Below are 288,358 nucleotides of genomic sequence, written 5' to 3'. Positions count from 1 at the left end.
GTTCCTGATCTGCGTGGTACTTTCAGCTAAAATGGCTTATGTGATATTGGGCTTTATTAGTTTAGAAAGATGTGTAATATGCTAGGCTATCTACAGTGGCATGAAAAAGTATGTGAACCCTTTGGAATTATCTGTATTTCTGCATAAATTGGTCATAAAATTTGATCTGGCCTTCATCTAAATCACAGCAATAGACAAACAGTCTGCTTAATCTAATAAAACACAAACAATTATATGTTTTCACGTCTTTATTGAACACACTGTGTAAGCATTCACAGTCCAGGGTGGGAAAATTATGTGAACCCTTGGATGTAATAATTGATTGACCCTCCTTTGGCAGCAATAAGCTCAACCAAACGTTGTATGTAGTTGCGGGTCAGACCTGCACAACGGTCAGGAGGAATTTTAGACCATTCTTCTTTACAAAACTGTTTCAGTTCAGCAATATTCTTGGAATGTCTGGTGTGAACTGCTCTCTTGAGGTAAGGCCACAGCATCTCAATCGGGTTGAGGTCATGGCTCTGATTTGGCCACTCCAGAAGGTGTATTTTCTTCTGTTGAAGCTGTTCTGTTGATTTACTTCTGTGTTTTGGGTCGTTGTCCTGTTGCATCACACAACTTCTGTTGAGCTTCAATTGGCTGACAGATAGCCTTACATTCTCCTGCAAAATTATAAACGCAGGAATTAATTTCTATCGATGATTGCAAGTTGCCCATGCCCCGAGGTAGCAAAGCAGCCCTAATCATGTTGCTCCCTCCACCATACTTAACAGTTGGAAGGAGGTTTTGATGTTTGTGTGCTGTGCCATTTTTTTTCTCCACACATAGTGTTGTGTGTTCCTTCCGTACGACTCAACTTTAGTTTCATCTGTCCATAGAATATTTTGCCAGTAGCGCTGTGGAACATCCAGGTGCTCGTTTGCGAACTTCAGACGTGCCGCAATGTTTTTTTTTTGACAGCAGTGGTTTCTTCCATGGTGTCCTCCCATGAATACCATTCTTCATTGGTGTTTTGCGTATCGTAGACTCGTCAACAGAGATGTTAGCATGTTCCAGAGATTTCTGTAAGTCTTCAGCTGACACTCTAGGATTCTTCTTAACCTCATTGACCATTCTGCACTGTGCTCTTGCAGTAATCTTTGCAGGACGGCCACTCCTAGGGAGAGTAGCAACAGTGCTGAACTTTCTCAATTTATAGACAGTTTGACTCACTGTGGACTGATGAACATCAAGGCTTTTAGAGATCCTTTTGTAACCCTTTTCAGCTTTACGCAAGTCAACAATTCTTAATAGTGACGCAACAATGACATTTTTGCCGATACTGATATCCAATATTTTCCTTGCCCCCCCAAAAAACGATACCGATATTGAAAATTTGAGCCCTTTTTTTGCATTCTATTACAGTTAAATAGTTAATACACACGGATGCAGCGGTCTAAGGCACTGCATCTCAGTGAAAGAGGCATCACTACAGTCCCTGGTTCGAATCCAGGCGGTATCACATCCGGCCGTGATTGGGAGTCCAATAAGGAGGCGCAAAATTGTCCCAGCGTCGTCCGGGGTATGCCGTCATTGTAAATAAGAATTTGTTCTTAACTGAATTGCCTAGTTAAATAAAGGTTACGCACCACACTGACCAAAAAGCTAATTTGTTGGCATTTACGTATGTCCCCATTACCAGTAAAACATAATCAAAACTAATTTCTTTCACTTAGTTGCTGTTCTGTTTCTTTGTTCAGTCACTTCATATTCAACCTGGATTTCTATGGAATGCTATTTGGGTCTTTGCATGTAAAAAAGAAAAATACATGTCAAATAGCACTTTGTCAGATAAGCTTGTTGACCAATCAGGACCTGAAAATGACTGCACGTCACATAATAATTTAACACGTTCATCATTTTTTAACGTAATTATTGCACATGGATTACAATCATATTTCATATGCCACAACGATTCATCGATACGTATGCTATGATCCTGGTAAAGTTTTCCCACGCACCTACAGTGCTGGTCATTAAAAGAAAAGCTAGCTAGTTCATGGATCCCCAAAAACATAGCAAAACGACATTGTTTCAGTAGCTATATAGTTGGCTAGCTAACTAGCCCTCCAAGCTCGTCATCAAGCTCGAGACCCTGGGTCTCGACCCCGCCCTGTGCAACTGGGTACTGGACTTCCTGACGGGCCGCCCCCAGGTGGTGAGGGTAGGCAACAACATTTCCACCCCGCTGATCCTCAACACTGGGGCCCCACAAGGGTGCGTTCTGAGCCCTCTCCTGTACTCCCTGTTCACCCACGACTGCGTGGCCACGCACGCCTCCAACTCAATCATCAAGTTTGCGGACGACACAGTGGTAGGCTTGATTACCAACAACGACGAGACGGCCTACAGGGAGGAGGTGAGGGCCCTCGGAGTGTGGTGTCAGGAAAATAACCTCACACTCAACGTCAACAAAACTAAGGAGATTGTGGACTTCAGGAAACAGCAGAGGGAACACCCCCCTATCCACATTGATGGAACGGTAGTGGAGAGGGTAGTAAGTTTTAAGTTCCTCGGCGTACACATCACAGACAAACTGAATTGGTCCACCCACACAGACAGCATCGTGAAGAAGGCGCAGCAGCGCCTCTTCAACCTCAGGAGGCTGAAGAAATTCGGCGTGTCACCAAAAGCACTCACAACTTCTACAGATGCACAATCGAGAGCATCCTGTCGGGCTGTATCACTGCCTGGTACGGCAACTGCTCCGCCCACAACCGTAAGGCTCTCCAGAGGGTAGTGAGGTCTGCACAACGCATCACCGGGGGCAAACTACCTGCCCTCCAGGACACCTACACCACCCGATGTCACAGGAAGGCCATAAAGATCATCAAGGACAACAACCACCCGAGCCACTGCCTGTTCACCCCGCTATCATCCAGAAGGCGAGGTCAGTACAGGTGCATCAAAGCTGGGACCGAGAGACTGGAAAAACAGCTTCTATCTCAAGGCCATCAGACTGTTAAACAGCCACCACTAACATTGAGTGGCTGCTGCCAACACACTGACTCAACTCCAGCCACTTTAATAATGGGAATTGATGGGAAATGATGTAAAATATATCACTAGCCACTTTAAACAATGCTACCTAATATAATGTTTACATACCCTACATTATTAATCTCATATGTATATACTGTACTCTATATCATCTACTGCATCTTTATGTAATACATGTATCACTAGCCGCTTTAACTATGCCACTTTGTTTACATACTCATCTCATATGTATATACTGCACTCAATACCATCTACTGTATCTTGCCTATGCCGCTCTGTACCATCACTCACTCATATCTTTATGTACATATTCTTTATCCCCTTACACTTGTGTCTATAAGGTAGTAGTTTTGGAATTGTTAGCTAGATTACTTGTTGGTTATTACTGCATTGTCGGAACTAGAAGCACAAGCATTTCGCTACACTCGCATTAACATCTGCTAACCATGTGTATGTGACAAATACAATTTGATTTGATTTGAAAATGACTGCAGTTTCTACTGGTCATTGTTTTTAGGCTGGTTGTATTGGTGCTAGCTAGGTACCAAGCTAAAGCTAGCTAGCTACCCCAGAAGTTGCGGTTTAACAAATCATGCTTTATTACCAACACGGTATTGTAATCCCATCGTTCGTGGCTTGTGTTTGCTTGTTTGCAGACTTTTTTTTGTTCAGCTTTGACAGTGGTACTGATAGCAGTGATGGTGCTTGGCTTGCACTTGCAAATTCAGAACACACAACATTCTATAATAGAACGGTGTTGTTTGACGTGTCAAATTTTTCAAGAGCTTATTTAATGCGTCAAATGGTGTTATTTGACATGTATCTTTTTTGACACGCAAAGACCCAAACGGCGTTCCATAGTATGTGGTGAAGTTAATAGCAGTGACACTATTACTGTCTAACTCCGGTAGGGCAACATCTGAACAATAGCGCACTTGGTAATGTTAGTGTGTATCGGTGCTCGACCAGTCGCGAAAGCCAACATCACCCATGACAGAGAACGGTTGATTATCAAGGGCAATGAATTCCGTTATCTTGGCATTTAATGGATTTTGCCTTTGAATTGTCTCGCTGAAATTATTTTACAAATGACATCTCGACTTGTTGACTGCTCGATCCACACAGCAGACATTGTGGGGCTAGGTTAGGAATGCTGTGTTGCACGCGTAGTGCAACATTTTACGTCATGTACCTATGTTATGTAGGTATGTACGTCAGCTTTGACATTGGATTTTCACATTGGCGTTAAACTAGACATCGTGCCGATACCGATGTTGGCATTTTTAGCTAATATCGGCCGATTTCCGATATGTTCACCGATATATCGTGCATCCCTAATTCTTAATCTTAGGTCTTCTGAGATTTTGTTAGAGGCATGGTTCACGTCAGGCAATGCTTCATGTGAATAGCAAACTTTTTATATTACAGGGCAGCTCTAACCAACAGGGGGGTTAAATCCAATGTTGTGCTATAAGTCTAATGAAATGTGATTGGTCGTGAACACATTCTGTACCAGGTCAGACCCCCCTTAGCCTCCAGAACAGCCTGAATTCTTCAGGGTATGGAAATAGCAAGGCTATGCTCACTGAGTCTGTACATAGTCAAAGCTTTCCTTAAGTTTGGGTCAGTCACAGTAGTCAGGTATTCTGCCACTGTGTACTCTCTGTTTAGGGCCAAGTAGCATTCTATTTTGCGCAGTTTTTTTTGTTAATTCTTTCCAATGTGTCAAGTAATTATCTTTTTGTTTTATCATGATTTTCTTGGGTCTAATTGTGCTACTGTCCTGGGGCTCTGTGGGGTGTGTTTGTGTTTGTGAACAGAGCCCCAGGGCCAGCTTGCTTAGGGGACTCTTCTCCAGGTTCATCTCTCTGTAGGTTGATGGCTTTGTTATGGAAGGTTTGGAAATCGCTTCCTTTTAGGTGATTGTAGAATTTTCTGGATTTGGATAATTCGTGGGTATCGGCCTAATTCTGCTCTGCATGCATTATTTGGTGGTCTAAGTTGTACACTGAGGATATTTTAGCAGAATTCTGCATGCAGAGTCTCAATTTGGTGTTTGTCCCATTTTGTGAAATCTTGGTTGGTGAACGGACCCCAGACCCCACAACCATAAAGGGCAATGGGCACTATGACTGATTCAAGAATTTTTAGCCAGATCCTAATTGGTATGTTGAATTTAATGTTCCTTTTGGTCGACTGATTTTAATTAGGGCCGGTTTCAAGTTTTCATAACAATCGGAAATCTTTTTTTTTGGACACCGATTTGGCCATTCAATTAAAACATTTTTTTTTTTACACCTTTTATTTAACTAGGCAAGTCAGTTAAGAACACATTCTTATTTTCAATGACGGCCTAGGAATGGTGGGTTAACTGTCTCGTTCAGGGGCAGAACGACAGATATTTACCTTGTCAGCTCGGGGATTCAATCTTTCAATCTTGCAACCTTAGATTGCACTCCACGAGGAGCCTGCCTGTTACGCGAATGCAGTAAGAAGCTAAGGTAAGTTGATAGCTAGCATTAAACTTATCTTATAAAAAAACAAGCAATCAATCATAATCACTAGTTAACTACACATGGTTGATGATATTACTAGTTTATCTAGCATGTGCTGCGTTGCATATAATCGATGCGGTGCGCATTCGCGGAAAAAGGACTGTCTTTGCTCCAACGTATACCTAACCATAAACATCAATGCCTTTCTTAAAATCAATACTCAGAAGTATATGTTTTTAAAGCTGCATATTTAGCTAAAAGAAATCCAGGTTAGCAGGCAATATTAACCCGGTGAAATTGTCACTTCTCTTGCGTTCATTGCACGCAGTCTATGATTTGATATTTGATAGAGCAGTCTGACTGAGCGATGGTAGGCAGCAGCAGGCTCGTAAGCATTCATTCAAACAGCACTTTTGTGCGTTTTGCCAGCAGCTCTTCATTGTGCTTCAAGCATTGCGCTGTTTATGATCTCAAGCCTATCAACTCCCGAGATTAGGCTGGTGTAACCGATGTGAAATGGCTAGCTAGTGCGCGCTAATAGCGTTTCAAACGTCACTCGCTCTGAGATTTGGCGTGGTTGTTCCCCTTGCTCTGCAAGGAACGCGGATTTTGTGGAGCGATGGGTAACGCTGCTTCGAGGGTGGCTGTTGTCGATGTGTTCCTGGTTCGAGCCCAAGTAGGAGCGAGGAGAGGGACGTAAGCTATACTGTTACACTGGCAATACACTAAAGTGCCTATAAGAACATCCAATAGCCAAAGGTATATGGAATACAAATGGTATAGAGAGAAATAGTCCTATAATTCCTATAATAACTACAACCTAAAACCTCTTACCTTTGGAATATTGAAGTCTCTTGTTAAAAGGAACCACCAGCTTTCATATGTTCTGAGCAAGGAAGTTAAACATTAGCTTTTTTACATGGCACATATTGCACTTTTACTTTCTTGTCCAACACTTTGTTTTTGCATTATTTAAACCAAATTGAACAGGTTTCATTATTTATTTGAGGAAGTTAAAATAAGTGTTCATTCAGTATTGTTGTAATTGTCATTATTACAAATAAATAAATCGGTCCTTTTTGACCAATCAGATCCATTATAGACAGTTGGAAAACTGAGCTAATTTGGGAATCCCGTCTTGTGTGAGTCATTTTAGGGGAACGCTGGTGCAAGTCCCGAGATCCACACCTTTATTGGATGTAGTTGCTCCTGTGTCAGTGATGACCAGTGCATTTATGTGAGTGAGTCAGGTCTACCCTAGACATTTCTAGGGGTGTGTCATTCTGCTCAGGGAAATAATAGACTAACGTATTTGCTTGTATCCCCCCCCCCCCCCACAAGCTATTCATATTTACTTTGATAGGGCATATGTTAATTCTGTGTTATTTTATGGCTGGTTTTCTGTTTAATTTGCACATGCAGCACCTGTTGAGATGCAGAGGAGATTGGGTGGTAAGACAAAGTGTTTGTTTTTCGGCGCACCCAAATAATTGTCTTTGATTTGACACCCATTTTGTATTACCAGCAACTGTACTGACTAAGGCACACCACTATTGAGCACCTGGCTGCCACTGAACTACCTCGTTTACTCATCCATAGCTGCTAATGTCCCACACACAGGCCCGGTCCTGGCTGTTCTGCTGCCCCCACGTGAGACAAAAATAATTGCCGCCCTCATGACATTGTCATAAATTTGATCTGCAGCCTATAGGCTACAGAAAGCGTTAGTCTTTCTATTGTAGGCTATTAGCTACATGATTTGTAAATTGTGGAGAGGTGTGTTTTTCCAACAGAATGCTGTTAGAGAGGGACACTGAGCATGGACAATATTTTGTGCCCCTGCTTTTGATAGTGGGTAGACCTACTGCTTACCCAATCGATAGTTTCATATCGGGAAATGTATTTTTGACAATGTATTGTTTGGACAATATTGCAATATTATTATTTTTGAACATAGCTTTAGTTTAAGTTCAAATATACATGTGAACTTTCTTTGAAATCATACTCCGTTTTTGCGCTACTTTGCTGTACCTGCACCAAAATTCCAGTATTTTAACTTCATAGCTTTTTCTCCATCTTCTTTTTAAATAGGGAGACCATTTGTTTTCAGCACTTATTTCCATGACATATCGAAACTCGTTTTCTCATGGCTCTCTTCCCATCTGCAGGAGAAATATGGTGAGCATTATGTCTTGAACATTGAATTGCAATCAAATCACAGTATCAAATCGCATTATGTATAGAATCACAATACATATCGTATCGTGATCATATTGTATCGTGAGTTTACTGGCAATTCCCAGCCCTATTATGTAAGTTAGCCTATATGTGTTGTTGGAGGTGTGTCTTGGTCAGTTTAGCTCGGGAAATGCTGCTCCGTCTAATCCTGCCTAATGGGCCCTGCCCACTCATGAGTTTATTTGTAATATGAATTGGATTGTACAGCCTGACATGTCATTCTAGTTTATAGCACACAACATAGAGAATCCTAGATTTGTATTTAATACAGCTATCTGCTTCAGCCAACCACATGCATTTGTTTTGTGTACCAGTAGTCTCACTTGCCATTAATTATGGCCCCATCTCTCTTGAATGCTTTGAATTGTTGCTCATGTGTGAGCTGACTGCTGCTGCCATCAAAATGAATCACCTGATTTTATCTATACAGAAGCTATCAATGGGACGTTCAAGAAAATCTCCACCCAGCTATTAATGGGATGTAGGAAATCTTAGCAACATGTTAATCTTGACCCCGGGATAGCTCAGCTATGTCTAGAGTACACCTTTGCCCACAGTTGGGTGAGCTCAGTCTTCCACAGAGGGATAACTCAATCTGTTGCAGATACAGAGACGTGCCTCTCTTTTGAGATGGGAAGCAGTGGCATTGTTTTTTTCAAAGTGGTGTATTATCGCTGTGTTGATGTTAACTGGTGGTGGCTACAGTGAGATGAGACCAGTTTTTTGTACCATTGAAATTCTTTGGTGGCCCGGCTAAGCATTTTTATTCGGGTCGCGTAAGTCCAAAGTGTACAAAATGGTTTCAATATTTTTTGCATTTTCGGGATGGAAAATGCTTTGTCTACTTAAACTTAAAAGTTCACCAAAATAAAAGCTATATAGTCAAGGAGAATTGGAAAAATCCCAAAGCAATGATTTATGTTTGAGCAAAAAAAATACTGCATTAGCCATGGCAAAATGTGTAGAATTGCAGGAAATTACCTTTAAAACTGCACAATTGTCTCTTTTCCATGGCAGAAATATGTAGAATCACAGGAAATGTGCTGTAAAACTGCAACCTTTCTCTCAGCTGCATAGCACAATGAGTCGAATTGCAGGATATTGGCTTAGAAATAAATGTTTCTCCACACCGCCATGATGGGGACTTCTAAAATTCAGCTGTGCTGACCGCACCCCCTGCCACGCCCACCACATTTTCGATCCAGAAAAACCCTGGAGACTAGAGGGTGTTTGCATTGGAGCTTTATTGCCATGCAAACTAGAGTGGCCACAGGATTTCCATGTATAATAATCATATCACTAGCGTCCTAGACAGAGCTGAGACTGACTGGCATAGAACAGTTAGTGGTGGAGGCTGTGAGGTCTGCTCTGCTGCTGCTGAGGTAATGACCGTTCCAGTGGCTTGAAATGAGGTGTCAACAGCTGGCAAGTTGTGGCAACACCATGTCACCAAGGTTGTGGGTTTAATTCCTGCCTGGGCCTCCTACTCAAAATACTGTACAGTATCGCTTTTGATAAAATCGTCAGGTAAATGGTAACCATATTATAGGTTCACCCACATAGGTATAGGCCTAAAATATATTCACTCCCCTTATGGGCCACTGTGACTGCAGTGCTTTATCAATGGAGTTATTTTCATTTTGTTCTAATGAGATGTAGACCCAGCAATCTAGAAGTGTCACATTAGACATGGCTGTGATTTACACACTTGACAGTGAGCACCTAGGCCATCCTGCACGGCACAGAAGTGCATACAGTGGGGCAAAAAAGTATTTAGTCAGCCACCAATTGTGCAAGTTCTCCCACTTAAAAAGATGAGGCCTGTAATTTATCATAGGTACACTTCAACTATGACAGACAAAATGATTAAAAAAATCCAGAAAATTACATTGTAGGATTTTTAATGAATTTATTTGCAAAATATGGTGGAAAATAAGTATTTGGTCAATAACAAAAGTTTCTCAATACTTTGTTATATACCCTTTGTTGGCAATGACGTTTTCTGTAAGTGAGGTCAAACGTTTTCTGTAAGTCTAAACAAGGTTTTCACACACTGTTGCTGGTATTTTGGCCCATTCCTCCATGCAGATCTCCTTTCAACTCCCTCCAAAGATTTTCTATCTGGAGACTGGCTAGGCCACTCCAGGACCTTGAAATGCTTCTTACGAAGCCACTCCTTCGTTGCCCGGGCAGTGTGTTTGGGATCATTGTCATGCTGAAAGACCCAGCCACGTTTCATCTTCAATGCCATTGCTGATTGAAGGTTTTCACTCAAAATCTCACGATACATGGCCCCATTCATTCTTTCCTTTACACGGATCGTCGTCCTTTTCCCTTTGCAACAAAAAAACAGCCCCAAAGCATGTTTCCACCCCCATGCTTCACAGTAGGTATGGTGTTCTTTGGATACAACTCAGCATTCTTTGTCCTCCAAACACGGCGAGTTGAGTTTTTACCAAAAAGTTCTATTTTGGTTTCATCTGACCATATGACATTCTCCCAATCTTCTTCTGGATCATCCAAATGCTCTCTAGCAAACTTCAGACGGGCCTGGACATGTACTGGTTTAAGCAGGGGGACACGTCTGGCACTGCAGGATTTGAGTCCCTGGCGGCGTAGTGTGTTACTGATGGTAGGCTTTGTTACTTTGGTCCCAGCTCTCTGCAGGTCATTCACTAGGTCCCCCGTGTGGTTCTGGGATTTTTGCTCACCGGTCTTGTGATCATTTTGACCCCACGGGGTGAGATCTTGCGTGGAGCCCTAGATCGAGGGAGATTATCAGTGTTCTTGTAGGTCTTCCATTTCCTAATAATTGCTCCCACAGTTGATTTCTTCAAACCAAGCTGCTTACCTATTGCAGATTCAGTCTTCCCAGCCTGGTGCAGGTCTACAATTTTGTTTCTGGTGTCCTTTGACAGCTCTTTGGTCTTGGCCATAGTGGAGTTTGGAGTGTGACTGTTTGAGGTTGTGGACAGGTGTCTTTTATACTGATAACAAGTTCAAACAGGTGCCATTAATACAGGTAACAAGTGGAGGACAGAGGAGCCTCTTAAAGAAGTTGTTACAGGTCTGTGAGAGCCAGAAATCTTGTTTGTAGGTGACCAAATACTTATTTTCCACCGTAATTTGCAAATAAATTCATTTAAAATCGAACAATGTGATTTTGTGGAGTTATTTTTCTCATTTTGTCTGTCATAGTTGAAGTGTACCTATGATGAAAATTACAGGCCTCATCTTTAAGTGGGAGAACTTGCACAATTGGTGGCTGACTAAATACTTTACATTTTCAAATCTATTCTCGTTTGTAGTTTGTTTGTCACGTCCTCTGCATCCATTTTGCTGTTACGGTGTTCAGAGTTGGTTAAAACCAATTAATTAATTAATTATTATGATTATTTTTCACTGTTACCCCCTTTTCTCCCCAATTTCGTGGTATCCAATTGTTAGTAGTTACTATCTTGTCTCATCGCTACAACTTCCGTACGGGCTCGGGAGAGACGAAGGTCGAAAGCCATGCATCCTCCGAAATACAACCCAACCAAGCCGCACTGCTACTTAACACAGCACGCATCCAACCCGGAAGCCAGCCGCACCAATGTGTCAGAGGAAACACCGTGCACCTGGCGATCTGGTTAGCGTGCACTGCGCCCGGCCCGCCACAGGAGTCGCTAGTGCGCGATGAGACAAGGATATCCCTACCGGCCAAACCCTCCCTAAACCGGACGACGCTAGGCCAATTTGTGCGTCACCCCATGAACCTCCCGGTCGCGGCCAGCTGCGACAGAGCCTGGGCTCGAACCCAGAGTCTCTGGTGGCACATCTAGCACTGCGATGCAGTGCCTTAGACCACTATAACCAATTTATTGATATGATTATTATTTGCTACATGTCAGGCCCTATTGTGCCCTATTCGGACGTGATTAGTTTTACTGTGGGAGGTTGGGTAATGTAATTATGTGGTGTTTTGTGCTCGTGCACATCTGTCATTTTAGTCCCGTCCGTATCTGCTTTGTCAGTTATTTTTTACATGGCAGGAGAGTAACAATTCCAGCCAGAATCGACATCCCTGTTTTTCTTTTTGAAATTTCAGAGTTTGAAATTTCAGAGTTTGAAAGGTGTTCCTAGCAGTTTGCTCAAGAAAACAATAACGGATTCGATAAATTGATCTAAGTGCGCCGCATAAGATTATATATGAATTGCCTACATATAGCCTATCAACTCTCAGTGATTGTTTGTTTTGTGCGTATGAATTGATCAGTAAAAAATATTGATCCTATTTAATGCAACCCTTGCTGTTAATAGATTGCAAAGCAGCATACATCTGACAATGCATCTAAAGTGCAATTGCACTGTTTAGCGCACGTCTGAAGCCTGGGGGATTTTAGGACGTACTGCGGATCACTAAAATATCCTAATGATTATGATCACACTTCCTCAATTCAAGTATTATGGTGACACTATAGGAAAGATGGTTTAGAATCTTGGGAATCACCTGGACATTTTGAAATACTGTATATTCACACCTAGAATTAAAAACCTCCAGGCTTCCATCATAACTGTCCATTTGTTGGGGAAAAAATAAAGAATTACAGGGTCAGTTTAGAAAAAAAGAATCCTGTCCGATTCGTCCTCTGGAATCCTGGACATTCTGGAGTAACAATTACAACCAACGTTCTCTAGTAATACTAGTCCAGTGCGAATAGGACTTTGGTCACGTGCATTTGATGCATACATTGGTCAGGAGAGAGAGCAAGGGTTGAGGGAATATGAAATGTTTTAACTAAACAAATTAGGGATTTCATTAACAACTTTTCAATCAGAAATGGCTGTAATTATGTTGTAGCTTCAGCAACACACACAGCACGATAAACACTTTGTTATGTGGTGGTTGCTGCAGCAGGGAGTAGAGCAAGACAATGGGTGCTAGTCAGCCACTCTTTAAAAAAACATTTCTTACATTTTATATATATTTTTAAACACAGCGCGCCAAGTCTGAGCCCAGCCCAGCCCGCACAATCAAATCAATTGCTGGTCGGACTCCCTCTAGTCATTTGTGTGTCTTAATTATTTAATCAAACTGTGTGCTTAAAGCATCAGACAAGCTCAGTGAATATAGTTGATTAAAAACACATAGGATGTGTCAATATATGGAAAAATGCACATTAAATGTTGACCAATTGGTTGAAAGAACAGATGACTCTTAGTCAACCAAGATTTGTTTGTTGTTGTCTGGGACAGCCCTAGTTGTGACACAACTGCACTTTTTAGTGGCCTTTTATTGTCCCCAGCACAAGTTGCACCTGTGTAATGATTGTGCTGTTTAACCTGTAGTGACACCCCATCCCGTGAACGGGACCGTTGTCATCATCTGACACTAATTAGCATAACGCAACGGACATAAATATTCCTATTCATGAAAATCAGAAGTGAAATATATTGGAACACAGCTTAGCCTCAGATTTTCAAAATATGCTTTACAGCCAACGCTAGACAAGCATTTGTAAGTTCATCATAGCCTAGCATAGCATTATGTCTTGCTAGCAGCAGGCAACCTTGTCACGGAAATCAGAAAAGCAATTAAATCGTTTACCTTTGAACTTTGGATGTTTTCACTCACGAGACCCCCAGGTAGACAGCCAAAGTTAATTTTTTCCCAAAAGATTATTTTTGTAGGCGAAATAGCTCCGTTTGTTCTTCACGTTTGGCTGAGAAGTCGCCCGGAAATTGTGGTCACCACAACGCCGAAAAATGTTCTAAATTAGCTCCATAATATCGACAGAAACATGGCATACGTAGTTTAGAATCCATCCTCAAGGTGTTTTTCTAATATCTATTCGATAATATATCCGTCGGGACAATTCGTTTTTCACTAGGACAGATTGGAGTAATGGCTACCTCTGTATTTTACGCGAGAATCTCTCTCGGAGCCACCATGTGACCACTTACTCAATGTGGCCGCCTACGGCTATTCTTCAAAAAGAAATGCGTAAAACTACGTCACAATGCTGTAGACACCTTGGGGAATACGTAGAAAGCGTAAGCTCGTTGATGGTACATTCACACCTGAATAGGGAGTCATTGGAACGCAGCGCTTTCAAAACCTGGGGCACTTCCGGATTGGATTTTTCTCAGGCTTTCGCCTGCAACATCAGTTCTGTTATACTCTCAAACAATATCTTTACAGTTTTGGAAACAGAGTGTTTTCTATCCAAAGCTGTCAATTATATGCATATTCTAGCATCTTTTCCTGACAAAATATCCCGTTTAAAACGGAACGTTTTTTTCATCAAAAATTTAAATTCTGCCCCCTAACACCAAGAGGTTAATCCGCTTCTTGATATGCCACACCTGTCGGATGGATAGATTATCTTGGCAAAGGAGAAATGCTCACTAACAGTGATGTAAACAAATGTGTACACAAACTGAGAGAAACTGACAGGAACATTTCTGGGTTCTTTTCTTTCAGCTCATGAAACATGGGACTAACCCTTTATATGTTGTTAATATTTTAGTTCAGTATAGTTCTAACCTGTGTTTGACTGCTCTGTTGGTTGAGCAAACAGTGATATTGACACACCCGAGTTTCGTCAGTTCTGTGGCAGCTTGTGAAAGCCTTAACCAGATAACCCTCTCCTATGTCACGGCATTGCTGCACACTTGTGTGTCCCGTTCTGATCCTCCCTATTGGATCTAAGGTGAGTGAGTCTATCCAAATGTTAAATTCATTAGGATTATGATGCTATGATACCAAAACACTATTACCAGACATGTAATATATGGGGCTAGGCCACCCCTTGTGGCCTAGAAAGGCCTAAACCTTTAAGACATTGTCTATGTGTCTGCGTTGTCAGGTGTCACCAGCGTGGGCTTCGCTTGCTCAGTCCCTGTGTTGCTTTCTCTAAGTTCCAGAAAGAGAAGTTAGACGGTCAGAGCGCATTTAGATTATCCCAAGGAGAGATTGCAAATCCCACTAGTCCTTTACCCAGTGGGAAATATGTCTATTCCAGTACTGCTAGTTCTGATTAGATGGGAACCAAAATAGGCAAAATATTAGATAGACATCTAAGTCCTTTAGAAGGAAAAGATTGTTGGGAACTCTCTCCAAACTGGAATAGAGCTGCTCTCCACAGAGAGAGATGCTCTCCCTCTCTGTCTCGCTCTGCCCACTCAGTGGATACTCAGATTACTCCTCTGATCAGTCAGCGGAACAAACAGAATCTGCTGAAGACAGACGAATCCACCCGGATGGCGATTTCTCCTCTCCGACCCACTCCCTACCCTCCTGATGCTTATCATTGTGTGAGAGGCACGGGAGAAATGACTGTCATTTTGTCTTGTGGTAAGGCTGCAGCCTGTAGGTTCCATGTCCAGGGCCTGAGGAAGTGCCTTGGCAGCGGGTGGTGAGGCCGAAGCTGCATCTTAAGTCTTAAACAGAGGCTAGGTGAATATGGAGGATGTCTACCAATTTGGTTTAGCCTATCTAGGTCTTTGACCTTAGTGTATATGAAGGAAAGGAGACAAGAAGAGGACACAACGGAAGACTATTGAGATGTAGGCTACCTAGTGCCTACAAGTCTGCTCCACGCAGGCAGGGACAGGAAGCAGCCTTGACCAAGCTGCTGCTGATACACTAGCACAGACAGAGGGGGAGGAGGGACTGGGGGAGGGAGGGATCGTCTTGTGACAGGGTCACGGGAAATGAATAAGTAAGTATTGTATATATCAGTACTGCAAAACTTGTTTGGAGCAGCTGTCCAACATTAAGACGGTAATCTTAAATGCAAATCTCCCTGCTGGGTGGGTCCCCAAGTTTTAGGGTTTTGAGTTCCTTTAAAACCTGGCCTGCTAACCGCCAAACCCATTGAAGCGTCCCTGTGAACACAGCCTGGGGCCTTGTATCCAGCCAGTGTCCTGATGACATTCTGTTGAACTGGCTGCCTCATCGCTTCGCAGGGGAACATTATTTACATTTACATTTAAGTCATTTAGCAGACGCTCTTATCCAGAGCGACTTACAAATTGGTGCGTTCACCTTAAGACATCCAGTGGAACAGCCACTTTACAATAGTGCATCTAAATATTTTAAGGGGGGGTGAGAAGGATTACTTTATCCTATCCTAGGTATTCCTGAAAGAGGTGGGGTTTCAGGTGTCTCCGGAAGGTGGTGATTGACTCCGCTGTCCTGGCGTCGTGAGGGAGTTTGTTCCACCATTGGGGGGCCAGAGCAGCGAACAGTTTTGACTGGGCTGCGCGGGAACTGTACATCCTCAGTGGTAGGGAGGCGAGCAGGCCAGAGGTGGATGAACGCAGTGCCCTTGTTTGGGTGTAGGGCCTGATCAGAGCCTGGAGGTACTGAGGTGCCGTTCCCCTCACAGCTCCGTAGGCAAGCACCATGGTCTTGTAGCGGATGCGAGCTTCAACTGGAAGCCAGTGGAGAGAGCGGAGGAGCGGGGTGACGTGAGAGAACTTGGGAAGGTTGAACACCAGACGGGCTGCGGCGTTCTGGATGAGTTGTAGGGGTTTAATGGCACAGGCAGGGAGCCCAGCCAACAGCGAGTTGCAGTAATCCAGACGGGAGATGACAAGTGCCTGGATTAGGACCTGCGCTGCTTCCTGTGTGAGGCAGGGTCGTACTCTGCGGATGTTGTAGAGCATGAACCTACAAGAACGGGCCACCGCCTTTATGTTAGTTGAGAACGACAGGGTGTTGTCCAGGATCACGCCAAGGTTCTTAGCGCTCTGGGAGGAGGACACAATGGAGTTGTCAACCGTGATGGCGAGATCATGGGAATAATTTACGAAAGGGGGCCTTACTCCTCTACTCTGTCAAATTTACTTCTGTTTTTTTTCTCCTCTGTGAGGAGTTATTGCCCTCCGTTAGTTTGGAGCAGAAAAACATCCCTTTGCCTTCGGCTACCACCACAAAATGAAATGGATCTGTTTTGACAGATTTTTTTTTATCACTCCGAGCTCATGGTTATCAGAGGTTGAAGCCCGGTTCTGTGGTTAGGCATGATGTGTCTCTGCTTCACTAATCTCTGTTAACCCCGAAGTAAAATCTTGCGTAATTTGGTCAGCTGCGTGATTAACTTCTGTGCTCATAAGTGTTAGAAATTGAGAGAACCGGCAACAGTCTCTACCATCACACAATAATCCTTCCTCCTGATTCGTTTGATTGCTCATGCCTTGTCCAGTTCTTCTAATCGCTGACTCCCACACAGTACCTGGTATGACATCTGGACATTTTTACTAGGTCCCTTCACTTCCCTCCCTGTCTCCCTGGGCTGCCTCCAGGGTTCCATTGAGTATCTGAGGTTCTTCTTCATTCAGTAGGATTCAGTGAGAGAGAGCGGTTTCAAGGACAGTGCGCATGTGAGACTAATTGTGGCCCTCATTGAAGTCAGACACTGTCTAGCCTGAAAACAAGTTAACTGACCAGCAGAGCTCCTCTCTGAGGAAGACAAACTCCAGTCAGGGCTTTGACACATGTTTTTTTCATGGTTAGGTTAGGGCCACTTAGTTCCAGTGGAACTTGTTTGGAATTTTACCCCCTTTTTCTCCCCAATTTCGTGGTATCCAATTGTTAGTAGCTACTATCCTGTCTCATCACTACAACTCCCGTACGGGCTCGGGAGAGACGAAGGTTGAAAGTCATACGTCCTCCAATACACAACCCAACCAAGCCGCACTGCTTCTTAACACAGCGCGCATCCAACCCGGAAGCCAGCCGCACCAATGTGTCGGAGGAAACACCGTGCTACCTTGGTTAGCCCGGACGACACTATGCCAATTGTGCGTCGCCCCACGGACCTCCCGGTCACGGCCGGTTACGACAGAGCCTGGGCGCGAACCCAGAGTCTCTGGTGGCACAGCTGGCGCTGCAGTACAGCGCCCTTAACCACTGCGCCACCCGGGAGGTGAAGGGAAATCTTAACGCAACAGCATACAATGACATTCTAGATGATTATGTGCTTCCAACTTTGTGGCAACAGTTTGGGGAAGGTCCTTTCCTGTTTCAGCATGACAATGCCCCCATGCACAAAGCGAGATTCATGCATAAATGGTTTGTCGAGATCAGTGTGGAAGAACTTGACTTGCCTGCACAGAGCCTTAACCCAATCCAACACCTTTGGGATGAATTGGAACGCCGACTGTGAGCCAGGCCTTATCGCCCGACCTCACTAATGCTCTTGTGGCTGAATGGAAGCAAGTCCCTGCAGCAATGTTCCAACATCTAGTGGAAAGCCTTCCCAGAAAAGGGTGGACCAACTTCATATTAATGCCCATGATATTGGAATGAGATGTTTGACGAGCAGGTGTCTACATAGTTTGTCTTGTAGTGTACACACACACACACACACACACATTATATGCCTACTGATCATTCCTTTTATTAGAGGCTGTAAAAAATTATTCCAGATTAAATACAAGAGGCCCTGGTTGGCACATGGTCAAAATGGACAATGTCCTAAAAAAAGGCTTATGTCCTCAATCCATCCACCTAACACTAGGCCTATCCTTTGTTAGCCTATATGTTTTTTGTATTTTTTTTCTCGGTGCATGAAATGGCCTCGTTTCGAACGGTAGCTACTATCTGAAGAACTTGAGACTGACCATTTTTAGGGCTTTCCTCTGACACCGCCTGGTATAGAGGTCCTGGATGGCAGGAAGCTTGTCCCCAGTGATGTGATGGGCCGTTCGCAATTCCCTCTGTAGGCCGAGCAGTTGCCAAACCAGGCAGTGATGGCAGGTTACCTTAGTGTTCTTGGGCACAGGCACTATGGTGGTCTGCTTAAAACATGTTGGTATTACAGACTCGGAGAGGTTGAAATGTCAGTGAAGACACTTGCCAGTTGGTCAGCGCATGCTCGCACTACACGTCCTGGTAATCCGTCTGGCCCTGAGGCGTTGTGAATGTTGACCTGTTTAAAGGTCTTACTCACAACGGCTGAACAGAGCGTGATCACACAGTCTTCTGGAACAACTGGTGCTCTCATGCGTGTTTCAGTGTTATTTGCCTCGAGGCGAGCATAGAAGTAGTTTAGCTCATCTGGTAGGCTCGTGTCACTGGGCAGCTCTCGGCTATGCTTCCCTTTGTAGTCTGCAATGGTTTCCAAGCCCACTGCTTGCCTTGTCTTGCTGCTCGGGCTTCTGAGGTCTGAAAGGAGCAGCAGCAGCCGCCATGCAGCCAAGTCTACGGAGACAAAGAGAACAGGTGTTAATGGGCAATTTCATGTTGCTCCCCAGCCTGGCATGTGTGCAAAGATGGCAGAACAAACAGGGTGAGCGGGTAGCACTCAACTGAAGAGGCAGAAGGACAGCGGGAGAGAGTGAGTGGAGGAAAGGATGGGTATTGAAGAGGAGACTACGTAGAGTGAGAAAGGAGGAGAACAGAGAGCGAGGAGAACTGCTGAAGCGGTGGAGACAGCCTGGGTACTGGGAGTGGAGAGGATGGCTTGTTGGAGTGGGTGAAGGGCTGACCCTGCCCACTACACATTTTCATTTGAGGAGGCTTTCCTGACAGAGGTGCGACGGTTTCCGTCATATGGATTCTAAATCTCTGGTGGAATGGGGGTGTCTGGTTTGAAGCATGTCTGTTTAATGAAAATATATTCCCAAATATTTTATCTTTTAAGCTGTGTCCACTGAACTGACATGCATGATAGTTACTGACACTGGTGTTCAGATGAAGGGAATTCTTTAATACCCAGTGGCCCTCAACTCAAACAGGGGTGTGAAGAATATTGTAGTTGCTGGCAAAGTAATTAAAAACTTCTAAATTATCACTCGAGTCAGGATGCATCTTTTCAGTGCAACTGTTTTTGCCATGTAATGTTGTATAAAACAAAATCGGACAACCGCGTAGTAAAATAGTTTACCTAGTAGGCTTGTTTGTTCTATGTGAGAGATTCTTCTTGTGGTGTATTCAAGTTACAATAGGGAGGGAAACATGTATTCTGACAAGCAGTCCATGCACAACAATTAAATATGCAATTGCGGGATTAAACTTTTGAATGCAGTTTTGGAAAATCTATTAGACTTTTGGACTTGATTAAAAAATTGGGGTCCCAGTTTTTTTCCCATTGCTACCATTTTATTTATTTACTCGTGCAAGTGGCAGCGTTTTACAAATTCAGTTACTACCGGAGTTTCAAGCCTGGTTTAGAAGCAGCTGCACAACAATAGTGATGGGTCGTTCATGAACGAAAGGCTTAAGTTTCTTTTTGGGGATGTTGGGAACCGAATAGTATATGTGAAAGAGCTGTTCATTTGGCTCCCTGATTTGCATACTTTTAATATAGCTTTTTTTTTTACTTGAGACATCGATTATCTGCAGATAAATTGTAAAAACATTCTCTGAAGATGGTAATTCCTAAGTGCAGGAACAATATAGTGAGGTGAGAGCCTCATTCTGTTCCACACAAATTTTTTCAGTGCGTACATTTTTAAGGCATCTAATTTTGTCAGGTAAAAATGTCTTAACTCACATTTCACCATCTGACATAATGGTAGGCAATGGTTTAGGCTTTAAATTGACATTTTTTTCATGTTTTTTAAGTTCTAAGACTGAACGAAGAGCTGTTTGAAAGCTAAATGATCCGTCTCACAGAAAAGACTCAGAATGCCATCGCTACCCAACAGAGCTCAAAGGGGACAATGGCGTCTTAAAAGGGCAATGACATACTTTGTGGTAGAAACCAAAAAAATCTAATTTTTCAAGTGAATAACAATTATATATTTAGAGTAAAATTACTAATAATCACAATCAGGTGTGTCCAATGGGGTAAATGTAGATGGACAATCCCCATGCATCCGGGAAGTTCAGACCACTTTCTCCACATTTTATGTTTACATCCTTATTCTAAAATGTATTAATTGTTTTTCCCTCATCTACACACACTACCCCATGAGGACAAAGTAAAAACAGGTTTAATGTTTTTTTTGCAAATCTATTTAAAAAAGAAAACAAACTTAATTTACATAAGGATTCAGACCCCTTGCTGTGAGACTCAAAATTGAGCTCAGGTGCATCCTGTTTCTATTGATCATCCTTGAATTTCCACACATTGGAGTCCACTTGTCCAATCAATTGAATTAACACATGATTTAGAAAGGCACACACCTGTCCTATGTAAGGTCCCACAGTTGTCAGTGCATGGTCAGAGCAAAAACCAAGCTGTGAAGTCAAAGCAATTGTCCGTAGAGCTCCGAGACAGGATTGTTGAGGCACAGATCTGTGGAAGGGTACCAAAATAATATCTGCAGCGTTGAAGGTCCCCAAGAACACAGTGGCCTCCATCATTCTTAAATGGAAGAAGTATAGACGCACCAATACTTTTCCTAGGCCAAACTGAGCAATTGTGGGAGGAAGGGCCTTGGTCAGGGAGGTGACCAAGAACCCGATGGTCACTCTGACAGAGCTCCAGAGTTCCTCTGTGGAGATTGGAGAACCATCCAGAAGGACAACCATCTCTGCAGCACTCCAGCAATCAGGCCTTTTATGGTCGTGGCCATACGAAAGCCACTCCCCAGCAAAAGGCACATGACAGCGCTGTTGGAGTTTGCCAAAAGGCACCAAAAGACTCTCAAACCATGAGAAACAAGATTATCTGGTCTGATGAAACCAAGATTGACCTCTTTGGCCTAAATGCCAAGCGTCATGTCTGGAGGAAACCTGGCACCATCCCTACAGTGATTCATGGTGATTGCAGCATCATGCTGTGTGGATGTTTTTCACCGGCAGGGACTGGGAGACTAGTCAGGATCAAGGGAAAGATGAACAGAGCAAGTACTTGAGAGATACTTGATGAAAACTTGCTCCAGTGTGCTTAGGACCTCAGCCTGGGGCGACGGTTCAACCTTCTAACAACCCTGAACACACAGCCAAGACAATGCAGGAGTGACTTCGGGACTACTCTCTGAATGTCCTTGAGTGGCCCAGCCAGAGCCCGGACTTGAACCTGATTGAACATCTCTGGAGAGATCTGGAAATAGCTGTGTAGCAACACTCTCCATCCAACCAGACAGAGCTTGAGAGGATCTGCACAGAACAATGGGAGAAACTCTCCAAATATAGGTATGCCAAGCTTGTAGCATCATACCCAAGAAGAGTCGAGGCTGTAATTTCTGCCAATGGTGCTTCAACAAAGTACTGAGTAAAGGGTCTGAATACTTATGTAAATGTCATAACCTATTTTTGCTTTGTCATTATGGGTTATTGTGTGTAGATTGAGGAGGGAAAAACAATTATCAGTTTTAGAATAAGGCTGTAACGTAACCATGTGTAAAAAGTCCAGGGGTCTGAATTCTTTCCGAAGGCACTGTAACTAGGAATAAAGTGGCCTATTCTGCCCTTGAATTGCGTTCCCATGCAAAACTAGGCAGATAGCTAACAACTAAGTCTTCAATAAAACTCCCAAGGTGTGACTTTTCTTGAATTAACATATTGAAAACGTTTGTGAAACGGTAAAATACAGAAAATAATATACTTTATTATTCCATTCACATCGACATACTGTAGCTGGACATTATACATTTCAAGTTGAAGTTGCAAAAATACAAAGCACGTGCTAAGGCACCATGTATCTGGCACGATGCCAAACCATATAACTAATTGTTATTCAATTGGTAATTGGCTAACTCCTTTAATTACTCATGTGCAACCACCTCCGTACAATAACAAAGCATATTACACTAGAAACAGTAACAAAACTTCAGTATGTTTTACAATTAGTTTACATGACGCACGAGCAAAGTAATACAGCTGACGGCATACATGAAAGGCAAGGCAATTTGTGTGAGTAAATGCAACCAACTAACATTGATAAGTAAGCAATTCTATTAATAACAAGATTATCATCACTAGCAATATGCTTGAATCGAACTTACAAACAAATATTTTCCGAGGCTGAAGCCTGACAAGAAATAACTGCACTGAAAGACCTGCACCGTAGCGTTGTTTTTAGCTGCTTCTATGCTTGCAGAACAAATGCTCTACTTCTTGTTTTCGTACAGTCTTTCTAAATACCAGAAAGCTCCACTAGGGGGCGATAAACACCGTGGAACACAATGAAAATCCATCTTAACCTGTTATGGCTTTAATCCCGATACCGGGATCGATATGACAACTACCAGTGAAAATAGAGGGCGCCAACATTCAAACCACAGAAATCTCATAATTACAATTCCTAAAACATACATGTGTCTTATCATTTAAATCTATTTTTGTTGTTAATCCCACCAAAGTGTCCAATTTTCAAATAGGCTTTTCAGCAAAAGCACTACAAACGATTGTTTTTTTTCTCTCCACCAAACCACAATAAGCACAGCCATTTTCCAGCTAAATATAGCATTCAGAAAAACCAGAAATAAAGATAAAATTAATCACTAATCTTGAATTATCTTCATCAGATGACACTCATAGGACTTAATGTTACACAATACATACATGTTTTGTTTGATAAAGCTCATATTTATATTTTAAAAATCTGAGTTTACATTGGCGCGTTAGATTCATCAGTTCCAAAAACATCAAGTGATTTTGCGTAGCCACATCATTCAACAGAAATACTCAGCATAAATGTAGATGATGATATACCTCTCCTTAATGCAACCGCTGTGTCAGATTTTTAAAAAAACTTTACGGAAAAAGAAATACATGCAATAATCTGAGACTGAGCTCAATTTAAAAACACCACAGCCGCAAAGATGGCGTCAACATAAACAAGAAATTACATGATAAATATTCCCTTACCTTTGATCTGCATCAGAAAACACTCCAGGAATCCCAGGTCCACAATAAATGTTTGTTTTGTTCGGAAATGTCTGTTATTTATGTCCAAATACCTCCTATTGTTAGAGCGTTTGGTATACATATCCAACCGCTAATTCTGGTCAACTTCAAAAAGTGATATTACCGGTCGAAGAAACATTTCAAACTAAGTACAGAATCAAACGTTAGGATGTTTAACATATAGCACCAATAAAGTTCCAACCGGAGTATTCCTTCTGGTCTTCGTAAGCCATGGAACGCAAGTGGGTACCATGTGTAAAAAGTGCAATCACCAAATGGCTTCTTGATGGACAGCTGATATGTTCTGCTCTCATTCACTCCCACAACAACATAGAAGCCTCATTATAATTTCAATTGATGGTTGACATCTAGTGGAACCCCTAGGCAGTGCAACATCATTCATATCTCAAGGGGATTTCATTGGGGACTCTGAATGCATACAAAGCCCAAATATATCACTTCCTGTTTTGATTTCTCCTCAGGATTTTGCTTGTCATATGAGTTCTGTTATACTCAGACATCATTCAAACAGTTTTAGAAACTTTAGAGTTTTCTATCCAACACTAATAATAATATATATATATTAGCAACTGAGACTGAGGAGGTAAGCCGTCTATATTGGGAACCTTATTCATCCAAGCTACTCAATACTGCCCCCCCCAGCCATAAAAAGTTAACCACTGTAATAAAATAATCTGTTACCTTCTAACAGGTTGGCAGCACATGGCCGATAGTAAACAGTAGCAGCAACATATGTATGTTTAAATAAAAAAAAATCACTGCAAGTAGTCCGGGTAGCAATTTGGTTAACTATTTAATTAACGATTTAGCAGTCTTATAGCTTGGGGGTAGAAACCGTTCAGGGTCCTTTTGGTTCATGGCTAGGTACAGCGGTACTGCTTGCCGTGGCGGTAGCAGAGAGAACAGTCTATGACTTGGGTGGCTGAAGTCTGAGTGATGTACTGGACTGTCTGCACTACCCTCTGTAGCGCCTTTAGGTCGTGCCAAGCAGGGATGGAGCCAGTCAAGATGCTCTCAATGGTGCAACTGTAGAACTTTTTGAGGATCTGAGAGCCCATGCCAAATTTTTCAGCAAATGTAATCATGGTGTTTGAGTCGTTCGCAGCCACGCAGTCGTAGGTGAACAGTACAGGAGTGGACTAAGCATGCACTGCTTAAGGACACCCTTGTTGAGGGTCAGCGTGGGGAATGTGTTGTTGCCTACCCTGTGTTGTTGCTGCCCTCACCTGTGTCCCGTCAGGAAATCCAGGATCCAGTTGCAGAGGGAAGTGTTTAGTCCCAGAGTCCATATCTTAGTGATGAGCTTTGAGGGTACTCTGGTGTTGAATGCAGATCTGTAGTCAATGAACAGCATTCTCACGTAGGTGTTCCTTTTGTCCAGGTGGAAAAGGGCAGTGTGGAGTGCAAAAGAGATTGCGTCACCTGTGGATCTGTTTGGGCGGTATGCGAATTGGAGTGGGTCCAGGGTTTCTGGGATGATGGTGTTGATGTGAGTCATGACCAGCCTTTCAGAGGATTTCATGGTTAGAGATGTGAGTGCTACGGGGCGATAGTCATTTAGACAGGTTACCTTAGTGTTCTTGGGCACAGGAAATATGGTTCTCTGCTTTAAACATGAAGGTATTACAGACTGGGTCAGGGAGATGTTGAAAATGTCCGTGAAGACATGCGCATGTGACGAGTATGTCTCCTGGTAATCCATCTGTCCTTGTGAATGTTAAGCTCTTTAAACTTCTTAATCACATCAACCAAGGAGAGCATAATCACACTGTCATCTGGGATAGCTGATACTCACCAATGTCTGTAGCACCTTGCCGTCAAGTGCCTTGCAGTTGCCTTACTAAGCGGTGATGCTGTCAATGGTTCAGCTGTAGAACTGTGAGGATCTGAGGACCTTCTGCTGGGTACAATAAAAGTTCACTCTAAAATGTGCACACAGTACAATGCCACAGATGCCTCAAGTTGAGGGAGCATGCAATTGGCATGCTGACTGCAGTAATGTTCCACAGAGCTGTTGCGAGAGAATTGAATGTTCATTTCTGTACCATAAACCACCTCCAAAGTCGTTTTAGAGAATTTGGCAGTAAGCCTACCGGCCTCAACAGCAAACCATGTGTAAGACTGATACGCCAGCCTAGGACCTCCAATATCTGGCTTCTTTACCTGTGGGATCATCTGAGACCAGCAAGCTGGACAGCTGATGAAACAGAGTATGCACAACCGAAGAATTCCTGCACAAACTGTCAGAAACTGTCTCAAGGAAGCTCATCTGCATGGTTGTCATCCTCACCAGGGTTTTGACCTGACTGCAGTTTGGCGTCGTAACCGACTTCGGTGGGTAAATGCTCACATTCGATGTCCACTGGAAGGCTGGAGAAGTGTGCTCTTCACAGATTAATCTGGGTTTTAACTCTTCGGGGCAGATGGCAGACGGCGTGTATGGTGTCATGTGGATGAGTGGTTTGGTGATGTCAACGTTGTGAACAGAGTGCCCCATGGTGGCGGTGGGGTTATGGTATGGGTATGCATAAGCTACGGACAAGGAACACAATTGCATTTTATCGATGGAAATTTTTAATGCAGAGATATCGTGGCGAGATCCTGGGACCCATTGTCGTGCAATTCTTCCACCGCCATCACCTCATGTTTTAGCATGAAAATGCACGGCCACATGTCGTAAGGATATGTACACAATTCCTGGAAGCTGAAAAATGTCCCAGTTCTGCATACTCGACAGACATGTCACCCATTGAGCATGTTTGAGATGCTCTGGATCAACGCGTTCCAGTTCCCGCTAATATATAGCAACTTCGCACAGCCATTGAAGAGGAGTGGGACAACATTCCACAAGCCACAATCAACAGCCTGATCAAGTCAATGCAAAGGTAAATGCCAACTGATTTTCTGATTCACGCCCCTACTTTTTTAAAACGTTACCAACAGAAGCAGATCAGTATTGCCAGTCGTGAAATCTGATGAATTTATTTCAATTGACTGATTTCCTTTTATGAACTGTTACTCAGTAAAATTTGAAATGATTGTGTGTTGTGTTTATTTTTGTTCAGTGTAATATTTGTTTTAACTCTATATAGTTGTGTTTTGTGGGTGGCACTGGGTAGGCTGATACCCCATTTCATTACATTTACATTTAAGTCATTTAGCAGACGCTCTTATCCAGAGCGACTTACAAATTGGTGCATTCACCTTATGACATCCAGTGGAGCAGCCACTTTACAATAGTGCATCTAAATCTTTTAAGGGGGGTGAGAAGGATTACTTTATCCTATCCTAGGTATTCCTTAAAGAGGTGGGGTTTCAGGTGTCTCCGGAAGGTGGTGATTGACTCCGCTGTCCTGGCGTCGTGAGGGAGTTTGTTCCACCATTGGGGGGCCAGAGCAGCGAACAGTTTTGACTGGGCTGAGCGGGAACTGTACTTCCTCAGTGGTAGGGAGGCGAGCAGGCCAGAGGTGGATGAACGCAGTGCCCTTGTTTGGGTGTAGGGCCTGATCAGAGCCTGGAGGTACTGAGGTGCCGTTCCCCTCACAGCTCCGTAGGCAAGCACCATGGTCTTGTAGCGGATGCGAGCTTCAACTGGAAGCCAGTGGAGAGAGCGGAGGAGCGGGGTGACGTGAGAGAACTTGGGAAGGTTGAACACCAGACGGGCTACGGCGTTCTGGATGAGTTGTAGGGGTTTAATGGCACAGGCAGGGAGCCCAGCCAACAGCGAGTTGCAGTAATCCAGACGGAGATGACAAGTGCCTGGATTAGGACCTGCGCCGCTTCCTGTGTGAGGCAGGGTCGTACTCTGCGGATGTTGTAGAGCATGAACCTACAGGAACGGGCCACCGCCTTGATGTTAGTTGAGAACGACAGGGTGTTGTCCAGGATCACGCCAAGGTTCTTAGCGCTCTGGGAGGAGGACACAATGGAGTTGTCAACCGTGATGGCGAGATCATGGAACGGGCAGTCCTTCCCCGGGAGGAAGAGCAGCTCCGTCTTGCCGAGGTTCAGCTTGAGGTGGTGATCCGTCATCCACACTGATATGTCTGCCAGACATGCAGAGATGCGATTCGCCACCTGGTCATCAGAAGGGGGAAAGGAGAAGATTAATTGTGTGTCGTCTGCATAGCAATGATAGGAGAGACCATGTGAGGTTATGACAGAGCCAAGTGACTTGGTGTATAGCGAGAATAGGAGAGGGCCTAGAACAGAGCCCTGGGGGACACCAGTGGTGAGAGCACGTGGTGAGGAGACGGATTCTCGCCACGCCACCTGGTAGGAGCGACCTGTCAGGTAGGACGCAATCCAAGCGTGGGCCGCGCCGGAGATGCCCAACTCGGAGAGGGTGGAGAGGAGGATCTGATGGTTCACAGTATCGAAGGCAGCCGATAGGTCTAGAAGGATGAGAGCAGAGGAGAGAGAGTTAGCTTTAGCAGTGCGGAGCGCCTCCGTGATACAGAGAAGAGCAGTCTCAGTTGAATGACTAGTCTTGAAACCTGACTGATTTGGATCAAGAAGGTCATAAGAAGGTCATTTCATAGGTAAGAGTGCAATATTAATATCCAATATGGACAATAGACTGACTGGGAAGGTTATTTTCCACAGTCGTCAGTCCTTCAATAAGGGCTAATGTTAATATTTGTGTAAACTTTTGAGAATTGCTTTCTGTGGGTGTCAATGAGTAGGCTGATACCCAGTTTCATCAATGCACAAGCCATAGGTAAGGCTATACAGTGCATATAAACTCAGCAAAAAAAGAAACATCCTCTCACTGTCAACTGCATTTAATTTCAGAAAACTTAACATGTGTAAATATTTGTATGAACATAAGATTAAACAACTGAGACAAACTGAACAAGTTCCATAGACATGTGATTAATAACAGAAATGGAATAATGTGTCCCTGAACAAAGGGGGGCTCAAAAGTCAGTGTTGCATTAAGTACTGCAGTGCATCTCATCCTCATGGACTGCACCAGATTCACCAGTTCTTACTGTGAGATGTTACCCCACTCTCCCACCAAGGTGCCTGCAAGTTCCCGGACATTTCTGGGGGGAATGGCCCTAGCCCTCACCCTCCAATCCAACAGGTCCCAGACGTACTCAATGGGATTGAAATCCGGGCTCTTCATTGGCCATGGCAGAACACTGACATTCCTGTCTTGCAGGAAATCACGCACAGAACGAGCAGTATGGCTGACGATCAGTCATGCTGGAGGGTCAGGATGAGCCTGCAGGAAGGGTACCACATGAGGGAGGAGGGTGTCTTCCCTGTAACGCACAGTGTTGAGATTGCCTGCAATGACAACAAGCTCAGTCCGATGATGCTGTGACGCACCGCCCCAGACCATGACGGACCTGCCACCTCCAAATCGATCCCGCTCCAGAGTACAGGCCTCTGTGTAATGCTCATTCCTTCGACGATAAACGCAAATCTGACCATCACCCCTGGTGAGACAAAACTGTGACTCGTTAGTGAAGAGCATTTTTTTTTACAGTCCTGTCTGGTCCAGCGACGGTGGGTTTGTGCCCATAGGTGATGTTGCTGATAATGTCTGGTAAGGATCTGCCTTACAACAGGCCTACAAGCCCTCAGTCCAGCCTCTCTCAGCCTACTGCGGACAGTCTGAGCACTGATGGAGGGATTGTGCGTTCCTGGTGTATCTCGGGCAGTTGTTGCCCTCCTGTACCTGTTCCGCAGGTGTGATGTACCGATCCTGTGTAGGTGTTGTTACACGTGTTCTGCCACTGCGAGGACGATCAGCTGTCCGACCTGTCTCCCTGTAGTGCTGTCTTAGGCTTCTCACGGTACGGACATTGCAATTTATTGCCCTGGCCACATCTGCAGTCCTCATGCCTCCTTGCAGCATGCCTAAGGCACATTCACGCAGATGAGCAGGGAGCCTGGGCATCTTTCTTTTGGTGTTTTTCAGTCAGTAGAAAGGCCTCTTTAGTGTCCTACGTTTTCATAACTGTGACCTTAATTGCCTACCGTCTGTACGCTGTTAGTGTCTTAACGGCCATTCCTTAGGTGCATGTTCATTAATTGTTAATGTTCATTGAACAAGCATGAGAAACAGTGTTTAAACCATTTACAATGAAGATCTGTGAAGTTATTTGGATTTTTACTAATTATCTTGGCAAGACAGCGGGCGGGGTAGTGCTTTAACCTCTCTGAACCACCCATACCGGATCCGGGATAATTGTCATCAGCAACGCTGAATAGCATAGCGCCACAGTCGAATAATATTACGAGAAAATATTCATATTCTTGAAATCACAAATGCAATATTGCAAAACACAGTTTAGCCTTTTAATCCACCTGTCGTCTCAGATTTTGAAATTATGCTTTACAGCGAAAGCAATACAAGCATTTGTAAGTTTATCGATCGCACGACCAAACAATAAGTACACTTAGCATCAGGTAACTTGGTCACGAAAATCAGAAAAGCAATCAAATTAATCGTTTACCTTAATTGATCTTCGGATGTTTTCACTCACGAGACTCTCAGTTAGACAACAAATGTTCCTTTTGTTCCATAAAGATATTTTTTATATCCAAATACCTCTGTTAGTTTGGTGCGTTATGCCCAGGAATCCACCGGTAAGAGCGGTCACGACAACGCAGACAAAAATGCCAAATTATATCCATAATGTCCACGGAAACACGTCAGATGTTTGTTTATAATCAATCCTCAGGGTGTTTTTCAAATATCTATTCGATAATATATCAACCGGGACAGTTGGCTTTTCACTAGGACCGGGAGTAACAATGGCCGCCTTTCTCTTTTGCGCACAATTCACTCTGAGCCCCCACCTATCCACTTACACAATGTGGTCGTTCACGCTCATTCTTCAAAATAAAAGCCTGAAACTATGTCTGAAGACTGTTGACACCTTGAGGAAGCGATAGGAAAATGAATCTGGTTGATATCCCTTTATAAATGGATCAATGGGAGGCTATGGAACATGGAGTTTTCAAAATAGAAGCCACTTCCTGGTTGGATTTTTCTCAGGGTTTCGCCTGCAATATCAGTTCTGTTATACTCAGAAAAGAGTGTTTTCTATCCTAATCTGTCAATTATATGCATATTCTAATATCTGGTCCTGAGAAATAGGCCGTTTACTTTGGGAATGTTATTTTTCCAAACATAAAAATAGTGCCCCCTAGCTTCAAGAGGTTAATACTTAAACGTTCTTTACACTTGCTATTTTTTGTGTAGACTCAACATTCTTAAATTTCCCATTGTTGGACACAACCGTTAGGAATGTCTATATAAAGATGCAAAAGGTTTGGGATCTGCACTGGTTTGGGACCTTTCACAACTTCCTTCACTCTCCATGATGAGCTCTGCTCTTCTATGGTGCCTGATTCATTTAGTCTCAGGTCTGTAGTCGCAATATGTGTGGGCATCGGGAATGTCTGCACACAATATAGGCCACCTGAGGCTCTTTCTCCGCACATCTCTTCAACCACCCCATGCACTTGTAGCATTATGCACCTGTAGCGATTTACACTTGTAGCATTATGTGCTAAGCTTTAGGTCTCTTGGTAGAAAGGAAACTGGGTTGCCAGGGCAGAAGTTTCACCTGTGAGTGTGTGTCTGTGTTAGTGTGCCCACTAATCGTCTTTGTAAAGTCTTTATTTTCCCCAGGGGGCCATTAATTTTTCAGCACAAAGTAAAAACAATGTACAAATTACAATAAATATACTCAAATACAATATGTCCAGCAATATGTAGACAGGATAGCTATAAAATATTTTTTTGTGTCATTGTTTTGGCAATTCTCACACAAACGTCAGAATAGGGATGAAGCTTATATGACATGCTTTTTACATTCGTATCACAAACTATTTTTGGGAAAATCTTGATGAAAGTGCCCACTTTTTAGACCTATAAATGCCTCCTGAAAGACCCTATGATCTGTGAACTGTACATGATACAGAAAATATATTTGTGTCCTAATACTCTTATAATGTTTACATATGGAATATGTCTAGATAAAGAAACTATATCAAATAAATATACTAAACATTAAATATCTCAAATGTACCCTTTTTCTTTAGTTCATTTTAGGACCTACTGTATTGTTTGAAACAAACTCTACAGGTACAGTGGGGAGAACAAGTATTTGATACACTGCCGATTTTGCAGGTTTTCCTACTTACAAAGCATGTCTGTAAGAGGTCTGTAATTCTTTATCATAGGTACACTTCAACTGTGAGAGACGGAATCTAAAACAAAAATCCAAAAAATCACATTGTATGATTTTTAAGTAATTCATTTGCATTGTATTATATGACATAAGTATTTGATCACCTACCAACCAGTAAGAATTCCAGCTCTCACAGACCTGTTAGTTTTTTCTTTAAGAAGCCCTCCTGTTCTCCACTCATTACCTGTATTAACTGCACCTGTTTGAACTCGTTACCTGTATAAAAGACACCTGTCCACACACAATCAAACAGACTCCAACCTCTCCACAATGGCCAAGACCAGAGAGCTGTGTAAGGACATCAGGGATAAAATTGTAGACCTGCACAAGGCTGGGATGGGCTACAGGACAATAGGCAAGCAGCTTGGTGAGAAGGCAACAACTGTTGGCGCAATTATTAGAAAATGGAAGAAGTTCAAGATGGCGGTCAATCATTCTCGGTCTGGGGCTCCATGCAAGATCTCACCTCATGGGGCATCAATAATCATGAGGAAGGTGAGGGATCAGCCAAGAACTACACAGCAGGACCTGGTCAATGACCTGAAGAGAGCTGGGACCACAGTCTCAAAGAAAACCATTAGTACAACACTACGCCGTCATGGATTAAAATCCTGCAGCGCACGCAAGGTCCCCCTGCTCAAGCCAGCACATATCCAGGCCCGTCTGAAGTTTGCCAATGACCCTCTGGATGATTGTTACGAATCCCTTTTGGCCCGACAGTCTAGGGGGGATGGTAATGAGACCCGTAACATAACTCATGCAAATTATTATTGTGACAAAGTAAAAGTGTGCACGAAATAACCACGACAACAGAAATCTACCGTCAAACTCTAGGTTTATTTATAAACACACGGTAATGGGGGGAGCAGGAAAAGGGGCTGAGCTGGACCCAAGGAAAGAAACAATAAGTATTCAAAAACACCCCTAAGCTAGACTAGCCTACTTTAACAACAGCTAACTAACTAACCAAAAATACAGTGGGTGGTCCGCCCAGTTCTAACTAGTGTATTTAACAAAGTTCACCTACGGGTAGTGTATGCCCATGGGCGACTTGTCTTGGTTTCCCCTTTTCCCACCAGCAAACAAACAAACACCATAACCCAAAACCAATACTCACAGGTGATGACAAAGTGCTATGGAGGTGCTTTAAACAAAAGAGAGGTTAAGACACAAAGCGAGAGTGAAACACAGAGACCTACAGACATGGCATTTACAGAGAGATTGAGCTAGAGATTGAGCTAGAGATTGAGCTAGAGATTGAGCTAGAGATTGAGCTAGAGATTGAGCTAGAGATTGAGCGAGAGATTGAGTGAGAGATTGCTCCAGAGCAAACAAATGATGGGGTTTTTAAACCATGGGGAAGGAACTGTGATAGGGTAGGAAATAGGAGGAGGTGTGTCTTCTGATTGATTGTTGACTGATTGGGGAGTGATGGTTTTCACCTGTGAGGGGAGAAGGAGAGAAAAGAAACACACAGGATACACACACACACAGGATAACTGTATCCATAACAATGATCCAGAAGAGGAATGGGAGAAGGTCATGTGGTCTGATGAGACAAAAATAGAGCTTTTTGGTCTAAACTCCACTCGCCGTGTTTGGAGGAAGAAGGATGAGTACAACCCCAAGAACACCATCCCAACCGTGAAGCATGGAGGTGGAAACATCATTCTTTGGGGATGCTTTTCTGCAAAGGGGACAGGACGACTGTACCGTATTGAGGGGAGGATGGATGGGGCCATGTATCGTGAGATCTTGGCCAACAACCTCCTTTCCTCAGTAAGAGCATTGAAGATGGGTCATGGCTGGGTCTTCCAGCATGACAACGACCCGAAACACACAGCCAGGGCAACTAAGGAGTGGCTCCGTAAGAAGCATCTCAAGGTCCTGGAGTGGCCTAGCCAGTCTCCAGACCTGAACCCAATAGAAAATCTTTGGAGGGAGCTGAAAGTCCGTATTGCCCAGCGACAGCCCTGAAACCTGAAGGATCTGGAGAAGGTCTGTATGGAGGAGTGGGCCAAAATCCCTGCTGCAGTGTGTGTAAACCTGGTCAAGAACTACAGGAAACGTATGATCTCTGTAATTGCAAACAAACGTTTCTGTACCAAATATTAAGTTCTGCTTTTCTGATGTATCAAATACTTATGTCATGCAATAAAATGCAAATTAATTACTTAAAAATCATACAATGTGATATTCTGGATTTTTGTTTTAGATTCCGTCTCTCACAGTTGAAGTGTACCTATGATAAAAAGTACAGACCTCTACATGCTTTGTAAGTAGGAAACACTGCATCCATCATCCAGCATCCATCATTCATGGTAAAAAATAATAATAATCGTACATACCCTGCTGTTCAACTGCATGTGCAATGATGTCCGAGGGGGAAAAATGTGTTATTTCAAGTAACTTCCTCGTTGGAATTTTGCAAATGGACATGGCAGTTTCACGGCTATGGATTCGATCTTAAACATAGGGTGACTATCTGCGCTGTGAGGGATACAACATATTTCTCTGTGGATAAGAGTACCGCAGTGTCTTGGATAGTGGACTGCACTCTCAAACTGAATCTATTTGGGAGCCCCTGGTCTAATCTGTTCATTGTCCTCTCTGTCTACTCAGGCACTGGCGAGAGTGGCAAGAGCACATTCATCAAACAGATGCGCATCATCCATGGGACGGGCTACACTGACGAGGACAAAAGAGGCTTCACCAAGCTGGTGTACCAGAACATCTTCACCTCCATGCAGTCCATGATCCGGGCCTCCGAGACCCTCAAGATCCAGTACAAGTATGAACAGAACAAGGTGAGTCTGACTTGGGGATAGGGATTGGGGTCCACTCATTGGACAATGATCATATTGGTCAATGTATTTCATTATATATCTAGAGGCTACCTAGGGATCACTAATGGGAGCAGAAAATGGTTAGCGGCCAGTCTTGGCTGATTTCTTTTGATTTTCCCATGATGTCAAGCAAAGAGGCACTGAGTTTGAAGGTAGGCCTTGAAATACATCCACAGGTACACCTCCAATTGACTCAAATGATGTCAATTAGCCTATCAGAAGCTTCTAAAGCCATAACATCATTTTCTGGAATTTCCCAAGCTGTTTAACCTCTTGCCTCTAGTTGGGACGCTTGCGTCCCAACTAGAGTTCTGGAAATGCAAATGTGCTACGCTAAATGCTAATAGTATTAGTTAAAACTCAAAAGTTCATTAAAATACACATGCAGGGTATCAAATTAAAGCTACACTCGTTGTGAATCCAGGCAACAAGTCCGATTTTTAAAATGCTTTTCGGCGACAGCATGAGAAGCTATTATCTGATAGCATGCACCAATACACTACAACAGAAAAGCACAGCAGGGGACGTAAACAAAATAATTAGCATTTCGGCGTTACACAAACCGCACAATAAAATAGAAAACAGTCATTACCTTTCACCATCTTCTTTGTTGGCACTCCTAGATGTCCCATAAACACTATTGGGTCTTTATTTCGATTAAATCGGGCCATATAAAGCCAAGATATCGTTATATGTAGACTGTGTGATAAACGAAAAAAACAGCGATTTCACAACGTAACGTCATTTTTAAAATTCAAAAAGTAGACGATAAACTTTCACAAAACACTTCAAATACGTTTGTAATGCTACTTTAGGTATTAGTAAACGTTAATAAGCGATAAAAATCATCCGTAGGCGATGTAAATATCATTAGCTGTCATCTTGGAAAAAATTTCAGGAGAGAGCTCTTCCGGAATGATCTGGGCGGAGACCGGAGGTAAGCGGTGCCCCTCTTTCGGTTCAACCAAGAATCAAAGATGATTAAATTCACAAGATACTCGACAACATGGGGATGCTGTGGGAGTTGAATGCTCGGTCTTATCTAATTCGGCTCACTGTTAACAATTGCTGGAAGTGGCGCAAGGATATTTATTTCCATTTTCTGTGATCAGGTTTTCCTGCGCTTTCCGATGTAACGCACGTTATGTAATAGCCACAGTCGTGATTTAACCAGTTTTAAAAACGTCCGAGGGTTTCCTATCCACACATTCTAACCATATGAACGTACTATATTCCTGGCATGAGTAGCAGGGCGCTGAAATGTTGCGCGATTTTTAACAAAATGTTCAAAAAAGTAGAGGGTCGACTGAAGAGGTTAAAGGCACAGTCAACTTAGTGTGTATGTAAACGTCTGACCTACTGGAATTGTGATACAGTGAATTATAAGTGAAATAATCTGTCTGTAAATTGTTGGGAATATTACTTGTGTCATGCACAAAGTAGATGTCCTAACCAACTTGCCAAAACTATAGTTTGTTAACAAGAAATTTGTGGAGTGGTTGAAAAACGAGTTTTAATGACTCCAACCTAAGTGTATGTAAACTTCCAACTTCAACTGTATGCATGTAACTTGGCATTGCATGCAGATAACCATAGCAAGTGAAATTGATGTATTTGAATTAGGACTGGTGAACCGGAGGTGCACCCATCAGGACTTCTATAGCCTAGTCATAGTATAGCCTAGGTGGGGAATACTACTACAAAATCAGCTACGGACTAATTCCCTTCTGGCATTGTCTGAATTCTCATCCACTCATAGGACCGCTCACTGGCAACTGTTGGCTGGCAATCTCCGCATCGAATTGTCCAGCCACAGCTTTATATGTCCTCATCATCAAATGCAAACCGTATTCAAATAGACCATAAAAGTGGCTGTAAACCATGCCATAAAACGTAATGGACTGCTACAGCTACTCCAATCTGCTCTGTCCAGGTACAGACACTAAGTCACTGCCGAGGAGAGGCCTGAATGTGTCAATGGCAAGACAGTAGTCTGTCTTTAGGCCTAAATTGATCGATAATAATCTGTACAAATGACCTAGCCATGTTCTGATTTAACTGATCAGAATGCAGAAATGTGTAAATAATCCTGGAGCACTGTTACAGTGAGTGTGAGTGACACTGTCCAATATTTTACTCTTTTCCAACTGTTTCCCCTATCTGGTGTCCTCTTCCTCCCCCCAGTCCAATGCGCTGCTCGTGCGAGAAGTGGACGTGGAGAAGGTGTGTTCCTTCGAACAGCCCTACATCAGTGCAATAAAGATGCTTTGGACTGACCCTGGCATCCAGGAGGCCTACGACCGCAGACGTGAATATCAGCTCTCGGACTCAACCAAATAGTAAGTCTATTTCTGGGATACACACACAATAGCTACAGTGGTTAGAGATTGAGCATTTTAAATTGAAGAGAATGAGTTAATAATAGTGAATATCATCTCTCCTTGATGCTATTAAATAGTGTTTTGTATGAGAAAGTGAGAGATTTAAAGAGACCAAAAGAAAGAGGAAAAAAACAGATGGAAAGAGGAAGAACAGACTGCAACGTTTCTCATCCTGCTCCACCTTAGTTCTATTTGAACTAACCTAACGAGACCTGAATTTCATGTTTGTTATGTAGAATTATAGGTCTGAATTTGTTCAACCCTAAAATGCAGAGTAAGCACTTTGTCACCATGGCTAATGCTTATAGCTTTCCAGGGACAAAACACTTTGTTGTAATATGACTCAGAATCAATGTAGTGATTAGGCTACTCTGTTTTTATGACTGATAAGGTTATCAGGACTGTAAAAATGAACCCAAATGGTCCACATGGACCATTTTAGGATGTTAAGTTACTTGGCCCTAAAGACTTGAGCTATTGTGATTCAGCCCCCCTAACAGGGTTAGTGATAATTGTTACAAACGGATACTGCCTACCGTTAGTTTGTGAGTAGTAACAGGATACAGCTGTAATATGTTAATGTACAGTGCCTTCAGAAAGTATTCATACCCCTTGACTTATTGCACATTTTATCAGTCTGAATTCCAAATGGATTCAATTATTTTTTTTCGCCACACAATACCCCATAATGACAAAGTGGAAACATGCTTTTTTAGAAATGTTAGCAAATGTATTGAACATTTAAGTACGGAAATATCTCATTTACATAAGTATTCACACCCCTGAGTCAATACCTGTTAGAATCACCTTTGGCGGCGATGACCGCAATGAGTCTTTCTGGGTAAGCCTCTTAAGAACACCTGGATTGTACAATATTTGCACATAATTTTTGTAATTCTTCTGTCAAATTGGTTGTTGATCATGGCTAGACAGCCATTTTCAAGTCTTGCCACAGATGTTCATGCCTATTTTAAGTCAGAACTGTAACTAGGCCACTCAAGAACATTCAACGTCTTCTTGGTAAGCAATCAGTGTAGATTTGGCCTTATGTTTTAGGTTTTTGTCCTGCTGAAATGTAAAATCATCTTCCACTGTCTGGTGGAAAGCAGACTGAACCAGGTTACATTTACATTTAACATTTAAGTCATTTAGCAGACGCTCTTATCCAGAGCGACTTACAAATTGGTGCGTTCACCTTAAGACATCCAGTGGAACAGCCACTTTACAATAGTGCATCTAAATATTTTAAGGGGGGGGGGTGAGAAGGATTACTTTATCCTATCCTAGGTATTCCTGAAAGAGGTGGGGTTTCAGGTGTCTCCGGAAGGTGGTGATTGACTCCGCTGTCCTGGCGTCGTGAGGGAGTTTGTTCCACCATTGGGGGGCCAGAGCAGCGAACAGTTTTGACTGGGCTGCGCGGGAACTGTACTTCCTCAGTGGTAGGGAGGCGAGCAGGCCAGAGGTGGATGAACGCAGTGCCCTTGTTTGGGTGTAGGGCCTGATCAGAGCCTGGAGGTACTGAGGTGCCGTTCCCCTCACAGCTCCGTAGGCAAGCACCATGGTCTTGTAGCGGATGCGAGCTTCAACTGGAAGCCAGTGGAGAGAGCGGAGGAGCGGGGTGACGTGAGAGAACTTGGGAAGGTTGAACACCAGACGGGCTGCGGCGTTCTGGATGAGTTGTAGGGGTTTAATGGCACAGGCAGGGAGCCCAGCCAACAGCGAGTTGCAGTAATCCAGACGGGAGATGACAAGTGCCTGGATTAGGACCTGTGCCGCTTCCTGTGTGAGGCAGGGTCGTACTCTGCGGATGTTGTAGAGCATGAACCTACAAGAACGGGCCACCGCCTTGATGTTAGTTGAGAACGACAGGGTGTTGTCCAGGATCACGCCAAGGTTCTTAGCGCTCTGGGAGGAGGACACAATGGAGTTGTCAACCGTGATGGCGAGATCATGGAACGGGCAGTCCTTCCCCGGGAGGAAGAGCAGCTCCGTCTTGCCGAGGTTCAGCTTGAGGTGGTGATCCGTCATCCACACTGATATGTCTGCCAGACATGCAGAGATGCGATTCGCCACCTGGTCATCAGAAGGGGGAAAGGAGAAGATTAATTGTGTGTCGTCTGCATAGCAATGATAGGAGAGACCATGTGAGGTTATGACAGAGCCAAGTGACTTGGTGTATAGCGAGAATAGGAGAGGGCCTAGAACAGAGCCCTGGGGACGCCAGTGGTGAGAGCGCGTGGTGAGGAGACAGATTCTCGCCACGCCACCTGGTAGGAGCGACCTGTCAGGTAGGACGCAATCCAAGCGTGGGCCGCGCCGGGAGATGCCCAACTCGGAGAGGGTGGAGAGGAGGATCTGATGGTTCACAGTATCGAAGGCAGCCGATAGGTCTAGAAGGATGAGAGCAGAGGAGAGAGAGTTAGCTTTAGCAGTGCGGAGGGCCTCCGTGATACAGAGAAGAGCAGTCTCAGTTGAATGACTAGTCTTGAAACCTGACTGATTTGGATCAAGAAGGTCATTCTGAGAGAGATAGCGGGAGAGCTGGCCAAGGACGGCACGTTCAAGAGTTTTGGAGAGAAAAGAAAGAAGGGATACTGGTCTGTAGTTGTTGACATCGGAGGGATCGAGTGTAGGTTTTTTCAGAAGGGGTGCAACTCTCGCTCTCTTGAAGACAGAAGGGACGTAGCCAGCGGTCAGGGATGAGTTGATGAGCGAGGTGAGGTAAGGGAGAAGGTCTCCGGAAATGGTCTGGAGAAGAGAGTTTTCTTCAAAAAAAAAAAAAAAAAAGAAAAAGGTTTTCTTCGATGGATTTTGCCTGTGTTTAGCTCCATTCAGTTTGTTTTATCCTGTACCTCCCAAATTTCAAGCATACCCATAACATGATGCAGCCACCACTATGCTTGACAATATGAAGAGTGGTACTCAGTAATGTGTTGTATTGGATTTTCCCCAAATGTAACACTTTGTATTCAGGACAAAAAGTTTATATCTTTGCCACATTTTTTGCAGTATTACTTTAGTGCCTTGTTGCAGACAGGATGCATGTTTTGGAATATTTGTATTCCGTACAGGCTTCCTTCTTTTCACTCTGTCAATTAGGTTAGTCTTGTAGAGTTACTACAACGTTGATCAATCCTCAGTTTTCTCCTATCACAGCCATTAAACTCTGTCTGTTTTAAAGTCACTATTGGCCTCGTGGTGAAATCTCTGAACAACTGATCTCTGAACAACTCTCCGGCAACTGAGTTAAGAAGGACGTCTGTATCCTTGTAGTGACGGGGTCTATTAATACACCATCCAAAGGGTAATTAAAAACTTCACCATGCTCAAAGCGATATTCAATGTCTGTTTAGTTTTTTTTTTTTTACCAATAGGTGCTCTTTGTGAGGCATTCGAAAACCTCCCTGGTCTTTGTGGTTGAATCTGTGTTTGAAATTACTGCTCAACTGAGGGACCTTACAATTATCTGTATGTGTGGGGTACAGAGATGAGGTAGTCATTAAAAAAATAATGTTAAAACGCTATTATTGCACACAGAGTGAGTTGCTGCAACTTATTATTTTACTTGTTAAGCAACTTTCTACTGCTGAACTTATTTAGGCTTACCATAAGGGACTGAAGACTTATTGACTTAAGACATTTCAGCTTTTCATTTTTAATTCATTTGTAAAAATTGAACAACATAATTCCACTTTGACATTATGGGGTAGTGTGTGTGTGTGTGTGTAGGCCAGTGACTACACATCTTAATTAAATCAATTTCCAAATTCAGGCTGTAACACAACAAAATGTGGAAAACGTCAAGGGGTGCAATGTATGTGATTACCTGTATGTATTTCTGTTTCCATGAGAAAGAGAGAGGGTGTGTGTGTACCTGGTTTTTGTCTGTGTGCAGGTGATTGTGCAGCGTCAGGCACACGTGTCATGTGTCCGCCTTCATTCCACAGTTACCTTATAGATTTAGAGAGAATAGCGACCAAGGGGTACGTGCCCACTCAGCAGGATGTGCTGCGGGTTCGAGTGCCCACTACTGGCATCATTGAGTACCCTTTTGACCTGGAGAATGTAATCTTCAGGTACTGGTGTGAAGTGCTGCCTATACCTCCGCCACTATTCTGGCTCCCCCCCACACTGCTGCTGGCCGCACAGCCCTGGGTCCTGGTAGCGTGCTCTCTGAGACTCCTTCCTATCAGCAGCTCTGAGTTTGTCTGAGGCCAAATCACTTCTCCTAACTATAACCAAAAAAGGAAAATGGGTATTTAGTCCAGATCTTATTGAACTTTTATTTATTTTTTATTTTTTTATTTCACCTTTATTTAACCAGGTAAGCAAGTTGAGAACAAGTTCTCATTTACAATTGCGACCTGGCCAAGATAAAGCAAAGCAGTTCGACACATACAACGACACAGAGTTACACATGGAGTAAAACAAACATACAGTCAATAATACAGTAAAAAAAACAAGTCTATATACAATGTGAGCAAATTAGGTGAGAAGGGAGGTAAAGGCAAAAAAGGCCATGGTGGCAAAGTAAATACAATATAGCAAGTAAAACACTGGAATGGTAGTTTTGCAATGGAAGAATGTGCAAAGTAGAAATAAAAATAATGGGGTGCAAAATAAATAAATAAATTAAATACAGTTGGGAAAGAGGTAGTTGTTTGGGCTAAATTATAGGTGGGCTATGTACAGGTGCAGTAATCTGTAAAATGCTCTGACAGTTGGTGCTTAAAGCTAGTGAGGGAGATAAGTGTTTCCAATTTAAGAGATTTTTGTAGTTCGTTCCAGTCATTGGCAGCAGAGAACTGGAAGGAGAGGCGGCCAAAGAAAGAATTGGTTTTGGGGGTGACTAGAGAGATATACCTGCTGGAGCGTGTGCTACAGGTGGGAGATGCTATGGTGACCAGCGAGCTGAGATAAGGGGGGACATTACCTAGCAGGGTCTTGTAGATGACATGGAGCCAGTGGGTTTGGCGACGAGTATGAAGCGAGGGCCAGCCAACGAGAGCGTACAGGTCGCAATGGTGGGTAGTATATGGGGCTTTGGTGACAAAACGGATTGCACTGTGATAGACTGCATCCAATTTGTTGAGTAGGGTATTGGAGGCTATTTTGTAAATGACATCGCCAAAGTCGAGGATTGGTAGGATGGTCAATTTTACAAGGGTATGTTTGGCAGCATGAGTGAAGGATGCTTTGTTGCGAAATAGGAAGCCAATTCTAGATTTAACTTTGGATTGGAGATGTTTGATATGGGTCTGGAAGGAGAGTTTACAGTCTAACCAGACACCTAAGTATTTGTAGTTGTCCACGTATTCTAAGTCAGAGCCGTCCAGAGTAGTGATGTTGGACAGGCGGGTAGGTGCAGGTAGCGATCGGTTGAAGAGCATGCATTTAGTTTTACTTGTATTTAAGAGCAATTGGAGGCCACGGAAGGAGAGTTGTATGGCATTGAAGCTTGCCTGGAGGGTTGTTAACACAGTGTCCAAAGAAGGGCCGGAAGTATACAGAATGGTGTCGTCTGCGTAGAGGTGGATCAGAGACTCACCAGCAGCAAGAGCGACCTCATTGATGTATACAGAGAAGAGAGTCGGTCCAAGAATTTAACCCTGTGGCACCCCCATAGACTGCCAGAGGTCCGGACAGCAGACCCTCCGATTTGACACACTGAACTCTATCAGAGAAGTAGTTGGTGAACCAGGCGAGGCAATCATTTGAGAAACCAAGGCTGTCGAGTCTGCCGATGAGGATGTGGTGGTTGACAGAGTCGAAAGCCTTGGCCAGATCAATGAATACGGCTGCACAGTAATGTTTCTTATCGATGGCGGTTAAGATATCGTTTAGGACCTTGAGCGTGGCTGAGGTGCACCCATGACCAGCTCTGAAACCAGATTGCATAGCAGAGAAGGTATGGTGAGATTCGAAATGGTCGGTAATCTGTTTGTTGACTTGGCTTTCGAAGACCTTAGAAAGGCATGGTAGGATAGATATAGGTCTGTAGCAGTTTGGGTCAAGAGTGTCCCCCCCTTTGAAGAGGGGGATGACCGCAGCTGCTTTCCAATCTTTGGGAATCTCAGATGACACGAAAGAGAGGTTGAACAGGCTCGTAATAGGGGTGGCAACAATTTCGGCAGATAATTTTAGAAAGAAAGGGTCCAGATTGTCTAGCCCGGCTGATTTGTAGGGGACTTGCGGACTGCCTCAATTTGAACTCAATATAATATAATGCAAGGTTTAACAGAGTCTCTGAGAGCTGCTATCAGGTACTGTACTCACTTTCTGGGAGATGATTGGGGGGTTTAGTAGGTGGTAGAGGTGGCAGGTGAAGGGTCACCCCCCCAGAGCTCTCAGGAATGGGTTCTCCTGTTTGGGACTGACTGGTCCACTTGCTTTGGAGGGGGGTATCTGCTGTCATGCTTCACTCTCTCTCTTTGTCGTTCCTGTCTCTCTTTCTCCCGGTCTCTAGCTATCTAAGCGATCTGGATCGTATTGCTGAACCCAACTTTCTACCAACCCAACAAGATGTGCTTAGGGTTCGCATCCCCACCACAGGGATCATTGAATACCCTTTCGACTTGCAAAGCATCATTTTCAGGTAGAAAGACATTCACACTTTTACTCCCTTCCTAGTGTTTTGTATTTCCTCTGAAATACATCATTGTTTCAATATTCATGTTGACTGTGTGTTGTGTGATATCAGAGAACATTGATCATTTTCTCCCTCATAAGATCAACATGAACACTGATTCACCTGCTGCTTAATTTTTATTCCTCATTGTTGTTTGATCTCCAGTTTTTACCCACCCATCATAATTGTCTCAGGCCCATCAAGTCTTAATTGTCACTATTTAATCCTCGAGATGAACACTGAACAACACTTCAGCCCCTTGCTTTGCATGGTACAATACTGGATGGAGTAGAATGATGAGCTAAATATCAGTTAGTCATCTGAAGATTTAGTCATCATAACAGGGATGTTGAGAAGCCGTGTACTCCAGGACTGTAACCAGTCTGGTGTCATTATGATGTAACCAGGCATGCTGCCTGTTAGTGTCGCCTGGGCCAAGCCAGTCGAGCTGAGGGAGGGGGAGGCCTCCTGGAAGTGGCCAGGCGGAAGAGACTGATCACTGGGCACCAAGGTGTAGAACATCCCCCCCAAGAGGATAATCATGAGGAGATGAAACCAGCGAACAAGAGCGATTACAAAAGAGTGCAAATCGATAGGAAGCCAGCATGTCAGCCCCTCCTACGCGCAGCAGCGCTAGAAATAACTCCCAGGCTCACAATGAGGTTGGACTCGAGGATCCCTCCATCGCTTCACTCTACTGCTACTGGATGGATAGGCTGTGAATCACTACAGCAGTGTTTAAGGACATGTAGCCTATATAATAATATATTACAGAGATATTCCTCAGGATTTAAGCAAATCCAGACGATCCGCATTTAAATCTCAATGAGAATATTTGGCTAGTCGGATGGGGAGAGACTTGTGATGCAAGGAGCCCCCCTCTTCACCCCAACCCAATGTGTGTTAGAGTGATGGGGTCTGGTGCAGCCCGGGTTGTACTCACAGCAGCTGCACAAGGCAGGCTTTCATGAGGACAAAGTAAACATGTATGTCTGCTGCGTTCGGCCGTGGTGCTTCCCTCTCTTAATTGCCTTTTTGAAGTGGTTGAGAATGTCATGATTTCTCTGGGCTCATCCTCCATAGGAGAGCCTATCCTTCTAAGTAGGTCACCCATCACTGCTACAGGAAAGGAGGCCGGCTGATGCGAAGGAGCTTTTATTTTAGGCAGGAGTCCTAGAGGACCCCATTTATCAACGCCCCCCGCCCCTTCTCACTTTGCGGACGAGCCAGCCAGGGACGGACAGCGGTAGCTGCTGCTCGCTAGGCTACGAAAGAAATCCTGATCCTCCTTTGATAAGATGGATATAGACTAATAGATCTCTCCCATCAACTAAACCACTGTTGGAAAATAGGAGGATTTCTGAGTTGCATGATGGCTAATCTGATCCATCATCTATAAATGCAAAATTCTATGAAATCCATGAAAATAATGTTTGGAAAACAACTGTAGCGGTATTCCCAAATCCTTGCCTCCACTCGGTACCCCTGCTTGATCTGTGATGGGGGTGCCCTCTGCTCTCCCATTCTTCCCCCCCTCCCTGTATTCTTTCTTTCCCCCTCTGTATCCTCCCCTTCTCCCCTCTAACCCCCCTTTCCTCTCTCCTTTTTGCACTGGCCTACCTCCCCACACTGCTGCTGGGCTTGTGCTCTGAATCTGAAGTCACTGGCTGACTTAGATGCTGCTTCCAAGCGGGATAATGCCATCCCGATCTGACCTCTCTGGCACACCTGCATCCACTTAGCTGGGAATGGGCTGGGATGTGGCTCTGCACAGTGCACACCTTTTCTCTTTTCTTTTTGGTTCAACTTGGGTCGTTTAACCTGTCCTTGCACTTTATTTGATTTACTGTACTGTATGTTGTATTAGTGCATAATAAGTTATCCAACTTAATTGTTGTCAATTTAAGTTATTGATAGCATAATGCATGTCGCATGTACAGTATGTTTACTGTACATGCGTTTAATTTGTTTAATTCTCATACGTTAACATAACTGCCTAACTGACAATCCTGACCATAAAGGAACATAATTTCCACATAATCATGTTTTCCAAATAGTTGTATATGATGGTAAACACAATCAAGTGGGTTTGAGTGCTTCTTTGCACTGATGTATTTTAAAAGCAGATCAGAAGGGTATACATCTTATTGCATTATAAGTGCTGTTCCCAATGTAACAATCATTTTAATTCCTTGATATCCATTATATTTTTGCTTTGTTTGACAGTTAACTGTATTCATTGCTAGATGTTGGGCATTATGAATCCTAAAAGGTGATAATGGGACTAACCTCAAATGTTTAAGTTTCACCAAATGATTTAGTTGTATACCCTAGTTACCACAATAAAAAAAATGGTAAACTTGTCATTAATGTCTGAATTTAGCCTAATTTTGAAAACTTCTCTCCTATATTCATCTCTCCATCTGGGTCCTGTCCAATCAGGATGGTGGATGTAGGGGGTCAGAGGTCAGAGAGGAGGAAGTGGATCCACTGCTTTGAGAACGTCACGTCCATCATGTTCCTGGTTGCCCTCAGCGAGTACGACCAGGTTCTGGTGGAGTCTGATAACGAGGTGAGATTGAACACACACACACCAGGCACACTGTCATTAGTCTCTTATTTACAGTCATACGGTAGATAGTAGCTTCTTATATCCTGCTTGTTTGTGTATGAGTCTGTATTTTGTTTTGTTTTCCATTTTGCTGGTGTCCCTTTGACTGCAGCTCCAGATGAAATGAGGATAATATGATCAGGCTGTTTAGTCATCAGAGAGAGCTGGTTTAGAACAACAAACTGTCTGATGGGTCATATGACAGAGTGTTTCATACAGCACTGCACCACGGAGCAGAGCGGAGTATTTTGGAGGGTAGAGACATTCACATCCTCCTGCACTGCTCTCGCTACTGGATCTACCTGATCTGACAGTAAACATCATGTCACAGGAGCAGCAGAGCAGGCCCTCCTTACACACAGACAGGATGGGTGCCTCTGCATGGATAATGGGATTATATAATGCCAAAGATCTGCTCTCACATAGACATAACGCAGACCACAGCAAACTCACAAGAGCAAAGTTAATCCTAACATGCGCATTACTCCACCCATTATATTTTTCAACTACATATTTATTGATTCCTCCCCCCAAAATGTGGTGAACTTATTTGGATGATGGGAGTAATACATCTCATCACTAACCCACCTTTATTTCCTATAAATGCCATGGGAGTCTTTGTAAATTGGTCTCTAGGGTACAATGATATTTTGGAAGCCGTATGATTGTTTCACTAGACAATTTCATTGTTTTTATCAAGTGCAGTCAGGAATTTAAAATTACACTGAATTGAGTTGTATGCAGTGGCAATTGGCCATGTGTTTTCTAAGCAGATTCTTCTTCTTTTTTTTGTTAGGCTAGATTCACTATTTTGTTAGAACTGTTATTAAATCGAGCAGTATCTTGGATTAATATGAGCTCATGAATGACCAAAGTTTTTATTATTTAACTAGGCAAGTCAGTTAAGAACAAATTCTTATTTACAATGGCGGCCTACCGGGGAACAGATTTTTACCTTGTCAGCTCGGGAATTCAATCTAGCAACCTTTCGGTTACTGGCTCAACGCTCTAACCACTAGGCTACCTGCCACCAAATATATGGGTTTGCTCTAGTAGAGAAGGGGTTGTTTCTTCATAGGATAAGTAACATTTACTGTCAAGTTTTTTTGGCCCAATAGATGAAAGCAATAAATTGGTTGATTTTTAGATTATTGAACAAAACAAAATGTTAACACTAATTAGCATATTTTGAAATGTTTTTGCATGATATAGAATAATGAAAACCTGTTACCTTATTTTGTGCCTGCCATTTGGCTGTAGGCTACTCTGCTAGCAGCTTGCTAAAAACTGCAAGCAAGCTAGCGTTTTAGCTTCTCACATCAGATTTATAATGAAATAATATACCCTGACGAATATTCTTATACTTGCCAGTGCAACCTACAAAATTTTTCCAGTTTTGATATACTGTTGAATGTATTCGCTCCCATGTCAGCAAAAATATAACATTTATCATGTTTGCTCACGGAGAAAAAGCACATTGCTAGCAACTGTTTTTACCGTTTCAAAATAGCCTGAAATCACATAGATATTACTTCTAAACAAAATACCTTTTGGGTGGACTTGAAGGCCTCAAAGTTCTTTGGTTTATTGTTTGAACAGTCGCTGTGATTATATTTAGTTATCTATGCAAAATAGACTACTTTGTGCATAGCCTATATAGATCAAATAAAGGAACCAAGCGAGTTCTGACCATCCTTTCCTTTCTCCTTTCTGTCCCTATCGCTCTACCTCCCTCTTTCTCTGTCAGAATCGGATGGAGGAGAGTAAGGCTCTGTTCCGGACCATCATCACATATCCCTGGTTCCAGAACTCCTCCGTCATCCTGTTCCTCAACAAGAAGGACCTCTTGGAGGAGAAGATCACTTACTCCCACCTGGTCGACTACTTCCCAGAGTTTGATGGTAAACGACTCTTTACCTTTATCCTAGAACCTCTCTGCACTGGCTAATGTGGCCATGTCCAGTACCATGGCAGCTACTGAGGCAAATTATCAAATATAATGCATATGATTTATTTATTTATTATTGGAACATTATTCATTTCAAATTCTACAGGTGGCATGAACAGACCTGAATGTATTTTTGTTAGTATTTAGTGACACCGTGTGGCTAGACAATGAACTGAAATGTAATACAAATTCACACCATTCAGGATTTAAATCGCTTACCTTTTGAGATCATGTAACGTGTCGTCCTTTCAATTTAAAATGTTGTGTGTTCGTTGGTAGCACAGGTACACAGTGATGTGTCCTGTTGCCTGTAGCTTTGGGATAATGTGTGTGTGTGTACCCCTAGGGCCCCAGAGAGACGCTCAGGCAGGCCGGGAGTTTATCCTGAAGATGTTTGTGGACCTGAACCCTGACAGCGACAAGATCATCTACTCCCACTTCACCTGCGCCACGGACACAGAGAACATCCGCTTTGTGTTCGCTGCTGTCAAAGACACCATCCTGCAGCTCAACCTGAAGGAGTACAACCTGGTGTGAGAGAGAGAAATTGAGAGAAACCTCACACACAGCACAGAGTACACATCTACACACACACCTGCACTAACACATACACGTAGACACATTCACCAACATGCATTTACACACACACACACACTTGATCACACATGCGTAATATATTCCTGGTCCCAACATCCTCCTGCTCCTTGTCTATGGTTTAATTGGATGTGTTTTTCCAGCTCCAGTCATTCCCCCCACTCCTCTCTTCCCTGCCCACTGCTGCCTGCATCCCTCCACTGACTTGACTTGGTGGTTGACAGCTCTCATTTGTCACCTGGTGTGGCTTGCGTCTCTGGGTCACCCCTGTTAAAGAAGGGGGCTTGGGGGTGGGTAGGTAGAAGTCTGTTTGATTTGGTGGCTTGGGTGCTGGTGTGATTTAAAGGAAAGAGAGCTGAGGTGTAGGAAAGCAGGAAAAAGCCAGTGTCCCCCCTTCACAGTCAGGGGGGGGGGGGGGCTGGGCACCCACCAGTCTGCAGAGGGTTGTGGGTAACTGCATAGAATCGTTGGAGCAAGTGCGGGTGGTGCTGAGGTGTGGGGGGGAAGCTCAACTCTACATGGTCTTTGAGGTGTGTGTTTTCTCCAAACCTCACGCTAGGCTAGAAGTCACCTTGCACTGTTGAATGTAAAAAGTGTGTGTTACAATCAAGTGGATGCTCACACATAGACAGAGCAAGGGTGGGAGAGATTAAGTAAATTGATCTGTGTATATTAAGAATTATTTTAGGTGAGTTTATTGACTATTACTATTGCTACTACCGCTTCCCAGTGATGTTAATTAAAGATGAACAAGACCACAGCGTTTCTCATTTCCAAGAGGAAAGTCACAATTATCCAATAGAGGATGTAACCTACATGATTGGAAACTGTTAGTTTCCTCCTTGATCCACTGCTCCCCTGTCCCTCAGACAAAACATCATTTACATTTTTCACAGAACCCCTTGTTGAATTGGCAGCGTCTTGTAACATTCTAAAACGACAATATGAATAAACTGCAGCACTATTTAGATTTAATTTGTCATGATTTTTACTCCTTAAAATGCTGTACCATTTGCCAAATGTTTTGTTTGCTGTAGATACAATCAAGTTGCCAGTATCAGTTACATCCCCCAAAACTTTTCAGATACGATGAACAAAATCAACTCGTTGGGGAATGGGGTGATTGAGATGACTGAAACCAAATGTGTATATTTACATGTGTCTTCTCTCATAGTTGCATTGAAAAGTTTGGTACATTAATTTAGGCAAAACTCATTTATATTTGCCGTACTATACCGTTTCTTTTGGACACTTGCCTAATTAATTACAATTGTTTGATAGTGTGTTTCTGCGAATTTTTTAAAACATTTTGGTTATCTTCCAATGAAGGTAAACAACTTGCTGTACTTGTGCAGATGACATAAAGGTGTAGTAAGGAGCAATAGTTTGTAATAAAGAAATCTTTAGTGCTGCCAGCTAACTTAAGTCAGAAGTTGGTCCTCTACACGGTGTCAGTACAGCTTCTCTTTGTTAAAGGTATTGGATATTTTTTCCCTATTTGGCCAATATTTTGAGAAATGGTAGTGATAAATAAGAGAAGTCTTTTTTTTTTTTTGTCTAATTTATGGACCAGAGCTCTAGATGTTGTTCATCTGACTCTTCCTCCCTGCTTCCATCTAGAAGTGTCTCCATCAGATGGGAGACTGGGAGAGACGGGGTCCATAGTACTGTTAAAAAAATACGATTTTAACGGCATGTGATCTACCTTTCTTTAGAGACATCATACTTTGTAGTTGCAGTTATGTTCTGCTTCAATTTTGAAATGATTGAGAATGGGAAGATTCTTTTCCATTTTGGGTTGGTGCATTATGCAAATAGAAAAAAAGAGACTCCTCAGTGGTTGAATATAACTGGTCTGTGCTTGCATTTTTGTAATTTAAGATTTTAATTTGGTATTGGTTTTTAATCCCATATCTTGTCTTTTGCTTGATAGTTAAGATTCCATAGCTAACAATATGTCGATAGATTGCTATTTTGTCTTTAACGTAATTCAGGTGAGTTTTCATAACTTTTCATTATAAGGGCTACTACTAGCAAAGTTGACAGATAATTAAAGGACTCTATGGATGATATAGAGCAATAGGTGCAATTAAAGTGAGTGTTATGAATCAAGGAGCCAGTGTTGGGGTGTGTTGATGCCAAGGGGAAGGCCATTGCCACAGGTTGAGTGCAAACTGTCCAGGGATGCCAGTTGGTGATCACTGGAGGATGAATTCTGCTGGCTATTTGCCTGTAAACTTTGACCAGCCCGTTTGGGCCTGAGCAGAGCCTAGTAAAACCACGAGGGGATCTCATAGCTGCCTGCCTCAGCCAATCTTTAGTGTGCTCTTCCGTTCCCACCTGCCATTCATGTCTTCAGCTTGGCTTTAGTCCATTGTTGTGGATGGTTTGTGTTTTATGTGCCCTACTAGTCATGTTTCTATGCTTGACATTTATATACTAAGAAAGACCATGACTGGAAGACATGTGATTGCCACAGTGCTATTTGCACTCCAGAGAGCGTTGGGTGAGAGCGGTTAGGTGAAACTTAACACTTTAGAGAGTTATCATGATGACAGACTTGTTTTTCATATCTTGTATTTTTGGTGCCAAAAATAATGGCCAAATTGAGTGCAGGGTGCCCAAATATTTTTTCGCATTCTACTGTACATGGCAAGCACTTACCCTGCAAAGTGAAGTTTGTGCTCTGTTTAAGATCTTGCTGTGTGTTTACAATTACATTGAATTGCAACCTAAGAATGTTTTGCCCATAATGTTGGCTTGGGTATACTTTTCAGTCCCCCTTAACTAAATGTCCACTGTATACTAGCCTGGCTGAAAGGTCCAACGTTTACCTTTCCTCTACGTTCTCTACCCCAGTTGTTAAATGGTTTGTGCAATTCATGGAAATATCTGTAAATGTTGCTTTCACTGAAGGTGGAAAAGTATGACCTTTTTTGGACTTAATTAAGTGCCACAGTGTTTTAAAAATGTTGAAACATGTTGGACATTTTGTAATACCTTGTCATTTGGCCAACCCACGGTGGATGCGGCCTTGTCGTGAAGGCAGCTTGTGAGTTGTCAGGGATGTTTGGTGTTGCACAACTTGTATTTGAAGGCCTTTCTTTGTTAATTAATGGTCCCACACCTAATACTTTTTATATACCACATTATTTGTGAACTGTACATAAAAAGCAGAAATATGAATGCTTCCTGTACAACTGCAGATGAGGCGTTCAACTAAATTTGTCGTGATTGCATATGTCTGAACGGATGTTTTTGGTTTAACTTGTTGAGCTTGTAGGCAAGTTTTAATTTCTCTCTCAGGAGTACGAAAGTCTCTTGCCAGGGCAGGCTGGACTGAGATGTTGCCAGTGGTACTTCAGATCACCACCAACAAGGCAGCTTGTTTTTGAATTGTTTTAGAGTGGTTACTGCTTCTCTGCTGCTCTGTTACCTCAAGAAGCACACTCCATCCCCTTTGACCTGTGGTTTACTTTCTTAGGTAGAGTAGGGTTTAGTTCTACACGTGACACTCATGCTGGGCTCTCTTCATGCTTGTAACCCCCAGTGGTTTTGCATTCATTTAGTTACATTGTACACCTTTTGCTCTCTACTGTAGGTATCTGCATCAGATTGTGATCCAGTGGTTTTGAGGTGTATGATGAGCTGTGTGGTTACTTCACTCTAAAAAACACTGTACAAATGTCTGGCGCAGGCCTCCCTCCCTGCTGTTGGCAGATATGAGAATGCTACCATGGGTTTTCTGAGCATACAGTCAGTTTAAAGCAAGTACATTGGTTTTCTCCACATGTGGACTATGGACAGTGTGTATGTAGTTATGTGTTATGTGCACCCTCTACAGCACACTAATTGAACATCACAATAACTAGTAAGAGAACACGGAAGAAGTACTGTCGTCACTAAAACCAGCACAGTGGGGATTGAGGAAGGGATACACTACTAGAGGCAAGTCCATGCCATAGACTGACTAGCACTACAGTATGTACAAACAGTTGCCACCATTTTTCCATACAGTTCATTTTGAAATAAGCCTGTTAAACTTTATTTATTGTAATGCTTTGCCAAGTGAAGGTACCGAAAGAGTAAAATACTGTAGCAGTTGGATTCATCGGTGAATTAATTAATATGGTGTTTTTTAGAATATCAGCTGTTGTCTCCTCTTACTTGATCTTTAATCCTTTCTTTCTCACGGGTCAATGCACTGAACCTGCGCTGCAGCAATGGGACTTCCTGCATTCATGCAACTTACATGTTCATTCAAGCACGTTTTGTTGGTACTATGAGATGTGTATACACTTTTGATGGTTAATGCTTTTTCTTAAGATCCATACTGATGGGATGGATGCACAGAAATGCTAAAAGCTCTTATTGCATCTTTTTGTTTCTTTTGTAAGGCTGATGCATTACCTGAACTCTTGTATTTAGGAGCACTTAATATGATAGATTTTTAAATAAGAGGTTAAATAAACTTTGTGTAGTGGTGTATAAATTGAAAGTAATGTATTTTTTTCTTAAGTATACCAAATGTAAATTATGTACAATAATGAATGTGCCAATCCCCTTTCTTTGTAGAGCCAGACTCTTAACAAGTGCCAATGTTGTGAAAAATCATAAGGACCTATGTATTTCATGGTCCACTTTTTAAAACAAATAAACACTAAGTATGTGATTAAGATGAATAAATAAATGAAAATGAATGAAAAAGGTGAATTTTATTCTGTATTTAATGATAAACTGCTGTTTTGAAAGAAATCACATTTTAATTGCATGTGGGGGGAGGGGGATAAACTGTATTAATGCGAAGCCCTCCAGAAAAGGGACCTAATGGGTATTGATTTACAGTATTTTAGCCATATTTCTCTTTTGTATGTTTCATTTCAACCACTGTTGCCTGAACCTCATTCAAACATGAAAATTATTTTCATAGCCTTCTCCTTTAAAGAAAAAGTATCTGTTTTAAATTGGAATAAAATGTGTTCCTATACTCTGCTGGTGTTCTGTCTGTATATTATGAACTCATTTCTGAACAATTAGCTTTTGAAATACAGCCTATGCTGCACCTTTTAATATGAGGCTTTATGATTAAAACAAAAAATCATTCAGAAGACAAACTTGATACATTTTATGTGGTTGACATTTGTTGTTGATACCACAGTGGGAAACGATAAAAAAAAACAGAAATTAAATGCAGCTAGTGTTCTCATTCAAGGTGGAATTTGTGTTCCCTTCCACGAGGGGCGCTAGTTCTTTAGCCATTACATTTCTGGGATGACGTTTTGGGCATGTTGAGAACTGCAACGTAGAACGTTTCAGATAGAAATACATTTTCTTTTAACACTCACTGCGTTCTATTCCAATTGGCATAGAATATGATTTGTTCTGTATGGTGGATATCTTTGTGGGGCGTTTTGTAACGTCGCAACTTGCCTCAGGAATGGAATGTGGACTCCAGCCTCCGCCACAAATTCGGATTTAGGCTAGGGACAGATTTGACAGACGCTGAGCAAGTGTATACTTTAAAGTTTACTGTAAGATTTGTTAATGTTAGTTTTTTTTGCGCCAACTGTTTGTTTACCAGCACCAGTTGTTAATAAACGGGAGGAATTCAATTTAAGCGAATACAGAGGTCAATTTTATTTTTGCGAATTCGAGCAGTTTTCCCTCTGAAGCGTTGTGTGTTAGCGGACATATAGCTTTAGCTGGCTTTGTTGCGTTGGCGAAAACACACGGCGAAAGAAGACCGAACAAAAGAAACCAGGAAAATACCTAGCGTTATCCATAACATTTGTGGTTATATGCATATTATATTTAGCTAGCTAGTGTACTAGTTACGTTACCTATAGGCTGAAAACTAACATTAGCAACAGCGATTAATCGTTTTGAGCGACAGCCTTTGAAGAATTAAGAAAGGACCATTCAAATGGTTGAGGTTTGTATTTCATCACCAACGAAAACGAGATTCCAGCTGGTAGCTACTAGGCTACTTTTGTCGAGTGATATACACCTGGACAAACAAGAGATATTGATTAGCTAGCTGACGCCAGCTGCATCACCAATTTTGGGGACAATAACTAGCGTTCGCTAGTGAGCTGGTCAACTCGTGTGATTATTGGCTAGATTCGAGTTTGCAAATACGGACAAAGAGGGGAACAACAAGCCAATATTTTTGGGGGGCTACATTTTGAACACTCATCATTCATCGTATTTGGGAAGGAAAACAATAAACAAGGAATTGACATGATGTTTCCACAATCCAGACATTCAGTAAGTGGATTTTTAATGTAATATTCGGAGAATCACTAGATTATTTTCTGTATTTAACTTGTTTGTCTGCGTGTGCCAGTTAGATTGTATCTAGTTATACAATGAGCAGACATCGTTACTTTGTATTGCATCAGGTTTTTATGTTTTCAGCATGTCACTTCCATCAAAAAAAATGATCGTCACATTTAGTTTCAAATCTGAATTAAGCAGACCCCCTAGGGCAATTTGATTACTAAACCAGACATAAATTAGGGCCTATTTATGCCTAACCACCCGTATTATGCTTAGCTACTTGTTGTGCCCATGCATTTGTATGCCGTTTGTTGACTGCGATTTCACTGGTTATTAATTAAAGTGGAAAAGAATCATGCTCATTTCCAAGTATTTGCATCAAACTGTCGGTGACACAATTACAATATTTGTTCTGTTCAATACAGAATCGCATGGTTTGCAGTGCTAATGAATTTGGATTGCAAGGTAGATGGGAAATGTAGAACGGATGGCTATTTTACTGTAGCTACAAGTATACAAGCCCGACAACTTAATGCATACAGTGTAGTGATTACTCTTACAGGGAGCCCCATATGATGACATTGAAGAAGTTGGGGACTTTGCAGACATGATACAGGAACTGGGGGTAGATTTGGTTCATGTCCAATGTTGAAACATTTAAGATAATTAACTTTCGAAATCAGAACTGCCCGTCTATGATTTGTTGTCAATTGAATTTATAGTTTCTTTGACAACGATAAGTACGGCTGTCTACATGATCCTCTTGACAATACAATACTTAAGTGAAGTATCTACCTGAGTATCCAGAATATATTGAGGGGTAGAGCTGGTACTGGCTTGTGATTCATGGCCTGCAACCCATGTAGTAGGTCTGTGTTGTGCCTTAATAACCACGTTTCCATCCAGTTGTTACGCAAGTATAGTAATGGCGTATTAATAAATAACATAACACGACAGGTGTTATGGAAACATGAAGTGTCGGTACAATTTCGTTCGACATTGTATCTTTTTGTGTCTAAAATTAATTGCATGAAAATTGGTGGCGTAAACCATCACTCGGAGTCACGGGATGATATGCCAAGTTGTACAACCACAACGTGGGAAAGCATTAAGGGCCTGATTCAGACTTAGGAAATGGACGCTTTTTATACGCACGCCTTTCCTACGCACTTCTCAGTAGTTCTTTTTCAGGCTTACGCGTCGAACACACCGACAGTGTCATTGCATTTGGTACACCAGAATTACGTTAATTTCCAATGAAACGCTGCGTTTGCCTTGCAGCGTGGCAGACGCAGTTGCAGTGCGTTTACTCTTGTCTATACGTTGGATTTATCGAACCTATGCGTCAAACTGTATGCATAGGTGGCTTGACAGAAATGGTAGCAGAAGTTGAATGTTGAACCTTTGTTGCATACATGTGCAGATGATGCTGCATTCTATTTTGAGCAATGATGCTGACCGGTGTGATCGACAGCTTCATTGCATTTTGGTACACCAGAAGTAATTAATTTCCAGTGGAACGCTGCGTTTGCCTTGTAGCATTGCTGTTGCAGTGCGTTCTGTGTGGTGCATACTTTGGATTTATCGAATGTATGCTCAAACTGTATGTGTAGACGACATGACAGAAATGGTAGCAGAATGTGAATGTTGAACTTTTGTTGCATACACATCCAGATGATCCTGTATACTATTTTGCGCAAAAACACTATCGGTGTGATCAAGGCATTCGTTACCTTTTGCCGGCGCGTAATGTTGTTCCCTTACACGCACTTGAATAAATGTAATTCACCTGGTGAAAACCCTCCCACTTGCTGTGTTTTTCCTCATGGAGTTGTCATTCAATAGGGGTTTCAGTACATTTATATAAAGACATCTTTAAAAAAAATCTAATTTACTAGATTATAAGGAGAGAACGTTCATAACATTAAGGATCAATGAGAGAAGGCCATGTCAATACACACATTCGTCTCCTTTTCAGCACCAATTGGTGCATTCAAAAATACTCTATTATTTGGGGTTAGGAAAGTATTTATGAATAATTAAAAAACAGGTTTGGAACGCCATTACACAAAATATATTGGTTTATCAAAAAAATACACTGGTTTGATTCATCCTGAAAATTACCATATTCAACTGTTCCAGCCATGACATATTGGAAGGTGAGAAAAGTGTAGAATATGGTTTGAACAGTAGTCTATAAATCTACCTTAATAGTCCTCACTTATTGTAGAACTGTGACAACAGTCCAGTCATCATGAACCGTGCTTCAGGTTTAAACTGATACATATGGTCTGCGTTCCATAATGATTCAAATAGGCTACAAGTCCCAAATTATTTCCCAACTTGTAATACGTTAGCCTACTATGAACCACTATTGCTAGCGATCCTCAGGAACAGCCACACGAACGTGACCGAGGAAACGTAAACAAACAATATAAAATGGTGCAAAGTGTAAGGAAAGTAACACGGTTATAAATGCATGCGGGTATAACTGACGGTGGCTACCGATAGTGGCTAATACAATACATTGTACTTAAAAAAAATGTTTTTTATATATATATACAGTGAAAAAGTCCAGGCATATAAATTAAACATTCTAGAAATCAAATGGGGTGTATCTGTAGACACACATTAATTTCTTTGATCTCCACCTAAAACAAATAGCGGGTGAATAGCATGCTATTTTCATGCTTAAGATCAAGGTCAGACTACGCGTAGAGAGAAGTACTTAAGGTCGGACCACCCGACCCCCACCAAAAGAGTTTGATGATGAGCTTGATGCAAATTTCCTATAAATATTGATGGTATTATTTGAATGCTGGTGAGATGATGATCGATGCTTGGCTGCAAGTTATCAAATAAAAATGGTATTGCTCTTATCCATATCTTATAACCTACCCTGTCAACTTTATCAGAGAAATGTCTAGAGAGCATGCGGCAAAAACAGACTGGGCAAGTTTACAATTTATCGCAAAAGTTTTGGCTGTCGTCGGTAGATGGAAACACATTGAATTTCTTGGTACTTTTTTATGTGCACTACGTCATCACACACAGCATTTTGTCCTTAATATGTCAGTTACATGGAAACACCTCTCGTGGAAAAATGTGAATATTCTTTATGCATATTTTAGAATATTCACCAAAAAAATCGGTCTCCATTTGTATTAAAACCTAGCTATTGTGTGTAATGGAATGCATGAAAACAACTAAACCTGGTGGGTACCTTTTTATGACTGCAATAGGCCAAAATCTTTTTCCCAATTTCCCATGGTAATAGAAATTGGTATATGGAAGAAAAAAAACTGATTCTCAACCCATGGTCACATAACTCACATTTGTGTACATATTCGGGTAAAAAAGGAACACTTCAGTAAAAGTCTATTTGAAATGTTCACATTACTGTCATGTGCTAAACAAGCAATTGCATTTGCACGGTGTTGGTGCTGTGTAGACCCTGTCGTTCCCAGCTCAAATAAAACCTGAAATTAAAGTTTTGGAATACAATGTCGGCAAAAACTATTACAAGATTATTATGTTACCACAGTGTGCTTGCTCCATAGCAACAATTTGTCATTGCCAGTGCCAACGTAGAAGGGGGAGGAATTGTTTGCTCAGGCTAGAGCCTGGATGTCTCACGATATGAATGGTGTGCCCTTGTGCATGCAGCCGCGGTCTCTGTTCTAAGACTGGCAGTGTGTCTGAGAAGACTGCAACGGTTCCAACCGCTTCATCAGTGTGCAGAGGAGAAGGAAAGAGCTCCTAATTGTGTGAGACACCGAACTGGATCCCCATCCCATTCTACAGAACCCTTCAACTGACTGAGACACTTTCTGTATTTTGAAAGTTATATCTTGAGAGCAAGGGGAACAACTACTAGAAGGCTCAGAGCGAGTGACGTTTGAAACGCTATTAGCGCGCGCTAACTAGCTAGCCATTTCACTTCGGTTACACCAGCCTCATCTCGGGAGTTGATAGGCTTGAAGTCATAAACAGCGCAATGCTTGACGCACAACGAAGAGCTGCTGGCAAAACGCACAAAAGTGCTGTTTGAATGAATGTTTGCGCGCCTGCTTCTGCTTACCACCGCTCAGTCAGATACTTAGGTACTTGTATGCTTGTATACTCAGTCAGATTATATGCCTAACCATAAACATGGTGTACCTAACCATAAACATCAATGCCTTTCTTAAAATCAGTACACAAGTATATATTTTTAAACCTGTATTTAGTTAGTATTGCATGCTAACATGCATTTCTTTTAACTAGTGTGCAGCAATTTGGGCCGCCTGGCTCGTTGCGAACTGTGTGAAGACCGTTTCTTCCTAACAAAGACAGCCAACTTCGCCAAACGGGGGATGATTTAACAAAAGCGCATTTGCGAAAAAAGCACAATCGTTGCACGAATGTACCTAACCATAAACATCAATGCCTTTCTTAAAATCAATACACAGAAGTATATATTTTTTAAACCTGCATATTTAGTTGAAAGATATTCATGTTAGCAGGCAATATTAAACTAGGGAAATTGTCACTTCTCTTGCGTTCATTGCACGCAGAGTCAGGGTATATGCAACGGTTTGGGCCGCCTGGCTCGTTGCGAACTAATTTGCCAGAATTTTACGTAATTATGACATTACATTGCACAACCTTCAATTTTACAGCAATATTTAGACTTATGGATGCCACCCATTAAATAAAATACGGAACGGTTCTGTATTTCACTGAAAGAATAAAAGTTTCCAGATTTGACCATATTAATGAACTAAGGCTCGTATTTCTGTGTGTTATTATAATTAAGTCTGATTTGATAGAGCAGTCTGACTGAGCGGTGGTAGGCAGCAGCAGGCTCGTAAGCATTCATTCAAACAGCACTTTACTGCATTTGCCAGCAGCTCTTCGCAATACTTCAAGCACTGCGCTGTTTATGACTTCAAGCCTATCAACACCCGAGATTATCCTGGCAATACTAAAGTACCTATTAGAACATCCAATAGTCAAAGGTATATGAAATACAAATGGTATAGAGAGAAATAGTCCTATATCTAGAACCTAAAACTTCTTACCTGGGAATATTGAAGACTCATGTTAAAAGGAACCACCAGCTTACATATGTTCTCATGTTCTGAGCAAGGAACTTAAGGAACGTTAGCTTTTTTACATGGCACATATCGCACTTTTACTTTCTTCTCCAACACTGTGTTTCTGCATTATTTAAACCAAATTGAACAGGTTTCATTATTTATTTGGGACTAAATTGATTTTATTGATGTATTATATTAACTTAAAATAAGTGTTCATTCAGTATTGTTGTAATTGTCATTATTACAAATATATTCAAATCGGCCGATTTTAATCGGTATCGACTTTTTTTGGTCCTTCAATAATCGGTATTGGCGTTGAAAAATCATAATCGGTCGACCTCTAATGTAAACTTCTGACTTAAACTGTAAATAAGAGATTTCTGTTTTAATTTTCAATACATTTAAAAAAATGTCTAAGAACATGTTTTCACTTTGTCATGGGGTATTGTGTGTAGATTTTTTACATCCATTTTGATTTCAGGCTTTAACACAGCAAAGTGGATTAAGTCAAGGGGTATGAATACTTTTTGAAGGCACTTACACAATACTGTTCAAAAGTTTGGGGGCACTTAGAAATGTCCTTGTTTTCCATGAAAACATTCATGAAATTAGTTGCAAAATGAATAGGAAATATAGTCAAGAGGTTAGGTTATAAATAATTATTTGTAATTGAAATAATAGTGTCCTTTGCTTTCGTCAAAGAATCCTCAATTTGTAGCAGGTACAGCCTTGCAGACCTTTGTCATTCTAGTTGTCAATTTGTTGAGGTAATCTGAAGAGATTTCACCCCATGCTTCCTGAAGCACCTCCCACAAGTTGGATTGGCTTGATGGGCTGCTCCCACAACAGCTCAATAGGGTTGCGATCCAGTGACTGCTGGCCACTCCATTATAGACACAATACCAGCTGACTGCTTCTTCCCTAAATAGTTATTGCTTGGTTTAGAGCTGTGTTTGGGGTCATTGTCCTGTTGTAGGAGGAAATTGGCTCCAATTAAGTGCCGTCCACAGGGTATGGCATGGCAAAATGGAGTGATAGTCTTCCTTCTTCAAGATCCCTTTTACCCTGTACAAATCTCCCACTTTACCACCACCAAGCATCCCCAGACCATCATGTTGCCTCCGCCATGCTTGACAGATGACATCAAGCACTCCACCAGCATCTTTTATTTTTTTCTGCATCTGATGAATGTTCTTTATGATCCAAACACCTCAAACTTAGATTTGTCTGACCATAACACTTTTTTCCAATCTTCCTCTGTCCCAGTGTCTGTTTTCTTTTGCCCATCTTAATCTTTTTATTTATATTGGCCAGTCTGAGATATGGCTTTTTCTTTGCAAGTCTGCTTAGAAGGCCAGCATCCCGGAGGCACCTCTTCACTGTTGATGTTGAGACGGGTGTTTTATGGGTACTATTTAATGAAGCTGCCAATTGAGGACTTGAGGCATATGTTTCTCAAACTAGACACACTAATGTACTTGTCCTCTTCCTCAGTTGTGCACCGGTGCCTCCCACTCTTTCTATTCTAGTTAGAGCCAGTTTGCGCTGTTCTGTGAAGGGAGTAGTACACAGCAATGTACAAGATCTTCAGTTTCTTGGCAATGTTTCACATGGAATAGCCTTCATTTCTCAGAACAAGAATAGACTGATGAGTTTCAGAAGAAAGTACTTTGTTTCTGGCCATTTTGAGCCTGTAAAAGAAAGCCACAAATGCTGATGCTCCAGATACTCAACATGTTTAAAGTTTAAAAAAAAATATATATATATATTTTTTTTTAAAGGCCAGTTTTATTTATTCTTTAATAAGAACAACAGTTTTCAGCTGTGCTAACATAATTGCAAAATGGTTTTCTAATGATCAATTTGACTTTTAAAATGATAAACTTGGCTTAGCTAACACAACATGCCATTGGAACACAGGAGTGATGGTTGCTGATAATGGTCCTCTGTACGCCTATGTAGATATTCCGTTAAAAAAGCTGCTGTTTCCAGCTACAATAGTAATTTGCAACATTACCATTGTCTACACTGTATTGCTGATCGATTTTATGTTATTTTAATGGGCAAAAAACATATTTTAATGGGCTTTTAAAAAATAAAACAAGGACTTTTCTAAGTGACCCCAAACTTTTGAACGGTAGTGTATGTCAGATTGGAAGATTTAAACTGGAGATTAAGATATGAGATGCTCTCTCAAACTGTGAAATGCTTAACGTAGAATATTTCTCCTTCATATATTTCTTTAATAAACTAAGTATATTCCAAGTTATGGTGACAATTGTAAGTTTACGCTATTTTACCTTGATTCCTATGCAATTAAGGTGTTATAATTTGAATGGTTTTAAAGCCCTATTCACACAGGACTCGTATTACTAGAGAATGTTGTAAGTATTTCCCCTTCATTCTGGGCGTGAAGATATTTCAACATGTCCAGGCGATAACAGGTTACACTGAGCTTGGCTTCCCAAGTTTCTAAATCGCACCAAACCGTCTTTGGTGTAGCGTCGCCATAATATTTGAATGAAGGAAGTGTGATCACAATCATTAGAATATTTTAGCCATCCGCAGTGGAAGACGTCCTAAAGTTCCCCCAGCCTTCAGATGTGTGCTAAACAGCGCACTTTCACTTGAGATGCATGTGCTATGGATGATAGTGAACTTGTCATTTCAAAAAGTTTACCTTAGTTGAATTGCTGCTTTGCGATCTATTAACAGCAAGGGTTGCATTAAATATACACTTTTTTTACTTGTGCATTTGGCGATGTTCAATTCATTGTCGCAACCTATAAACAAAAGAATTCACCGTGAAAGTTTATACATGTAGGCCCTTCGTATATAGGCTTTGCACAGCACATTTGTTTTAAGCATTAATTTATTGAATCGGTTGTTTTTTTTGCTCAAACTTCGAGCAACACCTGTCAACCTTGGATATGTCTCAAAACACAGGGATGTCGAGTCGCACAGGACTAGTAGTATCAGAGGACCTTGGCGTTAGTAGGTTTTCGGCTGGAATTTTCGGCTGATTTGGATGGAACTTAAATTACTGATGTGGTAATTTGTGCCCGTGCACGTAATTATCTCCCCCAATAAACTACTCCTGTGGGTTTAATAAAGTGAATGTGCTTACAGTCCATGCGGTACTGTAGCAGTTACAGCATGATTTCTCCTCTTTCAAGCCCCTGTTACCAGCATCAAGTGTTTAAACCCAGGTGTATTTGCATACATTTGGTTGTGAGTGACTAACACAGATAAGCAAATGGCAGATGATGGATAAAACTATTGCTGCTGTAAGTAGAACCCACGGAACAGCTTGTCGCCACTGCTGCTAAATTTGTCAATATGGGAGTAAAATCTCAAACCTATAGACAATACAAGAAGTTTGGCCTTGATTCACAGGTGCATGATCACACACACACACCCAGCTTGTTTCGCTTTATCAATGTGTTTCCTCCCAGATCTGATGCCGTGGTGGGAGGGTCGGGGCAGAGGATGCACAGGCATTATTAAGGCCACTTGAATTAATAGTACAGCCCCCAGCCTTTTTCTCTAAAGCCTACAACTGGGGGTGCGGGGCTTAATCCCTGGTCTCCTGTATCGCCCATTAATCAAACTCCCATCCACCCCTGCTTAATCGCTCACTCTCTCTCACACACACACGCACAAGGGTGCCATCTTCACTTTTCTCTAGCCAAAGCTGACATCCACTCGTCAATGCACTACAGATTGCACACCCGTTTTAAAATAAAGATTTCCCATGTCTTTCGCTCTCTACCACTCACCCATACACAACCTCAATAACAAGGGTACAGACATGTCTTAAAACACACACAGATATCCTTAGTGGCTTCAATGGTCTCATCTGCTTTGTTTTTTTTATCAAATTAAATGTGGAGCTTGACACACACACAGCCAGCAGATGTCAGGGCTGCTCATTAGCATGCCGGAGGGCCCAGTGCCCCACCAACCCCGCGGGGGGGGGCACAGCTATTGAGGGTCTGAGTGCAGGCCACGGGTCACAGGTAATATGGATTTTTGTGGGGGGCCACACCGGCTGGTTTTCAAGTGAATATGGGTTTGGGGAATTGGGACAGTCTCTAATTCCCCATCATGAACACACACATTCTATGCAGGGTATGCACACCATACACCTCTCCCCACCCTGGGTTCATACGTCCCAGTTATGGAGGACTAACACACGAGACTGGTTCTGTCCCCCAAAAACATTTATTTCACTAAAAGCAATTTCAGTGAGTGCCAACTAGATGAAATGCTAAGGCCAAATCATGTTGAAAATTTGACTTTGCCATTGCTGCAAGTGAGTATGTAAAAAAATATATATATTTTGAGCTCCTGGTTAGAATTCATTACTTCTCAAATCCTCAGAGAAGTGAAAGAACCACAGCATTTATATTGTGCTACCTAAAAGAGCTGTTCCTCTTATTATTCAGAGACCTGAAGATTGCAAGAAGAGACACCTGTTACCGCCCATCTGGCTGCTCTCTCTATGAGTGATGTGTATGTGTGGGGGTAGATTTTATGAGCCTCTGTTTTATTTGTTAATAAATGATTGCATGCTTTGTTTGTGGGGGTTGGCCTTTTGTTGTCTGCATACCTTATTCCCGTGTGTGTGTGTGTGTGGAGAAAGAAAAGGACAAAGTGGAGGATGATGAAAGAGAGAAAGCAGAGCATGATGAGGATGTTTGTATGTGTGTGTGTCAGTGAGGGTACAAGCAGTATGTGTGGGAGTGTGTGAGGAGGGGGGTTAGAAGTGGAGCAGTGCCTCCATCAGTATTCAGCAGTGGCTGTGTGGGTGGGGGGTGTAACCGCACCCCTGAGCAGAGCACTGGACTGGAACAAAGCGGCTAGGCGAGGGTTTTTTTGATTGGCCAACCCCGGCACAGACCCCAGACCTGCCAGAACACAGGCACTGCAGAGACCAGACAAGAGAATTAGCTGTACTCTCTCCCTTCATACACGCAAGGCAGGAGAAAGACTTGAGCAACAAAACATCTCATCTTGGAGCTCATTGAAAACCTCAGAGATCTATGGCAGGAAGCCCTCCCAGACTGGACTGGTAGTGCCCAGGGTTAGGCTGTGGCCCAGCTGGGTCTAACTAGCCAGAAAGCTACCGTCGTTGTTTAGCAGATAGGAGTCAGGGTCCAGAGGGAGCATTTTAGTGTTCCATGCATGTCAGGCCTTCTGCTTTCATTGTCCATTTTTTAAATTTGTTTCTGAAGCTGGGGGTAATCATTGTACTGCCCTTTTGGAACCTTGTAAGTAATAACCTTGCTTTTTAGAAAGAGACATCAATCACAGGCACAACCACACACACTCTAATCTCACAGCCTCCTTCACCAGGATATTTTTAATCTTGCCCATGGTCTCCAAACCTACAGCCCTGTTGCCCTCACTGCTTTCCTTGCTCGTGACAAATTTCCCCTTGCATGGCTGTCTCCTTCGGGTTGTTACAGCCCCTGTGCTCTTGCCCTGGCTTGTGTGTGTACTGGTATGCCCTCCTCCAGATTGCATTGTGCGTTTGGACTGCCATGCTTGGCCGGCTTTGCGGTGGGGTGGGGGCAGCCTGTTTGCGAGTGCACTTCACTAGAAGTGATAAAAGTAGAATAATCACATTTTAAAGCATCTTAACAAGGTCAAATCAGCTAGGCTCAGGGTGGGGGATAACTGTGTCTCTGGAATGGGGGTAAGCCCCAGCCTGGTCCATGGCGATAATAATCAAATTCCTGGCCCAAACCGGATTAGACTCCCTGTTGCTGTGTCTAAGGCCCAGTCCGGCGCTTAAGACACAATCCAATTCCTCAGCCCCTAACATGCAGGGGTTAGCCCTGAGCCAGCCAGCTCACTCTACTGGGTACACTGGCTTTACAACCTCTAAGCTGGGCCTTTAGATGGAATTGTTTGTGGGAGCTCTTCTTGGATGGAAGATCTTATCATGCGTTGTAGTATAGTCCTTGCTATGTAGGTCTGTGTACAACGCTGTAACTTTGCTGGATATTGTGGGGGGGGGGTCAATGAGTTCCGGTGTCAACACCCCTCTATGGTGGTCCAAGGGCATGTCCCCCCCACACCAATGTTTCTATATTACTTTAAACTGTGTTCTTACTCTTAAGTTCAGAAAGTCACCACCCCACCCCTTTAGCGACATTTAAATGTCAACCCATTATTCTATTTGTGTACTCTTTACTACGCTTGTCTAGTATATGGTCTTGCATAACTCATTTCTTATACCTAGTTAATTTAAATGGAGTCGAGGCAGTCTGAGTCCAGAAACTTCTTACTTGGTTACATCATTTATTTAATTGCTGTATTAATTCATAAAATAATTCAGTGACAGTCAAAACCTAATGCTTCAATATGGATCAAGCAGTAGACTTCAACATGCTCAAGCAATATATTTAAAAAATACATAGCAACAACTCATCATTCACCATAAAGTAAAACACATACACATTCAAAACAGTTAATAACCTTATACAAAGGTGGGCATATAGTGGTACAGAGTGGGGTCAGCTCTATAGCCTCAATTCACTTAAATACACCAAATACCTGTTCATGCGGGTCACTGCCAGAAATGAAATTTGGGTATATTGTTTTCCTATCTATGGTTTCCAGCTTCTCCTGGTGGATATGACAGACGGCAACAGTTCAATCTGCTTTGTGTCATTGTTAAGCGCAGCCACGTCTTCAATCTCCATGACAACCAATGAAATCAAAATGCAGGCAACAACATTTGTTATAGCACTTGGGCTACAGTTAGTGAAGATGAGTTGAACTGATAGTGCTTTTATAACTCAAATTCTCACCTGATGACCTGTTCATCCTCTCCCTGCCTCAACGTGAGAGGTGCTCTCTCTCTTTCTCTCCTCTCTCCTATCTTTGAACCCTGCCATAATCACATGACCAAATATCATTATAATATGAAAAAAATGGATGGCCTTAACAATGATTGGGTTAGCTTATTAACCAGATGTATTTTTTATTAGCTAAATTATTTATTTACTATGTGGCAATATGTATAGCTAGTGTCATGACGTTGCCAGGTTAGGGGTGGTTTATGACACACCTCCCCCATAAATACCTTTCGCCCTTTTTCTCGCCACTCTACAGAATGGACTCTTGGAAAGCCCTTTGTTAACATAGAGAGAGTATTGTAACATCAAAAAGTTGGGGAAAAGAACAATCTTTAGGTAATCCAACCAGTTGAAAGTATCCGTTGGTACTTAAAGAGTATGATGTCCGATCAGTTGTCGTCTGAAACATTATTACTGATGATAGGATGACACAAACTGTATCTTGGAAAGTCTACACATTCTAGTTATCAGATTCACATAGAATCAACTTAAATGTTTAAATATGAAACTATTTGTGAAAAGATTAAATGTAGTTTTAGTTTTTAAAACGAGAGAAATGTTTTCATAAGAAAAAAATGCTCAATCAGTGGCCACGCCCACGTGAATAGGCATTGGTTGGAAATGATGAACCAACCCCTTTTCCCCATTTCTATAAGAGCCCCCGTGACCCAATTGACGGTGAACTAAGCCAACCTCAGCGTGAGCTATGGTTGCGAATGGTTGAACGAAATGAACATTGTGTTCCCGAAAGACGTGAGGACTGATGTCCATGTGTTTAGAAGGGTGAATTTCAACGTGGAGGTGACAATTGAAACGCTGGAAGGATGAATTTCGACGATACCAGCCAGAATATAGCATGAGCTTATAGTATGGCAACTTGGTATGAACTTTGAACTCTTATTCAGTAAAGAAGTGATACATCCTAGACGTCGAGTTATCAGCAGCCGCTGTAAACGTGCGTGGCCTAGGAAAGGATGAACAATCTCTTCGGAAAGACCGGGTACTACAACGTATCCGTTCTACCACGTATCCGTTCTACCACACGACGACGGTACTACAACGTAGCCATTGTACCACAAGACGACAGACTACAACGTATCCTCCCAGAAATATTCTTCAAAGGACAAGGGAGATCTCTGCTGGGCAACCCAGTCTTCCATCTTCGACCAATCTATAGAAGCGCAGCTCCGAGTAAATGTATTTCTTGCATTTTCCTTTTCCGAATGGGCAGTCATTTAGAATGCATAAGATTCTGTATTTACGATAGCATAGCTTCATAAGGTCCGATAGAGGCCCAATCCTTTTGTTTCTGTTTTCCCGCGCTTTCATTCAAACCCAACCCCCTTTCTTTGTGTAACCAGCCAGTTTCAGTTTCGTCCACTAGGGACGTTTTTTTTTAATTACATAGTTAGTCATCAATGTATGATCCTTCCTGTGTATATGAAATTCTGTGTGATTATTTAGTAAATAAATAATAAATAAACAATTTGTATTGCTGATTCAACTTGTTAGCCAGGGTTCGTGAAGATAACCAAGAATTTACGACGTTCAGATGAGACTGAATACGTAATAATAATAATATGTTTAATAAATGACTGCTATTGATATGAAAGGTTACCAGGTCTAAGATTTTTTTTGGAAGACAACAGCTCTATAAACATTATTCTGTGGTGCCCTGACTTCCTAGTTAATTACCAGTACGTGATTAGTTTGATCAGGTAATATTAATTACAGAGAATTGATTTGATAAAATAGCATGTCATATCATTTAATCCAAAGCAAAGACACAACACTAGCTAGCTGACTACATAGTGCCAGTCTATTCTGAATTGTACAATGAAGTTAGCTAGCTAGCTATGTAGCCATTCATTCAGTTAGTTCTCAGCACTCCTCCCAAAAATATTATGTCCTGCACTTTTATCCTCTTTGACATTGTCACCTCTATTTAAGGGCTCTGGCTACTTTTTCACTAGAGTGAACACTGACTCACTGAGTGCTGCTCATTTGAAACTGCAGATACTGTGCTAGCTAGCCATCTAACGTTAGCCTAGTTAAAATAGACAACTTAGCATTGAAACTGCAGATACTGTGCTAGCTAGCCATCTAACGTTAGCCTAGTTAAAATAGACAACTTAGCATTGCATCAGTCGGTACAACTCTTTTTACACTATCTCATCACCAATAGTTTACTAATTTCACAACATAGGAATACATTTATGAAATGTTCATGAACTTTTACTCGTTTTTAATGTTCAAAATATTTATACATTGGAACACTCGTGAATATAGCTGCCCAGGGCTAGAGACTAACTTTTTTCATCGTCCCAGAATTGTCCCAAAGTGCAATTTCAACCATCCCAAATTTAACATTGGTTGTTTATTTTTGTTTTGAAATGCCAACATGGGTTTACTCATGGATCTAGGTCATTCAGTGATTTTTAAAAGGCTAATAAGAGTACTACTGAAATAAATAAATGGGTCTGTCAAATGAGCATGAAATTGACATTAAAAAAATGTGCCTCTAAAAAGGCCAACACTGGAATAATATTCAAATAAATGTTTCATAAATGGACAGGTAACTGACAAAATAAAATAACTTGAGTAAATGAGGGATACAAAGTAGGCTATATTGAAAGCAGCTGCTTCCACATGGCTGGTTCGTGGGTTAATTAAGCAATTAACATCCCATCATGCTTAGGGTGATGTATAAAAATGCCCAGTTGCCCATTATTTTGGCTACCATGTCTAGAAGAAGAGATCTGTGACTTTGAAAGACACTTTCAAAGGAGCATAGGGGTTTAAAGTGTGTGGAATTTCTTGTTGAAGGATGTTGTTCCAGCCCTCCAATAGAGTTCCTGACACTTGTGGAATCTATGCCAAGGTGCATTGAAGCTGTCTGGCTCATGGTGGCCCTACAAAGTCATTATGTTGGTGATTCCTTTATTTTGGCAGATACCTGTACATAAAGTGTAGCCTATATGATAAGTCCACACCAATGCTGACACGAGGGAGGCGCCAGAAAATGTAACCAAACTTTAATGAGACTTTTAATTAAATAAATGTAGGCTAAACGCCAGTCATGTTTGACAAATGTAATGAGGATAATTAACATTCACTTTTAAAGGCTATATTCTGTTGACCCAGGCCTACTCGAGGCACAGTTTGTTCAGAATGAAATGGTCACGAGCGAAGAGAAAGGCCAGTTACTATTTTGCACTGACCACACCATCACCCACCTTGCAATCTGAGAGGAGGCAGTCAGCATTTTGAAACTATTTAACCATAAAATGTAATTGTTTTAAAACCTGGAGATTTTTTCATTTTCTGAGGCACGTCTTAGGCCTACCTTTCGAAGTAGCCTTGCCTAAGTCAGACCATAGAAATGTTGAGGATTTTTTTATAAACACTTCCTTATGCCATTGTAACCAGCATTTCTTTCATGTTCTATTACTTTTCAAATCAACATTCTTTCATTATTCAACAGCCACTGCTGTGTGCGCATTGGTGTGCTTATAATGTGAAGAAATACATTTATCAACATTTTAAGCTAAACGTTCTGATCTGTGGCATCAACCTCATTTGCATTTTTAACATGTTTTGATGAAAGCCTACAGTGGTTGTATGGATTTTGGATCTATGGTGCCAGAACCATCCCAGACATATTTTCTACGGCACGCCCTTAATTATGATCCCTGTAGCTACCTCTCCTCAGCGAACACCACAAAGAGAGAGAGCAAGTGCGTGCCCCTGAACTGTTACTGCAGATCAGAGCAATATGTCAGTCGGCTGCCTCTGGGGACCGGGTGCTTCCGAAAGCATATTTGGTGGTTGGGGATCCAATCATATACTGAACAAAAATATAAACGCAACAAGTAAAGTGTTGGTTTCATGAGCTGAAATAAAAGATCCCAGAATTTTTCCATACCCCCGCCAAGATAATTACTCCACCTGACCGGTGTGGTATATCAAGAAGCTGATTAAACAGCACGATCATTACACAGGTGCACCTTGTGCTGGGGACTACAAAAGGCCACTCTAAAATGTGCTGTTTTGTCACACAACACAATGCCACAGATATCTGAAATTTTGATTGAGCGTGCAATTGGCATGCTGACTGCAGGAATGTCCACCAGAGCTGTTGTCATTTTTGTTCAGTATTCTTTAGTTTTGTAGAAAATGAGGAACTGAGTCAGTTTTAAAGCCACATAAAACCAGCAGCTGCCTGGTGCTTTACAGTCTGAAAATGTTTTCAAATCCATCAAACTGATCATGGTATAATATTGGGGATGGGGTCAAATTGATGTGTTTCTAATATTGGGGGGGGGGGGGGCGGGGGGGGGCGGGGCGTCATGTCCCTGTCCCCAAAGTTACACACATCTGTGTGCTATGTTTGTTTACTGTCGCTATAGGAGTCCATCTAAGGCAGTAAACAATTTTTGTTTCAGGTAGGTTTGTGTTGAGGTTAAAGTGTTGTTCATATGTCCATATGCGTTAGTAAACAGATTTGCGTTGCGCATTATATTTCCCTTATCCCCTTCTAATTATCTGTCTGTGAGAGATTCCCTTCTGGTTCTGTTCCACCCTGAATGTGGTGATGCAGAAGTTGGTCATGTCAATATCCCCCCCACCTTCCTTTCCTCCTCTCTCGCTCTCTCCTCAGTCTTCCCGTGGAGATGTAAACAGGGAGCCGGAGCTCCAGGAAATGCAATCCCCACACTGCTGTTCCCCTCAGGCAGGATTTACAATTGAGGAGGATGTTTTCTGATGATACTCTGTGTTATTGTCGGCGTGTGTGTGCATGCATGAAGCATAGCCTGTGGTCTGATCTGCCGAGCAGAAACAGGATTGGGTTTGTAATCCTTGTTTAAGATAGACATTATGGTGCGGAGTAGATTTCACTTGGATTATATGATTTTCTTTTTTTCAATAGCTGGGCTGGGTGGGGGAGGAGGAGGAAAGGGATGGGTTATAAATGATGAATCCCATGTAGTCAGTGAAGACTATTGCCCCACCATAGCACAAAGCTTTGTAATGCTTTAATTGCATCTCAAAGGAGTGGGGAAGAATCAAATTAGGGATTGTCCTACATTTTGGAGCTGTGTGTGAACAGTACTTGTGTGCGTTTGTGAGAAAGGCTGTGTAAAAGTAGGCTGGATTTATTTATGTATGCGTGTGCATGATTCATTCCAAGGACTAGGTGTTGGCTTCAATGGCAGCAGCAGAGCATCTTTATGGAGGCTTATCTCTCTCTGCATTGAGACGTGCTGACTTCACAAACTAAAACACACATTTGCGCACTTACACACTCATACTTAAAATACACATTCTCACATGTACGTACACACACGCGCACACATTTGACACTCTCACAGCGAGCAGGCACCTTTTTTCGTCACACCAGATGGCATGTGACACAATATTACGGCAGTATTTCATTAACATTATGTGCATCCATCTGTTGTGTGCTCTAAGGCCCCATAGAGCCTCTTGTTTCGGTCACTTTACAGCACTGCACCATCAATAGTAGACTCAGTACTACTGCATGTTTTATATAGCCTAGAGTACCTCAAATCGAATCAGTTTATTGGTTGCGTACACAGATTTGCTGACGTTATCGCCGGTGCAGCGAAATGCTTATGTTTCTAGTTCCAACAGTTCAGTAATACCTAGCAATACAATAACAATACAGACATAATCCAAAAAGTGAAAAATAAAAGTTTGACATTTCGTAACGAGCAACATCAGAATGAGCAATGTCAAGGTATATAAATTCTGGGGGAAAATCAGACATCACATGTGGGTGAGGTTAAGGGTAAGGGGCCTACATGGTTGGGGGTGCTCGAGCCACTAGTTGCACCTATCCACAGATCTAGGATCAGATTACCCTACCTCAAACCCCAGCCTTTACCATTTAGATTGGGGGACAAAAAAATATGACCCTGTATCAGTGGTTAGGGGTAGCTTCTACCTACTCCTGGTTGGAGCTTTGTTCAAAGCAAGGCTGACAAACTACTGTGGGAGGAACACTGCCCCCCCCCCCCCCCCCCCCCGGGAATGCGCTACCTGGGGCTATTGACTCCGATAACCTTTTGGTATATTAAGTGTTTGCATACTGTTACACACTGAGGAAGCAAGAATCCCTCCCCCTCCCCAGTCCTAGCTCTGTCTGGGGGCTACCTGCAGGGTCAGGCTGACTATAGCCACGGTTTGCTTTGTCTTTGCAACGGTTGGCTGGATATATGTTAAAGGTTAGATCAATTGGAACTTGGAGCCTGTAGGCTATGTTTGTGTAGAGATTTTGCTTGGTGATAACGATGATTGTAATGGATGAGGCCTACTTGTATGTAGCGGTTTCACTTGGCCTCCTAATTGTTTTGATTGTAGGGAATGTGGCTTAGCATTTAGCCTTCCTTTGTTTTTAGGATAGTTAACATACTGGCTATCAAAAGTCTGTAAATCTTTACAAAGTTAAAACGGGTTTGGCAAAATCTCAAATCAGTCAATCTGTCGGATCTGGAACCAGCTGTGTTCTTAGGAAAAGGTGTCTACTATTAGGCGTACCTCCTGACGTCACAGTATCTACAGCAAGACGGAGGGTGCACATTTCCAAACTGGTTGCATTGTTGAAATTATAAGGAAAATAATTGTATTTCAACGTGTTCTAAGTGTTGTCCAAACTCCCAATGTAGTGAGACTCCTTTTAGTGAAGAAGCCCATTTATGATTCATCACAAACAACAATTCTGCAATGTGTTGAATGGGCTTCTGAATGTGACAGGTCATTTTTTTGTATAGCTGTTATTATTGCTGCAATTGCAAATTTGCAAAATAATATATGCAGTTATGGCTTGCTTTGAAACTCTTTAGAGTGGGAACATTTTAGAGATTTCCCACTTGACCCATTATGCAGTCTTGCAAAAAAAATGATAAAACGTTCCTATTTGGGTTTAAAGCTGCAATGAGTCTGGCACAAAGACACAACTAAACTGAACAAAAAAAGAAACACAACATGCAACAATTTCAAAGATTTTAACAGTTCACATAAGGAAATCAGTCAATTGAAATTAATTTATTAGGCCCTATTCTATGGTTTCAAATGACTGGGAATACAAATATGCATCTGTTAGTCACAGATGTCTTCAATAAAACGTAGGAGAAAACCAGTCCGTATCTGGTGTGACCACCATTTGCCTCAAGCTGCACGAGACCTCTCCTTCGCATAGTTGATCAGGCTGTTGATTGTGGCCTGTGAATGTTGCCCCATTCCTCTTCAATGGCTGTGTAAAGTTTCTGGATATTGGCTAGAACTTAAATGCTGTTGTACGTGTGTTGATCCAGAGCATCCCAAACATGCTCATTAGGTGACATGTCTGAGTATGCAGGCCATTTTCAGCTTCCAGGAATTTTGTACAGACCCTTGCAACATTGGGCCGTGCATTATCATGCTGACATGAGGTGATGTTGGCGTTGTCTGTTGCTTATGCCTTCCCATACCATAACCAATGTTCCCTCTTAAGCCGCACACCTCCTCCAGGACTGCCACGCTGAAGAAATGCCAGACCGCGCAGAGAAAGACTTCATTGTGTTCGCCCCATTAGTTTGTACTATATAGATGTTTTTTTTCTGTGAGCGAATCAACATCATAGCAGCCCCTATTTCAATACAAAAAAAAAATCTAACTGCAAAATTCAGTCTGTGACTTTGTTCTAGGCAGAGCCAAAGCGCAACAGTGTAGAATTCTATTGGCAGGTAGCCCACGAGTGGGCTTTCAATCACCCGTGAGTTACTGCATGTTTCAGAGCAGAGTGTGTGCACATGTATTGATATTCTTTGCTAGTTAGTGAGTAATTAGCCCAATTATGAATAAGTATAGGTCAGCAATGGGGAGTTGCTGCTTCCTACAAGAGCACAAAATGTGTAAGCTACATTTCAAGCTGTCTTTGAAAAGCCAGTCAGGTATAAAGCTTATGTCTTAATTAAAGGGGCAGTGTAGTATTTTCAGAGGCTTAAATATGCAAATCAGCAGAGGGGTAGCCTACATTATCTAATTCTCTATGGTAATAATAATTACATGTATTTTTAAGTGGTTTCTTGCATCATACAATATACAGTCACCTATTTGGCCCATGGTGTTACAGACCAAGTAAAAAAACATTCAAGCCCTTCATAATGTAAACTTTTGAAGTCTCATGCAATGTAGGCCAGCATTGAACACCACATATAGGCTACTGTAGGCTATATATGTGAAAATGTTATGGGATTTGCTCCATTGGTTTTTGTTGGTATGCCTACATTATCCTTAATAGCCACAATAGTCTATTGGCTACTGTCTATTGATAGTATATTGCCTACTGTCTAAAACTGTAGGGGTACAGCCTCAGTGGTCTCTGTAAATGCGCACTGGAAGTTCTTGCAACGGTCATGGTGCACTCTGTTCACAATGTTGACATCAGCGAACTCGCCCACATGATGCCATACACGCTATCTGCCCAGTACAGTTGGAAACCAGGATTCATCCGTGAAGAGCACACTTCTCCAGTGTGCCAGTGGCCACCAACGGTGAGAATTTTCCCACTGAACGCCGAACTGCAGTCAGGTCAAGACCCTGGTGAGGACAACAAGCACGCAGATGTACTTCCCCGGGATTATTTCTGACAGTTTGTGCAGAAATTCTTCACTTGTCCAAACCCAGTTTCATCAGCTGTCCAGGTGGCTGGTCTCAGACGATCCCGCAGGTGAAAAAGCTGGATGTGGTGGTCCTGGGCTGGAGTGGTTGTGAAGCCAGTTGGACGTACAGCCAAATTCTCTAAAATGACATTGGAGGCAGTTTATGGTAGAGAAATTAACACTAAATTCTGTGGCAACAGCTCTGGTGAACAGTCCCACAGTCAGCATGCCAGTTGTGTGACACAACTGCACATTTTAGAGTGGCCTTTTATTGTACCCAGCACAAGGTGCACCTGTGTAATGATCATGCTATTTTAATCAGCTTCCTGATATCACATACCTGTCAGGTGGATGGATTATCTTGGCAAATGAGAAATGCTCACCAACAGTGATGTAAACAAATTTCTGCACATTTTAGAGATGCTTTTTGTGCAACTGGAACATTTCTGGGATATTTTATTTCAGCTCATGAAACATGGGACCAGCACTTAATAACTTATTGACGCTACCCATCCCTTAAAGCGGGATAATTGTCATCGGCAACCACTGAATAGCATTGCGCCTCAGTCAAATAATATTACAAAAAATATTCATGAAATCACAAGTGCAATATTGCAAAACATAGTTTAGCCTTTTGTTAATCCACCTGTCGTCTCAGATTTTGAAATTATGCTTTACAGCGAAAGCAATCCAAGCGTTTGTGTAAGTTTATCGATCGCATGACAAAACATATTCAGGTAGCTTGGTCACGAAAAGCAATCAAATTAATCGTTTACCTTTGATCTTCGGATGTTTTCACTCACGAGACTCCCAGTTACACAACAAATATTCCTTTTGTTCCATAAAGATTATTTTTATATCCTAAATAACGTTTGTTTGGCGCATTATATGTTCAGAAATCCACAGGAAAGAGCAGTAACGACAACGCAGACAAATTCCAAATAATATCCGTGATGTCCACAGAAACATGTCAAATGTTTTTTATAATCAATCCTCAGGTTGTTTTTAAAATATACAATCGATAATATATCAACCGCAAATGTCTTTCACAGTAGGAGAGGGAAAAGCAATACCTATCCAAACTCTGTTGCGCGAGCAAAACCCATTGGACCACTTGACGCGATGTTATCGTTCTGGCTCATTTTTCAAAATAAAAGCCTGAAACTATGTCTGAAGACTGTTGACACCTTGAGGAAACGATAGGAAAAGGAATCTGGTTGATATCCCTTTAAATGGAGCAATGGGAGGCTATGGAACATGGAGTTTTCAAAATAGAAGCCACTTCCTGGTTTGATTTTTCTCAGGGATTCGCCTGCAATATCAGTTCTGTTATACTCAGACAATATTTTGACAGTTTTGGAAACTTTAGAATGTTTTCTATCCTAATCTGTCAATTATATGCATATTCTAGCATCTGGTCCTGAGAAATAGGCCGTTTACTTTGGGAACGTTATTTTTCCAAACATAAAAATAGTGCCCCCTAGCTTCAAGAGGTTAACATGTTGCATTTATATTTTACATCCACTACCATCACTGCTTGTAAAGTGTAATGACCATACAGGTATGTGATATCAGGAAGCTGATGAAAATAGCATGATCATTACACAGGTGCACCTTGTGCTGGGGACAATAAAAGGCCACTCTAAAATGTGCAGTTGTGTCACACAACTGGCATGCTGACTGTAGGACTGTTCACCAGAGCTGTTGACACAGAATTTAGTGTTAATACCCACTCGTACTGTTGTCATTTCAGCAAACCATGACACCCACCATCGCAGATTTTTCTGAAATTGTTTCTGTAGTTAGAAACAAGTAAGAATGACATTCCTAAAACATTATTTTGTATACTTCTTTGAAAATCTGAAAATGTAAGCTAATTGATTGCATCCAAATTGGCCATTTTAACTTTATATGATTCAAATAAGTTCAATAAATATAGTACCCTACATCCGATTTGGACAAAACTTCTTCCTACCAATGAATAAGATGAGGGATCCCCCCGCAAAATTCTCTAGCCACCAACAGACCCCACGCCAATCCCACCCCAACAACCAGTATACAGTATCAGTTCTCTGACAAGTAGTGTGATGCTGGGGCTTGGAGTATTGCTGCTTCATACCCTGTTCAGAGACATTAGCAAATTATGTCCCTTGCATTATTTACCATGAAGTAGTTTGAAAGTACCAGGTTTTGACCACTAGATGCCGCTGTTCCTGCTATACCACCACACATCTATTGCGCTGGTCTCTTGTTTTTTTATCAACTAGATCACAACATTTCCTTTGCAACTTTGAGTAGGAAACTAAGATTTGGCTCATGATGAAAGTAAGTTGTGGTCATCCTCACAATTCGAACCAGTCCCCCATAAAAGCAAATGTCACCATGAGGCCAACGGTGACTTTCTAAAACAGTTAGTTTAATGGCTGTGTTTTGGGGCGGCAATTAGCCTCGTGGTTAGAGCATTGGGCCAGTAACCGAAAGGTTGCTAGATCGAATCCTCGAGCTGACAAGGTAATAATCTGTCGGTCTGCCCCTGAACAAGGCAGTTAACCCACTGTTCCTAGGCTGTCATTGTAAATAAGAATTTGTTCTTAACTGACTTGCCTAGTAAAATAAAGGTTAAATAAATAGATGGGAGAAAACTGAGGATGGATCAACATTGTAGTTACTCCACAATACTAACCAAAATTACAGAATGAAAAGCATGAAGCCTGTACAAAATAAAATATTCCTAAATATGCATCCTGTTTGCAATCAGGCACTAAAGTAATACTGCAAAAAATGTGGCAAAGAAATTAACTTTTAGTCCTGAATACAAAGCTTTATGTTTGGGGCACATCCAACACAACACAACAACACATCACTGAGAATCACTCTTCATAAGCCTGGTGGTGGCTGCATCATGTTAAGGGGATGCTTGTCATCGGCAAGCACTAGGACGTTTATTAGGATTAAAAGAAACAATAGAACCAGGTATTCCCTCTAGGATTTTGTGCTTGGCTATCTGCTTTCCAACAGACACTGGGAGACATTCACCTTTCAGCAGTACCTAAAACACAAGACCAAATATACATTTAAGTCATTTACATTACATTTAAGTCATTTAGCAGACGCTCTTATCCAGAGCGACTTACAAATTGGTGCATTCACCTTATGACCTCCAGTGGAACAGTAGTGCATCTAAATCTTTTCAGGGGGAGGGGGGGTGAGAGGGATTACTTTATCCTATCCTAGGTATTCCTTAAAGAGGTGGGGTTTCAGGTGTCTCCGGAAGGTGGTGATTGACTCCGCTGTCCTGGCGTCGTGAGGGAGTTTGTTCCACCATTGGGGGGCCAGAGCAGCGAACAGTTTTGACTGGGCTGAGCGGGAACTGTACTTCCTCAGTGGTAGGGAGGCGAGCAGGCCAGAGGTGGATGAACGCAGTGCCCTTGTTTGGGTGTAGGGCCTGATCAGAGCCTGGAGGTACTGAGGTGCCGTTCCCCTCACAGCTCCGTAGGCAAGCACCATGGTCTTGTAGCGGATGCGAGCTTCAACTGGAAGCCAGTGGAGGGAGCGGAGGAGCGGGGTGACGTGAGAGAACTTGGGAAGGTTGAACACCAGACGGGCTGCGGCGTTCTGGATGAGTTGTAGGGGTTTAATGGCACAGGCAGGGAGCCCAGCCAACAGCGAGTTGCAGTAATCCAGACGGGAGATGACAAGTGCCTGGATTAGGACCTGCGCCGCTTCCTGTGTGAGGCAGGGTCGTACTCTGCGGATGTTGTAGAGCATGAACCTACAGGAACGGGCCACCGCCTTGATGTTAGTTGAGAACGACAGGGTGTTGTCCAGGATCACGCCAAGGTTCTTAGCGCTCTGGGAGGAGGACACAATGGAGTTGTCAACCGTGATGGCGAGATCATGGAACGGGCAGTCCTTCCCCGGGAGGAAGAGCAGCTCCGTCTTGCCGAGGTTCAGCTTGAGGTGGTGATCCGTCATCCACACGGATATGTCTGCCAGACATGCAGAGATGCGATTCGCCACCTGGTCATCAGAAGGGGGAAAGGAGAAGATTAATTGTGTGTCGTCTGCATAGCAATGATAGGAGAGACCATGTGAGGTTATGACAGAGCCAAGTGACTTGGTGTATAGCGAGAATAGGAGAGGGCCTAGAACAGAGCCCTGGGGACACCAGTGGTGAGAGCACGTGGTGTGGAGACGGATTCTCGCCACGCCACCTGGTAGGAGCGACCTGTCAGGTAGGACGCAATCCAAGCGTGGGCCGCGCCGGAGATGCCCAACTCGGAGAGGGTGGAGAGGAGGATCTGATGGTTCACAGTATCGAAGGCAGCCGATAGGTCTAGAAGGATGAGAGCAGAGGAGAGAGAGTTAGCTTTAGCAGTGCGGAGCGCCTCCGTGATACAGAGAAGAGCAGTCTCAGTTGAATGACTAGTCTTGAAACCTGACTGATTTGGATCAAGAAGGTCATTCTGAGAGAGATAGCGGGAGAGCTGGCCAAGGACGGCACGTTCAAGAGTTTTGGAGAGAAAAGAAAGAAGGGATACTGGTCTGTAGTTGTTGACATCGGAGGGATCGAGTGTAGGTTTTTTCAGAAGGGGTGCAACTCTCGCTCTCTTGAAGACGGAAGGGACGTAGCCAGCGGTCAGGGATGAGTTGATGAGCGAGGTGAGGTAAGGGAGGAGGTCTCCGGAAATGGTCTGGAGAAGAGAGGAGGGGATAGGGTCAAGCGGGCAGGTTGTAGGGCGGCCGGCCGTCACAAGACGCGAGATTTCATCTGGAGAGAGAGGGGAGAAAGAGGTCAGAGCACAGGGTAGGGCAGTGTGAGCAGAACCAGCGGTGTCGTTTGACTTAGCAAACGAGGATCGGATGTCGTCGACCTTCTTTTCAAAATGGTTGACGAAGTCATCTGCAGAGAGGGAGGAGGGGGGAGGGGGAGGAGGATTCAGGAGGGAGGAGAAGGTTGCAAAGAGCTTCCTAGGGTTAGAGGCAGATGCTTGGAATTTAGAGTGGTAGAAAGTGGCTTTAGCAGCAGAGAGAGAAGAGGAAAATGTAGAGAGGAGGGAGTGAAAGGATGTCAGGTCCGCAGGGAGGCGAGTTTTCCTCCATTTCCGCTCGGCTGCCCGGAGCCCTGTTCTGTGAGCTCGCAATGAGTCGTCGAGCCACGGAGCGGGAGGGGAGGACCGAGCCGGCCTGGAGGATAGGGGACATAGAGAGTCAAAGGATGCAGAAAGGGAGGAGAGGAGGGTTGAGGAGGCAGAATCAGGAGATAGGTTGGAGAAGGTTTGAGCAGAGGGAAGAGATGATAGGATGGAAGAGGAGAGAGTAGCGGGGGAGAGAGAGCGAAGGTTGGGACGGCGCGATACCATCCGAGTAGGGGCAGTGTGGGAAGTGTTGGATGAGAGCGAGAATATACACTGGAGTTGCTTACCAAGACATTGAATGTTCCTGAGTGGCCTAGTTACAGTTTTGACCTAAATTGGCTTGAAAATCTATGGCTGTCTAGCAATGGTCAACAACCAACTTGACAGAGCTTGAATTTTTGAAAGAATGAACATGCAAATATTGTACAATCCATGTGTGCAAAGCTCTTAGACTTACCCAGAAAGACTCACAGCTCTAATCATTGCCAAAGGTTGTTTCAACATGTATTGAATCATGGGTTTGACTACTTATCTATTCAAGATATTTTTATTTTATTTTCCATCAATTAAAAAAATTAAAACTCTGGCATTCAAGTATATTGTGTAGGGTCATTGACAATTAAATCCATTTTAATCCCATTTTGTAACACAATTTTTGGGGGAAACGGTTGAGGGTGTGAATACTTTCTGAAGGCACTGTATTATTGCACACTGAGTCCATGCAACAATTTTTACTTATGCTTGACATATCAGCTTTTCATTTTTTATTAATTGGTAAAAATGTCTACATAAATCCACTTAATCATTTTTAAAGTCTGGCTGTAACACAGAATATGGAAAAAGTCTAGGTGTGTGAAGGCACTGTATCTGAATCCTATAATTTAAAATGGTAAATATGGGTGCACTCAATTGGCTTAATTTCTCCGAAATGTTTCAACAGTAACTACAGAAATGATCATGTTAGATGGTTTCTGTCAATCCCCATGTGCTTTTTGAGGTGGAACGACCCTAAGTGTGAGCCAGGCCAGACTGGTTTTTATTTCACTGACGTGTTTTGATGGTGTCTGTCTGTCTGTCTGTCTGTCTGTCTTGCAGGCTTCATCGCAGCAGCTGAAATTCACAACCTCCGATTCGTGTGACCGAATCAAGGACGAGTTCCAGTTCCTCCAAGCACAATACCACAGGTATCCATATAGCACTGTTTCTCACACAAACCCTTCAACCAAGGCTTATCTGAGGGAACTAGGGGTTAAGATACCACCTGTCTGCTATTTGTGAATACTCTGAGCATAACCATATCTCTGTAGGTGAGTGTACAGATTAGAACACTTGAATTCTATTCTGCTGTGAGTTATGTTGCGTAAGTATACAGTGTGCGGTACTAGAGTACACTGCTGCACATGGTTCTGTGCAAAAGCTCACTGGAATAACCTACATGATTAGAATATCAAATAAATCACAGCAAGACTAATACATTTTATTTTGCCTCACTGTTAAACCCCCTTCAGAGGCAGATGGAAGCAGGTGAAAGAATATGTATTCTAGGAGTGTGCTGTTGCTCCAGAAGAGAAGACATGAAAATAGGACATATGTTTTAAGAGCAGACCATGTGTGTGTCAGTTCTATTTAGAACCCTAGTCTAGAACTTTGTTCTCTTTCATGTAATAGAAAGCACTGTTGTTGATGTCCTGCTATAACCACAACCTAACAAGATTGGCAATTGCTAGATGGCACAAGGTCATTTATTTGACCTGGATTGAGATGGACCAGAGAGTACAGTGTATTGCTCTGTTTGATTCATGACTAAATGTGTGGAGTTCGTGGATCTCATGGTACCCAAGGAAGGTTTCCGCTTTATGGATTTCTAGCCTTTGAAGCAGCAGGGCTACAACTGCCTCTGATTCCCTCCCTCTATTTACCTGTGGTATAGGAACTAGGAAGTGTATTGGCTGAGGTTTTCTTTCCTCCCTGTTCTATTGAGCTTCATCAGAGGAGAAGCAGATAAAAGCCTGCATGTTTGTTCATTGTGTGAAATTTCTGTCTCTGATCATCAGTCCATTCCTAGTGTAGTAGGAACACCTCAGAGCCTGGGCTTTGGTGTGTAATTCCCTAGACAACCCACCGTTTAACCCCCTTCAGAAGCAGTTGAAAGAATACCTTTTCCCTACACCGTATTCAGAGCTTGCATACACGCTGCCTAATGACTTGAGCCGAGGAGCCATAGACGAGGCTTTGTAGAAGGCTGCGTTCAGCCCTTTTAGGGAAATGTTCTGCAGGTGGTCTCCTGAGCATAGTAGTGAGCATTGTAACTGTCACCCCTCCCCCCCTCACATGCATAAATAGATCAGGGAATACATAAATCAAAATAAAGATGACAGCAGGAGCGATTTAGAGGCGGAAGGAGCGGCAATAAAACTCCATCAAAGTGTCGTTTGAGAGCGTCTCTCCGAGCCCCCGGGCCACCTCTACCAATCACAGGCGCACAAAGACAATCACAATCCGCTCTCAGGTAGGGTGGCAGCAGGGGAGGCTGGTTGTCATGACAACCAACCCCTGTGTTTGCGCACGCGCTGCTGCAGATATTATTATTATTTTTAGGAGGAAAAAGCGATTTGGCTAAGTGAAGGCTGCAGGCGAAAGAGGAGTAGAGACGGATGGATGGATGGAGGGAGGGAGAGAGAGCTGTCTGAATGAAATGCGCCCCCCTGAGCACTTGTTTGGTCAGAGAATCTGAGGACTGCTGTTGAATTGTAATGAGGTTTATTCTTTAAAGGAAAATATTTGTTTGTAAAAAGAACTCTATTTTAGATGTAAATGGCATAGGACCGAGAAGGGTCCAGACACCTGTTTGTTTTGGTGATTTCACGTGTTTTTGATAGACTTACCACAATCAACGAATCACTTCCTCATTCTCGAGTTGTGCGGTATGAGGGCCCTGAAAAAACATGAACAAAAACAAATGCCTGTGTATTGTCATTCTGAATCTCATCTCTAATCATCTAGTCCCCTATGCAGAAGTCCAGACCGGGTTTGTCCTTATAGTATAAACTTATGTTTATCAAAAACAAGTGAAATCACAAAGGTGTCCGGACCCATCTATAACATGGCATATACATCAAAAATAGAGATTTAGTTGTAAAAAAAAAAAATAAACAATCATTTAACCTTTTCACTTTGGGCTGAGTTAACAGCGCCGCTGCTATGATCCCATTTGCCTCAACTATTTTTCCATGTCAGTGATGAAGTCAGCGGCGTCTATGAGCAGCATTTTCCCAGTTGGGGACAATGATGAGGATTCGCCACAGCTAACGCTCTGCCTAATTTGAGTCTTCATTCACAGTGACGCTGACGGCACAGATCTAGATCCCAAAAACAATCTTAATGTGAACACACCATTATAAACCCTGGTCTGATATTCAGAACTGCTCCCTCCTGGTTAATGTTGATCCACTGGAACGCTCTACAGAGGGGGATGTCAACACGGACGCCATTCTAATATGAAAGCTTGTGATAAGTGGTGTGACAGTAGAGGCTTGGCCTCCTTTGTCCTGTCACCTCCTGTAACTCTTGCAGCGAGCGCTGTGACATGATTACAGCTAATGGCTGTCTGCGACACAGAGCAGAGCTGCACATCCACGTCATCCACCAACCGTCCGCTTTTTATAGGCAGGACATTTAAATCACTCTGGGAATACGTATGGGTATTTTATTAGGGTTTATTTGGGAGGCTTTTTTCTCTTGGTGGATTGACACCTTGTAAGATCCGATGAGGGAAGGATGAAGTAATTTCCTGTCTTCCTGAAGAGGTATGAGTGATGCTTCCTGGAGCCTAAATATTTTCTATTTTGATCTCTTCTCTGCAGTTTGAAGCTGGAGTGTGACAAGCTGGCCAGTGAGAAGTCTGAGATGCAACGTCATTATATCATGGTGAGTTTTCTTTGTGTTTGTGTCTCGCTATGTGTGTGTTTGCCTGTGTCAGCCTGTGTGTGTTTGCCTGTGTCAGCCTGTGTGTGTTTGCCTGTGTCAGCCTGTGTGTGTTTGCCTGTGTCAGCCTGTGTGTGTTTGCCTGTGTCAGCCTGTGTGTGTTTGCCTGTGTCAGCCTGTGTGTGTTTGCCTGTGTCAGCCTGTGTGTGTTTGCCTGTGTCAGCCTGTGTGTGTTTGCCTGTGTCAGCCTGTGTGTGTGCTACTGTGAGTGACCCTGCTCTGTCAATGTCATTTTTAAAAGGACATTCTACTCAAATGCATTAAAATGTAATGATGACACCATCTGAAATATAACTGATGTAGCTGTGCGCTCATGTGTGCGACTGCTAGTTCTGTTTGGTACAGATATACACTGAGTACAAAGTATAAGGAACTGTTCTTTCCATGACGTAGACTGACCAGGTGAATCCAGGTGAAAAGCTATGACCCCTTGTTGATGTCATATCACTTCAATCAGTGTAGATGAAGGGGAGGAGATGGGTTAACTTCTTGCGTCGAGCCATCCCGGATCCGGGATCGTGACTACAGCCTCAAGCCCATTACCATAACGCAACGTTAACTATTCATTGAAAATCGCAAATGAAATGAAATCAATATGCTAGCTCTCAAGCTTAGCCTTTTGTTAACAACACTGTCATCTCAGATGTTCAAAAATATACTTCTCAACCATAGCAAAACTAGCATTTGTGTAACCGTATTGATAGCTATTGATTGCTAGCGTAGCATTTAGCGTTAGCATTCAGCAGGCAACATTTTCACAAAAAACAAAAAGCATTCAAATAAAATCATTTACCTTTGAAGAACTTTGGATGTTTTCAATGAGGAGACTCTCAGTTAGATAGCAAATGTTCAGTTTTTCCTGAAAGATTATTTGTTCAGGACAAATCGCTCCGTTTTCTGCGTCACGTTTAGCTATGAAAAAAACCTGTATCCAGGATTGTGTAAATCTATCCGCAAGCTCATTAGCATAACGCAACGTTAACTATTCCTATTTTCTTCATCACGTTTGGGTAAGAAAATTAAGTAATTAAAATGCTAACTTGTTTCCAAATTAACTCCATAATATCGACAGAAACATGGCAAACGATGTTTAGAATCAAACCTTAAGGTGTTTTTCACATATCTATCGATGATAAATCCTTCGTGGCAGTTGACTTTCTCTTCTGAAGAAATGGAACGCGCATGGACCTAGAGATTACGTAATAATTTCGACACAGGACACCGGGCGGACACCTGGTAAATGTAGTCTCTTATGGTCAATCTTCCAATGATATGCCTACAAATACGTCACAATGCTGCAGACACCTTGGAGAAACGACAGAAAGGGCAGGCTCATTCCTGGTGCATTCACAGCCAAATAAGGAGGCATTGGAACACAGCGCCTTCAGAATCTGGGGCATTTCCTGTATGAAACTTCATCTTGGTTTCGCCTGTAGCATTAGCTCTGGGGCACTCACAGATAATATCTTTGCAGTTTTGGAAACGTCACAGTTTTTTCTTTCCAAAGCTGTCAATTACAGGCATAGTCGAGCTTCTTGTCGTGACAAAATATCTTGTTTAAAACGGGAACGTTTTTTATCCAAAAATTAAAAGAGCTCCCCCTATCTCGAAGAAGTTAAAGAAGGATTGTTAAACCTTGAGACAATTGAGACATAGGTGTGTGTATGGGTACCATTCAGATGGTAAATGGGCATGACAAAAGGTTTAATTAAGTGCCTTTGAATGGGGTATAGTAGTAGGTGCCTGGCGCACCGGATTGAAGAACTGCAACGCTGCTGGGTTTTTCACGTTCCACAGTTTCCTGTGTGTATCAAGAATGGTCCACTCTCCAAAGGACATCCAGCCAGTGGTCGAAAACAGGCCATTGATAAAAGAGGACAACGGAGGCTGACACACATTGTGCAGAGCAACGGATGGGCTACAGTTAGTCAACTGACAGTCCAGTACAACATTGGTGCCCAAAGACCCATAAAACAACGCACAACTCGTCGAACCTTGACACAAATGGGGTATGGCAGCCGACGACCTTAGCGTTCAACTATTTTCAGCAAAAAAACAAGAAACTGCGGTTCCAGTGGGCTAAGGAACGAAAACACTGGAGAATTGGAAAACATTGCCTGGTCTGAGTCCCGGGTTCCTGCTCTTTCAAGCTGATGGGAGGATTAGGATATGGGCAAAACCACATGAGTACTGTACATGCATCCATAATGCCATGTTTTGACATTACAGGCTGTTTGAATGCCACAGGTAGAGCTGGGCGATATGACGATACATATCGTGTGACGATAGAAAAACGTCTATCGTTTCATATTATGCTCTATCGTTTATTTCGTGGTGTTGCAAATCACACTCTTTACAGCAATATTTTTTGTCAATCGGATTTCGCTTTGCGTTTTTCACACACGTGCCATGTGGAAGGAACAAACATGGAGGAGAGTGAACGTGACACAGAGCACAGAGACACGGAGCTCGTACCTAAAAGAGGGGCTACTTCGGTCGCATGGGCGTGGTTTGGGTATGAAAAGTCTGACACGGACCAGAAAACCATCCTCTGCAAAATATTCCGCTGGCCGGTCCTGACAACAGGCTCAAACACCACTAACCTCTTTTACCACCTACGCAAGAGTCATGTGAAACAGTACGGAGAGAGTACGGATGAGATGAGACCCCAAAAAGTACAGTCTAGTGCTCAAAACAAACCCCCGACTCAGACGTTGCAAGAGGCTTTTGCCCGCGTCACACCATTTGGCAAAGAATCACGAAGATGGAAGGAGATAACAGCTGCCGTTACAACTTACATCTGCAAAGACATGGCCCCAATTTACACGGTGGAGAAACGGGCGTTTCGTGAGTTGGTGCTAATACTCGACCCAAGGTACCAAATGCAAATACCTTTTATTTGTTGAGTATAATTCAAAATGTAATAAGAAATAGGCCTTTACATGTGGTCGTTTTATATAAATTATTTATTAATTGAATTTACAGAAAATGTGTATATCGTGTTATGTATCGTTATCGGGATATGAAATGACCGATATCGGGATATGAGATTTTGGCCATATCGCCCAGCCCTAGCCACAGGATATCTGAACATCATTGCCAATCAGGTACATCCCTCTGCAAATTGTTTTGTTTTTTTTCGTCTCAGGGAAGCTCATCTGCGTGCTTGTCGTCCTCACCAGAGTCTTGACCTGACTGCAGACTGCTGGAAATGTGTGCTCTTCATGGATGAATCCCGGTTTCAACTGTACTGGGCTGATGGCAGACGGTGTGTATGTCATCATGTGGACAAGCGGTTTGCTGATGTCAACGTTGTGAACAGAGTGCCCCATGGTGGTGGTGGGTTTATGTTATGGGAAGGCATAAGCTAAGGACAATGAACACACTTGCATTTTATCGATGGCAATTTGAATGCACAGTTACCGTGACGAGTAACTGAGGACAATAGTCGTGCCATTCATCCGCTGCCATCACCTCATGGTTTAGCACGATAATGCACGGCCCTCTGTTGCAAGGATCTGTACACAATTCCTGGAAGCTGAAAATGTCCCAGTTCTTCCATGACCTGCATACTCACCAGATATGTCACCCATTGAGCATGTTTGGGATGCTCTGGATCGACACGTACGACAGTGTTTCCGCCAATATCCAGCAACTTCACACAGCCACTGAAGAGGAGTGGGACAACATTCCACAGGCCAAAATCAACAGTCTGATCAACTCTATGTGAAGGAGATGTGTCACGCTGCATGAGCCAAATACAGATGCATATCTATATTCATAGTCATGTGAAATGATTAGGGCCTATTTCATTTAAATTGACTGATTTCTTTATATGAACTGTTTTTAATTTTTGTTCGGTGTATATTTGGGGTGCCGCTGCTAAATGAATATAGGGGAAACTGCATTCATACCACCCACCACCACCTCTACAGGCAGCAGGATGATTAACACTGCAACAATATTTATTCTAGGATTTGTTTTTTTACAACAGGTCATTGAATTTGGCACCATTTTAGTCTAGCAACTACAACATACAGCAATATTGAAAATACCATCTCGCTCTTTTACCTTTGTCTCCTGTCTATACTCTCCCACCCCTTTCCTCTCTAGCCCTGTGCCCATCTCTCTTTTTTTCCATGGCATTGTTCTCAGTCTTTCTATCTCTCTCCTTCCTCTTATGATTTTTCCTCTAGTCTCATCTGTGGTCCTTTTGTCTCTGGTGTTGTCATCCTCTCTCTCTTCTCTTCCCCCCAACACATACTCTCCACCTCTAGCTAATCTCATTGTCTCTGGCAAGGCCCGTGTAGCTGTCTGATTCTGTCTCTAATTGATCCGTTGACTGGCTTAATCTCATCTAATCTGTGCAGCGCTGCACTCGTATCCATCAGTGGATCAGTGTGTGTGTGTAGCCCCAGCCTGGTCCACCCTCCCTTAATTGCCTATCGGGTTCCCCTGCTTCGCCGGCTGCTATCGCCAGCACCTCAATTTCCCCAGCACCATAATTGCTTTAGGGACGTGCAGTTTCGGCTGGACAGCCTGTACTCCCCGTCGAGCGCGTGCGTGTTTTTGAACACTGGAGCCTGTGCCCTCACAGACAGAGCTGGTGATTTAACAGGGCTAATGCTGAGCCACTGGCCTGCTCATTAACACCGAACACACACACACACACACACACACCATCCCTTTCCGTCTCACAGCGACACAGGAGGACAATGGGGTGGGTGGGTGTGTGTGAAGGGTTTTACCTGGTGTAACAGTAATGACATGATGCATAAGAACCAGGAGATGGCTCTTGTAGATGGCTCTGTGGGACAGAAGGAAATGCATATAGCTAGACAATCTGTCTACACTTTACAGGACATAATGGAGTTTCCCTCTTTCTGTTATTATACTGTATAACAACGCCTCATCTTCCTTCTGCTTTACAGTACTATGAGATGTCCTATGGGCTGAACATCGAAATGCACAAGCAGGTAAGTCTCTGTCTATGTTAATAGGAAACCCTTCTTCAGCAGTGCTGTCAGAGATGGGAATTGGTTCTTATCATCATGCCTCCTGTAGACAGACAGTGAAACATCTCTCTCTGGCATCGCTGAGAAAACATCCCTATTCAGAGGGATTGTTCTAAAGGAAGGAGCAGTACAGTACTGCGCAGGGTAAAGCTCTAGTCTCTGTATATTACTACATGGACAGTGAAGAGTAGCATACTGCTGTCTAAGGGGCTAATCCGGTGCGTATAGATCGGGGGGGGGTTTGTTGGGAGGTGGGGGTGGTAATTTATGGGCCGGCTACTGGGGGAGAGCGATGGGCCTCTGTGGATCCGGCCTTATCTGTGACCTTGTCTGGCGCGCTAAAAGATTGACGGCTCCTCCCTGACAGCCACACCGGCAGCAAAGAACACGCAGTGAAAAATCTAGTCACGCACACACGCTCGAGAACATACAAGCTCATACACACACAGTCCCTCTGCTCTGCCTCATGAGTACAATTCATCACCCCTACTCCTTTATCTGGCGGGGATTAAATATTTAGAAAATCTGTGTGTGCGAGCTTGTGTGTGGATCCCCAATTATGTTAGCGCGTGTGTGTGCATGCTTTTTGTGTGTGTGTGTGTGACTGGGTGCAGATGAACTGCGGCAGCATTAGAGGGTTGAAATTGAAGGGGATGTGTAGAACTGAATGTCGAGGAGAATTCACGCCTGCTCTTTCTCTCTCACTCTTCTCAATTTTTATATTTCTCCATTTCTATCTTTTTCTTTGTCTTTTTAATTTTTCTCTTTCTTTCTCATTTTCTTTCTTTCGTTCTTCCTCCCTTTTTTTCTTTCGTTCTCTCTTTCTCCTCCCCAAGCTTTCTCTTCTCTCCAGCTGAGGAGCTCCAGACAGTTTAGTCAGCTTGTACTGGGGATATATTAAAAAGGGGTTATTGTTTCTTCTTTGTCTCCCTCCACTTAAAACATTTTCCCATCCCTGACAGTTGCAAGACCCCCTCTCCGGTTAGCTTGAATGAATTGTTCTCCCACCTGACAGAACATTCGGCATTTCCTCTTACTTTCGTGTGTGTGCATCATATTCTTCCTCACATATAGAAAGAGGCACAAAATGCATTTTAAGAGGAGAGCGAGATGTCAGTGTACATGATGATGGAGTGATAAGTGTGGTGTTTTGTCTGGAATGGCGGTGTGTAGTAAATGAGTGTCTTCTCAGATATCACACTGAATTAGAAAGTAACACAATTAACACTGCTTTGCATATTGGAGTTTGTTATGATAATTACTGCTGGAACGTAAAGTAATATATATGTGTGCTCTTTGGGAGGGTGGGGTGTATGTTGATGTGAGACTGAGGCGGTGTTAAATGAAGCTAAGGGCTTATGTGTTTTATCTCCTCAGGCTGAGATTGTGAAGAGATTGAACGGGATCTGTGCCCAAGTCCTCCCCTATCTGTCCCAGGAGGTAAGAACACCCTCTAACCTCTGACCCCTAACCCCACGTGGTGCCCTGCAGCCTGGAATGAGATCATTCTTATTTGACTCCACTCCCCCATATGTATCTTCATTCATCATTGCGAGCCCTGTAATGAAAGGGGCCAGAGCGCTCTGCTGTGATCCAGATAAGATATGCTAATTTGTGTCCATGACGAGATGACCCATTACAACATGGGAGTGGATCATTGATTCTCTATCAAAGCCCAGCCTTGTGTTAGTGACTTAATAATTGAATGGGTGAGGAGCACAGGGTCAGTGTTGGTAGTATTGAGCCATCTAACCCCCCTGCATGTGTGTGTGTGTCCCAGCACCAGCAGCAGGTCCTGGGAGCCATTGAGAGGGCCAAGCAGGTCACCCCTCCAGAGATGAACTCCATCATCCGGGTAGGCTGCTCCCTCCAGGATGTCCTCTATGGGTCTGACACTCATCACTATCTAGCTATCAATCCATCATTATGATGGGTTTTAATGGAACTTTATGTTTGGTGCTTTACTTGATGATGATGATAAAAAGGTATTTGTCTGGTATTTGTCAAGGCCCAGTTGTACATTTTGTGGAATGGATGTGCAGTTTGTACACTTTTCTGTTGTTGTTTTTTAAAACTTAAATTTAACATTTTAATTCAGCAAATAAAGACTAATGGCATTGACAAAATGATTGGCACCAAAGACAAGAACACTCTCCCTACAATCAAACATGGGGGAGCTTTGATACTACTGTGGGGTTGCTTTGCTGCCCCTGGTCCTAAATATGTGCAGGACCTTGTGAAATCAATCAATTATCAATGTTCTATGGAGTCCAATGTTGTTGTTTTTAAACTGGGTGTCAAAAGAAAAGTGTTTATAAACTGTGATGTTAAAGGTTGTTGGTCATCCAGCAGGACAACGACCCCAAACACACATCAAAAGCACCCTGGAATGGTTCAAGAAAAAGCACTGGACTGTTTTGGAGTGGCCAGTGAAGAGTCCAGATCTGAACCACATCCATAACCTATGGCAAGAGCTAGAAACAGCAGTTGGAGAAGTTTTCTGTAGAAAAGTGGGCTAAAATGGCAATAAAAGTTGCAGCAAGCTCATTGGTGGCTACAATAAGCATTTGTTGGGAGTTATCTTGGCCAAAGGCTGTGCAGTGAAATACTAGCTCCAGGGTGCCCATATGTTTATCCATGCCATTTGTCTTCATTTTTAAACATTTCAAATTGTCAACTTAAGTTTACAATATAATGTATGATTCTGCGATGTTGAAAATCCAATAATATTTGGAGACCAAAAGTTGTTTTCAAATTTAACTTATTTTCAAAGAAATAGGTAGTTCTTTTAAGAAAAGTGCAGGGCTGCCAATATCTCTGTGTGTGCACCTGTGAGAGCCATATGTACCCATCTCTGTGTCTCTGTGTTTGAGCTGTGTGTGTGTTGTCCACAGCAGCAGCTCCAGGCTCACCAGCTGTCCCAGCTCCAGGGTCTGGCCCTGCCCATGACCCCTATGCCTCTGGGCCTGAGTCAGTCAACCCTGCCGGCCGTCACCTCCTCTTCAGGCCTCTTCTCCCTCTCCTCCATCCTGGCCTCGCAGGCCCAGCTGGCAAAGGAGGAGAAGGCTTCTCGCGAGGGAGCTGACAGCCACCGTGAGGAGGACGGGGACAAGTCCGACTAGAGCTCCCTCCCGCCCTCTACCGCATATTAACTACCGCTGTGTCAGAGGGCTGTGGTCCTGTATATCTGCTATCCATGCCAGTCCCTCTCCTCTACCCCATCTCCCCCTTTAGTCCTCCGACTTCTACGGCCTATCTGATGCATTTGCCGTCATTCCAACTGCTTCAATTTGTGTACAGTATAGATTTTTTTTACTATCATTTCTTTCATGTATATATCTTTTTATTTTGTATTTTATTTTTGTGATTTGAGCTTGACTTGTCTTTTTGCTCATTTGTTTTTCCCTCATTCTGCTCCGTTTATGGCCCAGTGGTAAATGGATCTGTGTTTTTACACCACCCTGGCTGAGCGTCTCCTTCCTCTCTTATTTACCAAGGCCCATCTGGGAGCCTGAATGTCACATAGTATAAGTGGAATAACAAACCAGAAGAGATCCAACAGACAGGCTCGCGTCACCCAGATTTCTAGCCTCTGTTGTGTCAACTTGATTCAGTTGGTTGATGTGGGGTAACTCTCACAATACTGTTTTCATAAACCGACTTTTAGACAAGCAACAGTAAAAACTGTCTGTTAATGTCTTAATCCTAGCGTCAAAATCCTGCATTGATATCAGTGAGAAAATGCTCTGAAAATTTGTTGGCCTCGCTTTGATTTTCAGGTTATGATTCCTCCCCAGGTTAAGGAGAGTCGTTGAAAGATGTTAGTCTTCTTGGTGAAGCGTGTAACTTGGTGACTCCAGTCCCCAGAGAGCCCTGTCTAACCCACTGAGCTACTTTAGATCGCTTCCATGAAAGGCATGCTATCAATACTATCATAAAGGTCTGAATGTACAGATCGCAGCAATGATTAACATTGTGCGAGATAGAAAACACCTTCAGATATTTTCTCTCCCTGGTGGTGATGCAGTAGGAGAGTGCACGTTGCCTCTTCAACACTAGAAAGCAGTAAGTCTTTTAGAAAGCAGCTCTGACATCCACTGAGTCACCTCTTTTGAACAGGGATCTCTGGTCTATTCTAGGAAACAGGTTGACATCTCGGTCTCTCATGTTAGGCAGCGGCATAGAACAAAATGTCCACTGCGCCCACTATCTTGTCACTCAAAAGATGAGTCTCTGTAAGAAGAAATGATGCATGATTTAGCTCTCGTATAGAATACAAATACAGCACTCACAAATGTGGATGCATTGTCCATGGCCAATGAATAGTTTTAAATGAACGTTTTTGATCCGTCATTTGAGTAGATGAAGCACAAATCGCCATTATTTTGGTGTGCATTTACATTTCAAAAAATATATATATATATATTTTCTACAAACCCCAACATGTTTCTCTCAGCCTGTTGGAGAAAGTGTGCGATTATTAGCTCGACCTGTAAGTGCCGCTGTAGGCTAGAACTAAAGGTTGAATGGTATAGAAGATGTGAAGCTGACTGCTGGTTTTACTGTACGATTGGGAAGGGATTGGTGTTATTGTCTGACCATTGCTTTGATCCCAGCCTGTTATACAGCGTGTGATGTATTGTATGTTTTTTGTATTCCCCTTATATTAATAGACATCCTCTCTGTTTGATGGTGGGTTACACTGTGAGGGTGTAGAGATCTGTGTAAATGTCTTAGATAAAGTGTCACAAGAAAACTGATTTCATAGCCGTATGTGAATGCATTCATTAACCTCTGTAATATAGATTTGAACTTTGGTCAGTCAGTGGTGAGCCTGGGATTGACATGTGGCTTTTGTTTTAAGTCTAATACTGCTTGTGAACAGCACAACTTACTCTTATCGACGTAAACAGTAGTGATATGCAATGCGTGTGGGTAGATGCACACAAACGCATGTCTCTTGGAACTGTATTCCTTTCTATTAGCCACGAAATGTTTTAAAGTTTGGTCCACATTTTCTGTGATCAATACACTTGTTTGAATATTATCGCTATGAAATAGAATGAGAGTAAAAAGCTTTTAAAGATTCCGCTAAATGAACGATGTATTTGTTTAGTAGTGGAGGGCCAGTTTATGTATACAGTTATACTTCTAAAGCTTTATATGTGGGTGAAAATGCGCTATGGTGATCATTTCACTTATGTTATAAAATACATTTTGCCAAGACAAATAAGGTTCTTCATGTTGTGAATCGATCAGTTGGGTCTCTCTAACATATCATTCCCATTATATCCCAAAAGTCTGGTTTCATAAAGGAATACATCCGATAATAAGCACTGAGTTCTGTTGACAGATAGCGGTGCAGCTTTCGCATAACAACTTTTGAGGATTTGACATTTTGTGGTCGTCTTGAAAGTTTCCACTGGTCGTATGAAGCTAAATTGGCATGAGCTGAATTAAATGTAAAAGGCTTTGAAAATACGCTCATTGCTCTGTTGACATTTTGGAGATACACTTGTTTTTGTGAGGAATCTTCAAAAAGGAATAGAATTTTTTTAATTAATATGAAAACCGTATACTAAAATAAGAAAGTACTACGTCATGTCTCAAATCGATATCCATATTACCTCTAATTTATGTCCTGCGGCTTCGAGAAGGAAGATGAGTTCAATGGGAAAGTGAGCCTGTCAGGTAACCAGTAGCCTTAATTCTTGCACAGCCTAGCTGACACAATGCAATTTTCCAGATTTTTGACCCTGTTTTTTTCTCTGGCTTCCATTGATTGTCACCCTAATTCTGGCCATCCTACAAGGGTACACACTCCAATAACTTTTGAATGGATTATGATAGAGATATGAGGTTTGGACCATTGGTTTTCTTAGATGAGTAACATTGTTTTGCCAATTGGTCAAAATATGCGTTTTTGATTGGACACCACAGGTATATGGCTGCATCTTCTGTGTCTGTCCTGGATGATTCCTGTGCTCTGTCCTACAGTACTGATGTGACACTAGAGGAAGTGCAGTACTTTGACCTATACCTGTCCCTATTTAACCCCTGACCCACTGTTTGCCCTTTACCCGTTGCCCTGTAGCGTGAAGCATTGTAAGCATTTTGAGCTTTGTATAGGTCATTTTTTGAATACATATTTTGTGTATAATGAAGAAAAAAACTGAAGTTCATACTTTGGCCCCCAAAAAAACAAACAATTTGTGTCATGTAATTATAGCTTCATTTAAAGAAATGGTGAAATATAAAAATAACAAACATTTACTATAAATAAATGAAATGTTCTGCAGTAAGGAAGTACTTTTGGTGCCTTTACAAATAAAGTCAATCAAATCAATTGTTGTCTGTCCTGTTTTGTTCTTGTGCATCTTGAGGCAATGCAGTGGAGCTAAAGCGTCAATGGTGTAATGTTACTATACATTTCTCAGTGTTACTACTAAATGAAGGATGACCTTTTGATGACTAATACTAACCTAGTATTATGCCTGTGGAGCATTGAGGTCCCTGTAGTTCATTGTCACTCCACACGGCGGAAGTGTTGATTTAAAAACATCCTGTCTCATTTCTACACTGCTGGATAATTGCTGAGGTGTCCCTCCATGTGCGTCTGTCGCAGATGCATGGAGTAGTAGAGGTACGTCTGTTCCATGGCTTTTCCTGATTTGAGGTTTAGCTTCTCACCACCAGATGTTCTGTTTTATTATTGTAACATTGAAGAAATTGGGACATACCCCAGTTGGTACCGCTGCACAACCCTCATGTAGATATCCCATCTATCTGTCAAACGCACAACCCTCATGTAGATATCCATCTATCTGTCAAACGCACAACCCTCATGTAGATATCCATCTATCTGTTAAACGCACAACCCTCATGTAGATATCCCATCTATCTGTCAAACGCACAACCCTCATGTAGATATCCATCTATCTGTCAAACGCACAACCCTCATGTAGATATCCATCTATCTGTCAAACGCACAACCCTCATGTAGATATCCCATCTATCTGTCAAACGCACAACCCTCATGTAGATATCCCATCTATCTGTCAAACGCACAACCCTCATGTAGATATCCCATCTATCTGTCAAACGCACAACCCTCATGTAGATATCCCATCTATCTGTCAAACGCACAACCCTCATGTAGATATCCCATCTATCTGTTAATCGCACAACTTGTCATTGCCTTCACGGCTATTTTTATTACACACACACAGATAGTGATACGCGCACACACAGGCGGTTACACACACCCTATCCATATTGGTTATTTCTGCTGTGCGTGTTGAATGACAGTGTGCCCTTGGCAGTGTGAGTGTTGAATGACTGTGCCCTTGGCTGTGTGTGTTTGTGTGCTCGGAGGCAGTGCTGGTGAAACCTCAGAGCTACTGTGGCTCCAACCCGCTTCCTCCTCTCCTGCCCGCTCTGTATCTCCCCAAGGACTTCTCTGGATCTGAGCCCAGTACTTAAATAAATATGAAAGTGCCCTATTTTCTGTGTCAGGATACAGGACTCCTCTGAGAAGCACTGATGTGGTGGGAAGGTTTTTTTCCCCTCTGCGACACAGCACATCGTACGTAAAGGCTGAGAAAATCATTTGGATTTCACTTCCATGGCTATATTAGCAACACTAACACATCATATACCGTGTCTTTTTAGATGTGTGTATTGTTCGATACTACTGCACCATTGGAGCCAGGAACACAAGTATTTAACTACACCCGCAATACATCTGCTAAATATGTGTATGTGACCAATAACATTTGATTTGATGGAAATGCCCAGAAGACCATATTGTGATGTTGTCGAGTAACCATGTGCATGTACTGAGCAGAGGAGATAGAGGGGAGCGCCTGAATGGAGAGCAAGAAGAGTTTTGATTAATCATGATTGACTCATTCAGAGCCATCGCTGCTTCCCCCATCACTCCCTCGCTCCTGCTCTCCTTGATGGCTTGATTATGGAGACGCTCTCTCTTCATCTCCTCCTTTCTCTCCTCTCTTGCCTCTCTCCTCACTCTCTCTCATCCCTATCTCTCTCTGTCATCCCTCTCTCTCCAAGGCGATATATGCTGTGCTGGTTTATTCATGTGTCCCAGGGAACGGAAGCTGTCAATCTCTGTCTGCTTCTCATCCCCCCCTCCATCCCTCCGTCTATCTCTCCTCCTGTCATTCCCTCACTGCCTCCCTCTGTCACTCTCCCTCTGTCACTCTCCCTCTCTTTTGTTCTGTCTCTTACATCTGTGGCGGCCTTTTTTTTCTGCAAAGGCCTATTTATCTTAATCTTCATTTATTTCTCATGTCTTTCTTTTACACACACACACACAGTCCCAATTCAACCCTTGTTTCCTCCCTGTCAATCTCTTATTTTTTTCTCATCTGTTTTCTCTCTGTGTCTGTCTTCGTCTTCAGTCTCTGTGTGAGTGGAGTGTATAGTATGGCTCATCCCAGCTGGAGGAGTCCATGTTGACACGACCCAGCTGGAGGAGTCCATGTTGACACAACCCAGCTGGAGGAGTCCATGTTGACACGACCCAGCTGGAGGAGTCCATGTTGACACGACCCGGCTGGAGGAGTCCATGTTGACACGACCCGGCTGGAGGAGTCCATGTTGACACGACCCGGCTGGAGGAGTCAATGTTGACACGGCCCGGCTGGAGGAGTCAATGTTGACACGACCCGGCTGGAGGAGTCCATGTTGACACGACCCGGCTGGAGGAGTCCATGTTGACACGACCCAGCTGGAGCAGTCCATGTTGACAATTCAGTGCGTAATAAGTCAAAGGGTATGAATACTTCCTGAAGGCACTGTTTCCTCCTCTCACTGCCTCTCTATTCTGTGTGTGTGAGAGAGAGAGAGGGTGGAAAATGTGTCTCATCATTGGTCGGCTGTGGGATTTGCGGTAGCTGTTTTGGTGATCTAGTAACAGGAAACCTAACTGGAGAAATGAGGACTACTAAAAGTTTAATGGAGTCATGTGAAATACAAACAAACACCCCCCCTTTTTTTTCTTCACTGCCTATCCATTCTCTTCTTCACTGCCTATCCATTCTCTCCTTCACTGCCTATCCATTCTCTCCTTCACTGCCTATCCATTCTCTCCTTCACTGCCTATCCATTCTCTCCTTCACTGTCCTTCCCGCTCTATCTCCCCCGTCTCTCATGTCCTCCTCTATAATTCCCTCTCACCTTCTATCTGTTCTCTTTATCTCTGTTCTTGCTCAACATCTTCCTCTCTCATTTCCCTGTCTCACCCTACCTCCCAATCTATCCTGACACTCTTCCACCCTCTATCGTTCTCTCTTCCCCTCTCTCTCTATGAATCATCCTCCCCCTCTCTCCAGTGCTAGTGAGAGAAAGAGTGAATGAGAGGAGAGGCAGTACTTTTGGTGTTCAGTGTAAAGCCCTCCCCAGTGTGGGAGTGAGCTGTTACCCAGCTGTCTGTGGGGCTTCCTGCCTGTCACTTCCCATCCTAGTGACACCACAGCTACAACATACAGAGCTGGCTAGAGTTCCACCTGGCCCCATCCTTACACACACCCCTCCTCTCCACCACGTACTCTCTGGCTCTCATAGACACCCACACACATATAGTCATGCGCAGTCACATACACACACAACCTTGGCGCAAAACACACACACACACTTACTCACATTCACAAACACACACACCACCTACACTGTGTTGTAGACTCCCCCTTGCTCAAAGCCAAATTCATTCAGTGTGCACTCCTCCTCCTAGCTCTATTAGCAGCGTGCCTCCTCACCCCCAACTCTCTGACTGGCTGGCTGGCTGGCTGGCAGTCCTCCTCCCTCCCTCCTCACCCCCAACTCTCTGGCTGGCTAGCAGTCCTCTCTTCCTCCCTCCCTCCCTCCTCACCCCACCTCTCTGACTGGCTGGCTGACTAGCAGTCCTCTATCCCTCCCTCCTCACCCCACCTCTCTGACTGGCTTGCTGACTAGCAGTCCTCTATCCCTCCCTCCTCACCCCACCTCTCTGACTGGCTGGCTGGCAGTCCTCCTCCCTCTCTCCTCACCCCCAACTCTCTGGCTGGCTGGCTAGCAGTCCTCTCTTCCTCCCTCCCTCCTCACCCCTACCTCTCTGACTGCCTGGCTGGCAGTCCTCCTCCCTCCCTCCCTTCTCAACCCTACCTCTCTGACTGGCTGGCTGGCTGGCAGTCCCCCTCTCTTCCTCCCTGCCTCACCCCCACCTCTCTGGCTGGCTGGCAGTCCTCCTCCCTCCCTCCCCCTCCCTTCTCACCCCTACCTCTCTGACTGGATGTCTGGCAGTCCTCCTCTCTTCCTCCCTGCCTCACCCCCACCTCTCTGGCTGGCTGGCAGTCCTCCTCTCTTCCTCCCTCCCTCCCTCTGACTCTCATGTCAACTGGGGCTGGGTATAGGGTTAGGCTGGAGCTGGAATCTGGATTCTTGGGAGGTGTGTGTTTGTGTGACTGCATATGACTGTGTGTGTTTGTTACTTTGTGCGTGTGTCTGTGTTGATCAGTGAGGCTGGCTGTGGTGTGGTGTGGCCCAGTAGGCTCAGGGGTCTCAGCCCAGCTGTGTGACTAAGGCTGCTGTTTCTGGAAAGCCCTTTCATCCTGATCCTCATCTCTTATTCATCCCTTTACAACCTCCATCCATCACGACTCTGAAGTAGGAAAGCACCTCCAGCTACATGTACAATAGTGCCTTTCTTCACTATATCTTTCTGTCACACGGTCTCTCCTCTTATTAACTCCTTTCTTTTTGCTAATGTTCCCTTGTCCCAGACAGTAAGCAACAGTGTGAGTGTCAATGACATGATGATGATAATGATGATAGGGTTATGATAGGGTTATGATGGGGTTATGATAGGGTTATGATAGGGTTATGATAGGGTTATTACTGTTGTAAACACAGACAAGCTAAAGTAACATCTTCTCCAGTTGGATCCCCCTCTTTCAGTCAGTCAGTCAATCAGCCCTGTGAGTCTTAGCACTGTATGATGGTACTGTTGACCCAGTTTGCCCTCCCTCTCCAGTCTCCACTCCCAGAGGGCCATGCTCTGGTGCTGGCCTGCCCCTAAGCTGTGGTCTTTGGGCGAGTGGCGTGTGGTTGTGGTGTGGTCATACTGTGGTCTCGTTGCACTGCCAGTGTGGTTCTTCCTGCTTTCTCAGACTGGGGCCTGTGACTTTCTGTCTGCTGACTGGCGTTTCCCAATGAAACCCTCTGTGGTTCTGCTAGGGTGTGATTAGAAAGCCAGTGTACATAATGTACATGCACACACACACACACATTCTCTCACTCTTTTTGAGGGCTCCTGAGTGGCGGAGCAGTCTAAGACACTGCCTCTCAGTGCAAGAGGCATCACTATAGTACCTGGTTCAAATCCAGGCTGTATCACATCTGACTGTGATTGGGAGTCCCATATGGTGGCGCACAATTGGCCCAGCGTCGTCGGGGTTTGGCCAGAGTAGGCCGTCATTGTAAATAAGAATTTGTACTTGACTGACTTGCCTAATTAAATAAAGGTTAAAATAAAAAATGTAATCCACCTTCTCTGGATCTCTCATAGCTCTCTTTCCTACTGTCGATCAGCTCATTATTACACTATGAGTGCTAGTGTGCTTCACATCCTGAATAATCTGGCTAGCCTGTAAATCATAATGATCTGGGAGAAAATGACACATGTCATAAATGATCTTGCAGAAATGATGCTTTTCACCCAAAGACAAATTTGAACTGCATGTTAATTGGACTATCTCCTTCAGAGGAGGGAACAATTTCATCCAAGAAGGACTGAAAACTATGGCCATGTTCCAAAACTGTAAAATGCCTCCATCCTCACTCTTTTGAGATATTTGCTGATTAGTATGTGATTGGATTAAAGGTCAGCTCTCTATTCCAGGTTACATGAAGGTGAAGACAGGTAAGGATAGAAGCACACACTACAGCACCAGTCTATCCACAGTGTGATCCACAGAGTGAAGCAGCAGCAGTAGCCAGTGTCTAATGAGTACAGGTAGTGTATAATGTCCTGTCACGGCTGCATGTGTAGAAGCCATTAGAGGCTCTATGGGAGATTTGTGAGACAGGCGGCCAGGGGGTCAGATGCTGCACAGAGACGCCCCACTGTGAGGTCAGAGACAGGGCAGAGGAGGGGGGAGGGGGAGAGAGAAGAGTGACAGAGGTGTAGAGAGAGTGAGGTATAGGGAGGGAAGAAGAGTGTGTTGTGGAGAAATGGGAGAGAGGGGGATCTGAGGGTCACAGAGAGGGGAGAGGTACAGCTGGGAGGCAATTGGAAATAGACAGAAGAAGGGGAAGGGGTTGGCATGATTTTATTTAATTTGGTTCAGTTATATTTGTATAGTTGTCTCTGCAGAGGACTCAACAAAGCCACAAAATCCCACTGAAAGTACTGTATGTCTACAGCGACAGCGATGATACCTCATTGACATGAAGTATTGGGACAGATTCAGGGTAGTATTAGTCTAATTTGGGGGGGGGGGGGGTGTCCTGCATATGGTGTGTGTATCCATTTATGCATTTGTGTGTGTGGGCTTTGGGGTCTGGTGTGTGATGATAGTGGTCACTAATGTGACAAGGGGTGTCATTCTGCAGTCATGGAGTGTGTGTGTGTGTGTGTGTGTGTGTGTGTGTGTGTGTGTGTGTGTGTGTGTGTGTGTGTGTGTGTGTGTGTGTGTGTGTGTGTACGATCTTGTGTGTGTGTACGATCGTGTTTGTGCAGTGTGTGTGAGAGTATCAGTGTGTGTGAGAGTGTCAGTGGTGTCTAGTGGTGAGTCAATGGCTGCTGACAGCTGTGGAACATGCAGTCACAGTGCTCCAGTCCTGAGGGAATCCCTGACTGGTCCAACCTACAGAGCCTCACCAGACAATGCCGCTGCTGCCCGCTCAATCACTCTGACATTTACTCTCACAGGGAAACATCCACACTGAAGGGAACTCAATGCAAAATGGCAGCTCACATACTGTACACACTGATAAGAATTCAATACAAAACAGAAGCCCACTATACAGGTGTATTTTTACCATAACTGTATAATGTGGGAAAAGTGTCAAGTATCAGCACTACGGGAAAAGGAGGGCCGAACACGCCCCCATTCACATCTATGGGGCTGTAGTCAAGCGGGTTGAGAGTTTCAAATTCCTTGGTGTCCACAAACTATTATGGTCCAAATACACCAAGAAACTTGTGAAGAGGGCACGACAATGCCTTTTTCCCCTCAGGAGACTGAAAAGATTTAGCTTGGTTCACCAGATCCTCAGAAACTTATGCAGCTGCACCATCGAGAGCATCATCACCGCCTGGTATGGCAACTGCTCAACATCCGGCCGTAAGGCGCTGTAGAGGGTAGTGCGCACGGCCCAGTACGTCACTGGGGCCAAGCTTCCTGCCATCCTGGACCTATATACTGGGCAGTGTCAGAGGAAGGCCCAAAAAATTGTCAAAGACTCCAGTCACCCAAGTCATAGACTGTTCTCTCACTTTAGCCCTACTTACATGTACAATTTACCTTGACTAACCTGTACCCCCGCACATTGACTCGGTACTGATACCCCCTGTATATAGCCTCATTATTGTTATTTCATTGTGTAACTTTTTACTTTAATTTATTTAGATAATATTTTCTTAACTATATTTTCTTAAAACTGCATTTTTCGTTAAGGGGTTGTAAGTAAGCATTTCACAGAAAGGTCTACACCTGTATTCGACACATGTGACAAATACATTTGGATTTTATTTGATTTGAAAACTACATTTTCTCATAAGTTCTTTTCACCCAGAACCAAATTCTTCATTACACTTCACCCACTTCCATCTTTGTGTGAGTGTGATCTTGATGTCCCTCCCATCCACCAGATGGTGTCATTAGGCCAAATGATGTAGATGTCTCTCTGGGTCCCTCTCTCAACACCCCCCTCCCCCATACCCCACCACCATCCATCCATCCATCCATCCCACAATCATGTCTCTCTTTCCATATTTTTCACTTCCTTTGGTAATGTACTGTATCTCATTTCCGCCGTTGTGCTTTGATGATATCGAGAACATGTTGGAATGGAATGGAATGTGGGAGAGGGGGATGTAACATCTGCATTTCTATTTGGAATATGTTTTAAATGTGCATAATTGAGAGAGGGTCGGTTTTTGTATAAATTATTGTGGCTGTGTTTACGTGTGTTCTGTAAATGCATATTTCTATGTATATTTATCAGAAGAGGCTGGTGGGAGATTAAGATTAATATCACTTTATTGCTGAATTACCCACAAGCTCCAACCCAAATTTTACTTCTGCTTTTAACAAACACACGCACATACACATTAATAAATATTTATGTATCTGCATCTGCGTGTATGTGTTCATCACAGCATGCCTGCCCATTTCCATGCATGTGAGAGTGTGTAGTAGTTACTCTAAGTTCAGGGAAGGGTTAATGTTGTCTGTAACAGGATGGATTCCCAAATGGAAGACTATTAGCTGCTGAACTTAATTGGCATGACATGACCCAGGCACCCAGCCAACCTGCCTGGACATTCCACAGCTGTGTGTGTGGAGAGAGGGATGGATAGGGAGAGAGAGAGAGGGAGAGGAAGACAGGTAAGGAGGGAGTGAGGGGGATAGGGAGAGACAAATGAAAGGGAGTGAGGGAGGGAAAGAGATGGGAGGGATATTAGTACCTCATCTGTTTATCAGCCCATCTATCTTTCCACTTCTACTTGCTTCCATTCTGTAAAACAATAAATATTTGAGGCCTATAATGTTTTGCATGTGAATAATAATACAAATAGACGATTAAACAGCTTATCACATACGTGTGTGTGTAGTCAGTTTCCATGACCAGGTTGCCTGTAGTGTTTTAACTGTTCTGTTTTAACATTTGGACTTGGCTGGGTACAACAAAGTAAGCCTTCCTCAATGCGGTTTTCTTTTGAACATAAAGCCCTGAAATGTCCTATCTGGTGTAATGCAGTTCCTCTTCACATGGATGATCACACCAGTGCGGTTGGTAATGTTTAAGATGAGGGAGGACGATACTTTTTAAAAATGAGCTTTAATGGCCTTATTTCTATTACAGCATGTTGGATGACTGTCATTCATATTCCATTCACCCAGCTTAATGTAACTTTGAGAAGTTTAGGCTACTACATAATACTCCAGTTTTCCCCTATACCCATCATGAGGTTGCTACAACCTAGCTTATGAATGAAAGTGATGCAACCGGTTAGGATGCTCTCGATGTTGCAGCTGTAGAACCTTTTGAGGATCTCAGGACCCATGCCAAATATTTTTAGTTTCATGAGGGGGAATAGGCTTTGTCGTGCCCTCTTCACGACTGTCTTGGTGTGTTTGAACCAATCTAGTTTGTTGTTGATGTGGACACCAAGGAATTTGAAGCTCTCAACCTGCTCCACTACAGCCCCGTCGATGAGTATGGGGATGTGCTCGGTGCTCCTTTTCCTGTAGTCCACAATCATCTCCTTAGTCTTGGTTACATTGAGGGATAGGTTGTTATTCTGGCACCACCCGGCCAGGTCTCTGACCTCCTCCCTATAGGCTGTCTCGTCGGTGATCAGGCCTACCACTGTTGTGTCGTCAGCAAACTTAATGATGGTGTTGGAGTCGTGCCTGGCCATGCAGTCGTGGGTGAACAGGGAGTACAGGAGGGGACTGAGCACCCACCCCTGGGGAGCTCCAGTGTTCAGGATCAGCGTGGCAGATGTGTTGCTACCTACCCTCACCACCTAGGGCGGCCTGTCAGGAAGTCCAGGATCCAGTTGCAGAGGGAGGTGTTTAGTCCCAGGATCCTTAGCTTGGTGATGAGCTTTGAGGGTACTATGGTGTTGAACGCTGAGCTGTAGTCAATGAACAGCATTCTCACATAGGTGTTCCTTTTGTCCAGGTGGGAAAGGGCAGTGTGGAGTGCAATAGAGATTGCGTCATCTGTGGATCTGTTTGGGCGGTATGCAAATTGGAGTGGGTCTAGGGTTTCTGGGATAACAGGGACTATGGTGGTCTGCTTGAAGCATGTTGGTATTACAGACTCAATCAGAGACATGTTGAAAATGTCAGTGAAGACACCTGCCAGTTGGTCAGCACATGCCCGGAGCACATGTCCTGGTAATCCGTCTGGCCCGTCTTGTGTATGTTGACCTGTTTAAAGGTCTTAATCATGTCGGCTACGGAGAGCGTGATCACACAGTCGTCCGGAACAGCTGATGCTCTCATGCATGCCTCAGTGCTGCTTGCCTCGAAGCGAGCATAGAAGTGATTTAGCTTGTCTGGTAGGCTCGTGTCACTGGGCAGCTCGAGGCTGTGCTTCCCTTTGTAATCTGTAATAGTTTGCAAGCCCTGCCACATCCAATGAGCGTCGGAGCCGGTGTAGTATGATTCAGTCTTAGCCCTGTATTCACGCTTTGCCTGTTTGATGGTTCGTCGCAGGGCATAGCGGGATTTCTTGTAAGCTTCCGGGTTAGAGTCCCGCAACTTGAAAGCGGCAGCTCTACCCTTTAGCTCAGTGTGAATGTTGCCTGTAATCCATGGCTTCTGGTTGGGGTATGTACTGTCATGACGTTGGCCTGGGGGGTAGGTTTATGACAGTCATAAATACCTCTTTCCCCCTTTTTCCTCTCTCTACCCTACTGATGTTACATTTGCAAAACCATTGGTTAACATAGAGATTCTGGGAACATCAGAAGGTGGGGGGAAATTAACTGTATTCTGGTAATCCGACCAATGGAACATATGCGGTGGTACTTAATGAATATGATGTCAGTTCGGTTGTCATCTGAGACATTCTCATCAATGATAAGATGACAAACTCTACAGTGGAAAGTCTACACATCAGAGTTATCGGATTCACATGGAATTGTTGTTCAATTTAAATGTTTGAATATGAATTTATTTGTGATGGGATGAAATGTGATTTTAGCTTCTAAAATGTGAGATTTGGGTTTTCATAAGATAGGGCTCTGCTCAATCAGTGGCCTGCCCCTGTGAAGGGACATGGGCTATAAAACTTTTCAAACACGCCCTCCTCTCCCTTCCTATATAAGCCCTTGACAACAATGTAACCTCCTGTTCCAAGGACGTGAGGACGACGGTCCTATGTCAGAATGGTTCAGATAATAACTACAGAACGAAGCCAACATCAGCGTGAGCTTTGGTTGCGAATGGTATGAACTTTGAACTCTTATTCACTACAGAGGTGATACCTCCTAGCCGTTGAGTTAGCAACAGCAGATGCAAACGAGGGTTAGGAAGGAACAGACAGAGTATCCCGTCTATCACCCAACGACGTTACTACAACGTATCCAATTGACAACCAGAGACATTCTTCAAAGGACTCCATCTACCACCAACCTACCGAAGCGCAGCTCAGAGTAAATATTTATTGCATTTTCCTTTTCCAAATGGGCGGTAATTTAGAATGCATAAGATACTGTATTTATGATAGCACAGCTTCTTTCCTTTGTTCCTCAGTCTTCCCGCTCTTTCACTCAAACCCAGACCCTTTTCTTTTGTGTAACAAGCTGTCATATCTGTTCCGTCCACTAGGGATGTTTTCCTTTATGACGTAATTTGTAATCACGTTATGATTTAATTATGTGTATGTGTAATTCTGTGTGATTAGTTAGGTATTTAGTAAATAAATAATTAAACCCAATTTTGTATTGCTGATTCAAATTGTTAGCCAGGGTGCGCGCAGATAACCAAGAATTTACAACATTCAGATGAGACTGAATTAAAATGCCGATTAATATTGACTGGTATTGAATTAAAATATTCCTAGGTCTTTAAGAGTTTATTCGGAAGATAACAGCTCTATAAATATTATTTTGTGGTGCCCGACTCTCTAGTTAATTACATTTACATGATTAGCTCAATCAGGTGATATTAATTACAGAGAAATTATTTTATAGAATAGCATGTCATATCACTTAATCTGGCATAGCCAAAGACATGACAGTACGTACAGTCACTGTGGGGACGACGTCTTCAATGCACTTATTGATAAAGCCAGTGACTGATGTGGTGTATTCCTCAATGTCATCGGAAGAATCCCGGAACATGTTCCAGTCTGTGATAGCAAAGCAGTCCTGTAGTTTAGCATCTGCTTCATCTGACCAATTTTTTATAGACCGAGTCACTGGTGCTTCCTACTTTAATTTTTGTTTGTAAGCAGGAATCAGGAGGATAGGGTTGTAGTCGGATTTACCAAATGGAGGGCGAGGGAGAGCTTTGTAGGCATCTGTGTGTGTGGAGTACAGGTGATCTAGAATTTATTTTCCTCTGGTTGCACATTTAACATGTTGATAGAGATTTGGTAGAACTGATTTAAGTTTCCCTGCATTAAAGTCTCTGGCCACTAGGAGCACAGCCTCTGGGTGAGTGGTTTCCTGTTTGCTTATTTCCTTACACAGCTGACTGAGTGCGGTCTTAGTGCCATCATCTGTCTGTGGTGGTAAATAAACAGCCACGAAAAGTACAGCTGAGAACTCTCTAGGCAAGTAGTGTGGCCTGCAGTTTATCACAATATACTCAAGAATCGTTTTTCAACAGAATCGGCGGAACAAATACACACCTGATCACACAAAAACACAGTTCACTTACATAGCAGCCACAAACAAACAGCATGATCATTTTGCTCGTTGTATAACTCCTTCTAGCATCTACACGCTCCCCGTCCTCTCACCTTTTCCATTCGCTTGTGGATTTCAGCACACAACACATCAGATGTCTGCGACCAGGCGTAAAAACCTTTCCAAGCCAAACTTTCATATCATTACCGCTAACCACTACACACAGCCTACATCGTTGTCACCATATTAGCTAACATCATAGTCAACATAGCTACTAGAACTAATGTGTTAGTAAACCAGCTACAATCATGCAGTACACTGTAGTCAGCAAGCAGTTTAGCAGTTACACTGGCAAGCCCTGATGGAAGTAAATGAATAAAAACCAAAAGCTTACCCTGACTTGGAATAGTTTCAGTGCTGGATAGCCAGATAGCTAACATAGCATCAAATCAAATCAAATTCAAATCAAATTTATTTATATAGCCCTTCGTACATCAGCTGATATCTCAAAGTGCTGTACAGAAACCCAGCCTAAAACCCCAAACAGCAAGCAATGCAGGTGTAGAAGCACGGTGGCTAGGAAAAACTCCCTAGAAAGGCCAAAACCTAGGAAGAAACCTAGAGAGGAACCAGGCTATGTGGGGTGGCCAGTCCTCTTCTGGCTGTGCCAGGTGGAGATTATAACAGAACATGGCCAAGATGTTCAAATGTTCATAAATGACCAGCATGGTCGAATAATAATAAGGCAGAACAGTTGAAACTGGAGCAGCAGCACAGTCAGGTGGAAGTTGAAACTGGAACAGCAGCATGGCCAGGTGGACTGGGGACAGCAAGGAGTCATCATGTCAGGTAGTCCTGGGGCATGGTCCTAGGGCTCAGGTCAGTTGAAACTGGAACAGCAGCATGGCCAGATGGACTGGGGACAGCAAGGAGTCATCATGTCAGGTGGTCCTGGGGCATGGTCCTAGGGCTCAGGTCCTCCGAGAGAGAGAAGGAAAGAGAGAAGGAGAGAATTAGAGAACGCACACTTAGATTCACACAGGACACCGAATAGGACAGGAGAAGTACTCCAGATATAACAAACTGACCCCAGCCCCCCGACACATAAACTACTGCAGCATAAATACTGGAGGCTGAGACAGGAGGGGTCAGGAGACACTGTGGCCCCATCCGAGGACACCCCCGGACAGGGCCAAACAGGAAGGATATAACCCCACCCACTTTGCCAAAGCACAGCCCCCACACCACTAGAGGGATATCTTCAACCACCAACGCATCCTTTTCTGTTTGAGCTGGGTGTTTGAGTAGGCTAAACTAGCTTGCTGCAGCTAAGTGAAAGTGAAATAAATGCACAGAAATAAAGCTAGCTCTCACTCTCTGAGTCAACTACTCACCACATTTTATGCACTGCAGTGCTAACTAGCTGTAGCCTATGATTTCAGTACTAGATTAATTATCTGATCCTTTGATTAGGAGGACAACATATCAGTTCATGCTGCAAGAGCTCTGGTGGGTTAGAGGACGTCCTCCGGAAGATGTCATAATTACTGTGTAAGTCTATGGAAGGGGTTGAGAACCATGAACCTCCTAATATTTGTATTGAAATCAATGTACCCAGAGGAGGACAGAAAATAGGTGTCCTCTGGCTACACCATGACGCAACCCTACAGAGTGCTGTTGAGGCTACTGGAGACCTTCATTGCAAAACAGTATGTTTTAATCAATTATTTGGTGACATGAATATATTTAGTATAGTTTTATCTAAAAAGGATAACTTTAATGTTCCACTATTTTTATTTTTATGAAATTGACTGAGTAGGATGGTCCTCCCCTTCCTCCTCTGAGGAGCCTCCACTGGTTCAAACACAGACAGGCACTCCTACTACTTTCTTGTTACGTGTGCATATTGTATTTATACACACGCACACACCAACCCACATACACACACCAACATACACACACACACACACACACACACGTTTGTTTTTACCATACTTGTACGGACTAAACAATTGATTCCCATTCTAAATCATATTTCCCTTAACCCCTAACTTGACATCTTCGATATACATAAATAAATGTTTTTAAATATAGAGACGCGTTCCGAACGGACCAGAGGACAACCAGACCCGTTCTGTATAGACCTGGTCAAATCTAGACCCGTTTCGATCAGAGTGAGGGAAGAAGCAGAAAATTACTTTTTTAAGCTACTTTATTAACCGGAGCTGATAAAGCATGAGAAAGAGAGGTGCTGCTTTAGCAGCCGGGGGAGGGGCCGTACTGTGAGTGAGTGACAGGAGCAGAGAGGAGGGAGAGATGAGAGACAGCAACCAACCAAGCCGACTCACACTATAGTAGACTAATAGCTGCCATAGCTAGGTTATTTATCATCAAATTTGATTACGTAGTACTTGTCTTGACTGCATCAAACCAGGTGAAACTAGTTAAGTTGGATAATGTTAGATAGCTAGGCTAATTGAGGCTGCAGTGCATGCGCTTTGTCATCCTACAGTTACAAATATCAACAACTCCAGAATATTAAGTAGCAGCCTACCTATTGGCTCTTGGTCGTTGTAGCTTATTCTTCTCCTTTAACTTTTAATTCCGTCATTTTAATTCCATCTTCCATTGATTAGATATCTCCTAACCTTTTGCACACACGAAGGCTCTGGACTGTAGCCATTGCTGCTTTGATGACTTATGATTGGCCAACAACAAGCAATACGCGCCAAGCTCCACTCGTGAAATGCAAGAGAATTATAAAATGTCTCTCTACTGCAGCAGTCGTTCTGATCTTTATGGGCCCTTCCAGACAAGTCAGTTAAGATTATACTTACCTGAGACCCCTGACAATCATGTCAGATCCAACCCAGAACCGTGATGTTATTTCAAATTCTGGATCCGGATCCGCTTGGGTTCCGGATTGGGTTTTCGGGTACAGGTGGATCCATAAAGACATCTAACCCTAAACCTTAACCAAACCCTAACCTTAACTCCAAACCCTTAACCAAGCTTTATTCTGGTTATTGTAAAACGGGATATGATGTTTATTTGCGTCACCTCAAAAACAGAATACTTGAGTATTCAGAATAATAACTGGATATTGGAGTGCATGTAAATGTGGTCAGTGTTGTCCACACTCTCCCGTAGCACAGTTGTTTTGGGCCAGTTAAACAACAGAGCTCCCCAAGGATTTTCCAAACATGGCATCATGATTTTTTCAACATTGACATCCACTGTCTGCCCCTCAGCCAGCAGGCACAGGGAAGCATATGTTTACATTGCCAAAGCAAGTGAAATGGATAAACAAAAGTGAAATAAGCAATAAAAAGTGGACAGTAAATATTACACTCACACAAGTTCCAAAATGAATAAAGACATTTCAAATGTCATATTATGTACAGTGGGGCAAAAAAGTATTTAGTCAGCCACCAATTGTGCAAGTTCTCCCACTTAAAAAGATGAGAGAGGCCTGTAATTTTCATCATAGGTACACTTCAACAATGACAGACAAAATGAGAAAAAAAAATACAGAAAATCACATTTGGTTATCAGTCCTTGGATCCAAATATTTGGAAATGTACCATCAACACCACAGGCCTTTTTGGGTTGGAGGGTTTGAATTTAGTCCTATAGTTCATTCAATGTAATTGGAGAACACAGTGGCTCTGGTAGTCTTTAACAGTTGACTATAAGATTTGTAATTTATCATGTATATCTTTTTGCTGTTTGTTCCTTGTTATAGAGCCAAAAAGATTGGAGAAGTGGTTTATCCACACATCTACAAGTTGAAGTCGGAAGTTTACATACACCTTAGCCAACTACATTTAAACTCACTTTTTCCACAATTCCTGACATTTAATCCTAGTAAAAAGTCCCTGTCTTAGGTCAGTTAGAATCACCACTTTATTTAAAAAATGTGAAATGTCCGAATAATAATAGAGAGAAATATTTATTTTATATTTTCTTTCTTTCATCACATTCCCAGTGGGTCAGAAGTTGACATACACTCAATTAGTATTTGGTAGCATTGCCTTTAAATGGTTTAACTTGGGTCAAACGTTTCGGGTAGCCTTCCACAAGCTTCCCACAATAAATTGGGTGAATTTTGGCCCATTCCTCCTGAGTCAGGTTTGTAGGCCTCCTTGCTCGCACATGCTTTTTCAGTTCTGCCCACAAATTTCTATAGGATTGAGGTCAGGGCTTTGTGATGGCCACTCCAATACCTTGACTTTGTTGTCCTTAAGCCACTTTGCCACAACTTTGGAAGTATGCTTGGGGTCATTGTCCATTTGAAAGACCCATTTGCGACCAAGCTTTAACTTCCTAACTGATGTCTTAAGATGTTGCTTCCACATAATTTTACTTCCTCAGGATGCCATCTATTTTGTGAAGTGCACCAGTCCCTCCTGCAGCAAAGCGCCCCCACAAAATGATGCTGCCACACCCATTCTTCATGGTTGGGATGGTGTTCTTCGGCATGCAAGCCTCCCCCTTTTTCCTCCAAACATAATGATGGTCATTATGGCCAAACAGTTCTACTTTTGTTTCATCAGACCAGAGGACATTTCTTCAAAAAGTATGACATTTGTCCCCATGTGCAGATGCAAACCGTAGTCTGGCATTTTTATGGCGGTTTTGGAGCAGTGGCTTCTTCCTTGCTGAGGGGCCTTTCAGGTTATGTCGATATAGGGCTCGTTTTACTGTGGATATAGATACTTTTGTACTTGTTTCCTCCAGCATCTTCACAAGGTCCTTTGCTGTTGTTTTGGGATAGATTTGCACTTTTCGCACCAAAATACGTTCATCTCTAGGAGACAGAACGAGTCTCCTTCCTTAGCGTTATGACGGCTGCGTGGTCCCATGGTGTTTATACTTGTCACGTCCTGACCTTAGTTCCTTTTTTATGTCTCTGTTTTAGTTTGGTCAGGGCGTGAGTTGGGGCTGGCATTCTATGTTTTGTATTCTGTGTTTGGCCTGGCATGGTTCCCAATCAGAGGCAGCTGTCAATCGTTGTCTCTGATTGAGAACCATACTTAGGCAGCCTGTTTTCCCACTATGATTTGTGGGTAGTTATTTTCTGTTTAGTGTTTTTGTTGCACCTTACAGAACTGTTCATTTGTCGGTTTGTTGTTTTTGTTCAGTATTCATCTTTATTAAACTTATTATGAATACGTACCACGCTGCACTTTGGTCCTCTTCTCCTTCTCCCAATGACAACCGTTACAATACTTGTGTACTATTGTTTGTACAGATGAACGTGGTACCTTCAGGCGTTTGCAAATTGCTCCCAAGGATGAACCAGACTTTTAGGTATTTGCAGTTGTCCACATATTCTAAGTCAGAACCATCCAGAGTAGTGATGCTGGAAGGGAGGGCAGGTGTGGGCAGCGATCGGTTGAAGAGCCAGCATTTAGTTTTGCTTGCATTTAAGAGCAGTTGGAGGCCACTGAAGGAGAGTTGTATGGCATCGAAGCTTGTCTGGAGGTTTGCTAACACAGTGTCCAAAGAAGGGCCAGAAGAATACAGGATGGCGTTGTCTGCGTAGAGGTGGATCAGAGAATCACCAGCAGCAAGAGCGACCTCATTGATGTATACAGAGAAGAGAGTCGGTCCAAGAATTGAACCCTGTGGCACCCCCATAGAGACTGCCAGAGGTCCGGACAACAGGCCCTCCGATTTGACATGCTGAACTCTATCAGAGAAGTAGTTAGTGAACCAGGCGAGGCAATCATTTGAGAAACCAAGGTTGTTGAGTCTGCCGATAAGAATTTGGTAATTGACAGAGTCGAAAGTCTTGGCCAGGTCGATGAATACGGCTGCACAGTATTGTCTCTTATCGCTGCCGGTTATGATATAGTTTAGGACCTTGAGCGTGGCTGAAGTGCACCCATGACCAGCTCTGAAACCAGATTACATAGCGGAGAAGGTACGGTGGGATTCAAAATGGTCGGTGATCTATTTGTTAACTTGGTTTTCGAAGACCTTAGAAAGGCAGGGTAGGACAGATATAGGTCTGCAGCAGTTTGGGTCTAGAATGTCACCACCTTTGAAGAGGGGAATGACCGCGGCAGCTTTCCAATCTTTGGGAATCTCAGCCGATGCGAAAGAGAGGTTGAACAGGCTAGTAATAGGGGTTGCAACAATTTCAGTAGATAACTTCAGAAAGAGAGGGTCCAGATTGTCTAGCCCGGCTGATTTGTAGCGGTCCAGATTTTGCCGCTCTTTCAGAACATCAGCTATCTGGATTTGGGTGAAGGAGAAATGGGGAGGTTTGGGCGAGTTGCTGTGGGGCGTGCAGGGATGTTGACCGGGGTAGGGGTAGCCAGGTGGAAGGTATGGCCAGCCTTAGATAAATGCTTATTGAAATTCTCAATTATAGTGGATTTATCGGTGGTGACAGTGTTTCCTTGCCTCAGTGCAGTGGGCAGCTGGGAGGAGGTGCTCTTATTCTCCATGGACTTTACAGTGTCCCAGAACGTTTTTGAGTTTGTGCTACAGGATGCAAATTCTGTTTGAAAAAGCTAGCCTTAGCTTTCCTAACTGCCTGTGTATTTTGGTTCCTAACTTCCCTAAAAATTTGCATATTACAGGGGCTATTAAATGCTAATGCAGGATGTTTTTGTGCTGGTCAAGGGCAGTCAGGTCTGGAGTGAACCAAGGACTATATCTGTTCCAGGTTCTACATTTTTTAAATGGGGCATGCTTATTTAAGATGGTGAGGAAAGCACTTTTAAAGAATAACCATGCATCCTCTACTGACGGGATGATGTCAAAATCCTTCCAGGATACACGGGCCAGGTCTATTAGAAAGGCCTGCTCGCTGAAGTGTTTTAGGGAGTGTTTGACAGTGATGAGGGGTGGTCGTTTGACCGCAGGCCCATTACGGATGCAGGCAATGTGGCAGTGATCATTGTGATCATGGTTGAAGACAGCAGAGGTGTATTTGGAGAGCAAGTTGGTTAGGATGATATCTATGAGGGTGCCCGTGTTTATGGATTTGGGGTTGTACCTGGTAGGTTCATTGATCATTTGTGTGAGATTAAGGGCATCAAGCTTAGGTTGTAGGATGGCTGTGGTGTTAAGCAGGTCCCAGTTTAGGTCACCTAGCAGCACGAGCTCTGAAGATAGATGGGGGGCAATCAATTCACATATGGTGTCCAGGGCACAGGTGGGGGCAGAGGGTGGTCTATAGCAAGCAGCAACGGTGAGAGACTTGTTTCTGGAAAGGTGGATTTTTAAAAGTAGAAGCTCAAATTGTTTTGGTACATACCTGGATAGTAAGACAGAACTATGCAGGCTATCTCTGCATTAGATTGCAACTCCGCCCCCTTTGGCAGTTCTATCTTGTCGGAAAATGTTATAGTTAGGGATGGAAATGTCAGAATCTTTGGTGGTATTCCTAAACCAGGCTTCAGACATGGCTAGGACATCCAGGTTGGCAGAGTGTGCTAAAGCAGTGAATAAAACATACTTAGGGAGGAGGCTTCTAATGTTAACATGCATGAAACCAAGGCTTTTACGGTTACAGAAGTCAACAAATGAGAGCGCCTGGGGAATGGGAGTGGAGCTAGGCACTGCAGGGCCTGGATTAACCTCTACATCACCAGAGGAACAGAGGAGGAGTAGGATAAGGGTACGGCTAAAGGCTATAAGAACTGGTCGTCTAGTACGTTCGGAACAGAGAGTAAAAGGAGTAGGTTTCTGGGCGCGATATAGATTAGATTCAAGGAATAATGTACAGACAAAGGTATGGTAGGATGTGAATACAGTGGAGGTAAACCTAGGCACTGAGTGATGATGAGAGAGATGTTGTCTCTAGAACATCAATTAAACCAGGTGATGTCACCGCATGTGTGGGACGTGGAACTAAAGGGTTAGCTAAGGCATATTGAGCAGGACTAGAGGCTCTACGTTGAAATAAGACAATAATCACGAACCAGAACAGCAAAGAACAAGGCATATTGACATTAGGGAGAGGCATGCGTAGCCGAGTGATCATAGGAGCCCAGTGACTAGTTAGGCTGGCTGGAGACATGGCGATTCAGACAGCTAGCGGGCCGGGGCAAGCAAGCTAGCAGAAGGGCCTTAGAGGAACGTTGTGACGTAAGAAGTCTGTTATAGCCTCCTCGTACGGAGCCTCCTCGTGCTGTTACGTCAGTTGTCCAGTCATGATGGATTAGTAGGGTTCAGTGTAGTAAAGGGGTCCAGTCCAATTGGCAAAATAGGTATAGTGGCCCAAGAAATTGGCTGATGGATCTCTTCAGCTAACAGTCCAATATGCTCTAGACAGCTAGCGGGCCGTGGCTAGCAGATGGGCCAACCTAACTGTATGTAAACTTCTAACTTCAACTGTAAATAACGTACATTTTAATTTTTTTATACATTTTCAAAAATTATAACCTTTTTTGGCTTTGCCATTATAAGGTATTGTGTGTAGATTGATGAGGAACATTTTTTAATCAATCAATTTTAGAATAAGGCTGTAAAGTAACAAAATCTGGAAACAGGGATGCACTGTACATGGTCATAGTAGATGTTATGTATTTGTTCCAAATATATGCACTTGACCATTGGGTTTTGTCACTGTGTGACATGCACACTGCGTGTTTGTGCATGCATGATATGTGTATGCATGCACGTTTGTGTGTGTGTGTGTGTTTTGGATGTGGTGTGTATTTTGTCTTATGCATAACTTACATTGTCCTCCCTCGGCACTACCATACACTCCAGCCTTCCACAGAGCCAGGCATTGAAAAAGCTGTTTTGCACTGCAGCCTGCCTGAATCCCAATTAGTCACACAATTGGTTTTAGCCAAGCAGCGTGATCAGAGCGTGACGGTCCCAGCTTGTGCGTCCGTGTGTGTGCGCATAGTACGTATGTACAGTACATAGCCCAAAGGAAAGTACTGCAGCACTCCACTCACAGGCAGCACCAAGGATGTGCTGGCTGGCTTCATAGGGACACTGACTCACACAGATAAACAGGAGATATACAGTGGAGGTACTGTACATATTTATATTCTTATATACGCCTACACATACAGTATATACAACAACATTATACATACGTCATACACACCATATTGTACAAAATAGTGTTTTATTGTTACATGCACCAGATAGGTGCAGTGAAATGTGTTGTTTTTACAGGGTCAGCAATTGTAGTACACCGCCCCTGGAGCAAATTAGGTTTAAGTGCCTTGCTCAAGGGCACATAGACAGATTTTTCACCGGCTCTGGTATTTCGAACCAGCGACCTTTCATTTACTGGCCCAACGCTCCTACCGCTAGGCTACCTGCTACCTTTATACCTGTATGTGTGATATATTACACAGTCCTACACATAGAGGAAAGATGGAGCACTGAACAAAGATAGCATCATATAACCAATATGTCAATAGTAACATGCATGCAAACCCACAACCTCACAAACTGTATGCAGGCTCACACAAAACGCCACCAGGCATGTATGTTTATAGAACCCAGAGAGAGAGAGACACACACACACACACACACACACACACACACACACACACACACACACACACACACACACACACACACACACACACACACACACATACAAATATGAGTAGCTGCCAACACAAATCCATGTGTGTGAGCGGGAGGCGGTAGTGAGATGGAAATGAGCCTGATCCAAGTTTGGATCCTTGTCTTGTTTCCTGGAGATTCTCCACATTCATATCAAAACACAATGACCACCTCAACGCACACACACACACACACACACACACACACACACACACACACACACACACACACACACACACACACACACACACACACACACACACACAAAAGCTGGCACCGTCACCCTGTTTCTAGCTCTTAGCCAACTCTGCAGTATTTCATTTTTTGTGTTATTTCTTAAATTATTTGCTCAGAACATTTATTGTATTATTACCTACAGCTGGCAAAAACTTTTGGATGTTAGATCAGTGGTCATTCACCAGAAATTCAAGCAGAAATTCGACTTCCCTGACCTGGATCCTTTGTTTGAAGCTCTATTCATCCCGGGTGCTGCACCACAAAGCCAATGCCAGAGAAGAAGTAGAAGGAGCGGGGCCCTAGTCAGACTCAGGCGGCGTGCATACATTTCTTCCAATCTCAAATAGCTCACTATCAAATGCCGATTGCATTACCACACGAGAGAATTTACTTTGGTCATCGTCACTGCCGTTTATATTCCCCCCCCCAAGCCGACACGCAGTGGCTCTCAAGGAACTACACTGGATTAAGTGCAAACTGGAAACGGCATATCCTGAGGCCGCATTTATTGTAGACTTTAATAAAAGAAATCTGAGGAAAATACTACCAAAAGTCTATCAACACATCTCCTGTGCTACACACGGACCCTGGATCAATGCTACTCTCCTTTCCAGGACGGCTACAAGGCCCTACCCCACCCTCCCTTCAGACAATCAGATTATGCCTCCATTCTGCTTTTCCCCATCGATAGGCAAAAACTTAAACAGGGAGCTCTCGTGGTAAGGACTGTTTAACATTGGTCTGACCAATCAGAATCTATCCTTTAAGATTGTTATGATCATGCAGACTGGGAAATGTTCCAGGTCGCCTCTGAGAATAGTATACCTGACTCGTAAACCCTGACTCGGTAACGGGGTTCATCAGAAAGTGCATAGAGGATGTTGTTTCCACTGTGACGATTAGAGGCAAAACGACAGTACAGGAACAAAGTAGAGTAGCAATTCAACAGCTCAGACATGAGACATACACGGCATTCAGAAAGTATTCAGACCCCTTCACTATTCAGACCCCTTTCCACATGTTGTTACGTTACAGCCTCCTTCTAAAATTGTTGAATTTCTTCCCCCTGATCAATCTACACAAAATACCCCATAATGACATAGCCAAAATAGTTTTTTAGGCATTTTTTTCAAATTTATTAAAAATCAACTGAAATATCACATGTACACTACCGGTCAAAAAGTTCCAGCCCGTAGAAACTTGTCAAACTAAGTATAGAATCAATAATGTTCCTACCGGAGAATTCCTATATCTGTAGAAAAGCAATGGAACGAGAGCTAACTCTCTCGTGACCGCGCCTAAGAGCATTCCTCTCTCATTCGGTCCCACTTCACAGTAGAAGCCTGAAACAACGTTCTAAAGACTGTTGACATCTAGTGGAAGCCTTAGGAAGTGCAACATAACCAATATTCCACTGTATCTACAATAGGGGCTGAGTAAAAAAAAAAAAAAAAACTACAAGCCTCAGATTTCCAACTTCCTGGTTGGATTTCTCTCAGGTGTTCGCCTGCCATATGAGTTCTGTTATACTCACAGACATCATTCAAACAGTTTTAGAAACTTCGGAGTGTTTTCTATCCAATACCAATAATATGCATATATTAGCATCTGGGACAGAGTAGCAGGCAGTTTACTCTGGGCATCTTATTCATCCAAGCTACTCACTACTGCCCCCCTGTCACCAAGAAGTTAAAGCTTGGTTGGTTAAATTCCGGTGACAATAAGGCTTGTTGTTATTGCCCCCCCCATGCAGATACAGTTGAAGTCGGAAGTTTACAGTACATACACCGTAGCCAAATACGTTTAAACTCAGTTTTTCACAATTCCTAAAATTTTATCCTAGTAAAAATTCCTGCTTTAGGTCAGCTAGGATCACCACTTTATTTTAAGAATGTGAAATGTCAGAATAATAGTAGAGAGTGATTTATTTCAGATTTGATTTCTTTCATTACATTCCCAGTGGGTCAGACGTTTGCATACACTCAATTAGTATTTGGTAGCATTGACTTTACTTTTTTAACTTGGGTCAAATGTTTCAGGTAGCCTTCCACAAGCAGTTAGTCAGGTTTCTAGGCCTCCTTAATCACACACGCTTTTTCAGCTCTGCCCACACATTTTCTATAGGATTGAAGTCAGGGGTTTTTGACAGCCAATCCAATACTTTGACTTTTTTTTTAAAACACTTTTTTCTCCCCAATTTCGTGGTATCCAATTGGTAGTAGTTACATCGCTGCAACTCCCATACGGACTTGGGAGAGGCGAAGGTCGAGAGCCATGCGTCCTCCGAAACACAACCCAACCAAGACGCACTGCTTCTTGATACAATGCACATCCAACCCGGAAGCCAGCCGCACCAATGTGTCGGAGGAAACACCGTACACCTGGCGACCTGGTCAGCATGCACTGTGCCCGGCCCGCCACAGGAGTCGCTAATGCGCGATGAGACAAGGACAAGGATATGGCCAAACCCTCCCTAACCCAGACGACGCTGGGTCAATTGTGCGCCGCCCCATGGGCCTCCCGGTCGCGGCCGGCTGCGACAGAGCCTGGGCTCGAACCCAGAATCTCTGGTGGCACAGCTAGCACTGCGATGCAGTGCCTTAGACCATTATGCCAACCGGGTGGCCTACCTTGACTTTGTTGTCCTTAAGCCATTTTGCCACAACTTTGGAAGTATGCTTGGAGTCATTGTCCATTTGGAAGACCCATTTGCGACCAAGCTTTAACTTCCTGACTGATGTTGCCTCAATATATCCACATAATGTTACTATCTCATGATGCCATCTATTTTGTGAAGTGCACCAGTCCCTCCTGCAGCAAAGCACCCCACAACATGATGCTGCCACCCCCATGCTTCACGGTTGGGATGGTGTTCTTCGGTTGCAAGCCTCCCCCTTTTTCCTCCAAACATAACGATGGTCATTATGGTCAAACAGTTCTACTTTTGTTTCATCAGACCAGAGGACTGATGAAAAAGTATGATATTTGCCCCATGTGCAGATGCAAACCGTAGTCTGGCTTTTTTATGTCGGTTTTGGAGGAGTGGCTTCTTCCTTGCTGAGCGGCCTTTCAGGTTATGTCGATATAGGACTCGCTTTACTGTGGATATAGATACTTTTGTACTTGTTTCCTCCAGCATCTTCACAAGGTCCTTTGCTGTTGTTCTGGGATTGATTTGCACTTTTCGCACCAAAGTACGTTCATTTCCTTCCTGAGCGGAATGACGGCTGCGTGGTCCCATGGTGTTTATACTTGCGTACTATTGTTTGTACAGATGAACGCGGTACCTTCAGGCGTTTGGAACTTGTGGAGGTCTACAATTCTTTTTCTGAAGTCTTGGCTGATTTCTTTTGATTTTCCCATGATGTTAAGCAAACAGGCACTGAGTTTGAAGGTAGGTCTAGAAATGCATCCACAGGTACACCTCCAATTGACTGAAGACATCATTTTCTGGAATTTTCCAAGCTGTTTAAAGGCACAGTCAACTTAGTGTATGTAAACTTCTGACCCACTGGAATTGTGATACAGTAAATTATAAGTGAAATAATCGGTCTGTAAACAATTGTTGGGAAAATGACTTGTGTCATGCACAAAGTATATGTCCTAACCGACTTGCCAAAACTATAGTCTGTTAACAAGAAATGTGTGGTGGTTGAAAAACGAGTTTTATTGACTCCAACCTAAGTGTATGTAAACTTCCGACTTCAACTGTAGGGGGAGATCGCGAACGTCAGGTCTCCCCAGTATAAAAATGTGATGCATGAGGGTAGGTCACGTGCTAAATACTGCATTATATTTTCATATTTTACAATGTGTACAAGTTTGCTGTACATTCCTGATTTATACATGTGTGGGCATATGGTACCTGTTAGGGATTGAGGGGCTTTCTGGGATGTGCTTTGGTATATGATTGCTGTATATAAGAGTGTTAGCTAGCATGCACCGATGTAATGGTCACATAAGCTCACTGCTAACACAGTTGTTTTCATGCTACATATTTTACCATTGACAGCCATCAACATTATTAAGCCCTACACAACTAACGTGCTGTTTCCTATTTAATCACAGATAATAAATAACGCTCAAATCAAATCAAATCAAATCAAATTTATTTATATAGCCCTTCGTACATCAGCTGATATCTCAAAGTGCTGTACAGAAACCCAGCCTAAAACTGCAAACAGCAAACAATGCAGGTGTAAAAGCACGGTGGCTAGGAAAAACTCCCTAGAAAGGCCAAAACCTAGGAAGAAACCTAGAGAGGAACCAGGCTATGTGGGGTGGCCAGTCCTCTTCTGGCTGTGCCGGGTAGAGATTATAACAGAACATGACCAAGATGTTAAAATGTTCATAAATGACCAGCATGGTCGAATAATAATAAGGCAGAACAGTTGAAACTGGAGCAGCAGCACAGTCAGGTGGACTGGGGACAGCAAGGAGTCATCATGTCAGGTAGTCCTGGGGCACGGTCCTAGGGCTCAGGTCCTCCGAGAGAGAGAGAAAGAAAGAGAGAATTAGAGAGAGCATATGTGGGGTGGCCAGTCCTCTTCTGGCTGTGCCGGGTGGAGATTATAACAGAACGTGGCCAAGATGTTCAAATGTTCATAAATGACCAGCATGGTTGAATAATAGTAAGGCAGAACAGTTGAAACTGGAGCAGCAGCATGGCCAGGTGGACTGGGGACAGCAAGGAGTCATCATGTCAGGTAGTCCTGGGACATGGTCCTAGGGCCCAGGCCAGTTGAAACTGGAGCAGCAGCATGGCCAGGTGGACTGGGGACAGCAAGGAGTCATCATGTCAGGTAGTCCTGGGGCATGGTCCTAGGGCTCAGGTCCTCCGAGAGAGAGAAAGAAAGAGAGAAGGAGAGAATTAGAGAACGCACACTTAGATTCACACAGGACACCGAATAGGACAGGAGAAGTACTCCAGATATAACAAACTGACCCTAGCCCCCCGACACATAAACTAATGCAGCATAAATACTGGAGGCTGAGACAGGAGGGGTCAGGAGACACTGTGGCCCCATCCGAGGACACCCCCGGACAGGGCCAAACAGGAAGGATATAACCCCACCCACTTTGCCAAAGCACAGCCCCCACACCACTAGAGGGATATCTTCAACCACCAACTTACCATCCTGAGACAAGGCCGAGTATAGCCCACAAAGATCTCCGCCACGGCACAACCCAAGGGGGGGGCGCCAACCCAGACAGGCCGACCACAACAGTGAATCAACCACTGCTCAACTGAGACCACTGGCTTGAACTAAACACAACGCAATGAGATTAACATCTGTTACACTAGCAGGGCAGAAATTTGACGAACTAACTTGTTGGAAAGGTGGCATCCTATGATGGTGCCACGTTGAAAGTCACTGAGCAGCTCTTCAGTAAGGCCATTCTAATGCCAGTGGTTGTCTAAGGAGATTGCATGGCTGTGTGCTCGATTTTATACATCTGTCAGCAACGGGTGTGGCTGAAATAACCGAATCCACTAATTTGAAGGGGTTTTGTAATTAATTTGCATTTTATTGCATGACATAAGTATTTGATACATCAGAAAAGCAGAACTTAATATTTGGTACAGAAACCTTTGTTTGCAATTACAGAGATCATACGTTTCCTGTAGTTCTTGACCAGGTTTGCATACACTGCAGCAGGAAAAGCATCCCCAAAGAATGATGTTTCCACCTCCGTGCTTCACGGTTGGGATGGTGTTCTTGGGGTTGTACTCATCCATCTTCTTTCTCCAAACACGGCGAGTGGAGTTTAGACCAAAAAGCTCTATTTTTGTCTCATCGGACCACATGACCTTCTCCCATTCCTCCTCTGGATCATCCAGATGGTCATTGGCAAACTTCAGACGGGCCTGGACATGCGCTGGCTTGAGCAGGGGGACCTTGCGTGCGCTGCAGGATTTTAATCCATGACGGCGTAGTGTGTTACTAATGGTTTTCTTTGAGACTGTGGTCCCAGCTCATTGACCAGGTCCTGCCGTGTAGTTGTGGGCTGATCCCTCACCTTCCTCATGATCATTGATGCCCCACAAGGTGAGATCTTGCATGGAGCCCCAGACTGAGGGTGATTGACAGTCATCTTGAACTTCTTCCATTTTCTAATAATTGAGCCAACAGTTGTTACCTTCTCACCAAGCTGCTTGCCTATTGTCCTGTAGCCCATCCCAGCCTTTGTTCAGGTCTAAAATTTAACCCTGATGTCCTTACACAGCTCTCTGATCTTGGCCATTGTGGAGAGGTTGGAGTCTGTTTGATTGAGTGGGGACAGGTGTCTTTTATACAGGTAATGAGTTCAAACAGGTGCAGTTAATACAGGTAATGAATGGAGAACAGGAGGGATTCTTGAAGAAAAACTAACAGGTCTGTGAGAGCCAGAAATCTTACTGGTTGGTAGGTGATCAAATACTTATGTCATGCAATAAAATGCAAATGAATTACTTAAAAATCACACAATGTGATTTCCTAGATTGTTGTTGTAGATTCTGTCTCTCACAGTTGAAGTGTACCTATGATAAAAATTACAGACCTCTACATGCTTTGTAAGTAGGAAACACTGCCGATTTTGCAGGTTATCAAATACTTGTTCTCCCCACTGTATATACTGACCCTAACCATTTATATGTATATGCTGTATTCCAGTCATTGAAAACTGGTCACTTTAAGAATGTGTACATATAAAATACACCATTATATATGTGTGTATTGTGTTTTTTATTTGAATTGTATTACAGCACTGTTGGAGCTAGAAATGCAAGCATTTCGCTGCACCTACGATTTGACATACACACACATACATTTGTACATACAAGCTCAACTGTGCACCCCCATCTCCAAATCAAACAGGATATAAGTGGGATAAACCAAAATGGCAGTGTGACTGAGTAAGTCTCACACATGGCCCTGAGCGCACAGACAGGAAAGGGAATGTCCACATGAACACACCCAAATAGCCAAATGTTTTCACTACTAGGTCAGGAGAGGGCTAGGCCACAGTACTGGTAAAACACACGGACGCTATTCACATCATTTTCATTGGAACCGTTCTGTTTACCCAATGTCAACATCAAATCAAATGTTATTTGTCACATGCGCCGAATACAACAGGTAGACCTTACCGTGAAATGCTTACTGACAAGCCCTTAACCAACATCCAGCTTGTCCAGAGTTTCACATTTGAAGGACATTTTTTTTTTTTTCAACTGCCATTGTATTTTACTGAATGTATTTGTCCTATGAGGTTGAAACCTGCAAAAGTTGAATGTGTGCTACTGTGAACTAGGGAGTAACTGCTGTGTTCATAGCAGAGAGAACCTGTCTGGATCATGGGAGGTCACAGAACTATCATTATAGTGAAACGCCCTGCCAGACTGACTTTCACACATATGGGAGGGAAGGAGGCAACAAGTGAAGAGCAGACGGAGGGGGGTTGAGAGAGTGAAAGAGGAAGTGGGGGAGGTATAGAGGAGGTATAGAGGTATTATTTTTGAACTTCTGTGAGTGTAATGTTTACTGTTAATTTCTATTGTTTATTAACTACTTCACTTGCTTTGGCAATGTTAACATATGTTTCCCATGCCAATAAAGCCCTTGAATTTAATGTGTGTGTGTGTGTGTGTGTGTGTGTGTGTGTGTGTGTGTGTGTGTGTGTGTGTGTGTGTGTGTGTGTGTGTGTGTGTGTGTGTGTGTGTGTGAGAGAGAGAGAGAGAGAGAGAGATGGGGAGACGGGCACACAGAAAGTGAGTGATAAAAGAGACATGGGGTGATAGAGATGGAGAGAGCGAGGTAGAATGAGAAAAGTAAAGGGGATACCTAGTCAGTTGTACAACTGAATGCATTCAACCAAAATGTGGCTTCCGCATTTACCCCAACCCCTCTGAATCGGGGAGAGAGAGAGAGAGGTGAGTCACTGCTCTGAGGGTGATATAGGCAATGAGGTACAGGGCCAAAGGTGGTAAACACTTACTCATGGAATAAGCTTCATCTATCAGAGCGATCAAAGCTTACTTAGTGTGTTTATGTTGGTGTGTATGTGTTTGTGTGTGTGTGTGTGAGTGCATGCATGTGTGTGCAGCAGATAACACAGTCATAGACAGAGACAGAGTGACAACACTGTTTCAAACGGAGAGGCTTTCAAAGCAGACAGCTGGAGCGAGTTCAAAGCTCTGGGTTCTGAGACCTCTGCATTGCTTTACAGTAACATGTTATAGAAATACAGACTCCAGAGTGCTGCATCAACAAACATTAGTCTCTGCAACTAATCTGTAGGTTGCAGATGCAAAAAAACTATAGTAGAGAGACTCCTCTGTCTTAAATCTTGACAGAATAAGAAATACACACACACATCATATTCTGTCCATGGCATGGAATGGTCTCATCTGAAGATACTGTAAACAGAATAATTCCAGCTTTGAAATGAACATAAGGGTCTCCTTCAAAACATTTCTCATCTTTTATTCGGACTGCGGACACGACCCGCTCAGCTTGAATACAGCAGTAGGAATAGAAGAATTGAAATTAACGGCAGAATTTACTGAGCATGTATGTAGCGTGACTGACAGCGGGAGTCGGCGAAGGCATGTATGTGTGTTTGTGCAGAATAATTGGAACTTTAATGCCCACAACCCTCACAGGCTCCCGAGTGTTGCAGCGGTCTGTGGCACTGCATCTCAGTGCTAGAGGCGTCACTACAGAACCTGGTTTGATCCCAGGCTGTATCATAACCAGGCCGTGATCGGGAGTCCCATAGGGCGGCGCACAATTGTTACAGCGTCGTCCAGGTTAGGGGAGGGTTTGGCCGGGGTAGGCCGTGATTGTAAAATGCGATTCTTTTCTTAACTGACTTGCCTACTTAAATAAAGGTTAAATAAAAAATAAATGTAAACTCCCTCTCCACTGCCCACAGCCAGTCATTTGGCATCCAAGCCATGATTGGTCAGACTTTTCGAACGATGTCAAGACCCAACGTGGGACAAAGTGGTGCCTATTGGCTAAAGCAGGCAGCACGCTTGACCAATCAGAGAGCGATTACACAGTTCGACAGTGGCAAGCTTTTAAGGTGGTCCTGAAGTATTACGGTATGTACTCGTTTCCTCAAATTGAATCATCCCAGAGGGTGTCATGCCTCGACGATAATGTTGGTCTGTCTCGTCACAGTTATCTTTACACCTAGGGCTGCTCTTTTAATCTTATATCTGTTTAGGCTGGTTATTTTTTCGTCTTTGATTGAGTGAACTTATTTCATGGCGCATACTGTAGATAACAAACTACATGTGTGAATTTTGAAAGAAAAGCAGGGATTGTCTAGGCTTATACTTTCAACTGTCCTCAACGAATGCAAATATGATTGCAATCTGATACAGTATCGCCCACGGCGTGCACGTCTATAGAAATATAATAATGTTGCTGCGCTGTTGACTAAAGGTAGGTTATGATGTCATTATGCACCCTGTGGTCACAGGTATGTTCGAGCCCTCCTGAGCCCTCCTGAGCCCTCCTGAGCCCTCCTGAGCCCTCCTGAGAGGTGAGATTGATGCAGAATTTAGTCATTAGGAAGATGCCATGAAATTACTATAACAATTGCTTTTATAGGCCAATCCTGCATGCAGGTAGTCTGATTAATTAGGCTGTAATACACAATAATTGGTATATACAACCTGAAACTAATGCCTGCAAAATTGTGTAAATGTTCCTTACAAGCCAGACTATTTAATACAATTACAGTTCAAGTTACTCACCGATTCTGTGTGGTTTGTCTTTCAGCTGCTCGAGATTTTTTACTAAATATCCACAGATGGGTAGTCAAATTGTTTACCCAACCTTTTAGAGAGCTGGTAGAAATATGGCTTGGCACTGAGGTAAAATTATTTTATGTTGGATAGATTGAAATCCGAAAAAGTGTTGATTGTTCTCCACCCCCCCCCCCCCCCCCCCCCATTCAGAATATACCATTTTCATTGGCATTGCATGCTGGGTTCAATAGCTATTTACGAGAGATTATCCAGTATAAAACGAATCTTACCTCGGCGCCTAACTGAACCATATACCTCTAATAGCTCTCTAAAAGTTGGTTAAACAATACTTACTGTGGATATTCAGTCTCATTTCGAGCAGCTGAAGGACAAACCGCACAGACAACCGGTAGAGTAAGTTTAAATGTAATTTTATTCAACATTCTGGCCTGTCAGGAACATTTAGATGATTTTGCAGGTATTTGTTTCAGGCTGTATATGCCCATGAATTGTGTATTACAGCCTGACTACTCAGACTAGTATTCAGGTAGACTACTTATACAGTAAGGATTTTCATGTATTTGTTTTGTGTCTATAGATCATCAATCAAGTTCATACAGTATGGTAAGATATGAATAAGAATATAATATGCAAATATGACTTGCTTAAGTAGATTATACAGTGCAAGAGTGGGTAGGGGGGTCAATGGAGGAGGGTTTATTGATTGTTATTCTCAAACTGGACAGTTTTATCTCAATCTCTTCATTCAAAGACTCAATCATGGACACTCTTCCTGACAGTTGTGGCTGCTTTGTGTGATGTATTGTTGTCTCTACCTTCTTTCCCTTTGTGCTGTTGTCTGTGCCCAATAATGTTTGTACCCTGTTTTGTGCTGCTACCGTGTTGTTGTCATGTTGTGTTGCTACCATGCTGTGTTGTCATCTTGGGTCTCTCATGATGTAGTGTTGTGTTGTCTCTCTTGTCATGGTGTGTGTTTTGTCCTATATTTTTATCAAATCTATTTTTAATCCCAGCCTCAATCCCCGCAGTAGGCCTTTTCCCTTTTGGTAGGCTGTCATTGTAAATAAGAATTTGTTATTAACTGACTTACCTAGTTAATTAAATAAAGGTTAAACAAAAAATAAATTAAATTGAAGTCGGATAAGGGCCATATCGACTTGACTATGGAGAATCACAAACACTGGTCAAAAACACTGGTACCACCTACAATAGCTGACCACCATACTGAGTGACCACTATACTTAGGTGTTCTCAGGTACATCTCAAGGTGCCTGTGTAGACATGAACACAGTCATCCATATTTAGCCAGCACCCAGCCCTGTTTATCCAGCACCACCCAGACAGCCATGCGTAGACTAGACAGCCCATCAGCCTATCAGCCCTGAACCCTGTGGTCCCGATCAGCTCTCCCAGGGAAACAGACTCAGAGTCATGTGAATAATTACCTGCCTAATCCCTGCAATTAGATAACTATGATTAGTGCAATCCCCTACCTGCCTGAGCGGAGGGTGAGGGAATACTTACCTCAGGGAGAGGAGGGAGGGAGAGAAATATCTAGAGGGAGGGGGGGGGGCAAATGAGTTGTGGATGATGAAACGTGTGAGATGAAGAGATGGATGGATAAAGAATGAAAGAAGGAAGTGAGGGTTAGTTAGGGATATGAATAACTCCAGTTACTGACTGTAAGAGAGAAGGACTGATGTGCAGCACAGTTAGGTCCAGGTGTGTGTAATAACCTGTTATTGTGAGCTTTAGTGGACCAAATGCCTTAGTTACTGTAAACTTTTGTTCTGTAAAAATGGAAAGAGCTTTACTTGTTACTAGGTTACCTCTTTTTCAAGATGCTGTAAGAGGGCGTGTCTGTCTGTGTGTTCTTTCCTGGGAAGAGACTTGGAAGCGATGAGAGGGGGATGTTCAATCATAAGGGATTTAATTCCTGGTTGATCAAGTTCAACAGTGAAGCCGCCCTCTGTAAACTCATCAAGCCTATAGGCAAACAGTGGGAGTACAGACTTACGGCTTTAAATAACAATCTGGGCAGAAATGACCGCTACATTATTAGTATGTCTTGAGACCTTTTTCAACATTGCATCCTTTTCGGAGGATACATTTATGTACTGGAAGTACTATTTTCTTCTTGACGTTCAAATAAATACAGGGGTATCTGTGAAATCCCTCTCTCTCTCTCTGTGTGTCGTCAGTGTGTGTGCGTGTATGAACTAGAATACTGACATACCTTTCATCTCTTCAGAATGACTAATTATGCGTTTGTGTGTTTTTTTTGTGTTTGTGTGAGGGGTTCGTTTACGAGTGTGTGTGCACTCGTATCTATACCGATAGTGTGTAAGGATGTGTCTTTCTGTTTGCGCCTGTCTCTTTGTGCATGGCTGATTGCTTTGTCCATCTGACTACAATTGAAAGGGGATCTCTATCTATCTCCGTGTCGGTGTGTCTCTATCTCAGCCGCTCCACCTTAAGGGGAGCTTTAGCAGGCTGTCTTGTTTATGTTGAAGCCAACAGGCACAATATATTACAGTCCAGGGCTCCCTGCTGAAAATCCTACTGGATCTCCTAGTGACCTGCTGTTCTTTCCTGCTTTCCTGTTTCAAAAAAAAGTATTATTTAGATTAAAAGCAAAGCTCGCTCTCTGTCATAGTTTTTCTCCCTCTTTTTTCAATTTTGTATTCCAACAGACAACTCAACCCTTCAGTTTAAGGTTCTGTTCTCTCCTATGAGAAGAAGAGGGACTGGAGGTACTGTAGATTATAGGTGAATTTGAATGGAGGAGTGTAGTGTTTGTATCTTGTTGGAGGGGTTGGTGAAGGGACAGGAAAGGGGGTGTACTTGGGTGTAACGCTCAAGCTTCACTGCCATGTCAGTGCCTATGGACTCCAACTGATTACAGAGCGAGAGAGGCGGAGAGAGGAAAAGAGAAACGAGTGAGACTTTGGTTACACCGAGGAAACGGGAAGAAGGAAAAGGAGCCAAAGTGTTAGTGGGGGGATTTGTTTTACCGTGAGAGCTGTTTAACGGACGCACTGACAGAGCTCTCCCACGGACGCACTGACAGAGCTCTCCCACGGACGCACTGACAGAGCTCTCCCACGGACGCACTGACAGAGCTCTCCCAGCTGTGTCGACAGGCTCCGTGTCGGACAGGGACAGACAGAGCAGAGCTGAACGGAAAGAAGAGAAGAGAGCAGGACTGGGCAGGAGGGAGGACTGCTCTCTCCAACCTTGCCTGAGACCAGACTAAAGCAGGCAGAAAGATCTGGACTGGGCTGTGTTCCTGGTGGGGGGCAGAGGAGTGGAGGGTCAGGGGACAGGCTCTGACCTGATAATCAAACAGACTGAACATCTCTCCTGGGACCATGTACCCTCAGGGCAGGCATCCGGTAAGTCGCTCCTCTTTTTCTCTTTATCTGACTACTGCTCAGGGACAGAGATTGAGACAGGGACTACACTGAGAGGACAGAGATAGACAGGAACTACACTGAGAGGAAAGAGATAGAGACAGGGACTACACTGAGAGGACAGAGATAGAGACAAGGACTACACTGAGAGGACAGAGATTGAGACAGGGAGTACACTGAGAGGACAGAGATAGACAGGGACTACACTGAGAGGACAGAGATAGACAGGGACTACACTGAGAGGACAGAGATAGACAGGGACTACACTGAGAGGACAGAGATTGAGACAGGGACTACACTGAGAGGACAGAGATAGACAGGGACTACACTGAGAGGACAGAGATTGAGACAGGGAGTACACTGAGAGGACAGAGATAGACAGGGACTACACTGAGAGGACAGAGATAGACAGGGACTACACTGAGAGGACAGAGATAGACAGGGACTACACTGAGAGGACAGAGACATGGAACAGTTAAGGTGTATGAAGAGAGTCCCTCTAACACACACACACACACACACACACACACACACACACACACACACACACACACACACACACACACACACACACACACACACACACGTGAAGTGAGAGTCAGCTATGCCACCCACACAACTACCTTTCAACTACCTCTCAACAGCCCCTGGGTGCAGCTGACAGGGGAAAGACAGGGGTGTGTGTGTGTGGTTTTACTGTCCTTGTGGGAACACTTCGCCAGTCCTCACACGGAAAAGGGCCTATTTTAGGCTTAGGGGTTAGAATTAGGGTGAGATTTGGGGTTAAGGTTAGGGTTGAGGTTGAGGTTAAAGTTAAGAAAAATCGAATTTTGAATGGGAATCAATTGTTTGGATAGTAAAACAAACACTTGTGTGTGTGCGCGCTCTGTGTTGTATCTGTGTTTATGTGTCCAGGGATAGTGTGTTAGAAGGCAGTGGAAGGTATTCCCTTCAGTCCCCTCTCCCCCTACCACCCTCCTCTCATTATTTACTAAACTACAGTGTTAGGAACTGAAGAATGAAGCTGGAAGAAAGGATGGGTTTGACCATACATGCGAGAGAGTCGGATGGAGAGAAACAAGGTGTAGTTATATATATATTTTTATTATTATTATTTGTTTTTTTACTACCCCCTTTTCTCCCCAATTTTCGATCTTGTCTCATCGCTGCAACTCCCCAACGGGCTCGGGAGAGGCGACGGTGGAGTCATGTGTCCACCAAAACATGACCTGCCTAACCCCGCTCCTTATTAACACCCGCCAGCCACACCAATGTGTTGGAGTAAAACACTGGTCAACTGGAAACCGGAGTCAGCCTGCAGGAACCCGGCGCGCCACAAGGAGTCGCTAGGGGCGGCAGGGTAGCCTAGTGGTTAGAGCGTTGGATTATTAACCGGAAGGTTGCAAGTTCAAACCCCCGAGCTGACAAGGTACAAATCTGTCGTTCTGCCCCTGAACAGGCAGTTAACCCACTGTTCCTAGGCCGTCATTGAAAATAAGAATTTGTTCTTAACTGACTTGCCTAGTTAAATAAAGGTAAAATAAAAAAATAAAAATAAAAATCGCAATGAGTCAAGTAAAGCCCCACCGGCCAAATCCTCCCCTAACCTGGACGACGCTGGGCCAATTGTGCACCGTCCTATGGGACTCCCGGCTTCGGCCGGTTGTGGCACAGCCCAGAATGAACCGGGTCTGTAGTAATGCATTTAGCATTGGGATGCAGTGCCTTAAACCGCTGGGCCACTCGGGAGGTCGAGGTCTAGTTTCTATAGTCAGATTTGTTGTCCATGTCTTTGTATCTGGTGTAAATGGGTCAGTGATCACTTAGCTTTCAGCCTGCAATCACAGAGAATTATAGGTGACATTTTCAGAAGAGGGGGCATGTGAAATCAATTATATGTACAGAAAGATTGCAAATCAGTGGAATAGAAGGAAGCAAGATTGAGAGAGAACCAAGGCATTGTGAATTAGAAATGGAAATGAGTAGGAGATCACACTGGAAAAAGGACTATAGTCCAGTCACAGTTCAGAGCTTTTGTTCAGAGTTGTACAGTGTTTGTGATAAAGTTCGGTCCCAGATTGAGCCAACCTTAACAGATCAATACATACTGCTGCTGCCAGTGTAATGGGATCTACAGCACAGAGTGAGGATGCAAGGAACGTGTGCACGCGTGTGAGCTTGAGAGAGAACGAGGAAAAGAGGGTGACTGTGTAGACCCTGTACCTATTACTGTCAAGAGACTAGTTTCTTTGTGTCTCATTTTCCAAAGGTAGTCATGTTTTGTGTGTATCCCAAGCCTCCTCTTGTTATACTATTAATATCCTATGAATTAATGTCTTCTTTTGTATCAAATGAACATATCAATGTCCACATCATTTAAACGTCAGACTCACTGGACTTGACTAGCGGTATCTGTATAAATCCTGTATGCACCATCCGAGACAATATAAAGAGGAGGAAGGGCCTCTATCTCCCCTGTCACTCACAATGTCACTGGCCTTTTGAAATGACAAGTAACTGAAAACATAAACCACATAGACATGGCAACAGCACTGTGTTGTGTTGACTCCTGGAGCAGAACAGAGACATTGTTATCTGTTCAGTGGTCCTCCTAAAGGGTTCAACCCAGGGCTGATTTACAAGGCAAACAGAAACATAATTGGTTCCACTGGATTCTTGTGGCTAGTGTTATCTGACGTGAGGGACTGCTCTGTGAACTAGGGTTGGGTGATGTCAGTCTTTGTCACGTGATTATGTACTCATGAAACATTGTGATATACCATGGTATAGCCCGCTATTGTTCCCCCCCCCCCCCCCGAAACAAGTTTTTAAAAGATCCCACCGTGAGCTTGCATGCTATGAGAGGGATGAGATAAAGCCCCACATTGACAAAATATATTTAGTGGATCTGTGGCACGAAAGAAGTGTGTGTGTGTGTGTGTGTGTGTGTGTGTGTGTGTGTGTGTGTGTGTGTGTGTGTGTGTGTGTGTGTGTGTGTGTGTGTGTGTGTGTGTGTGTGTGTGTGTGTGTGTGTGTGTGTGTGTGTGTGTGTGTGTGTGTGGACATGTCTGTGTGTGCCGAAGCGTGCAGGTAGAGCGAGTGACACAGTCAAAGAGCCTCGCTGGCTGTGCATCGTGCAATCATCATGGGCTGCAGACAGAGCAAGCTACTCTGCTGTCCTCAGAACTGGATAATTATAAACTGATTTGCATTTTTACCTAATCCTCTCTTATTAGGCTACTAGTCCTTGAAGGTAGGTTGACATTGCTAGAGTAATATGAAAATAGGGCCAGGACAACTAGGTTACAAGTCATTTTATTTCATGTTTAGATTTTTTCATGTTGGTATTGTTTGCTCAATGTCACTTATTTGTCATTTTAGAATAAAGTTGTGATTGAAAATAGCATAGACTCTGACTTTCATAATTGTTCCCATTTTAAATGCAACAAATTTAGGACATTAAACACAGAATATTTGTGAAATACTTTCATAATTGAATTTGTCTTAATGCTTTTATGTTATTTAAATGATTAGGATTAGGCTTTTGGCATTTAAGAAAGAAACATTTGCGGTCTTGCATCAATGCCAGGATAGCCTGGATAAAGGAGGAGGGTTGGAATTGTGACAAGAATCGACAGAAGAAAGTTCATTTGTAGTTCTAAACATATTTAGGGTGTTTTTTACTCACTTTTTGTCTCTCCCACGACTTTATTCCTCTCTCCTACAGCGTCCATCACAGTTACGTGTACATGGCCAAGTAAGCAAATTAGGCGATGACGTCATTTAGCGACTTCTAGCAACTTTTAGGACAGCCAATCGCTACTTTCCTGACTGAGGAGTTGGCAACACTGAAGCTGTGTTATCTAGTGGAAACCGGGGAAGGGGCCAATGTAGAAATCATTGTCATTTCCTGGTTGCTAAAAATCTACAGAGTTTGTTAAATTTCAGTTTCCGTGAGGAAAAAAAGCACTAAATAGTGTGGGGAATCATTGTACCATCTAAATCACTGTGAAATATCTTTTCAATAACTAAAAAGGTTGTTTTTACATCTGTTTTAATAAAACTGGTGGACGAAACCGAAAGTATTAACTGAAGCGTGAGTCTCCACCATGTTATGGTGAAATGGGATGCGGGGGAGATTTGTTTTGAATGCGGCCTTGTGTTCTTGCAATTCACATATCTTACACATGGGGGAGAATTCTATATGTAGCAACTTTTAAAACATTCTGAGAGATTCATTGTTTGACCATGGAATCATGATCATCCACTACTGGAGAGAGAGAGGACAAACTTGAACATATGTCTACATTTTTCTCTTGCACTCTGTAAATATAATATATGAATTGAATTGGGCCATAGGAATATAGACAATGTAATCAGACTGTCACCCATGCACTGCCCTGCTGCATGACGCCACTCTTCTCTTTATGGCGTGAGGCTAGTCAAATTGAAATGTATCGTCTGTCACATCACAATGTCGTCACCATTGGCGATGGCTGTCAATCATCCTCACTAGACGATACTATCGTAATATCGCCCACCCTACTGTGAATCTCCACCCGCCCAGGCCAAGAACAATAAAACCAGGCTGTGAATGTCACGCCCAGAGTTTCCGCAGTTACCAAACACACATTTCCAACCGCCGCAGCAAGAGCCATGGGAGGCAGACCTGAGAGTGGACAGATGGTGGGATGGACACTGTCCTTATCTACATAGACAGAGTAGGTAGCACACGACCACTGCTACCCCCCTAATGAGTTTAAAGTTAGTGGTATGGTAGGTCATCTGTTAATCTTTGTGTTAAAGCTGAAGTCTACTTTGAGGTCTGTGAAACACTAGCTGATTCTCAGTGCATCCACTGACTAGACCACTCTGTCTTTACCTGTAGGGACGCACAGCATGGACTGAAATGAACATGGCATTACACGATGTTGAACACAGAGGGAATCCTTGTTGTTTACATATTGTTGTTGGTGCAGTTGAGTTTTTTTGTTTGTTGGATGGAGCAGGCTTCGGTGGTGGACATTAGCTCCTGCACACTTAGTCTGAGTGTGTGTGTGTTGACTGAACGACCCCCCTCCAGAGACTGTTGTGATAGTTGTCTGGAGAGAGTTGATCTGGCCCTGGACTGATCCTGATCTCATGGAAGTAGACTCACACAGGAGGGGACTTACCGCAGGCAGACAGGGACACGGGTCCGGTGTGTGTGTACGGCAGAGAGCTGGCTACTAACTTCTCACCAGGGTGCCAATGTTACAGCTGTGTGTGTGTGTGTGTGTGTGTGTGTGTGTGTGTGTGTGTGTGTGTGTGTGTGTGTGTGTGTGTGTGTGTGTGTGTGTGTGTGTGTGTGTGTGTGTGTGTGTGTGTGTGTGCAACTCTACATTCTGTTCTCTGGCAGAGCTGGGATAGCAGCAGAACAGTTCATACTCCTCGTGACTATTCAGAATCGGCAGAGAGTAGATTTTCACAAACTGTGCTTTTCAAGTATTAGTAATCTCTCATCTGCCTAGTAAATCTAGTCTTAAGTCTGGCCTCTGTGTTCCACCTCCTGCCCATTAGGCCCATATTAATACTCTAGCTTGGGGCTGTGTGTACTGGGTCTGGTCTCACTTCTCTGCATCTCTCAGGGTAACACTTTGTTTTTACAGCCAAGTAAACAAACCAACGCCAAATATCTGGCTGCACAAATCACATATGTTCCCTTAATTAGGTTAGGGTGAGTGGTGGTGTGCGTGCCTTAGCTCTCTCTTGCTTTTAGGTTGTTTTCCTCTGGATACATCTGTATTGTGGAGCTTGTTGTTCTGTTCGCACCTCAGAATTTTAATGAAATACAGGTATGTCATGGATATTTTCTGGCAGATGTAACCATCATCTCTATCTATACTGTTACCTGTTTACATTTCTGATAACAAGCTGGTTCTTATGAAGTCAAGTATGAACACATCAATCCAAATGAACTGTGCTCTCCAATCCTAACGCTCATTCTCCCCTCAGTCAAAGCCTTTGTTGCTTTTTTATAAAAAGAGCTGATCTGACCAAATTTTGGATCCACTCCATGCCCTCTTTCCACTGCCAATCCCTCCATTTCTAATCCAGTATTGTATAGCAGTGGCTTTTGCTTCTCACCACAATGTCCAAGAGGAGAGAGGGGGACAGAAGAGATGGAGACATCAGACCGAGAGGAGAGAGGAGGACAGAAGAGATGGAGACATCAGACCGAGAGGAGAAAGGAGGACAGAAGAGATGGAGACACCAGACTGAGAGGAGAGAGGGGGACAGAAGAGATGGAGACATCAGACCGAGAGGAGAGAGGGAGACAGAAGATATGGAGACATCAGACCGAGAGGAGAGAAGGAGACAGAAGATATGGAGACATCAGACCGAGAGGAGAGAGGAGGACAGAAGAGATGGAGACACCAGACTGAGAGGAGAGAGGGGGACAGAAGAGATGGAGACATCAGACCGAGAGGAGAGAGGAGGACAGAAGAGATGGAGACATCAGACCGAGAGGAGAGAGGGAGACAGAAGATATGGAGACATCAGACCGAGAGGAGAGAGGAGGACAGAAGAGATGGAGACATCAGACCGAGAGGAGAGAGGAGGACAGAAGAGATGGAGACACCAGACCGAGAGGAGAGAGGGGGACAGAAGAGATGGAGACATCAGACCGAGAAGAGAAAGGAGGACAGAAGAGATGGAGACACCAGACTGAGAGGAGAGAGGGGGACAGAAGAGATGGAGACATCAGACCGAGAGGAGAGAGGGAGACAGAAGATATGGAGACATCAGACCGAGAGGAGAGAGGAGGACAGAAGAGATGGAGACATCAGACCGAGAGGAGAGAGGGGGACAGAAGAGATGGAGACATCAGACCGAGAGGAGAGAGGGGGACAGAAGAGATGGAGAATTCAGACCGAGAGGAAAGAGGAGGACAGAAGAGATGGAGACACCAGACTGAGAGGAGAGAGGGGGACAGAAGAGATGGAGACATCAGACCGAGAGGAGAGAGGAGGACAGAAGAGATGGAGACACCAGACTGAGAGGAGAGAGGGGGACAGAAGATATGGAGACATCAGACCGAGAGGAGAGAGGAGGGCAGAAGAGATGGAGACATCAGACCGAGAGGAGAGAGGGGGACAGAAGAGATGGCGACACCAGACCGAGAGGAGAGAGGGGGAAAGAAGAGATGGAGACATCAGACCGAGAGGAGAAAGAAGGACAGAAGAGATGGAGACACCAGACTGAGAGGAGAGAGGGGGACAGAAGAGATGGTGACATCAGACCGAGAGGAGAGAGGGAGACAGAAGATATGGAGACATCAGACCGAGAGGAGAGAGGAGGACAGAAGAGATGGAGACATCAGACCGAGAGGAGAGAGGGGGACAGAAGAGATGGAGACATCAGACCGAGAGGAGAGAGGAGGATAGAAGAGATGGAGACATCAGACCGAGAGGAGAGAGGGAGACAGAAGATATGGAGACATCAGACCCGAGAGGAGAGAGGAGGACAGAAGAGATGGAGACATCAGACCGAGAGGAGAGAGGGGGACAGAAGAGATGGAGACATCAGACCGAGAGGAGAGAGGAGGACAGAAGAGATGGAGACATCAGACCGAGAGGAGAGAGGAGGACAGAAGAGATGGAGACATCAGACCGAGAGGAGAGAGGGGGACAGAAGAGATGGAGACATCAGACCGAGAGGAGAGAGGGGGACAGAAGAGATGGAGACATCAGACCGAGAGGAGAGAGGGGGACAGAAGAGATGGAGACACCAGACTGAGAGGAGAGAGGAGGACAGAAGAGATGGAGACATCAGACCGAGAGGAGAGAGGAGGACAGAAGAGATGGAGACACCAGACTGAGAGGAGAGAGGAGGACACCCAGAGGAGAGGAGAAAGAGTGGAGGGAAAAATAAAAAGAGAGAACAGGAGTGATGTGGAGGACACACCCACCCACACACACAAACAAACATACACACACGTCCCCTACACCCAAGATCACATTAACACTTCCCTTCTACACTTGGTACTCTTCAACTATTCATGTGCCTTTACCCTAAATATTTCACCAGCAAATTATTATTTCATGCCCCTCTGAACATCTCTCTCCCCAGCCTGTCTGAAACAGAGAGACAGAGAGTGAGTGAGAAAGACAGAGAGAGAGCAAGAGAGGGAGATGGAAAGAGAAAGATTGAGGGAGAGTGAGCGGGCGGGGTGGCAGAACAGAAAGTGTGCCACAGAGCAGACAGACGCTCTGCAGTCCCGATCAGTCCCAGACCCACATCTGTTTCAGCCCAGAAACAGCGGCCTAAATCAAATGTTTCCCCCAGTGATTGATGGACAGATTAGGGAGGGTGATGAGAGGACGGATGGAGGGAGGGCTGTGGCCCTGCTGCTGGCTCTGTACTGTTATGTGATCTCCTATGTAATGTTATGTCTCTCCCCTCGCCCCCCCCCCGACCCCCCTACCCATGGATAATCCTTCTAAATTCTCGGCTCAACTTGCTCCAGTTCCAGCTCCTCTAAATTGTGATTGAATGCTGGCCTGTCTGTCTACCTCCTCCCTCCTCTCCTAGATTAACCGGATCTGTTTGGTGTTTCAGGATCCCCCATGCTGTCTGACACCACCAGGGCCCAACTGAGCCACACTGAGAGAGAGGAGACTCCCCCTCACTCCCCCCACTCCCCCAGGATGCTCTGAGACCAGAACACGCTGGGTCTGTGGTTATATCACTCACAACCTGACCCATACAGAAAACCCGTCTGCATTAAGGAATGTGTTATTGTGAGTGTTGATGTCAAATGGACAGTAGTCGGTCTGGAATGTAGTCTGTGGTGGTCCACTGTCTAGTGGTCAGAGGATTTGTTAGGCCATCTCTTCTCTACTGCAGTCTATCCCCCTCCCTTCCCCCGCCCCTGTGTGTGTGTCAGACCAGTGTGGTATGAATGAAGGTCAGTGGGGCCCTGTCGGCAGCCGCCCCTCCCCCACCGGGGTTGTGTACTGAGTTGAGGCCGTCGGTCCAGGAAACCGCCACAACACTAGGCACAAACTGAGCTGCACAACCCGCAGCTTAATTACTGGAAAGCCCAAAGAGTGTCTGACCTCCACCATTAGCCTAATTGAAATTTAATTGAATTTCCTTGTCTAGACTAATTAAGCTCCTACTGAAACCTGCAATCTTTTAGCCGCCTAGTTAGCCTCTGGACAGACAGGATTCGCACCCTATTCTGTGGAAAGAAAGCGTGAGGAAAAAGGGGGAGAGAAGTTAGAGGGTAAAGAGGTGGAGCGGAAAAGGGCAAAGGGGAGAGGTCTGGTATTGTCTCTCAGGGGTGGGGGTGGTGAGATGGAGTGAGAGAGAGATGGACAGATAGAGTTGTGCAGACTAAAGTCCGGTCAGGGCGTGTGAGGTGAAGTATTACAAGCATTTCGCTACACCTGCAATAACATCTGCTAAATGTGACAAATACAATTTGTTTTGATTTGAAGCAGCCTATGCCACTGATCTGGAGCATGTGGTTGAATAACACTGACATGCATTATCTTTTTAGCCTCAGTTGTGTGCATGCATTTGTGTGTGCGTGTGTCCCAGGCTTTTTCTGCGTAGCCCCCATTTAGCACAAGGGCTTGTTGCGTGTCAGCTCAGCACGCGTGTGTGTACGCACCTGTTTGTATGTTTCAGTAGTATGTTCCTCCTTCACGACACTTCCATCCCCTCAGCTATAAAGTGCCCAAGAAAGGGAATGGAACTGAACTAAATGATTACCGACCCATAGCACTCACCCCCGTCACCGTGTGGTGCTTTGAGAGGCTCGGCAATGACCACATCACCTCCTCCCTCCCTGACACACTCGACCATCTCCAATTCACCTACCGCCCAGACAGATCCACGGACGACGCAATCGCCATTTCACTGCACACTACCCTCACCCACCTGGAGAAAAGGAATGCATATGTGAGGACATTGTTCATCGAGGTGCCCTTTAAGCTCACGGCCCTGGGACTGAACTCCCTATGCATCTGGGTCCTGACGCGCCACCCCCAGATGGTGAATGTATGCAACATTAACTCCTCCACACTGATCCTCAACGTGGGGGCCCCACAAGGTTGCGTCCTATGTCCCCTCCTGTACTCCCTGTATACCCACAACTGCGTGGCCTCACACAGGTCGAACTCCATCATCAAGTTTGCTGATGACTCGACAGTAGTAGGCCTGATTATCAGCAATGACGAGACGGCCTACAGGGAGGCGGTAGGCACTCTGACGGCTTGGTGCCAGGTATACAACCCTCGCTCAACGTCAGCAAAACAAAGGGGCTGATTGTGGACGTCAGGAAGAACCAGGCTGGGCACATCCCGATCCTCATCAATAGCAGCCCTGCCATGGAGACGGTCAAAAGTTTCAAGTTCAGGATGCTGAAGAAATTTGACCTGTCTCCGAGGGCCCTCAGTGTTCTACAGGCGCACCATCAAGAGCATACTGTTAAGCTGCAACACAACTCCACCGCCGCTAACCATAAGGTGCTACAGAAGGTGAAACGCTCAGCCGAACGCACCAATGGGTGCACACTGCCTCCCTTCCAGGGCACCTTCAACACCAGGTGTCGTAGGAAGGCCAAGAAGATAATCAGGGACCCGATTCACCCAAGCCACAGACTGTTCATCCCACTTCCATAACTCAGACACAGGCAGTGCAGGAGCATCATGGCAAAAACGGAAAGACTGGCCAATAACTTCTACCCCCAGACCATCAGGCTGCTGAATAGCCACCACTAGTCAGCTACCTAGTCCCCCCCCCCCACCACCATCTACCCGGTTATATTGCCCTGCCTAGAAAACAACATACCTGCTGTGTTTGTGTTCCCCCAACTACACAGCGAGGGGAACAACACCTAAAGTGCTTCAGACAGGCTTCAGGGGGGGCAGGGTTCTCCTGGGGGGCGTTTGTTGAGATTCTTTGCTTTTAGCAGGTGAAAGACAGTGCCGTTTTAATGTTTGTGATTCACCATGAGTTATTCATTTGACGTTTTCCCTTCTCAGTGCTTTGTAGGCAAGAATACATTAGCAAAAAGCATCCTAGCAGAGGAGAGGGAGGAGAGAGGGAGGAGAGGCGAGAGAGAGAGATGCTAATGTGAGAGGGGGAGGGAGACAGTCATTAGGAGAGAGAGAGGAGGAGGAAAGGGGAGAGAAGAAGAGGGTGGTTGGAGAGAAAAGAGTGAGAGAGTGTTTGTGAAAGAGGGGTGCGGAGAGATAAAGAGAGCAAGGACAATGTTTTATGATATGTGTTGAAGTGACCTTACTCTCCCTTCTTCTTTCCTCTCCTTTCTTTTCTCTCCCCCAGGTCCCTATTCAGCCTGGTCAGTCTTTCAAGTTCACAGTCCTGGAGACCCTGGATCGCATCAAGGAAGAGTTCCAGTTCCTCCAGGCTCAATACCACAGGTGCTGTATACTCACTCACCACCCTCCACCTCCCCCTTATAGACTATACAGATAGTATATACACACTCACCACCCTCCACCTCCCCCTTATAGACTATACAGATAGTATATACACACCATCCTCCACCTCCCCCTTATAGACTATACAGATAGTTTATACACACCACCCTCCACCTCCCCCTTATAGACTATACAGATAGTGTATACTCACTCACTACCCTCCACCTCCCCCTTATAGAATATACAGATAGTATATACACACCACCTTCCACCTCCCCCTTATAGACTATACAGATAGTGTATACTCACTCACTACCCTCCACCTCCCCCTTATAGAATATACAGATAGTATATACACACTCACCACCCTCCACCTCCCCTTATAGACTATACAGATAGTGTATACACACCACCCTCCCCTCCCCTTATAGACTATACAGATAGTATATACACACCACCCTCCACCTCCCCCTTATAGACTATACAGATAGTGTATACTCACTCACTACCCTCCACCTCCCCTTATAGAATATACAGATAGTATATACACACCACCTTCCACCTCCCCTTATAGACTATACAGATAGTGTATACTCACTCACTACCCTCCACCTCCCCTTATAGAATATACAGATAGTGTGTACACACCACCCTCCCCCTCCCCCTTATAGACTATACAGATATTATATACACACCACCCTCCACCTCCCCTTATAGACTATACAGATAGTATATACACACTCACCACCCTCCACCTCCCCTTATAGACTATACAGATAGTATATACACACCACCCTCCACCTCCCCTTATAGACTATACAGATAGTATATACACACCACCCTCCACCTCCCCTTATAGACTATAAAGATAGTATATACACACCACCCTCCACCTCCCCCTTATAGAATATACAGATAGTATATACACACCATCCTCCACCTCCCCCTTATAGAATATACAGATAGTATATACACACCACCCTCCACCTCCCCTTATAGAATATACAGATAGTATATACACACCATCCTCCATCTCCCCTTATAGAATATACAGATAGTATATACACACTCACCACCCTCCACCTCCCCTTATAGACTATACAGATAGTATATACACACTCACCACCCTCCACCTCCCCCTTATAGACTATACAGATAGTATATACACACTCACCACCCTCCACCTCCCCTTATAGAATATACAGATAGTATATACACACTCACCACCCTCCACCTCCCCCTTATAGAATATACAGATAGTATATACACACTCACTACCCTCCACCTCCCCTTATAGACTATACAGATAGTATATACACACCATCCTCCACCTCCCCCTTATAGACTATACAGATAGTATATACACACCACACTCCACCTCCCCTATAGACTATACAGATAGTATATACACACCACCCTCCACCTCCCCTTATAGACTATACAGATAGTATATACACACTCACCACCCTCCACCTCCCCTTATAGACTATACAGATAGTATATACACACTCACCACCCTCCACCTCCCCCTTATAGACTATACAGATAGTGTATACTCACTCACTACCCTCCACCTCCCCTTATAGAATATACAGATAGTGTGTACACACCACCCTCCCCCTCCCCCTTATAGACTATACAGATATTATATACACACCACCCTCCACCTCCCGCTTATATACTATACAGATAGTATATACACACTCACCACCCTCCACCTCCCCTTATAGACTATACAGATAGTATATACACACTCACCACCCTCCACCTCCCCTTATAGACTATAAAGATAGTATATACACACCACCCTCCACCTCCCCTTATAGAATATACAGATAGTATATACACACCATCCTCCACCTCCCCTTATAGAATATACAGATAGTATATACACACCACCCTCCACCTCCCCTTATAGAATATACAGATAGTATATACACACCATCCTCCATCTCCCCTTATAGAATATACAGATAGTATATACACACTCACCACCCTCCACCTCCCCCTTATAGACTATACAGATAGTATATACACACTCACCACCCTCCACCTCCCCCTTATAGACTATACAGATAGTATATACACACTCACCACCCTCCACCTCCCCTTATAGAATATACAGATAGTATATACACACTCACCACCCTCCACCTCCCCTTATAGACTATACAGATAGTATATACACACCATCCTCCACCTCCCCTTATAGACTATACAGATAGTATATACACACCACACTCCACCTCCCCCTATAGACTATACAGATAGTGTATACACACTCACCACCCTCCATCTCCCCTTATAGAATATACAGATAGTATATACTCACTCACCACCCTTCACCTCCCCCTTATAGACTATACAGATAGTATATACTCACTCACTACCCTCCATCTCCCCTTATAGACTATACAGATAGTATATACACACTCACCACCCTCCACCTCCCCTTATAGACTATACAGATAGTATATACACACTCACCACCCTCCACCTCCCCTTATAGACTATACAGATAGTGTATACACACCACCCTCCCCTCCCCTTATAGACTATACAGATAGTGTATACTCACTCACTACCCTCCACCTCCCCTTATAGAATATACAGATAGTGTGTACACACCACCCTCCCCCTCCCCCTTATAGACTATACAGATAGTATATACACACCACCCTCCCCTCCCCTTATAGACTATACAGATAGTATATACACACCACCCTCCCCCTCCCCCTTATAGACTATACAGATAGTGTATACTCACTCACTACCCTCCACCTCCCCTTATAGAATATACAGATAGTGTGTACACACCACCCTCCCCCTCCCCCTTATAGACTATACAGATAGTATATACACACCACCCTCCACCTCCCCTTATAGACTATACAGATAGTGTATACTCACTCACTACCCTCCACCTCCCCTTATAGAATATACAGATAGTATATACACACCACCTTCCACCTCCCCCTTATAGACTATACAGATAGTGTATACTCACTCACTACCCTCCACCTCCCCCTTATAGAATATACAGATAGTGTGTACACACCACCCTCCCCCTCCCCTTATAGACTATACAGATATTATATACACACCACCCTCCACCTCCCGCTTATATACTATACAGATAGTATATACACACTCACCACCCTCCACCTCCCCCTTATAGACTATACAGATAGTATATACACACTCACCACCCTCCACCTCCCGCTTATAGACTATACAGATAGTATATACACACCACCCTCCACCTCCCCCTTATAGACTATACAGATAGTATATACACACCACCCTCCACCTCCCGCTTATAGACTATACAGATAGTATATACACACCACCCTCCATCTTACCCCATGCAGGCATACTGTGTGTAGGCACCATCCTAATGTAAAACCCATGTATGTAACTCAAAACTCCCATCTTCAGACACACAGATATATGGATAGCACAGACTTTTACTTCTATTCTGTGTTGATGTTTATGACATAAATTAGACACCATACAGTGGGAAAAAAAGACTACATGGATCTCCTTCTCTGCCACTGTGCTACCTACGATATACAGTACATTGGGCTCCCGAGTGGCGCAGTGGTCTGAGGCACTGCATCTCAGTGGTGAGGTGTCACTACAGGCACCCTGGTTCGAATCCAGGCTCTGTCACGTGATTGGGAGTCCCATAGGGCGGTGCACAATTGGCCCAGCGTCGTCTGGGTTTGGCCAGTGTAGGCCGTCTTTGTAAATAAGAATTTGTTCTTAACTGACTTGCCTAGTTAAATAAAAAATAAATATATGCATCTATATTTAAAAAGGAACTATAGTTGTGTGATATTGTATGTCATAAACATTAATACACAATAGAAAGGTCTGTGCTATCTGTGTGTCTGAAGATGGGAGTCTGAGGATTGTGTCCTATATGAATGTGTGTACCTTAGGGGGGAACTGCCCCTCCTCTCTCTAAAGAACTGGGGGATCCCCCTGGGAACCATTGTCACACTTCTACTGCTCCACTTATTATTCTGTGGAATATTACACGTCAGGCTTAATAATACTGCACTTGATGTATGTGAAAGCCAAGGATGGGTGCAGTGAACTATAAGGTTGATATAACACAGTCATACACAGGTCAAATGCAGGTGGTGATTCTAATCTTATCCATCATAGTCCACCTGGCACAGTGGCAGGGTGCAAGCCTGGTCCCAGATCTGTTTGTGCTGTTTTACCGACTCCTACGCTCGATGTCACAGGCTAGCAGGGTGTGGTGATATTGGTCTGTTCTTCCATATCATAGCAGAGTGTCTGTTTTATCAGAGTGTTAGCAGAGTAGAGTTGACCTCCAGACTGTGACCTTGGTGCTGAGAGCCCAGCTTCACACCATGAGCTGAATACTCATGGCCATAACTCTCTCGGTCACAGCAGTGAACAGCGTGTTGAAACTAGTATTGTTCTCCCACTGCAGCCTGGATCCCATCGGTCTCTCTGTCTAATTGATCTAGACCCATAACCTTTTTCAGCTTTGACACAAAGGAGAGATTCAAGTTGAGCTGCAGCAGGGTAGGTCCTGCCTTAGATCAGTTTGTTGACACGTGTGTGTGTGTGTTTTCCCTCTTTCTCTGCAGCCTGAAACTGGAGTGTGAGAAGCTGGCCAGTGAGAAGACAGAGATGCAGAGACACTACATCATGGTAAGATCTATTCTATTTCCACCAGCGTTGGTTCACAGACATCAATGAGACAACGTGGAGAGGGTAGGCCCTGTCTCTGTCTTGCTTGACAAATATACCCCTCTCCATTACACCAACATAGGAAACTATCTAGCCCAGGGATAGGCAACTCCAGTCCTCGGGGGCCACATTTTTTCCCCATCCCAAGCAAACACAGCTGATTTAAAGTCATTGCGTTCTAAACTAAAGATCCGGGTTAGTTGATTATTGGAGTCAGGTGTGTTAGCTGGGTCTGGGGCAAAAGTGTGACACCAATCAGGCCCCCTGAGGACGGGAGTTGCCCGTCCCAGATTCTAGCTTGTTGAGGAGCCTCATCTTGAGTTAGGAGGATGAGACTCTCAGACTGTCCAAAAGCAGAACATGTCCCTCTCTCTGTCTCTCGCTCTCGCTCTACTCCCTCTGCAACAGCTTGAGCCCCTCCACATCAGTCTGTCTGCCTAAAGACTTGTATGTTATTAACTATGTCTATGTCTGTGGAACAAACACGGTGAGGACAACCTGAATATGATATGAATCATCTGCTGAGCAGCTCCCATTTCATCAATGAGAGAGAGAGAGAGAGAGAGATGGAAGAAAGTGAGTGAGAGAGACTGAGAGAAAGGGGAAAGGGCAGTGCACAATGGTAGACAGACAGACACTACCTCAGACTTAGAATATTCACACTGTTCTCTGTGACTGTGAGAGGCTGTCCTTTATGGAAGATTTCACATTTGCAGGGTTTGATGGATGGTTGAGTTGGCGGTAGTTGGATAGATATGTAGGAGCCTTTACTCCAATGTGAGGAGAGACTACAGTCTATTCTGTGTTATATACTGGGGGACAGTCAGCGACATTTGATCAACCCTCATGAATTCATATTAAATGTCATGACCTTTGTGACCACAGGACTGTTGGTCAACAGCAGGAGGAAATAGGCTAAAACGTCTGTGAATGAAGCCTTTGCCATCGTGTTGGTCTCCATAGAGATGGAGGATAGCTGGGGCAGGTGCGATATACATTTACAATCTTAGAAAAAAGGGTTACAAATGCGTTCTTCGGCTGTCCCCATTGGAGAACCCTTTTTGGTTCAAGATCTTTTGGGTTCTGTGAAGAACCCTCTGGGTAAAGGGCTCTACATGGAACTCAAAAGGGTTATATCTGGAAACAAAAAGGGTTCTCCTATGGGGACAGCCGAGGAACCCTTTTCGGTTCTAGATAGCACCTTTTTTTCTAAAATGTGGATATATTGCATATAATGTACAATGCCGTGAAAAAGTATTTGCCCCCTTTCTGATTTTCAACATCTCAATTGGCATTAGGTCTGAATTTGTTGCTTTTTAAACATTTTGATTGTGTGTTTTGCATCATTGTCTTGCTGCATGACCCAGCTGCGCTTCAGCTCACAGACAAATGGCCTGACATTCTCCTGTAGAATCCTCTGATACAGAGCAGAATTCATGGTTCCTTCTATTAAGGCAAGTTGTCCAGGTACTGAGGCAGTAAAGCATCCCCAAACCATCACACTACCACCACCATGCTTGACTGTTGGTATGAGGTTCTTACTAAGGAATGCAGTGTTTTATTTTCGCCAGGTATAATGGGACCCATCTCGTCCAAAAAGTTTACTCAAGTTTGCCAGGAAGCACCTGGATGATCATCAAGACTCTTGGAAAATGTACTATGGACAGATGAGTCAAAAGTATCACTTTTTGGATGACATGGGTCCCGTTATGCCTGGCGAAAACCAAACACTGAATTTCAAAGTTAGAACCTCATACCAACGGTCAAGCATGGTTTATAAATCAAATCAAATTGTATTGGTCACATACACATGGTTATCAGATGCGAGTGTAGCGAAATGCTTGTGCTTCTGGTTCCTACAGTGCAGTAATATCTAACAAATAATCTAACAACTACCTAAACAACTACCTAATACACACAAATCTAAAAAGGGGTGAATGAGAATATGTACATACAGTGGGGCAAAAAAGTATTTAGTCAGCCACCAATTGTGCAAGTTCTCCCACTTGAAAAGATGAGACAGAGGGATGAGGTTCTAACCATAATTTGCAAATAAATTCCTTAAAAATCCTACAATGTGATTTTCTGGATTTTCTTTCTAATTTTGTCTGTCATAGTTGAAGTGTACCTATGATGAAAATTACAGGCCTCTCTCATCTTTTTAAGTGGGAGAACTTGCACAATTGGTGGCTGACTAAATACTTTTTTGCCCCACTGTATACGGATGAGCGATGCCCGAGCGGCATAGGCAAGGTGCAATAGATGGTATAAAATACAGTATATACATGTGATATGAGTAATGTAAGATATGTAAACATTATTAAAGTGGCATTATTTAAAGTGACTAGTGATCCATTTATTAAAGTGTCCAGTGATTCGGTCTCAATGTAGGCAGCAGCCTCTCTGAGTTAGTGGTGGCTGTTTAACAGTCTGATGGCCTTGAGATAGAAGCTGTTTTTTAATCTCTCGGTCCCAGCTTTGATGCACCTGTACTGACCTCGGCTTCTGGATAATAGCGGGGTGAACAGGCAGTGGCTCGGGTGGTTGTTGTCTTTGATCTTTTTGGCCTTCCTGTGACATCGGGTGCTGTAGGTTTCCTGGAGAGCAGGTAGTTTGACCCCGGTGATGCGTTGTGCAGACCGCACCACACTCTGAAGAGCCTTGCGGTTGTGGGCGGAGCAATTGCTGTACCAGGCTGTGATACAGTCCGACAGGATGCTCTCGATTGTGGATCTGTGGAAGGTAGTAAGGGTTTTGGGTGACAAGCCACATTTCTGTTGCGCCTTCTTCACCACACTGTCTGTGTGGGTGGACCATTTCAGTTTGTCGTTGATGTGTACGCTGAGGAACTTAAAACTTTCCACTTTCTCCACTGCTGTCCCTTCTATGTGGATAGCGGGGTCCTCCCTATGTTGTTTCCTGAAGTCCACAATCATCTCCTTTGTTTTGTTGACATTGAGTGAGAGGTTGTTTTCATGACACCACACTCTGAGTGCTCTCACCTCCTCCCTGTAGGCTGTCTCATCGTTGTTGGTAATCAAGCCCACTACTGTTGTGTCGTCTGCAAACTTGATGATTTGAGTTGGAGGCGGCATGGCCACACAGTCGTGGGTGAGGGAATACAGGAGGGGGCTGAGCATGCACCCATGTGGGGCCCCAGTGTTGAGGGTCAGCGAGGTGGAGATGTTGTTTCCTACTTTCACCACCCGGGGGAGGCCCGTCAGAAAGTCCAGGACCCAATTGCACAGGGCGTTGTTGAGGCCCAGGGCCTCCAGCTTGATGATGAGCTTGGAGGGTACTATGGTGTTGAATGCTGAGCTGTAGTCAATGAACAGCATTCTTACATAGGTAATCCTCTTGTCCAGATAGGATAGGGCAGTGTGATGGCGATTGCATCGTCTGTGAACCTGTTAGGGCGGTATGCAAACTGAAGTGAGTCGAGGATGGCTGGTAAGATGGAGGTGATATGATCCTTGACTAGTCTCTCAAAACACTTCATGATGACAGAAGTGAGTGCTACGGGGCAGTAGTCATTTAGTACAGTTATCTTTGCCATCTTGGGTACAGGAACAATGGTGGCCATCTTGAAGCATGTGGGGACAACAGACTGGGATAGGGAGCGATTGAATATGTTCGTAAACACACCAGCCAGCTGGTCTGCGCATGCTCTGAGGACGCGGCTAGGGATGCTGTCTGGGCCAGCAGCCTTGCGAGGGTTAATGCGTTTAAATGTTTTACTCACATCGGCCACGGATAAGGAGAGGGGGGGGGCGTAGTTCTTGTTAGCGGACCGCGACGGTTGCACTGTATTATCCTCAAAGCGGGTAAAGAAGGTGTTTAGTTTGTCTGGAAGCGTGATGTCAGTGTCCGTGGTTTTCTTTTTGTAGTCTGTGATTTCCTGTAGACCCTGCCACATACGTATCGTGTCTGAGCCGTTGAATTGGGACTCCACTTTGTGTCTGTATCGGCATTTCGCTTGTTTGATTGCCTTGCGGAGGGAATAACTACGCTGTTTATATTCATCCATATTCCCAGACCCCTTTCCATGGTTAAATGAGGTGGTCGTGATGGTGGTAGTGTGATGGTTTGGGGATGCTTTGCTGCCTCAGGACCTGGATTATCCAAAACACACAATCAATTCTACATAAAAATCGTTTAAAAGCAACTAATTATACGTTTTGGAATGGCTTAGTCAAAGTCCAGACCTAATCCCTATTGAAATGTTGTGGCAGGACTTGAAATGAGCAGGTCATGCTTGAAAACCCACAAATGTCGCTGAGTTAAAGCAGTTCTGCTTGGAATAGTGGGCCAAAATTCCTCCACAGCGATATGAAAGACTGATGAACAACTACAGGAATCATTTGGTTGCAGTCATTGCAGCCAAAAATGGCACAACCAGTTATTGAGTGTAAGCGGGCAATTACTTTTTCACACAAGGTTATTGGGTGTTGCATAACTTTTGAATAAATAAACTAAGCATCCATTTTTGTTAGTTATTTGTAAACTCAGGTTCCCTTTATCTAATATTAGGTTTTGGTTGATGATCGGATAACATTCGGTATCAAAAATATGCAAAAATAGAGAAAATCACAGAGGGGGCAAATACTTTTTCACTGCACTGTATATTGGTGTACATACAAGTTATGTAGAGTAGCCTATCAATGGCTGGGGTTGAGGTTAGCTCTGAGGAATGGTCTCTAACATCTGTGTCTGTGATGTCTGTAATGCCTACTGTATTGGCAGTGATCTGGAGGGAGGGAGTGTAAGGAACAGAGTGAGAAGGAGGGAGATTGAGAGGGAGGGAGAAAGGCAGGGACAGGGGTGCAGGAGTGAGAAAGGGAGAGAGAAACAAATAGAAAAGGGAAGTTGAGAGAGAGGCAGCCAGACAGAGAGAGATACAACACCAACAGAGAGAGACAGAGAATGACAAAGATAGAGTGGCTGAGATGGAAAGGCAGGAAAAGAGAGGGATAGAGAAAGAGAGCGTGAGCACAGACACGTAAATAATGGGAAGGTACAAAGTCTCAGTGGCTCCACAGTGGCGCTAACCCAGAAGGATATATTTAGGTAGTTAGACTGTAGCCTTAAGACTTGTTTGCACAGGCAGTCCAGTCTTTCTTTAGACTGCTCCTATCATTCATTATTCTGTAACTTTAAAAACCAGGTATGGGATGTTCCCGCCCGCTAATGTACTACTTCCAGGGAATGACTTACGACTCGGCTGATGATGATAATGATGATGATGTTGAGCATGGAGTAGACATGAGGATTCATTTGGAGCAGCATATTGGAATGTTGCCTCCGTAAAACGAGGTAAAAGCATATGTAGCGGGGGGTGATGTTTTATACGTTTGATTAACGCACTCTGCAGCTTTATGCAGAAGCTAAACTCAGCAAAAAAAGAAATGTCCCTTTTTCAGGACCCTCTCTTTCAATGATAATTTGTAGAAATCTAAATAACTTCACAGATCTTCATTGTAAAGGGTTTAAACACTGTTTCCCTGCTTGTTCAATGAACCATAAACAATTAATGAACATGCACCTGTGGAACGGTCATTAAGACACTAACAGCTTAGACTGTAGGCAATTAAGGTCCCAGTTATGAAAACTTAGAAAACTTCTAAAAACACCAAAAGAAAGATGCCCAGGGTCCCTGCTCATCTGCGTAAACGAGCCATAGGCATGCTGCAAGGAGTTATGAGGACTGCAGATGTGGCCAGTGCAATAAATTGCAATGTCCGTACCGTGAGAAGCCTAAGACAGCGCTACAGGGAGACAGGACAGACATCACACCTGCGGAACAGGTACAGGATGGCAACAACAACTGCCCGAGATACACCAGGAACGCACAATCCCTCCATCAGTGCTCAGACTGTCCGCAATAGGCTGAGAGAGGCTGGAATGAGGGCTTGTAGGCCTGTTGTAAAGGCAGGTCCTCACCAGACATCACCGGCAAAAATGTCGTCTATGGGCACAAACCCAGCGTCGCTGGACCAGACAGGACTGTAAAAAAATGCTCTTCACTGACGATTCGCGGTTTTGTCTCACCAGGTGTGATGGTCGGATTTGCGTTTATCGTTGAAGGAATGAGCGTTACACCAAGGCCTGTACTCTGGAAGCGGGATCGATTTGGGGGTGGAGGGTCCGTCATGGTCTGGGGCGGTGTGTCACAGCATCATCGGACTGAGCTCATTGTCATGGCAGGCAATCTCAACGCTGTGCGTTACAGGTTAGACATCGTCCTCCCTCATGTGGTACCCTTCCTGCAGGCTCGTCCTGACATGACCCTCCAGCATGACAATGCCACCAGCCATACTGCTCGTTCAGTGCGTGATTTCCTGCAAGACAGGAACGTCAGTGTTCTGTCATGGCCAGCGAAGAGCCCGGATCTCAATCCCATTGAGCACGTCTGGGACTTGTTGGATCGGAGGGTGAGGGCTAGGGCCATTCCCCCCCAGAAATGTCCGAGAACTTGCAGGTGCCTTGGTGGAGGAGTGGGGTAACATCTCACAGCAAGAACTGGCAAATATGGTCCATGAGGAGGAGATGCACTGCAGTACTTAATGCAGCTGGTGGCCACACCAGATACTGACTGTTACTTTTGATTTTGACTCCCCCTTTGTTCAGGGACACATTATTCCATTTCTGTTAGTCACATGTCTGTGGAACTTGTTCAGTCTATATCTCAGTTGTTGAATCTTGTTATGTTCATAAAAATATTTTCATGTTAAGTTTGCTGAAAATAAACACAGTTGACAGTGAGGACGTTTATTTTTTATGGAACCCTTCTCTGTTAGATATGGAACCCTTCTCTGTTAGATATGGAACCCTTCTCTGTTAGATATGGAAGCCGTCTCTGTTAGATATGGAACCCTTCTCTGTTAGATATGGAAGCCATCTCTGTTAGATATGGAACCCTTCTCTGTTAGATATGGAACCCTTCTCTGTTAGATATGGAACACTTCTCTGTTAGATATGGAACCCTTCTCTGTTAGATATGGAACCCTTCTCTGTTAGATATGGAACCCTTCTCTGTTAGATATGGAACCCTTCTCTGTTAGATATGGAACCCTTCTCTGTTAGATATGGAACCCTTCTCTGTTAGATATGGAACCCTTCTCTGTTAGATATGGAACCCTTCTCTGTTAGATATGGAACCCTTCTCTGTTAGATATGGAACCCTTCTCTGTTAGATATGGAACCCTTCTCTGTTAGATATGGAACCCTTCTCTGTTAGATATGGAACTTCCTGTTAGATTCTCTGTTAGATATGGAACCCTTCTCTGTTAGATATGGAACCCTTCTCTGTTAGATATGGAACCCTTCTCTGTTAGATATGGAAGCCGTCTCTGTTAGATATGGAAGCCGTCTCTGTTAGATATGGAACCCTTCTCTGTTAGATATGGAACCCTTCTCTGTTAGATATGGAACCCTTCTCTGTTAGATATGGAACCCTTCTCTGTTAGATATGGAAGCCGTCTCTGTTAGATATGGAAGCCGTCTCTGTTAGATATGGAACCCTTCTCTGTTAGATATGGAACCCTTCTCTGTTAGATATGGAACCCTTCTCTGTTAGATATGGAAGCCGTCTCTGTTAGATATGGAAGCCGTCTCTGTTAGATATGGAAGCCGTCTCTGTTAGATATGGAACCCTTCTCTGTTAGATATGGAACCCTTCTCTGTTAGATATGGAACCCTTCTCTGTTAGATATGGAACCCTTCTCTGTTAGATATGGAAGCCGTCTCTGTTAGATATGGAAGCCGTCTCTGTTAGATATGGAACCCTTCTCTGTTAGATATGGAACCCTTCTCTGTTAGATATGGAACCCTTCTCTGTTAGATATGGAAGCCGTCTCTGTTAGATATGGAACCCTTCTCTGTTAGATATGGAACCCTTCTCTGTTAGATATGGAACCCTTCTCTGTTAGATATGGAACCCTTCTCTGTTAGATATGGAACCCTTCTCTGTTAGATATGGAACCCTTCTCTGTTAGATATGGAACCCTTCTCTGTTAGATATGGAAGCCGTCTCTGTTAGATATGGAAGCCGTCTCTGTTAGATATGGAACCCTTCTCTGTTAGATATGGAACCCTTCTCTGTTAGATATGGAACCCTTCTCTGTTAGATATGGAACCCTTCTCTGTTAGATATGGAAGCCGTCTCTGTTAGATATGGAAGCCGTCTCTGTTAGATATGGAACCCTTCTCTGTTAGATATGGAACCCTTCTCTGTTAGATATGGAACCCTTCTCTGTTAGATATGGAACCCTTCTCTGTTAGATATGGAAGCCGTCTCTGTTAGATATGGAAGCCGTCTCTGTTAGATATGGAACCCTTCTCTGTTAGATATGGAACCCTTCTCTGTTAGATATGGAACCCTTCTCTGTTAGATATGGAACCCTTCTCTGTTAGATATGGAAGCCGTCTCTGTTAGATATGGAAGCCGTCTCTGTTAGATATGGAACCCTTCTCTGTTAGATATGGAACCCTTCTCTGTTAGATATGGAACCCTTCTCTGTTAGATATGGAACCCTTCTCTGTTAGATATGGAAGCCGTCTCTGTTAGATATGGAAGCCGTCTCTGTTAGATATGGAACCCTTCTCTGTTAGATATGGAACCCTTCTCTGTTAGATATGGAACCCTTCTCTGTTAGATATGGAAGCCGTCTCTGTTAGATATGGAAGCCGTCTCTGTTAGTCTTCTGTGGTAGTCTACAGAGACATGGACATACACACACGAGAGGGTGTCTGCGGGCGCCTTGTTTCTGCGTGTTGTATTTATAATTCATGGGGCTCAGATTTCACAGCTCTCCTGAAATCTGTGTATTTGCAGCCATTTTTATCCCAATATCAAATTATTTCTGGGTAATAATTAAGCACCTTACTGTGATTGTTTTGAATTAAAATGGTAAAGAAAAGGGTCCTCCAGAGTGGCGCAGCAGTCTAAGGCACTGCAGTGCTTGATGTGTCACTACAGATCTGGATTCGATCCTGGGCTGTGTTGCAGCCGGCCGTGACCGAAAGACACATTTGGTCCAGCATCGTCCGGGTTAGGGGAGGGTTTGGCTGGCCGGTATGTCCCAACACACTCTAGCGACAACTGTGGCGGGCCAGGCCCATGCACGCTGACACGGTCGCCAGGTGTACTGTGTTTCCTCCGACACATTGATGCGGCTGGTTTCCGGGTTAAGCGAGCAGTGTGTCAAGAACCAGTGCGACTTGACAGGGCAATGTTTCGGATGACGCATGGCTCTCGTCCTTCGCCTCTCCCAAGTATGTACGTGAATTGCAGTGATGGAATAAGACTGTAACTACCAATTTGGAGATCACAAAAAATTGGGGAGAAAAAAGGGTAAAAAGTACAAAAATATATATAAAAAGAAACAAAAATAGCTTTTTAGCAAAGGGCAATTTCTCAAGCAACAATTTTGCTAGGACATCTCACCCAAACAGGCTGCAATTCAGGCAGGCTTTTCAAAAGGCATTATCATAATTTTCACAATTTCACAGTATTATTCCAACCTCAAAACACAGGAAAATCACATTTTTGGCTGCTCTGGGCCTAAATAAGACCACATTGTTTCACTGTCTGATCAGAGAATGAGAAGTATCTGTCAGTGTCAGGCCTGAGACAGGGAGACAGAAGAGGTTGGCATGTGTCTTTGTCATTTCTGTGGGTTTTATGAGTGTGTTTGTGTGTGTGTTTAGTATTTGTGTGTAGTGTTTCTGTTTGGAATAGAGGGGGTCTGCAGGGTTCCAGTTTTAATGACCATCCATGTGGTCACATGCACTATAACCCTGTGTGTTCATGTGTGTTTGCGTGCTATACATCCCCGCAGGGGGAGGGGTGTTTGTGAGGGGGGAGGATTAATGCACTACTCTCAGCCGCTTACTCCACCCCCAGCTTATCTGTCTGATTCAGCCTGACAAACTGTGCTCTCTTCAGGAACATTACAGTCACAGATTGCGAAAGAGAGATGGAAAGAGGGAGATGGAGAGAGAGATTGAGTATCAGAAGAGGGGAGGGGAGGAAGGAGAGAACCAGGGCAGAGGGGGAGAGGGGAAGGGATGAGGATAGAATTGTAAAAGGGATGCACCCTGGTAAGCTAACCGTTTCTATGACATATGACAGTGCAAGCTGAGGATTTAGGGAGAAAAAAAGGGTCCAGGAGGATTGTGATTTAAGAGTCTCCAACCTGCCTCGACTGTCTGGTAACATGTAGGAACACAGCAGAGCACACATCTTTACAAAGATTGGCTGCTGGTGGCTCTATCAACATTTGTCAGCAGAATACCACCCTGCATCCCACTGTTGGCTTGCTTCTGAAGTTAAGCAGCGTTGGTCCTGGATGGGAGACCAGATGCTGCTGGAAGTGGTGTTGGAGGGCCAGTAGGAGGCACCCTTTCCTCTGGTCTAAGAAAATATCTCTTGTGTAGGGTGCTGTCTTTCGGATGGGATATTAAATGGGTGTCCTGACTCTCTCTGGTCACTAAAGATCTCATGGCACTTATTGTAAGACCCTGGGGTCCTGGCTAAATTCCCAATATGGCCCTCATACCATCACAGTCCCCATAATCATCCCCAGTTTACAGTTGGCTCATTCATCTCTCCCCTGTAACTATTCCCCATGTCGTTGCTGTAAATGAGAATGTGTTCTCAGTCAACTTACCTGGTCAAATACAAATATGCCCCTCATACTCTAGGCCCAATGAGAAAGGCTACTCCAAGGTCAATCCATTTTGGTTGGGATTTGGTCATATTTCTCCAACTCTGATTATGAAGTGAAGACTTTCTATCGACTTTTAGTTATTTCTCTATGTGGAGTTTACAGAGCTAAAAGTCAGATCTCACCAGTCTTAAGAACATGTGAGTAAAGCTTGCTAATGAATATATTAATATACTGATGGTATCTGTTGGTGTGGGAGGAGAGAGAGAAGTGGAGAGACAGGCACCACATGAGGGATGCTGATAAACAATGCAGTCTACGTGCACGCATGCATGCACACCCACACACATACCATTTAGCCAAATCACCTTGGATTAGATGCACTCCACAGATCATCTTCTTAAGTCTGGAGATTTAACAGAATAGTAAAGACACAGGCTGGCTGGCTGGTGAGACACTTTGACACTCACTCAACATGATGAGTCACTGAAATGGAGGAAGGGCAAACGAGAGCGCAAACACTCTGAAATGGAGAGAGAGAGAGAGAGAGAGAGAGAGATGGAGAGAGAGAGAGAGAGAGAGAGAGAGAGAGAGAGAGAGAGAGAGAGCTGGTTGAGTGAAATGAAGTACTGACTGCTCAATGCGTTGGTTGCTCAGATGACTGTGAGTGTTATAGAAAGGAATAGGAAGACAGAGTGGGGGTGATGTTGTTGATGGTTTAGGACTATCACATGACTAGAGATTAGTTAGCCAATGACTTGCTTATGGTAGTCCATCGTATCTGATGATGACTTCCACTTCTGAGTTAACAGTGAATTCTTTGACTGTGGAGTCCAATCTGAGATCCACAAACTGTATTGCAGATGGGGCATATGCAGTCTGTGTTGGCGGGGGCAGGCATGGTTGTTTGTCTCCTGAGCTGTTTTTGCTGTCTCTTTGTGCTCCTCTCCTCCTCCCACCTCTGTTCACCGGTCTGGCAGAGCTGCCGCCAGGTGGAACGGTCGACAGCAGCATCCTCCAGGTCTGTGGATTTGATGTTGCATTGCTTCAGCAATGTTTTTAGCTGGTCCTTGTTGTGCTTCATCTGCCCCCCTGCAGATCGCCGGTCAAGATGTATCTGGCCGTACAGGATTTTCGCTGGCAAGCGCTCCTGAGACATTCTAATGAAATGCCTAAGCCTGCGCAGTTGGTGCTGGGTGACCATGGCCTCCATGCTCTTGCAGTTGGTCTTAGCAAGTATTTCTGTATGGGGCACACGGTTGCACCAGGTGATTCCCAGAATGTCTTATGTGGAATCGCTCAATCTGTTTGTTGTGGCGACTGTAAATGACCCAGTTTTCACAGCTGTAATGAAGTGTGGTGATGCAGAGGGCTTGATAGACGGCGATTGTGGTGTGGGGGTGGAGATCACTGTTTTGGAAGACCCTGCGTCTGAGTTTCCTGAAGGCAGCAAATGCTTGTTGATTCTATTTTGAATTTTGAGGTCGATGCTGCAGCCCCCTGAGAGGATGCTGCCCAGGTATTTGAAGGACAGGACTATTGTCAGTGATTTACGTTCAATGGTGAAGACAGGCATGGTGGGTGGAGGGCCGGATCTCCATTGGCAGACCGCCTCTGTCTTGGTGGTGTTGATAGACAGTCCCATCCTGCTATAGACCCTCATAGATGCTACAAGGATGGACTGAAGGTCTTCTGGAGTGTGGGCCACAAGAATACAGTTATCAGCATACTGCAGCTCAAGAACCCGCTCCGTCAAAACCTTGGTGGTTACTTGGAGCCTCCTTATGTTGCATAGATTTCCATCCAGTCTGAAGTACACCGCAACTTTGTGAAGAAGCTGGGTGACACATAGGTGGAAGATGTTAAAGAGTACCAGTGCCATCGCACATCCCTGTCTCACACTGATGCTTACTCCAAAGGGCAATGACTCCTGCCCTCCTATGGCCATTGGAGCCATCATCCCATCATAGAACTGGCACAGGATGTTGACACATTTGTCTGGACAGCCACATTTGAGTAGAATGCCCCATAGTAGTTCCCTGCTCACAGTGTTGAAGGCCTTGGAGAGGTCGACAAAGGTCATGAAAAGGTCCTGATGTTGTTCACGGTACTTCTGGAGTTGCTGTGCTGTGAATATCATGTCGACCGTCTCCTGTTCTTTTTGAAGCTGCATTGTGACTCTGGCAGCAGTTCCTCTGTGATGTTGTTCACCAGCATGTGTAGCATCACCTTGGCCACGAACTTGCCGGCCACTGCCAGAAGGGATATGCCCCGGCTGTTGCCGCAGATGAACTTGTCACCCTTGTTCTTATAGATGGTGACAATGTTTCCATCCCGCCACTGTTGGGGGGACAATCTCCAGGTCCCAAACCTCAGTGATGCACTGGTGGACCGTTCTGGTGCAGAAGTAACCTCCCTTCTTAAGTAGTTGTCAGCACCAGGGGTCTTGTTGTTCTTGAGGTAACGGAGAGCTGATTACACCTCCTGGAAGGTTGGCAAATGGTTGAGGTCTTGAATGGTGCTTTTACACCTGCATTGTTTGCTGTTTGGGGTTTTAGGCTGGGTTTCTGTACAGCACTTTGAGATATCAGCTGATGTACGAAGGGCTATATAAATACATTTGATTTGATTTGATTTGATTTGAATGGGTGGACGGACAGGCAGTTCTTCCAGGATGGAGTGGTCTGTAGGAGAGTGCTGATTGAGGAGTGCTTCAACGTGGTCAGCCCACCTCATCAGGATCTGGTTTTGGTCCTTCAAGTGAGTCAGACCATCGGCTGTTTTCATGGGGGTGATGGAGTGACTTCTAGGGCCATAGATAGCTTTAATTGAGTTGTAGAAATTGTGCATGCTGTTTTTGTCGACATAAATTTGGATTTCTTGTTTCTTATTCATCCACCGGCGTTGGGGGGATGTATTCTCACCTGGAGTTTAGCCAGTATCATACGGTGATCTGTCCAGCATTCTGCACCCCTCGTGGCAGGTGTCAGCAGGAAGCCATTAGTGTCAGAACGTCTCACTATGACGTAGTCAGGTGCCAGTGTGGGTGCAGCTATGATGTTTTATATGTGTTCTTCTGCTGGAACAAGGTGTTAGTGACAATGAGATTGTGCTCGGCAGATAGAGTTAGTAGTCTCATGCCATTCTCATTGACCTGGCCAACACCATGACTCCGCTCTATATCCTATTGTTCTGTCCCACCCTAGCGTTCTGTCCCACCCTAGCGTTCTGTCCCACCCTAGCGTTCTGTCCCACCCTAGCGTTCTGTCCCACCCTAGCATTGAAGTCACCCAGCAGAAATATCTTGACATTCCTGGGGATGCGGTGTGACTGGTAGAAGCAGTCCTTTGCCTCATTTTCAGATGGTAACTTGGGTGCGTATGCACTGAGAAGAGTAGCATAACACATCTTGGTTGGGGGATACCGAGAGACATGAGTCTTTCACTTATGCCAACTGGTGTTTCGGCGAGGCTGAGTGATAGGCTGTTCTTAAAAGTCCCACACCGTGCTGATGTTGTCCAACCGGAGGGTAACCTTTCCAGAAGAAGGTGTAACCTTCTCCCTCCTCTTTCAGGGACCCTTCATCCAGGAACCTGGTCTCACTCAGAGCAGCAATGTCAATGTTTTAGCGCCTTAGTTTGGTAGCAATCAAAGCTGTTCTCCGATGGGGTCTATCGCTATTATCGTCAGTGTCCAAGAGTGTGAGGGCCAACACACTCGCATGGTCGATCCTTGCCATCAACTTAATGCGCACGTGCACTCATGCGCGCGCGCACACACACACACACACACACACACACACACACACACACACACACACACACACACACACACACACACACACACACACACACACACACACACACACACACACACACACACACGCACACATGCGAACCTATACACTGCGACATACACCCTCATCTTTGTCTCACCCTCTCTTTCTGTCACTCTCACACACACTGATACACACACACACAGTGTCACACACCACACACACCCTCCTCGTTGTGGTGGTTGGGGAGGTGACGTCAGCATCAGCAGGCTGGCTTACTGTTTCTCTGCCGGGCTTAGCCTTCGCCACATCCGCCACATGCTGTTCACAATCTGCTCCAGACTGACACACACACATGCATACACCAGGTATTATACACATAGCGCTCAATGAGAATGCACTGACACGAGAGGGATATTTTATAATGGTGGGCGGTGGAGGAGTAGGACAGGGGGCTGACAGTCAGGCAGTCAGCTAGAGGAAGATGAAGCCATTAAGAAACAGAACAGACAAACCTGCACAACGCTACAACAACGCTGCTCCGCTCTGCTGTATGTGTGTAGTAGATCAGCCTTGATAACAGCTCTGTGGCTGGCTGCTGTTGTTGTGTTGTTGTGTAGTGTGGGGCTCTTAGCTAGCTCAGCTTCATCACCTGGGATCATAAGCCTGCATGGGGATTTTAGCGTTGTTCTTTTATTTGGCTGAGAATGATGATCCTTGGAATAGTATGTGTGGAGAGTTATAGGAATGTGAAATATTAAAATGAATGAGAGTAGATTATATGAATGAGAATATGCAAGACATGACATGACGGATGTATTTTGGTGTGATTAAGCTGAGCAGATTCCTTGTAGTACACTGTGCAGTGTGTTGTATGCTAAGGATCATATGTGGCTGTACAGTATCTTGATCTTTCATGCCATTTAATTAATTTAGCCTGCCTCTCTATCAGTGTTGACTTTGCCTGAGGAGTATCCTCACACAGCCAGACACACACACAACTCAGTATTAGGAAGGTGTTCTTAATGTTTGGTATACTCAGTGTATACGTTCATTACAGTAATCCATTCCCACATTGTTCACCTCTCTGCATGGGTCCAGCCATGTTGGTTCTCTATGGATTCTTATGCACTATCTTTCAGCCTATAATATGGTATGTAGAGCATTCTAAAGCATTTACATAGTCCTTATTCCTCCATACAGACTGCTCTGTGAAGAGGCTTGTGTTGTCCAGTACATGGCAACATTAGCATATTGGTCCTCAGAACCTACTTATCTAATATGAGAGAGAGAGAATGAATAAGAATGGAGAGAGAAAGAGAGACTAATAATGGTCAGAGTGTGAGGGAGAGAGAGAGAGAGAGAGAGCGAGAGAGAGACTAATAATGGTTAGAGTGCAAGAGAAAAAGAGAGAGAGATGGGGGATGGATGGAGCGGTAGAGGGAGGGAGGACATGATGAGGAGAGATGGCACAAAAGAACATGGCTTTTATGATGTTAGAGAGTGGAGAGGATTCAGAGATGGACAAAGGAAGGAAGGCTCAAGAGGACCGTGTGTGAGCGTGTGTGTATGTACCTTGTGAGCGCGTGTGTGTGTGTACTGTGTGAGCGCGCGTGTGTGTGTGTGCATGCATCGTGTGTGTGTGATAGAGAGAGAAACCGAGAGAGAAATGCCAGAGAGAGAGAGATCAAGAGATAGAGAGCGAGAGAAAGAGATATAGACAGACAGTCCCTGTGAGATGCAGAGATTCTGAGAGGGCGAGAAGAGACAGAAAGACAGTGAGAGTGATACAGCGACAGCGAGAGTTTCAGGGGGGAAGAGGGAGAGAGAGGGAGGGAGAGGAAGGGGAGAGATTGGGGAGGGGAGAGAGGGGGGGTGGGAGAGAGAGGGAGAGAAGTCAGGTTTGATGGTCATCATTCTCCATGCTGTTCATGTGCCTGCTGAGACTGGGACTGGCTATGTCACAATGACTGATCCCCGCTGTCTCTCCAGCCCGGATGGAAGTTATTACTGTGTACACACACCCACACCGGTGCTGAGACAGACAAACACCGCCTCATACACACAAACACTGACAACGACATACACAGACACACATTCACATTTCCACCATGCACACATGAATGGACCCACACGCACACACACAATTGATCCTCTGATTATATTTAATCTATTACCTCTGTATACTTATTGAACGTTGTTATTTCTCTCTCCATACAGTACTATGAGATGTCCTATGGGCTGAACATAGAGATGCACAAGCAGGTAAGAGAGACGTTACTGTCTTTCAGTATTACTGTGTGTGTTGTCTGTGTCTGGTCTCTTCCAGTAATGGTCTTTACAGGGAGCAGTATAGGGCAGACACCACAGTCACCATCCCTCTCAGCCCTCTCTGACACCAGCCACTGTCTCTGTCTCTGTCTCTCTCTCTCACACACACACACACACACACACACCACACACACACACACACACACACACACACACACACACACACACACACACACACACACACACACACACACACACACACACACACACACACGCGCGCGCGCACCCTCATCGCAGTAGGGTTTGTGTGCGTGTGTGCATGTGTGTGTGTGTGTGTGTCATGATCAGCAGAGTCATGGCAGGCACCCCATGTCCCTTTCTTGTTGCAGAGTGCGCGTTGTGGCGCATTATCCACTTGACTGACGTCTTCATTCAAGGTGACTTACAGGCTCATTCTTCTCCATCGTTACGGACAGCAGTGAAAAGGTCCGGTGGTGTTTAGCAGTCCACATGCTGGACCCAGATCCAGAGATAGGCACAGAACCAAACAGACCCAGAACCATAGTGAATATGTGCCATTAGCCAGTAGCCAGGCCGACAGGGTAAAGCTCCACTGTCAGCTCTACTGTCACTACAGAGGAGACATGAATAGAGATCTGCCTGTGTTACTCCAGAAAGGGGGAGGAAGAATGGGGGAGAGGGAGGGGAGGCAGAGAGGGGAAGGAGGGAATGAGAGAGGGGGAGTAAGGCTGCTGGCAGGGGACACAGGAGAAGGAAGAAGGAGGGCTGAGACAGGTGATGAGAGAGAAAGAGATACATTTGAGAGAGAACAGAAAGAGGGCGAGGGGGGAATTAGTGTGATATGAGAAAGAAAAATGGATAGTAAAAAAATAGCCAGAGAGCAATAGAAAGGATGAGCCAGAGAGAGATACTGTAGAAAGGATGAGCCAGAGAGAGATACTGTATAAAGGATGAGCCAGAGAGAGATACTGTAGAAAGGATGAGCCAGAGAGAGATACTGTATAAAGGATGAGCCAGAGAGAGATACTGTAGAAAGGATGAGCCAGAGAGAGATACTGTATAAAGGATGAGCCAGAGAGAGATACTGTATAAAGGATGAGCCAGAGAGAGATACTGTAGAAAGGATGAGCCAGAGAGAGATGCTGTAGAAAGGATGAGCCAGAGAGATATGCTGTAGAAAGGATGAGCCAGAGAGATATGCTGTGGAAAGGATGAGCCAGAGAGATGCTGTAGAAAGGATGAGCCAGAGAGAGATGCTGTGGAAAGGATGAGCCAGAGAGAGATATTGTAGAAAGGATGAGCCAGAGACAGATACTGTAGAAAGGATGAGCCAGAGAGAGATACTGTAGAAAGGATGAGCCAGAGATAGATACTGTAGAAAGGATGAGCCAGAGAGAGATGCTGTAGAGGGATGAGTCAGAGAGAGATGCTGTAGAAAGGATGAGCCATAGAGAGATGCTGTAGAAAGGATGAACAAGAAAGAGATGCTGTAGAAAGGATGAGCCAGAGAGAGATGCTGTAGAAAGGATGAGCCAGAGAGAGATACTGTATAAAGGATGAGCCAGAGAGAGATACTGTATAAAGGATGAGCCAGAGAGAGATACTGTAGAAAGGATGAGCCAGAGAGAGATGCTGTAGAAAGGATGAGCCAGAGAGAGATACTGTATAAAGGATGAGCCAGAGAGAGATACTGTATAAAGGATGAGCCAGAGAGAGAGATGCTGTAGAAAGGATGAGCCAGAGAGAGATGCTGTAGAAAGGATGAGCCAGAGAGAGATACTGTATAAAGGATGAGCCAGAGAGAGTACTGTGGAAAGGATGAGCCAGAGAGAGATGCTGTAGAAAGGATGAGCCAGAGAGAGATGCTGTAGAAAGGATGAGCCAGAGAGAGATACTTTAGAAAGGATGAGCCAGAGAGAGATACTGTAGAAAGGATGAGCCAGAGAGAGATGCTGTGGAAAGGATGAGCCAGAGAGATATGCTGTGGAAAGGATGAGCCAGAGAGAGATGCTGTAGAAAGGATGAGCCAGAGAGAGATGCTGTGGAAAGGATGAGCCAGAGAGAGATATTGTAGAAAGGATGAGCCAGAGACAAATACTGTAGAAAGGATGAGCCAGAGAGAGATGTTGTAGAAAGGATGAGCCAGAGAGAGATGCTGTAGAAAGGATGAGCAAGAAAGAGATGCTGTAGAAAGGATGAGCCAGAGAGAGATGCTGTAGAAAGGATGAGCCAGAGAGAGATACTCTATAAAGGATGAGCCAGAGAGAGATACTGTATAAAGGATGAGCCAGAGAGAGATGCTGTAGAAAGGATGAGCCAGAGAGAGATGCTGTAGAAAGGATGAGCCAGAGAGAGATACTGTAGAAAGGATGAGCCAGAGAGAGATACTGTATAAAGGATGAGCCAGAGAGAGATACTGTATAAAGGATGAGCCAGAGAGAGTACTGTGGAAAGGATGAGCCAGAGAGAGATGCTGTAGAAAGGATGAGCCAGAGAGAGATGCTGTAGAAAGGATGAGCCAGAGAGAGATGCTGTAGAAAGGATGAGCCAGAGAGAGATGCTGTGGAAAGGATGAGCCAGAGAGATATGCTGTAGAAAGGATGAGCCAGAGACAGATACTGTAGAAAGGATGAGCCAGAGATAGATACTGTAGAAAGGATGAGCCAGAGAGAGATACTGTAGAAGGATGAGCCAGAGAGAGATGCTGTAGAAAGGATGAGCAAGAAAGAGATGCTGTAGAAAGGATGAGCCAGAGAGAGATGCTGTAGAAAGGATGAGCCAGAGAGAGATGCTGTATAAAGGATGAGCCAGAGAGAGATACTGTATAAAGGATGAGCCAGAGAGAGATGCTGTAGAAAGGATGAGCCAGAGAGAGATGCTGTAGAAAGGATGAGCCAGGGAGAGATACTGTATAAAGGATGAGCCAGAGAGATACTGTATAAAGGATGAGCCAGAGAGATGCTGTAGAAAGGATGAGCCAGAGAGAGATGCTGTAGAAAGGATGAGCCAGAGAGAGATACTGTAGAAAGGATGAGCCAGAGAGAGATGCTGTAGAAAGGATGAGCCAGAGAGAGATGCTGTAGAAAGGATGAGCCAGAGAGAGATACTGTAGAAAGGATGAGCCAGAGAGAGATGCTGTAGAAAGGATGAGCCAGAGAGAGATGCTGTAGAAAGGATGAGCCAGAGAGAGATACTGTATAAAGGATGAGCCAGAGAGAGGGTGAAAGTAAAATAAAAAATTAGCGAGAGTGCACTGAGAAATGACAAGGGGAGCTTTGAGCCAAAGCAAGGAATAATGAATCATGAATAGATTTAACAGTATCTGCTCTTAGTTTCTCTCTTCCCAGCCCACCCGTGTGCCATTACTCTCCTCCTTATCACGTGCGGGGCCATCTCGTGGTGTGCTGCTGCCATTAATTGAGCCATCAAGCAGTCACTCGCTTTCTACAGGAGTCACTATTCCCTTTAGCTTCTACTGATCAGGGAGGGATGTGTATAGGGGAGGATTTGGAAGGAATGGGCCGTCTGCCAACAGGGCTACTGATACCAACTGATCTGATAGTATCTGTGTGTGTGTTCTGTCTGCTTCCCTCCCTTCCTGCCGTGGAGATGGTGATCACTGATCAGCCATGGCATCATGGTGGCTTTAAAACAGCAGGCGCAGCACAGCACACACCTTCCTGCCTCACTGGAAGAGAGAGAGAAACACCGAGGGCTTAGTATAATGGAGTTACATATGTAGTGATATATATGTCGGCAGCAATAAAGTCATATCATCAAGTGTGATGTTTTAGGTCTGCAGACAGCTAGTTATATATTCCATGCTATATGTTCTCAGAAGACTCAGGGATATGGTGGTATATGTGTACAGGAGGTATGGTGATACATTATATTCACTGATATCGGTCCTAAGAAGCCTGCAGAAGTAATTTTATATTCACAGATGTACACCGCCCCTGTAGTTCTAGTGATATCTGTCATAAGCAGCCTGCAGTAAGCTAGCTCACAGATATAGGTCCAGGAAAAAGGATTGAAATATTCAGTGATATACATTATATACTGTATTCAGGGATTACACCCTAGATCAGCTAGATCACAGGAGGCTTCTGAGGGGAGAACTGCTCATGATAACGAAATGGCGCAAATGGAATGGCATCAAACACATGGAAACCATGTGTTTGATGTATTTGACACCATTCCACTTGTTCTGTTCCCAGCCATTACCACAAACCCGTTCTCCCCAATTAAGGTGCCATCAACCTCCTGTGAGCTAGATGCCGGCAAGAGTGTGCAAAGCAATATTGGAAGTTTTACTGTCTGTCACCTTGTTTACTAAAAATGAGTTCGACCTGTGTTGTAAACTTTCATTCATAGGCTATGTTGTAGCAACCTCATGATGGTTACAGGGAAAATGTATCATGTACTGTAAGTAGCCTAACCTATCAATGTTACATTGAACTGGGTGAATGGAATATGAATGACAGTTATCCAATATGCTGTAATAGAAGTAAGGCCATGCTCATAAAAAAATATTCATCCTCCCTCATCTTAAACGGCACCGACTGCCACTGCCCAACAAGTGCAATTATCTGGTTATCAGTGAATTTCGAACACAGATCCATCCCCATGACCAGGGAGGTTTTCCAATGCCTCACAAAGAACAGCACCTATTGGTAGATGGGTACAAAAAAAGCAGACATTGAATATCCCTTTGAGCATGGTGAAGTTATTAACAACACGTTGGATGCTGTATCAATACACCCAGTCACTACAAATATACAGGCATACTTCCTAACTCAGTTGCCGGAGCAGAAGGAAACAGCTCAGGGATTTCACCATGAGGCCAATGGTGACTAAAACAATTACAGAGTTTAATGCCTGTGATATGAGAAAACTGAGGAAGGATCAACAACATTGTAGTAACTCCACAATGGAAGCTTGTACAGAATTTTAAAAATGACTGACATTGGATACAAGTAGAGACTGAGAGCTAGAAAAGTGTATATCATACACTGCAGATGAGGAACAATGGAAAAGTAATTCTGCTTTGAAAGTTGATAAACTTGTAACCCCACTTCTGAGAAAATGGCCCTTGAAATGTTTGGTACACCTACTGGAGAGCTCTTCTTTGTTTACACCCATTCAGCATCGTTCACACCCTCTTAAGCCTTAGCCCCACCCATCTTTAAGGATTCATGTGGGGCCATGTGCTAAACAGAGTGGGTTAAGGTAGTGTAGTAAACAACCAAAGATTTCAAGACTAAAAGTGGTGAAAGTAGTAGCAAAAATACACTTTATCTAGTCCTTGGCCTATATCATAATCTGACTTTGGTGCAGATCATGTTGTTCTTCACATGACCGTTTCTGGTAAACACACAATTTATTAAATCAAATCAAAGTTTATTTGTCACATGCACAGGATACAAGGTTTAAACGGTACAGTGAAATGGTTACTGGCATATTGTATAAATTAAATTGTATAAATTATTAGATGATTCTTACCCAGACACACTTGATGGGTCATGTGAAAGAAATGCTATAACCACCCCACAGCCACATCTAGCTAAGTGGATGGGTCACTATTGTCCAGACATGAACACATGTTCATGAAATACAATGGCTGACCATAATCACCCCAGACACACCTGGCTAACCTGATGGGTCAGTCATGTAATCATCTGGCAAAGTGTAGTCTTTTGTTTAGATTTGTAGCTAGCTAGCTAAACAATGAACCTAACAGTGCTTTTCAACTGGGAACTTTGAAAAATATGAGGTCAAATCATGACATCGTCAGTGATCTTCATGCCTGAAAGTCAGGACTCTAGAAAGTGGCCCAAGTTCAATGCAAATGGCTTTCTGAGATATGAATAATATTACTACGCAGATCATACACGTAACGTTATCTAGCAAGCCAGCCAGCTAATGTTAGCTGACAAGCTAACAGTACACTTTAACTTGCAATGAAAACGACTTTGACAAAATTAGAAACGTATAATATCCGAAAATTTAGCTAGCTAGACATGGATGAATGCTTCTCCCTCTTTTTCACGGATGCCATGGTTGCCCTTAGTTTGAAGATGTAATCTGGAGACAGGTGTTTTATATAACAGCCTTCTCTATGTTCTCTTTTCAACTCCCTTCACATATTTTCAATCAAACACCATCATTTTTTCCCATCTCCTTAGCTATCATAATCTGCTTCCACCAGGCATTCAACTGATTTCAAAGCTCGGTCAACTTCTTCCGTCACAACAACACTGTTGATCCACATTTCTTCCCAATCACTGTCATCAGAAGACTACAATATCTGCTTCAGCCAGCAGCATACCACCCTGCATACCACTGCTGGCTTGCTACTGAAGCTAAGCAGGGTTGGTCCTGGTCAGTCCCTGGATGGGAGACTAGGTGCTACCTGAAGTGGTGTTGGAGGGCCAGTAGGAGGCACTCTATCCTCTGGTCTAAAAAATATTGCATTGCCCTAGGGCAGTGATTGGGGACACCGCCCTGTGTAGGGTGCTGTCTTTCAGATGGGGTGTTAAACAGGTGTCCTGACTCTCTGAGGTCATTAAAGGGCACATGCCGTAGGGGTGTTAACCCCGGTGTCCTGGTTAAATTCCCTATCTGGCCCTCAAAACCATCACACTCACCTAATAATCCCCAGTTTACAATTGGCTCATGTCCAATCCAGCCATTATCTCAGCCAATCATGGCTAACGGGAAGGTTCCTGTCTTTTTCCGTGACTAAATCAACTAGGCTCATAATTTTAACGATTTTATTCGTACTTACAGATAACATACAAGTTAGTAATTAAGGCAAATTAAAGTTCACATGTTCCAGAAGGCATTTCTGCCCCAAAATGCATTTTGATACTAAAAGAAATGTTTATGTTCAAATGCCTCTCCTGTGAAGAAGTGATATGCAACATATGCGTCGTTTCCTGAAACAAGTCACAAATATTTTAAAACATTCATCTTGTTTGCATTAAGGCACTAAAGTAAAACTGCAAAAACGTGGCAAAGAAGTTAACTTTATGTCCTGAATACAAAGCGTTATGTTTGGGGCAAATCCAACACCTCACTGAGTACCACTTTTCATATTTTCAAGCATGGAGGTGGCTGCGTCATGTTATGGGTATGGTAGCCATCAGCAAGGACTAGTTATTTTTTTAAATAAAAATAAATGGAATAGAGCTAAGCACAGGTCAAATCCTAGAGGCAAACCTGACTCAATCTGCGTTCCAACAGACACTGGGAGACACCTTCTAGCAGGCCAAATACACACTGGAGTTGCTTACCAGCAATAATCAACAACCAACTTAACAGAGCTTGAAGAATTAAAAAAAAAAAAAAGTGCAAATATTGGCCAATCCAGGTGTGCAAAGCTCTTAGAGACATCCCAGAAAGACTCACAGCTGTAATCACTGCCAACAGTGATTCTAACATGTATTGTTGACTTAGGGGTGTGAATACTTATGTAAATGAGATTTCAGTATTTCATTTTCAATACATTTGCAGACATTTCAGACATTTCATTTGTTATTGTGTGTAGACTGGTGAGAGACAAAACATCTATTTTGAATTCAGGCTATAACACAACAACATGTGTAATAAGTCAGGAGGTATGAATACTTTCTGAAGGCACTGTAGGTAGTGATTACTGCCTACGGAAGGCTGGGTGTGTGGGGGATGTTTTTAGAGTTGCTCTGCTCTATCCCCAGTAGACTCCTAAGGACAGATGAAGCAGCTGGCGTGCCTTCCTGTTTCATCTGTGTGTGTGTGTGTGTGTGTGTGTGTGTGTGTGTGCGTGCGTGCGTGCGTGCGTGCGTGCGTGCGTGCGTGCGTGCGTGCGTGCGTGCGTGCGTGCGTGAGAGAGTTAGAGACCGAGAAAGTGAGAGGGTTTTATAAAAAGTGTGTGTGCTCTAGCATCTGCATAATATGAATGTGTGTTTGTTCGCTCATGCCTAATTACCGCTAGCTATGTGCTCAGACAGCCCAGTGCATGTTTATATGTAGTTCATATTAATTCACATCCTCCTCTGGTTGTGCTTGGCTGGCGTTATGACCTGAATCCAGAGGTGTGTGTGTAACAGACCTCATTTAGGGAGGGAGGGAGATTCCCAGGGAGCTAGTCTTTTAGCATAATGGGTTTGTCACTCGATCAAAAGGCATCTGAGTAGCTGCAACACGCCCTGCTGGGTGTTTGTGTGTGAGCCCATCTGTGTGTATGTGTACGTGTGTGAATGCATCTGTGTGTATGTGTACGTGTGTAATGCATCTGTGTGTGTGTGTCTACAGGTGTGTGCACATGCAAGCCTGTTTACATATGCGTGTGAGACTGAAAGCATAAACAAATGTCTGTGTTTGCCTGCGTGTGTGTGCCAGTATGTTACTGCGTTTGTACGGTATGGTACACTCCTGTTGTGTGTGTACTACCACAGTGTATATGTGTGTGTGCTTCCACATTGTGTGTATGTATCTTTTCTATATATATGTGTGTGTGTGTGTGTGTGTGTGTGTGTGTGTGGCCAGTGTACGGGGCTAGCGGTGTACTGTATAATTGCTTTGTGGTGGACAGGAGTTTAAAGCTGAAGCAGTCTGTCAGGCCAAGCTGGTAAGTTGGCAGTGTGTGAATATGAATGTCAGAGTAATGGGTAAGCACATTACTGTATATTGCTGGGGAGCCTAGGAGAGATATTGTTAAAAACTCTGGGACCCAGGCAGAAATTTGTCCGCAGGACTGCATTTTTACAGATGCCCTAAAAAGGCCTCTCTGTCTGCTTAAGAGCCTGTGTGTGTGTGTGTGTGTGTGTGTGTGTGTGTGTGTGTGTGTGTGTGTGTGTGTGTGTGTGTGTGTGTGTGTGTGTGTGTGTGTGTGTGTGTGTGTGTGTGTGTGTGTGTGTGTGTGTTGGTTTAACTATCCTTGTGGGGACCAGATGTACCCATAAGGATATTAAAACAAAGTGGAGACATTTAGCTATTTTAGGTTTAGGGTTACAATTAGGGTTAGGTTTAGTTTTAGGGTTAAAGTTAGGGTTAGGGAAAATAGGATTTTGAATGGAAATAAATGTTTTGGTCCCCACAAGGATAACTGTTTGTTGGTTCTCACTCTGTGAGTCTGCTTACATATAGCACCAATCAACAGTTTGGACACACCTACTCATTCAAGGGTTTTCCTGCATTGTAGAATAATAGTGAAGACATCAAAACTATGAAATAACACAAATGGAATTATGTAGTAACCAAAAAAGTGTTGAACAAATAAAAATATATGAAATATTTCAGATTCTTCAAAGTAGCCACCCTTTGCCTTGATGACAGCTTTGCAAACTCTTGGCATTCTCTCAACCAGCTTCATGAGGAATGCTTTTCCAACAGTCTTCAAGGAGTTCCTGCATATGCTGAGCACTTCTTGGCTGCTTTTTCTTCACTCTGCGTTCCAACTCATCCCAAACCAGGTCAGGTGATTGTGGAGGCCAGGTCAAATGATGCAACACCATGACTCTCCTTCTTGGTCAAATAGCCCTTACACAGCCTGGAGGTGTGTTGGATCATTGTCCTGTTGAAAAACAAATTATAGTCTCACTAAACACAAACCAGATGGGATGGCGTATTGCTGCAGAATGCTGTGGTAGCCATGCTGCTTAAGTGTGCCTTGAATTCTAAATAAATCCCTGATGGTGTACCCAGCAAAGCCTCCCCCACACCATCACACCTCCTCCTCCATGCTTCACGGTGGAAACCACACATGCAGAGATCATCCGTTCACCTACTCTGCTTCTCACAAAGACACGGCAGTTGGAACCAAAGATCTCAAATTTGGACTGATCAGACCAAAGGACAGATTTCCACCAGTCTAATGTCCTTTGCTTGTGTTTCTTGGCACAAGCAAGTCTCTTCTAATTATTGGTGTCCTTTAGTAGTGATTTCTTTGCAGCAATTTGACGATGAAGACCTGATTCACGCAGTCTCCTCTGAACAGTTGATGTTGAGATGTCTGTTACTTGAACTCTGTGAAGCATTTATTTGGGCTGCAATCTGAGGTGCAGTTAACTCTAATGAACTTATCCTCTGCAGCAGAGGTAACTCTGGTTCTTCCTTTCCTGTGGCAGTCTTCATGAGAGCCAGTTTCATCATAGCGCTTGATGGTTTTTGCGACTGCACTTGAAGAAACTTTGAAAGTTCTTGAAATATTCCTGATTGACTGACCTTCATGTATTAAAGTAATGATGGACTGTCATTTCTATTTTCTTACAGTATTTTAGCTATTATTGCCATAATACGGACTTGGTCTTTTACCAAATAGGACTATCTTCTGTATATCCCCCTACCTTGTCACAACACAACTGATTGGCTCAAATGCATTAAGAAGGAAAGAAATCCCACAAATTATATTTTAACAAGGAACACCTGTTAATTGAAATGCATTCCAGGTGACTACCTCATGAAGCTGGCTGACAAAATGCCAAGAGTGTGCAAAGCTGTCATCAAGGCAAAGGGCATCTACTTTAAAAAATCTCATATAAAATATTTTCTGATTGTTCAACACTTTTTTGGTTACTACATGATTCCATATGTGTTATTTCATAGTTTTGATGTCTTCACTGTTATTCTACAATGTAGAAAATAGTAAAAAATAAAGAACATCCTTGAATGAATAGGTGTGTCCAAACTTTTGACTGGTACTGTAGGTCGTCTATGTGTGTGTCCTCTGTTCTGCACTATTTGTGTTTTGTTGTTCGTGTATGTGCGCATGCTTGTGTATGTTTGCTTTACTGCTCTCCTTTCCTCTTTCCCTCTGTGTGTTTCTCTTCCTCCTCTTCCCGAATAGAGGGTCCATCAATCAGAGAGGATGGAAGGGGGGCTGCTGGCTCAGCGCCAGGAAGAGGGGCTGCCCAGAGGGGAGGGAAAGTGGGAGGGAGAGAACAGGATGAGGAGAGAAAGAGACCAACTGCACAGAAGAAAGAGAAAGATAGACAGAGTCTAAGTGCACAGAGAGAAAGAGTGAGAGAAAGAATAGGTGAGGGAGAAAGAGATCAGTTATTTTATTGATCTGTGGCTGTGACCACAACCAGGGGCTCGTTAGTGCATCATTGGTCACTAACATTTGTCTTAAAGTGTTTGCAGAGAGAGGAGAGCAGTTCCATTACATGCTGACTACACCGCTCGCGCGTTGCAAAATAAATGTACACATACATGTTATTCAATCATTGCGTCACACTCAATCACTGCTCACGCACGCCAACGAGTGTCTGCGTTGCCAAGCGCTAAAACAGAAGTCAGTTCTATTTGTGACGCTGAATGCGTGGTCAGCTTCACAAGTCCTGCCTCCCATGGTTTATAGAAGCAGATACCCACATGCCATCTCATTGGTTATACCCACGTGGGTGATTGAAAGATGAACTGCGGTCGGTCGGTCGTGGTAATACACCTTATTATGAAAGTAGATGCAAATCGCTATATAAAGTCCAAAGAAGAAAAAGAAAACGTTTTGGTTGACCGTTTAATGTGTGGATTAATTGTCGGAGTAGAGGACCTTGTGCATTTCAGGTAAAATAACAACTCAACATTTATAGCACAGGACAAATTAGCTAGCAACAGCAAGCTAGCTAAATAGGACAAATTAGCTAGCAACTGCAAGCTAGCTAGCTAAATTGCCATAAATGTTTAATTTATTTTCAACCTGTCCCCAAATGAAAATAATTGGTTCAGAGTTTGATTTGATATTTCAACCTGCGGGACAAAATCAATTTGCTCACGATGGCGAAGACCCATGTCCTGTCTGGGCATGGTGTTTGGCAGCAGGGGGAGGGAGATAAAGCTAGACTTAGGCTGGCTGACCGGGATCTCAATTCAATTCAAGGGCTTTATTGTCATGGAAACATATGTTAACATTGCCAAGCAAGTGAAGTAGATCATTTTTATTGTTTATTTCACTTTTAATTATTAACAGTGAACATTACACTCACAGAAGTTCCAAAATAATAAAGACATTTCAAATGTCATTATGTCTAAATACAGTGTTGTAACAATGTGCAAATAGTTAAAGTACAAAAGGGACGATTACTAAACATAAATATGGGTTGTATTTACAATGGTGTTTGTTCTTCACTGGTTGCCCTTTTCTTGTGGCAACAGGTCACAAATATTTCTGCTGTGATGGCACACTTGTATTTCACCCAGTAGATATGATTTCTCTCTCTCTCTCTCTCTCTGGTGCTACAGGGCTGAGGGGGCTGGGGGGACTCCTGCTAAACACACACGTAGGCGCGCAAGCATACACTGAGATGCACTGAGATGCATTGCAGTCAGGAAGGCATGCACAAACACATAAAATGAAATACTCACAGACATGCACAAGCCACAAACACAAGAACACACCCACACACACTCTCACCCACCTCTGACCAGCACAGCCACACTGGGGCTCAGGGAAAGACTCAGCTGGCATTGCCCAAATGAGCACCCCCCCCACACACACACACTTAAATCACATTACATTTCACAAAGCTTTATTAGCAAAGCATTTGCATTGTGTTATAAAGTAAATACTCCAGAAAAGCTTACTGCAGCGTGTCTATGTCATACTGAGGATCCACTTGCGTTAGTTTCAGAGTCTCAGTAATGACTCTTGTGTTTCAGCTTACTGTGTTAATTGTGACTCTGAAACATATCTGATGATTGGCGAGCACGCTGAGTGTATATGTGTGCGCGCATGCGTACCTGCGTGCGTGTGTGTGTGTGTGTGTGTGTGCATGCGTTCGTGTTTGTGTCTCCCTCAGGCAGTGATTGACTGGTGTGCTCCACAGCCTCCAGAGGACTGGGTCCTTGTCCTCCCTCTCATCCATCCATCTTCTCTTCCTCCCTCATTTTGTAAGAATTTAGGGTGATTTGCTGCTCTGTTTAAAATGCAGCTTAACATAGACTGACATTATCTCTCCTCTCCTCCACATTTCTCTCCTCCTCATCTCACCCCCCCTCTGCCAGACAAAGAGACAGCAGTGTTCTGGTGGCAGATTATTTATCCTCAGGTGTTTATTGACCAGCTCTCTCTTCTTCCTTTGTATCCATCCACCCATTCATCCATCCCTCTATTCACAGCCCTGCCAAAACTCCCTTACATGCTGACTAGACTGGGCGTGTGCGTCCACCGTCGCGCGCATGTTGATTTTGTCCATCCACACCAGACGCGATCAGGACAGGCAGGTTGAAATATCAAAACGAACTCTGAACCAACTATATTAATTTAGGGACAGGTCGAAACACTTTAAACATTCATGGACATTCAGCTAGCTTGCAATTTGCTAGCTAATTTCTCCTGGGATATAAACATTGGGTTGTTATTTTATCTGAAACGCACAAGGTACTTTTTTCCGAGATCTTTGTAGAATTTGAGTCACACAAAGTCGTGTGTTCTCTACTCCAACAATTAATCCACAGATAAAGAGGATATTTTGTCAGTTTCTAGTAATCTCTCCTCCTTCAGGCTTCTTCTTCTGTGGACTTTATATGGTGGTTGGCAACCAACTTTAAGGTGCATTACCACCACCAACTGGACTAAGAGTGTGGATCTCAGTTCATCTTTCAATCAGGCCGGAGCCTCCCGTCCATTCGGGACCCATTTCTAGGGTCCCCAGTCCGAGGTCGGCGGCGAGGGTCGCCGTGTTTAAGAGGCCACGGAGGAGGACAATGAGGCGGAGAAAAACTGTGGTGAAGTGGGGTCCACGTCCCGCGCCAGAGCCGCCACCGCGGACAGACGCCCACCCAGACCCTCCCCTATAGGTTCAGGTTTTGCGCCCGGAGCCCGCACCTTTGCGGGGGGGGTACTGTCACGTTCTGACCTTTATTTCCTTTGTTTTGTCTTTATTTAGTATGGTCAGGGCGTGGGTTGGGGTGGGCAGTCTATGTGTGTTTTTCTATGTTGGGGTTTTGGTTCTCAATCAGAGGCAGGTGTCGTTAGTTGTCTCTGATTGAGAATCATACTTAGGTAGCCTGGGTTTCACTTTTGAGTTGTGGGTGTTTGTTTTCCGTGTGTGTGTTTGTTGCCACACGGTACTATTTCGGTTTCGTTCGTTTCACGTTTATTGTTTTGTAGTGTTCAGTTTATGTCTTTAAATAAACGTTATGGACACTTACCACGCTGCTCAGTGCATCTTACCACGCTGCGCATTGACCACACTTCTCGCTACTCCTCCTCAGAAGAGGAAGAAGAATGCCGTTACAACATGTGTGTTTGTCTTGGTCTTATCCCGTGTAAATAGCTGGTCTTTTTCGTATATATCTTAATCTCACTTTCTATCTACGAACTAAATATACTTTCCTGCAACCCGCCTCACCCAATGTGGTACGGATCTGCTATTTTTATTCCTTATAACTGGAACTTCCATCAGAAGCTCGCCAGCTAACTAGCTACTAGTCTTTGTTCATCACAGCTAGCTGTCTTCGCCTTTTTCTCGGTCACCAGCCAGCCTTAGCTGGACAATACCTGCCAGTCAGCACAGCGTGATGTCAACCCAGAGCATATCGGACTGCTTCTCTCTACCACATCACTGGATTCCTGCCGCTCTGGATCGTTACACCGGATCATCACAGCTAGCTAGCTGCAAAAGAGTGGCTACTGTTAGCTAACGCCTCTGTCCAGATGCAAGCACCAGCTAGCCTTGAGCTATCCTTGAGCTAGACGCATATACCAGCTAATTCTAGGGCTACAATAACACCCTTGCCAATTGGCCTGGACCCTTTATTGTCGACGAGGAGCGAAGAAACAAAATAAGATGCTTGTTAACACATAGTTTGGATGAAATAATTGAATAACAACATGTATGTAATGCGTAATGCGAGCGGTGTGGTCAGCATGTTATGCACTCTTTTGGCAGAGAAAGTCCATGTTATTGCTGACAACTGGCCTACGCTGGAGAAAGAGAGGGAGAGTGAAAGGGATGAAGGAGAGGAAGCCGTGCTGATCTCTGTTGGTAGCAGGCTGCCAAGACTTTTGTCTGACAGATCCAGGATCAGTTGCAGTCATGGTTGTGTTGTTGGCTCGTCAACAACAAAATTATTAGTTTCTCTGTCTAAATAAAATAAAATAACATTTTATTCTTCACATGTTTGGAAACAATAGGTGTGGATTAACAGTGAAATGCTTACATACAGGCCCTTTCCAACAATGTAGATAGAAAGAAAATAGAGAAATGATAGAAAAGTAAAACAAGTAATAATAAAAGTCTTAATAAATACACAATGAGTAATGATAACTTGGCTATGTACAAGGGGCACCAGTACTGAGTCGATGTGTAGGGGTACAAGGTAATTGAGGTAGATACAGTTTGTACACATACCTAAGAATTAAGTAACATATAGTAAACAGTAGCAGCAGCGTATGTGATTAGTAAAAAAAATAAGTTTGTGCAAAAGGGTCAATGCAGATATTCCTGGTAGATATTGGTTAACTATTTAACTAACTATTTAGCAGCCGTATGGCTTGGGGGTAGAAGCCTTCCCAGAAGAGTGGGGGCTGTTATAGCAACAGAGGGGGAACTCTCATATTAATGCCCATGATCTTGGAATGAGATGTTCGACGAGCAGGTGTCCACATACCTTTTGTCATGTTGTGTATATTTAAAACCAAATACTTTTAGATTTCTACTCAAGTAGTATTTTACTGGATGACATTTACCTAAGTAATTTTCAATGAAAGTACTTTTACTCAAGTATGATAATTGGGTACTTTTTCCACTATGGAGTCCACGATCAGCTTCTTTGTCTTGCTGACGTTGAGGGAGTGGTTGTTTTCCTGGCACCACACTGCCAGGTTACCTTGGCGTTCTTGGGCACAGGGACTATGGTGGTCTGCTTGAAACATGTAGGTATTACAGACTGGGTCAGGGAGAGGTTGAAAATGTCAGTGAAGGCACTTGGCTGCTGGTCAGCGCATACTCTGAGTACGTGCCCTGGTAATCAGTGTCACCCTGCGTCCTTGTGAATGTTAACCTGTTTAAAGGTCTTACTCACATCGGCCACGGAGAGAGTGATCACACAGTCGTCCGGAACAGCTGGTGCTCTCATGCATGGTTCAGTGTTGCTTGCCTCGAAGCGGGCATTGAAGGCATTTAGCTCTTCTGGTAGGCTTGCGTCACTGGGCAGCTCGCGGCTGGGTTTCCCTCTGTAGTCCGTGATAGTTTGCAAGCCCTGCCACATCTGACGAGTGTCAGAGCCGATGTAGTAGGATTCGATCTTAGTCCTGTATTGACAGTTTGCCTGTTCGACAGAGAGCTTGGCAGGATTTCTTATTACCACCCGTGTTAGTGTCCAGCTCTTTGAAAGTAACAGCTCTAGCCTTTAGCCTGTAACCCATGGTTTCTGGTTGGGATATGTACGTACGGTCACATGACGCATGTGCCATCGGATGAGTTCCAGAACATATTCCAGTCTGTGCTAGCGAAACAGTACTGTAGTTTAGCATCCGCTTCATACCACTTCCGTATTGAGTGCATCACGGGTACTTCCTGTTTGAGTTTTTGCGTGTAAGCAGGAATCAGGAGGATAGAGTTATGGTCAGATTTGACAAATGGAGAACGAGGGAGAGCTCTGTATGCATCTCTGTCTGTGTCTAGCTACATGTATTACTGTTGCACAGCATCAATACAGTTTATTGTAGACACAGTCCAGTGAAAATAAACCCCCTCTGTCTCAAGGCCAATAGGAGAGTCCCTGTTCCCTTTCTCTCTTCTGACTATTTCACGTCCTCTCTCTCCCTTTCACCACACACACACACACACACACACACACAAGCCAGTCTACACACACACACACTATATAATTAGCTAGGTCTTCTCTACCCTTTGAACAGAGCCATGTATCTATCAGAGAGCTGTGTTGTATAATTTGGCCTGTATTGAGATGGGACAGGCTGGCAGTGTGTGTGTATAAATAAGCTCCTGTCAGTCAGTGTAGAGGGGGTGTCAGGACTTCCTGTGTCCTCTAATCTCGTTTGTCTCCCTTTGTGTGTCAGAAACATGTGTTAGATTGGAGGGATGGAGGACACACAAATAGACAACCATCACGGAGAGAGGCAGGCAGGGATGCAGGCAGGGGAGGGAGGATAGAGAGAGATGAAGGAAGGAAAAGGATGAATAGGGTAATAATGGCTCAGTGGGAAGGCTGTTAAAGAGGGTGAGAACGCCTGAGTGAAGAAGAGAACATAATGAGTCTCAGGGCAGAAATAGGTGAGGCATGTAGTGTGTGTGTGCGTAGACGTGTGTGTGCATGCTCATTTGTACATTTTCCTTTGTACCATATGTCGTGTGTGTTGCCACATTAGTGCTTTTCTCTGTGTGTGTGTGTGTGCGTGCATGCGTGTGTATGTGTGTGTGTATGTAGAATAGACAACAATTCAATGTCCTCGACTCCTCACGTCTAGAGAGAGAATTTTCAATGGGCCTCGGCGAGCTAGAGAAAATGGATGAAAGAATGGCATTGAATGCAGTGAGGAGAGGGAGAGACCTGCATGAGAAACTGGAGTCTAATAACATAGCTGGCCTTTCAAAGCTTCTCTCTTCCACTTTCTCTCTTCCGGTCTCATACTCCTTCTCTATTATTGCTCTCTCTCATTCACTTGTGGTAGGCTGGGTTTGAAACCAGGTCACCTGCATGCCACATGACTGTTAGTCCGCTGATCTAAAGCCAAGGTATGAGCTTGAGGAGCTCAGTTGTCACGAACTACCTCCATCACCTTTACTAACCGGATTTGCCTCAATGAAATGATCTAACTTTGATAACTGTATGAGATGGTATGGACAAAGTGTCTGTACTTTCATTGATGTATGTGTTTGTTGCTCCTGCTGCTTCCCTGAAGAAAATGACCCTGATGGCCCAAGGGGCATGAATAATGTTGTGCTATATTATCTTGTATGAAACATAAGATGAGACTGAAGTGTGTGTGTGTGTGTTGCAGGCGGAGATTGTGAAGCGTCTCAGTGCCATCTGTGCTCAGATCATCCCCTTCCTATCTCAGGAGGTAAGTATCACTGACACACACACACACACACACACACACACACACACACACACACACACACACACACACACACACACACACACACACACACACACACACACACACACACACACACCTGGCTGCACTGGCTTTATAATACATTGTTTGTTTTTGTGTGTGTGTCCGGTGACAAGTGTGAGTCCACTGAAGGGAAGGTCACAGAGCTGGCGATTGTTTTACATTGATCAATACTGCCTCTGTGTGTGTATGCTCACTTGCGTGTGTGTTTACACAGTGTGTGTGTGTGTGTGTGTACATTTGAATGAGTAAATAGGTGTAGGTTTGGGTCGTTTGAGTGTGTAGTCCTGCTGCGTACGTTTGTGTGGGTATGTGACTTTTTTCCATGTGGGTGTCTGGTAGCTCAATCAGTGCATACATTAGTACTGCATGTGCATACAGTATGTTTTCTTCAGCGAGTGTTTGTTGTGATATTTGTATTATGTGAACAGTATGTGACAAACGGTGTGTTTGTGAATGAGATTACAAAACATATGTCAGGTACAATATAAGTATGTGGACACCTCCTCGTCGGACATCTCATTCCAAAATCATGGGTATTAATATTGAGTTGGTTCCCCCTTTGCTGCTATAACAGCCTCCACTCCTCTGGGAAGGCTTTCCACTAGATGTTGGAACATTGCTGCAGGGACTTGCTTCCATTCAGCCACAAGAGCATTAGTGAGGTCAGGCACTGATGTTGGGCGTTTAGGGCTGGCTCACTGTCGGTGTTCCAATTCAGCCCAAAGGTGGTCGATGGGGTTGAGGTCAGGGCTCTGTGCGGGCCAGTCAAGTCCTTCCACACCGATCTCGACAAACCATTTCTGTTTGGATCTCGCTTTGTGCACAGGTGTATTGTCATGCTGAAACAGGAGAGGGCCTTCCCCAAACTGTTGCCACAAAGTTGGAAGCACAGAATCTGTCATGTATTGTCTTGTCCCTGTTCTTTCTCTTCTCTTCGTTTCCCCCTGCTGGTCGTATTAGGTTACTTTCTCTCCCTCTATCTCTCTCTCTCTCTCTATGGTCCTTTCCTGCTCCCAGCTGTTCCTCATTCTCCTAACGACCTCGTTTACTCTCTCACACCTGTCCCCTCTTTTCCCTCTGATTAAGTCTCTATTTCTCTCTCTGTTTCTGCTTCTGTCTTTGTCGGATTCTCGTTTCTGTTAAACCGCTTTTGGGTCCTCACTCACCTGCATAACAGAAGAATCCGACCAAGAATGGACCCAGCGACTTCGGATCCTCTCCACTCAGCCGTCGAGATCCAGGGAGCGATGCTAGGCAGACACGAGCAGGAATTGTCTGCTGCTCGACATGCCGTTGAGACCCTGGCCGCCCAAGTCTCCGACCTCTCGAAACATATTCACCATCTCCGCCTCGATCCACCGGCTACTTCCAGGGCTTCCGAGTCTCCGGAGCCCAGAATTAATAACCCACCGTGTTACTCTGGGGAGCCCACTGAATGCCGCTCGTTCCTCACCCAGTGTGATATTGTGTTCTCTCTCCAGCCCAACACGTACTCCAGGGTACAGCTCGTATCGCCTACGTCATATCTCTCCTTACTGGACGGGCTCGTGAGTGGGGCACGGCAATCTGGGAGGCAAGGGCTGAGTGTACTAACCAGTATCAGAACTTTAAGGAGGAGATGATACGGGTTTTTGATCGTTCAGTTTTGGGAAAGAAGCTTCCAGGGCCCTGTCTTCCCTATGTCAAGGTAATCGATCCATAACTGATTACTCTATAGAGTTTCGCACTCTTGCTGCCTCCAGTGACTGGAGCGAGCCGGCGTTGCTCGCTCGTTTTCTGGAGGGTCTCGCGCGGAGGTAAAGGATGAGATTCTCTCCCGGGAGGTTCCTTCCAGCGTGGATTCCTTGATTGAACTCGCTATTCGCATAGAGAACGACGGGTAGATCTTCGTCACCGAGCTCGTGGAAGGGAGCTCGCGTTATCCGTTTCCCCCCTCTCCGCATCACTACCATCTTCCTCCACTGGCTCAGGTGCTGAGCCCATGCAGCTGGGGGGTATTCGCATCTCGACTAAGGAGAGGGAACAGAGAATCACCAACCGCCTCTGTCTCTATTGCGGTTCCGCTGGTCATTTGTCATTTCATGTCCAGTAAAGGCCAGAGCTCATCAGTAAGCGGAGGGCTACTGGTGAGCGCTACTACTCAGGTCTCTCCTTCAAGATCCTGTACTACCTTGTCGGTCCATCTACGCTGGACCGGTTCGGCAACTTCCTGCAGTGCCTTGATAGACTCTGGGGCGGAGGGCTGTTTTATGGACGAAGCCTGGGCTCGGGAACATGACATTCCTCTCAGACAGTTAGGGGAGCCCACGGCCATGTTCGCCTTGGATGGTAGTCCTCTCCCCAGGATTCAGCGTGAAACGCTACCTTTAACCCTCACTGTCTCTGGTAATCATAGCGAAACCATTTCTTTTTTAATTTTTCGTTCACCTTTTACACCTGTTGTTTTGGGCCATCCCTGGCTAGTGTGTCATAATCCTTCTATTAATTGGTCTAGTAATTCTATCCTCTCCTGGAACGTCTCTTGTCATGTGAAGTGTTTAATGTCTGCTATCCCTCCTGTTTCTTCTGCCCCTTCTTCACAGGAGGAGCCTGGTGATTTGACAGGGGTGCCGGAGGAATATCATGATCTGCGCACGGTCTTCAGTCGGTCCAGGGCCACCTCCCTTCCTCCGCACCGGTCGTATGATTGTAGTATTGATCTCCTTCCGGGTACCACTCCCCCGGGGTAGACTATACTCTCTGTCGGCTCCCGAACGTAAGGCTCTCGAAGATTATTTGTCTGTAGCTCTCGACGCCGGTACCGTAGTCCCTTCCTCCTCTCCCGCCGGAGCGGGGTTTTTTTGTTAAGAAAAGGACGGGACCCTGCGCCCCTGCGTGGATTATCGAGGCTGAATTACATAACGGTTAAGAATCGTTATCCGCTTCCCCTTATGTCTTCAGCCTTCGAGATCCTGCAGGGAGCCAGGTTTTTCACTAAGTTGGACCTTCGTAACGCTTACCATCTCGTGCGCATCAGGGAGGGGGACGAGTGGAAAACGGCGTTTAACACTCCGTTAGGGCACTTTGAATACCGGGTTCTGCCGTTCGGCCTCGCTAACGCTCCAGCTGTCTTTCAGGCATTAGTGAATGATGTACTGAGAGACATGCTGAACATCTTTGTTTTCGTTTACCTTGACAATATCCTGATTTTTTCACCGTCACTCCAGATTCATGTTCAGCACGTTCGACGTGTCCTCCAGCGCCTTTTAGAGAATTGTCTTTTTGTGAAGGCTGAGAAGTGCGCTTTTCATGTCTCCTCCGTCACATTTCTCGGTTCTGTTATTTCCGCTGAAGGCATTAAGATGGATCCCGCTAAGGTCCAAGCTGTCAGCGATTGGCCCGTCCCCAGGTCACGTGTCGAGCTGCAGCGCTTTCTCGGCTTCGCGAATTTCTATCGTCGTTTCATTCGTGATTTCGGTCAGGTGGCAGCTCCTCTCACAGCCCTTACTTCTGTCAAGACGTGCTTTAAGTGGTCCGTTTCCGCCCAGGGAGCTTTTGATCTCCTCAAGAAGCGTTTTACATCCGCTCCTATCCTTGTTACACCTGACGTCTCTAGACAGTTCATTGTGGAGGTTGACGCGTCAGAGGTGGGCGTGGGAGCCATTCTTTCCCAGCGCTCCCATTGCGCGTATTTTTCTCATCGCCTGTCGCCGTCGGAACGTAACTATGATGTGGGAAACCGCGAACTGCTCGCCATCCGCTTAGCCCTAGGCGACAGTGGTTGGAGGGGGCGACCGTTCCTTTTGTCGTTTGGACTGACCATAGGAACCTTGAGTACATCCGTTCTGCCAAACGACTTAATGCGCGTCAGACTCGTTGGGCGCTGTTTTTCGCTCGTTTCGAGTTCGTTATTTCTTATCGTCCGGGCTCTAAGAACACCAAGCCTGATGCTTTATCCCGTCTCTTCAGTTCTTCAGTAGCCTCCACCGACCCCGAGGGGATTCTCCCTGAGGGGCGTGTTGTCGGGTTGACTGTCTGGGGAATTGAGAGGCAGGTAAAGCAAGCACTCACTCACATTCCGTCGCGCGCTTGTCCTAGGAACCTTCTTTTCGTTCCCATTCCTACTCGTCTGGCCGTTCTTCAGTGGGCTCACTCTGCCAAGTTAGCGGCCACCCCGGCGTTCGAGTACGCTTGCTTCTATTCGCCAGCGTTTTTGGTGGCCCACTCAGGAGCGTGACACGCGTCGTTTCGTGGCTGCTTGTTCGGACTGCGCGCAGACTAAGTCCGGTAACTCTCCTCCTGCCGGCCGTCTCAGACCGCTTTCCATTCCCTCTCGACCGTGGTCTCACATCGCCTTAGACTTTATTACCGGTCTGCCTTCGTCAGCGGGGAAGACTGTTATTCTAACGGTTGTCGATAGGTTCTCTAAGGCGGCTCATTTTATTCCCCTCGCTAAGCTTCCTTCTGCTAAAGAGACGGCACAAATCATCATTGAGAATGTTTTCAGAATTCATGGCCTTCCGTCAGACGCCGTTTCGGACAGGGTCCGCAATTCACGTCTCAATTTTGGAGGAGTTTTGCCGTTTGATTGGGGCTTCCGTCAGTCTCTCTTCCGGTTTTCACCCCCAGTCTAACGGTCAAGCAGAGCGGGCCAATCAGACTATTGGTCGCATCTTACGCGGTCTTTCCTTTCGTAACCCTGCGTCTTGGGCAGAACAGCTCCCCTGGGCAGAATACGCTCACAACTCGCTTCCTTCGTCTGCGACCGGGCTATCTCCTTTTCATAGTAGCCTCGGGTACCAGCCTCCTCTGTTCTCGTCCCAGCTCGCCGAGTCAGCGTCCCCTCCGCTCAGGCTTTTGTCCAACGTTGTGGCGCACCTGGAAGAGGGTCAGGTCTGCACTTTGCCGTTATAGGGCGCAGACTGTGAGAGCCGCTAATAAGCGTAGGACTAAGAGTCCTAGGTATTGTCGCGGTCAGAGAGTATGGCTCTCCACTCGTAACCTTCCCCTTATGACAGCTTCTCGCAAATTGACCCCGCGGTTCATTGGTCCGTTCCGTATTTCTCAGGTCATTAATCCTGTCGCAGTGTGACTTCTTCTTCCGCGACATCTTCGTCGCGTCCACCTGGTCTTCCATGTCTCCTGTGTCAAGCCCTTTCTTCGCGCCCCCCGTCCTTGTCGAGGCGCACCTATCTACAGGGTCCGGAAGATTATGGACATGCGTCCTCGGGGCCGTGGTCATCAGTACCTAGTGGATTGGGAGGGGTACGGTCCTGAGGAAAGGAGTTGGGTTCCATCTCGGGACGTGCTGGACCGTTCGCTGATCGATGATTTCCTCCGTTGCCGCCAGGTTTCCTCCTCGAGTGCGCCAGGAGGCGCGCTCGGTGAGTGGGGGTACTGTCATGTATTGTCATGTTATGTCTTGTCCCTGTTCTTTCTCTTCTCTTCGTTTCCCCCTGCTGGTCGTATTAGGTTACTTTCTCTCCCTCTATCTCTCTCTCTCTCTCTATGGTCCTTTCCTGCTCCCAGCTGTTCCTCATTCTCCTAACGACCTCGTTTACTCTCTCACACCTGTCCCCTCTTTTCCCTCTGATTAAGTCTCTATTTCTCTCTCTGTTTCTGCTTCTGTCTTTGTCGGATTCTCGTTTGCTTTGCCCTTGTCCCGTCCTGTCGTAATCTGCCTCTTCATTAGATGCTGCATGTGAGCAGGTGTCTCTGTCCTCTACGGCCCGCGCCTACCCGGAGGAACCTGCAGTCTGTTGCCGCTAGCCCTGCTATTCTCCTCTACTGCTAGAGGGGGACTCTCCTGTAAAGATTGAGGATTTATGTTTTCCCTGTTTGGACATTAAAAGACTCTGTTTCTGTTAAACCGCTTTTGGGTCCTCAATCACCTGCATAACAGAATCGTCTAGAATGTCATTGTATGCTGTAACATTAAGATTTCCCCTCACTGGAACTAAGGGGCCTAGCCAAAACATGAAAAACAGCCCCAGATCATTATTCCTCCTCCACCAAACTTTACAGTTGGCACTATGCATTTGGGCAGGTAGCGTTCTCCTGGCAATCGCCAAACCCAGATTTGTCCGTTGGACTGCCAGATGGTGAAGGGTGATTCATCACTCCAGAGAACGCATTTCCACTGCTCCAGAGTCCAATGGCGGTGAGCTTTACACCACTCCAGCTGACGCTTGGTATTGTGCATGGTGATCTTAGGCTTGTGTGCGGCTGCTCGGCCATGGAAACCCATTTCATGAAGCTCCCAACTAACAGTTCTTGTGCTGACGTTGCTTCAGGAGAGACGATTTTTATGTGCTAGGCGGTTCAGCACTCGGCGGTCCCGTTCTGTGAGCTTGTGAGGCCTACCATTTTGCGGCTGAGCCGTTGTTGCTCCTAGAAGTTTCCACTTCACAATAACCGCACTTACAGTTGACCGGGGCAGCTCTAGTAGGGCATAAATTTGACAAACTGACTTGTTGGAAAGGTGGCATCCTATGATGGTGCCACGTTTTAAGTCACTGAGCTCTTCAATAAGGCCATTCTACTACCACCAATGTTTGTCTATGGAGATTGCATGGCTGAGTGTTCTATTTTATACACCTGTCAGCCACGGGTGTTGCTGAAATATCCAAATCCACTAATTTGAAGGGGTGTCCACATGCTATTGTTTATACAGTGGCTTGCGAAAGTATTAACCCACCTTCGCATTTTTCCTATTTTGTTGCCTCTACAACCTGGATTTACACAACATGCCTACCACTTTGAAGATACAAATGATGTTTTATTGTGAAACAAACAAGAAGTAAGACAAAAAAAACTGAACTTGAGCGTGCATAAGTATTCACTCCCCCAAAGTCAATACTTTGTAGAGCAACCTCTTGCAGCAATTACAGCTGCAAGTCTCTTGGGGTATGTCTCTATAAGCTTGGACACATCTAGCCACTGGGATTTTTGCCCATTCTTCAAGGCAAAACTGCTCAAGCTTCTTCAAGTTGGATGGGTTCCACTGGTGTACAGCAATCTTTAAGTCATACCACAGATTCTCAATTGGGTTGAGGTCTGTGCTTTGACTAGGCCATTCCAAGACATTTAAATGTTTCCCCTTAAACCACTCGAGTTTTGCTTTAGCAGTACTCTTAGGGTCATTGTCCTGCTGGAAGGTGAACCTCCATCCCAGTCTCAAATCTCTGGAAGACTGAAACAACAGGTTTTCCTCAAGAATGTCTCTGTATTTAGCGCCATCCATCATTCCTTAAATTCTGACCAGTTTCCCAGTCCCTGCTGATGGAAAAACATCCTCACAGCATGATGCTGCCACCACCATGCTTCACTGTGGGGATGGTGTTCTCGGGGTGATGAGAGGTGTTGGATTTGTGCCAGACATAGCGTTTTCCTTGATGGCCAAACAGCTCAATTTTAGTCTCATCTAACCAGAGTACCTTCTTCCATATGTTTGGGGAGTCTCCCACATGCCTTTTGGTGAACATCAAACATGTTTGCTTATTTCTTTCTTTAAGCAATGGCTTTTTTTCTGGCCACTCTTAGGTAAAGCCCAGCTCTGTGGAGTGTATGGCTTACAGTGGTCCTATGGACAGATACTCCAATCTCCACTGTGGAGAGCTTCGCAGCTCCTTCTGGGTTATCTTTGGTCTCTTTGTTGCCTCTCTGATTAATGCCCTCCTTGCCTGGTCTGTGAGTTTTGGTGGGAGATCCTCTCTTGGCAGGTTTGTTGTGGTGCCATATTCTTTACATTTTTTAATAACGTATTTAATGGTGCTCCTTGGGATGTTCAAAGTTCCTGATATTTTTGTTATAACCCAACCCTGATCTGTACCTCTCCCCCACTTTTCCCTGACCTGTTTGGAGAGCTCCTTGGTATTCATTGTGCCACTTGCTTGATGGTGCACCTTGTTTAGTGGTGTTGCAGACTCTGGGGCATTTAAATTCCAAACAAGTGGACTTTATTTAGCTAATTATGTGACTTTGAAGGTTGCACCAGATCTTATTTAGGGGCTTCATAGCAAAGGGGGTGAATACATACAGTATGCACGCACCGCTTTACTGTTTTTTTTTTTTTTATTGAATATTTTGAAACAAGTTATTTTTTTCACTTCACCAATTTGGACTATTTTGTGTATGTCCATTACATGAAATCCAAATAAAAATATATTTTGATTACAGGTTGTAATGCAACAAAATAGGAAAAACGCCAAGGGGATGAATACTTTTTCAAGGCACTGTATATAGTGTATGTCTATGTGTTATGAGAAGCACACAGCGGGATAAATAACCTGTGTGTGTGTGTGTGTAGCATCAACAGCAGGTGGTCCAGGCAGTGGAGAGGGCCAAACAGGTCACTATGGCCGAACTCAACGCCATCATTGGGGTGAGTCACCTCTGGTCACCATGACAACCCTCACACCCCCAACAGCGACACTATCAACATCAACACACACACACACACACACAAAGTCACAGTCTACAGGGGCATGCACACCTCTCTCTCTGCAGTGTTTAAAGTGCTGGGGTGTAAGTAGAGTGTAATGTGATCAGAGCTCCGACAAGCTCTCACTGTAACACACACACACACACACTAAAATAAGCTGTAATAAGACCCAAGGAAAATAGCCTCTCTTTATCTGTCTGTACCCCCCTCCTCTCCTCTCCCTCCATCCCATCTCTTTTTCCCCCCTCTGTTTTGTTCTCTCCTTCTGCCCCACTCTTTCTCTTTCTCTCTCTCCCTGTTGCGCTCTTTTCTCTATTCCTCCCCCTCCCTGTGTCCTCTCTCTCTCTCTCTCTCTCTCTCTCTTGTTCTCCCTGTCCCCTCTCGCTCTGCCTGTCCTCTCTCTCTCTCTTGCTCTCCCTGTCCCCTCTTGCTCTCCCTGTCCTCTCTCTCTCTCTCTCTCTCTCTCTCTCTCTCTCTCTCTCTCTCTCTCTCCCCTGCCCTGTCTCCCTGGTGTACAGCAGCAGCAGCTCCAGCACCTGTCTCACCACACCCCAGGTATTCCCCTGACTCCCCACCCATCAGGCCTCTCTCTGGGGGGAGGTTCAGGTCTGCTTGCCCTTACTGGAGCCATGGGGGTCTCAGCCCACCTGGCCTCCAAGGATGAACGCAACCACCTGGACCCTGAGCACCTAAGAGGTACTACTCACTGACTGACCTCCACGTGAAGGACATTGGTGAAGAACTGTTGTACTGAAATGTGTCAGCTTTTGATACAAATTAACCACTTGGCTGAACTTTTGTTGAACTCAAAGGGTGGCGGAATATTTTGAGGAACAGCGCTCATTGAACAACTAACAAATGGCATTATGTTGCCTGCGAGGCTGTATTGATGGAGGGTGACTAGATGTTAAACTTGTAGGACCCTGGTGCAGAAAAAGAATGAGAGAAAGACTGAGCAGACAGATGAGTGCTGAATGAATGAACGGGAAGACAGAAAGCATTGTGTCTCTGAGGAGTGGAGACCGAGACCGAGAGGGCAGCACTGCAGATTGGAAATATGTACAATACAAAGCTTGTGTTTTTATTGCACTGGGACAGGCTTTTTCAGGTTGACCTTGGCATGCTGTGGGGCTGTTGTTATTATTATCTATGCTGACGTCAATCCCCTCTACCCCTTCCCCCTCTACCCCCCACCCCCTCTACTGCTCCTTCCCTCTTTCTGTTCCCCTCACAGAGGCTGCGCCCAGCAGGGTAAGTAACCCCAACGTGTGTGTCCGTTCGCGTGTGTGTGTGTGTGTGACTGTGAGACCCTCTTTAAAGAGGACCTCTAAAAGGGTCTGTTTTGTTGGAGAGTTTCCATTAATAGGACCAGCACCTAGGTTAGCATAGCTAGTACAACAGTAGAACAGTTCTGTTGTTCCTTAACTCAGGCCCAATGGTAGGGTTGCAAAGAGAGGGTTTGGTATCTTTCAAGTATTTTATGTAAAGTATCACAAGACATATAGCGGACATTTTGAGTACTTCAAATTATCACAGGTGTCTGTAATTATCTCTGGCCCTCTCTCTGGCCTATATGAAATAATTAAATAACTAATGACAAAGCTGTTAAACATGATCCTAAATGTGAACCATCAACTTAGTGAATAGCATTAGTGTTTAATATGAGGGTTTCAGCATGAATATTTTATACACACTTAGTGAAATAAATATGTTAATATGTCTTTGTTGTCGATGTTTTGGCACCAACTGGTGGCAGTTATGAAAAAAAGACAGTAGTTGGGTGAGTTGTAATGTTAATTGAAAATAATGCCATTGTTGATTAGATGCTTTATTCATTAATTAGCCAATTTTTCTCTTGAACCATATGGTCTCTATATTAGAAACTCATGGACAATATGGACACAGATATAAAAAAAAATGAAAACTATATATATGAATATATCATTTTTATTCAAATATTTTTATTTAGAATATAAATTACCAGAGTGACTTCACAAAATAGATGGCATCATGAGGGAGGAAAAATATGTGGATATATTATAGCAACATCTCAAGGCATCAGTCAGGAAGTTAAAGTTTGGTCACAGTGCTAGCTGTGCCACTAGAGATCCTGGATTGAGTCCAGGCTCTGTCACAGCCGGCCGTGACCGGGAGACCCATGGGGCGGCGCACAATTGTCCCAGCATCGTCCGAGTTAGGGGAGGGTTTGGCCAGCAGGGATGTTCTTGTCCCATCGTGCTCTACCGACTCCCGTGGCAGGCCGGGCACAATGCACGCTGACACGGTCGCCAGGTGTACGGTGTTTCCTCCCGACACATTGGTGCAGCTGGTTTCCGTGTTCCCCAAACGTCTTACTCTAGAGAATTAACGCCCTTATACTAATGTACTGATTTTAAAGAGGTCGTGTTTGTGATAACGTCCTCCAAAATATGGATGGCGCAAGGGAGGGAGGAAGGAGAGATGCATATTAATTGCTATTTGTTAAGTTGTGCTTATGTGATTATTTTTTTTAAATGGAGAGGAAGAAAGAGAAAGCAAGGGGAAGAAAGAGAAAGCAAGGGGAAGAAAGAAAGCAAGGGGAAGAAAGAAAGCAAGGGAAAGAAAGAGAAAGCAAGGGGAAGAAAGAGAAAGCAAGGGAAAGAACGAGAAAGAAAGGGAAAGAAAGAGAAAGCAAGGGGAAGAAAGAGAAAGCAAGGGGAAGAAAGAGAAAGCAAGGGGAAGAAAGAGAAAGCAAGGGGAAGAAAGAGAAAGCAAGGAAGAAAGAGAAAGCAAGGGGAAGAAAGAGAAAGCAAGGGGAAGAAAGAGAAAGCAAAGGGAAAGAAAGAAAGCAAGGGGAAGAAAGAGAAAGCAAGGGGAAGAAAGAGAAAGCAAGGGAAAGAAAGAGAAAGCAAGGGAAAGAAAGAGAAAGCAAGGGGAAGAAAGAGAAAGCAAGGGAAAGAAAGAGAAAGCAAGGGGAAGAAAGAGAAAGCAAGGGAAAGAAAGATAAAGCAAGGGAAAGAAAGAGAAAGCAAGGGGAAGAAAGTGAAAGCAAGGGAAAGAAAGAGAAAGCAAGGGAAAGAGCGGGAGAGAAGAGAGGGAGGGACAGATGGAGGAGAAGACTGGGAGTTTGTTGAGAAAACTGTGGTTCTTTGTGTTCTGGTCTCGTCCGTCCAACCAGCTTCCTGTCTGTGTCCTCTACAGTTCAAAAGAACAGAACGTTCCATAGGAGTCAACCGATGAAAGAGAATAGAGTTAGCCCACATAGACCCCAGAAATAATACTCCACTTTGATGTTTTATTCCTCTGTTATGGTGATCACACCATGCTCTTTCTAGTATAAATAGCCAGAAAATTGGCTTCTTGTAAAATGATCAGAGTCATATTTGAGAGTCATATGAGCTTTTCCGTGTCAGGGAGAAAGTTAATACACTTTTAATGTGTTGTTTGATTGCATTTTCTGTATGACTTACCTGTTGTGTGTCAGCTCTGTTTTATTTGATATGTGTGTGTGTGTGCAGAGTAAGTCTGTGTCGTCGACAGACAGCCAGCAAGTGGAGGAGCGCCAGGGCCCGTCGGGGGGGTACTCCTCCTCCCAGGGAGGGGGCGACTCTAAGAGGAGGCGCTGTGATGACAAGGAGCCCCTCCCACCTCACTACGTACGTATGCCATTCAATTAAACCTGCACTGCAGTATTAACGCTGGATCAGCCCCAAGTCTCTGACATCACAGGTCAACCAGAGGTCACAGTCATTCTGATAGTCAAATATGTGTTTAGCTTGGAAGGGTAAGACATGCAATGGCCAAAATAGATTACCCTAGTGAACATGATCTCTCTCTCTGTGGAGTGAGTATTCTGATTGACATAGCTCCTCTATGAGAACTGCCTTAAATATCACATCAGTGTAGCCTCTCGTGAAGGGAGATGTTGTGTTTTTAAAACAGGCTGGACAGGGAGCTCTGTTGATCATCTGCCTCTCTGTACTACATGATGTAATGGTTGTTTTTCTCCCAGCTCCGGTCTGTCTACATCCAGGATGTTTTTCTCCCAGCTCCGGTCTGTCTATGTCTAGGATGTTTTTCTTCTAGCTCCGGTCTGTCTATGTCTAGGATGTTTTTCTCCCAGCTCCGGTCTGTCTATGTCCAGGATGTTTTTCTCCTAGCTCCGGTCTGTCTACATCCAGGATGTCTTTCTTCTAGCTCCGGTCTGTCTATGTCTAGGATGTTTTTCTCCTAGCTCCGGTCTGTCTATGTCTAGGATGTTTTTCTTCTAGCTCCGGTCTGTCTATGTCTAGGATGTTTTTCTCCTAGCTCCGGTCTGTCTATGTCCAGGATGTTTTTCTCCTAGCTCCAGTCTGTCTATGTCCAGGATGTTTTTCTCCCAGCTCTGGTCTGATGATGTTTTCTTCTAGCTCCGGTCTGTCTATGTCTAGGATGTTTTCTTCTAGCTCCGGTCTGTCTATGTCTAGGATGTTTTTCTCCTAGCTCCGGTCTGTCTATGTCCAGGATGTTTTTCTCCTAGCTCCAGTCTGTCTATGTCCAGGATGTTTTTCTCCCAGCTCTGGTCTGTCTACATCCAGGATGTCTTTCTTCTAGCTCCGGTCTGTCTATGTCTAGGATGTTTTTCTCCTAGCTCCGGTCTGTCTATGTCTAGGATGTTTTTCTCCTAGCTCCGGTCTGTCTATGTCTAGGATGTTTTTCTCCTAGCTCCAGTCTGTCTATGTCTAGGATGTTTTTCTCCTAGCTCCGGTCTGTCTATGTCCAGGATGTTTTTCTCCTAGCTCCGGTCTGTCTATGTCCAGGATGTTTTTCTCCTAGCTCCGGTCTGTCTACATCCAGGCTGTTTTTCTCCTAGCTCCGGTCTGTCTATGTCTAGGATGTTTTTCTCCTAGCTCCGGTCTGTCTATGTCTAGGATGTTTTTCTCCTAGCTCCGGTCTGTCTATGTCTAGGATGTTTTTCTTCTAGCTCCGGTCTGTCTATGTCTAGGATGTTTTTCTCCTAGCTCCGGTCTGTCTATGTCCAGGATGTTTTTCTCCTAGCTCCAGTCTGTCTATGTCCAGGATGTTTTTCTCCCAGCTCTGGTCTGTCTACATCCAGGATGTTTTTCTCCTAGCTCCGGTCTGTCTATGTCTAGGATGTTTTTCTCCTAGCTCCGGTCTGTCTATGTCTAGGATGTTTTTCTCCTAGCTCCGGTCTGTCTATGTCTAGGATGTTTTTCTCCTAGCTCCGGTCTGTCTATGTCCAGGATGTTTTTCTCCTAGCTCCGGTCTGTCTATGTCCAGGATGTTTTTCTCCTAGCTCCGGTCTGTCTACATCCAGGATGTTTTTCTCCTAGCTCCGGTCTGTCTATGTCCAGGATGTTTTTCTCCTAGCTCCGGTCTGTCTATGTCCAGGATGTTTTTCTCCTAGCTCCGGTCTGTCTATGTCCAGGATGTTTTTCTCCTAGCTCCGGTCTGTCTACATCCAGGCTGTTTTTCTCCTAGCTCCGGTCTGTCTATGTCTAGGATGTTTTTCTCCTAGCTCCGGTCTGTCTATGTCTAGGATGTTTTTCTTCTAGCTCCGGTCTGTCTATGTCTAGGATGTTTTTCTTCTAGCTCCGGTCTGTCAATGTCCAGGATGTTTTTCTCCTAGCTCCGGTCTGTCTATGTCCAGGATGTTTTTCTCCTAGCTCCAGTCTGTTTATGTCCAGGATGTTTTTCTCCCAGCTCCGGTCTGTCTACATCCAGGATGTTTTTCTCCCAGCTCTGGTCTGTCTACATCCAGGATGTTTTTCTTCTAGCTCTGGTCTGTCTACATCCAGGATGTTTTTCTCCTAGCTCCGGTCTGTCTATGTCCAGGATGTTTTTCTCCTAGCTCCGGTCTGTCTATGTCCAGGATGTTTTTCTCCCAGCTCCAGTCTGTCTACATCCAGGATGTTTTTCTCCCAGCTCCATTCTGTCTACATCCAGGATGTTTTTCTTCTAGCTCCGGTCTGTCTACATCCAGGATGTTTTTCTTCTAGCTCCGGTCTGTCTAGGTCCAGGATGTTTTTCTCCTAGCTCCGGTCTGTCTATGTCCAGGATGTTTTTCTCCTAGCTCCAGTCTGTCTACATCCAGGATGTTTTTTTCCTAGCTCCGGTCTGTCTATGTCTAGGATGTTTTTCTCCTAGCTCCAGTCTGTCTACATCCAGGATATTTTTCTCCTAGCTCCAGTCTGTCTACATCCAGGATGTTTTTCTCCCAGCTCTGGTCTGTCTTCGTCCAATATGTTTTTTTGTCCTAGCTCTGGTCTGTCTATGTTTAGGAATAGTCTCTCCAACATGGCCCTGATATGGCTCAATATAATTAGGGGGTGATGCCACTCCACTGTGATGTCAAAAGGAATATCAGGCCACGATCACATCAATGCACTGTTGCCATGGTGATTAAGTGCCATCGCTGTCACCACTATTCCCAGAGAGAGAGGGGGAGAAGAAGAGAGGAAGGGAGAGAGAGGAATAAAGTAGTAATATGGCCAAACAGACAGAGAAAGGGAGGGAGGGGTGGGCATATCTGTGTATGTGTGTAGTGTGTGTGTTAGTCTGTGTGTACGGCTGACAGAAGGAAGGTGTGAAGGGTGGGCAATGTTGTTTACGTGAGAGAGAGTGTGCACCTGACATTCTCTCCTCTGTGTCTCTTAGGACAGTGATGGGGACAAGAGTGAGGATAACCTGGTGGTTGATGTCTCTAATGAAGTAAGAATAACCAAGTCACACGTAGACACAGATCTTGGATGAGCTTACCCTCTCCCAATTCTAACCAAACCCGTTAGAGGGAAAAGGCTAAACTGGCCTTAGAGCAGCACCTACTACATGCAACATCTGACCCCATGTAACTGCTAAAGGAAAACTATTCAAATGTTTAAGATACAAGTGCATCAGGCCTCCCGAGTGGCGAGGTGGTCTAAGGCATTGCATCGCAGTGCTAGCTGTGCCACTAGAGATCCTGGTTCGAGATCCTGGTTCGAGTCCAGGCTCTGTCACAGCCGGCCGCGACCGGGAGACCCATGGGGTGGCGCACAATTGGCCCAGCGTCGTCCGGGATAGGGGAGGGTTTGGCCAGCAGGGATGTCCTTGTCCCATCGTGCTCTAGCGACTCCTGTGGCGGGTCAGGGGCATGCACGCTGACATGGTCACCAGGTGTACGGTGTTTCCTCTGACACATTGGTGTGACTGGCTTTCGGGTTAAGCGGGCATTGTGTCAAGAAGCAGTGCTGCTTGGATGGATTGTGAGGACAAACGGCTTTCAACCTTCGCCTGTCCCGAGTCCGTATGGGAGTTGCAGCTCTTTCCAAAGTCAAGACAGAACTTAATTGATTGATAAGACCGAGAGCAGAATTTGCTATCCATCGAGTTCGACTCAACCATTACTTCCATTGTAATCTTCACCGTCATTTACCAACAAGCTATGCAGGAATGATCAATTAGCTGATATAGCAACTATTGAATTACTATCAGAACCCAAATTAATCAAAGATTATCCCGCTTCTATAAAGAATTGTACACCTCTGATTGTAAATCTACACAATGTCAGACTAAGGCCTTTCTAAAATAATTAAGAACTCCTCTTCTCTCAATAGAGGAAGCCGCCTCGCTGGGACCCAAATCTCTCTCAATGAACTCAAAAGGACATTGGGTAGAATGAATAAAGGAAAATCGCCTGTATGGGATTCCCCCTTAATTAAGGTCTATTTAAAATGTGGGAATCAATTTGGTCCACTATTGCTTGAAATGATTAACACAGCCGTTCACAAAGGTTCATTTGGGAGATGTGAATACACCACTATTTTAGCTTTACATTTTTTTTTAAGGTAAGGATGCTACCCAGTGTTCTCAATATCGCTCCCTATCTTGATAAACACAGATATCAAACCGTTTTCCAAAATGTTGTCCCGTCTTGAGACTTCCTTACCCAAAGTGGGTTTGTTAAAAAACGTTTATTCTCAGATAACCTCCGTCGACTATTACATATCTTAAATGCTTCATCAGAACCTTGGGCTGTTTTATCTCCTGTTGCAGAAAAAGCTTTTTGATAGACTAGAATGGTCATATCTCTGGTCTGTCTTCAAACAAATGGGAACTGGCCTCCAATTTCATTAATATGCTTAAAACACTAAATATGCCAATTCCTCAGCCGTAGATATTATAGGCAATATCTGCTCTGATCATTCAGAATCACAATAAGCAATAGACAAGGTGATCTGATTTCTCCTTTGATATTTGTTTACCAATTTCCCTGATCACTTCATCTCATTATACGTGGACAATATTTTACTATATCTAGACATTATATCTCAATCACTCCCAAATGCATTGAAGATCATCGATAAATTCAGCTTCATCTCAAGTTATTAAATTAATCGACCCAAATCTGCCTTACTTCCTCTCAAGACCCAGACGGAGGACTCCATCTCTGCTTTTGGAATCCCAATCATTTCCCATTTTAAATATTTGGGTGTAATAGATTTTCTTCCTTATATAAAACCATTGCTAGAAACTTAAACAGAATGTTCAAATCAATTAAATCCAACCTCAGTAGATGGACTAACATCCATGTTGCTTTAACCAGCAGAATATGTGTTGGCAGAATGAAAAATGGCCATGGCTGGATTTTTGTCATTCAATTCTTCCCATGTCTCCCCTTCTGGCTTTTGGGATAAAATCCATAGTGGGATTTTATAAAATGAACAAAGCAATGTAAGTGATCCCAGATTAAATTAAGAGGGAAAGAAGTAGGAGGACTATCTGTACCAAAGTTGAAATTGTATTTCCAGGCACTAGCATTTTGCCCCATCCTAAATTAGTTTAGACATTATTCTTACGTTCCCTGACTGAGTATATAGAGAAAAATGGTGTCTCCTATTGCCTTGGAAGAGGTGGTCTTCCCTGATATACCTCTTAACCCTTCTCCTACAATTTCCGTGGCTCCGCGGAAATCAAATAACATAAAACAAAAATCCCCATCAAAATCCGTCTGTTTAAACAATGTAAACTACGCTTTGGTCCTACTATTGCTCACACAATCTCTATTTTGCACGACATTTTAAAACAATGTAACTTGATATCAAAATAGCATGCCCATACTCCAATATTTCACAATAATACCTTGCAATATGAGGGCGGCCTTTTGCATCCACCCAATGGTTCAAATGTGTAATCCGTACCCTTGTTGATATCATGGATAGTAATGGTTTGAAAACATTCCAAGACTGAAATATAAATAAACATTAACAGGAAACTTCTTTTTTCTATATTTACAACTTAGGTCAGCAATGCTGTCCTATGGTGTCCCTTGGGAAACCCAACTACCAAACCATCCAATTATGTGAAATATAAATAAATGATCTGGGCTCCAAAAAGGACTGATGTCTATAAACAACTTTTGGAAAGCTCATATTCTGGGCAAGCCGTTAAAAAGTATGGGTTAGATCTAAGTGAATCTGAACAACCCTTTATTGGAACAGAATATGGAAACGTGACCATGGCATCCAGTAATCTGAACCATCAATTTATAAACTTTAAGTTTGTTCACAGAATGTATTTAACACCAAGGACATATTTTACGAAGAAATTGGCCCCAACTCCCAACTCACTGTTCACTGTTTCCCCTAAATCAGGTAGGCACTGCAGTTAAATGCTTCTGGGACAAAGTTACAAAATTCCTTTCAAAGTACATTCATGTAAATATTCAATGCTTTGCATGTACAGTGCATTTGGAAAGTATTCAGACCTCTTAATTTTTTCCACATTTTGTTACATTACAGCCTTATTCTAAAATTGATTAAATTGTTATTTCTCCTCATCAGTCTACACAAAATACCCCATAATGACATAGAAAAAAGCACATTTGACTTGTCCCAAAGTCACTCCTGTGTTGTCTTGGCTGTGTGCTTAGGGTCGTTGTCCTGTTGAAAGGTGAACCATCACCACATTCTGAGGTCCTGAGCGCTCTGGAGCAGGTTTTCATCAAGGATCTCTCTGTACTTTGCTCCGTTCATCTGACTAGTGTCCCATTCTCTGCCGCTGAAAAGCATCCCCACAGCATGATGCTGCCATCACCATGCTTTAACGTAGGGATGGTGCCAGGTTTCCTCCAGACGTGGCGCTTGTCATTCAGGCCAAAGAGTTCAATCTTGGTTTCATCAGACCAGATAATCTTGTTTCTCATGGTCTGAGAGTCCTTTAGGTGCCTTTTGGCAAACTCCAAGCGGGCTGTCATGTGCCTTTAACTGAGGAGTGGCTTCCATCTGGCCACTCTACCATAAAGGCCTGATTGGTGGAGTGCTGCAGAGATGGTTGTCCTTCTGGAAGGTTATCCCATCTCCACAGAGGAACTCTGGAGCTCTGTCAGAGTGACCATCGGCTTCTTGGTCACTTCCCTGACCAAGTGCCTTCTCCCCCGAATGCTCAGTTTGGCCAGACAGGCAGCTCTAGAAAGAGTCTTGGTGGTTCCAAACTTCTTCCATTTAAGAATGATAGAGGCCACTGTGTTCTTGGGAACCTTCAAGGCTGCAGAAATGTTTTGGTACCCTTCCCGAGATCTTTACCTCGACACAATCCTGTCTTGGAGCTCCATGGACAATTCCTTTGATCTCATTGCTTGGTTTTTGCTCTGACATGCACTGTCAACTGTGGGACCTTATATAGACAGGTGTGTGCCTTTATAAATCATGTCCAATCAATTGAATTTACCACAGGTGGACTCCAATCAAGTTGTAGAAACATCTCAAGGATGATCAATGGAAACAGGATGCACCTGAGCTCAATTGAGTCTCATAGCAAAGGGTCTGAATACTTATGTAAATAAGGTATTTCTTTTTTTATACATTTGCAAACATTTCTAAAAAGCTGTTTTTGCTTTGTCATTATGGGGTATTGTGTGTAGATGAATGAGGAAAACAATGAATTGAATCCCTTTCAGAAGAAGGCTGTAACGTAACAAAATGTGGTAAAGGGGATGGGGTCTGAATACTTTCTGAATGCACTGTACTATGTTACTTAACGATGATAGTTTCTTGAATCTCCTAATTAATCAGAGACAATTACTGCTGGCAGGCAGCACTGCTGCAAAACAGATGTTGGCTATTAGATGGAAATCACCTCACTCTCTCTCAATTCACCAGTGGATACAGTTACCACTAGAAGTTCAATCATTAGAATGATCCACAGCGAGATGTTGGGCGTGGAGACTGATTTTTGTTTTTATTTTCCTTTGCAAACCAGGGTTTATTGTTACTTTTTGATTCTATGATATGATCAAAATGATCAATACTTTATATTTCTGTACCTTTTTTGGGATGTTTTTTTCTTTTTGAGCATCAGCCAACAGGAAAATGCAAACAGAGTATGAGATTGTATGAGTTTGTGTCGTGTACCTGTAGCCCTCCCCAAATAAAAAAATGATCAAATAAACATTTTGTCACAAAAAAAAGAACATTTTTTCTATCTTCTGAAAAGACCTTATCTTTTGTGACAACTGATGCATCCTCTCTCCTTCAGTGTAAGTGAAAGTGTTGAGTCACTGATCAGTTTGCATGCTGTACAACTCCAGGCAGTATCAGTAGCCTAGTCAAACTGTGTACTGTGCCCAGCTTCGCGTGCTGACAAACGCGAAGTAGACTGCCTGTTCATGATCTTGCAAATCTGTGTGGCACCTTCAGCATTCAAATACTAAAATGGCTTGCGTGTTGTTATGTTTTATTAGTTGAGTGACAACCTATGTCATTGGCTAGGTTATTGACATCTATGCGCTGCTACCGGAGACACAACTGTCATCTGGCTATAGCCTACCTGCTAAGTCTTACAATATAATTGATTGTTCAGGTTTACCATCAGCAATAGTTTTGGTAGTTTTGCTTTAAACAATCAGTGTATTTGGTCATTTTTAAATGTAGAGGGTAAAATTGATAATTTCACAATGAGGACACCAATCACTCTGAATTATGAGGAGCTGCTGTTCTCTCCTTTCCTAGTGAGTAAAGTCTCTCCCTGTTGAACACAGCTCTGGAACACACATGCACAGACACCCCTCCTCTCATCAGATAGCAGCAGTGTGTTTCCTTTGTTTATGCCCTCAGAATATTTTAAATTGTTTAAATAATTAATGCAGTGTACCGAAATATATGTTTTATCCAAGCTTTCTGCATTTGGACAAAAGCGGGAAAGTCTCTTGTGTGATTTTTGCATAGAGAACAATTTGAGAATTTGACAGATGTTCTTATTGAGTGTGTGAGAGGGGATGTCTCTGGTGATTGTTGTGGTACAGTTTGTGGATGTGTGTTCTGCTCAGATACAGCTACAGGAGATGTGCTGACTGCAGCACACTGGGAGAAGATGGGAATGGTTTTATTGGGGTGGCTGTGGCAGGGAGCTAGACAGTTTGCTGGGTTTGACTTACAGTACCGTACAGGCCTCATACACACTTGTGCTTAAATCCATACGGACACTATCGTGATCTATAATGTCTATAATGTTACATTTTTAGAGATTTTTGACAGCTAATGTGAAGCTACGGTCTTGTGTAGTTTTGGGGTGACCTGGAGTCCCTTATCGGTCTATGTACACAGGAACCCACATCTCCCGCGGGCAGCCCCCTCACTCCCCCCACGGGAACGGTCTGGACCGGGCCCCCACCCTGAGGAAGGAGTTACCAGGGTCCCCCAGGAGCCCCGGAGAGGTCCCGTCCTCCCCCCTACCATGCAGCCCCACACCGGGCAAGGCCAAGGACCCAGCACAGGTATTGTACATTCGTTGTCAAGCATTAACATTGTGCCCAACATCAGCAAATGAGAGTACTATCCCTTACTTATCTGTATGAAGGTGTATCATGACTGTATCTCGTTACCTCTCTTTAGGTGGAGAAGTCTGGGTCTTCATTGTCTAAGTCAAGCACCCCGTCCCCGTCAAACCATGAGGCTCTTACCCCCGGCCCCAGTACGTCCTGCCTCCGCCTGGTCAGCAGGGCTGCCTCCTCCGCTGACCCCCTGGGTGAGTCACACACCTGTCTGTCTTGTCTGTCTTTCATACCTTCTTGTCTGTGCCCGTTATTATACCCCTGCTATACCATCCTATTAATCTATTGTGATCATATAGCCATGTAATACCATAATTATACTTTTAATCTGCTCATAATACCATTATAACTCACCACTGCTCCCTACTGTGATAATGTTCTCCTGTGGTACAGTTGATCAGCTAAAAGCAATAAAGACGGGTTATAGTATAAGATATCACCAACACAACTCTCCGTAGACCCCACCTGTCTGACCTCGGTGGTCCTCAGTGATGGATGTTCTCATCCACCCTCTCTTCACCCCCCCCCCCCCTAGCTCTCCGCAGTCCTCTGTCTGTGCCCCCCAGTTTGTACCCGGCTCAATTTGGGGGGGTGTCCCACGCAGGCGTCAATGGGGAGCTAGCCAGTCCCGGAGGCTTCTCGCCCCAGATCAGCGCTGCCACCAGCACCTACACCCGCAGCCCCTTGGTGAGTTCTTTAGCACACCTCACTCACCTCTCTGTTTAAAACAGGTGTCCACAACTCCAGACCTCAAGGGCTGCATTGTCTGTCGTCTTTGTCTCTTCCTGGCACTTAATTGATCAATTATGTCCCAAATTGGCCAGTTAGTGCACCCACCTGGTTGCCCGGGTGTGAATCAATTACTAATTATAAGGAAACAAATCAAGTCTAAACACTGTGGGCCTGAAGCATGGAAGATATGCATCACTGGTTTAAAACAAAACGTACAGCCGTATTCTGTTTTAACAATGTTTTCTGTGGTTAGTAACTGGTTTGAAAGCCTATGTTGGATGAATTGTCAAGATTTCACTGAATTTGATAAGATTAGGATTTACTGAGATTGAACTGTTACAACAGCGGAGTATTATTTCAGTAATCCTCCTCATGTCTTTGGTCCTCCTCCTAGGCTCTCCAGGTGGCATATGAGTCTCGGTCCCACCTCAGGGCCCCAGGGCTGTCCTCCTCACTGCCTGGTGGATCCTCTGGGGGAAAACCGTATGTCGCTCCTCTCCTCCATCCAAACATAGAGAACTGTCGTTGTTGTTGTTTTAGCTGGGGCAAGCAGCAAGCTCTCCCAAGTTAGATATAAAATTACACAACAACCTTATCGTCGCTATGCTATTGATTGTAGGGCCGGGACGATACCAGTATCGCAATATTTTGTTTTCATGTCAAAAATGGAAATATGAAGCAAACCAAACTCTTTGGTCCTTTAAAAACCTGCTTTATGTAAAATATTGTGTGTTATTATAGCTTGGAAAATAAATAAATGTGACTTTTGATGACAACATATTGATGTTTGTTTCCATCATTAGGTCTGTTTCCTAAAGAAGTTCAATCCGCGTTGTGTTTTATTCCCTTGCCCACGATACTAACGTTCTCAATACTGGTATTGTCCCGGCCCTAACTGATTGGCCATTGGAAATAGCACTCTTACTCTGGCCCCTGTAACACAATCTTCTATTTTGCATTCTGCCAATGGCTATTGTGTAAAAACAGTTAGCAAGGTTTGGGTGAATATTTCTCAATTGCCATTCCCATTGCAGTGTTGACAGTCTTCAACGCTTTTGCTGTTTGTAATAATATACAGATTTCTATTTCAGTGGATTGCACTCGTTCCATTTTCTCCTACTTCCCTCCCTCTGTTTACCTCCTCTCTCTCACCAGTGCCTACTCTTTCCATGTAAGTGCGGATGGACAGATGCAGCCGGTGCCTTTCCCTCCAGACGCCCTGCTGGGCCCGGGCATCCCGCGGCACGCCCGGCAGATCCACACTCTGAACCATGGAGAGGTGGTGTGTGCCGTTACCATCAGCACCTCCACACGCCACGTCTACACCGGCGGCAAGGGGTGTGTCAAGGTGTGGGACATCAGCCAGCCTGGCAGCAAGAGTGCCATGGCCCAGCTCGACTGTCTGGTGAGTGGACACAAACTTTAAAAGGCTTAACCAATCATATTGATTGTTTTAGCTGTTCAATACATATGTTCTCTCTTTCCACCAATCAGAACAGGGATAACTACATCCGCTCATGTAAGATTCTCCCTGATGGGCGGACACTCATCGTTGGAGGCGAGGCCAGCACACTGTCAATCTGGGACTTGGCCACACCCACTCCCCGCATCAAGGCGGAGTTGACGTCTTCTGCCCCGGCCTGCTACGCTCTGGCCATTTCCCCCGACAACAAGGTCTGCTTCTCCTGCTGCAGCGACGGAAACATTGTAGTCTGGGACCTGCACAACCAGACCCTGGTTAGGTAAGGAGAGGAGAACGAGCGGGGGATAAAGAGGAAGATGAGGCTAGGAGGGGGGAAACATTGTAGTCTGGGACCTGCACAACCAGACCCTGGTCAGGTAAGGAGAGGAAAGGAGAAGGGGGTGATGATGAGAGGGGGATAAATAGCAGGTTAGGAGGGGTAGAGAGGTGGGGGGGACATTGGGGTCTGGGAGGGTAGAGGGGGAGGAGAGTGCATAAGAGTAGAGTGAGAGGGTAGGGCAGGAGAGTGGAGAGGCGGGGAGAAGGGTAGAGGGGAAGAGAGCAGAGCAGCGGGCTAGATGACTATGGATCACATCTGAATGGCTCTGGGTTGATGTTGATTGTATCTCTGTGCTCCCCAGGCAGTTCCAGGGCCACACTGACGGGGCCAGCTGTATTGACATCTCCAACGATGGGACCAAACTGTGGACGGGGGGGCTGGACAACACAGTACGCTGCTGGGACCTGAGAGAGGGACGACAGCTGCAGCAGCACGACTTCACCTCACAGGTACTGATGAAACACCTGAGACGTTGTGACTAGCTAACGCTAGGTATGACCAACTCAGGACTGTCTTTCTGAGAAGACTTCACCTTAATATGATAGTGTACCTATCAGCCTCTATTTCAGACCAGTCACTCTGCTCCTCTCTGTTGTATCATATCTCCATGATGATGCAGATGATAATCTTTGTCAGATGAGCTCCGTTCAGTCGTGTAATGAGCTTTTCCTCTCTCTCTCATCCTCTCCCTCCCTCCAGATCTTTTCTTTGGGCTACTGTCCTACAGGAGAGTGGCTGGCAGTGGGCATGGAGAGCAGTAATGTAGAAGTGCTGCATGTCTCCAAACCAGACAAGTACCAGCTGCACCTCCATGAGAGCTGTGTGCTCTCCCTCAAGTTTGCCTCCTGTGGTATGTACAAGCTCAGAACTCTGACTGACACTCTCCTAACTTGCATAATTATGCTAATGAGATGTATAGTGGTTGGATACATCAGCTAACTCTGAAGTGTGTGTGTTTCAGGCAAGTGGTTTGTGAGCACAGGGAAGGACAATCTGCTGAATGCATGGAGGACGCCATATGGAGCCAGTATTTTCCAGGTGAGAGCGAGAGGCAGGATAGCCCTCTGGCTAATACTAATATGGTATTGTACTGTCAGTGAACCCAACACTAACCCTATCCCACCCCAACACAATTTATTTTCCCTATCCCACGACCAACACAAATCCATAGCCCAATATTCTCCTGTTCCCATCAGTGTGTGTGTGAGTGAGAGCACTGGCATAGCACAACCCCCCGCAGCCCCTGGGGTGTTGGGGGCCCCCTGGTTTTCCATCAGCTGCATGGCAAAATGTGTAGAATAGCATTAGATTAGCTATAGAACAGCAACATTCACTCTCTGCCCCATGGCAAAAGGTATAGAATAGCATGAGATTAGCTATAGAACTACAAATTATCTCTCTGGCAAAATGAAATGTGTAGAATTGCAGGAAGTTAGCTTCTTCCCACTGAGAGTGAGGGTGGGACAGAGGTTGAAAGACAAGTTGTTTATCACAGATATGATTCAAGGTGACTTTCTGGGCTTTATCAGACAGAACAGACTGCATCACACACACACTTTCGGCTTTATCTATGCGGTATGTATGAGTGTGATGAGCTACAGGAAGACCATTTAAAAGGGGAGATATTGTGTTGTGTGTGGGAGGGAGGCAGTATGGCTGTCATTGCTGTTTGCTAGTCTAGTGCAGGGAGGGAGGAATCTGCAGCCTTGGCTGGTGTCTCCTTAGAGCTCTGATGAGCACAGATGCTATCTTTATTATCCAAAATGCCCCTCAGTTCCCTCTACATGACGTCTCACAATCTCCCTCTCTATCTCTGTGTCTCTCTCACACTATGATACCCTTTTCAGACATATGAAATGTGGCACCTTGAAAGCACCTCGGCTACGGCATGTTTGTTTGTCTGTAAGGGTACAAATACAACAGCTTTTGAAATGCTGACACGGAACCTTCTCTGGAAATTTGAAGCGCCACTAAAATGGGCATTTTACTTGTCTATAAAGGAATGCCACTTCTAAAGTGGGACAAACATCAATCATTAGGCGAACTGTAAATAATAATCTTGAGATGCCTGCTCGTAACCTGCCTGTCTGCTGCCTGCGCGCAGACCACTCTCCTAAATGTTTTTGTTAAAATTCATTAAATACTGTGACTTTTAGTAGAAAGAAAACACATCTAGCTTCCCCTCCATAAAAAACAGCATAAAAACAACACAGCAATCAGGAACGTTTATTGTCGTCAGGGAAACAATACAGAACATTCTATGCCGGAGCAGAATTCTACTGTCTGAAAAGGTACAGATGCTTCTGATGCTGCACTTTTTTAAATTGTCTTAAAAGGTTATCAGTTGTTGCTGTAGTGGCGTTCTGTCTATAAAGGGTATTATTCTGCTACTTCCTCTCTTGCTCGCTTTTACTCCTGATTCATCTCTCTCTCTTTCTCTCTCACATGTACATACACAAACCCACCCTTTCTCCTCCCTCCAATTGCTCTCACTCAACACTACCTCATCCCTTGTACCGATCCATCCGCTCTCCCTCCTCCCAGTCTCTCTGTAGTGTGAGCGTGTCTGTCAGTCAACATGGCCTCTCTCACCAATGGCCTGCTGATTGACAGCCCTGGTGATATGAACCTGTCATGTGGAGGAGAGAGGGGATGCAAGGAGGAGGATGAGATTGAAAGAGGGGGAGAGTGGAGGGAGAGAAGTGGAGGGGGAGAAGTGGGAGGAGGTAGAGGTTTAAAGGAGGGATGGATTGAGAGAGGAGCCGTGCTAGTAGGGAGCCATCTGGGGATAGGATCATAGGTCTGATGCAGACAGAGACGGATCCTGGTGGAGACAGAATAGAGGTACAGTAGTAGGGATTGTTTATTCAGTTATTGTAGAGAACGTCAGCTCCCTGTATTTCTGTGGTTCTGAAAGCTGTGATTAGTGATGCTGAGAGCACAGCTGAACCACGCAGGGTTAAAAGGATAATCCACCTCCAGAAGTGAAACATGAAACTCCTGTCAGTTTGAGGATAGTGTATGTTCTATGAGTGTGTAAAATAACTATTTTCACCATGATTTAACTTCTAAGTGGTCCGTCTATGAAATCAGGAAATTGTGTAGGAACTTGTCAAACCTATAAGGTTCTAATCACTGGAGATCGGGGATAAGACAATATCACATTTCATAACGCTTAAAAAAATGTATGCGCTCACTACTGTAAATTGCTCTGGATAAGAGCGTCTGCTAAATTACTAAAATGTAAATATAAAACAGTTACCTGCACTCCAGATCGCCAAATCAGCCAATAGATGGTATGGGCATACTTGTCTAGAACAGGGGTTCTCAAAGTGGGGTCCGCGGCCAGATCTCAAAATATATATATATTTTTATACGTTTTTTAAATATTTTATTATACATTGCATTTTTTAATGAATATTACTAACTGATTAAACTACGTTTGGCCAAGGGATCTGTGGAATATGTTTTTAAAGTGTGTAATAATTAGAGGTCGACCGATTAATCGGAATGGCCAAATAATTAGGGCCGATTTCAAGTTTTCCTAACAATCAGAAATCTGTATTTTTGGACACCGATTTGGCCGATTTTTTTTTTACACCTTTATTTAAATCTTTATTTAACTAGGCAAGTCAGTTAAGAACACATTCTTATTTTCAATGACGGCCTAGGAATGGTGGGTTAACTGCCTCGTTCAGGGGCAGAACGACAGATGTTTACCTTGTCAGCTCGGGGGATTCAATCTTGCAACCTTACAGTTAACTAGTCCAATGCTCTATAACCACCTGATTACATTGCACTCCACGAGGAGCCTACCTGTTATGCGAATGCTGTAAGCCAATGTAAGTTGCTAGCTAGCATTAAACTTATCTTATAAAAAACAATCAATCATAATCACTAGTTAACTACACATGGTTGATGATATTACTAGTTTATCTAGCGTGTCCTGCGTTGCATATAATCGATGCGGTGCGTATCGTTGCTCCAATGTGTACCTAACCATAAACATCAATGCCTTTCTTAAAACCAATACACAGAAGTATACATTTTTAAACCTGCATATTTAGCTAAAAGAAATCCAGGTTAGCAGGCAATATTAACCAGGTGAAATTGTGTCAATTCTCTTGCGTTCATTGCACACAGAGTCAGTGTATATGCAGTTTGGGCCACCTAATTTGTCAGAATTTTACGTAATTATGACATACCATTGAAGGTTGTGCAATGTAACAGGAATATTTAGACTTATGGATGCCACCCGTTAGATAAAATATGGAACGGTTCCGCATTTCACTGAAAGAATAAACATCTTGTTTTTGAGATGATAGTTTCCAGATTCGACCATATTAATGACCTAAGGCTTGTATTTATGTGTGTTATTATGTTATAACTAAGTCTATGATTTGATAGAGCAGTCTGACTGAACGATGGTAGGCACCAGCAGCCTTGTAAGCATTCATTCAAACAGCACTTTCTGCGTTTTGCCAGCAGCTCTTCGCTGTGCTTCAAGCATCGCGCTGTTTATGACTTCAAGCCTATCAACTCCCGAGATTAGGCTGGTGTAACCGATGTGAAATGGCTAGCTAGTTAGCGGGGTGCACGCTAGTTAGCGCTCTGAGACTTGGAGTGGTTGTTCCCCTTGCTCTGCATGGGTAATGCTGCTTCGAGGGTGGCTGTTGTCGTTGTGTTCCTGTTTCGAGCCCAGGTAGGGGCGAGGAGAGGGACAGAAGCTATACTGTTACACTGGCAATACTAAAGTGCCTAGAAGAACATCCAATAGTCAAAGGTTAATGAAATACAAATGGTATAGAGGGAAATAGTCCTATAATTCCTATAATAACTACAACCTAAAACTTCTTACCTGGGAATATTGAAGACTCACATTAAAAGGAACCACCAGCTTTCATATGTTCTCATGTTCTGAGCAAGGAACTTTAGCTTTTTTACATGGCACATATTGCAATTTTACTTTCTTCTCCAGCACTTTGTTTTTGCATTATTTAAACCAAATTGAACATGTTTCATTATTTATTTGAGGCTGAATTGATTTTATTGATGTATTATATTAAGTTAAAATAAGTGTCCATTCACTATTGTTGTAATTGTCATTATTACAAATATATTTCAAAAACGGCCGATTAAATCGGTATCGGCTTTTTTTTGGTCCTCCAGTAATCGGTATCGGTGTTGAAAAATCTAAATTGGTCGACCTCTAGTAATACAAAACAATGTAATATTATTAATCTACAATGTATGTCTTTAACCCTGGGCAACATGGGCCTGGCTCACAGGGATATGTGCATCCACAGTACTCCTAATTATCCACTTTTCAACTCAATACTATTCCCCCAATGTTTAATTATTTTTTAAAACATAAATGCACTGTAATTTAAGCTTTAAAACTGCAATATTTTCTCTTTGCCTCATGGCAAAATGTGTAGAATAGCAGGAAATTAGCTTGAAAAGTGCCAAGAGGCATGCTTTTCAAATGTTCTCTCCCCGAGCCCGAGACCTGGTTTGTCCAGCCATGGATTTCAGACGTCATAGTAAAACTCCTTATAGGCTAACAGAACGCACTCGAGTTGTGTTCTGATTATGAGGGGTCCCTGATGAATTTGCTATCACAAAAGCGGTCCCCAGCCACAAAAGGCTTGATATCCCCTTGGTCGAGAACAGTTCCATACGCTTCTTTCGTCATGACAAAATATATATCTCGCGTAGATGTGCTCAATCTAAACAGTGTACCAAATTATTCATTTCAGTTTTTCCATCAAGTACCATTATGCAATCAGGGTTGCCATGACCATAGTTTTCTAGCAGTTGGGCTACTTGAAAACAATGTCACGGGTGAAAATGTATTGATTACACAGTCACTTTAACTATACATTCATGTACATACTACCTAAATTGGCCCAACCAACCAGTGCTCCCACACATTGGCTAACCAGGCTATCTGCATTGTGTCCCACCACCTGCCAACCCCTCTTTTTACGCTTCTACTACTCTCTGTTCATCATATATGTACAGTCACTTTAACGATACCTACATGTACATACTACCTCAATAAGCCTGACTAACAGGTGTCTGTATATAGATAGCCTTGCTACTCTTTTTTTCAAATGTCTTTTTTACTATTGTTTTATTTCTTTACCTACCTACACACAAACACACACACACACCTTTTTTTCACACAAATGGTTAGAGCCTGTAAGTAAGCATTCGGCACACGTGACAAATAAACTTTGATTTGGTTTTTGGGGTACTTCTAAATTGCACTGCGTCAGCCATGACATTTCTCATAATAAAAAAAAATGCTATTATTATTTTCACTGTGACCTGCTGCTGCTGACTATCAGGCAGTGAGGCAGGCTGTTGCTGATTGAGTGAGTGGGAGGCAGGGCCAGAGAGGTGTGTGTCGGCCCTCCATTTGCACGTTCTCCGCCCTATGAACAAGTGCCCCAAAACTGGGGGAGTGAAAATTATGGAGGGTGTAGGTAGGGACTAATTAGACACTCCGATAATCACTTTGACTGAGCCAGCAACGTTGCCGGCTTCAGAGCGAAGTTTAATCTCATAAATCAAATGTTACTTGTCACATGCTCTGAATAAAAACAGGTGTAGACCTAACAGTGAAATGCTTACTTACAAGCCCTTAACCAACAATGCAGTTTTAAGAAAAATAAGTGTTACGTACATTTTTTCAATAAAAATAAATTACTAAAGAGCAGCGGAAAAATAACAGTAGCAAGGCTATATACAGGGGGTACCGGTACAGAGTCAATGTGGAGGCTATATACAGGGGGTACCGGTACAGAGTCAATGTGGAGGCTATATACAGGGGGTACCGGTACAGAGTCAATGTGGAGGCTATATACAGGGGTACCGGTACAGAGTCAATGTGGAGGCTATATACAGGGGGTACCGGTACAGAGTCAATGTGGAGGCTATATACAGGGGGTACCGGTACAGAGTCAATGTGGAGGCTATATACAGGGGGTACCGGTACAGAGTCAATGTGGAGGCTATATACAGGGGGTACCGGTACAGAGTCAATGTGGAGGCTATATACAGGGGTACCGGTACAGAGTCAATGTGGAGGCTATATACAGGGGGTACCGGTACAGAGTCAATGTGGAGGCTATATACAGGGGTGGAGGCTATATACGGTACAGAGTCAATGTGGAGGCTATATACAGGGGTACCGGTACAGAGTCAATGTGGAGGCTATATACAGGGGGGGGTATGTGGGTACAGAGTCAATGTGGAGGCTATATACAGGGGGTACCGGTACAGAGTCAATGTGGAGGCTATATACAGAGGGGCTATATACAGGGGTACAGAGTCAATGTGGAGGCTATATACAGGTGGTACCGGTACAGAGTCAATGTGGAGGCTATATACAGGGGTTACTGGTACAGAGTCAATGTGGAGGCTATATACAGGGGGTACTGGTACAGAGTCAATGTGGAGGCTATATACAGGGGGTACTGGTACAGAGTCAATGTGGAGGCTATATACAGAGGGTACTGGTACAGAGTCAATGTGGAGGCTATATACAGGGGGTACTGGTACAGAGTCAATGTGGAGGCTATATACAGGGGGTACTGGTACAGAGTCAATGTGTGGGGGCACAGGTTAGTCCAGGTAATATGTACATATAGGAGTTAAAGTTAACACCTGTGCCTATATATACTCCAAACACCGGCTTCTTTGGCATTATCACTTAAGTATGCCACAGGTGTGACAAACCAGTTATTTTTGCTGCTCTAATTATTTTGGTAAACAGTTTATAATAGCATTTCTTCGTGCCTAAGAACAACTCTTAGCTGTGGTATATTGGCCATATACCACACCTGCTCGGGCCTTATTTCTTAAGTAAAACATGAATGGCATAATTCAAGTCAGGTGTGTTTCACCCAAAATTGATGGGTTTATTGATCCCCTCCCCATTCCCTGGAAGTCACCCTCAGGCTGCGTTTCAAACTCATAAATGACACACCCTCCTCCACTTACCCTCGCCTTATGCCCTTAAGGGAATCACCGTGGCCATCTTTGTCGTTGGTCCAAATGATTAGCCAAGCAAGGGAAGTTGGCAACGTAAGCCCCTCAGTCCCCGTTTTTAGTCAGCTTTGCGAGTGTACAATTATGTTCACTCCTGGCCTGAAACGCCCCATAATTCAATTCACGATGATTGGACATCCGCTAAGAAAAGACCACCAAAACTTAAAACCAACATTTAATATGGAGAAGTCAACATTCAAGCGTAAGTAAAAACAAATGTAAATAAGTTAGAAATTGTGCTACTAATGCACATGATGGCTCAAACACGTAATGATGTTTTTGTTTGGTTAGCTTTTGGAAACGTTAACTTGCGCCGCACATAACGTTCCCCGACATCATACTTATACATTGTAATTTTAGATTACCTGATATAGTAGGATGGCTAATATTCGTCTGTCTGCGGATGCGTGGTCTTCGAGACAAGATATGAAATGCAATCATAATTGACTGTAGCGCATATAAAGCACCGACAAGCTACCTGTGGCTGAGAACACAAACGTTGCGGGCCGAACGAGTGATGAATTTCCGGACAAAGGCGGTCCATTTAAAATGAATTCCTTCCTCCCTTGCAAGTGTAAACTTGTCAAACGTCATGGTACGTCATCAGAAGTGTCCACTTAATTTGAGGACTGAGGGGAGAGGGTGTGTCTTTTAAGTGTTTGGAATGCAGCCACACTCTACGGTCCAAACACTTAAAAGACACACCCTCGTACACTTACCCTCGCCTTATGCCCTTGGGAGAATCCCGTTTGCCATCTTGGGAGGTGAGCCAAATGATTCGCCAAGCAAGGGAACTTTGCAACGTAAGCCCCTCAATCGTCGTTTTTAGTCGGCTTTGTGAGTGTACAATTATGTTCACTCGGGGAGGTGCCAAGATGGCGGCTTGAACAGACGTTTTTTTACCGAGCTCCGTACCAAACTTCAGAAAGATTGTGAAAGAAAAAAAAGTTTACAGTCATTACTATTTTTTATTTGTTCAAGATATAAGACCTTTCCTGTGACTGGAATAATAATTGGATAATTTATTTTGGCATGTCCATGCAAAGTCGTGATTAAAAAAAGAAAGGAAGAAGTTAGCCGTTCTATTGCTAATCAACAAGAGAGAAACGTGCTTATAGACAACTGCCATAAAAATGCTTGGCCTATGGATAATATCATGCTTTTGAATGCTGTTGAAGATGACGAATTCCCCTCTTTACCGGTTACTCCGTGCAAACCTCTACTCTCCAAAAAAAACAACAACATGAACTCTGACATCGTGGCTACCCTCTCCTTACTCATCAACTCCAGGGGTGATGCAATTGAGAAAATGGTAGGTGTGAAGGCTTGAAAAAGACTGTGGAGTTTGCATGTGGTGAAATCAAGGATGTGAAAACGAAAGTGGCAAAAGTTGAAAAAAGGGTGGAAAAGAATAACAATGTCTACCATAGACGTCTCACTGATCTGGAACAATACACAAGAAAATGGAACCTGAGACTCTACGGCTTGTCAGAGGTGGACAATGAAGATGGAACCTGAGACTCTACGGCTTGCCAGAAGTGGAGAATGAAGATGGAACCTGAGACTCTACGGCTTGCCAGAAGTGGAGAATGAAGATGGAACCTGAGACTTTCCAGAAGTGGAGAATGAAGATGGAACCTGAGACTCTACGGCTTTCCAGAAGTGGAGAATGAAGATGGAACCTGAGACTCTACGGCTTGCCAGAAGTGGAGAATGAAGATGGAACCTGAGACTCTACGGCTTGCCAGAAGTGGAGAATGAAGATGGAACCTGAGACTCTACGGCTTGCCAGAAGTGGAGAATGAAGATGTGCGAGGAGAGGCTATCCGTATCTGCCAAGAAGTTTTGCCTGCAGAGAAGAACAGAGTTGGTGATACCATCGAAGTTGTGCATCGCCTCGGCAAGAAGCAACAGCAAAACGATTCAAGACCAAGGGGTATCATCATCCTCTTCACTGCCAGATTCTACAGGGATGTTGTCTGGAAAGCTGCGAGGAAGAACGCCTTCCTTCAGAGCCATGGTATGTGTTTCGCTGAGCATCTCAGCCCAGAGGACATAGAAAGAAGGAACAAGTTGTGGCCAACGGTCAAGACAGCACGAAATGAGGGAAAGGCTGCTTACTTCGTCAGAGGACGAGGCTTCATCAACGGTTCAGAAATCCATATTCCTCCCTAAAATCTCACCAGAAGGAACAGGTTGATGGTTTCAGCCATGGTATTCTCATTTTCCTTATGTTGTTTACCTGACAAGCATCAGGTGACTATTTTTCAGGAATACTCAGGTATTTCAATTTATTTGTTTGTTCTTGTCTGACCAGAAGACCTATTTTGTTTACAAACTTACGAAGAAGATTGAAAGCTGTATTTCTTTTTATGTATTCAGTAACTAAGAAACTGTTTTAAAGGGCATACAGGTCTGCTCTGACTTTAAACGGTTATTGCTCTATTTAGTTATTAATACTTATTTCCAAAAAAGGTCTTAGGAACGTTTATATGTAAAATAAATTATTCAATTATTGTATGATCAGCTTTCATATGCACTTAAAATAGTAGGTACCCTTTTATTTAAATTATTATTTGTTATTTTATTTCTCAGAATAGTTCCTGATTACACTAAAGAGGGTTTTTAGTCTCTCTTACTACAAGAACCATTGGTTTGGTCTTGAACATAATTTCCAGTTGAGTTGAATTTCAAAGCCAGATAACGTCTAGCTGAAAGGTTATGGAATAAGCTATTTTCACTTTAAATTGACTTAAATGGTGCAGATCTCGGTTCCTTATCGTTTACTTTCACCGATCCTACGTCTGACTCATCCTACTACAATTTATACTTTTATATAATCTTTGTTTTGTCTTTGTCTATAGTTTCTCTTAGTGCTAGGGGGTTACAAAACAATGTGAAGCGCAAGGCTTTATTTCTATTTGCTAAACCATTTCGAATAGATTTTTGCTTTTTTCAAGTCTCACTCAATTTCGGCTGATGCCAACTTCTGGAGGTCACAGTGGGGCAATGATATTTGGCTTTCCCATGGATCTGAACACTCCGCTGGTGTCACTACAATGAAAAATACCTTTTGGTGGTAATATTCTACACTCGGAATGTGACCCCTTTGGTCACTTCATTTGTCTTGTGATCAGTTACAATGACATTACGCTCATTACTGTAAACTTCTACGGGTACAACACCAAACATGAGAATGATCAGTTACAATGACATTACGCTCATTACTGTAAACTTCTATGGGTACAACACCAAACATGAGAATGATGAGTTGCTTGAATCTATAGAGAAACATATACTTCATTGGTTATCTAAATTTCCTAATTCGTTATTATTGATAGGAGGGGACTTTAACATTACTATAGATAATTCAACTGATAGATGGCCCCCAGGTAGGCCAACCAATCAGAATTTGGGTTTAATACTTTTTATGGAAAAGTTTGATCTTACTGATATATGGAGAGAGAGGTTTCAGGCCGACAGATCATTCACTTGGAGTAACAAAACAGGTTCCAGACAATCCAGAATAGATTTTTGGCTTATATCCAAATGTATTGATAGTGAGTGTGTTACTACAAATATTTGTACTACTCCCCTCACAGACCATAGGGCCATTTACATTGATATCAAAATATTTACCCCTGATATTAACCTTGGTAGAGCATCCTACTGGAAGCTAAATAGCTCATTATTAAATAATGATATAGTTACATTTGAGGTTAAAGATCTGCTCTCACACTTTTGGGAAAGAGCTTGTGAAGAAAAATCTTATTGCAAGAACTGGGAGCTCTTTCAATTTGAGGTGTCCAAATACCTTAGAAAATATGGTAGTAATCTTGCTAAGACCAGAATAGCTGAGAAGGAAAAGGTGATCATTAAGATAACTTCCCTTTCTCAGAGGTCCCCAGCTGACCTCTCGGGGGAGGAGAAGATGGAACTAATTGAGTTACAAAATAAACTGGATAATATATATAAATTAAAAGCAGAAGGAGCCTTTATTAGATCTAGGAAAAAATGGATTGAAGAGGGAGAACAGAATTCATCCGATTTCTTTAGACTTGAGAAATTTCACTCTAAAAATAACACTAAACATTGATGGTGTTATTACAGATGACCAAAAATTAATCGCTAAATAATGTAGCAATTTTTACAGAAAATTGTATAGCTCTACGTACTGTCAGGAATCCACAAATATGTTTTTTAACTCACTGAATAATGTTCACTCTATCAGTGATATAGAATCTAAACAGTGTGATGAACCCATCAAAGTTGAAGAGATTATAGTCTATCAAACATCTAAAGAACAATACATCACCAGGTGTTGATGGAATTACATCAGAATTTTACAAATTATTTTCTGAACAAGTAGCTCCCTTCCTATTTGAAGTATTTTTAGAGAGTATTAAAAACAATGTTCTCCCTCCTACAATGAGTCAGGGGTTAATAACACTAATATAATAACACTACTAACACAATAATAATGACTATAAGATATTAGCCTTACTACTTGCAAAAATAATTAAAGAAGTCCTGGATGCAATCATTGATGAAACACAGTCTGGCTTTATGAGGAATATTTCTAACAATGTCAGACTAGTATTAAACATACTTGAATGCTCAGACCTAATAACTGAGGATAGTTTCATATTATTTTTAGATTTTTATAAAGCATTTGACACAGTAGAGCATCAGTTTCTCTTCCACTCCCTTGAGAGACTTGGCTTTGGGGATTTTTTCTGTAAGGCTATTAAGACTCTCTATACAAATGCTAACAGCTCTATCAAATTGAAATATGGCACCTCACCTAGATTTGAGTTAAAGAGAGGAATTAGGCAAGGTTGTCCTATTTCTCCGTACCTGTTTTTATTAATCACCCAACTTCTTGCAAATTCTTTAAATAATAGTCCTGTACAAGGTATTTCCATAGCTGGTAAATAAATTATTATAAGCCAGCTGGCTGATGATACTACACTTTTTCTGAAAGACGCTAACCAAATTCCCATATCGATCAATGTGATTACAATCCTTTTCCAAAGCGTCTGGTCTATATCTTAACATTAATAAATGTGAACTCATAGCTGTCAAAGATTGTTTGACACCTTCATATTATGGTATTCCAGTAAAAGAAGAACTTACATATTTAGGCATAACCATTACAAAGGATCAGAAGTCTAGAGGCTTACTAAATTTGAACCCTCTTATTAAAAACCCCCAGAAGAAGCGAAATCAATGGCTACAGAGGGACTTATCTTTAAAAGGAAGAGTCCTAATAACCAAGGCCGAAGGTATCTCTAGACTAACATATGGTGCTCTATCTTTATATCTTGAAAGTAAAATAAGCAAGGAGATAGACCAGATGCTTTTCAACTTTCTTTGGAGAAACCGTACCCATTACATTAGGAAAACTGTTGTAATGAACATGTATGAGAATGGTGGACTGAATTTTCTGGACTTTACTACTTTAAACAATACTTTTTAAGATCAATTGGATAAAACAATTCCTAAGAAGACACACTTCTATCTGGAATTTTATTCCTCATCATGTCTTCTCTACTTTTGGTGGCCATAACTTCATGTTGTTTTGCAATTATAATATTGACAATATTCCAGTGAAACTTTCTGCTTTTCATCGGCAGGTTTTCTTGTCATGGTCCTTAATTTATAAACACAATTTTTCTCCACACAGATATTATATATGGAATAATCGGGATATATTGTATAAAAATACTTCTTTGTTTTTAGAATATTGGTTCCGAAATAATATCCTATTGGTGAGCCAACTGGTAAATGCAGAGGGTCTTTTACTCAGTTATAAGGAATTCTTATCACTTTACAAGGTCCCTGTAACACCTAAAGATTTTGTAATTGTTTTAGATGCCATTCCCTCAGGTGTTGCTATGTTATTCAGGAACGTGTCAAGACCTGACCCTCAGAGCCTACCTTCTATTGACTCATCAGTAGGAAAGATTTGTTTCTCTTTTGGTCCATTCAACAACAGAGCGATACGAACCTTGTTTCAGCAGGATGTTATATCTATACCTTATGTCATGCCTTATTGGAATGGATTTATTGATCATATCTGTTGGAGAAAAAAAAGTTTGGATGTTTCCACACACATACCTACTTGTTAACAAAATTAAGGAAGTTTCCTTTAAAATTATTCATAAATATTATCCTGCCAACCACTATATGAAGAAGTTTAAGGAAAACATCAACTCAAATGGCTCCTTTTGTGATGACCACCCAGAAACAGTGTTTCATCTTTTTTGGCATTGTATTCATGTAAGGAAACTGTGGCAAGACATCAGTAGGTTTATATTGAACACATTTCTGAAGATTTTACACTATTGTGGAGAGATGTACTGTTTGGATTCTTTACATACAATAGAAATAAGCTGAAACATTATGTAATTAATTTCATAATTCTTTTGGCCAAATTTCATAACACAAATGTAAATTTACAAACAGAAAACCACATTTTCGTAAGAAAAAGAAATTGAACTGTATTTTAAGAGGGTTAAATGCTCTACTAACAAAAAAGCTGTTAGAATTGTAAGTATATATTACATTTACATTTAAGTCATTTAGCAGACGCTCTTATCCAGAGCGACTTACAAATTGGTGCTTTCACCTCTGGACCCAGGATCAACCTGGGAGGACAGGGCAGTCGCTGGCAAACCACAGCCGCATCGCAGTGAGGGCGAGGAAAGTGGGACACTGGGCAGTGGTTTTAGAGTCCAGCTAGGAGGTCCATATAGTTCAATGTCCTCCCACACTTCCCCCACAGATATCCTGCCTGGCTACAGTCAGCAGTTCTGAGGTCCCTTATGGTTGGGGAGGGACATATACACGTGGTGTTTGTGTGTGTTGGATGGGGAAATGGGAGGTACTCTCTAAGGCAGTGGAGAAGGGGGCAGAAGAAATGGTAGCGGGAGAAGAGTCAATAGACTACAGTGGTACGGGAAGACACATGTTGTACTAGTGGCTCAAAAGTTTCTCTTTCCCACCCCTTCGTGCGTAGTGTGTGTGTGTGCGTATATCTTTAAAATGCAAATGGGGGTTGATAACCCCCTCTCCCAACAGTTTTCCCCTATATGTACTGCATCTCACTCACCCCCTCATCTTCTCGTTCGCTTTCCCTCTCTCAAGCCCACTCTCCTCTCATTCCCTCCATACTTCTCACCACCCCTTCAAAATCTCGTCCACTTACAATCTTCTCTCACCGCTCCCTCATACCTCTAAATCTCAAACTCTTTCCATCTCGCTCTCAAATCTCTCTTTCCTTCCATCACTGGTTCACAGCATGTGTTGTTCCGTGGGGGGGTGATGGGGGTGCAGGGGGGGCAGTAGGGCCTGGATGGGGGACTGGGGGGTGTGGGGCGGGGAATGCTGGATCTGGGTATGGGGCGGCCCGTAGTGTGGGATGACGGGCGGCGTGGCGGGCATAACGTAAGGGGCCGGTGTGAGGGAGGGAGAGTTGTACGCCAAGGAGGAGTAGGCCGAGGTTCCCCCGTGGGAGGAGAGGGTGTGTGATATATGTCCCATAAGGTCCTTGCATAATTGTAATGTGATATTGTACCCCCAAGGTCGATTGTCCATTGTTTGTAATATATGTATGCTTGTGTTCCCTCATGTGCTTTATGTATTGATTTGTTGTTAATAAAATATATATATTAGAAAAAAAGCTTGTACAGGCCTTCAAATAAAAACAAAACCGAACTAGCTAGCTAATATGACATTTCCAAAAAACATGTGACAACTCCCCTCTTGCTGCAAAAAAAATAAGGTCATAGTTTTCAGGCCTTTTGATCGGGTTTTGTGTAGTCATTCGCTGGAGAATTTAGCTAGACCTGGCAACCCTAAACCCAACACGCCTTGTGTGTCTGTGTGAAAGGGCCGTTGTTACCATAGCAACATCTTCACCCTGGGCTCTGAGGTAGACTGAGAGGAACTGCAAGTTGAACATGGTTGAGATTGTAGACTCGTAAATTGCAGTTTCTTTATGTGATTTTACAGGTAGCTAGCTACTTCGCATGCTGATATTGACGTTGGTATTATTGTGTGTAGCTACGTTTGCTGACTAGTAGATACCTAGCTAACTAGCCAGTGGGTTTTGTAGTCGACTTGATCTGCAACAGATTTCCACAACGATTTTCACATGTTGCTACTAACCTTGTTATAACGACAAAATGAGTAATTTGTCAACAAAAATATTGTTCTCACATATTTGTTATTTAACACTGTAATCATAGGAATTTGGGTTTTTAGGTGGATTGTTCCTTTAAGAACCTGGGTTGACTTTTTGAAATGTTTATTTAACTAGGCAAGTCAGTTAAGAACAAATTCTTATTTATAATGACGGCCTAGCCTGGACGATGCTGGGCCAATTGTGCACCGCCCTATGGGACTCCCAATCACAGCCGGTTGTGATACAGCCTGGAATCAAACAAGGGTCTGTAGTGATGCCTCTAGCACAGAGATGCAGTGCCTTTGACCACTGCGCCACTCAGGAGACATCACTCTGCTGGTCAGATGAAGAAGAATAAAATTTACAGGCAGTCTGTTATAAAACATGTATTGTGTAGCAATTACTATTACTGGAATGATCTAAAACCCTTGTAATGACTTGGTCATTTAAAAAAAGTAGAGAATGGTCAATAATACACCAGAAAGACCATAATATATGATTTACTATTCCGATTGTGTCCAAACAAAAACATGTTATTTTGTGCCCTATTTTGATTAAATTAATACATCTAGGCCGATAATCAGTGAGGCTGGTGGGAGGAGCTATTGGAGGACAGGCTTATTGTAATGCCTGGAATGGAAGAGTCAAACATGTAGTACCGATCCAATAATCCATTCCAGCCAATACAATGAGCCTGTCCTCCTATAGCTCCTCCCACCAGCCTCCTCTGAAATTACCCACTAGTGTTATTAGGGCATTTTGAGCCAACTCTGTAGTGGACCAACATAGAGACAAGCCTGGTTTATACCTAGTGCTTATGTAACAGTATAGCCCTCTCCTCGCCCCTACCTGGGCTCAAACCAGGGACCCTCTGCACACATTGACAACAGCCACCCTCGAAGTATCATTACCAATCGCTCCATAAAAGCCACGGCCCTTGCAGAGCAAGGGGAACAACTACTTCAAGGTCTCAGAGCGAGTGACATCACCGATTTGTAAAGCTATTAGTGTGTACCCTGGCTATCCATTTCACATCGGTTACACTTACATGCGTCCTTTGTCCAGATATTCTTTCAAAATAATGTATTTATTTTAAGACATGATTTGAGGGAGGGATAATGATGATTTAAATGGTTTCACTGTCCAGATCCGTCTACACAATGTGTCTGAATATCTTACAGGAGGTGGTCAGGAAGACCTGATCACAATTTTTTATTTCACCGTTATTTAACCAGGTAGGCTAGTTGAGAACACGTTCTCATTTGCAACTGCGACCTGGCAAAGATAAAGCAAAGCAGTGTGACACAGACAACACAGTTACACATGGAGTAAACAATAAACAAGCCAATAACACAATAAACAAGTCAATGACACAGTAGAAAAAAGAAAGTCTATATACAGTGTGTGCAAAAGGCATGAGGAGGTAGGCAATAAATAGGCCATAGGAGCGAATAATTACAATTTAGCAGATCAACACTGGAGTGATAAATGAGCAGATGATGAGTAGAGATACTGGTGTGTAGAGATACTGGTGTGCAAAAGAGCAGAAAAGTAAATAAAACAAAAACAGTATGGGGATGAGGTAGGTAGATTGGGTGGACTATTTACAGATGGACTAGGTACAGCTGCAGCGATCGGTTAGCTGCTCAGATAGTTGATGTTTAAAGTTGGTGAGGGAAATAAAAGTCTCCAACGATTTTTGCAATTTGTTCCAGTCACTGGCAGCAGAGAACTGGAAGCAAAGGCGGCCAAATGAGGTGTTAGCTTTGGGGATGATCAGTGAGATTTATATACCACAATCAGTTTAATGCATCTTTTAATCATCTACACCTGTCTGAAAATGTGGGCACAATCAGGATGTGGACAAAGGACATGTTAGAACCAGATACAAATGGTGCTATAGAGGCATGAGGCGAGTGAGACATTAGCTTCCTGAGTAGAGCAGTGATGTGTGGTGCCATGTGGGACCCACAGGGAGATCTCTCCTAATCACTGTCACTCACCCACCGCTGTGGAAGTGTGTTCCTTCCCAGACATATGTGTTCCTGAGTAAACACACATCTGTCTCTCTGTCTGTTTCATACTGTCTGTGACTCCGTTTTGTTTAGGTTATTAATTTGACCATTTAAAAAAAAACAAGAAAACATAAAACTTGAAAAAGCCATACATGCACATAAATAAAATCGAGGATAACTCAAAGTCTGGGACTTATTTCCATTGTGGTACTCGAGACAAGATGGCTAGACAAGATCCAACACAGTATGGCAGTGCCTTATCAGTTTCTCTCTGTTTAATCTGTTTCACTGCCTTGTTTAAGACATGGAGCTGAGTGTTATTACACCTACTGATAATGACCAGGCTTTGGCAGGTCCACCTCTGGTCCACATCAGAGTTCATGGATGACTCACTGATTTGTAACAACTTCTTTCTTTTCTTCCTCTCTCCGTCTCTTTCCCCTCCCGCTCTCCTTTCTTCTTCTCGCTCTCTCTCTGTCAGTCCAAGGAGTCCTCGTCTGTCCTGAGTTGTGACGTGTCACCGGATGATAAGTACATAGTGACTGGTTCTGGAGACAAGAAGGCCACCGTGTATGAGGTGGTCTACTGAGAACAGGAAATAAGTGTGTGTGTGTGTGGGGGGGGGTGGGGGGTGGGATACCTACTTCAGGACTACAGCAGGGGCACGTGGGGGCAGCTATGGCTCTTTTGTACAGTAGCAATCTTCCCAGCTCCAGCTCCCAAAGGACCCTACTACAACACCCCCCTCATCTCAGCTAGCTGCTCATCCCAGCATGTACACTACCACCATAGCCCTGAGGATGAGGCAGGGTAGAAAGAGGGAGAGTAAGATGGAGGGAGAGGGCTAGAGATAACAAGAGAAGGAAGGGGAGGGAGAAAAGGAGGGTAATTAGTGCTGTTTTCTGATTAAGAGCTCAGCAGAAGGGAAACCCCAGAGGAGGAGCGAGCCACTCTGGGAGCTGCAGCGAGGAGCACTGATACCAGACAATCGATTCATTAGTCAGACAGTGGAACCCTTAATGATGCCAACGCTGCGCCACAACTCCCCAGCAAGGGGTGTCAGGAGCTTGGGAGAGCTATCACCGTGAGCCGGGCTGGAGAAGTGCTGGAGCTCTGCCCCAGAGATATACCCACAACACAGATATACACACACACACACACACAGCCCTGCACCCAATTAAATATTCATAGCAGCGCTCCCTGTCTCACTCCCCTAATATCTATTTTACTTTTGTCTCACAAAGGCCGCGTTTAATGAGGAGCAGAGTCAATCTGAGTCTCAGCGGGCCCCTGTGCCACAAACACTAAACAGACAGGAGCAACACTGGGCTATGCTGTTCATCTTCATGCTTACCAATGGCTTGTTCTCCTGACACCACTCACCGTTTAATGCTCATTTAACTTCCCTGTTTAATACTACATGCTTCAACGTGTAGCAAATAAGGAAATTGATGATATCCACGTACATTGCAAAACCCTGCTTCGGTAGAACTTGTCACAGAGCTTAATGTGTACATTTGTTTTAAGTCACGCTCAAGCTTCTTGAATATTGAATATTTTAAGAGGGTGTTGTGTTTGCCTACGTCTGTACGTTGGCCTTGGAGAGCAAAATTAAGCGATACACTACACAACCTAGTGACACACAAGTGGGTGAGGGAAATATATTTGTCTTTTTTTGTTGTTTTTATCTGTGTCCTTCTCCTTGGTGATGGTGACAAGCAGTGGACTGTACTGCCCTTTTCACAACACCACAGGGGTCCTAAAACTGGGCTACCATTTTGGGGAAGGCTTGTTCCGACTCCTGTTTTTGTTCCTGTTTCAAGCAGAAGTGATAACTGTACTTATGTAGGTTCAGTCATTAGTGTGTAATGCTATTTCAGTGTTTCTGTTCAATCTATAGTCGGTCAGTATACAGCAGCAGATGTTCGGTCATGTCGCTGTGTTGGGGAAAGGTGAAGAGACATTGGGAAGTGTACAGTATATGGTGCCTGCCTCCCCATCCCTCTCATTGCCTGTCAGCCATAGACAGTCTCTCTCAATTCAAAATCAAATTTTATTGGTCACATACACATATTTAGCAGATGTTATTGCGGGTGTCTCTCAGCTCACTGACCACATTTACATGCGTACATGTATTCCGGATTGTAGCTCATATCCCGCTTAAGGTCTTATTTGGGATCAGTTAATTTACATGCACCTTTGATATCCCTGTATCTATGAATAAACAGAATATTCCTCATTTTAAGTTATGGGCTAAATGGAATAGTAACTGAAATCTGGACACTAACTGTAGGTCTATAACCTCACATATAGTATAACATAATATTAACTCCTGCTGAATTATGCATTTCTTGCAGTAAAATTATACAACTAATGTAAATTGTCAGGAACTAGAGTGAGAAAAATGATCTCTTGGGGAAAATGCGTGTAATGCGTTTTTATCTTGGTCACTTATGCAAGCAGACAGTATTTCAACCACATGAAAATATGCACCAAGACAAACTGAAGTCTTTTTGGAAACTTGATTCATCAGCTTTTCATTTCCTTAAAACCAGTCAAACTGATCACATTTGGACATTTTGCACAGGACCAATCATTCCACCGTTTAAATTATTGCATTTTCTCCCCGGTACCTTAATGAAAGACAACTTTACTGGTGTTAATTAGATTACTAATGCATTCATTCTATTGGCGTAAGACATTCTGGTGTGCACTACTTTATTCAGTCTTCTTGGGCAACAAGTTATGAAAGAAGAGAAGCTGCATGAATCTAACTAGTTGGCAAATGGTTTACCGAATGTTGGAAATCATATTCTGGCCTACTAAATGTCAGAAATTTGTAAAAATAAGGGTGAAAGTAGTCAGTAAGCTATACGGTCCAGTACAGAGTCTAAGCAAAATAAATTATGGAATTATTATGGTAGCCTACTTTTTAAAGTGATTTGTTTGACAATCAGATGAAAATTCCCATGATATTCGAAACGGGATAAAATGTTTATATGCCACAGTATCCCAGGCATCTTATCTGGTTCTCAGAACCGGGATACAAGCTTTTTCGGGTTATTGTAAAACATATCCCATTTTATGCGTCTACTTAGAAACAAAATACTTAAGTATCCAGAATAACGGGATATTGGTGTGCATGTAAACGTGGTCAATGTCAGTAAAACCTTCACAGCCCCTGCTTTCTGTTACAACAATTAATAACTTGTTTTAAGTGCTCGATTCAATCCGTAGCGCGATTGAAATTCAAGGGTCATCTTCGATTGCGCTGACATATGCCGCTTTTTTATCGTTAATGAAGTCTCCTTGAAAGTGGGAACATTGCGGTTAAATTTCTACCGCACTGTAGCACAGCTCTTCAGAGCTACGGATTGAATAGTGCTCTTATTTAATGACTTAAAGCCAATGAAATTAAAATGTAATAAATGAATCGTTTTCCTTTCTAACGAATTTCCCATGTGTTCTACAAGAAATACTACGACTGGAAAAATAAATGGTTCATCTTTTAAGTGCCTGCTGAGTATTCATTGTTCTTATTGAATGCAGTTTAGAATGTTGGAAACATGCAGTACAGTATGAAAACACCAAGAACCATACAAAATAGTTTATTGGTCTCATTACATCACCTAGATCTACTCTTGCCCACATCATTCCCCCAGCCCTAACGTCTTTCACCTAGCCCACAGGTCTATTCCTTGGCCAGTACACACCGGCTCCCCATCTAGAGAATACCTCCATCATCCCATAAATCACCAGCTCCTCCAGGTAAATGTCCAGGCCAGGGCCACTTCATCCCACTCCTAATGAGTACATTATAAAGACATGGGCCTCCATGACATCGCTGCTATACGCAACATGTACTCTTCAGACCGTTCAGATTTACAGGGGGGCACACAGTAGCTTTGAACACATTGTGTTATCATTATCCATCTGTACACAGGCAGAACTCCCCACTCATGGAACATGTCCACCTTTGGATATGAGACCTACTCATGGTTGAGGCTTCTGTTCTGAGCAAAGCTGTACTATAGAGAGCGAATACACAGGGTGTGTAGGGAAGGGTTGAGAGGACACTGAAGTTAGAGGCAGGTCCTCCTCAGCCACACTTCCAGTTAAGGACACAATGACATTAAAAGCAGCAGACAGTCAGACTCATATCAAAGCTCCCACTAAGCTGTGTGGCTGCAGACATCTTACCAACCTTTCCAGACCCATCAGCCCTGTATGGTGGTTAGTCACAGTCCTGCTGCTCTTGGGAATATGCACTTAAAAGTTACTCAACTACAATGTACAAACCATCATACAATTTAGTTGTTTTTCCATTTCTTTTTCTCCCCGGCTCTAAGCAAATCTGACCCACGAATGTCTTTTTTTTTGCCTTCAGAGAGCTTTATTTACAGTTGATATATACTGAGTTCAAAGGTCACGATGCAGTAGTGAAAATACCTGTCTATGTGCCCTAACAAATACAATAGAAAACATGTAATTGTTGAGTGTTGATGTAAGTAGCCATTTCCCTGAAATTGCAGAATACTGTGAACACAAATTTTAGTTTTGTATTCTGGATAGTGTTCTGTCCTTTTATCATGTATTACAATACAATCATATTGCTGCTGAATCTAACCACCTTTAGTCATTGGAATCTCACAGCAAACTGTCTGTCCACCATGCCATCTGCTAGATGAGTACAGACAGACAGTGATACGAGCAGAGACTGGGTAAGGCTACACACAAAACTGTAGTCACCCCCCCCCACCACTCACAACCCCCTTATCTCCCTCTGTGCACACACCATGGTCCTACTGCTCATCATGAATTCTAAGGCTAAAAAAATATGTTTTTTCATTTTGTAAAAAAAAGAGAGAAAAAAGGTGAGGGAAAATCAGAGGTCTTTGGAGGAATCCCACGTTTTGTGTCGCTAGACTACCAGCTTTTTCTGAGCATATTTTTTTTTTAAGGTCAAAGTTCCAGATATTCGACTTCACCCTCATCTGCATCCTTTACGAAAGTAAATAAAACAAAGTACAATGTGTCTCTGGTCTCCACGACGCCCACCACTCTCTTTACAGTCCATTGGTGCGCCAAGGGAGCCTCACCCCCACTTTATCCAATCAGAGTGCTCCCTCATCAGTAGATGACTTCGTACACAGTGGCCTTCTTGTCACCCGAGCCTGTCACAATGAACTGGTCATCAGGGGAGATGTCACAGCTGAGCACAGAAGACGACTCCTTTGACTGGAGAAACAAAATTTTTTTTTTTTTTTAATTAAGACTCCAGTTACACACACACACATATTCAGAGACAATATCATTATAAAAAAAGTGATTTATATAATAAATGGCTTAATTAACTAGAAATCCAACAAATGCATTTGAAATAGAATTTCTCTAGTGACAAAGTTTAAGGCACAAACCAGTAGTAAATCAAAGCGGGGACCTACTTGGAATATGCTTGATCCATAGGGTGTCCGCCATGCGTTCAGAAGGTTATCTTTGCCTGTGCTCACAAACCATTTACCTGCAGAACCAAAGACACACACAATGAGAGATGGGCAGAGGAGATGCAGCATGACAGAGGGATGGCTAGTTTGTTGCATACCGGGAGAAAGAGACGTCTGCTTTGTGAGCCACAGTCATTTCAGGCTAACCCTACCTATTCAAAAGAGTATCTTAAATAAGTCTTCCTCCCTTTTTCTTATTTTCCTACTAGCCTTTTGCTCATAGATACTTTACTGAAGGAAAATGTACTTACTATGAATGAGATATGTGGTTGTCCCACCTAGCTACTTAAGATGAATGCACTAATTGTGTGTCGCTCTGGATAAGAGTCTGCTAAATGACTAAAAATTTTATTTTGTCCTCAAGATCACACAAGAAAACATTTGAATTGAACAATTAGCAGTGTGGTACGTACCACAGTAGGCAAACTTGAGGGAGAGCACACAGCTCTCATGGAGGTGCAGCTGGTACTTGTCTGGTTTGGAGACATGCAGCACTTCTACATTACTGCTCTCCATGCCCACTGCCAGCCACTCTCCTGTAGGACAGTAGCCCAAAGAAAAGATCTGGAGGGAGGGAGAGGATGAGAGAGAAAGAGCGACGAGAGAGAACTAGCTCATTACACGACTGAATGGAGCAACAGGTCTTGTATATTAGGCTGTGGCTGTGGATACAGTTTGACAAAGAAAAGTACATGTTTAGAACTGATAATTGATCACATGGTGCAAGAATGAACGCAATTAATTGATTAGCGAATGTTATCGATGGACACAGCTTTGTAGAACCAAAACAAAACACCCGCCTCTGCTCAACACTCGAACAATTCATTTGGGGAGCTGCTGCAGTTCAAACGATATTGTGCTAATCTCCCTCGCGGCAGTCAAGCCGAAAGCATTCCGCCAAAAGTCGTTCACAATCTAGTCCTTTGTGGCCACAACTAGACCTCGTTTCAAAGCCATCAATAAATAATCGTATGTACATTGATACTTATAAAAGCGTGCTTCAAACAGTCACAAATGACAGCTACAATAAGCCTCCAACAGTGAACTAGAAGCTTGTAGAAACATGATTCCAGTTTTAAGTTTGCCGGTAGGGGGGGGGGTCCTGCGTGCTCTGGGCATTACTGAATCAAACTAAATGAGTTGAAAGATGTTATTTTGACTGAATGAGTTGAAAAGATTGGAGTCAGTAAAAAGATCCAAACTTCCAATCACTACTGAGAGCCGCTACATAGGCAGCAGTACGTAAATTTTAAAAAAAAATACTTCACATGCGCATAAATCTCCATATTTAGCTACGGCAAATCGGGTTCCAGAAAATCCGGAAACGCAGCCACTCCATATATATTAACAAGTGAAGTACAGTACTGGGATGTATCCACATAGCATCTCAGAAAAAGTTTTAGGAATCGTGTTAAGACTAAAAACACTCAAAGCTCAGAGTAGGTTTTAGGATGATGTTAAGACACTGCTCAGACAAACTCTGAGCAAGGATTAAAATCAACACAGGTTTATCTCAGCTGGTAATCACAACAGTTACTGCAAAGAAAAGATAGTGATGATGCTCATTGACATTGTTTCAAATAGGGAATAACCAATCGCGATAAGGCATCACCAGCTGTGATCTCTATAGCACGTTTCAAAACATACATAAGTCTTCCAGGTCCCCAAACCGTCACTCTACCACCACCATACTTGACCGTTGGTACGAGGTTCTTACTGTGGAATGCAGTGTTTGGTTTTCGCCAGGCATAATGGGACCCATGTCGTCCAAAACGCTGACTCAAGTTTGCCAGGAAGCACCTGGATGATCACCCTATACAGATTCAATATGTTACTTTTTGGATCCAGCGTTGTGGTAGTGTGATGGTTTGGGGATGCTTTGCTGCCTCAGGACATGAACAACTTGCCCTCCTTGAAAGAACCATTAATTCTGCTGTGTATCAGAGAATTGATACAGAGTAGAATTCATGGTTAAGCTGAAGCGCAGCTGGGTCATGCAGCAAGACAATGATTCAACACACAAAAGCAAGTCTACATCAGAATGGCTGAAAAGAAACCTGGAATTGCCTAGTCAAAGTCTAGACCTAAACCTGATTGAAATGTTGTGGCAGGACCTGAAATGAGCAGGTCGTACTCGAAAACCCACAAATGTTTCGCTGAGTTATAGCAGTTCTGCATGGAAGAGTGGGCCAAAATTCCTCCACAGTGATGTGAGAGACTGATGAACTATAGCTGCAATGACTGCAACCAAACACTTCCTAAAAAGGTAGCACAACCAGTTATTGAGTGTAAAGAGGCAATTACTTTTTCACACAGGGGTGTTGATACTTTTTCATTTATTTAATAAACAAAGGTATGCAACAGGTTATTTGTTCACCCAGGTAGCCTTCATCTAATATTAGGTTTTAGTTGAAGAGCAATTCATATCTCAAATATGTAAAAAAGAGAAAATAAAGGGGCCAACCTTTTTTTAACTAACTGATGGTTGTTAAAAGTGGACTTTTTTATAATATTACCATTATATTAACACACAACTAAATTGCTTTGGCACAGTAGGCATCAAGTCACTTACCGATAATGTTATATAAATCATTTGAAAGGTCTAGAATGTTCATCGAACAATCAAAGTTAACATTTTTCTTTACAATGTGAAATTGCACTCTAAAAGGATAACTTGAAATAACACATATGTAGTTTAATTAAATAATCAAAAAGAAGATTTATTATTTATTAGCCTTATGGTTCTAAGTATCTAGGCATATCTTGTGAAATCATTGTCTAGAGCACAAGAGATAAGTCTACTGTTGTACACAGACCTAGATTGTATAAGGATTGGTCATATAGACATATCAAAACACTCTTTCAACAACTCCAAAGCAGTTGCATGTGGTGCAGGAACCACTGACTCGCTGCATTTTTCTATTATCAAGACACCTGCTGGTAACTTAACTGTTTAGGACAGCTCATGAGGTGTCCTAAATACATGTTGACATGGTGGGACTGTTATGACTAAGGAGGCTTCATGCAGAGATTTTATTTTCACTCATAAAAGTAGGGGTAAAATGTATATTCTCAGTATATTCTTAGAATCAATTTTATACTCTGAGACACTGTGAATACTGGCCCTGATCTAGTCTCAGTTGGTGTCAGTACCTGTGAGGTGAAGTCGTGCTGCTGCAGCTGTCGTCCCTCTCTCAGGTCCCAGCAGCGTACTGTGTTGTCCAGCCCCCCCGTCCACAGTTTGGTCCCATCGTTGGAGATGTCAATACAGCTGGCCCCGTCAGTGTGGCCCTGGAACTGCCTGGGGAGCACAGAGATACAATCAACATCAACCCAGAGCCATTCAGATGTGATCCATAGTCATCTAGCCCACTGCCCTGCTCTCTTCCCCTCTACCCTTCTCCCCTCCAGCCCTACACTACCCTCCTTCTCCTCCTCTCCAGCCCTACACTACCCTCCTCCTCTCCAGCCCTACACTACCTTCCTCCTCCTCCTCTCCAGCCCTACACTACCCTCCTTCTCCTCTTCTACAGCCCTACACTACCCTCCTCCTCCTCCTCCTCTCCAGCCCTACACTACCCTCCTTCTCCTCCTCTCCAGCCCTACACTACCCTCCTCCTCCTCCTCCTCTCCAGCCCTACACTACCCTCCTCCTCCTCTCCAGCCCTACACTACCCTCCTCCTCCTCCTCTCCAACCCTACACTACCCTCCTCCTCTCCAGCCCTACACTACCCCCTCCTCTCCAGCCCTACACAGCCCCCCTCCTCTCCAGCCCTACACTACCCTCCTCCTCCTCTCCAGCCCTACACTACCCTCTCACTCTCCTCTCCAGCCCTACACTACCCTCCTTCTCCTCCTCCTCTCCAGCCCTACACTACCCTCCTCCTCTCCAGCCCTACACTACCCTCCTCCTCCTCTCCAGCCCTACACTACCCTCCCCTCCCCTCCTTCCTCCTCCTCTCCAGCCCTACACTACCCCCCCTCCTCCTCCTCTCCAGCCCTACACTACCCTCCTCCTCCTCCTCTCCAGCCCTACACTACCCTCCTCCTCCTCCTCTCCAGCCCTACACTACCCTCCCTCCTCCTCCTCTCCAGCCCTACACTACCCCCTCCCTCCTCCTCCTCTCCAGCCCTACACTACCCCCTCCTCCTCCTCTCCAGCCCTACACTACCCCCTCCTCCTCCTCCTCCTCTCCAGCCCTACACTACCCTCCTCCTCCTCTCCAGCCCTACGCCCTCCCCTCTCCTCCTCTCCGCCCTACACCCCTCCTCCTCCTCCTCTCCAGCCCCGCCCTACCCCCTCCTCCTCCTCCTCTCCAGCCCTCCTCCTCCTCCCCTCCTCCTCTCCGCTACACCCCTCCTCCTCCTCTCCAGCCCTACGCTACCCCCTCCTCCTCCTCTCCAGCCCTACACTACCCTCCTTCTCCTACCCCCTCCAGCCCTACACTACCCTCCTTCTCCTCCTCCAGCCCTACACTACCCTCCTCCTCCTCCTCCTCTCCAGCCCTACCCTCCTCCTCCTCCTCTCCGCTACCCTCCTCCTCCTCTCCAGCCCCTACGCTACCCTCCTCCTCCTCCTCTCCAGCCCTACGCTACCCTCCTCCTCCTCCTCTCCGGCCCTACACTACCCTCCTCCTCCTCCTCTCCGGCCCTACACTACCCTCCTCCTCCTCCTCCTCCTCTCGGCCCTACACTACCCTCCTCCTCCTCCTCTCCGGCCCTACACTACCCTCCTCCTCCTCCTCTCCGGCCCTACACTACCCTCCTTCTCCTCCTCTCCAGCCCTACACTACCCTCCTCCTCCTCCTCTCCAGCCCTACACTACCCTCCTCCTCCTCCTCTCCAGCCCTACACTACCCTCCTCCTCCTCCTCTCCAGCCCTACACTACCCTCCTCCTCCTCCTCTCCAGCCCTACACTACCCTCCTCCTCCTCCTCTCCAGCCCTACACTACCCTCCTCTCCTCCTCCTCTCCAGCCCTACACTACCCCCTCCTCCTCCTCCTCCTCTCCAGCCCTACACTACCCTCCTCCTCCTCTCCAGCCCTACACTACCCTCCTCCTCCTCTCCAGCCCTACACTACCCTCCTCCTCCTCCTCTCCAGCCCTACACTACCCTCCTTCTCCTCTTCTGCCCAGGATCTGGTTGTGTTGGTCCCATACCACAATATTTCCCCTCTCCTAGCCTCATCTTCCTCTTTATCCCCCGCTCGTTCTCCTCTCCTTACCTGACCAGGGTCTGGTTGTGCAGGTCCCAGACTACAATGTTTCCCCCCTCTCCTAGCCTCATCTCCTCTCCTTACCTAACCAGGGTCTGGTTGTGCAGGTCCCAGACTACAATGTTTCCGTCGCTGCAGCAGGAGAAGCAGACCTTGTTGTCGGGGGAAATGGCCAGAGCGTAGCAGGCCGGGGCAGAAGACGTCAACTCCGCCTTGATGCGGGGAGTGGGTGTGGCCAAGTCCCAGATTGACAGTGTGCTGGCCTCGCCTCCAACGATGAGGGTCCGGCCATCAGGGAGGAGTTTGCAGGAGCGGATGTAGTTATCCCTATTCTGATTGGGTAACAGAAAATAACTCAAGTAATTATAGGGTGCAAATGTGTCTGTGTGCGGTGGGCAACATAAAATTCACAACTATTAATAATATGACCGCAGCAGAATTAAGTCCTCCAAGGATTGCAGCCGCAGCAGTACCACCAGAGTAAAACATTACCACCCAGCAACATTTCCCTTCAAGACAACTTGGTACATACATTTTTCATGTACACTGTAAAGTATTAAAAAAATACAAATAAAATGCCTATCACTTTAAGTTGTCATTACATGACCACTGTTTGAGTGAGTCCTTCCTTTGCTATCTCTTTGGTGTCAGTGTGTTTGTGTCTCTAAGCAGAGTGTGTCTCTCCACTCACCAGACAGTCGAGCTGGGCCATGGCACTCTTGCTGCCAGGCTGGCTGATGTCCCACACCTTGACACACCCCTTGCCGCCGGTGTAGACGTGGCGTGTGGAGGTGCTGATGGTAACGGCACACACCACCTCTCCATGGTTCAGAGTGTGGATCTGCCGGGCGTGCCGCGGGATGCCCGGGCCCAGCAGGGCGTCTGGAGGGAAAGGCACCGGCTGCATCTGTCCATCCGCACTTACATGGAAAGAGTAGGCACTGGTGAGAGAGAGGAGGTAAACAGAGGGAGGAGAAGAACAAAAATATTACTGTATACACTACCGGTCAAAAATTCGAGAACACCTATTCATTCAAGGGTTTTTCTTTATTTTTTACTCTTTTCTACATTGTAGAATAATAGTGAAGACATCAAAACTATGACATACATATGGAATCTTGTAGTAAATAATTGTTTAAGTAAATCAAATACATTTTAATTTGTCCAATTTTTTCCTCCTTAATGCGTTTGAGCCAATCAGTTGGCTCAAACGCCAATCACAAGGTCAGAGTCTCAAATTGTGTCCCAAGTAGAACGAGTCTAGTCAAGACCAGGTCGTGCATTCTAAGAAGAGTCAAGACAAGTCTCAAGTCAAGCAAAAAAAACGCTTTACATACAATGACTTGCATGTACAACTACAAATCTGTCTATTTGTTGAAGCTACCAGACAGGCCGTTTCAGTATTTTGTCTAACACATTTTGATATGTAAGAATTAAGTTTAATAACAAATTCCAAATGCAAGCTTCATAAGTAAATGATCAATTTACCATAAGACCAGTAGATAGACCTATGCTAGTCATTGTTCATTGACACTCCATTGCTGGTGAGCTTGCAAAGTAACCAGTTAATATAGTCACCAAACAATATTTGGAGCTGGATATTTATGTCAAACTTTTCTCCCTACAATTTGACGTTTGCGCTGCACCAGATCCTATAGCGGTCCTAAACATCAAATCAAATATATTTATAGAGCCCTTCGTACATCAGCTGATATCTCAAAGTGCTGTACAGAAACCCAGCCTAAAACCCCAAACAGCAAGCAATGCAGGTGTAGAAGACCCCCAAAAAGCAGCGGTTCAAAGCTCACGACCCCCCCCCCCCCCCCCCCATGCACACGAGTGCGCATAATCACCTGTCATTAGAGACATAAATGGCAAAGCATTTTTCAAAACGCAAGACACAGAAATACAAATCCGGTTGTAAAATGCAGTTTATCTGAAAGTCATTCATGTTAGCAGCCAATATTAACTGGATATCAGGGATATCATTTCACTTCTCTGTCCAGAGCAAGCAGAATCATAAGGCCTAACTGTATGCAGCGGGGGTTGCAGGATAGGGTGGAAAGCACGGTCTGTCAGCGCCTCGTCCTATCACTTGAGGGCCGCCTGCCCACCGAATGCTCGTTGCCAACTGGGTAGACCCTCTTCCTCACGAATACCATAATTCATTCGCCAGAATGTTACATCTTCATACCATAATATTGAAGGCAGTGCGATGTTACAACCATCTTTAGACCTATAGCCAGTAGCACCCAAACTAGGCCTATCTGAAATATGAAAATGATCAATGAAATCGCCAGGTAGCCTGTTATTGTTCTTGCTAAAATATGTCTGTAGTAGATTTCTAAACGGTATTTTATATGAATAATATAAAACGTAGGCCTACTCTGTTTTTGCCAGAGAAAAGTAAACAAGAGCTTTCTGGACACTAATCTCTGGGTATGCGTGCTCGCCTATGGGTGCCTATGCTGATGACTGGTCAACAATCAAGACATGCAATTTTTGTGTTCTGAAACACAGATGAGATTTTTGAGACAATTTAGTGCAATACATTAGGCCTATATTAGAAATCAGATCAAATGGACAAAGATACATAGAAAATACAAATGGTGGCCTATTAAAATATATGAAAAATATATATTTATTCCATTCAATTTCACACTCGCGACCCCCCAAAACCATCTCACTTTGAGAACTGCACTACCCTGACATGTGTTGATTAACAGTTAGCTGGTCCAATCAGAGAGCAGAGTTTACATTTCACTAGAAAATATTTTTCACTTCTTTTGCAAGTCGATGCAACAGTCTCTGGCTGCGTGGAGAGTAATCAACAGAGACACCGTGCCACAAAATGAGTGACAAAACTTTACAAAACCTGCCCAGATCATTTCATATCAACAGTCTCAAGTCAAAGCATAGTCTTGAGGCTCCAAGTCAAGTCATTATTTGCTATCAAGTCAAGTCTCAAGTCAAATTTGCAATTGGAGTCAGAATAGAGTCCAAGTCATGCAACTGAGTCCACACCGCTGATTATTCCAACCTCCGTGTGAAAATATATATAAAAACACAGGAAAATGTGCAGTTTTTTGACTGCACTGGGCCTTCAACAAAGCTGAAGCTTGAGGTTACCCTCAAGACAATAAAAGCCTACAATAGCAACAAACGAGTATGAAGACATAACAGTAAAATTGTGCTGTGGTCAGAGAATTAGAGGGTGTGATGACCGTATAAGTGGCTGTGGTAGCAGAGAGAACTGTAGAGAACAGTACTCACGGTTTCCCTGAGGCAGTGGACTGCAGGCTGGCGGGTAACCCTGGTACCCTCATGTGGGGGTGAGGAGACTCATAGCCCACCTGGAGGACATGGACAACATGTTAGCTCAGGCATCTGACAGAGCAGTTACAACTGCAGTTACAACCACATATTAGAAATGTACCGTTTCCCCACAGTGAATAATCAGTCCATACCACGAAGAGATATAACTGGTTTATGAGGTCATATCATTTCATTTTCAATAAAAGCGTACTCAGTGTGCAAGTGCATGAACACAGACACAGTTGAAGTCGGAAGTTTACATACACTTCGGTTGGAGTCAAAAAAACTAGCTTTTCAACCACTTCACAAATATCTTGTTTAACCAACTATAGTTTTGTCGGTTAGGACATCAACTTTGTTGCATGACACAAGTAATTTTTACAACAATTGTTTACAGATTATTTCACTTATAATTCACTGTATCACAATTCCAGTGGGTCAGAAGTTTCCATACACCAAGTTGACTGTGCCTTTAAACAGCTTGGACAACTCCAGAAAATGATGTCATGGCTTGAGAAGCTTCTGATAGGCTAATTGACATCATTTGAGTCAATTGGAGGTGTACCTGTGGATGCATTTCAAGGCCTACCTTCAAACTCAGTGCCTCTTTGCTTGGCATCATGGGGAAGTCAAAAGATATCAGTTAAGACCTCAGAAAAAAAAGTCTGGGTCATCCTTGCTATCAATCTCCAAACACCTGAAGGTACCACGTTCATCTCTACAAACAATAGTACGCAAGTATAAACACCATGGGACCATGCAACCGTCACCCCGCTCAGCAAGGAGACAGGTTCCGTCTCCTAGAGATGAACGTACTTTGGTGCGAAAAGTGCAAATCAATCCCAGAACAACAGCAAAGGACCTTGTGAAGATGCTGGAGGAAACAGGTACAAAATGATCTATATCCACAGTAAAACAAGTCCTATATCGACATAACCTGAAAGACCACTCAGCAAAAAAGAAGCCACTGCTTCAAAACCGCCATAAAAAAGCCGGACTACGGTTTGCAACTGCACATGGGGACAAAGATCATACTTTGGAGAAATGTCCTCTGGTCTGATGAAACAAAAATAGAACTGTTTGGCCATAATGACCATCGTTATGTATGGAGGAAAACGGGGGATGCTTGCAAGCTGAAGAACGCCATCCCAACCGTGAAGCACGGGGGTGGCAGCATCATGTTGTGGGAGTGCTTTGCTGCAGGAGGAACTGGTGCACTTCACAAAATAGATGGCATCATGAGGTAGGAAAATTATGTGGATATATTGAAGCAACATCTCAAGACATCAGTCAGGAAGTTCAAGCTTGGTCGCAAATGGGTCTTCCAAATGGACAATGACCCCAAGCAAAATGGCTTAAGGACAACAAAGTTAAGGTATTGGAGTGGCCATTACAAGGCACTGACCTCAATCCTATAGAAATTTGTCGGTAGAACTGAAAGTAGAACTACAAACCTGACTCAGTCACACCAGCTCTGTCAGAAGGAATGGGCCAAAATTCACCTAACTTGTTGTGGGAAGCTTGTGGAAGGCTACCCGAAACATTTGACCAAGTTAAACAATGCTACCAAATACTAATTGAGTGTATCTGACCCACTGGGAATGTGATGAAAGAAATAAAAGGCTAAGATAAATCTCTACTATTATTCTGACATTTCACATTCTTAAAATAAAGTGGTGATCCTAACTGACCTAAGACAGGGAATTTTTACTAGGATTAAATGTCAGGAATTGTGAAAAACTGAGTTAAATGTACTTGGCTAAGGTGTACGTAAACTTCCGACATTGTTTGTTTGTATGTATGTATGTATGTATGTATGTATGTATGTATGTATGTATGTGTGTGTGTATATAGATATATATATATATATTCCGTTTCCCTCTCGCTCTCTTTCCGTTTACCTTCCCTCCATCACTACCCCATCCCTCTCTCACCACTGGTGATCGTCCATATCCGGCTGCAGCTGCGGCAGCTGCAGAGCCGTTCATCTGGGGGGAGACCAGATGGAGCCCCGCCCCATAGGCTGCCGCTGCCCCTGCCAGCTCCCCGTTCACTCCTGGAGGGGGCAGGCTAAATGCCCCGGGGGGATACGCTCCCTGCACCGCCAGAGGGTTCCTCAGACCCAGAGCTGATGGGGAGAGGAGAAAAGGGGAGAGAGGAGGGCGGGAGGGAGAGAGGAGATAAGATTAAGAATCAGGGTCCTCCCGAGTGGCGCAGTCATCTAAGGCACTGCATCGCAGTGCTAGAGGTGTCACTACAGACCCGGGTTCGATCTCGGCCTCTATCACAACCGGCTGTGATTGGGCGTCTCAATTGGCCCAGTGTCGTCCGGGTTAGGGGGGGGGCTTCACTTGGCTCATCGCACTCTAGCGGCTCCTTGTGGCAGGCTGGGTGCCTGCAGGCGGACCTCGGCCGTCAGTTGAACAGTGTTTCCGACACATTGGTGCGGCTGGCTTCCGGTTTAAGCTGGTGGGTGTTAGGAAGAGCGGGAGTCGCTTTAGCGACTCCTGTGGCAGGCCACCAGGTGTACGGTGTTTCCTCCGACACATTGGTGTGGCTGGCCAGGTTCCGCGGGCATTGTGTCAAGAAGCAGTGCGGCTTGGTTGGGTCGTGTTTCGGAGGACACATGGCTCTTGACCATCGCCTCTCCCGAGTCCATACGGGAGTTGCAGAGACGAGACTAACTTCCAATTGGATATCACGAAATTGGAGAGAAAAGCAACAAAAGCAACAAAAAAAAATGAAAAGCTAGAATCCAACAGAGACCAGTAGCTGATGTTTACCTTAGAACTATGAATACAGAGATGGAGACAAAGAGAAGTTTGTATTGCTTTGGGAAAGGACATGATTACCATTCCCATTAGTGTGGCTGATAGAGTTAACACTGTTAGAGAAGACAGAGACCTTGTGTAAACAGCCAGCCTGGGAGCCAGCTCTGATCCTCTATGTAGGGTTCCACATCAAACAGGCTCAAACGCATAGCTCTCTGCCACAGAAGCGAGAACATCACAAGCGCACTACTGCACTCTGCTGGCTGGTCTGCCACACAGCAGTGTGGAGCCACTTGACTACTGAATGGGAGCTGCTGGGAGGGGAGATTGATGCATTGCAATAGACGGACACAGCATAATTATGAAAGTGCCAGAGTCCTCTCTTAAACTCCCAGCTGAAAATCCACACAACTGCACATCTCTCACAAACACATCATGTAACCCATGTCAAGGGCATTTTGTATAGCTCAAATGGTTGGAACATGGCTTACCATTTTGATTAATGCATAGACTCAAATACTGAATGCAGATGGAAACTGTAGGCTGCTTCAGTCAAAATCTGATAATCAATGATCAAGGCTGATATTAAAAAACCTAGTGAAAACTTCAGTACACATGTGATCCATGATGTTCTTGGTTTTACCCAGAGGGTCAACGCCAGGTTTGCCAGGGACGGGCCGGAACTGTGGGGGTGCACTGGGACCGGGGGTGGAGGAGTCCTGGGAACCGTGGGGGGTGCCTGGCTTCATACCTGGGGTACTGGACTTCTCCCTCTGAGACAGACACACAGACAGAGCGAGACACAGAGAGGCAGAGCGAGAGAGAGATGGGGGAGAGGTGGAAGGAAGTAGAGAGAGCGAGATGGGGAGAGGAGGAGGGAGGTAAAGATTGAAAAGTGTGAAAGAGAACGAGAGGGTGTGAGAGAAGAGATGGTGTGACGTGAATGTGAGATATCCTTCCATCACACCACAGTTCTCAGAGAGACACAAGGTGCTAATGCTGTGGAGTTACATGAAGGACACCCAACATGGAGAAACCACTTGGAATGGAATATTTAACAGATGGCTTCTGTATCACTGCTGTTCTATGTATCTACAATCTATGCTGTAGAGAGGTCATGTAGAAATGCAGTAATTCACTAAGGCTCAGTAAGGCTAGGGTCACATGGGATGTGAGCGTCCTTGACACAGAGTTGAGGCTGAATGGAAGGACCATCGCTGGAACTAAGTGTGTGGGCTGAGCATGCCTCACCATACATACAAGCACTCATCTTACCCCGGGCATAACTGTATGAAGCTGTGCGTTTGTCTCACAATAAAAGGCATGTAATGGACTGATGCGGAGCATACCGGTGGCTCCCGGTCCTTGCTGCGGGAGGGGGAGGCTTGGCTGCTGGAGGAGGCCAGGGACGCAGGGCTGGCCTGGGGAGGGGCGTCTTTACGAGACGGGGGCAACTTGTCCAGGCCGTTTTCTCGAGACGAGTAGGAGTGGACACTGCGGGGGGACGAGGGGTCCTGGGGGGGGGGGGGGCAGTGTTTCTCTCATCAATCTGAATCAGTCAATTATCAGAGTGATTTAGGAGATTTGAACTGAGATGCAAAGACAGGCCAACTCACCTCATCCACCACCAAATTATCATCACTCTTATCCGCATCGCTGCCCTGCAATCAAAATGTGGGATATTAGTTCAAAAATGTGCACGTACACACACCCACCTAATTACTGAATTAATGTGACAAACGCACACATATTGCTAATCAACTTTTCAGCGATGCAGCATACTAACATAGTCCGTCATGAACTCCTTCTCGTCTGCCCTCCTCTTCTTCCCGTTGCTGAGGTAGTCTGCTGTACGGCCCTTATCCCCGTTGGACATAGAGCTCTGAGGGAGGGAGAAGGAAGAGAAGGTGATGAGACAAGAGCAACTGTATAAACCATGTCAACTCCATAACCACCCGGGCTAAATGTGATGGGGAAGAAAGAAATCAGGGCTCAGTGTCTGTGGGAGATTGAGGATCGAGGTGAAGTGTACTATATTGCAGTGTACTTGGGTGTAGCGTTCTCACCGGTCCCGCTTCACGGTCTACGTCCATGATGGGCAGCATCGCCCCGCGTCCCCGCAGCCAGCCAAAACAGAGCAAACACAATACAACATGACTATCACCATTCTCACACGTGGTATTTTCTTGAAATGTCCATTTCTTTAGTATATCACTATCAATTTCACACATTATTAGCCCAACCCAATCAGCTCCAACAATCTAGCCAAGCCCCAGTCTAGACTAAACCCTACACATCTCATTATTTTTCAGTCTAATCCATCCCTACCAGTCCCGTCCTTCTCCATCTTGCTCCCCATCCTGTCCCTGTCCAAGCCCATACCTCTGTGGTGCTCTGCGGCGGCTGCAGCAGCGGCAGCCTCCAGGTGGGCCCTCTCGTGGCCCTCCTTGGCAGCCAGCTGGGCCCCCAGGGCCCCAGACAGAGCCAAGAGGCTGGACCCTCCTCCCAGTGCCAGGCCAGGGTGAGGGAGGCCCCCGGGATGGGGCCCCATTTGCATACTGTGCAGACCCTGCAAACCCTGGGCCACGTGCTGGGAGAGGTGCTGCGCCTGCAGCTGTTGCTGAAAGAAGGAGAGAGAGAAGACAATGCAGGGTTAGAGCTGGGCTGGATGGGGGCTGTACAGGGGCTGAAGGGGGAGAGGTATACAGAAAGAGGTCTGTCTCCAGTGATGCAGGAGCCCATGCATGGTGCCATCCAAGATGGAGGGAGAGTGAAGGGAAGGAGAGTCTCCCTAGGAGAGAGAAGACTGACACAAAATCAATCCACGGAGTGCATGATTGTTAAAAAGATGTGAAAAAAGCCAAGAAAATCAGAATCTCTCAAATAATAGTATTTCTTCACATAACACTAAAATATTTTTCTCAGGCTGTAAAAATCAATGCAATGTGCAATTTGAAAGTCCTCTGGTTTGGTGAGGCCATTGGGTTGTTTCTTGGCACACAGCAGTAGCATTGTGCAGACACACAAACAGTGTCATCTTTCATCACTCTCTCTTCTCCCTCTCCATTTCCTAACACTCATCTCAGCCTGTTCCAGTCAGACCTGCACTAAGTGACCAATTTGTCTGTCTGTGTGTGCGTGTTTGTGAACCTGTGTGTGCATGCTGGGAGGAGGGGGAATTGGCTACCCACAGAAAGCACAAACAAAATAACCAAAATAAAGATGTATGAGACGATGAGTTAAACACTGTATGAGGTAGAGGAGGGAGTCCACGTACCCCTATCGATGCATTTAACTCCCCCATAGTCACCTGCTTGGCGCGCTCCATGGCCTGGACCACCTGTTGTTGGTGCTGTGGGACAAGCCAAGGTAACAGTGAGATGGGGAGAGGAGAAACTTAAATAAAAGTCTGCATTTTAACAAAATGTAAATACATTCAATACAAAAATGTGGTATATATATATATAGCACGGGTTGGAACTGGTTCAGGGAACAGAACTGAAAACTGGAAAATAACTATTATTTTAGGAACAGAACCCAAACCAAAAACAAAATTGATCAATACTGTTCCCGGAATATAACCATTATTTTAAAAGCATGTGAACCGGTTAACACTAAAACCACCATAGGCCAACACCCACCAACGTTTGATTTTGTAAATAAATGAAAAAAAACAGCCCCAAAAACAAATTTGCCTAGCTCCTTCCCTGACTACCTAAATATGTGTATTTTACACTGCTCATTTGTCAGAATTTTGAAATCAGTCTTTTTACTCCCCCCCCACACCTATTATTAACTGTAGATCCTTAGTACTCAGCCAGGCGCTAATGGGTCCCTCTCTCTCGCCTCACTGAATGAATGAATGACAAATGGATGAACGGGAAATAATTGTGCACCTTACCCTACAATTTATTTTTAAATTAAGCCTAACTGAATGATAAGGAGGGTGAAGAGGCTGATTTAATTTAGAAAGACAATACTCTAATGACAAGTTTGTTATGCCTATTTTATCAGCGGCAAATCATTTGCTCACACGTCTTGTGGGTTGATACTATTCTCTTTTACGTAAAAAGAAGCTGTTATGGGACTGTTTTATTTACTAAAACTTTATTACTAATAACATCTACAGTAAGGGAAACGAACATGTGCTACATGTTGCAGTGGGCCTTTAGAATAATGCTTGACAAATAATGAATGAATGACAAATACAGTGGGGCAAAAAAAGTATTTAGTGAGCCACAAATTGTGCAAGTTCTCCCACTTAAAAAGATGAGGCCTGTAATTATCATCATAGGTACACTTCAACTATGACAGACAAAATGAGAAGAAAAAAATCATCCAGAAAATCACATTGTAGTATTTTTAATGAATTTATTTGCAAATTATGATGGAAAATAAGTATTTGGTCAATAACAAAAGTTTCTCAATACTTTGTTATATACCCTTTGTTGGCATTTACAGAGGTCAAACATTTTCTATAAGTCTTCACAAGGTTTTCACACACTGTTGCTGGTATTTTGGCCCATTCCTCCATGCAGAGCTCCTCTAGAGCAGTGATGTTTTGGGGCTGTTGCTGGGCAACACGGACTTTCAACTCCCTCCAAAGATTTTCTATGACGTTGAGATCTGGAGACTGGCTAGGCCACTCCAGGACCTTGAAATGCTTCTTACAAAGCCACTCCTTCATTGCGTGTTTGGGATCATTGTCATGCTGAAAGACCCAGCCACGTTTCATCTTCAATGCCCTTGCTGATGGAATGAGGTTTTCACTCAAAATCTCACGATACATGGCCCCATTCATTCTTTCCTTTACACGGATCAGTCGTCCTGGTCCCTTTGCAGAAAGACAGCCCCAAAGCATGATGTTTCCACCCCCATGCTTCACAGTAGGTATGGTGTTCTTTGGATGCAACTCAGCATTCTTTGTCCTCCAAACACGACGAGTTGAGTTTTTACCAAAAAGTTATATTTTGGTTTCATCTGACCATATGACATTCTCCCAATCTTCTTCTGGATCATCCAAATGCTCTCTAACAAACTTCAGACGGGCCTGGACATGTACTGGCTTAAGCAGGGGGACACGTCTGGTACTGCAGGATTTGAGTCCCTGGCGGCGTAGTGTGTTACTGATGGTAGGCTTTGTTACTTTGGTCCCAGCTCTCTGCAGGTCATTCACTAGTTCCCCCCGTGTGGTTCTGGGATTTTTGCTCACCCTTCCTGTGATCATTTTGACCCCACGGGTTGAGATCTTGTGTGGAGCCCCAGATCGAGGGAGATTATCAGTGGTCTTGTATGTCTTCCATTTCCTAATAATTGCTCCCACAGTTCATTTGGAATGGGCGATAATTGTGCAAGTTACTTCACTATTAAATTTAAATGAGGCCTAACTGAATGATGAGGGTGAAGAGGTTGATTTAATATAGAACAACAATAGTGTAATGATGAGCTAATGTTATGCCTATTTATCAGTGTTTCATTTGAATACTTTGACCACATGGCTTGTAGGTTGATACCATTCTCTTTTACATTTTACTCTGTAAAAATGACCTGTTTACAGGACTGTCAAATCTATTGTAAGGGAAACCAAAACATGCTGTGTGTTGCACAGCTCTTAGAGTCTGTTTGTCTCAGCCCTTGTAAATGCGAAATACATCAAGCTGAGCAATGTGCATGTTAACAGTGTTAGAATAAGGCTAAACATATCGTTGACTCTATCCAAGTTGATGAGCTGGAAAGAAACTATGACAGTCAGCCTGCACAGCTGGCTGAAGAACTACTAAAATAGTGATTTTGTCAGACAGCATAGGCAACAGCTCTATAGAGACTAGACGATGACTTGGAATGAAATAATCATTTTAATAATGAAATCATTTTAAAGTCACGAGAATAAATGGTTACTAAGTGATAAGCAGTAAATGGGCAATCGCTATCATCATAGGACTTATATTCGTGTTTTTACTCTGTGTCACAGCATCTGTGTTGATGTATGTGTCTGCTTCCTGGTGGTACTGTACGTCTGAATGTTATACTGGGACTTCTTTGTTACGAGGAGCATGTGCACCAGTCTGTGGGTGGATGTCAGAGAGATATTGAACGTGTTACTGATGTGTTAATATGCATGACCGTGTGTATGTGTGTGTCACCTCCTGTGACAGGAAAGGGATGAGTTGGGCACAGATCACATTCAGGCGCTTGGCGATCTCCGTCTGCAGAAAAAGAGAGAGGGAGAGTGTGTGAGGGAGGACACAGTGTTTTTGTGTGTGCTCATCAAAGCAAAACACACCCCAAAACCTTAGCAGGGCTGGCTGCGAGGGCGAGTGTGGTAAATATTTCAGCTCCACACATCTGGTCCACAAATCCAAACACTGCCAGGGAACCCAGCTAAAATATTCATGGCCAGCATCTGTGCGTGTGTGTGCCTACCTGCTGGGGGCCAGTGGGCTTAGCCATGGGCGTTTGCCTCTCTGATCCACACAGCTCTCCCTCCCTCCCCTCATTAACTTAGCGGTGGCCCCCAGCAAACCTGTTAAGACCAGTAATGATATTCATGCAGAGATCATGATGACAACATCATTATGACTGGGGGTCATTAGTCTTGCTGACAGCTAGCCTCTCCTCTCTCCTCTCGCTCCGGCCGGCCACACAGCCCCACACCATTCTCTACTAAGTGATTTATTGATGCTGTGGTGAACTCCCACCCACAACCTCCTTCACACTCTTCTTCCTCTCCTTCTTGCCCCCCCCATCCACTTCCCTCTATTCTGCAGACAGGCAGTGCCCACCCTTCAGCACTCTCCTCCATAAATCCATCAGCTCCCTCCCCAGGGAAACACAATGATTTCTTGTTAGAGAACGCCAACTACTGAATGTCATCTTCAGGAGAAAGGGAGCCAGGGAGATTGGAGAGAAGGGCAGCATGGTGGGAGGGAGAGAATGAAAATGAGAGCAAGAGAAAGAGGATAAAGAGGGGAGAACAAAATGGGAGAGTGAAATGAAAGGGGAGGCTCTTGTGCACTTGAGGAATTGACAGCCAATGAGGCAGGATGCATAAGGAGAAGGAAGAGCTAGAGAGAAAGAAGGAGAAGGAAGGAGGGTGATTTGTGTGGCTTGTCAAAATCAGAGCGATTGAGATGGCGAAACGAAGGAAGAGAGCAGACGCTCCGAAGGCAGTGACCTGATTTAAAGTGAAATTCAGCAGCATGGACTGTATACCTGCAGGAGGGAGGGAGGAAAATACTAACAGAGATGGGCAGAGAAGGAGAGAGAGGAGGCAGTGAGAGAGGAGAGAGAGGGTTAGAGAGAAAATGAGGGAGATCGAGAGGAGGAGAAAGTTAGAGAGAAAGAGGGAGATCCAGAGGAGGAGAAAGTTAGAGAGAAAGAGGGAGATCCAGAGGAGGAGAAAGTGAGAGAAAGAGGGAGATCCAGAGGAGGAGAAAGTGAGAGAAAGAGGGAGATCCAGAGGAGGAGAAAGTGAGAGAAAGAGGGAGATCCAGAGGAGGAGAAAGTTAGAGAAAGAGGGAGATCCAGAGGAGGAGAAAGTTAGAAAAAGAGGGAGATCCAGAGGAGGAGAAAGTTAGAGAAAGAGGGAGATCCAGAGGAGGAGAAAGTTAGAGAAAGAGGGAGATCCAGAGGAGGAGAAAGTTAGAGAAAGAGGGAGATCCAGAGGAGGAGAAAGTTAGAGAAAGAGGGAGATCCAGAGGAGGAGAAAGTTAGAGAGGGAGGGTAAAGTCAGCAGCGGTAAGAGAGAGAATGTTTGAAGGGAGTAAAGAGGATGCTCCAGCTGCTTTAGGAAGGGCACATCTCTCCTCTTGTCTGTCTAGAAATAAGAATTCTGTTTGCAGATCCTATTAATGCAACAGCAGCACAGTGTCATGGGTCCACCCTTGGCGGATTAGCATTTTGTGCTGGAGGCCAGTTCACTAGATTCTCCCAGCAGCATAGCATACATAACTCCTCTAGACCCAGATTGACTAGAAAGGGAGGGAGGGAGAGGGGGAGAGATGACAATGGAAGGCGGTTGTACTCACCTGTTTGTGCATTTCAATATTAAGGCCGTAGGACATCTCGTAATACTGTAAAAATTAGACGTAAATCGATGGTTATACATTTGCATATATGTAGATCTAAAAAGAAAATACACCTTTCAAGGCTAGATGAATGGGCGAGTCATTTTGTTTCATTTATTTTGTGCCCTCAGCTCCAAGCTATGCCAACCTGGCATGTGAGCCCAGAGATTGTGTGTCAATCAATCGGTTCAGAACAAGGATGGAAAATCATCATCGGGCAGAGCTCAAATCATTTTAAAAACAGACGTCCCTTGTGACATTCTGACATGTCATTTTCAACAGGGTTGATTGAGGAGTAAGTAGTGAGTGGTTTGTCAGCTAGGTGGAAGAAATAAAGAGATGGAAGCGCGTGCGTGCGCGTATATATATATATATATATAGAGACAGCTGGCTGTTTGTTCTGCCGCTGTGCCAAGATTCAGAGCTGTTGCTAGGCAACTTGCAGACTCAAATTCAGAGCCCAAAAAAAGAAGCGAGAAATGGGTAGAGTGCCAGGGCTGTGCCAGGCTACCACATAGCTCCTTTTGCAACAGTGGGGCCTGGCACCACACAGTCAACTGCGGTTAGGGGGCTCTCTGATCACGCCTCGTCTGAACACCGCCTGCTCTAAGGGAATGTGGAGGATTACCCATATTTGGGCTGGAGACAACACGTGTGGTCCATGTGGTTTCCAGTGGGTGTGATGTTTAGTCCCTTGCCAGATGCTGGCATCAGTGGTGTTGTGTAGTCACACACACACACACACACACAGCCAGTCTAACCCGAGACAGTTCCAAAAAAGGCCCAGTTGCCAGGACCACAAATTCCATCTAGACACAAATGCCCTAGAGCACACAAAAAACAATACATACCCCAGCCTAAACATCAGTGCCACAGGTAACTACCAAAGCTGTGAATGAGACGGGAGACAAGGCAAGAAGGTCCTTCTATGCCATCAAAAGGAACATAAAACTTGACATACCAATTAGGACCTGGCTAAAAAAAATATATACTTTGAATCAGTTATAGAACTCATATTGCCCTTTATAGTTAGTGAGATCTGGGGTCCGCTCACCAACCAATAATTCACAAAAATGGGACAAACACCAAATTGAGACTCCGCATGAAGAATTCTTCAAAAATAATTTCTGTGTACAACGTAAAACACCAAATAATGCATCCAGAGCAGAATTAGGCCGATACCCACTAACAATCAAAATCCAGAAAAGAGCCGTTAAATTCTACAACCACCTAAAAGTAAGTGATTCACAAACCTTCCATAACAAAGCCATCACCTACAAAGAGATGAACCTGGAGAAGAGTCCCTTAAGCAAGCTGGTCCTGGGGCTCTGTTCACAAACACAAACAGACAGAGCCACAGGGCAGCAACACAATTAGACCCAAGAAAATCATGAGAAAAAAAAAGAAAAAGAAGAGTAGGGAGTCTAGGGGGCTGAGCGCGTACCCTTGTGAAGTTAGGAAACACCTCCAATTCGCTGATCCTCAACACAGGGGCCCCACAAGGGTGCGTGCTCAGCCCCCTCCTGTACTCCCTGTTCACCCATGAATGCGTGGCGATGCACGCCTCCAACTCAATCACCAAGTTTGCAGACGACAACTGCTCCGCCCACAACTGCAAGGCTCTCCAGAGGGTGGTGAGGTCTGCACGCATCACTAGGGGCAAACTATCTCCCCTCCAGGATACCTACACCACCCGATGTCACAGGAAGGCCAAAAAGATCATCAAGGACACCAACCACCCGAGTCACTGCCTGTTCACCCCGCGATCATCAAGAAGGCGAGGTCAGTACAGGTGCATCAAAGCAGGGACCGAGAGACTGAAAAACAGCTTCTATCTCAAGGCCATCAGACTATTAAACAGCCATCACTAACACAGAGGCTACTGCCAAATACAGACTTGGGGGGTAATGTAACCTTTATTTAACTAGGCAAGTTAAGAAGTGGTTAACTGCCTTGTTCGGTGGCAGAACAACGTTTTTTTTACCTCGTCAGCTTGGGGATTCGATCCAGCAACCTTTCGGTTACTGGCCCAAAGCAATTAGGCTACCTGTAAATACAATTGTAAATACAACCCATATTTATGCTAATTAATTTCCCCTTTGTACATCGTTACAACACTGTATATAGACATATGACATTTGAAATGTCTTTATTCTTTTGGAACTTCTGTGAGTGTAATGTTTACTGTTAATTGGTTTTGTTTATTATCTACTTCACTTGCTTTGGCAAGTTTGTTTCCCATGCCAATAAAGCCCTTGAACTGTCTGCCTGCTCAGTGAAACACAATACATCTCAACTTTTCTCCTGCAGACAAGAATCATCAGAATGGTGTTTGTTACAACACCCAAGGTGGAGTGGATTGAGTGTATGTTGTCGACTGTGTTTGAGGGTCTCACCATAACATAGTGTCTCTGGATCTCAGTCTTCTCTGTGGCCAGTTTCTCACACTCCATCTTCAGGCTGTAAGGAAGAGGTTAAGATTTACAAGACAGCAGATACTCATATCTATATAATACACACCCTGTTCAAAAGTGTTCATACAATATAATTCAAAAAGTTTTCCCACGCCCACAAAGACACACAGAGCCAGAAATACACACACATTAACTAACACAAACATCCATGTTTAGTAGGCAGCACAGACACCTGCAGATAGATGTGTGCCAGCAGAGATAGGATTGGGCAGGTGACAGGACATCGCTTCAGAGCACACCAGGAATAGTTGAGCTCACACTTAGCGCTTGCCTCCCAGCCAGACCAGACCTGACTGCAGTCTCTCCCAGGACCAAGGTGTCATTGAAGGGCAGGGATGGGGCCAATATCTTCTCTCGCTCTCCATTTGTCCACCTTCACCTTCTAATTGCCCTGTGTGTCCCCTCCCTCTCACCATTTATCAGTCCCCTCCTCCCTCTTCTTCCTTCCATTTGTCCATTTCTCCCTCAGTCCTTGCCAAGTCACCCTGATGTGACCATGACCCACCATGGGACTCCAGGAATCCTCAGCCAAGCACACACACAGCGCTCCTTTAAGGAACTAGCCATCGACCTCCCCTCCCCAGTGTCCTCTACCACACACACCCCTCCCCAGTGTCCTCTACCACACACACCCCTCCCCGAGTCCTCTACCACACACACCCCTCCCCCGAGTCCTCTACCACACACACCCCTCCCGTGTCCTCTACCACACACCCCTCCCCGAGTCCTCTACCACACACCCCTCCCCCGAGTCCTCTAACACACACCCCTCCCCCGAGTCCTCTAACACACACCCCTCCCCGAGTCCTCTAACACACACCTCCCCCGAGTCCTCTAACACACACCCCTCCCCCGTGTCCTCTAACACACACCCCTCCCCGAGTCCTCTAACACACACCCCTCCCCGAGTCCTCTAACACACACCCCTCCCCCGAGTCCTCTAACACACACCCCTCCCCCGTGTCCTCTAACACACACCCCTCCCCGTGTCCTCTAACACACACCCCTCCCCGTGTCCTCTAACACACACCCCTCCCCGTGTCCTCTAACACACACCCCTCCCCCGTGTCCTCTAACACACACCCCTCCCCAGTGTCCTGTATAACACACATCCTCCCTCCTCCCCAGCCCAGGGTTGTATTTCACCCCGGCGGGCATGCTGCTGACTTGTTTGTGTGTAGCAGATTTATGCGGGGGAGAGCAGTGAGGGCCTGGGAAATTAGAATATGATTAATACTGCAACATTACCAGGCTACAACAGGTAATAACAGCACATCCGCTCCCCTTCAGAAGGCCGGTGCTGCCACCCATAATTGACTCATTTATCACCGCCAGGGAGGAGACGGGAGAGGGAGGAGATTGAGGGATGGGAGGGGCGGGTGAGAGCTCGGGGGATTAAATTCATTCCCCTGATAGATTTTATTATAGTGGAGTAGCCCCCCATGGCAGGATTTCTGAAAAGTGACAATTCTATCTGTATCCGTTCACCTAGACAAGGGCCAGGCTGGGCGTTTCCGAGGGTGACTTTCCTCAAGTTGTGTGGAGGGAAACATGCTAACACCGATGACATATACAAACACCGATCCTGGAGTTAGGAATAATTTATCTCAGATCAGGGTAAATATACTATTTTCATCATGTTTAATGGATTTACAATGTGTAGTTAAAGTACAGGAAACAGTCAAGCTGAGTGAAGTGGTGAGCCCTTACTGGGGTTCCAGAGGACTCTGGAGTGCTGAGGGGCAGGAGAGATGGATTCTCAGACAGGCAGGTTATCAGGAGTTGAGAAGACTGGTTCTGTATTCCATGCCTTGACAGACTGGGGTTCAGTGAAAAAGTGCATTCATTGAGGCCAATGTCTAATTAAATCCCACAGGTCACAGACAACGCCGACAACACCCACACTTCCGGGTTGGAGCGAGCGGTCGCATCTGCACTCGGTCCGCAGGTAGTATTACATTTCATTACATTTCATTATAGTACAACGGTTTGATTTGTCTAATCTTAGCAATTTCTTCTTAGCTAGCTACATAGCCGTCTTTGTATCATAGATAATTGCGTAATTATCGTATTTCGTCATCCTAACGCAGTCTACACTGCCCTGCAGCTAGCCAGCTAGCTAACGTCCACCGTTAGCTAGTCCACCGTCTACCGATTAGCAGCACAACTATTACACTCAACTGAACGACTTGATTAGTGTAGTGTTAGCTAGCTACATAGTTGTCTTTGCTGTCTTCGTACCCAAGATAATTGTGTAGTTTAGAGTGTGTAGTTTTATGTCGTCCTTAACATAGGAGACTCTGCTAGCTAGCCAACAGCTAGCCAACGTCTACCGAACAGAACTTCTGCACTCAACAATCCGGTCGCATTTCGCTTCGCTCCACAGGTAGTATCACATTTTTCATTTCATTTCATTACAGTACAACGGCTTGATTTGTTTGATCGTAGCTAGCTACATAGCTAGCTACATAGCCGTCTTTGTATCAAAGATAATCGTGTAGCAGAGCGATTTCCTAGGTTAGCTAGCCAGCTATTGTCGTTCTTTTAACGCAACGTAACGTAATCAACACTGCTAGCTAGCCAGCTAGCCCCGAATAGCAGCACAGTAGAAACTATTACACTCAACGGAACGACTTGATTAGTGTAGTGTCAACGCAGCCAATGCCAGCTAGCCTACATAGTCAACAACGCAGCCTCTGCCAGCTAGCCTACTTCAGCAGTACTGTATCATTTTAATCATTTTAGTCAATAAGATTCTTGCTACGTAAGCTTAACTTTCTGAACACTCGTGACGTGTGTCCACTTGTCATTCCAATCTCCTTTGCATTAGCGTAGCCTCTTGTGTAGCCTGTCAACTATGTGTCTGTCTATCCCTGTTCTCTCCTCTCTGCACAGACCATACAAACGCTCCACACCGCGTGGCCGCGGCCACCCTAATCTGGTGGTCCCAGCGCGCACGACCACGTGGAGTTCCAGGTCTCCGGTAGCCTCTGGAACTGCCGATCTGCGGCCAACAAGGCAGAGTTCATCTCCGCCTATGTCTCCCTCCAGTCCCTCGACTTCTTGGCACTGACGGAAACATGGATCACCACAGACAACACTGCTACTCCTACTGCTCTCTCTTCGTCTGCCCACGTGTTCTCGCACACCCCGAGAGCTTCTGGTCAGCGGGGTGGTGGCACCGGGATCCTCATCTCTCCCAAGTGGTCATTCTCTCTTTCTCCCCTTACCCATCTGTCTATCGCCTCCTTTGAATTCCATGCTGTCACAGTTACCAGCCCTTTCAAGCTTAACATCCTTATCATTTATCGCCCTCCAGGTTCCCTCGGAGAGTTCATCAATGAGCTTGATGCCTTGATAAGCTCCTTTCCTGAGGACGGCTCACCTCTCACAGTTCTGGGCGACTTTAACCTCCCCCCACGCCTACCTTTGACTCATTCCTCTCTGCCTCCTTCTTTCCACTCCTCTCCTCTTTTGACCTCACCCTCTCACCTTCCCCCTACTCACAAGGCAGGAAATACGCTCGACCTCATCTTTACTAGATGCTGTTCTTCCACTAACCTCGTTGCAACTCCCTCCAAGTCTCCGACCACTACCTTGTATCCTTTTCCCTCTCGCTCTCATCCAACACTTCCCACACTGCCCCTACTCGGATGGTATCGCGCCGTCCCAACCTTCGCTCTCTCTCCCCCGCTACTCTCTCCTCTTCCATCCTATCATCTCTTCCCTCTGCTCAAACCTTCTCCAACCTATCTCCTGATTCTGCCTCCTCAACCCTCCTCTCCTCCCTTTCTGCATCCTTTGACTCTCTATGTCCCCTATCCTCCAGGCCGGCTCGGTCCTCCCCTCCCGCTCCGTGGCTCGACGACTCATTGCGAGCTCACAGAACAGGGCTCCGGGCAGCCGAGCGGAAATGGAGGAAAACTCGCCTCCCTGCGGACCTGACATCCTTTCACTCCCTCCTCTCTACATTTTCCTTTTCTCTCTCTGCTGCTAAAGCCACTTTCTACCACTCTAAATTCCAAGCATCTGCCTCTAACCCTAGGAAGCTCTTTGCAACCTTCTCCCTCCTGAATCCTCCTCCCCCTCCCCCTCCTCCCTCTCTGCAGATGACTTCGTCAACCATTTTGAAAAGAAGGTCGACGACATCCGATCCTCGTTTGCTAAGTCAAACGACACCGCTGGTTCTGCTCACACTGCCCTACCCTGTGCTCTGACCTCTTTCTCCCCTCTCGCTCCAGATGAAATCTCGCGTCTTGTGACGGCCGGCCGCCCAACAACCTGCCCGCTTGACCCTATCCCCTCCTCTCTTCTCCAGACCATTTCCGGAGACCTTCTCCCTTACCTCACCTCGCTCATCAACTCATCCCTGACCGCTGGCTACGTCCCTTCCGTCTTCAAGAGAGCGAGAGTTGCACCCCTTCTGAAAAAACCTACACTCGATCCCTCCGATGTCAACAACTACAGACCAGTATCCCTTCTTTCTTTTCTCTCCAAAACTCTTGAACGTGCAGTCCTTGGCCAGCTCTCCCGCTATCTCTCTCAGAATGACCTTCTTGATCCAAATCAGTCAGGTTTCAAGACTAGTCATTCAACTGAGACTGCTCTTCTCTGTATCACGGAGGCGCTCCGCACTGCTAAAGCTAACTCTCTCTCCTCTGCTCTCATCCTTCTAGACCTATCGGCTGCCTTCGATACTGTGAACCATCAGATCCTCCTCTCCACCCTCTCCGAGTTGGGCATCTCCGGCGCGGCCCACGCTTGGATTGCGTCCTACCTGACAGGTCGCTCCTACCAGGTGGCGTGGCGAGAATCCGTCTCCACACCACGTGCTCTCACCACTGGTGTCCCCCAGGGCTCTGTTCTAGGCCCTCTCCTATTCTCGCTATACACCAAGTCACTTGGCTCTGTCATAACCTCACATGGTCTCTCCTATCATTGCTATGCAGACGACACACAATTAATCTTCTCCTTTCCCCCTTCTGATGACCAGGTGGCGAATCGCATCTCTGCATGTCTGGCAGACATATCCGTGTGGATGACGGATCACCACCTCAAGCTGAACCTCGGCAAGACGGAGCTGCTCTTCCTCCCGGGAAGGACTGCCCGTTCCATGATCTCACCATCACGGTTGACAACTCCATTGTGTCCTCCTCCCAGAGCGCTAAGAACCTTGGCGTGATCCTGGACAACACCCTGTCGTTCTCAACTAACATCAAGGCGGTGGCCCGTTCCTGTAGGTTCATGCTCTACAACATCCGCAGAGTACGACCCTGCCTCACACAGGAAGCGGCGCAGGTCCTAATCCAGGCACTTGTCATCTCCCGTCTGGATTACTGCAACTCGCTGTTGGCTGGGCTCCCTGCCTGTGCCATTAAACCCCTACAACTCATCCAGAACGCCGCAGCCCGTCTGGTGTTCAACCTTCCCAAGTTCTCTCACGTCACCCCGCTCCTCCGCTCCCTCCACTGGCTTCCAGTTGAAGCTCGCATCCGCTACAAGACCATGGTGCTTGCCTACGGAGCTGTGAGGGGAACGGCACCTCAGTACCTCCAGGCTCTGATCAGGCCCTACACCCAAACAAGGGCACTGCGTTCATCCACCTCTGGCCTGCTCGCCTCCCTACCACTGAGGAAGTACAGTTCCCGCTCAGCCCAGTCAAAACTGTTCGCTGCTCTGGCCCCCCAATGGTGGAACAAACTCCCCTCACGACGCCAGGACAGCGGAGTCAATCACCACCTTCCGGAGACACCTGAAACCCCACCTCTTTAAGGAATACCTAGGATAGGATAAAGTAATCCCTCTCACCCCCCCTCCCCCTGAAAAGATTTAGATGCACTACTGTTCCACTGGAGGTCATAAGGTGAATGCACCAATTTGTAAGTCGCTCTGGATAAGAGCGTCTGCTAAATGACTTAAATGTAAATGTAAATGTAAGAACATGGCTGACGTTTCACATTCTCCCAAACAAGTGTAATTTTGTTGTGTGTTTTGCGCAACTTATTTTTTAAACTGATTGTGTACTTCATGTTGCTGCTACAGTCTCTTATGACCGAAAATAACTTTGGGACATCAGAAAAGCGATTCCTTCCTTTAACGAGTCCGAAGAGAAGGATATCCTGCTTTCACTGGAACAGGCCCAGATCCATACTTTTGCATGAAGAAAAGACGCCGGAAAAGGAGACGCCGGAAAAGGGGACGCAGACTGGGGGATCCTTCTGAGAAGTTGGAGGCGAGCGAGTAAACTCCCAATGCCTTCCATTCTACTTGCTAACGTGCAATCGTTAGAAAATCAAATTGATGAACTATTATTAAGATTATTCTACCAACGGGACATTAAAAACTCTAACATCTTATGTTTCACCGAGACGTGGCTGAACGAAGAAACAAAGAGCTGCCGGGATTTTCCATGCACCGGCAGAACAGAGACGCTACCTCTGGTAAGACGAGGGGTGAGGGTGTGTGTATTTGTCAATAACAGCTGGTGCGCGATGCCTAATATTAAAGAAGTCTCGAGGTATTGCTCGCCTGAGGTAGAATACTTTATGATAAGTTGCCAACCACCATCTACCAAGAGAGTTCTCATCAGTATTATTCGTAGCCATCTATTTCCCACCACAAAGCGAAGCCCGCACTAAGACCGCACTCAACCAACACTATAAAAAGGCCATAAGCACATCTATCACTCCAGTGTTTAATTGCTAAATTGTAATTATTTTGCCACTATGGCCTATTTATTGCCTTACCTCCCTAATCTTACCTCATTTGCACACACACACATATATATATGACTTAATATTCTCTATTGTGTTATTGACTGCATGTTTGTTTGTTTATTCCATTTGCTTTATCTTGGCCAGGTCGCAGTTGTAAATGAGAACTTGTTCTCAACTAGCCAGCTGGTTAAATGAAGGTGAAAAAAAAGCAAAGAAGAAAATGCTCACCCAGAAGCGGCGCTCCTAGTGGCCGGGCACTTTAAAGCAGGCAAAATTAAATCAGTTTTACCTCATTTCTACAAGCATGTCACATGTGCAACCAGAGGGGAAAAAACTAGACCACCTCCACTCCACACACAGCGATGCATACAAAGCTCTCCCCCGCCCTCCATTTGGCAAATCTGACCACAATTCTATCCTCCTGATTTCTGCTTACAAGCGAAAACTAAAGCAGGAAGTACCAGTGACGCGCTCAACACGGAAGTGGTCAGATGACACGGATGCTACACTACAGGACTATTTTGCTAGCACAGACTGGAATATGTTCTGGGATTCATCCAATGGCATTGAGGAATACACCACCTCAGTCATTGGCTTCATCAATAAGTGCGTTGATGACGTCGTCCCCACAGTGATACATATCCCAACCAGAAGCCAAGGCTAGAGCTTTCAAGGAGTGGGAGACTAATCTGGACGCTTATAAGAAATCCCGCTATGCCCTCAGAAAACCATCAAACAAGCAAAGCATCAACACCGGATTAAGATTGAATCCTACTACACCGGCTCTGATGATCGTCGGATCTGGCAGGGCATGAAAACTATTACGGACTACAAAGGGAAACTCAGACGCGAGCTTCCCAGTGACACAAGCTTACCAGACGAGCTAAATGCCTTTTATGTTCACTTCGAGGCAATCAACACTGAAGCATGCACGAGAGCACCAGATGTTCTGAATGGCTGTGTGATAATGCTCTTGGTAACCGATGTGAGCAAAACCTTTAAATAGGTCAACATTCAAAGCCGCTGGGCCAGACGATTACCAGGACGTGTACTCAAAGCATGCGCGGACCAACTGTCAAGTGTCTTCACTGACATTTTCAACCTCTCCCTGACCGAGTCTGTAATACCTACATGTTTCAAGCAGACCACCATAGTCCCTGTGCCCAAGGAAGCGAAGGTAACCTGCCTAAATGAATACCGCCCCGTGGCACTCACGTCGGTAGCCATGAAGTGCTTTGAAAGGCTGGTCATGGCTCACATCAACAGCATCCTCCCAGACACCCTAGGTCCGCTCCAATTCGCATACCACCCCAACAGATTACGAAATCTCAAACACACTCCACACTGCCCTTTCCCATCTGGACAAATGGAACACATATGTGAGAATGCTGTTCATTGACTACAGCTCAGCATTCAACACCATAGTGGCCACGAAGCGCATCACTAAGCTAAGGACCCTGGGACTAAACACCTCCCTCTGCAACTGGATCTTGGACTTCCTGACAGGTCGTCCCCAGGTGGTAAGAGTAGGCTTCAATACGTCTGCCACACGTCCTTAACACTGGGGCCCCTCAGGGGTGTGTACTTAGTCCCCTCCTGTATTCCCCGTTCACCCACGACTGCATGGCCAAACACGACTCCAAAACCATCATTAAGTTTGCTGACGACACAACAGTGGTAGGCTGATCAGCGACAACGATGAGACGGCCTACAGGGAGGAGGTCAGAAGTGTGGTGCCAGGACAACAACCTTTCTCGCAATGTGAGCAAGACAAAGGAGTTGATCGTGGACTACAGGAAAAGGTGGGCTGAACAGGACCCCGTTAACATCAACGGGGCTGTAGTGGAGCCGATGGAGTTTCAAGTTCTTTAGTTTGTTGGTGATGTGGACACCATGGTCCAAACATACCAAGAAAGTCGTGAAGAGGGCACAACAAAACCTTTTCCCCCTAAGGAGACTTAAAAGATTTGGCATGGGGCCCTAAATCCTCGAAAATGTTCAAAAGCTGCACCATGGAGAGCATCCTGTCAGAGGAAAGCCCATAAAAAACTGTCAGAGACTCCAGTCAACCAAGTTATAGACTGTTTTCTCTGCTACCGCAAGGAAAGCGATACCGGAGCGCCATGTCTAGGACCAAAAGGCTCCTCAGCAGCTTCTACCCCCAAGCCATTACACTAGAGGTCGACCGATTATGATTTTTCAATGCCGATACCGATTATTGGAGGACCCAAAAAAAAGCCGATACCAATTAAAATCGGCCAATTTTTTATTTATTTGTAATAATGACGATTACAACAATACTGAATGAACACTTATTTTAACTTAATATAATACACCAATAAAATCAATTTAGCCTCAAATAAATAATGAAACATGTTCAATTTGGTTTAAATAATGCAAAAACAAAGTGTTGGAGAAGAAAGTAAAAGTGCAATATGTGCCATGTAAGAAAGCTAATGTTTAAGTTCCTTGCTCAGAACATTTGAAAGCTGGTGGTTCCTTTTAACATGAAACGCTATTAGCGCGCACCCCACTAACTAGCTAGCCATTTCACATCGGAAACACCAGCCTAATCTCGGGAGATGATAGGCTTGAAGTCATAAACAGTGCAATGCTTGAAGCATTGCGAAGAGCTGCTGGCAAAACGCACGAAAGTGCTGTTTGAATGAATGCTTTCGAGCCTGCTGGTGCCTACCACCGCTCAGGCAGACTGCTCTATCAAATCATAGACTTAATTATAACATAACACACAGAAATACGAGCCTTATGTCATTAATATGGTCGAATCCGGAAACTATCATTTCGAAAACAAAATATATATATATATTTAAATTTGGTCCTGCCGTACATACCTACACGTACGCTAAGGTCACAAGACACAGGCCTCCTAATTGTCCCTCGAATTTCTAAGCAAACAGCTGGAGGCAGGGCTTTCTCCTATAGAGCTCCATTTTTATGGAATGGTCTGCCTACCCATGTGAGAGACGCAAACTCGGTCTCAACCTTTAAGTCTTGACTGAAGACTCATCTCTTCAGTGGGTCATATGATCGAGTGTAGTCTGGCCCAGGAGTGTGAAGGTGAACGGAAAGGCTCTGGAGCAACGAACCGCCCTTGCTGTCTCTGCCTGGCCGGTTCCCCTCTTTCCACTGGGATTCTCTGCCTCTAACCCCATTACAGGGACTGAGTCACTGGCTTTACTAGGGCTCTTTCATACCGTCCCTAGGAGGGGTGCGTCACTTGAGTGGGTTGAGTCACTGATGTGATCTTCCTGTCTGGGTTGGCGCCCCCCCCTTGGGTTGTGCCGTGGCGGAGATCTTTGTGGGCTATACTCGGCCTTGTCTCAGGATGGTAAGTTGGTGGTTGAAGATATCCCTCTAGTGGTGTGGGGGCTGTGCTTTGGCAAAGTGGGTGGGGTTATATCCTTCCTGTTTGGCCCTGTACGGATGGGGCCAGTGTCTCCTGACCCCTCCTGTCTCAGTCTCCAGTATTTATGCTGCAGTAGTTTGTGTCGGGGGGCTAGGGTCAGTTTGTTATATCTGGAGAACTTCTCCTGTCCTATCCGGTATCCTGTGTGAATTTAAGTATGCTCGCTCTAATTCTCCTCTTTCTCTGAGGACCTGAGCCCTAGGACCATGCCTCAGGTCTACCTGACATGACTCCTTGCTGTCCCCAGTCCACCTGGCCGTGCTGCTGCTCCAGTTTCAACTGTTCTGCCTGTGATTATTATTATTTGACCATGCTGGTCATTTATGAACATTTGAACATCTTGGCCATGTTCTGTTATAATCTCCACCCGGCACAGCCAGAAGAGGACTGGCCACCCCACATAGCCTGGTTCCTCTCTAGGTTTCTTCCTAGGTTTTGGCCTTTCTAGGGAGTTTTTTCTAGCCACCGTGCTTCTACACCTGCATTGCTTGCTGTTTGGGATTTTAGGCTGGGTTTCTGTACAGCACTTTGAGATATCAGCTGATGTACGAAGGGCTATATAAATACATTTGATTTCAGTGAAATACGGAACCGTTGCGTATTTTATCTAACGGATGGCATCCCTAAAGTCTAAATATTGCTGTTAAAAATTGCACAACCTTCAATGTTGTCATTTCAAGGTCCTGGAGTGGCCTAGCAAGTCTCCAGATCTCAACCCCATAGAAAATCTTTGGAGGGAGTTGAAAGTCCATGTTGCCCAGCAACAGCCCCAAAACATCACTGCTCTAGAGGAGATCTGCATGGAGGAATGGGCCAAAATACCAGCAACAGTGTGTGAAAACCTTGGGAAGACTTTTGACCTCTGTCATTGCCAACAAAGGGTATATAACAAAGTATTGAGAAACTTTTGTTATTGACCAAAAACTTATTTTCCACCATCATTTGCTAATAAATCCATAAAAAAATCCTATGTGATTTTCTGGATTTTTTTTCTCATTTTGTCTGTCAGAGTTGAAGTGTACCTATGATGAAAATTACAGGCTTCTCATCTTTTTAAGTGGGAGAACTTGCACAATTGGTGGCTGACTAAATACTTTTTTGCCCCACTGTATATGGCCTCGTTATTCTTATTTTGTTACATTTGATTTTTTAGCCAACTTGGTAAATATTTTCTTCTTGAACTGCACCGTTGGTTAAGGGCTTGTAAATAAGCATTTCACAGTAAAGTCCACACTTGTTGTATTCGGCGCATGTGACAAATAAAGTTTGATTAGATTTGTATTTTATTTTTATTTGACATACACCCTTTGACCTTTATATCAGCCCATCTATACCATACAACAGCAGAAGAATATACCGCACAAATACAGGCAAATATATTCCGATTTTTATTGTGAATTTAGCACAGAAGATAGGATCACATTCAAAAAGATATGTCACAATTCTCTCCTAGTGTGTATGGGGGGGTGTGTTTCATGTAGAAATGATTGCCTGTAATAATTAGTCCATGGCTCAGACAGAGGTGATGTGCATAGAAAGGAAGGAGTGGATGGTGTGTAGATTGAGAGAGAAAGATTAATTGCTCCGTTCTGAACACCCCCTGATCCGACCAGCATAAGTTCTGAATTGGTTCAAACCCCGAAAAACGTAATTGTTCATATAGTTCCTTTTCGTTCATTTAAGCTGTGAAATCAACATAGTTTTCACATTTAGCTCATTCATTTACCCTACCAATTAGCACAGCTAGAGCAGCTTGCTATGGAACGTGTAAGGTAGTCGTTTACACATTTAGCTCATTCATTTACCCTACCAATTAGCACAGCTAGAGCAGCTTGCTATGGAACGTGTAAGGTAGTCGTTTACACATCTAGCTCATTCATTTACCCTACCAATTAGCACAGCTAGAGCAGCTTGCTATGGAACGTGTAAGGTAGTCGTTTACACATTTAATTGGTCAGTTAAGTGCAGGTCTGAGATGCGACAGAAATTTCACGGGTGAGTAGAGGGGGATGAAAATAACTTCACTGAATTACAGAATGATATACTAAATAGGAGGAACATTTTTTGTGAATAACATAATTAACCAGTTCAAGATATGAAAATAGTGGTTCTGTTCCAGAATACTAGAGGACATGATGGTTTTGTTCCTGGAGAAATGTAGTAATTTCCCAAATTTTGGGGTTTGTTCCCTGAACCGGTTTCAACCCCTGGTAGAGATAGTAGAAAGAGAGAGAGAAACATCGTGTGAGTGTAAGACAGAGAAATAGAGAGAGAGAACGAGTGACATGGAGTCTGCTACATGTCAGCATGCTCTGCTCTGCCCATCTCTCCCTCACGGTGACAGCAGATAAGATGATCATCGGACTGCGCTACGAATCTGTAGCCTGCCAGCACTCAGACAGCTCTGTCAGCAGAGCACCATTACCCCAAGCGCACACACACGTGCCACCAGACCTACACTAAATACACACGATCACACAGATGCATGTTTGTGCACTGCAGTGCCCACACGCTCGATCATATGCACACATGCACTATACCTCAATCAAAACAAACGTGGTCTCGTTAAAATACCATAGTGTACACCCGGGTGGCGCGGTGGTCTAAGGCACTACATCACAGTGCTAGCTGTGCCACCAGAGACTGATTTCGAGCCCAGGCTCTGTCGCAGCCGGGAGGTCCATGGGGCGACGCACAATTGGCTGGTAGGGATATCCTTGTCTCATCGTGCACTAGCGACTCCTGTGGCGGGCCGGGCGCAGTGCATGCTGACCAGGTCGCTAGATGTATGGTGTTTCCTTCGACACATTGGTGTGGCTTGCTTCCGGGTCGGATGCGCGCTGTGTTAAGAAGCAGTGCGGCTTGGTTGGGTTGTGTTTCGGAGGACGGATGGCTCTCGACCTTAGTCTCTCCTGAGCCCGTACGGGAGTTGTAGCGATGAGACAAGACAGTAACTACTATCAATTGGATACCATGAAATTGGGGAGAAAAAAGGGGGTAAAAAAATACCATAGTGTATTGCATGGTTCCAATGTGTGTCAGAGCTGTAGCAGCAGGTGGCTATGCTAAACCTCTACCTCTCCTACCCACACACCTGCCTGGGGTTCATTAGGCCACGCATTGGAACGTTTCAAAACGTCTTGTAACAGAACATTTAAATGAGCGATTCTTATTGGATGAATCCAGGTCGTCGTCTACACCTTGTTCCCAATGAGCGCGTGTCAAGGCTCGGACACAAAACGCCCCACTGACAGCTAGAGGGAAATTAATATACACAACAAATGCACGCGTGTAGCAAAGTCTTATGAATAGCGTATGGTGTGGAGTAGGACAGGCCGGCTGGTGGATTGTTGTTCGTATTGTGCTCGGGGTACATTTACCCCCTCCAGTTGTGTGGATGTTCATTTTACATCTAATTCATTATTAATGAGTTTTTCCTCTGCAGTAACACAGCACATTTCCCCTCCATCTCATTCCCCCCCTCATCTCGTCCTCTCTTTTAAACCCCCGCCCCCAGCGCTCCACTCAGTGTAGCCTTTCAAGGGTGGGGGCAGTGCTCTTTGTACTAACTAGCATGTGTGAGTTTACAGTAAAGACAGTGTGTGCACACATGAGACTAGTTTACTGTACAGACGGTCCTTTCAAGAATACATGCTCAGACCCACCCTGCTCACTTAAGCACCAACCAGTAACCACCAAACACATGCTCAGTCACACACAATCCCACAAAGACAGGCTGTGCAACACACACAAACAACCCTGAACCACAAACCTTGAAACAGACATAAACCCAATGTTCCATCCGCTCACACACAGTTGTTTTGAGCACAGTCCTGGTATCAAAACAGTGTGATCCTGTCAGAGCAGGAGAGAGAAGTGGGTACTCTGTTCTCTGAGTGGCAGCATGGTAACAGTACGAGCCTCTCCTCCACTCTATACCTCCATACACAACAACACACTATGTTAGATGTGTGTCGGCGCTGACGTTCGTATGGAAACAGTGTTTCTATGTCACACATTCCCCAGTCAAGACAGATCCGTGTGTGTGTGTGTGTGTGTGTAGAGAGAATTACTGTAATGAGAGCCCCATGTCAGCAGCTCCCTCCAGTCTGCTGATTAGAGGTTGTGTAAAGAGCAGCTGCAGAACACACACACAACTAACTTGGCAGGCACAAACAAGTTCATTTCATGCAGTAGCAAGTGACCCACACATCTAGCTAGGTTTAATGAATGTCTTCCTCTATGGGGTCCGGATACTGTATCTTGTATCACACACACAAAGAACAAGAGGGTCAAACACACACAGAAAGAAAGAGACACCAGGAAAGACACATAGCCCATTACTCCTAATCCCTTTACCTTGGTCTCTTTCCTGCCTCCTAATCCACTTAAGCAACAACCATCAGGCTCCAGCCACGATCAATAAGGCCAAAATACTAACCTAAACCTTGCTATTTCTAACCCAGGTCTGAGTGTGAGGCTGCATTCAGCTTGTCAGTCTCGGTCCACTCGGTTGTGTGCGTGCCATGCGTTTTAACCTAGAGTAAGACTGATTAGTCTGTCAGTAATAGGTGAGTGGGTGTGCTCATGAGATCCTCTGTGGCGAGAGACCTGCAGCTTTCCTGTCTGTCTGCTGAGGGATGCTAAGCTGGTCACCCCTAATCCAATAGACTGGTGTCTGTCCTAAACATGCTTTGCATAACACTGTGTGTGGCTCGCTGCCGTAGAATGCTTAAGTCTAATCTAGAATCTGTCAAAGAATGCAATTTATAGTTGGGGGATAATGAATTCAGTGTTAATCCAGCAAGCTTGATTCTTGCCAATTCATATTTAGTTTATATTAAATGCACAGACTTTTGCCCCTACCTACATGTACATATTACCTCAATTATGTCTACTACCTCGTACCCCTGCACATCTACTCGGTACCGGTACTCCTTGTATATAGTTTCGTTACTGTCATTTTATTGTGTTGCATTTTTTTAACTTTTTGGCTCTGCATTGTTCTGAAAGGGCTTGTGAGTCCCCCAGTGACTTTTGGGTGATTATGGGATCTCTGGTCTAATTGGGGTTCCAAAGCCTTCTATTTTAAGTTAATTGCAATCATTAATGTCTTTTAGCCAGGTTGCGATGACATAGACAACTCTCTCTGTATTCAATTGAGGCGTCTGATATTGGCAGCAAGGTCATCATGATGCTTTGACAGGGAACATACATTAGCTAGGAGGATAGTTGGAGAGGTGGGTGGCTTTTTCTGGCTCTGACGTGTTGCCGCACTACGCCCTTCTTGACTCGTTTGTGTTTTGGTTTCTGTCCTTTCCATTTAATCCAGTATGTCTGGAAAACACTCCCTCTCCCCATTCAAAGTGTGCCTTAGCAGGATTAGCCCGTCCTTCTTGTAGCAGAGCACATCTCCGTTCCCCAGGGAGCTCCAGCCTCCAGGTGATCCCCAACACTACGCATTTGATAAGGAAGAATCATGTTGAGATTGCCAGAAGGTTGAGTTCGATGTTTCTGAACATACTGATGACATCTGTACACTTTATAATCCACAAAGGGGTAGGGGAATTATCCACATAGAACAAGAAAATGTGTAGGGGACCCACACAATTTTTTTTTTTTTTTTTTAAATTGCTGGCTTGTTTGAGAGAAAGGAGTTACCGCCATGCAGCGCCACTGGAAGATATTTCTGGAATCAGCCAGGCCTGTTTGAACGCTGGCCCCCTGTTTGTATAGGGAGCCTTTCATCCGGGAGCTGGGTAGAGGGAGAGGGGGCCATACAATAGAAGTTAGCTGGAGGAGAGGGTGGATGAGCTGATTCTGGCTGGTCGAATCAAAGCGGGGGACCGTGTGAAGGTGTGCCAAGAGAACAGAGAGAGGCAGAGCAGGCTGAGGCTGGGACGACACTGACAGCTAGAGGCCCACAGTCAAAGCCAGCTCTGTCTACATTCTTACACATCAACCACACATATAGACATACAGGAAGACACGCACTGAAATGCACACATACATGTTGGAATATTGTTATGGAGTCTCAATCTTCTGAAAGTCCTTAACAGAGCCCCAACCCATCCCCAATGCCCAGCAGCCTACGGAAGGAAAACTCTCTCCAAGCCTTGAAACGCATAAAAAACTACTCGTAAACAGTTAGCGACATCCAGAAGACGCACGTTCCAGTTCATCAACAAACATAAAGGATGAGGAGTGAGCCTCCATCCATTGTTGTGGTTTTTTCAGTTTCCTTTCCGTGGCCCGTTTCTCCAATGTACTCTCTCACTTCTCCTCCCTCTTCCTCCCCCTCAGTACAAGCGGAGGTTGGGTCAAGTGGGCGTTCTAGAACAGATCTAGTATATAATCAACCCACTCCTGCTTCTGGTCATGGTAGCCTAATAAGATGTTAAGCAGCTCTCCAAACCCTCATGGCCCCTGTGAGCTACATAAGCTGTAAACTAGCACATAAACAAACACGCACACAGAGAGAGAGAAAAGGCTACCGTGTTGAGTTGGGTACTAGGGGAGGTTGTGTACCTGTGGTACTGGGTCTGGAGGAACTGAAACTCCTCCTTGATGCGGTCCAGGGTCTCTGGGTAGGTGAGCTTTAGGGCCTGGGGGGCTCCCGAGGCTGCAGCTGCCGCCGCAGACGCTGAAGACCCAGGGGGTGGCTGGAGAGGTGCCTACGCAGAAAGACAATAAGCACTGTGAGCATATCTTGTCAAAAGTGTGAACAATCTTTCAGACTCTATATATACAGGTCACTGAGAAAATAAACCATACACCAACATAAAGTTTCTTAATAGGGCATCGGGCCACCATGAGCCAGAACAGCTTCGATGCACCTTGACATAGATTCTGGAACTCTATCAGAAGGATGCAACACTATTCTTAGACAACACATTCTAGAATTTGGTGTTTTATTGATGGTGGAAAATGCGGTCTCATGCGCCGCTCCAGAATCTCCCACAAGTGTTCAACTGGGTTGAGATCTGGTGACTGAGACGGCCATGGCATATGGTTTACATCGTTTTCATACTCAAACCATTCAGTGACCACTTATGCCCCGTGGTTGCAGCATCAGCATTTTTATGCATGACCCTAAGCATGATGGGATATTAATTGATTAATCAACTCAGGAACCACTCCTGTGTGGAAGCACCAGCTTTCAATATACTTTGTATGTTTCATTTACTCAAATGTTTCCATTAATTTGTCAGTTACCTGTACATAACCAGTATGTTTTGTGGTGATTTGGTAATAATGTTATACCTGTACACGTTTCATCACTGCATGTTTACATTCCAAGTCAGGTCAACATCCTTCACGTATGACTCTAATACCAGATGTGTGCCCAACACTAGTCATCTCTGTGTGTGGGTCCTATGAGAGATGTGATTGTATGCATGGGGAACAGTTGTTGTGAGCTGGAGAGCCATGATGAGTTTCCTGGAGCTGAAGAACAAAGCTGAAAGACTCTGAGGGGTGAGACTGCCGGGAAACCAGGAGAGGCCAGGGGAGACAGGAACCATTGTGATGGGACAAAAAAGTGTCAGGGCCAGATGTGTGAGGGGAACCGGGAGAGAGGGGAGAACAAGGGGCTCTTGACCAAATTAAGACACTTGTTTCATATTAAGTCTGGGTTGAAAGGAAGGAAGGAGAGAGGGAGAATAGGTAGGACCCCATCAGGAGTAGCACCCCCGGTAGCCTGGCCCTCCTCTCTCTGGAGTAGCACCCCCGGTAGCCTAGCCCTCCGCTCTGGTCCCTCTCTGCGGGGCTTCGAGCAATTAGTTAGCAGGGCCTCAGAGGTAATGCTGCAGGACAGCCAGACAATGGGCCGGACCTTGGGCTAGCGACTGTCTGTCTGTCTGGGTCTCTGTCAATGGAGGCCCACCCCTCTGCCCTGGTGCTAAAGCTACATTGAAGGATATACGACAGGCCGTTCACACCACTGCTCTCTTTAATGAGAACAGAAGTGGTGTGTGTGTGTGTGTGTCTAGAGGAAATAATTGAGTGGGTATAGCTCCACTCATGGGCCCTATGCAGAAGAATGTTATTGGTTTATAAAGTGACATTAGTCACATTAAGTAGACACATTAAGTCGCTTGTTCGTTCTGCTGGATTCCCTGGTGGAGGGGGAAACTGGAGAAGGGAGAGGTCAAGAGAGAGGACATATGGAACTCAGCGCTCGGTCCTGCATGTGACTGCACTGTGGATCTGCACAGCACCGCTAAAAGCAGGTGTGTGTTAGTATGACATAGACAGACAAGAAATATTCACAGTCATCGTAAGGATGAAGCCAGAGCTGGAATGTGAAGCTAACTGAAGCCGGCAAGCTTTAGAAAACCCAGAGTAGATCTAGCTTAAATCGTAGTACACCCCTCAGGTCCACTGAGGTTCAAGAGAGGGGCTGCTCATTGTTCCAGCCTCTAACGAGCTCCTCTCCCCTGCCTGCTTGCCTGGCTGCCTGCGCTCCAACTCAATCTGCTGGCCAGATCCTCCCCCTGAGCACAGGCAGGGGCACACAGACTCCCTCACTCTCACACACACACACACACACACCAATTACTCTTCACAGGCCAGAGAAAGGCGCCTCAGGAACAAGAGCGCCAAGGCCATTTTGTAGGAGGCGAGGGAGGTAAGGAGGGGGAGGGGGAATAATTCTGCCCTTCTCTCTCCACCTTCCACTCCCTGTTTTCTTGTTTTTCACCTCAGTGTGTGTGCGTGCGCGCGCTGGAGAACAGGTGCAGAGAGCCTTTTTGAAACAGAAATGGGGAGTGTGGGATCGAGGCTGACCCAGTAGTTGAGTTCGGTGATGGGGGAGATTTATGAAGACAGAGGAAACTGCTGCCTGGGCTTCTGCTAACATCAGCCATTCTGGCTCTGATGCCCAGGTGCTGTTATGATTCAGGCCAACGTCAGAATAGGTGCCTGCAGGTACACAGCAGACCCCTGTGGCCCCTCACAGAAACAACAATATGAAAGAGTGAAGTGCTGCAGAGCAGACCCTCCCATTAGCTGTCAGTCAGATGACTCACTGATCCCTCTACCTCACTGGTCAGCTGCTCTGGTTTAGTGTGTGATGTCAGAGGTCACACTGCTGACCTGATCACCATTGGATTACCCAATCACCCACCCAGGCATCAAGCCAGATAAGTCTCAAAAATGTACTCAACTCTCAAGTACAATACAATACTCCAACTAATCCTGTTTGTCCCTATAGGAAGTCAGGGAATGTGCCGAGCTCAAAACAGCCATGTTCCACCGTGCCATGAAGAGCCAGAGGCTAGAGAGCACCATCAGGGTAAAGGAACCATAGGAAGTCAGGTGGCTGATCAGATAGCAGCCTTCCTCCCTGAGTCCCCTGGTAATCTGCCCTGGTCCAGCTCAGCAAGGAATACATTGTAGTGATTAAATCAGGCCCCAGCTGGGAGCAGTAGTGGTGGAAAGGAGAAGAGGTGAAGAGGCATCCCGGGACAGTAATGGCTCTAATCAGGCCTAAGTTGTCTTTAATGGGCTGGAGGAAGGCCTACAGGGACACCCCAGCCAGGGAAGACAGCCACTAGGTGCTGGGCTTGAGCTAGGCTGGGCAGCACACACAACCTGCTGCTGCAAATGACTGATTGCTTCATATAGAGTCTGGCTGCTATTAAAGTCCTACATGTTAACACACACACAGAGAGCAGACATGCACAAACACACACCCTCTAAGGAACAGTGGGTGTGGCATTCCCTGCATGCAATCAATGTTGTTTTCCTTTTACTCCTTCTAATTATACCAAATAGCACTAAACCACTATGACCTCACATCCCTTGATTCTCCCCAAAACACACACGACGCAACACGCCCACACACACACAACACACATACACGTCACAAGCGTGCACACACACCAAAGGTGAAGCCCCTTGAAGACTTCAGTTCTTTATGTTACCTGCACTTCTATGCCAAGGAGTCTTCTCCCAGTCTCCAACAGCATAAGAACTGGGAACCAATCTAGCCAACGAACCATCCTGCTAATTACACTGTGCCTTCCCACAGAGCCGATGGTTCCGAGTAAACAGCTACCATGCTCCCTCACTGCTTGGGGCACTACCTGCCTGTCTGCCCGCCCGTCTCTGGGGACACAGTAGTGGGAAGGAGGGCACGACAGACCTATCCCCAGCCCCCAGCTGGAGAACCATAGAAGAGTAACAGCCCCCTGCCCCCCTCCACTCTCACCCAAGCATTCCCCTACTGATTTAAACAACTGTGAAACATGGCAATATATTGTCCTTGCAGAAAGCTTTTGAAGTTCAAGCCTCATATCAAATTATTCAAATAGTCTACAAACCAGTTATTTGCATTTTAAAGCACCTCTGTGGGTGGGTGGATGACGCGCACGCACGCGCACACAAATACACGTAGACAAACACACGTACACAATTGATCACAAGCGCCAGGATCTCTCTGCTGTGATGTGGGAGTGAATGAGAGAGAAATGCCCCAGTTCTCTCTAAGGGGAGGGCTGCTAGGCACTTTCATTTGCGCTACACCTTTCTTTTTTTCCCCCTCGCTCCTGAAAGCTTGTTATTCAAATGTCCCCGCTGTCAGTGTATATAGGCGGTGCATAACTGTTTGGTTGTCAGCTGTGTTAATTGCTGTAAGTACCTTCCTTTATTAGGTAACCCACCCACAGCCGGTTTGTTCTTTCCATGGCTCAGACTTAAGCGCCACACCTCCAGAGCTGGTTTACACCTTGCCCAAAAACCTCTCCTCCTGGCAGGCGGGCGGCCATCTAATCGAATACTGGAAATAAAGAGCTAAGCAAGCTGGGTTACCTGGCGCTTCCCTCATAGCCCATCACTCCCCGGCGCTTCCCTCCTAGCCCATCACACCCCGGCGCTTCCCTCCTAGCCCATCACACCCCGGCGCTTCCCTCCTAGCCCATCACACCCCGGCGCTTCCCTCCTAGCCCATCACACCCCGGCGCTTCCCTCCTAGCCCATCACACCCCGGCGCTTCCCTCATAGCCCATCACTCCCCGGCGCTTCCCTCATAGCCCATCACTCCCCGACGCTTCCCTCCCAGCCCATCACTCCCCGGCGCTTCCCTCCTAGCCCATCACTAAGCCCATCACTCCCCAGTGCTGCTGAAGTGGACCTGTCCAGAATCAGCCCAGTGGGAGTCCTGGATCAATCAGGGTCTGATGGGAGAGAAGGAGGGTCTGCTGACTGGGCCAACGGAGCTCCAGGAGCCTGCTGGCATTACTGGACCTCAGAGGAACAGGGGGGTGGGATGGATACATGTACAAACAGAACTCTTAATCATTAGGTGTGATTGTAGATCTACACTCTACAGCCAGACCTGTGTAGTGTGGTGCATTTCCATAAGCAGAGTTTGGTTCAGTGAGCGGACTCTGGTGGGCGTCTTACTGCCGACATTGTCGTGCGATTCTACATGTAGAATCGGTTTGCAAATTACGTCCATCACTCTGCTCAGAGGTGCTAAGTACTCTTGGCCGGCAAACGCTACCGGTAAATGGAACTGGATGCTAAGCATTGAGAACAGCAGTGCTGACACATCTACTACTAGTCCGCATTATGCTGATTTCCAAGAACTAAGGTGGAGCTGGTCTCCTTGGTCAGGCTATACTAAGCAGTCTGCCTGCCACAGCAAAATGTTATCAAATAAATGTCTCACTGCTATGTAACAAAAATTAGGAAATATGTTTCACACGTCTGCATGTCAGGTGTTTACCTAAACATTAATTGAACTTCATTCATTGTATGGCTTCCCAACGTTTTGAAAAAAGTCAAATAAATCATAAGAACGACTCTAGCAAGAGCAGATTTCTGGATATATATTCTGTTACATATACAGTGAGTACACAACATTAGGAACATCTGCTCTTTCCATGACAGACTGACCAGGTAAAATGTATACTCAGTACATTATACTCACTCTACCATGCTTTTCACATTAAAGGAAACATGACAAACAACGTTCCATGAAGGATTATATATACACTGAACAAAAATATAAACGCAACATGTAAATTGTTGGTCCCATGTTTCATGATCTGAAATAGCCCAGAAATGTTCCATATGCACATAAAGCTTATTTCTCTCAAATTTTGTGCACAAATTTGTTTACATCCATGTTAGTGAACATTTCTCATTTGCCAAGAAAATCCATCCACATGAAGGGTGAGGCATATCAAGAAGCTGATTAAACAGCATGATCATTACACAGGTGCACCTTGTGCTGGGGACAATAAAAGGCCACTCTAAAATGTGGTTTTGACACACAACACAATGCCACAGATGTCTCAAGTTGAGGGAGTGTGTTATTGGCATGCTGACTGCAGGAATGTCCAACAGAGCTGTTGCTAGAGAATTTAATGTTCATTTCTATACCATAAGCTACAACAGCCTACAGCGTTGTTTTAGAGAATTTAGCAGTACGTCCACCAGCCTCACAACCACAGAACACATATAACCACACCAGCCCAGGAACTCCACATCTGGCTTCTTCACATACGGGATTATCGGAGACCAGCACCCGGACAGCTGATGAAACTGAGGAGTATTTGTCTGTAATAAAGCCCTTTTGTAGGGAAAAACTCATTCTGATTGGCTGGGCCTGGCTCCCCAGTGGCTGGGCCTGGCTCCCCAGTGGGTGGGCTCCCAGGCCCACCCATGGCTGCACCCCTGCCCAGTTGTGAAATCCATAGATTAGGGTCTAATTTATTTATTTCAATTGACTGATTTCCTTATATGTACTGTAACTCAGAAAAATCTTTGAAATGGTTGCGTTTATATTTTTGTTCAGTATAGTTTCATAAATTGTTCCCTGGGTCTTCCAAACATACTTTAAAGAAAGCCAATGACTTTGGAGACAGGCTTTCAGTGTTTCAAGCCTGTTGTGGTTAAAATGAAACAGAATCTGTGCTTTCTTTCCCAACCCAGCACCCCTCTCCCTCCAGGATGCATAACCATACATTTGAGCTGTGGTTGGTAGCTAGCTCCCCAGGGGATGCAGTGTAGAGTTGGTGGATGAGATGGATTGGGTTAAGAGCTGTAACCACAGCGCCACGTTCTGTCCTGTTCTCCCTTTAGTCATACAGCTGGCTGGGGTGAGGGCGCATTAAGTTTGTTTAGAGCCCTCTCACTCTTCTGTCAGGGTACTATGGGCATGGTATGGAGAGAACCTGAAGAGGTAGAATTTCCTCTCAGGAAGTGGCATAAATAATTAAAAAATTACTAGTAGAATCCATTTTAACCCAACTCAACTACTTTCAAATATGTACACCGTTTTATTGATTAAAAACAGTGTAATGTCTGGTGCTAGCCATCAGAAAGTACACCTTGAATTATTCCACATTGTTGTATTACCGCCTGAATTCAAAATGGATTAAATATATGTTCTCTCACCCATCTACACACAATACCCCATAATGACAAAGTGAAAACATGCTTTTAGAAATAAGCAATTGTAATGAGAATGAATGAAATACAGAAATTTAATTTACAGAAGTATTCACACCTGAGTCAATATTTTATAGAAGCACCTGGCAGTGACTACAGCTGAGAGTCTTTTGGGGTAAATCTCTAAGAGCTTTGCACACCTGGACTGTACAATATTTGCCCATTGTTCTTTTCAAAATTCTTCAAGCACTGTCAAGTTGATTGTTGATCACTGCTAGACAGCCATTTTCAAGTCAGCCATTTTCAAGCCAATTTAAATCAAAACTGAACTAAACCACTCAGGAATATTCAACATAGTCTTGATAAGCAACTCCAGTGTAGATTTGGTATTGTGTTTAAAGTTATTGTCCTGCTAAAAAGGTGACTTCATCTCCAAGTGTCTGTTGGAAATCTGACAACCATGTATTATTTAGGATTTTGCCTGTGCTTATAGCTGTATTCCATTTATTTTTATGCAGAAAAAAACACTCCCTAGTCCTTGCCAATGACAAGCATACCCATAACATGATGCAACCACCACCATGCATGAAAATATGAAGAGTGGTACTCAGTGATGTGTTGGATTTGCCCCAAACATAATTCTTTGTATTCAGGACAAAAAAGTACATTTCTTTGCCACATGTTTTGCAATATTACTTAAGTGCCTTGTTGCAAACAGGATGCATGTTTTGGAATATTTTTATTCTGTACACGCTTCCTTATTTTCACTATGTAATTTAGGTTAGTATTGTGGATTAACTACAATGTTGTTGATTCATCCTCAGTTCTTACATCACAACTATTAAACTCTGTTTTAAAGTCACCATTGGCCTCATGGTGAAATCCCTGAGCAGTTTCCTTCCTCTCTGGCAACTGAATTAGGAAGGACGCCTGTAACTTTGTAATGACTGGGTGTATTGATACTGTACACCATCCAAAGTGTAATTAATAACTTCATCATGCTCAAAGGAATATGCAGCGTGTGCTTTATTTTTTACACATCTACCAAATCGGTGCCCTTCTTTGCGAGGCATTGGAAAACCTCCCTGGTCTTTGTGATTGAATCTGTGCTAGAAATTCAGTACTCGGTTGAGGTACCTTACAGCTAATTGTATGTGTGGGGTACAGAGATGGGGTAGTCATTCAAAAATCATGTTAACCACCACCATTGAACACAGAATAAGTCCATTCAACTTATTGGTTAAGCACATTGCTCCTGAAAGTATTTAGGCTTCCCATAACAAAGGAGTTAAATACTTGACACAAGAAATTTCAGCTTTTAAATTTGTTAGTATTTTCTCAAATTCAACAACAACAAAAAATCCACTTTGACATAGGGTATTGTATGTAGATCAGTGACAATCTCAATTGAATAAATGTTTAATTCAGGCTGTAACGCAACAAAATGTGTAAAGGGGTGTGAATACTTTCTGAAGGCATTGTATGTGTTCTAGGGACAAAGGTGCCTCATTAACCTCTGTTCCCCACCCTGGCTCCGACCATGAATCATGGCATCATACTTAGCATTAGGGCCTAATCCTCATCCCTAGGAGGACATGGATGTGAAAGCACTCTCAGGGTGGGGTGTATGGTTGGCATGGAGGAGAGACGAGGGTAACTCTGTTTCAAATAGAAACTTATACGATAGGCTACTTCATATAGAAGGCATGTACTGTATTTTTGCAAAAAATATGTATTGATTCCACACAACAAGTACATTAAAAAAACATAAATGTGACATGAGTAAAGTTTATAGCACAAATATTTAGTTCAAAGTCAATTCAGATTGCAGTTCCTGGTACTGGGTGTCTAGAAAACCTCATTTATAGACTGCCTGATACTTTTGTTGGAATCAAACAAATCAAAAGCACATGCATCATCAATAAGATGAATGCCAGAGAGGAAAAACTTATTCTTGAAAACAGTAAGTGACACTTCACTGGGTAGCCTGTTGGTTAGAGCATTGGGCCAGTAACCGAAAGGTTGCTAGATTGACTCCCCGAGCTGACAAGGTAAAATCTGTAGTTTTTTAAATATAATTTTGTATTTAACTAGGCAAGTCAGTTAATTAAGAACTAATAATTTTTTTCAATGTCAGCCTAGGAACAGTGGGTTAACTGCCTTGTTCTGGGGCAGAACGACAGATTTTTACCTTGTCAGCTGGGATTTGATCTTACAACCTTTTGGTTACTAGTCCAACGCTCTAACTACTACGCTACCTGCCGTTAACCCACTGTTCCAAGGTCGTCATTGTAAATTAAATGTGTTCTTAACTGACTTGCCTAGTTAAATAAACAACCCAAGCCCTTGCCTAAAGTTGACTCACCCCTCAAATAGACTGCCGAGTGTGGAAAGGACAAACAAACCTAGACCACGCCATCATCTAGGCCAATACAGCCTACCATTTGGATAACTCGAGGTTGGATGTTCTAATTTGACACTTTAAAGTTATACCAACAGGAGACCAGAATTTGCACAGAATGAGTTTCCCTAAAGTTCTTGTTTTGCCAGATTCTGGCGGTATAAATCCCCTCTGTTTAGAACAGACCCATGTTGGATTGAGTTTACACCGCTCGTCGTTCAAGTACTAAACGTAAAATGAGTAAGGGTTTGCAATGTTGCAGCATGTTACTTTTTCACCAACATGATCACAAAGGAATTCCGGATACAAATAGCATAGATACAATGACAGATAAAAATGGAACAATAAATCATGTAGCAAGTTTATGACCCTATCTCTGTATACATTCTTGCTCAAGTTGTTTCCTTTATTTCAAATAAACGTACTTCAACAGACAGAGAAAGGTTAAATAATAATGTATAGATCGCTGAGGTTTTAAAGTATCGCTCCAACAGAACAATTACCGAACGTTACATGCTAATCGTATAGCCTACTTACCGGAGGTCGGTTTTGAGGAAACATTCTGGGCGCCGAATTCTCTAAAAAAAATCTTCTTCCTCTCTTATGGGCAAAAAAGGACAGAAATGGAGAAGACGTTATATTGTCGGTTTCAGAGACGCATTTGGCTTGGTTTCAGAGGCAGTAATAGCAAAGCTAGTTTCGGCTCGCTAATTCCTTGCTCAAGACTCCCTTTGTTCTGGTCTATGTTCAATCCACAGACAAATAACATTCGATGTAGTAAAGATGCACCCAGTCCACGACTAAATGTTTAGAGGCCTCGTGACTACGCACTTCGAATGAGTAAAATGGCACCTTTTCTTCTCGTAAATACTCCCCTCCCCGGTGTATTCTCACCTAGAATAAAAAGCAAATGTGGCTAGGTTGTAGTATGTGGGTTCTGAGTCGGACACCACCACATTCAATGCAGCCGCAGCCTCTTTTGTCTCGTTCGTCGCCCTTCTCCTTTACAACACTGCTCTCCTCACACTCCCACCTTCTTTTCTGGTCCTCGCCTGATCTTCAAGACATAGCTGACTTGTTTTCTTGAGAGAGAAACTAAAGGGACATTTGCTAGACAGAATGAGAAGGGAGTATCTCGCTATTCTCGTTGATCAAGCCAGCATAGGACTGGAGCTAAGGTTTCGCCTTTCTGTCCTTATTTATGAACAACTCATCTAGCCTACCCACTCTAATGAAAGAAGGCCAAATCTGTTTGCTGGTGTTAAAACATTTCAGACCAATGACATACAGTTTGCCAATTGCTCTTGTATAAATAGTCTAATGATATTAGTAAACACCCTTGTTGATTTTCTCACCATGCGTGGACATTTTCTACTCAGTTCGTTCATTCGTGTAGCCATGCAATTGAAGCCCGCTTTGTATTTAAACAATATATATATTTGAGATTCCTCCATTAACCATGTTATAGTTGTATATACACTACGTGTAGCCTACAATAGAACGTGGGGGTACAATGGAATCGTTCAACAATTGAATGAAATCTCCACGTGGGGCTCGACCCAGTCACAATTAACGCTGGTGAAAGTAACCAATGAGTATTCCGAACACCCACGTGGGGGACACCGACCGTTTGTTTATTGGAGGATGCTGGTATTACAGTGCTCCAAACGTCAATCAAGTAGTCTGAACCCGCTGAGAGGACAATTTAACCCTTTAGACGTGATAGTGATGAAGTTGTGGTAGACCTACAGAACAGTGTCTATAAAGCTTATTTCCTCTTCCCACAAATCGTATATCGGTGCACAAATCTTGAATGTTGCATATATATATATATATATATATATATTTTTTTGTATATATTTTTTATATATATTTTCTTATATATATATAAGAAAATATATTGTCAGGCCCTATGATAAAATGATATTCTAAATCTGAGTAATGTTCATTTTTGGACATCTGAAATAAACAATGAACATGAGTAAAGAGAGCATCCCACCTCACAAACAAATGTATTTATCTCATAATTAGTTAATGTTGCAAGTATGGTACAGAAGGAAAGCTATAGCTGTAAGCTTTAAAAATGTTTTTAAAACACACTGCCATTTTTGTTGTTGCTGATTTGAAAACAACACAGCATTGAGACTTGCACTCTTGATGATCCAGTGAGTAATACAATGGTGATTATAGCCAAACACCTGCATATTTCAGTGTGTATTGTTTGTTCCTTTAAACATTAATGAATCAAAAATAGCATTTAAAAGAGGAAAAATTCAGAGACATTTATTGGTATTCTGGTGGCACGACCCCTTTAGCAGGCCTCATAATTAGAGAGACAGATATTGAAAAAGCAATTTTCTGACAGTGGAAATCACAATCTGCCAGGGGTGGAGTTGGAAAATACAGAGTGTGAGAGAGAGAGAGGGAGAGAGAGAGGGATGAAGGACAGCGGGGGATGCTAAGAAAGAGGAGCCAGTGTGAGAGTTAGAGATTGAATGAAAGAGAGTGCCCAAGGGTGGTAGAAAAATAGAGTGAAAGAGAGAGAGAGAAATGGGGAGGGGGAGAGAGAGAGATATGGGGAGGGGGAGAGAGAGATGGGGAGGGGGAGAGAGAGAGAGAAATGGGGAGAGAGAGAGAGAAATGGGGAGGGAGAGAGAGAGAGAGGGAGGGGGAGAGAGAGAGAGAGAGAGAGAGAGAGATGGGGAGGGGGAGAGAGAGAGAGAAATGGGGAGGGGGAGAGAGGGAGGGGGAGAGAGAGAGAGAAATGGGGAGGGGGAGGGAGAGAGAGATTTTATTGCAATTTTTTCCCAATGAATTTTAATGCAGCTTGCTGGTCTCTCTCCCAGGGTCTAGGATCACATTTATTAGAATAAAAGTTGTGAGGAATGCAATGTATTGCAGGCTTCTGCTTGGAGATGTTTCATGTAGTAGGAGGGCGGGCAGCGTAGGGCAGGCAGGCAGCCAGCAGGATGTATGGGTGTGCGTTGTGTGCTGGAGGAGGCATAGTAATAGATTATAGAATGTGATCTGGTAGAAGTGAAGGACACACATTATTGCTATAGGCAGGTCAGCCCAGAGAGGGGGTGATACTAACTGGGGTCTGATTGAGGCCTGCAGATCCCAGTGCTGTCTGGTCTGGAGCATAGCACTCCTTTCAAAGTCCTCAATCACCACACCATTGTTATGGAAGAGGCTCTTTTGTTTTTAGGAAAATGTCCTGTTGAAAAGCAACTAGTCCATATGATCAACACACTTCTTTTATATCATACATGCACATATGGTCACGCACCTGCAATATCCCTTGTAATCACAAATTGTAGAACTGCATTTGATACAGAGATGGATTTGTACACAGCAGTAAGAGCAAGGCAAACTACTATTTATGGACAGGAAAATATCAGCAGCCAAAAAAACATCAACAGGGAGTAGTTGAATATGAAGAATTGTGGAGATGCAGCAACCTGTTTTTTGTCTGTAAAAACACATACAATTGCCTAGCTACATTTATCAAATAGAATAGTATTTGTCACATGCTTTGCAAACAACAGGTGTAGACTAACATAGGGAGGAGGGCAGAAACATGGCAGTGTGGTGCCAAGTTAACAACCTCGCCCTCAACGTGATCAAGACAAAGGAGATGATTGTGGACTACAGGAAAAGGAGGCCCGAGCATGCCCCCATTCTCATCAACAGGGCTGTAGGGGAGCAGGTTGAGAGCTTCAAGTTCCTTGATGTCCAAATCACCAACAAACTGTCATGGTCCAAACGCACCAAGACAGTTGTGAAGATGGCACGACAACGCCTATTCCCCCTCGGGAGACCTGCATGGGTCCTCAGATCATCAAAATTCTACAGCTGCACCATCAAGAGCATCCTGACTGGTTGCATCCCTGCCGGGAAGGCAACTGCTTGGCCTCCGACAGAGAGTAGTGTGTACGGCCCAGTACATCACTGGGGCCAAGCTGCCTGCCATCCAGGACATCTATTCCAGGCGGTGTCAGAGGAAGGCCCTAAAAATTGCCAAAGACTCCAGCCACCCCAGTCATAGACTGCTCTCTCTTCTACCGCACGGCAAGCCGTACTTTTGAACAGTGAAATGCTTACTTAAAGGCCCTTCCCAACAATGCAGAGAGAAAAATATATAAACAATAATAACATGAGGAATAAAAACACAATGAGTAACAATAATCTGGCTATATACATGGGGTACCAGTACCGAGTTAATGTGCAGAGGTACAGGCTAGGAGGTAATTGAGGTAGATATTGTATGTACATATAGGTAGGAATAAAGTGACTAGGCAACAGGATATATAATAAACAGCAACAGCAGCATATCTGATGAGTCAAAAGAGTTAGTAAATTCATGCATTTCACATCAAGTTTTAACATAGAACTAAGCTGTTTCAGTACATCCATCTCAAATGAAAACAAGTGATAGAATGAGGTATCATATTGAACCGATGGGGGGCTGGGTACCCCAAATGCCCCCACCCCCACATGCTGGGGATGGCCCCTGCCCAGCATGGGGGTGAGTGACAGAGAGACAAGGCTCCAGTGTTGTTATGAGTGCCCCTCCCCCCAGCAGACAAGCCTGGTGTCAGCACAGAGACAGCACAGTGATTTATAGGTCTCTCTTCTCCTGGGAACCCGCCTCCCTCTCCCATTCCCTCCATCCCCCACTCCATCCCTCCATCCTCCCTCCTCTCTTTCCTCCTGGCCCCTGGGGGAAAAGAAGGGGTAATGACCCACATCAGCAGCCACACACAGACACACATACAGAGACACACTTTCACGCACTCAGAAATAAACACAAAATACACAGACGCACACACACACACACACACACACACACACACACACACACACACACACACACACACACACACACACACACACACACTCCTGACACAGACTCAGGCACATTAACACCCACAGGCATGTGTATCTGTGAACCCAGGATTCCACTGCTCTCCTTTCATGTTGCATTCCCCGCCCACTCAACAGTCCCTCACATTCCTGATGCAATATGATGCTATATGTCCATACTACACTGGAAACTGAAACAGTACACCACATCTGAATCGATGCGTTAGTTGCATACAGTCATATAGGCCTACCAGTATTTAGGAGTGATACAATTTTGTCTTTTTTCAAATACTTGTTCATTGCTCTTTGTGGATGCGAACAACAACACCAGACATTGCTAAACCAAAACCACCTACACATCTCTTTGGAATAAACCATGGGTCACCATAAAAATAAAATTCCCTTAGCTTAACAATGTTTATGCAATATGACTATGACATTTTTTGGGGATCTTTGAAGGGGTCATTGTCAATATCTGCCATAAATCTACTGTAGGCTATAGGCCATCATTGTAAGTAAGAATTTGTTCTTAACTGACTTGCCTAGTTAAATAAAGGCTCAATAAAGTAAATATTCTCTTGTTCTCTGTATGATCAATATAACGGATATAGCCTATGTATTTAATACAGTCCAGTATCTTGACATAAGCAATTCATTTTGAATTCAAACACGCTCTGCGGGAGGAAGAGATGTTGGCCTAACATTAACTTGCAAATTACAACTTTTTCACACTGCCCTGTCATTCATTACATACAGTAGAGTGGGATCTGTTCCTTTCTCACATCTAGAAAAACCTGCTCATGGGCAGTCCCACCACATAGGCTATTCCCTATTGTATGTTAATCATGGGCTCGACATTCAGGGTTGCCCTCTGGCGCTGCAACATCTTCCGAGCACACAGGGCCAGTTAATTAAACTTTCATATGGTCCGCTTGGGCCAGTAGGCTACATTTTCAACCAAAAAAAAAAAAAGATATTTGTATTTAATGCTTCACAATCTTCCCGACCTCTGACGCTTCACATTTGTTATCAACCAGCGTTTGCAAGCAGAGGTAAGAATGCCAAACCATCTCCATCTCGAGTGAGCCCCTCCTATGCGTCCTGGATCCTTGCGCCAGACCCATCTCAGCGGAAGCGGAAAATCATCAATTCAGTGTTGAACATCAGCATGCGCATTAAAAAGATATCCAGTGGTGGAAATGTTTTCTTATTTGAGTAAAAGTACAGATACCTTAATAGAAAATGACTCAAGTAAAAGTGAAAGTCACCAAGTAAAATACTACTTGAGTATTTGGTTATAAATATACTTAAGTATTAAAAGTAAATGGAATTGCTAAAATGTACTTAAGTATCAAAAGTCAAAGTAAAAGTATAAACCATTTCAAATTCCTTATTTTAAACAAACCAGACGGCGCAATTCAATTTTGTATTTTTATTGACGGATAGCCAGGGGCATACTAACACTCAAACAATTTACAAATGATGCATTTGTGTTTAGTGAGTCCACCAGATCAGAGGCAGTTGGGATGACCAGGCAGATATAAAAAACAACAACTACAGTAGTACTTTAAAGTATTTTTACTCAGGTACTTTACATCACTGAAAATAACCACCTACTTTTTTGTATTTTTTGTCATATTAGACACAGCGATGTCATTATTAGCAAAGAAAGGTTTATGTAGGCCTAAACTATGGAACTGCTTGTTTGTCAAGACATGAACAGTATTTAAACAAATAACATTTTGGTTAAATAGGCTAGGCATACAGGAATAAATAAAAATGAATATTGTAGTAATGCGATTCTGTAGTCTGTATAGGCCTAATTGTAAAAAATAAAAAAATGTTTACGAAAATATTAATTCCCGAAGCTGTTAATGAGATATGTCATTTATTTATGAGCTTAATATATCGGCTGTCGGGTGGCAAGAGTGTGCAACTCCTCACACACAGCTGATTGCTGCGTGGAAAGAAATATGTTCGAATAAGTCCAGTCACTGCCAACATTCCTAAATACAATTTAGGGAAAAGACAGCAGTGTTGCTGATATTTATTGAAAAACGCTGGATACCAGTTTTTTTAATGCTATACTATATATTTCTCAACTCCAATTTTTTGTGCAATTGGCAGCGTTTTACAATCTGAGTGTCTGGCATGACAATATTTTCGAAGTCAATCTTGAACGATCTGGCTGCTATAGCCTATTAACTGTAAAATTCACACAATTTCACTGTATTTATTAACACTGTAAAAAAAATCACATGATTGTATTAGTGCCAATGGGAGCTTTTATTTAAAGACATTAAACAAGCAACAACATCATATTTAGAGTCTGTGACCTAGCTAATGATTAGCCCATTGGGGTAAACAATGCAGAGGAGGCTTTAACCTTTGCCAAAGTTTTTAAAAGTTGTTTAGGAGTCCAAGGGCGAATTTAGTTATTGCACATGCGCATTAAGTGTCCCTAATGAAATATGCAAGTTACCTACATGTTATAACACGCCAATAGGATCTCGCTAGCTCGTGCTTGGCTCTGCCCATCTCCTTGCTTGTTCTGCCCACTATGATTAATTTGCTCCCATTGAAAACGAAAGGCCGTGATCTATCTTGGGTTAGTTATACAAATCTTTGGTATTACCATTTGCCAAAGCTTCCAAATCATTCTGTTTCACATCTTGGACACCATATGGGCTTTCTTTGAAAGGAAATCTGTCTGCGATAATAAGCACAGGTTGCCGCCTCCCGTTCATTTGTGGCATTGCAATTGCATTGAAACGAAGGGGAATGATTTGCCGGATCCTAGACACCGCTAAATATGGACTGTAATATTGAGTTAAGCGAATACAATCATACTAAAGATATTTCTACAATTATTTAATGTTAACATTTGAACGATAGATCATTTTTATATTTTATAATTCCTCTCGTCATGCGCAGCACGGTTCTATGGTGTAATGGTTAGCACTCTGGACTTTGAATCCAGCGATCCGAGTTCGAATCTCGGTAGAACCTTATTTTATGACAAATTGCAACTTTGGATTTCTATTTGACATATTATCATTAGGCTAAATCATCAATGATAATACTGGCAAGTTAGTAGATATCAGTTTGGTGTATTGGTACACCAAATATGTGCCATATAAACACTGAATCATTAGATTTCTTGTTTTATAACAGTAACGTTGCATTACTTGTGATATATAGAACCAAAAGTATAACAGCAGTGGTGTAAAGTACTTAAGTAAAAATACTTAAAAGTACTAGTTTAGTAGTTTTTTCGGAAATCTGTACTTTACTTTACTATTTACATTTTGACAACTTTTACTTCACTAACTTTCCTAAAGAAAATAATGTACTTTTTATTCCATACATTTTCCCTGACACCCAAAAATACTCGTTCTATTTTGACAGTAAAATGGTCAAATTCACACACTTATCAATTGAACATCCCTGGTCATCCCTACTGCCTCTGATCTGACGGACTCACTAAACACAAATTCTTAGTTTGTAAATTATGTCTGAGTGCTATCTGTCAATAAAAATAAAAAAAGGGAAATTGTGCAGGTTTGAAATGGTTTATACTTTCACTTTAACTTTTGATACTTAAGTACATTTGAGCAATTCCATTTACTCTTAATACTTAAGTATATTTAAAACCAAATACTTTTAGACTTTTACTCAAGTAGAATTTTACTAGTTTTCTATTAAGGTACCTTTACTTTTACTCAAGTATGACAATTGAGTACATTTTCCACCACTGTATAACAGCAAATTGAAATGTAAAGTATAGCAGCACACGTTTTACGATCCATGCAACAGGCATAATATCTTTTTCACAATATGAACAGTAAAAGGCACATGACTGCCCACTTAGTCTTATTTCATCGCTGCAACTCCCATACGGACTCGGAAGATGCGAAGGTCAAGAGCAATGCGTCCTTCGAAAAACACAACCCCACCAATCCGCACTGCTTCTTGATACCCTGCTCGCTTAACACAGAAGCCAGCGACACCAATGTGTTGGAGGAAACACCGTACAACTGGCGACCGTGTCAGCGTGCATGACCAGCCACAGCACAATGGCCAGCTAGAGTACAATGGGACAACAACATCCCGGCTGGCCTAACACTCCCATAACCCGGACAACACTGCGCTGCCTCATGGGTCTCCAAGTCACAGTTGGCTGTGACACAAACCGGGATTGAACCTGATCTGTAGTGACTCCGCCAGCCTTAGACCACTGCACCACTCAGGAGGCCAAGATTGAAGGCCAAGTGTCACGTCTAGAGGAAACCTGGCACCATCCCTACGGTGAAGCATGGTGGTTTGCAGCATCATGCTTTGGGGATTTCTTTTCATTGGCAGAGTATGGGAGACCACTCAGGATCGAAGGAAAGATGAACGGAGCATAGTACAGAGAGATCCTTAATGAAAACCTGCTCCAGAGTGCTCAGGACCTTAGACTGGGGTGAAGGTTTACCTTCAAACAGGACAACGACCGTAAGCACAGAGCCAAGACAATGCAGGAGTGACTTCGGGTCAAGTCTCTGAATGTCCTTGAGTGGCTCAGCCAGAGCCCGGACTTGAACCCTAACAAACATCTCTGGAGAGACCTGAAAATAGCTGTGCAGCAACACTCCCCATCCAACCTGACAGAGCTTGAGAGGAACTCCCCAAATACAGGTGTGCCAAGCTTTCTTTATTTTTAGTATTTTCTACATTGTAGAATAATAGTGAAGACATCAAAATAACACATATGGAATCATTGTAGTAAACAAAAAAGTGTTAAACAAATCAAAATATATTTGATATTCTTCAAAGTAGCCACCCTTTGCCTTGATAACAGCTTTGCACACTCTTGATATTCTCTCAACCAGCTTCACCTGCAATGCTTTTCCAACAGTCTTGAATGAGTTCCCACATATGCTGAGCACTTGTTGGCTGCTTTTCCATCACTCTGCGGTCCAACTCATCCCAAACCATCTCAATTGGGTTGGGGTCGGGTGATTGTGGAGGCCAGGTCATTTGATGTATTACTCCATCACTGTCCTTCTTGGTCAAATAGCCCTTACACAGCCTGGAGGCGTGTTGGGTCATTGTCCTGTTGAAAAACAAATGATAGTCCAACTAAGCGAAAACCAGATGGGATGGCGTATCGCTGCAGGGTGTTGTGGTAGCCATGCTGGTTAAGTGTGCCTTGAATTCTACATAAATCACTGACATTGTCACCAGCAAAGCACCCCCCACAACATCACACCTCCTCCTCCATGCTTCACGGTGGAAACCACACATGCAAAGATCATACGTTCACTTACTTTGCGTCTCACAAAGACACGGCAGTTGGAACCAAAAATCTCAAATTTGGACTCATCAGACCAAAGGACAGATTTCCATTTGTTTAATGTCCATTGTTCATGTTTCTTGGCCCAAGCAAGTCTCTTCTTCTTTTTGGCGTTCTTTAGTAGTGGTTTCTTTGGAGCAATTCAACCATGAAGGCCTGATTCACACAATATCCTCTGAACAGTTGATGTTGAGATGTGTCTGTTACTTGAACTCTGTGAATGTATTTGGGCTGCAATCTGAGGTGCAGTTAACTCTAATGAATTTGTCCACTGCAGCAGAGGTAACTCTGGGTCTTCTTTCCTGTGGCAGTCCTCATGAGAGCCAGTTTCATCATAGCGCTTGATGGTTTTTGCGACTGCATTTGAAGTTCTTGAAATTTTCACGATTGACTGACCTTCATGTCTTAAACTAATGATGGACTTGCTTATTTGAGCTGTTCTTACCATAATATGGACTTGGTCTTTTACCAAATAG

At 44.2% G+C, this 288,358-nt stretch overlaps 3 protein-coding genes, 1 long non-coding RNA gene, 1 other non-coding gene and 1 pseudogene across 16 annotated transcripts in view; 4 read left to right on the top strand and 2 right to left on the bottom strand.

Annotated features, from left to right (window-relative positions):
- LOC115144916 (guanine nucleotide-binding protein subunit alpha-11) overlaps window positions 1-53,800 on the top strand; it is a 77,209-nt gene extending 23,409 nt beyond the window's left edge. For all 3 annotated transcript variants that reach the window (XM_029686058.2, XM_029686057.2, XM_029686056.2), the window contains 6 exons: window positions 34,425-34,609; window positions 36,833-36,987; window positions 43,496-43,624; window positions 46,100-46,229; window positions 48,016-48,169; window positions 48,563-53,800. In XM_029686058.2, the coding sequence (XP_029541918.1) occupies window positions 34,425-34,609; window positions 36,833-36,987; window positions 43,496-43,624; window positions 46,100-46,229; window positions 48,016-48,169; window positions 48,563-48,753 (944 nt within the window). In that variant the 3' untranslated portion in view covers window positions 48,754-53,800. The remainder of the gene's footprint in view (window positions 1-34,424; window positions 34,610-36,832; window positions 36,988-43,495; window positions 43,625-46,099; window positions 46,230-48,015; window positions 48,170-48,562) is intronic.
- Window positions 53,801-54,091: 291 nt separating this feature from the next.
- LOC115144915 (TLE family member 5-like) lies at window positions 54,092-96,188 on the top strand. Of its 2 annotated transcripts, none has more exons than XM_029686054.2 (7): window positions 54,092-55,077; window positions 81,939-82,027; window positions 84,707-84,770; window positions 89,759-89,803; window positions 91,220-91,282; window positions 91,623-91,697; window positions 92,737-96,188. In XM_029686054.2, the coding sequence occupies exons 1-7, from the start codon at window positions 55,051-55,053 to the stop codon at window positions 92,962-92,964; spliced, it is 591 nt and encodes a 196-aa protein (XP_029541914.1). In that variant the 5' UTR covers window positions 54,092-55,050; the 3' UTR covers window positions 92,965-96,188. The 2 variants fall into 2 exon arrangements, with proteins under 2 accessions (XP_029541914.1, XP_029541915.1); XM_029686055.2 differs by having other exon boundaries at window positions 54,093-55,077; window positions 92,740-96,188.
- Window positions 96,189-122,321: 26,133 nt separating this feature from the next.
- LOC135561420 (uncharacterized) lies at window positions 122,322-125,849 on the bottom strand. Its single transcript, XR_010459422.1, has 2 exons — window positions 125,362-125,849; window positions 122,322-123,064 (listed from the first exon to the last, which is right to left on the bottom strand). It is a non-coding gene; the product is annotated as an uncharacterized LOC135561420 (long non-coding RNA).
- A 4,689-nt stretch (window positions 125,850-130,538) lies between these two features.
- LOC115144914 (transducin-like enhancer protein 4) lies at window positions 130,539-227,897 on the top strand (annotated as a pseudogene).
- Window positions 227,898-227,977: 80 nt separating this feature from the next.
- LOC115144912 (transducin-like enhancer protein 1) lies at window positions 227,978-279,202 on the bottom strand. 9 transcript variants are annotated; one of them, XM_029686046.2, is made up of 21 exons: window positions 279,034-279,201; window positions 278,216-278,278; window positions 268,405-268,550; window positions 251,656-251,719; window positions 249,221-249,265; window positions 247,337-247,399; window positions 244,471-244,545; window positions 243,576-243,813; window positions 243,260-243,276; window positions 242,980-243,075; window positions 242,810-242,854; window positions 242,543-242,707; window positions 241,807-241,966; window positions 240,357-240,550; window positions 238,381-238,460; window positions 235,799-236,048; window positions 235,192-235,439; window positions 233,043-233,190; window positions 230,303-230,453; window positions 229,830-229,906; window positions 227,978-229,623 (listed from the first exon to the last, which is right to left on the bottom strand). In XM_029686046.2, exons 1-21 carry the CDS (start codon window positions 279,130-279,132, stop codon window positions 229,516-229,518), a joined length of 2,532 nt encoding a protein of 843 aa, XP_029541906.1. In that variant the 5' UTR covers window positions 279,133-279,201; the 3' UTR covers window positions 227,978-229,515. The 9 variants fall into 9 exon arrangements, with proteins under 9 accessions (XP_029541906.1, XP_064859136.1, XP_064859138.1 ...); XM_065003064.1 differs by having other exon boundaries at window positions 243,260-243,322; window positions 243,577-243,813; XM_065003066.1 differs by having other exon boundaries at window positions 243,260-243,322; window positions 243,577-243,813; window positions 244,504-244,545.
- A 6,279-nt stretch (window positions 279,203-285,481) lies between these two features.
- On the top strand, window positions 285,482-285,553 carry trnaq-uug (transfer RNA glutamine (anticodon UUG)). Its single transcript has one exon. It is a non-coding gene; the product is annotated as a tRNA-Gln (tRNA).
- The last annotated feature ends 2,805 nt before the right edge of the window (window positions 285,554-288,358 follow it).

Source organism: Oncorhynchus nerka, linkage group LG17, assembly GCF_034236695.1.
Source record: "Oncorhynchus nerka isolate Pitt River linkage group LG17, Oner_Uvic_2.0, whole genome shotgun sequence".
NCBI classification, from domain to species: domain Eukaryota; kingdom Metazoa; phylum Chordata; class Actinopteri; order Salmoniformes; family Salmonidae; genus Oncorhynchus; species Oncorhynchus nerka.
Note: the sequence above shows the minus strand (reverse complement) of the source record. Positions and strands in the feature narration are given on the sequence as shown.

Coding starts and splice junctions, on each gene's coding strand:
- LOC115144915 (XM_029686054.2), top strand. CDS start 55,051: ATGATGTTTCCACAATCCAGACATTCA. Junction 82,028..84,706: donor CTCCAAGCACAATACCACAG/GTATCCATATAG, acceptor TCTTCTCTGCAG/TTTGAAGCTGGAGTGTGACA. Junction 84,771..89,758: donor TGCAACGTCATTATATCATG/GTGAGTTTTCTT, acceptor TCTGCTTTACAG/TACTATGAGATGTCCTATGG.
- LOC115144912 (XM_065003064.1), bottom strand. CDS start 279,132: ATGGAGGAATCTCAAATATATATATTGTTTAAATACAAAGCGGGCTTC. Junction 242,855..242,979: donor AGGAGTTCATGACGGACTAT/GTTAGTATGCTG, acceptor TTTTGATTGCAG/GGCAGCGATGCGGATAAGAG. Junction 235,440..235,798: donor TGGCCCAGCTCGACTGTCTG/GTGAGTGGAGAG, acceptor TTACCCAATCAG/AATAGGGATAACTACATCCG.